General features: G+C 54.9%; 1 protein-coding gene, 2 long non-coding RNA genes and 1 pseudogene across 6 annotated transcripts; 1 reads left to right on the forward strand and 3 right to left on the reverse strand.

The window, feature by feature from the left end:
• Window positions 1–20,653: 20,653 nt before the first annotated feature.
• On the reverse strand, window positions 20,654–21,001 carry LOC101702392 (small ribosomal subunit protein uS10 pseudogene; annotated as a pseudogene).
• A 1,648-nt stretch (window positions 21,002–22,649) lies between these two features.
• On the reverse strand, window positions 22,650–33,960 carry LOC110349172 (uncharacterized). Its single transcript, XR_002394971.2, has 3 exons — window positions 30,174–33,960; window positions 27,062–27,233; window positions 22,650–23,220 (listed from the first exon to the last, which is right to left on the reverse strand). It is a non-coding gene; the product is annotated as an uncharacterized LOC110349172 (long non-coding RNA).
• Window positions 33,961–34,402: 442 nt separating this feature from the next.
• Window positions 34,403–186,027, forward strand: Chst11 (carbohydrate sulfotransferase 11). 4 transcript variants are annotated; one of them, XM_004844822.4, is made up of 3 exons: window positions 34,403–34,762; window positions 111,866–111,951; window positions 184,873–186,027. In XM_004844822.4, the coding sequence occupies exons 1-3, from the start codon at window positions 34,660–34,662 to the stop codon at window positions 185,725–185,727; spliced, it is 1,044 nt and encodes a 347-aa protein (XP_004844879.1). In that variant the 5' UTR covers window positions 34,403–34,659; the 3' UTR covers window positions 185,728–186,027. The 4 variants fall into 4 exon arrangements, with proteins under 4 accessions (XP_004844879.1, XP_004844878.1, XP_087048866.1 ...); XM_004844821.4 differs by having other exon boundaries at window positions 34,606–34,777; XM_087192740.1 differs by lacking the exon at window positions 34,403–34,762 and adding an exon at window positions 41,536–44,045.
• Window positions 165,809–170,458, reverse strand: LOC147823617 (uncharacterized). Its single transcript, XR_015443580.1, has 2 exons — window positions 170,046–170,458; window positions 165,809–166,383 (listed from the first exon to the last, which is right to left on the reverse strand). It is a non-coding gene; the product is annotated as an uncharacterized LOC147823617 (long non-coding RNA).
• Window positions 186,028–213,826: the final 27,799 nt, after the last annotated feature.

The following is a 213,826-nucleotide window of genomic DNA, read 5'->3' on the forward strand; positions in this document are numbered from 1 at the left end:
CAGGTTCCTGATGTCCTCATTCCTTGACCGTCAGTGGTGTCACCCCCATCCCCAGGGGAAGCCAACTGCCCGGAGGTTCTGCCTGCTCCTCCCCAGCCCAGCGTCCAGCCCCCTTGGGACTTCCAGGAAGGCCTCAGCTCCATCCCCATGTCCCATCCCTCTTCCTGCTGGTTTTGTTCACTGCTTAGCACCTACAGCCGTGCCTGCAGGCGGCATAATGAACATTTGTTAGATGATTGGAGGTATGGATTCTATTTTTTCTAAATGACTGTTACTTTCTTTCTACATTACTTTTATTCTCCCTTCGTATTACAGATAGGACGCTGTATTGTTTTCCTTAAGCTGTGTGTGCAGAGGTGAAATTCTCCGTGGCTATCACTTCTGAGCAGCCTGCAGGCCTTGGATCTTTTGTTCCACACAGAGGCTGCAGTGTCTGAAAGGTGAGGACGCCCGGTGGACGGGTGGACGGCGACTCCGCTGCCTCCTGTGCCCCGTGGGTGTCGGTCCCTCTGTGTGCTGCAGGCCTGAGGGAACTCAGGCAGTTGGCGACGGCAGCTCTGGGGACCTGGGAAACGCACGGGTCCCCAGCCAGTGGCTTCTGTGAGCCTGGCTCGAGACCAAGGCTGGGCTTCTTTCTGGGCTGGTGGCCCAAGGACCGAGCTGGGATCTGCAGCAGTTTTCCTTTTTTTGCAGCACTGTGGGTAGAACCCAGTGCGGGGCTTTGCACTCTGTGGCACATTCTGTTCAGTATGCTGAGAACAAAGCTGCAGAGGTGACCTCGGAGCAAGGGTCCCCTCCCTGCGGGTGCAAAGCCGGCCGCCTTTGAACACAGCGGGTGTGCTGTGCTGGTGAAGCAGCAGGGCCTGTACTGACACTGCGGGGCTCTGTGTGATGGAGGAAGCAGGCGTCCGCAACTAGCAATGCCCCCCAGCTCTGGAGAGTTTCGTTGTTTTCTTTTTCTTGTTTTCACACTGACTGTAAAGAAATCCACAGCAGTGCTTCTCCTCGAAGCAGATGTGTGGGGCTCGCTGGGGAGGAAGGCAGACTAAGGACGCTCTGCGGTCACCTCCTGGGCCGCACTGCTTTCCTGAGACAGAGGCCGGAGCAGCGTGAGCCCTGAGCTAGACTCGGGAGACCCAGGCCTGGGCTCGAACCAGGGCTTCTGGCTCCAAGACTGTGGGTGTCTGACGGGTAGGAGCATTCCACACAGAGCTTTGCAGGAAACGGCACTAACAAGGTGTGTACGTGTGTGTGTGTATGTGCATGCGTGTGTGTGCGTGCCTGATGAGTCAGAGTGGGGAGAGGGAGAGAGATTAGGAACTGCCTCGCGGCTGGCAGAGACCTGACAAGTCCAGGATCTAACAGCACCTGGAAGGATCCAGGTGAAGCGGAGGTGGCTCTTTGTTCTCTCCAGGCCTTCAGGTGCCTGACAAGGCAGGCGGGGTGGAGCATCTCCCCCCTCACATCTCCGCCTCAGTATCCTCCGCCCACACCTTCACGGAAAGCTGTGTCTCTGGACCAGAGAACAGAGCTCTGTGGCCCCGGGGTGACGTGTAAAACCAACTGCTCTGCATACCTCGGGCCTGAGAGCATCTGGGAGGATGTAAATGCAATAGATGCACTGCATAGAAGTTTGTAAGGCGTGTTCTGTCCTTATCATCTTCCTTCTTGCCCATGAGCACCATAGAAAATATATTTCCACACCCGAAGTGGTGTCACTGCACAGTAATGCTTTGCAGCCCACTTTCTCACGTGCCAAGACCTTTAAGGCTTCCTCCAAGATAATACATATTCTTCTACATCCTAATTTTAATTTTAATTTAATTTTATTTTTGGTTTTCTTGAGACAGGGTCTCGCTATATATTCCAGGCTAACTTTGAACTATGTAGCCTAGGCTGGCCTTGAATTCTCAGTGATCCTCCTGCCTCAGCCTCCCAAGTGCTGGGATTACAGATGTGCACCCTGTTACGTCCTCATTTTCAGTGGTAACCCTGCAGGTCTGTCACATGACGGCTGCAGTGAATAGCTTCGCCTCTGGTCAGTACCGTCTCTTCTTTCTGATGACAGTACCTCTATTTTCTTTTGGGGGTCTCCCCTCCCATACTCCCAGCCCTTTTGACCCAAATCCTTGACTTAGGAGCACAGTGCTGATGCTAAGAAGGAGGGCTCTGCCTCCTGGAGGTTGCTAGTGTCAGATTCTACAGATTGGGCTGCCGGTGGCCAGTCTGGTTAATGCCTGGACATGATTCTAAAAGTGAAGCCAGTATGGGGGAAAGCACAGAAAGAAAGGAGAAAAAAGGATTCCTGGTTACATTGTTAGGACACCTGGATCTAGCTATGCCTGAAGCTAACTTCTATAGTTTTCCAATATGAAAAACAATAGGGTTAGATTCTATCACTTTCCCTTGAAAGAGTTCACGGTGTTTTCTGGCATGTTATCTCTCCACTCTTCGATGTACACTATGATAGCTAAGCTGGATGTCATCGTGGTTGACTTCAGAGCAGCCTCTGGGATGTGTCTGGATGTCTCTGGGAAGTGTGGCCTTGGCTCTATGTCTGGTCCCTCACCCCTTTCTCTCTGGCGCTGTTCCCTTGCTCTGTTTCCGGCCTCCACGAACAGGGAAATGCTCCCCACACCCTTCCCCATGATGTTCTTGCCCTGGAGCAGCTGACTATGGACTGAACCCCTGAAACCGTGAGCCACACACTCCTTGTGGCCTTTAAATTGTGGGTGTGGGTGTTGTCCCGTGATGGGAAAGCTGACCAGTACACACCGATACCTAAATGTACTCTTTCTGATTTTGGTTTGCTTTGTTCCCTGATAATTTACCTGCTAGGGGCAAGATGTTGCAAGGGCATGTGGAGATTACAAGGACTGCTAAGATATAATCCCTGACCTCAGGCAGTCTGAGACCCAGTAATTCAGAGCAAGTACATTTTAGTTATTCACAAGGATATGAGTTCCAACAGCTTAGGAGCTTCAGGTCAGACTTCCCAGAGTAAGCATTTGATATTAACCTTGAAGGAGAGAGAGCCATGTCAGATTAAAAAAAAATTTTTTTTGAGACAGGCTCTCCACTATGTAGTTTAGGCTGGCCTTGAACTCACAGTGATCCTCCTGCCTCAGCCTCCTGAGTGCTAAGATTATAGGCGTGAACTACCACGCCCAGCCATAAAGTCTAATTTTCAAATTAGGAAGCAGTTAGCAATGGAAGGACAGCATACTGTCCGAAACATTGTGTGAATATGGTCTCCCTCGAAATAGTTCGTGTCCTCTCCCTGGCGGTGATGACAGGGTGCGGTGGGCAGCGTAGGGTCCCTGGAGCACGTGGCACGGTCTGACAGAGGAGATGCCTGCTCAGTGGCCGTGGGCTGGAAGCTTGTGCAGGACCGAGACGCTGACCACAGGCTGCGTCCAGTCCTGCAGGACGAGCTGCCGGCGAGAGGGAAGGGCCCCAGGGCCCAGCTGCTGGAATGCCTGCTTCCGGAAGGCCCCACTTCGTGTTGTCAGCCTCGGCTGACCACCGGTCCCTGAAAGCCCAGGAAGAGAAATGGGGGCGCGAGGGGAATGCCGTCCACGCGGGAGACAACACGCCTAGGGTGGCGCTCAGGCAGGCGCGGTCAGAGGCAGCAGGCGGCAGCCCGCCAGCGGTAGGGGCGGGGCCGAGCGGGGCGGGGCCGAGCGGGGCGGGGCCGAGCGGGGCGGGGCCGAGCGGGGCGGGGCCGAGCGGGGCGGGGCCGAGCGGGGCGGGGCCGAGCGGGGCGGGGCCGAGCGGGGCGGGGCCGAGCGGGGCGGGGCCGAGCGGGGCGGGGCCGAGCGGGGCGGGGCCGAGCGGGGCGGGGCCGAGCGGGGCGGGGCCGAGCGGGGCGGGGCCGAGCGGGGCGGGGCCGAGCGGGGCGGGCGCTTGGGTCCTGGGTGTGGACCGCAGGGAGGAGCAGGGCAGAATGGCGGAGTCGACCCGGCTTAGGGCTGAGTGGGGTGGGAGCCGGGGATGTGAGCCAGAAAAGGGGGCTCCAGACAGAGCTGGGGCAGGGGATGAGCAGCCAAGGGGAGGCTGGGAGGAGCTTGGAGGCCTGGTGGAGCGGCGGGTCCGGCCGGCCTGGACCTAGGGGAAGGGCAGCCCCCAGGGCTGGGCAGGAGAAAGGCCGACTGCAGCGGGGCCCCGCGAGAGCTCCGAGGCGCGAGGTGCAAGCGACGAGGCAGGGTGCAGGGCAGGTCGGCGCTGGCCCCACCAGGACCACAGGGCTCGTCACCTGCGTGTGGGCTCCCGGCGGGGTGCTGCTGACCACGGGGTCCCTGCAGAGCCCCTGCACCCGGGCCCCTCTGCCCGGGTTCGGCCTCGTCTGCCCGTGGGTCAGGAGGCTACTCAGGCAGGTCAGTGTTTTCTCGCTGCTGCGGACCCTTCTTGATCAATGCTCATCTATAAATGCCTAAAGTGACCTGCATGGATCGGAGAGGAGACCAGTCCCACTGAGTCACGGCTCTCCAACGGTCACAAAGACAGACTCACGCTGATGCGTGACGCAGCAACATAGGGATGTCCGGTCGTGGGAGAGCCATAGAGTTCATGAAAGGTGGATCCGGGGATCTGATCTAGACGAAGCAGTGACTATTCGTGACGATTCAAGATACATGCCGCAGCCGGAATATGCTAGGAAAACATCTGGCTTCTGCTGATGATTGAGTCCCAGGCTTTGCAGGTAGCGAGGTCAGTGAAGAGGAAGTTAGACCGTTGCCCCCCTGAAGTCCCAGCCCGGAGAGGTTCTGTGGACTGCAGCTTCAAAACCCAAAGGCTCGGTGCTGCAAGGTCCGTGGGACCCTTGGTTCTGGGTGGCAAGGGAGCAGTGTGACCGGAGCGGCCACCTGCGACCGCCCCGTTCTTCCCCGGGCAGTCAACACCAGGTGTCTGAGGATCGGCACCCAGAGCAGAAATGGGCTGTTAGTAGGGAAATGTGCGGCTGATAGCCTAATGGATGCTAGCAGTGGCCTCTGTTTGTAAAATTAGAGGTGCTCCTGACTCGGGGTTGGCTGAGAGGCATCTGAGGCCCTGCACGCCTGGGTGGCAGCCAGGGGCTTGGAGGAGAGGCAGCTGCCTATGATCAACCCCATGCAAAGCAAATCCTGTCTCAGAATTGTTGCTGTCTAGACCTCAAGAAAGTGTTCCTTGTAATGTTCGAACAGATCATCTGAGAAATTGGAGAACCGAAACTTCACTCGGCTTCTAATTACATGTTATGAACCATTCATTAGCTGCACGCTCATCAATAAGCAAAGTGTGTGAGGTTTGGTAGAATTTGGCCTGAGGTCACCAATGCTTGCCCCTTCACACATTCTGGAAACTTTTTCATCCTGAGGGGAAAACATCACCAGACACCAACCTCGGGATTCTGGACAACCGAAGTAACTTAGGTGGGCGAGTAACAACGATGAGTTACCCGAACATTCTGTCCACCTGAGATCTAACGTATCCCCTCTTGTGCTTCAGAAGAGTCAGATTTAGGGCACAGGAGGAGACTTCCTGCTAAAATCCTCAGGAGAGGGTGTTGGGGCTTTGCTGTTAACGACTGCATGGATGTTTGCATGATCAGCCTGCAGGGGATCTCAGCGTCAGAATCTCCTCCCAGTGGCCCGGGAAGGCCTGAGCCCCGCTGCCTCAGAAGTGGGGCCTCTCTCATCTGTCTTTCTGTCTGCACAGCCGACTATTGTTCCTGGACTCCAACAATCGACAAATATTTGCTGATTGATAAGGAAAAGATTTGCAGATGCAAGAAGGGAAAGGTTATCGATTGGGTACAGCCCTTTCTAGCACCCTGGGTTTGGTCATAGACTCTCTCAAGTCATGATTGTGTTTTAAAATCAATTTTATTAATATATAATTTATGGGGAATAAAATGTACCCTCTGTAAGCTCACAGACCCACGAGGTTTAACAAACATACATAACATGTAGCCTAATCAAGGTCCCCAAATTCCCTGCTACCCCTTGCCAGTCAGTCTCCTGCCCCAGTACGCCCTTCTGTCTCTGTTGATTTATTTAAGCCTTAGTCCACCACGTGTGGTGCTGCACGCCTGTAATTGTAGCACTCTCGAGGATTGTCATGAGTTCCAGGCCAGTCTGGGCTTTGTAGTGAGTTCAAGGCCAACCTGAACTACATAGTGAGACCCTGTCTCAAAAAGACTAAAAACCATATTTAAAACAAACCCCAGTCACCTCTTTACAGCCAATCGTCTGCTTACTGATTCCTCATTAATTGCCACATTCCACGGCCAATCTATGCGCCATTGAGTTGAGTCGGACCCAGCCACGGTCTCAGGAGCTCCCAGTGGAAGGAGGAGAGGAGCGCCAGCAGGCAGCTGAAGCAGGAGTCAGTGTGGGGACCACACAGCCTCCCACAGTACAGAGGAGCTCGCAGAGCCCAGCTTCCCAGGGAGGGTGGCCGGGAGCTGAGTGGGTGGAGGCCAGTGAGGACGTTAGCCAGAAAAAGCTTCGTGCGTGCAAGACAGACGTGAGCGGCAGTTGCACATGTTTATGGAGGACAGAGTCCAAGGGCGGCGCTGCATTTCCGAGAGAGAGAGAGAGAGAGAGAGAGAGAGAGAGAGAGAGAGAGAGAGCGAGCTTGATGTTCCCTGGTCTTCCTTTCCAGGCACTGCATCCTTCACACGCCGGCTGAGCTCCAGTTGCCTGGAGGCGCTGTCAAATGCAGAGGCTTCTGAGGGCTGCCTGCTGCCCACCCTGGGGCGAGCAAAGGCATCCCAGAGGCAGGACTGTGCGGACAGCAAGCGCTTGGCGGGACTGTGGGCAGTTCAGACGCAGCACTCAGCAGCGCCCCCGGCTGGTCAGCACGGTCACCTGCGCCTCCTTCTAGGGAAGATGAGCTCCCCGGGGCTGGCAGCGCTGTGGGCTCTGGTTTTACAGCTCAGGACTTCAGCCTGTGGCCTCCGCGGAAGCAGAGCACGCGCTGTGGCTTCTCCGATTCCTCTTCACTCAATGAGGCTCGCAGAATGCAGAGCAGCGGCGCGCTTCAACCCCATACCGAAAGCTTCAGTACCGTGGCCAGGAGGCGGAATAAAAGAAGGAAAACCCGAGACAGACTAGGTGTCGGTGTGCGAGGGCTGCCCAGGACCCACAGAACAGCTGAGAAGCAAGAATACTTCTTTCTTCTCTTTCCCTCCCTTTCTTTTTTCAGTATTAGGAATTAAACCCAGGGCCTTCATACCGAGCTACATCCCTGGCCCTAAAACTTTTTATTTGAGTCAGGGTCTCTCTAAATTGCTGTGTTGCCCCAGCTGGACTCGAACTTGGGACCCTCCTGCCTCAGCCTCCCAGAGCATTGGGATTACAGGTGCGCAGCACCGCACCCAGGTTCTGTTTTCCCTTTTGTTATCAGTTCGGGGTGGATTTCCTCTGCACTACAGACACGCTCACCTCCAGCCTACTGATTTTAACACCATAAAGAGGTTGCCGCCATCCTTACTTTTTGGGCTTTAATGAGCTAAATTCTTTTGCTCGGTGACTGGAATCTTTTCACTGAGCCCAAGGTGAAGGCATGCAGGTGTAAATATCTTTAAAATAGTTCAATCCTTGCAAATGTATTCTGCACTGCCCGCCCCGAAGTCTGATATTTACATGACTCAGACCTCTGAGGCGCAAGGTCATGGCACTGAGCTTTGAGGCATTTGCATTTTTCTGTTTGGAGAAGTAAGGAGATGCAGAGAGCGCTCTCGCAGTGCCCTTAAAACTCTGCTGCAGACACAGACACCACACTGCCTGGCTCTACTTGGGATTTAGTATTTCCAGAGTCCTCACCAGCCCCACCCATTCTCTGAGCCATCAGGACCGTGCCCTGCCTGTGTTTCCAGTGGAATCACAGAGAATCACAGAGCATTTGGACAAACACTGATCTCACGCCCGAATCAGCTCTTAGCTGGGGCAGCAAGTGCTGCTTCCCCCGGACCTGAGCCCTGCTTGGAAGCCTGTGTGGATCCCAGGGCCTGAACTTCTCACCAGACTAATCAGGGTTCCGATTAGGGCCTGGAAGAGTTCCTGCAGTGCTCTGGCGCTTTGTGACCTTTGTCAGTTTGCTTAACGCCTTCAGCTTGTTTCTGCCTCGGTGGCCAAATGGGCTGGGTATGGATATGTGTGTGTGAGTATGAACCGACACTTCAAAAGCGCGAAGCGCATTGTGTGCAGGCGTGCACTCTTCTTAACGGCTCCAGTTATTGTCACAGCTTATAAATACCTACCTGATTATCGATTAGTGAATCGGTCCCTGAACAAACCTAATACCAGCCTCAATCCCTTAAGTTTGTGAAAACCCACAGGGTGCTAGACAGGTGGGTCGGGTATTGGATTTTATTCACTTCTGTTTAGCAAAAGACACTTCTATCACTGCTTCAAAAACGTCCTGTTAGCTGGGGATTTAGCTCAGTGGTGCCACCACCTGCCTTGCAAGCGAAAGGTCCTGAGTTCAATCCCTGGTACAAACAAACAAACAAACAAAACTGTCCTGTTGCTATACTACTAGGCTTTGGTGACTTTCTCATCTTTAGAAAAAATAAATGTGTCCTAGACACTTGGAGGCTGAGGCAAGAGGATCACCAGTCTGAGCACAGCCTGGGCAGCTCAGCAAGACCCTGTCTAAAACTAAAATAAAAAGAGCCCAGGACGAAGCTTGGTGGTGGAGCACTCACCTCGCATGCACAAGGTTCCGGGTCTAACGCCCAGGGCTGCATACAAACAAAAACAACCTTCAAGAGTCGTGACCTTCATGAGTCAAAAGAAAACCTGCTGAGAGCTTGAAAAATATCCCTTATGATTTCCTCTTTAATACCCAGAAAGAACTGAATTATACCCTGCTCCTTTAGCCATTTCGGAGGGAACAGAAATTAACCTGGTTGGGCCCTGCGGCTAATAACAGAGTGTGCTGTGCTGTTGAAAGAGGGTTATACAGGAGCAGCCCTCCCTGGGTGCTAGATTAATGGGCAGTGCTGAAATTCTAGCAGCAGGAGCTTCGGAGATGATGGTGTTGGTGAGAGCTTCGAGAAAGTCTCTTGTGATGCTTAAAGAAAAACAGATCAGGGCTACAGCGATCTTTCATCTTTATAATAATGTGTTCGGATGTGTCTGGCCACATGTTCCAGAATACCCAGAAATGGCCGGAGCAAGAAAGATGCTTCATTATTCCTCAAAACAAGATGTCTGGTGGTAGGAAGCGTCAGGTTGGTGTGGCTAAGCGATGACTTCCTATCAGTCCCCTCTGTTATCCTCAACATGTTGCTTTTTTTCTTGGCTTATTGCTTCATGGCTGCAAGGTAGCTGCTGTAGCACCAGGCATCTTGTCCTCATCCCACCACGTTCAAGGTAAAAAGAGGAGAAGGGTTGATGATAGGGATCTCTGCTCTTAGGACTTTTACCAGGAAGCAGACATCTTCCTGGAAGACACCTAGACAGGTGTCTCCCTGTGCCTCATTGGGCAGAACTCAGGTATGGCCACCGGTAACTGCAAAGGAGCATGGGAAAGACAGTAGCTGGCAAAGTGCATGGAGTGGGCCATGATTTAGATCCCAGGTTCTGTTAGCAAGAATTGGAGTGGGCTGGGGACAGAGAGCAGCTGCTCCACGGAATGACGTACTCGTTACAGGTGTGGCCCTGGGGTGTTAAATGGGACTCGGGCGTCAGGTAGGTGGGGTGGCAGCCACCTCCTCCGCCTACCCATTTTCATCCCCCTTTCTTCTGGGCGCACGCCTGGGTTTTCCCACGGAGGGAAGGGCCCAGTCCCCAGTGGTTTGGGCGGCTCGGTGGGTGCAGGCAGGACACGGGCTTTGCCGTCTCACAGGGATGCTGGGGTGACTGAGTGGGGAGCAGGTGACAGAGGAGGTCTGGTGGCTGCTGCTTCTGCTGTTAGGGCCCTGGGTTCCAGGTGCGACTCATCGCCTGGGCCTCACACATGAGCCAGCCTGGTCCTTCTGCTCGCACTGCTTTGGGGCCTTGTGTGGAAATCCCACTCTGCCCACTGCGGATGGACGGACAGGCCGCTCCAGGTTCAGCTGTCGTGAGCTGTGCTGCTATGGACGAGGGCCTGCGTGGATCGCTGCGGCACATGTCTGCGACTCTGTCGGGGAGACACCTAGGAGCGGACTAGCCGTGGGTAGTGGGGTCTCTAGTTTGAGTGTTTCAAGGACTCTCCACGCTGATTTCCATAGAGGCTGTGCGGGTTCACAGTCCGCCAGTGGTGGGGAAGGTTTGTGTGTCCGCCTGCCCCTCCATCAGCTCATGAATCTTCCGGCTACAGCTTGGGTCTAAACTGATGGGCTTGGGCTGGGGTTCTGCTCACAGCCAGGGGTAGCTGCATAATGAAGTGGCGGGGAGCCACCCAGGGCCGCGGGGCGTGGGGCAGGGTTTCAGAGGGCGGGCTGGGTCCCCAACCCATGTCCACTGGACGTGCGGAGCGTGGCGTGCTTAGGAAACAGGGCCTTTGTGAGTGTCATCGGCTAGGATGCGGCCAGTCCTGACCAGGGAGATTCTGTGTCCTCACAGGCACAGGGAGGACACAGAGGCTGACACCACAAGAAGGCCCCGGGCAGCTGGAAGTGGGCAGCGGGGACGCGTCTAGGGACCAAGCAGAGGTGTGGACTGAGGAGCCACCAGGAGCAAGGTGGGGTGGGCGGGTTGTCCCTCACGGCCTGCGGGAGCATCTGCTCCTCCAACAGCCTCTGGAGCCATGAGAGGAGGCACTTCTGGGGCCTAGGCTGCCTTGCCCATGGCCGCTGGTTCCAGCAGTCCCCGGGGAATCAGAGAACCACCGAGGCCACCATGATGCAGCCCCTGTCTGCCCCTGAAGACAAGTCCCTTTTGAGAGGGCCAGGAGCATGACCCCGGTGGAGTTCATTCACGTGAGATGCGCGTCCCCAACACCACCATGATAAAGTCCACGCAGAGGAGCAAGCTTTAGCGAGGCTTCTGTTCTGAGGTTCTGACTGCGCAGGCGCCCCGACAGACGCACGGCCCCACGGGGTCTCTTCCGGCCATCGAGGGTCCTGGCTGCAGATCAGCATTGCCCTGTTCCGAGAAGAGCGCACAGCTGCTCACCGGGACTCGCCAGACACCTCAGGCAGCCACAGTCCAGTGGTTCTCAGGCTGAAGTCACAAAGGCAGGAAGGACCGGTGATAAAACGTTAATCTTTCGACCACAAGTCTGGGTGTAGCGTGGTGAGTCAGTGAAGCGGATCTCAGACTTCTCCTTGAGAACTGTAGCCAGCCAAGTTTCATTTCTGTCCAAGCCAGACGGAAGGTAGGGCTGGCCCCAGACGACACAGGACGGGGGGTGGAGACTGGTCACACCGCCCAAGCCTGGACTGTCCTTAACAAACGACACTGCTGCGGGAGACAGTTTAGGGCCTTTCTGCAGACTCTCATACCCCAGGAGCACCGTGGCTGGCTCCCTCCTCTCACCTCTCCCAGCGGCCGGCTGGGCAGTGCTCCTGTGCTTCGTACATCGCTGTGTGCGCTTGCAGTGCCTGGGCGCGTTTCCACTCTGTACCCATGATATGGTCACATCTACTTCTTCCACCGAGGGCCGTTTCTCCGAGGTGTATGCAGACCCTGTGGGTACGTCTTTTGCCTTGCTTCTTGTTAGTGTAGATCTACCGTGTTTTACAAAGCCGCCCCCACCACGAAATAGCGACAGCATGCAGCACGTGGCCCCCGATGCAGCTCCACAAGGCTTCCCTTGAGTCCTCATGGTGGCAGTGGGTTGCTGGGTCTTGGGGACACTTCAGCTGGCTGAGTGAGGCTGATTTCTCTAGGGAAAGGGGTCCCCACCCCAGCAGCTGTGCCCTATGGTTCTGGTTCTGTTTCCCCACCAGGACTTAGCACTACGCAGCCTTCTAAAATCTCCCAAATAAGAAAAGGGTGAATCCTATGCTTTTGAAATTGGTGTTTCTCAGTGACTGATGACTCTGAACACCTCTTTGTATCCCAGTATTTTGAATGACCATTTCTGTAAACTACCTGTTCTATTTCTTGCTCATTTTCCTACTAGGTTTTTTTCTTCTTGCTAGTCTGCAAGGTTTAAAAAAATTTTTTAAATGTAGTATAAATGTTAACTCCTTGTAGGTTTTAAAATTGAAAATATTGCCCTTTGTTTCACCTGTCCTTTAGCTTTGTCCACAGTGTCCTTTGTGGCTCAGAGGTCCTTAGCGCCACGTCATTCGGCTCTGCAGACTAAAATTTCACCTCAAGTTTCCTGTCCCCTGATTACCAATCAGACGCTAACCTAGGGCCTTTGTGGGTGTAAACAAGGGCACAGACCTCAGCATAATCACCCTGGATTACCTCGCAGGCCCTGTCTAGTCAGTAGAGCTTTAAAAACAGATTTCTGCAGACTCGATCGGATGTTGGTTAGACTGAGGCCGAGGAAGGGGTGTGGCCTCCAGAAACTGAGAGACCCTTTGACCGCAGCGGCAAGGGCACAGGGCTTCCGTCCCACAAGGACAGGGGCCGACTCTGGCCAACAGCCTGTAACGGAAGCAGATTCTTCTCAGATCCTCCCCATAAGATCCCAGGCTGACTCATCCCCGCACTTCAGCCGGGTGGGACCCAGCCCTTTGGCCTCCAACCTGCAGGGCCCCCTGATAAGTGTGCGCGCTCTGCCGGGGCAGCCAGGGGCCGCAGAGGACAGTCACACTGAGCGATCTCCTGCCTCGCGGCTTGCCCTCTTTTTAAATTCTCCCTCAGCCCTCTGCATGCATGCGCTTTCCACTGGTGGTGGTGAGTGACATTTTCCCCAAAAGAGTAAACACTGGTTGTTAGGAAATGAAAAAAAAAAACTTAAAAAAATATACAAAGTACAAACATATATTAAAAAATATACAAAGTACAAACATACATCCAGTATAAAAATGAGAAATCCGTATAACTGTGACATTGAATTTCCCCCACTGGGGAAGGGTTGCAATTAGGGGAAAAAAAGACTTGAAAAACTCCCCCCAAAGTGCTAATTTTAAAGAATTGCAGTGAGGCGTGGGAGAGCACACCTGCAGTCCCAGCAGATGCGGATGGTTTGTGCTCAGGAGTTTGAAACCAGCCTGGCAGTAGAGCAAGACATTGCCTCAGAAGGCTTCCAAAACAGTGGCCCGTGTCATAGGGTATTCTCCTGTTGTCATTTACTAACGCTGTGGCTTTATCTTTCACATTGAAGCTTTTAATCTATGTAGAATTTTAGTTTGCTGAGTTCCTCTAAAAACCCACGTAGAATTTTTATTAAGATTGCATTGAATTTACAGGTTAATATAGGAAGAATTGACAACTTCATAACATAACATCAGTAAACCCACCCAAAAGCAGAGAAAGTGGGCTGGGGATGTAGCTCAGTGGTGCCATGTCTGCCAGGCAAGTACAAGGTCCTGAGTTCAATTCCTAGTACTGAGATCAGAAAACAGAAAAAGTCACTTCTCTGGTTGAGCCGATGTTTTGGTTTTAAATTTTCCTCCTTGGGCTGGGGATTTAGCTCAGTGGTTCTGCCGCCTGCCTCATAAGCACAAGGTCCTGAGTTTGATTCCCGGTCCAAAAACAAAACCAAAAAAAGTTTCCTCCTCAGAGGACCTATGCATTGTTATTTCAGACACTTTACTTGTGACTGTTGTGAACAGTATCTTTTTCTCCATTCTGGATTTATTCAAATCTAGGATGCCATCAGTGTAAGAAGCATCCGGATTTTAGGTCATTAAAATGTGAGGAAAAAAATAAGAAGCCAGGTGTGGTGGCACACACCTGTAATCCCAGCACTCCTGAGGCTGAGGCAGGAGGATCCTCTTGAATCTGGGGCCAGCCTGGGCTACACAGCAAGATCCTGTCTCAAAAAAAAAAAAAAAAAAAGTCCAAAAATGCATGTGTTAGGGTCATTCTTTTCTATAGATTTATTTATTTATTCATTTATTTACTTAGGTACCGGGGATTGAACGCGGGACCTTGTGCTTGCGAGGCAGGCCTCGGCACCACGGGGCTAAATCCCCGCCCGTTTCCATAGATTTATTTCAGGTGCACAGAAACACCATTGATCCTCCGGCTTATCTTGGGACTGGCACTGTTGCTGTAGGCGCTAAGCATTTGTTTGTTCACTGTTGGTTTTTCTTGGTAAATGTGACAGTTTTGCCCCCCCTTCCGATTTTGCCCTCTCACTCTGTCTGGCCCTCCCCCGGCACTTGCAGCCTCTGGTCCTATCTGATAGTTAACTGTGAACCTGCAGCTCAGGGGCCAGCTATTTTTCTTAAGTCCTTGTGGTTAGGTTTTCTGAACTTAAGCCAAGGACCCTAAGTCACATAAAGCAATTTCTTCAAAGGTCCTGAGGAAACCATGCTCCCCAGTACTCGAAGGACTTGCTGTGCTCCTGTCTGTCCTCCCTACACCATTTACTAATGCTGTGGTTTTATCTTATCATTTACTAACGCTGTGGTTTTATCTTTCATATCAAAGCTTTTAATCTATGTAGAATTTTAGTTTGCTGAGTTCCTCTAAAAACCCACGTAGAATTTTTGTTAAGATTGCATTGAATTTACAGGTTAATACAGGGAGAATTGACAACTTCATAACATAACATCAGTAAACCCATCCAAAAGCAGAGGAAGTGGGCTGGGGATGTTTGGTACAAACAAGCAACATGGCACCACCTTGGTGAGTGGAGAAAGGCGAATTTTTTCAGGAAGGGGGTGCAGGCAGGCAGAGAGGAACTGGTGCATGGAGTACAGTAATAATTATAATTAAAATAATGACAAAGATAATGATGATCCATCTATCTTCAAGATGTAAGTTTTCAAAGTAATCCGCTATCACTTTATCATTTGATTGGTAACAGCTCTATGAAGCTGAATAGAAAAAGCAGCATTCCCTTCATTTTCCCCAGAAGAAAGCTCTGGGCTTCCTCCTGGTGTGAGGGCAGCTTCTCCAGATGGCTTCTCAGGGCGGGGCAGGTGAGGGCTAAAGTCCCCAGGGCTGTGCCGTCCTCATCCAGGTCAGGCCAGGGCTGGGGATTTAGCTCAATGGTTTCGCCGCCTGCTGCGCAAGAGCAAGGATCGGAGTTCAATCCCCGGTACCAAAAAGCAAAAAAAAGAAACATTGTCTACCGGTCAGGCCAGAACTACACGTGAGAGCTGCACATGCAGAAAGGACCCTGGATCTGAAGGGAAAAGGGGCCCCGTGTGGGCTGCGGAAGCGACTGTGAGCCGGCTTTCCAAGGCAGGTCGCTGAGAAGGAGCAAAAGCCCACGTTGCCTTTTAAATCCCACACGCTGTGCCAGGCCGGCGTTTGCAGTAAAGGCTCTGACAGAGGAGCCCGTTTGCTGTTTGGATAAAGGCGCCCGAGCCCCAGAATCAGCCAGGGTCCTGCTGGGGACCAGAACCAGCAGATGGCTGACATCAAGCCAGCGACCGCTCGGAATCGGCTTGAGGGATGGTGGGTAACTGTGGAGCTCCTTGCACCTTGGGAACCCCCGGGCAGGCCCTGGATAGGACAGCTGGGGTCCAGGCAGCGCTGGTCTGAGGTCTTCTCACGGAAGCCGATCTACCTGGGTCTTTCAGCTGATCCCCTCGGCCCCATTCCAGCATCTAGGATAATCTTCCTTCTTCACTGTAAACTAATTAGAGCTTTAATCGCGTCCACAAATACCTTCCTGCCATGACTAGATTAGCATTTTGTCTTAGTCACTCATTGCTGAGACACAATACCCAACACACACAACTCAGAGGAGGAGAGGTTGATTTTGGCTCACGGTTTAGAAGTTTCAGTCCAGGTTCCCTAGGCTCAAGCACACAAATGGAACAGTGGGAGGGTCTGGGGGAGGACAGCAGCTCCCCTCATGGCAGACAGGAAGTAGAGGGCAGGGAGGGAGATGACCCTTGCAGGCCACGCCCCCAGCAACCGCCTCCTAACAGCAAGTCCGCGGTAGCACCCCACAATCCCGTCACCTTCCAACAGCTGCCCCTCTGAGTTCATGAGGCTCTTGGGCGTCTAGATATAAACCATAACACGTTTGATTAACTGGGGACTGTCTCCTGTCCCGGCTGACACATGGAACTCCCCTCATGCCCCATGGCAGCTTGTGGGAGGGCTGAGCTCCTCTGCTGGTGTGGTCCAGTCCATTGACTGGAGATGGGGCTGATGGTGATGCGCAAGCTCTCCCTGAGGAAGGAGGACAGGAGGCTGAGAACATCAGCCTCTCCTCCCAAATTTCCTCCCCTAAGCTGTCCTTCCATGCTGCCAGCTGGTGTGGTGTAAAACCTGGGAGAAGCGTCAGCACTGGAAAAGGAACTTTCCGCCAGTGGGACTCAGCTGTCCCCACCTGCCGTCAGCATGCACTCGGTAAAACCGAGACAGCATCGGTGAGGAGAGAAGGCTTCGTACTTGTTTGGTTTCTTGTTGAGTGGCTCAGGCCCTTCAGGGTCCCACGTTGCTAACATCTGTGGTTTACACATCCTGTGAGGGTGCAGGTAAGTGTTGGAGACAAGCAGATGGTGCAGAGGCAGTTCTGGGTCTGGGCCTCTGGACTCTTGACGACGTTCATGGTGAGAATCATGCAGAACGCCCGGAACCAGAAGCCGGGTGGAGAGAGGAGTGGAGTCACACCAGCTATGAGCGCTGTGCCTCCTCCCCACTGGATGGCATTGAAGGGGCGCTTCTGAGAGGTGACGGAGTCACAGGGTGGGGCCCTTGTAGATGGGCTTAGTGTCCTTAGAAGAGACACCAGAAGGATACTCTCTGTCTGTGCCTTGTGTGGACACAGCAAGAAGGTGGCCCTTCCAGTGCGACAAACCAGAGAGAAAAGCAGAGTGGGAAGAGGGTCCTGCCCAGAACCTGCCCCTCTGGCCCCTGATCTTGAACTTCCAGCTTCCAGAACCGTGAGAAATAAGTGGTGCTGAGGTCAGCCGGTCTGTGGCATTTTTATTGTGGCAGCTGGAGGGAAGACAATGATCCTTGGGACACCAGGAAGCTGTTCCTTGTAATGGAAGCCAATCTTGTGCGGCTTTCTGCGGGCTAGTGAGGAGCGAGGGCCTGTCCCACTGAAAAGGTGCCAACTACAGGTCCCAGCTGTGTGATAAACAAAGACTTCCTCTTCAATGGCGACCGGAATCGCAAACCACTAGTGTGAAGCCTTTGTTAAAGTCACAGGAACTGTAATCCCAGGACCTGAGAGGCTGAGGCAGGAGGATCGCCATGAGTTTGAGGCCAGTCTGGACTACATAATGAGACCCTGTCTCGAAAAAAAAAGTCAAAGAAGCAGAGCTCATTACCTGGAAGAGGAAAGGCCACACTGCTGGTAGAACCTAGTAATGCTAGTCAAATTGTCGTGAATAAAATTCAGTCAGAGGAATTGAAAGGGTTTCAGTCTCAAAGAAAACAATAAGTGTATGGACGATGGGTATGTGACAGATGCAGGGAAGTTTGTGCAATTAACTGAAAAACATCAGCTTCCCTCTTCCAGCCCATGAGTCAACAGAGTTCAGCAATCCTGTCAGCGAGTTGCATTTGTAAGATGTGTAAGATGTAAGATGTAAAATCCTGAAATTCAGTGATATTTTCTCTACCACAAAAAGCTACCCCAAACAAACAAAGGCCAATCTATCGTTTTCTACATAGTATTTTATTTTTCATTATAGCTTCACTGAGGTATAATTGACATGCAATAAACTGTGTAATTGGATCCAATATATTTGTGCATTTGTAAAATTACCCCACCACCAGGACAATGAATACATGAGTCCCCTCCAGGAGCCTCCTCATGCCCTTGTTTGACCCATTTCCTCTCTACCTACCCCTGACCTGGAAGTCATTGAGCTGCTTTCTGTTTCTATACATCAGTTTGCATTTTCTAGAATTTATGACAAGGTGGTCATAGGGTCTGTATTTTTTTGTGCCTGAGGTAAAGAAGGAGTTCTATGCTCTTGGAATGCTCATTTTTGGGGCCAGGATCAAGCTGGCTGTGTGTGTGTGTGTGGGGAGAGAGAGAGAGAGAGAGAGAGAGAGAGAGAGAGAGAGAGAGAGAGAGAGAGAGAATGAACTCCGAGTGTCCCAGCCACCAGTTTACTAAAGCTACGTGAGAGGCCTCAACTAGTACCTGCAGTAAGGAGCCAGCTGGTCAGTATAATCTACGATGGCTGTCACTGTGACCGTTTCATTGGGGCGGTTTATTCCCAGCAATAGATACCCCAGCAGTTCAGCATGGAAGCGCTCAGAAACTCCTGGGATAATGAAAAGAAGCTTGCTGTAGAAGGCGACACTGTTGTCCTCTAGGCTTTTGGTGACATCGTTCCTGCTCTTGGAGAAGAGGGACAACTCCAGCTTTGCCCCTCCCTGGTCCCATAGGCGGTCCCCCAGCCTCCTGGGTGCCTAGAGCACACCGGGGAGTTCAGGGTGGGGCCTCCCTGGCCTCTGCACCCTACCACCCTATAAGCATCTTGCCTGTGCTGTCGCCCCCACCTGGTCTCGAAAGTCCTGGCCCTCGGGTGGCTTTGAGCAGCTGCTCTGTGGCCCTGGCACCTGGGTGTCTGTGTCAGGCTCGGCCCAGGCGGCTCTGGGTGTGGGAAGGTGTCCTGTGTGGGAGGTGGGGATGGGCTGGAGAGGTGGCCTGGGGCTTGGCCCTGGGACTGGGTGCTGTGGGGTTCACGCCTCCCTTTGCTTCCAGCCCTGCGCCTTCTCTGGGGGACCCTGGTGCCACACCCAGCGCTTTGGGCACTGATTCATCTCACTTCAACTCCAGGAGGACAGGCGTCTTCTGGAAGACTGATGCTGAAACAAATGTGCAAATATAAATTAGATAGCGCCACTTAAAATTTAATATTTTCAATTGGGCCGGGGATTTAGCTCAGTGGTTCCGCCGCTTGCCTTGAAAGTGCGAGGTCCCGAGTTCAATCCCAGGTACCAAAAAAACCCAACCCCAAAACTTAATACTTTCAATTGAAAATACAGGAAAGGGCCAGGGATGTAGCTCAGTGGCACAGCACCTGCCTTGCAAGCACAAGGTCCTGAGTTTGATCCCTGGGACCAAAAAAACAAAAATAAAAGTACAGGAAAAGCAGAGGTGCAGGCTATCTACTCCGTGTGTCGGCACAGTAAGGGGAGACACAGAGCCTTCTTGAGTCCCCAAGCCCCGTCCTCTCCCCTGACCCTGTCCTCCTTCCCTACGGCCCCCACCGCATTGCTGTCCTCTCTTGCTGCCCTGGGTTCTGCCTGGATTTGCACGAACCGAACCACACACTACACAGTGTTCTTGTCCTGGTTTCTTACCCTTATCCTCTGTCTTCGAGCATCACCTTCATGCTGGCTGTGACAGCGTTCCCTGCATTTTCTGTGCTGTATCATATTCCATCCTCTGACTGTACCACATTTTATTTATCCATTCTGCTGTTGATAGTATTCCCCCTGCCGTTTGGGCTATTTTTTCCCCCTGGTTCAAGGAGCTCTTTTTATTGTTTGGCTTGGGGAAATACTATTTTATGTCCCTAGTGAGCCCACCACCAGGAGTGCTAGATTCTAGTCCTGTGCTCTCTACGTACTGGGTCTGGGACCCAGGGCCGGGCACGACCCTCTCCAATTCTCATCTGTCCCTGGAAGTAATTGTGTTTCACTCCCCTTGGTTATCTAGTTGATCAACATGTATTTCGTGAGCACCCACTGTCCCAGCACTGTACCAGGAGGGCTAGCAGCCCCCGGACCTCCTCCCTTGTTCCTGCTCCTCCTCAGGAAGCTCTTCCCCCACTTCCTCCTTGTCCTCTCCCCACTGCAGCCACACTTTTGCTTAGCTCCTTCTCACTCCTCTGTGGAGCCTTAATGTCCAGGGGCCTGTGTGATCCTTGCGTCCCCTGACCCATGAGCTCCGCCCTTGGCAACCTGGTGCTTGTCTTAGCCCGGGCTCCAGCAGGTTCTCAGCACATGCTGAGGGGTTCTGTGGCTGTCTGTGCTGGGAATGATGAGGGCCCTCAGCAGTTCCACGCTCCCAGAGGCAGGCAAGGGGCAACTTTCTTCAGGGAGCCTCACATGCACTTGTGTCTCCTGATGCCTGGCCTGGTGGGTTTGAGGATACAGGACAGGACCGTGAGCTAAGGATCCTGGCAGCCTCCAGAAGCTAGAAGAGGAAAGATTGTAGGTTTTCCCCTATGGCCTCCAGAAAGGGCATAGCCTGATAACACTTTGATATTAGGCAACTGACACTAATTTTTGGATGTTGACCTGTAGAATTATAAGATGATAAATTTGTGTTGTTCTTAACCTCTGAGTTTGTGGGAATTTGTTGCAGCAGCAATAAGAAACTAAGACACCCAACATTTTTATATTAGCTTTTCCATACTCAGCACCCACAACTTAGTGGGAAATAGGTTTACTTTGGCTCATAGTTTCGATGGGTTCAGTCCATGGTTGACTGGGTCCAAGGGCCAAGCCTGGGGGAGCAGAGATAGAGAAAGAAGCAGCTGGGGACAAGAATACACCTTTTAGATCTTATGCCTGGGGACCTGCCCCTCTGACCAGGCTCCATCTCCAAATATAAGATTTGGGGGGACATTTTATTTTATTTTATTTTATTTTGGGTACCGGGGATCAAACTCGGGTCCTTGTTATTTTTCATTTTTAAAAAAATTGTTTATCAATTTATTAAAACAGTTGCCTTAGGCATCTGCGATGGTGACTTCAACCTCCACTCCTGGCTCAGTACTGATGGAAGTAATCTGCTTAACAGTCTCAGAAGGACCGTGCAAATCAGTCAGTTGCTTCTGGATTCTCATCTGGAAATGATCCTATGTCTTAGAGCCTTCACCACAAGGTGTTTTTCTTGTAGTGATTCTCAATGTCCTAGTAGGGATGCAAATGGGTCCTTTCACTTTGAGATTCTTTTCCTTTGGACCTCTGACCCAGTCAGCACACACCTTCTCCAGGGACTTCAAGTTGCGACTGGTGAGGGTGATCCTGATGTGGTGAATCGCCACCTCAGGTTCCACAGGTGTCTTTCCAGGTTTTTAAAAAGTGGTTCAGCCTCCCGACTGACTTATTCCTTGGCAAGAGTGAACAGCGGTGAGTCAAGAGCAGGAGCAGATAGAGCAGAGGACTGCTACCCCACAGATGCCTCTTCCTCAGAAAGAAAGCTTGGGGGACATTTTAGATCTAAAATAACATTCAACCCATGGCCCCCAAAAGGCTCATGTCCATCTCATTATGCAAAATGCAATTAGTCTATCTCAAAGAATCACCAGTCTCTACCAGTTCCAGCACTGCTAAAAAGTTCAAGTCCAAAGCCTCCTCTGAGACTCAGGACAAACTCTTAGCTGTGAGCTCCTATAAAAATCAGAAGCAAAGTTAAATACTTCCAATATAATAGCACAGGATAAATATTCCCATTCCAAAAGGGAGAAAGAGGGAGACAGAAAGGAATTAGACCAAAGCAAGACAAAAACCCAGGAGGGCCCAAATTGAATTGTGTAGTCCAGCACTCAGGGCAGATTGTAATGAAAGGTGAACTCCAAAGGGTGTGGGCAGCCCTTCCTCTGTGGTCTTGCCTGTTGCTCACCGCATGGCCGCTCCCTTGGGTTGGCTCTGCTCACTGCCTGTGGCTTTTCTCATCAGATGATCCATATTCTTGGCATCTTTAACTTCCTATGCTCTCCAGTGCACCTTTGGTTTCATGCTCAGCTTACACATTGGTCTCTCAGGGGCTCACTGCCTCTTCTCCCTGGCCTCCCTTTTAAATCTGGGTGAAAGCCTCCCTGAGCCCACAACATTTGCATTCTGCATGCCAATAAAACCAGCACCACATGGGTGATGCTAAAGTCTGTAGTCAGGCCCCCAAGGTCCATGGCTGTAGTCACCTCTGAGTGGCTGGATGGCTAAACTTGGGGATTCACTTCTCTAGACAGCCCTAACTGAGTAGGGTGCCTCAGGGTTCTCTTCTGAAAGCAATCTTTCAGAGGAGTTTACCCTTTCATATTCCTGAGCCTGTGATGAGTGAGGCCTGGCCATTTTTAAAGATTCCCTCAAGGCATTCTTCCTACTATTCTGATTCAAAGTACTTCTTTTGAATGCTAATGATTTCAGCACCATGTTCTCCTAGGCCTCAACTTTACAGGCATTTCCTTTCAGGCCAAAAGTTAAGTTTTTCAAATTTTTCTGCTTTACCTTTTATCTCCAATTTTCACTATAAATCTGGCTAAAAGTAGCCAGAAGTACTCATTTCACATCTTGAATGTTGGGCTGCTTTGAGATTTCCTTCTTCAGATTAATTAGTTTACCATCTTTAATCTCAGTCTCCTGTAAAGTCTCTGAGTATGAGCAAAATGTAGACAAATTTCCTTCCAGAGTATAACACACATGCCCTGTAGTCGTCCAACAGCCAATGGAGTCCCTGTTCCCAACTGAAACCTCCTGAGCTTGGCCTTTACTGTCCGTATTCCTATCAGCCCTGGTCTTCTGACCTCTAACCAAAATAACCAGCATTACAGGGCTTCTCTAGCCAGGATCTCCAAAGCTTTCCAAACTCTTCCTGGAAGCTGGCTCCAAAAATTTTTCTAAACCATATGGTCAGGTATAGTCACAGAAATGACCCCTACTCCTGGTATCAGTTTTCTGTATTGGACAGCTTTCCCATCACTCAGACAAAATACCCAACACCCAGAAGATAAAAGAGGAGAGGTTTATTTGGCTCATGGTTTCCAGTGGTTTTAGTCCATGGTTGGCTGGCTCCAAGGCAGAAGAAGCTCAGTGGAAGGGCACACCATGCTCCTGTGGGACCACATAACTCTGTAATCATAAGGCTCCCCCAGCCCCAACATAGTGACTGATTGTGAGTTAATGGTTAAAATGTGCTTGTTAGTTCTGGGACATTAGATAAAATCTGTAACAAACATAGGGTTCCTAAGTGAATTACCCATCTCCTTGTTTGTCCAAAATTGATGTTCCAGACACAGCTATCTATAAGACAATCTGCAAACATCTTTTGACCATCAACATTTTTTTCTCTTTTCTGTAAGTTCTGCTTACTAACTTCCCCTGCAACCCCCTATAAGAACAGCCTTGGACTCTGAGCCAGTTGCCTCTCTAAGCTACTTTGTTTTGGGAGTGCCATCTGGCCAGACTAGTAAAGGTCTGTTTTGCTTTCCAACTTGTCCAGTGTGTTCCTTCCCGGGTGTTCTTCGCTGCAGTCAGCTTCTCAGAGCGTTTGGTAAGGCCCCCGGTCTTACACTCCCTGCATGGGAACATGTTGGGGGGGGGGTAGAGAGAGAGAGGCCGGGGATTTAGTTCAGTGGTTTGTTGCCTGCCTTGCAAGCACAAGGTCCCAAGTTTGATCCCCGGTACCAAAAAAAAAGAAAAAAAAATGTACTGTTCCAGGTCATGCACCCAGTGACCCGCCCCTCCAGCCAGGCCCCACCTCTGAACATGACTCTTTTTTTTGGTACTGAGGATCGAACTCAGGTCCTTGTGCTTGCTCAGCAGGTGGCGAAACCACTGAGCTAAATCCCCGGCCCTGAACATGACTTTTGAGGAACATTTTAGATTTAAACCGTAACAGTCTCTCTGGTGGACTGCAGAATAAGGGTTTCTTATCTTGGCCCCTCAGGTTTGTTCTGCCCCTAGTCTTGGTTCTCATGATGGGGTTGGGGCTGACCTCCCTTCTGGCTCCAGGATAGAGCATGTTATCCAGGACTACCCAGTGAGGATGCCACATTCTCTGGTGACAGTGACAGATTAAGTTTAGGCAAGTGATCACAGCAAGGCCAGTCAGAATGCAGCAGTAGCCTCTTTCTGGGGCTGTCAAGAAGGAGGCAAAGTCTTTCCACAATGGACACTGAGCTGAAGAAGGGAGGCCTGGGGCAGGTGGCAGCCACCCAAGAATGGAGAGGACACAAAGGAAAGCAGAGCAAAGGGCTATAAAGAGACATAATCAGCCACCTCATCTTTGACAAAGGAGCCAACCACCCTCATTGGAGGAAAGATAACCTATTTAATAAATGGTGTTGGAAAAACTGGATTTCCACCTGCCAGAGATTAAAACTAGACCCATACCTATCACCATGCACTAATCTAAGATTGAAGTGGATTAAAGATCTAAATATGAAGACAGAAACACTAAACTTACTGGAAGATAAGTTAGGTAGAACTCTTGAAGACATTGGCATAGGAAAAGACTTTATGAACAAATCTTCAGTAGCACGGGAACTAGCACAAAGAATCAACAACTGGGATCTCATCTTATTAAAAAGCTTCTGGACTGCAAGAGAAACCACCAAGAGAGCTAAGAGACAACCTACAATGTGGGAAGAAATATTTAGCAGCTGTACCTCATACAAAGGTCTACTATCGAGAATATATAAAGAACTGAAAAAAAATCAGACCCCCTCAAATTCAAAGACCCAATTCAAAAATGGGCATCTGAAATGAACAGACATTTCTCAGACAAAGAAGTAAAAAACAGCAAATAAATATATGAAAAATTGTTCAACATCACTGGTCATTTGAGAGATGCAGATGAAAACAATGCTGAGATTCCACCTCACCCCAGAAAGAATGGCTGCTATCAAGAAATCAACCAATAACAAATGCTGGTGGGGGTGTGGGGAGAAAGGAACCCTTCTCCATTGTTGGTGGGAGTGCAGACTGGTGCAACCACTGTGGAAATCCGTATGGAGATACCTCAGAGAACTAGGCTTAGAGGTCCCACTTGACCCAGCTATTCCCCTACTGGGTATCTTCCCCAAAGAATCATACCACAGTGATATATGTGCACCCATGTTTATAGCAGCACAGTTTGTAATAGCTAAAGCTTGGAAACAGCCCAAGTCCCCATCAACTGGAAACTGGATAAAGAAGATGTGGTTTTTTTTATAAAATAGAGTACTACTCAGCCATAAAGAATGAGAAACTAGAGACATTTATAGCTAAATGGATGCATATTGAGGCCATACTCAAGTGAAATAAATAGGACACACATGTGTAAATACCGAATAGTTTCTCTAGTGTGAGAAACTGAAAGTGTAAATAAGGATGAAAATGATTAAAATGAATAATTGATAATTTGAAATAGGAAAAGGTCCAAAGGGGTAGGGGTGGCGGGAGGGGAAGGGGAAAGGGAAGAAGGGAAAGTAAAAATTATGAGAAAAAAAAATGGAAACACTCTGTGTAAATAGGGAAGGGTGGAGGGATGAGGGGCTCACAGGTAATGGGGGAAAAAAGAAGAACCAAGATACATCATGTACAGGTACAAGCACCCAATGATAAATGTAAATGTATTGTATACCTAAAATGTACATATATATATGAGAGACATTGTCCTTAATGCGCATCTTAAAGGCTGAAATCAGTCAGCTGTGCCCACTGAAAATGCCAATTACAGGAGGTGGGAAAGAACTTTTTTTGTTCAAGGCATTTGGAGTTTGCAATCTGAAGCCCCACATTCCTGACTAATATAGTTACTTGGTCAGGTATCCGCTACATGTGATCATTTAACAACTGATTTCACTGAAGTTCAGCACCATCGATTATAATCTGGTTCTGCTCAAGAGAAGGCAGTCCTTATCGAAACGGCACTGACCTTACTTAAGACCAGGGAGAAAATGTGCCTTTCCCTCTCCATCCCATGGAACATTCCCGCTGAGAGTCCCTACCCCGTTCCTTCTCCTCAGCAGTTCCTAACTCACCCTGTCTATCACCATGTTGCTTTTTGGGGCTTCATCTCATCCACTGGGACCTAGTGAAAGGGAGCAAGTGGCTTCCGACGGCCCCAGGTTGGCAGGGCAGGGCCGGGAGCTCTCCAAAGCACGCTGGTCTCCCAGGAGCCCTGTCCCTCCTGTCTCTGTGGCTCCAGAAATTCCCAACCTGCAGTGTGAAGTGTGTCTGCTGCTCTCCCTTTGCTGATCAGAGCCTTCATTTCATTTTCAGAGCAGAGGTTAATCATTATCATGAAGAGATTATGTAACATCTTGAATATTAAAAATCTGACTTCACAAAATAAGATTTACTTTCCAAGGGTACTGCTGTTTATCAGTATCCATTATTCAACTTGCTCTTCTTTTTGGGTGCTGGGGATTGAACTTGGGACCTTGTGCTTGTGAGCCAGGTGCAGTACCTCTGAGCTAAACAAATCCCAGGCCCAACTTGCTCTTTTTTAAAAATCCTTTTTGAGAAATATCACTTTGAGAGGCAGGGGACATTCCTTGCCCCCCATGGAGACCACACTGAGAAGGCTCTCCATCCGAGCTCCCAATGTTGGCGGCCCTGATCTGTCACCTCTCCAGTCACCAAACTTGGGTGACAATTGTTGAGTCACCCAGAGTCAGAACAAGAAGAGATCTTAAAGTTTACTTTCCAGTGCTCCCACTTCTGGTTGGGAAGTGAGACTTGGAAGGACAAGTATCAGAGTGAGTTCTTTGTTAAAGGCAACCACTCCACCAACAACTTAAGGAGAGAGAGCATGAGTGTTTTTGAGGCTGTTAGGTAGCTCAGAAATCCTGGGAGGTGGGAGAAGAGGTACTTGACTATTAACAGGAAATAGGAGTCCTAGGGGCTGCCCGAGAAAGACATCACCATTTCAGTCTGTCAAGGGTTGGATGGTGTCCTCTGAAATACACACTCAGGTCCTAACCCTTGGAGCTTGTGAATGGGATCTTTGCAAAAAGTGTCTTTACAGTTGTGAATGGGTTATGGATCCTGAGATGAGGTGATGGTGGATTATCTGAGTGGCCCCCAAATCCAACACAAAAGTCCAGATACAAAACGTGCCAGAAAAGGACACAACCAGAGAAAGCCACATGAAGACTGAGGCGGAGAATAGACTCCTGCGCCATAAACCAAGGAATGCCTGAGGCCACCAGCAGCCAGAAGAACCAAGGGAAGACTCTCCCCACTGAGAGCCATACCATTCTGGGAACGGCCTCGCCACACAGCGTGGGTGTCTGATTGGCAGGGCCTAGGTCACATGCTGCATCTTGGCTACAAGGGATGCTAGGAGCATGGAAAGGACTAGCATGTAGGATGCTGCAAGATGCTAGGGAGCTCACAGTGTGACAGATATCCTCTACAAAGTCACTTACCCAAAGTCACAGCGTTAGCCTGCTTGGGCTGCTGGAGCAAAATACCACCAACTGCGCAGCTTAAACAGCATTCATTTTCCCACAGCTGTAGAGACGGAGTTGCTGGCAGGATCAGTTTCTGGTGAGACTTGTAGTTAGCTTTCTTCTTGCTGTGTCCTCCCGTGGCCTCTCTCTGTGTGTTCAGAGGGAGAGGGAGAGAGATAGAGAGAGAGAGAGAGAGAGAGAGAGAGAGAGAGAGAGAGAGAGAGAGAGAGAGAGAGAGGGAGAGGGGGAGAGAGAGAGAGGGGGAGAGAGAGAGAGAGAGAGAGAGAGAGAGAGTCCTGGTCCTCCTCTTCTCAGAGAAACACTCATCCTCGTTGATTAGGACCCCACCTTCAGGACCTTAGTAACCTTATCACCACCTTAAAGACGCAATCTCCAATGGTTACATTGAGGGTCAGGATGGTGTACGAATTTAGGGAACACTACTCTGTCTGTACGAGTTGCACAGCTCGATAGAGGGGCCTCAGGCCTGAGCATGGGGCTCCTGACTCCTGCCCAGTTCTCAGCTCAACCCCCGTCAGACCTGGACATGCCAAGGAAACCCAAGACAAGAGCGGCAGAATGTCCCTCCACCTGGGCTGACCATGGGCATCCTCCATTGTTGTTTACTGCCTGGTAGGAAGGAGCCATCAAAGGGGAAGAAATCAGCACAAGGCCCTTAGATATTGGCAACGTGGCCACAGGGTCTCTACCTGGTCTGCAGGGTCTGCCTCTCCACCTGCACTGTGCTCTGAGTGGCCAAGGTCTTAGGTGCAAGCAAGAGAAAATATAAGTAGGCAGAAAAGGGCTTTGTTGATGATGGGCAGCCTAGGGAAATGCCAGCAGGGCTGGGTTTCAGCTCAGACATCCGCCGGAAGCAGGGCCCGCAGGAGGCAAATCCCAGACACGACCACTGCTTCTGGGTGCTGGATTTGGTTGCTGCCACCATTCAAATGGGCCTTTGTGGTCCCTGCTTCTGAACAGTCTCGCTTCTGATTTAGCGTCTGCAGTGGGTGCCTCTGACTGGTCTGACTTAGATTTGTGCAGGTCTCCTGGCACTTCCGGAAATAGGGATCATCCCTATTTCTCCCCCTTTATTACCCCCCCCTCCGCCCCGTACCAGGGATTGAACTCAGGACCTTGCACTTATGAGGCAGGCACAGTGCCGCTGAGCTAAATCCCCAGCCCCGTTATTTCCTTTATACACTGGAGGAAACAGAGACTTAAAGATGTTAGGTGATGGACTCAGCAATGGCAAATTCTGGTCTGCCTGTGTCCAAAGCCCAATGTCCCCAAAACCACAGCGGAGCCTCAGCCCCTGCTGGGGAGAGGCCTTGTTATGCCTGAGAGCCAGATGCCCCCAAAGCTTTCAGAGGGTGACTGGATTACCGACAGGAGGCAGGGTCTGGCCGGAGGGGAGTCCCTGTGGGTGTGGCCCAGAAGGGTCTGTCTCCCTCCCTGGCTCCTCCCTTGATCCCTCTCTCTGCTTCCCGTCCCCCACGCCGTGAGCAGCTCTCCTCAGCCGGGCCCCGAGCCAGGCCACCTGCCAGGGAGCCAGCCGACTGTGGACTGAAACCTCCACAAACTGTGAGGCAAGGTAAAGGTCTGCCCCTTTAAGCTCTGGGTGTCAGGTATTTTGTCTCAGTGATGAAGACAGTGAGTAAGACACCTTCCAAAGTGTTCTCCAAAGGGCTCATTTTGGTTGCTTCTCCCAGCACGGCACAAGCATCCCCTTCCCATTCCATCCTTCTCGGCACCAAAGGCAATGCATTATTTAACGAAAGTCTTGGCTACTTTGATTGACTTAAATTGGTGCCAGACTATCGGTGAGGTGGCGCATGCCTGTCATCCCAGCACTTGGGAGGCTGAGCCAGGAGAATCTCTGTGATTTTGAGAGCAGCCTGGGCTATGTAGTGGGTTCAAGGGGAGCATGTACTACATACATAGTGAGACTCTGTCTCAAAGAAAAAAGAAAGAGAGAGAAAGAGGTGTCTCACTGTTTGGTCTGCCTCCCTAGCCCCTGAACTGGAATGTGACCCTGTGTTTTATTATCTGGTCACCTCTCTTTTTGTGAAAATTCCTGTTTGCATCTTTTGCCCATTTGCCAATTGAGGCTTAGTGGGGTCGTCCTAGGTGTTCTCAGCAGCTCTTTTTACCCACAGTGAAGAAGTCAGACTCTTTGTCCTTCGCTCCTTTCCCAAGGAGTGTTTTCACCACATTTTTATTTGCAGTTTCACTTTGCTCACTTTCCTGTGACGTGCATGGCTTTACATTTTAGGGTCCACATCTAGCAAATACCCCCTCGGGTTCCCCCCGCGACACCAGGTGCTACTGAGTGCTTGGGTGACTCCTCTACTTCCTGCCTGTCTCCTGCTTGGGGTCGGGGCACACAGAGGGTCTTTTCATCTAGAAAGAGGGTCGGGTCATAAACAACTGCTGGGCCTGGCTGCTCACCGTGCCCTTGGCAACGAAAGACAAAGGTGGAGATTGTTTGCTCATCACCACCAGGGATTCTGGTTCCTGGTGGCTGCTGGGGGCGCTCGCGTGCAGGAAGGAAGGGCTCTCTGAAAGTCAGCAAATCTAGGGGCGCCAAAGGGTGACGCCCACCTGGAACCCCTGCTTGCTGGCCCTCCCCACTCAGACCTTCTCGGCCCTCTGCCCCCCACTGCTGAGGGGCTGATCCTGCTGAGAGGCCCAGAACAAGGCCCTTGCTTCAAACCCTGCCCAGCTGTGTGAATGTGAACGAGTGCCTGGGTCTTTTTAAATTTTTGATCATTTGAGACAGGGTCTCACCGTGCAATCCAGGCTGGTCTCGAATCACTAAGTAGCCCAGGGTGGCACTGAATTTGCTGTGACCCTCCTGTCTCAGCCTCCCGAGTGCTGGGATCACAGGTGTGCGCCCCCACGACCAGCTTGAGTCTCTTGATCTTTATGAGGCTGTTTGTCAGCTGTGGGTGAGGATAACATGTGTCCCGTGCCATCCACATGAGGATGGGTACTTGTGTATAATGTGCTTACTGACACCTACCACCCAGAAGTAAATACACAGTACTGCTCAGCCATAAAAAGAAATAAAATATTAACATCTCACCAAAACGAAGGGGCCTCAGAATAATTTCACTGCCTCTGAGAAGCCAGACCTGGCAGGCTTTGCACGGTAAGATCCTACTGAATAAACTTCCAGAAAAGGGAAGAAACCCTGGCAAAGTGATCCTGGTTGCTGGGCAGGGTCAGGGATGGGGCGTGACTGTGAGGCAGGAGGGCTTTCCGGGTGGCGGAGGTGCTCATGCCTTGGTAGTGGCGATGGAGGCTTGTACGTGTCTGTGTCTGACGTGAAACTCAGCCCACTTTATACTTGGGGCAAATGGATCTGTTGGGAGAAAAAGCATCAGAAAAACAAAACCGAATCTTAGCCTCTCTTTCGAGACATGCTTCTGGCTCCAGCACCTTCTGCACGGAATCACGTGGGATCGCGGTGAGTCTTATGTTGTCCTCCTCTTGTGCCCCACTAGCCACACTGGTCACCCCAGGGTGTGGCCCCTCCCCCTCTGTGGCACGCTAGCACAACACGCACCTCTGTGGCACTAGGGCCACTGTCCTAGACCCAGCCTCACCTGCACCGAGCGTCTGCATCCCAGGTGGAGGGCGGGGGACACTACCCACTGTCACAAGCCCCAGGTTCCCTTCTCTACCTGGCATGAGCTCTTCCAGAGCTGCACCTGTTTCCCCAAGAAAGCCTTTCCTGGACTCCCCGGGCTGGTAGGACAAGACCTGGAGGGCAGAGGGAGGGAGAAGAGGAAACAGGAGAACACAGGAGATGAACAGCAGTGAGTCACCCTGCCAAGGGCCGGCCGAGCCTGCAAGCCCAGCACTCAGGAGGCTGAGGCAGGAGGATGGCTGAGAGAGAGTAAGGGGCCAGCCTGGGCTCCACAGTGAGACCCTGTCTCTCCCACCCTCCCATCCATCCTGCCATGAATGTCAGGTGTGCTCCAGAAAACTGAAGTCATCCCCAGGAGCAGCAAGGGGTGAGGGATCCTGGGGAGGTGGAGTTGAGGGGGTGGCAGGGTGAGAAGGAGCACATGCCACAAGTGCTGGGGGGCTGCCACAGCCTCATGGTCCTCGAGTGTGGGAGGTGTGCGGGTGGGCAGCGGATAGGACAGGCCAGGAGGTGCAGATGCCACTGTTCTCTGCCTGTTTCCTCCTCTGTAAGAAGAAGACGACAGTGGCCCCCATCGGGAAGCATGTGGTGTGTGGCCCGGCGGGAGAGGGGCCCAGGGCTGGGTAGGAGTGTAGCAGCTGACCAGGGGCCACCAGGGAGTACCTGCACCGGAGGCTGCCCACTTAGCTGCATAACCAACAGGCAGGGAGGGGAATGCGCACAAGATTGAAAAATTACATTAAAAAAAGACAACGAGCAGACAACAGTGGGTGTTTCTCTCCTCCCTCCCTCCCTCTCTCCTCTCCGGCAGACACTGTGTCCTCCTGTCAGTTTGTGGTTTACCTCCCCAGAGGGATTTGCACCCGAGGTTGCCTCACGCTGCAGGCAAACGGTTTCCACTCCAGCTCCGCAAACACCACTTGTGCCATGCTGTCTGAGGGGCGTTGTGCTCCAGGTGCCCTGGAGGCTCTGGCTTGGCAGAGGCCTCAGCCCCTGCTCTTGGGGTGCCAAAGGGCTCTCTGTCTACTAGGTGCCTGGGCTGCTCTCTGCCGCCAGGAGCACAGAGGGGCTGCCAGCACCACAGTCCTAACAAGACGGCTCAGTGTGGCCAGCCTGGGCCTGACACGGCACAGCTCGTCCGGGAACATTTCTCCCTCTCCGTGCATTTTCTTTTTCTTATTTTTTTTTGGTACCGGGGATTGAACTCCGGTTCTTGCACTTTCGAGACAGGCAGCAGAACCACTGAGCTAAATCCCCGGCCCTCTCCGTGCATTTTCTAAGACCATCGACATATGTGGCTTTCTCTTGCTTATGTGTTTCTGGCCCATGCCAGGTCTGGAGCTGGGCAGGCTGAGGTTTCATGGGCATGTTCTTGAGTCTGGGGAGCAAAGTGATTGAGCTGGGTTCCTCAATGCTACTGTGGGCTCAGAGCCCTAAAGGGGCAAAAGGAGTTGGGAAACCTTGCGCCCTTGTTGAGCTGGATCACTAATTGTTTGGGCAAGCCCTCCAGGGTCCCCCTTTCTGCCAGTGTTGTGACCAGTGTCGCTCTGATGGTGGCCCCTTGGCCTCACCTGCGAAAGGAACAAAGAGCAGCCACAGCTGGGTGTGGTGGTGCCCACCTGTGATCCCAGCACTCTGGGAGGCTGAGGCAGGAGGGTCTCAAGTCTGAGCCCAGTCTGTCTGGGCAATGAAATTTAATGAGAACCTGTCCCAAAGGGGGGTAGTGGTGCTGGAGAGGTAGCTCAGTGTGAAGACTTGGGGTTCAGTCCTCAATACTGGAGGCAGGGGGCAGACAGCTCCTCTGCCAGCCCACAGAGACATGTATTGGACGGACACATAAATCCTGGCTTGAAGTTGCTGACGTCAGGGCCTGTTTGTTACTGCAGCATCACTTTGCCCATCCTGACTGCACACTGGGAAGATAAAAAGCCTGGTTTTAGAGGCAGTCTTCTTACTCTCTTCAACATTTGGAAAGATAAAATCTCTCCTTCCTGCTCAGTCTCATCCATTAACGTTCTCCGTATCTCGTCAGTATTTATTAGGTAGCGCCAGGAAAGGGGTCACACAGTTTCCTTAGGCTAGGAACGGAAAGAAAGCGGTGGCTTTCCTCGTATGGATCTGTGTACAATGTGGCGAGGGCCGAGAGGCGAACCTTATCCCATACACCCAGTATGCAGACTCTTTCTTATCATTGGCCACTACCACGTGCCGTCACCAGGCCGGGCCTCAGAGAGCGACAGGAGAGCGTGGCCCAAGAGGGGCCTGACCCGGTGTCACCTACAGAGGAGGGAGGAGGCAACTTCCGGTGAGAAACCAGAGGACTCCGGCAGAGGCGGTTGATCCGCGGTGGGAGCTCTGCGCCCCCTTGTGTGGGGCTGATCTGTTCTGCACTGCGGGAACCCACGGAGGCCAGGCCTGGCCAGCGTCCGTGTGACCCAACTTGACCCTCCCGACCCACAAGGAATTCAGCTTCCGCCCTTTCTCGGGTCCTGTGGCGTGTGATTGCCCTGGGAGGCCTGGGTGCAATCCTTTCCCTCCCTGCTCCCCCGACCAGGTTAGAGCAGTGCTGGCACCGCAGGCCGGGCTTCCTGGGAGCTCTGCCCTGCGAGGAGCCCCTGCCTGGGTGCAGGAGGGACGGGTGGGGTGCAGCCCTGTCCCCAACCTCCCTCAGGGACATCGCTGGAGAGACTTTTACCAAAACAGGTTCAGCTTGGCTGCCTTTGGCTGAGACTCATTTGCAAGTGGGCTACAGACTGGCTGCTAACGTCGAGCTGTAATTGATGGTCCTGTGTCCCTTGGCCAAGGCCAGGGTGCTGACTTGGTTACTTTCCCTGGCCTGCAGCCGCAGGAGGACACTGGGGGACCGGAGGTGGCAGAGGCTGCTCGGGAGGGGCGCTTGGGGCCTGGGGCTGAGAGCCGTGGCTGCCAGCAAAGCAGGGAGAGGAAGGCCCGGGCACGACGCAGTAGGAGTTTCTCAGGTGCCCGCCTGGTGAGAGGCACGGGGAGGACGCACTGTGGCTCACGGGCTCCAGGACGGGAGCAGAAAGACTCCTGCGTCTTCACAGCACTGGGCCGGGCTCAGGTCTCCCACACCCGGCTGGCCTCCACTTCCTGGACCGTCCAGCAACCTCAGAGACCGGAACCCGACCTAGGGAAGCGGTGCCACCCCGACGGCCCAGCCGGCCCGGGCTGCCCGGCACCTGCAGCCAGGGCAGCCGAGCCTACAGGGCACCGGGCCTGCGCCCTGGAGGCGGCGAGGGCGCTGCCAGCCTCTGCCCGCCTGGGCCCTGGGGTCCCCGCCTCGGTGGCTTCCAAGCAAAACCAAACCGCCCAGCTCTGACGGTCGCCAAAGGGCACCCAGGGATTTTCAGTTCGTCGAGGTCCCCAGAGCCCCCTCGCTCCCGCCGCTCCCCTGCCCAGGCCGGTGGGTGGCGGCGCCCGGGTGCTCTCCCGGGTCTTCGGTGGAAACGCTGACGCGCTCCCTTCCCGGGCGGCCCGGGTCGAAGGCTTTGGGACCCCGCGGACGCCGCAGCCGCCGGGCGCGACCAAATCCGGACCGGCGGGGGGCGACGCCGCACGGCCCCGCCCCTCGGCCGCGGCGCAGTTGGTGGAACCCGGACCGGGGTATATAGGCGCGCGCGCGTGCAGCCGCGACCGCGAGGGCCGCGCGCAGCTCCGGGCCAGCGCGGCGGCCGCTCCGCTCCGCTCTCCTCGCACCCGCCCGCCCGCCGGCGCCCGAGGACGGACCGGGCGCGCTCGGTCCCCGCCCCGCCGCCGCCCGGTCCCGCATCCCGCCCGGGGCCCCGGGGCCGCCGCAGGTCCCCGGCCGCCCCGCGCCCGCTGCGTCCGCGCGTGGGGTCCCCGCCGCTGCGCCTCGCGCGCTCCGGACCCCGGGCCCCCGCGCGGCCGGGACAAAGCCATGAAGCCGGCGCTGCTGGAGGCGATGCGGACGAGCAGGATCTGCCGGATGGCGCTGGCCACCTGCCTGGGCTCCTTCATCCTGGTCCTCTTCTATTTCCAAAGTATGTTGCACCCAGGTAGGGGGCGTTCGCCTGGTTTCCTTGGATGTTTGCTCCTCCTCGCGCGCGCTCCGCCTGCCTCGGCCTCCTCCAGCCTCGCCTCTCCGCCCCCGCCTAGTCCCGGCCCGGGGCTCGGGGTCCCCGGCCGGGACGGGGACGGGGCGCGCCGGGCTGCGCAGGGACCCGAGCGGCCGCGGTGCTGTTTTCTCTCCTCCTCTTTCCTTTGTATGCCTCGCCCGTGGAGGTGGCTGGGAGCGCAGGGGAGCGGGTACCTCCGTCCCCGTGGGAAGCGCCGTCCCCGAGGACACCGGGCCGAGCGCCCACGTGTCGCAGAGCAGGTGGGGAGCGGCCCGGCCTTCGGCAGCGCCCCCGGTCCGCCCCGCAGTGACCTTGCGGCTGGTTTCCCGGGACCCGGCTGGTCACCCCCCCCCCCCCGACCCCGGGCTGGGACGCGGAGCTCTCCGGTTGCGCCCGGGCCCCGGCAGGGTGTGAGGAAAGTTTAGCCCGGGCCCGGGCCGACCGGCGGGTCGCATCCCCGCTTCCTGGGCTCCGAGCACCCAAGCCCCCCACCCCCCACCCGCCACGTGGGAGCGATCCCCCCTTGCCTCGATCCCGGGTGGCGTAGGCAGAGCCCTACATCTGAGATGGGGCGAGGACACGGATGAGGGACAGAAGGAAAGTTTGGGATCTGAGAGCGCGGGGAGCCCTGGAGCGCCCCGCTGGCAGGTAGGACTGGCCCAGAAGCAGCTCGGGTCCCGGGGTCCCCCTCCTTCCCGTCCCTCGCAGCAGACCTCCCCCGAGCCTCGCTGCCAGCGAAACCCCTTTCTGACGCCCCCGGGTTCCCTTTCTTGCAGCAATAATTTGCTTTTCTAATTGCAAGGAGGAGGGAGGCGGAAACATTTCCTTCCAGGGATACGGGTTGGTGTTTTCCATTTTGCCGCCCCTTCTTTGCCTGTGTACCTTACCCTTACAGCAGGCAGCTCCGAAGCCCTCCAGCCTGTCAGGACAGATGGCAGAAATAACGCTGCTCTCCGCATCAGCAGGCGGGGCAGCCGGCCTGGATTCCTTGACAGCCAGGGAACACAGAACCCTCTGCCCCGCGGGGCCTGCAGCCTGAGCGGCGCCCTCGCTGCCAGCCGTCAGTGTGACCACATGGAACCTCCAGCCCCCAGCCAGCCCGTGAAAGATGGCGTTTTATTCACAGCTGGGTATTTTTAGTTTCATGTCAGCAAACTAGAGCGGTGCTGTCTCCTCACCCAGACCTGTGGTTGTGAAACTTCTAAGGGAATTTAAAAATGGAGCCGGGTGCCTGCCCACAGCCAATGCTGGTTGCAGCAGGCAGGGCCAGACAGAGGACATCTCAGTGCCAGGTCCCAGAGTGGCTGGAGAGCAGGCCAGACTCTGGGGATGGGTGTGTGCTGTGTAATGGGACTCAGGCCACAGAAACAAAGAGCCTGGTGAGTTGCTCTGACTCGGGAGATGTGTCCAGACCTATTCAGGTTTGCCTGGGATGGGGCCTGCCAGGTAACTGCAGAAATGAAGATCAGGAGTGAATAGCAGCCCACGGTAGGAACGCTTTAGCTTCGTTGTACCTGTGAAGAGTCCAGAGAAATTCCCCTTTTGTGGATCCTGGGCCAGAGTTAGGAAGTAACTTTCTAGTCACATGTATTGTGAAGAAAACTATTGGCACTTTGCTAGAATTTCCAGCTCTCGTTAGAACATTGACTCGCAAGTGGCTTTCTTGCCGGCTTTTCAGTCTAGCCATGGCTCAGATCTTCCTCCTTCCTCCCACCTTCCCTTTCTTGTCCTCTTTCCTCCCAAGAAATCGTATTTGTTCAGTATTCAGACCTCTAAATGATGATTTTGTGATTTTTTTCCCCCCCAGTCCATAGCAAATCCTACTTCCAAATCATTCTATTGAATGTGGAATTGCAGATAGTCTAATTGAAAGGTCTTCCTTATTTGAAATCACACATAGGTCCACAAAAACTCTGCGTTAATAGTTTATTATTACATGGGGCATGAATATGCTTTGAAATCCATATTAAGCATTCTCTTTTTGGTTCATTTTGTTACGCTTTGGACAGGTGATGTTAAATAATTTTTCCTACTGTTAAAGAGTTCCCTCCTTTGGACCTTCCCCTCCCCTCCCTTCCTCTTTCTTTCTTTCTTTCTTTCTTTCCCTCTCTCTCTCTTTCTTTCTTTCTGATTTGGCATTTAACACGGGGTCTTTGCACTGAGTTACATCCTCAACCTTTTTTTATTTTCTGCTTTGAGAAAGGGTCTTGCTAAGTCCCTCAGCTGCCCAGACTGGGCTTAAACTTGCCACCTTCCTGCCTCAGCCTCCTGGAGTGCTGGAATTCAGGCGTGCACCATCGTATGTGAATTTCTTTATAAGTTATTCACAGCAGTATTTCTGTGACCCTTAGGGTAAAGGTAGCTGAACCTTTAGCCTGGCCCTGCAGTCTGTCCAGGTCAACCTGGGAAAGGCAGAAGGGACCCCAGCATGGCACAGATTGTGTTGCTAAAAATTTGGAGCCCTCTGGCCAGTTACAGATCCCTGTTTGTGGGATAGAAAATAGCACTGCAAAGGAAATGGACCTCAGGCCTCAGTGGCGTCTGGGGCTGGTGAGGAGGGAGAGACAGTGGGAGCTGACAGCTGGCAGGGGCTGGCCCTCCCGCTCTGATTCTAATCGGGGGCCCTTGTCTTCAGCCTTTTCTCATCCTTAACCTTGGGTCATTTGTGAAGGTGAATAATTGGCCACCCATTACCCCACGGAGAGTTTAGCAACCGCCAGGCTCGTCAGTTAGGCGGTTTTCTTTAGAAGCCTTTGACCCTCTGAGTTAATAGTCTTCAGTAAGAGTTCATTTTAGGGCGGGGACCCAGCTTTAGGCTCCCCTGGAGTCCAGATGTTTACACAGTTCCGGGCGGCACATAGTAGGTGCTGAATGCACAAGATTGGTAAAGCCAGAGAAGCAGAGCCCTCTCCAGGTTTCAGAGAGGCGGCTGCAAGGCTTGAGAAGGCTGCCTGGCTGGAACCTCTGGCTCTGGTGTCGGGGATGCTCCCCTGCCTTCCTGGACGCTGAGGTCCTCTGAGACCGGCCCAGACCATTTTCACTGTGGCCCAGATGTGACGCACCCCAGGTGTCCTGGCCTGGTTTAGCTGTCGACCTACAGAAATCTTCTAGCCAGACACACCTGCAGGTGTGAGCGACTCCTACGGGGTGAGGTCCTGGCTACATACCTGTGGCTTCCTTGCACCTTTGAGTCCCTTGGGGAAGGCTTGCTGTGGAAATTCTTCCCCTTGCATTAAAATGTCTCTCGAATACCTGCAGCTTTGATGGAGCTGTCACAGGAGCTGTCATAGGCGGGGCAGAACAGAGGCCCCCAGGCTGCATCTGAGTCCAGCCTGAACACTCTGAGCCTTCCTGTGGCTTTTGTTTGAGAGCTTCTGTTTGGAGAAGCAATATCTGCGGGGGGGGGGGGGGGGGACGGGGACGGGACACCTCCTCCCCTCCCTCTTTTTTTTTTTTTGCAACATGTTTACTTTCCCTGTCACTTAGCAGGCTTTGTATTGAAAGATTGTAGCCTGGATGTAGCCTCCCTGCCTACCCCTTGCAGTTCCACTCAGTCAGGCAGAATATTATGTATGACTTTAAACTCATTGCAAAGGGTCAGAGAGGAGAGAAGCAGTCCTGTGGCTCTCTGGCTCAGGGCACTAGCACCTTTGTTCTCTGTATTACATAGTAGTGTATTCACAGCCTGGCTGGCCTTGGTCACAGCAGTGCCACAAGTGGAAAATCCCACACCTGGCCTGGCATGATGGGTCATAGTCCAGACAGATGAGTGGTAAAGCCCTTGGGTGTGAGGGCTCCCGAGAACTCCCAGGGACTGCAAAACAAAAGCAAAACAGAAACCGAGGCCAGATGCATTTAAAATACTGTGCAGAATCCCTTTTGGGCTGTGTAAAAGGTGCATCTGAGAGCGCAAATGAATTTCCTTTTATTTATTTACTTTTTTTTTTTTGTATCGGGAATTGAACTCAGGACCTGCTCTTGCCAGGCCAGTGTGGCACCACTGAGCTAAATCCCTGGCCCTTGAATTTACTTTTTTTTTTTGCTTCCGGGGATTGAACTCGGGTCCTTGTGCTTGCGCAGCAGGCGGTGAAACCACTGAGCTAAATCCCCGGCCCCCTTGAATTTACTTTTGTACTTGGGGGTCCATCCCCAAGATGGCTCGTCATGTGTTTCCAGATATTCTAAGACCTGAAAAAATCCTAAATCTGAAATAATTCTGGTCCTAAGCACTTTCAAGAAGGGATACCTAACATATATATATATTGAAAAAACAGTTGAGCTCATGTCACACATTCTGTATCTTGTTCGATGAAATATATTTTAGCCGAATACATCATTGTGTCGACTAGGAGCTTAGAGACAGAAAACTGAAGCCCAGCCTTTTGCTTTTGTGGACCCATGTGGTCTCCGCCCCTGCCCCGCCCCTTCGCAGGGTCCAGTCCAGTATTCGTCTTTCTTCTTTGTGTTGCTGTTGCGCAAATGTAATGTTGCATTAGAGAATCTTTCTGCTTGTGCGGAATGGTCTGGAGTTACCCTAATGCTTAGGGCCCCGTTTTGGAGTTTTTGGTGACACTTACCTTGGGCAGTTCCCCTCAGAGCCACCCCACTCCCGCGGGGACCCCTCCTTTCCTTGCCTTCTGAGATAACTGGGTGTCAGAAAGGGTGGTGTTGAGATTGTGAGCCAGGGATTTGGGGTAGGGGAATCCAAGCCCCGCAGAGATGACTGCAGTTTGCAAAGTCATTTTGCTCGCCAACGGCTTTATCAGCTCAGCCATTTGAAAACAGGAAATCAAGGGCTCCGGGCGCAGGCTCCGCCCTTTCCCTTCTAAACCCACCGAGGGTCAGCGCTGCTGGGGCACAGAGGTGCTGGGGAGCCTGGGCCGCCAGCCTCTGCTGAGGGCACACTCGGAAGAGCCACAAGTCCTTCTGCTGCTCCTTTTTTTCTTGTATTTTAGTTTTTTCTTCTCTTGAATCTTGGGACCCCATCTTTATAAAGTCAGAGGGGAGGCAGGTGCTCCTGAGGGGCCCCAGGACCAGCTGATCTGCCCGTGGAAATTCCCCAGAACTTATCATTTATGCTTCTTAGATCCAGTGTGATTGACGGGAACTTAAAAGCAGAGTGACCCCCCCAGCACTGTTGGGGACACGGGACACAGGGTCGCAGCATGTTCGCCTGCCCTCTCCAGTTTGGCTTGGAGTGGGGGCGTCCTCAAGCAAACTCGGGAGTCGGTGCCCCTGTGGTCATCAGATGGTGCTCGGGGCAGGCGGGGCGGCTTGTGGGACAGAGACCCGGTCCACACTGGATGGAGACAGCCACCAGCCACCGTGTGGGTCCCGGAGGGGCACGCGTCTGGCTGGAGGTCAGAGCGTCCTGTGAGGAGGCAGGGAGACAGGCGGCTAGAGAGGTGGGGTGAGGCTGCCTGGCTGCGGCTGCCTGGGAGGACAGGGCAGGAGGGAGGCAGGTGCGGGGCACAGGGCCTCCGCTTTGCACTGTCCTGCTGACCCTCAGGCGGCCGACAGTCCACTCCGGTAGGTAAAGTGCTCACCACCGAAATTCGACCCCTGCTCCAAACTGGGCCATTCCACTTTCAGCTTTAGCGCAGTAACACACAAATCACAGAGAGATTTGAGAGCTTTTTTCTTCTTGGAGGACGGAAGGTTGAGCTCGGGCCTCACCAAGGAGCTTCCTCTGCAGCCCTTTTTATTTTTCTGTTTTATTTTGAGTCAGGGTCTTGCTGAGTCCGTAGTTGCCCAGGCTGGGTTCAAACTTGCAGTTGTCCTGCCTCAGCCTCCAGAGTAGCTGGGATGACAGGGTTGCCTGGTTGAGGACAGTTTTAACTGAGTTTGGGGGAATTTCTTAAACTCTTCGAGGTACACTCCATGGAATAAAAATATCCATAAACAGTACTAGGCTTATGCAGCACTTGATAAAATGTCTAGAGATGAAATGAACCGACGAGTTGGGAGTAGAAGACTCGGGTCTCAGGCCGGGTCCCCCCACACCTGTCCCCATGAGCAGTTCTGCTTTATGACACCCATGCCGTCATCGATGGCATCTTCGCCACATGCTACCTTTCATGGACAGCCTTTTCTTTCTCAGAGTGAGATGAAGTAGCTGTGTCCCTGTCTGGTGACGCTGCCCAGGCCACCTCTGTGAATTGTGCAGGTGCCTTTTGCAAACCAGGGCCCCTTGGCTCCTCCGGTGGGGACGGGGAAGGCTATGGTGGGGACCCCACCTGCGCCCCGGAGCCTGTCCCAGTGTGGGGTGTCCGCCTAGCCTGAGCTGTCGTCAGAGCCCCGGGCTCGGGGTTGGCGTCTGTTTTGGTTGAACTTCGGGAAGTGGAAGGAGAGAAGGCCTTGAATTCAGGATTCCGCCTGGAAGTTGTGGTGGAAATAGCCATGGATCTGTGTGCTCGTCCTTCACCTGCTGGGGGCTTCTCACGGTGTTGAGGGCACCCCCAGCCTCTGATCCTGGCCTGAGAGGGCTTCGGGGCCATTTAAAGAGGAAATAAGCAGGGGCTGGGGATTTAGCTCAGTGGTTTTGCCGCCTGCTGCTGTGCAAGCGCAAGGACCCGAGTTTGATCCCCTGTACCAAAAAAAAAAAAAAAAGAGGAAATAAGCAAATGTTGCAGACTTTTTTCCAGTCTCCCCACCCAGCTGCTGGTGTGACCCAGTGTCTCCTCACCCTCTCTGTTCCTTCCGCAGTGGCTCAGGGCCACGTGAGTAAGCAGGCTCGGAATTAGGGCTTTGCCACAGGGAATTTGTGAGGTTGTTGGGGTCTGGAGTGAGGCCCGGCTTCAGGAGTGACTCCCGGCTAATGGCACGGGCTGTGTAATGCTCCACAAGTGGGAATATATTGATGCTGCTCTAAACGCCTGACTTACCAGCGCTGCTGCCGCCTCTCAGACTGTCTGGAAATATTTACTGAGTTCAAGAACAAGCCAGACATGGCAGTGCACGTCTGTAATCACAGCATGTGGGAGGCCGAGGCAGGAGGATTGCAAATCCAAGGCCAGCTGGGATCATTTACTGATGTAGCAAGATCTTTTTTCAAAATAAAAAGAATTAAAAAGGCCTGAGGATGTATAGCTCAGTGAGGGTGACAGGTTGGATGGGGTGTTTCTGACAATTTTCTTTTTTTGGTTTTTTGAGTCAGGGTCTCACTATGTAGGTCCATTTTGAACTCACTACGTAGCCCAGGCTGGCCTCAAATTCGAGGTGATCCTCCTGCCTCAGCCTCCCCAGGGCTGGGATCTTAGGCTCGTGCCACCACACCTGGCTGCAATCTTCACGTAAGTCACATTTCATTCCCTCCCAGAGCCCTCTGAGGTCCAGTGTCCCCTGGACTTTGGAGCCCAGGCCTAGTCTTGTCTTCAGTGTCCCGTGACGGTTGGACCCGTGTGTGTCACCGTGGGCAGGAGTACAGATTAACCCGGCGCTGCTGGTGGGGAGTCGGCTCTAGGTCAGCGGCAGGGAAGAGCCGGCGGAGACGGTCGGAGAGGAGTCTGCTGAGCCACGCACCGAGGCCCGCTGCGTCTCTGGCCCTTGTGGTTTCCTTCAAAGCTCTGGGGAGAAAACCCAGGTAGTGGAGTGGGCCGTGGCTGCTCTCAGTGAGCAGTGCACTTTGGAGGCTGCCGGAGGGGATGCAGAGGGGCCTGGAAGGCAGCCCCTTCTGCCGCGCTGCTCCCGGCGCCTTTCGCCTCTCTGGCCCCAGCCACTGACCGCTGTGAAGAGAGCGCAGAGCTTGGCGCCCCGCGAGCGGCGTTGGGGACAGCTGCCCACTGAACCCAGGTGACTTCGTTCCAGACGCACTGGTGCAGGCGCTGGGACAGCAGGTCTGCTGGGGAGACAGAGCAGAGGCGAGTGTGGTGTACGGTGTGTGGATGGCCCTGACGGTATCACGCCCGGTGTGGCACATGCTGCTACTGCCACCATTTCCCAAGCACAAGCATCTCACCGGCTGTGGTGGACCACATACCTCTGGGAGGCTGAGGCAGGAGGATCGCAAGTTCCAGCCCAGCCTGGGCCGCTGAGTGAGACCTTGTCTCTCAATAAAATAGAAAAAGGTCTGTGGGTGTCGCTCTGGGCAGAGGGCCCAGGTCTGGTCCCTAGACTGGGAAAAGAACATTACAAGGAGTGCCGTGCTGTCAGAAGGGCACCATGGCCACGTGGCTCTGTGTCCGTGGCCCTCGCTCGGGGGTCCCTGCTCACGCCATGCTGTCCATCGGCGCTGTTGATCCCAGCCCTGGGGCCGCTCCGTCCACAGTCGCCACGAGGCCAGGGCCTTCCTGAGCAGGGCGCCGGCCTTCTTCCCGGCGTGGATGGGTGTCCTGTGTGTCGTCGTGGAGCGGTGATGGATGGACGGAGGACAGGGGACGAGGGACCACTGGCCATCGTGTGGCCGCAGGGTCGGCTTCCTCATCCTGAGTCTTTTTTCGGTACTCGAGCTTGAACCCAGGGCCTCCACACCGAGAGAGCCACACCCTCAGCCCTTTTACAGTTTTTTAAAATTTTGAGACAGGGTCTCCCTGAGTCACTGACTTGCTTAGGCTGGGCTCAAACCTGTAGTCCGCCTGCCTCAGCCTCCCGGAGTGCGAGCCCCACCAGGCTTCTGCACAGAGGCTTGCTTTGGATTCCGCCCGAGGCCTGGGTGCTGTTCGAGCCGACTCACTGTGTGATACTGGGAGACATTCTGCTGGGCTTGGGCCTGGGTCCTGGGACGATCGTGGGAGTGCCCCAGTGTCCCTGCTGTGTCCCCGCTGTGCCCGGCCGGCCTCTCTGCCCCCACCCAGGCTTAGCTCTGCAGCTGTGGCCATTTTGGAAAAGCAGAGTTCATTTGCAATGGAAGAGGTGGGCTCTGTGCTTTCATGGTGACTGCAAAGACCACGGCTCTTTCCCCGGTGAGGAATAATCACCCTGGGCTCCTGGGAGCTTGAAAAATGAAACAGCTCAGGGCACCGGCAAGGCCGCCTCTGAGGCTGAGCTAGGAGGAGAAAAACAGTCACTTCCGCTTCTGAAGAGCAGCCCCGGGTGCTGAGGGCCGAGGATTAGCTGCCTGGCCTCTGTCCTCCTGGGCACCTGTGCTGTGCTGAGCAGGACTTGACAGGAGCTCCGCCACCCTGCTCCTTGGCTGCAGGTGTCACCGGGTTTCCTGTGGGCGGCCGTCCCCCCAGGCCATGGCCCGTCTCTGCCTTTGTCACCAGATCAGGTACTGAAACTTGGTTAAAAGAGTTGTAAGCTGGGTGCAGTGTCACACACCTGTTACACCTGGTGTCCTGGAGGCTGAGGCAGGAGGATCACCAGTTGGAGGGCAGTCTGGGCAACTTACAAGGCTGGGTCTCAAAATAAATCAAAAAGAAGCCAGGGTGCTTGCCTAGTGTGTGTGAGGCCCTGGACTCTTCTCCAGGACTGCAAGGGAGAAGAGGAAGGAGAAGGAGAGAAGGAAGGAAGAGAAGAAGGAAGAAAGGAAAAAATATCAATTCTGGAGCCCTGATTTGGGCTGGACCTAAAGGAAAGATAAACTGAGAGAGAGAGAGAGAGAGAGAGAGAGAGAGAGAGAGAGAGAGAGATTGGTTGATTCTGGCCCTCTGACCAGGGCTGCACTTGTGACCTTCAGCCTGGGCCCAAGGGCATGTGCTGGGCTTCGTGCTCACCTGATCCAGGGCCCAGTCCCTCCACGCTGCAAGTCGCTGTCACTTCAAGCACGCAGCCCTCCCAGCCCGATTAATTTGAGGCCATTGCTTCTCTCCCTGCAGAAGACACACGGCCACGCCTGGGGAGGCCTGGGTGTCACCAGTGGCGGGACAGCTGCTGGCCTCTGGGGGGTCAGGGCCCCTCTGCGGCCCAGCACAGCCCAAGCTGCTGTAGTGCCAGAGTTTCCAGTGCGGCGCTAGAGAGTTGGAACAGGATCCGAACTCGCTTCCAACCAATACCAAGGACGATACTTTTCACCCCGCCGCCACCGCCGCCGCTGCCGCCTGGGCTTCTTGCTCTGGATTTCACTTAGTGAGCGCGGGTGCTGATTGTTTTACCTGCAGTGTCCCCGTGGAGCTCAGCCCCTCCAGGGAGCAGTGCTGTGGCCAGGTGCAGACGACATCATCTCTCCTCACGGGCTGTGTCCCGTCCACTTCCTGTGCTCCCCCCCGGGGACCCCTCCTTCTGTCCCCTCCTCCTCTGCACCCAAAGGTGCCACTGTTAAGAAACGCCCCGGTCTCCAGTCTTCCGAGCTGGGCCACCGCACCCCAAACCTAGAGTGCCTGGCACACAGCGGCCGCCCAGGGGTGTGTGGGAAAGAATGGCGGGAATGCGGGTGCCAGAAGTATCCTTGCGATTTGATTTTCAGTTTGATTCTACAGCGAGCTGTTGTTTAAGAGAACCAAGAACAACTGTCTTTTGTTTGGTACTGGGGATGGAACCTAGGACTCTCACACCGAGCTACCCCCCACCCTCCTTAGGTTTTGAGACAGGAGCTCATTAAGTCTTTAAACTGCCCAGGCAAGAGTCTAACTTGGGATCCTCCTGCTTCAGCCTCCCATCTCTGTGCTGGGGTGACAGATGTGCACCACCACGCCTGGCAAGAACAACCCTTACCCTTGTGATGCCTTTGCTAGTTGTAGATTTGCCAGAAAGGGAACACATGGGACAGCGTGGGCAGTCGCAGAGCTGGGGCCACTGTAGGAACACGTGTGTCCCAGGGCAGGCTGGGCTGATGACCCACTGAGAAGCAGCAGAAACACGCGGCCAGCTACCGGCAGAACGATGGGGAAGGCGTCAAAAGGAGCAGGTGGAATTAATATCTAAAATAGGAAGATGCTTGTCAACACCACGGCTGCATTTTAGATCTTGTCGGTCCTCAGTCTTCAGGAGCCCAGTGTGACAGTTCGCACTTACGGGAGTCTCTGTCCACACAGCCACCTTTCAGCCACTCTGTGGCCACTCTGGGTAGGGGGGCACAGGGGACGGGGACCTGGGCTATCTGGTCCCCGGGGCCCGGGCTGGAGGGGTGGTGGCCAAGGATCCCAAGGCTGCCGAGGGCTCTCACGTTCGGAGTTCGTCTTGGGATCTGGGGAGCCACAGAAGGTTCAGGTCTCTGTTTTTCAGACAGTGACATTTAATCTCCATTTGAAGTCTCTCGTTTCAGCAGAAAGGCAGAAGTTTTAAACTCATTTTCTCCAACTGAACTCGGGCTGTGCTGGCGAGGTTTTGGTTGCCTTCTTTTTTTTTTTTTTGTGGTACCGGGGATCAAAGTCAGGACCTTGTGCTTTCGAGGCAGATGTGGTGCCACTGAGCTACATCCTGTCCCTCGGTTACCTTCTTTAGTGGGAGGGAAGGTTATTCATGGATGGGCGCCGTGCAGGGTAGGAAATAGCCTAAAAGCACCGGAGGGTGGGATTCTAAATGTTGCCTTGTGGCTGCGCCAGCAACAGACAGCCCGGGGAAGTCTCCGTGTCTTGGGGCCAGTGATGCCCCTGGGTTCACCCTCAGGAGTGGCAGGAGGAAGGAAAAGTGGGGCTCCACACCTGTGAGCTGGGGTGCACCTCAGCCGCCCTGGGGCCGGGTGTGCGCAGTGGGGGGAGCCCAGACTGGTGGGCATGGCCCTGGTCCGCATCCTCTTCCTGTCCAAGGCTGCCTGCTGAGCGGCATGGGGTCCTCAGGCGCTGGGATGTCTTCTGGATCCCTTTTATTTCCCCATTAGCCCCCATCCGGAGGAGCTGTCCCAAAGGGGTAAGTGAAGGACAGAGACAAAACCCAGTCACTCACAAGCGTGTGCACCACACATGCATGCACACACCCCGGACAGGGCATCCCGGGCACCACCTCTGCCTGTACCCAGCTCAGGCCTGGACGTGTTTGGATTTGATCATTCTCTTGCACATTTAAAAACCCTTTTTTCCCTTTCAAAAAACCATTTGTGATGGGCCGGGGATTTAGCTCAGTGGTTTCTCCACATGCTGCGCAAGTGCAAGGACCCGAGTTCGATCCCCGGTACCAAAACAAAAAAAACTATTTGTGCACAGATCTTCATCCCACGTCATTTGGGGTCACGGTGGAAGCAATCTTGCGGGTTGGGAGGCTGGGCCCCTCAGGAACAGTGGTGGGTCATGGGCAGTTGGACCACACCAGTCTCCCACACGCTGCAGGCCAAGGGAGCTGCCCGGCCCTCGAGCTGCTCCGTGTTGGGATCCTGGAGTGGACGCCATCCCTGTCCATCCCGTCCTGTCCAGCCTGACTTCCCAGCAGCCTGGCTGCGGTGGCAGCGGATGGGGGAACGAGACAAGGTCTAAAATAGCCGGCAGTGGTGGTGAGGTTTCCTGTTAGATAGGATGTCGTCAGTTAGCTTCGGTATCTGCAAGCCGGGCTCAGCGCCTGCCCACAGCTCAATATCCAAGTACCGCAGAGCGCAGGCTGAAGCCAGATCAGGATCCTGGGGACCCAGGGAGCCCCCCCCCCAGGCAGTGCCCAGGGGGTTTAGCCCTCGGGACAAGGGTGGTGCTGCCTGTAGCTTTCGGAGTGCCAGGGAGTTTCCACAGCTTGGAGGGCAGTTAGGACCATAACCTAATGTGGTCCACGGTTCTGTTGTTTGTAGGGGAGGCACGGGGCCGTTTTTCTATTCTAGGAGGTTGTAGAGTGGTGAGGGAGTCTAAAACTGAAAATGACGACATGGAAGGAAACCGAAAAAATCAGTGTGACAGGCAGGGTCCAAGGCCTCCGGGGTCTGATGTTTCAGCCGCATTCCTGTTCCTCTGTCCTCATGGTGGCAAGATGGCTGGCAGTGTCCACCCAGCCTGCATCCCAGTGTTGCAACAATCCCAAGAAAAAGAATCTTAGAGCAGTTTTGTAGTTTGTTATGCAGCATGTCAACTCCAGGAGGGTGGGGCTTTTGATGTTCTGTTTACTGTCCTGTCCCAGCCCCTCCTAGGTACTGGCGATCATGTTACAGACTCAGCATGCTGACCCCCGTCCTGATGGGGCTTTAGAAATGGCATGTTTTGCTTTTTGAGACAGGGTCTCACTATGCAGTCCAGGTTGGCCTCAAGCTCTCTGCCATCCTCCTGCCTCAGTCTCCCGAGTGCTGGGGTCACAGGTGGGCGTGGGCCACCACACTTGGTGCAACTGCACCTTATAGATGGCTGGTTTTTTAACCTTGCACTTGAGCCAGAGCCCAGGACTTCTGGGAACTGGACGTGGCCCATGGAGGTGGTATTTGAGGAGGGAGGAAGAGAGAGAAGCCCATGGCTATTGTTGTATTAGCCTGGGGTGCGTGGTGAGTTCAAGGCCAGCAGGAGACCCTGTCTCAAACAAACAAACAAACAGAAAAAGCCAACAAAGCCCAGGAGAGGGATTGGAGGGATGCTGCTGTTTTATTCTGTGCTAAGCCCTGAAGCTGTTTTTGCTGAACGCTGGCCCAGGGCATTTTTGACGTGGGAGGTGAGCTTTCTCCCGAAGCCTTTGAGGAGGACGGGCTCCTCCAAGGGCCGATGTTGCTGAGCAGTGAGCATGGGCCTGGGGGTGCAGTCAAAGCATCTGCAGATCTGGGGTGCAGTGTGGGAAATGGTGGGACAATGACCGGTGCTCACAGACAAATGCAGGGGCCTTTGCCGAGCCTTCCTGGTGTTGGGGTCTCGGGCTTCCTCCGATATCCATCTTAGCCCGGCACCCGTGGGATTCCTGATGTGCACCACTGCCCCTGGCTTATTTTTATTTTTAGTCTTCTGAAATGATGTCTTGCTGTGTCGTCCAGCTTGGTTTTGAACCTGTGGGTTCAGGTGATGCTCCTGCCTCAGCCTCCTAAATGGGGCCTGGGACTGCTGGGACTGCAGGCACACATTGCAGTGCCCGGTAGGGATTCTTTTTTAGCTTTAGCTTTTGATGATTTCTCTGTGCTTGTGGAACAAGGTGTAGCCCTGAGACGTTGCCACGGAACAGGGCATCTTGGTGTGGAAGGTTATTTGATTAAGATTGTGCTGCTGAGAACTCCGGATGTAACTCAGGAAATTTCAGGTTGAAAAAAACCACTTGCCCTTGTCAGTCACTGGATTTCTGGCTCTCAGCCAAGTCGCATATTCTTAACTGTGGTTCTTTGTTTGTTTGTTTGTTTGTTGTACTGGGGATTGAACCCAGGACCCTGTGCTTGTGAGACAGGTGTGGTGCCACTGAGCTAAATCCCCGGCCCTGCAGTTTCTTAACCAAAACAAGATGAGAAAATGAAACAGGTGAAGCACTGTTTGCTGGCCCAGTGGTTTGCTGGCCACATGAGTGGACTCTGAGGTGCACAAGACCCACGAGGGAGATGTGACCCTTGCAGCCCTTGGGTCCAGTGCCCCAAGAGACCGGACAGGGTTGCTGTTTACAGAGAGAGGGACTGAAACATGAGCTTGCAGCTTCATGCCCTTGTAATCTGCATGAGACCATTCTTTGAGTTCTTTTCTTTTTCCTTCCTTCCTTCCTTCCTTCCCTCTCTCCCTCCCTCCCTCCTTCCCTCCTTCCCTCCTTCCCTCCTTCCCTCCTTCCCTCCTTCCTTCCTGTTTCAAACAGGGTCTGGCTCTGTCGTTCAGGTTGACCCGAAGTCACTGTGCAGACCAGGCTGGCCTCAAACTCACAGAGACCCTTCTGCCTCAGCTTATTGAGTGCTGGGCCTACAGGAATGCACCACGACGCCTGGCAGGAGTCCCTTCCGGGGCAGGGCCCTTGTGGCCCAAACACCCTTTATTAGGCCTCGCTTGCCTTTCACACTGTGGCACCAGGATTACCAGTCCCACATTTGCTCTTGGGGCACCCTGTGCAGCGTGGGACCCCTCCCTTAGCGCTTCCTCCAGGGCGCCAGGCCAGCGGTCTTAGCAGTGCAGCAGGAAGCTGTTGGTGCAGCTGCAGTCACCAGGGTGATTCCCCGAGTGTCCTCTGGGTCCCCCTGGAGGAAAGAGCTGGAGCCAGGGCTTTTGTCCCTCCACTGCCGCCGCCTGGCTGCTGGGGTCCTCCTCACTCCGGCCCTGACCTCTGAGAAGTGACAGCAGGGCTAGGGGCTTGGAGGCTGGGACAGGTGAGTGAGCCGACTCTCCGGGCAGGGTTTGGCCTCACAGCATGAGCAGAGTCCAGCACTAGGGCCGGGGATTTAGCTCAGTGGTTCCGGTGCTTGCCTTGCAAGTGCAAGGTCCTGAGTCCGATCCCCAGTGCCAGAAAAAAGAGTCCAGCACTGCCTCCAAGCAAACTGGATGCAGGCAGATCAGTGCTCTGAGTCCCCCCAAACTCACAGACCCCACTGTGGGGTGGGGCTGGCCGGACAGCTGATTTAGACAGATTTTTAAAAGTAACTTTCAGTGTTTAAATTGTGGAATTGGCTGTGCGGGGCTGGGGCAGGCTGGGTGCCCCCACCCACTGTCTCTGCCCCCGACGGACGTCGCCCTGTGCCCACCTGCCTCAGCTTCTGGCCACAGCCACTCAGCTTTCTCTCTCTGAGTTTGATAGTTCAGGCGCCTTGTGCGGGCGGGGTCACGTGCTGTTCCTTTTTGGTGTCTGGCTCACGTTGCTTCGCCCGATGTCCTCGGCCTGAGTGACCTGGTTTGTGTCCACAGGGCGCCTCACTTCTGTGTTCACCAGTCCCGCAGCGTGGGGCAGCTCGCAACTTGGCTGCTGTGTGGCGCCACTGAGCTGGGGGTGCAGAGCTCCTCGAATCTGGCTTTCCATCCTTTCGGCTGTGGACCAGCAGTGCAAGGGCTGCACTGCAGAGCAGCTCTGCTGTCTGCTCCAGGGCCACACTACTCCGCTCCGTAGGGGCTGTGTTCATTTTCCTCCCAGTGGCTTGCAGGGCCCTCACACCCTCCCCTTTCTGATGGCCCCAGTCCTGAGGAGTGTGTTCCGATTCCGCCTTGCGGCTGGACAGTAGAGTTTTACTGGGCGCGGTGGCGCAGGCCTGTAATCCCAGCACTCTGGAGGCTGAGGCAGGAGGATCACCTCCAATTCAAGGCCAGCCTGGGACAATAGTAAGACCCCCGCTTCAAAGAAACCCAAAAAACTAAAACAAAACTCAAAACCCTGAAACAAACAAAACCTGGTTTTATTACTTTATACTTCACATTATAATCAATACATAAATTAGTGCTGTCCTAGTAAAATGTAATAGCTCCCTTTATTGAGTGCTAAGTACCCTACATACCTTGCATGATTTAATAAATTCTCACTACAATTCCATGAGAAAGGTTCTGTTTTCACCCCACTTTGCAAATGAGGAAATGGAGACTTTAGGTAACTGTGCCTGTGCTTGGATTTGAACCAGATGCCTGACGCCAGGGACGCTGTACCCCAAGTCTGCCGTTTAAAATTCACAGCCAGAGCTGACCCACATCAAGGAAGGATCAGGCCAGGACCAGCTCCTTCCCCCAGGCGAAGCAGTTGGGGCTCGGGGTCCCCTCGCCCTGTACCCTGGGGGCTAAGAGATGCTGCACTGTGGTTTGCCTGCCCCTCAGGTCTTGTGAATAGTAGGGAAGGTGAGGAACAGAGATGTGACCCTGTTCAACTCCTGGATTTGGTTTTTTTGTGGAGGGAGGTGCTGCAGTCAGTGAATTATCTTTACGAGAGAGGGTTCATTCTTACAGTGCCGGGCTTTCTGTTAAGCCGTGGTTGAGCTGGAATGCCTGCGAAATAAAAAATTAATGGGAAGGAGTTGGGGGATTTTGTGTCCACCTTGATCATATTTAATTTTGCTTTTGGATTAGGTCAGTAATAGTCGGGTCTGCTTTAGGTGCTTTAGGAATGACTGCCAACCACAGTTCCCCGTCCAGGTTCTGATATTTGTAGTTGGATTATTGTATTAACAAATGCTTCAAATTGCAGTAGGGAAAACTCGGTACATTATTCAAGTCAGGGGACCAATTGGTCTCTCAGATCTGTTAATCCTATCAGCAAACAATGGCACAGGGCCAAGGGAATGGACCTGCTCAGGCTGCAGGGCTGCCTCTCAATCTTTGTTTTGTTAACATTTTTTCTTATTTTGGTTCCATAAAATGAAGTCCCCATTAAGAGCTCGTCTCCCAAACTAATCCCTAAACTGTGTGACTAAGAAAAAGAAAAAAAGGAGAAAGAAAATGTGGCATGTTGTTTCTTGGCCCCAAAGCCCAGACCGAGTTTGCAGGGTGTTTTACAGTGTGCTCCAAGGATGGGGGACGGAGGGGTTCAGGAGAATTCACCCCAGAAAGGCTCCTCTGGACGTGGAGCGGGCCGTGCAGGTCCCTGCAGTGCCTGTGGTCCTGGGTAACTTCGCCCCTGCACTGAGGGACAGACAAAGGGAGCTCGGGACGAGAATCCAAGTCTCCTGGGGGCTCCCTGGTCCCGAGTTTAGCTTATCACCGTGTGATTGGCACTTGGCGATCACGTATTGCCGCCGCTGTTGGTCACACTCATGTGGGAAAGTCCCTGGCCCCAGGACCTGCTGTGCCTGTTGGGAGAGGGGGTCTTCAGAGGAATTCAAATGACAGTGACGCCACTGGGTGGCCCAGGCCAGCGCGGGGTCCTCGTCAGAGAGGACATTCGGATGCACCAAGGCCATGTCGGACACAGCATGAAGGGGACACTGCCGGCCAGCACGGGAGGAGCTGCAGCCTTGGCCTGGACACTGCACTTCCGGGCGGGTTTTGTTACTGCCCCTTCCGGAAACTCACACTGCCTGGCTCTTTCAGCGCTGTCCTGACTTCTCCTGGTCCTCGTTCCTCCTGTGTGAAAGGGGTTCCTGTCCCGATTCTCCACCAGCATGCCCCAGAGGCCCCTCCTGCGCTGTGCCTGCCTGGCCCCCAGTGGGAGTCCCCCTGGGTCCGCGGGCTGTGGGCACCTCCTGCCCATCTGTGGCCATCGCTCCTGGCCGTGGGACTCTGGCTTTCCTGCTGTGATGTTTGCCATGTTGATGCCTCTCTGCTCTGTGAGGTGAGACCCCCTTCCCCAGCATCTGGGCCGCTTTGTGTGAAAGGCTTTATTGCCAGCCCTGAGGAAGCCGGAGGAGGAGGAGGAGGAGGAGGAGGAGGAGGAGGAGGAGGAGGAGGAGGAGGAGGAGGAGGAGGAGGTGGCGTGGTCAGACTGGGCCTGACGGGGAGCTGTGCTGCAAGGGACAGGGTTACGTCAGTGCGTGGTCGGCCAAGCCGTCAGACGCTCTTTTTGGAAGCATCCCTACAAAGTCTTTGCACTGAAGTTTTTGACAGATTTCATGTTTGGGTTACGTGACATGGCCGGAAGGGAGCTTGAGTGTTTGTGCAACTTGTGATGATGTCCAGGGTTCTCTTGGGATGGATTCCGGGACGGTTCAGTGAGCCTGGACACTCGGGTGCCTCATTGCGTTTCAGGGTCTTCTGCAGCGAAGGCGCTGCTAGTGTTTCTTAGCAGGGCGTGGTGGCGCACACCTGTGATCCCTGGGCTTGGGAGGCTGAGCCAGGAGGATCGCCTCAAGTTTGAGGCCAGCCTGGGCTACTTAGTGAGACCTGTCTCAAAAAAGAAAAAAGAAATCTATTGTGAACATTTCTTCTAGGAACTTTTTACAGTTGCGTATCTCTTATTTGAAGTACTCGGGACTGGAAGGGTTTTGGATTTGGGAACATTTGCATATCAGTGACAGGATGTCTTGGGGTGGGGCCCAGGTCTAACGGGGAAATTCACTTGTTTCCCTGCTGGAAATTCTATACAGCGCTTCCAGTGGTTTTGTACACGAATGTGCATGATACGAGATTTTCCCCTTGTGGCGTCAGTTGGCACACCGAAAAATTCCAAGTTTGGATTTTGTGTCAGGATTGCTTAACCTGTCACACAGCAGCTTTAGGTGGAGGGGTTGTTTCTGCGTCGTGTTCTTTTCAAGCCTTGAAGAGAGGCGATTTCGTTCTGCATTTCCTGTGACCTGCCCTGAGTCCCTCTGCCCCCTCCCAGCCCAGCCACTGCTCCCCACGCCCAGCGGAGGCTGCCCGGAGCTCCCGGCCCTGCTCCTCCCAGTGCTGGTTTAATTTAGGTCTCACCCTCTGGGGTTTACTTTCTTTGCAGCAGGCACCATGGCTCTTGTTTTTCAGTTTATATTGATCTTAAAGTATGCAGCACTCAGCAAGCGCTTTTTTTGTTCTTCTTTTGGTTTTTGGAGACAGTGGTCTCCCTATGTAGTTCAGGTTGCCTTGAATTCACTGTGTGGCCCAGGCTGGCTTTGAACTCTCAGCATCCTCCTGCCTCAGCCTCCTGAGTGCTGGGATTACAGGCATTGCTGCAGGCGTTGCCGCCACTCCCGACTAGCAAGTGCTTCTTGGATGAGGTTTTTGGGGAAGGAGAGGATGCTGGCTCCTTTTCTGATATGCGGAGCTGTCTGTGGAGACCGAGGCTGGGGTGTGTTTGGGTGTGGGCAGAGTTGGGCAGAGTGAAGACAGTGCCAGCTGCCACAGCCCCGTCCTGGTCCCTGCCAGGGTGGGCGGAGGGGACACACTGTCCCTGAGTGCAGGCTCCTGGCTGTGCTCCAGCCACCCGACCCCGGGCAGGTGAGGTCGCAGGCCATGAGCTCTGCTCCCTGGGCCCAGGCTTTGGCCTTTCATCCTTTATGGAAAACAGGAAGGTGAAGGACTGGAGCGCTTTGTGCATATAAAGGAGTCGTTATTGTGGGAATCAAAGGACCACAGGGCTCCCCGGCCTGGGAGGGATCAGAGTAAAAGAAAAGGGAGAGAAAGGGCGGGAGGAAAATACTCACAGGGTCCTCTCAGGCCTCGTCTTGTGTCAGTCTTGTGTCACGCTGCTGCTCAGTCCCCTCTCTGCTCCCAGGGCCACCAGAGGGCCTGGGGCCTTCCCTCACCCCCTGCCTGTGCCAGCCCTCCCCCAGGCTCAGGGGGATGCGCTCCACAAGTGTCTTCTGATGACGATAATGAGATTCCTGCGGCTCTGTGGTGTGCACGGTGGACTTTTATCCTGGACCGTGAGTGACCCTCGCACTGTGTTTTTCCTGTGGCCGAGTCCGAGCTGCACTCCTGGGCTGCGATCGTGGTTTGTTTCCTCCCTTGATTCATCGGATGAGAGGCCCCTGGTCAGCCTCCCCTCCGCGAGCTGCCTCCGCTGCGCTGCTGTCGGGCCTTCTCTCTAATCCTTGGTGTGAATACCCGGCAGCCCGAGCTCCATCTTGGTTAATCTCTGTGCTGTGCAGCACCATGTCCCCTTGTCCAGGCCAGGTGCTTGCTAACGGGACGCTGACCACCTGGTTTCCACCTTGGGAGGTGACAGGTCAGTGTGTCTGCCTCAGCTTAGAGATGTGCACTGGAGAGAATTTTAATGGTTTATTTTAAGGCCCGTGACTCCCGGGGCCAGAGGAGCCAAGCTTTGCAGAAATGAAGAAGAAAGGGGGGCGGGAGCTTCTGACTCCTCCCTTTTGGTGTTTTGCCAGCCCAAGGCTGCCCTGCCCTTCTACGGTTGGCGACTTGGAAATGGGTAGAAAGCAGGTTGTGTGGCCTCGAGCCCCAGTAGTTGGAGGCAGCCTGTTGAAGTGAGCGCCCTGCACCCCCGGCTGTGATAGAAGAGGGTCCCAAGCCCCTGTGGTGGGGATGGGGTGTTCAGTGCTGGCCCCTGGCTGGTGTAGGGCTGGAGGGAGAGCAGCTCCAGCTGTCGAGCGCTGGGCAGTGTGGCGGCTTCCGGGGAGCAGCGGGGAGGGAGCTCCCGGCTCTGATCCCCGAGGGCTTCCTGCCTGCCCAGCGCACAGTGGAGCCCTTAGGTTCCCTCCCCAGCTCAGGCCGCATTTGCTCAAACGGAGCCCGTAGTGTAGGCCACTTGGTGATGCCCTCTGTCCCGGACCATCGGGGCCTCTCTTGTCAGGCCCGTGGGCTGGAGAAGTGGCTAGAGTCCGGGAGCAGCGCTGAGTGGGTGGGGAGGAAGATGCTGAGGCATGGGTTCTCCCTCCGGTCTGCAGCTGCCCGGCTGCCCCTGGGTTCCGCAGGGACAGGTGTTGGGCCACCTCCTGGACGGGCACGTGCCCGGGGTGCAGAAGTCACAGGGGCCACTGCCTGGTCCTGGACAAATCACCCAGTCTCAGTGGCCAGTCTTGGGGAAGGGTCCGGATCCCGAGTTCTTTCTCCCTGCTCAGGAATGCGATCTGGTGCTTGGGGTTCCAGTCCTGCCCAAACCACTTAGATGTCTGACCTTAGGCAAGTCAGAGTCAGAGTCCGGTAAGATGGGCTCAGGTGGGCACCTTGAGCACCTGCTAGGCATCTGTGAGGGTGAAATCGGTTCACATAGGGGTGGTCACCAGCACTGAGCCTGGAGAACTGGACTTGCAGTCACAGCTGGGCTGGGCAAAGTCTGCAAATCCTCAGCTCCGGGTCCTGCTAGCAGCCAGACCATAGTTGGCGAACTGGAAACCCTGGTGCCAGTCGCAGTGGATGTTGTAAATCCTACCACGCGTGGCCCTTGTGGACTCCAGGGTGGAGCACGGCTGTGGCAAACCTCTAGCCTCTTCCCAGACTCCTGGGGCAGCACCCCGCCATCCCAGTGGCTCCACCTTCTTCTCCAGGGCCTGGTGTTCAGAGTGGTCAGGGAATCATGGCCAAAGAACCTGAGCACTCCTAGGAGCACTGGTGGGACCTGCTAGTTGCTGTAGGCAGAAGAAAGGAAAACCAGTCAGTGGGGAAGGCAGTGGACTGAGGTAGTAGCGTGGGAATGGTGATTTATCTCTGTCCCTCTGCAGCTAGCCGTGGCCCCTTTCACCCCGTGTGAAGCAGTGTGTGAGTGAGCGGGGAGACAGCACCCTGCCACGTTGGGGAGCTGACAGCCACTTGAAAAGCCAGTGAAGAGAAAGGGACCTGTGTGGGGTGCTCAGGAGCCTCAGGAAGTGGCTCTGACGATGCAGTGACCGAGGCCCAGGAGAGGAGAATGCACAGAACGGTCCCCGTGGAGTCAGCAGCAGGATCTCATCAGCGCTGCTCAAACGCAGCTGCCGGGAGAATCCCTGAATTCTCGTTCGAGTGTGGGTCTGGGTCCGGGCCTCGGGCAGGGCTGCGATTCTGCCTTTCGCACAGTGCCTGGTAAAGCTGGAGCGAGTCCCGAGCGCTGGGTCTTCGGTGACACAGAGGCCAACGGCTCGCCTGTAGCCGATGTGATTAGAGGTATTAGCACCAGAGGGAAGGAACTGTCGGTGAGTGGGCAGATCCCCGCTTTCTTTCACAGGGTGGCACTGCGTGGGCCGGTGTTCTGACAAAGATCAGCTGCTTCCTAGCTGTGTGACCAGGAGCCGGGGCTGTGGTCCCCCCACAGGTGCGATGACGATTCCCGATCAGAGGAGATCCACGCGGGTGCTGGAGCAGCCAGCCTGGCGCCTTTCCTTTCTCTGGCCTGGGAGCCAGTCTTCAGACTTACAGCTTCCAGCCTGGGGTCCCCGTGTCCCTGGAGCCCTGCCACACTGGGGACCCGCCTTCCACCTGTGCTGCCACGATTCTCGCTGCATGTCCGCTCACCAGCATGTGACAGTCAGGACCCAGTCCCCCTGCCTGCCCCAGACGCTGCTTTGGAAGCTGACAAGAAAAGCCACAGAAGGGCCGTGAATGAACAGAGGGAGACTCCCCGGGGAGAAGAGAATTTTGTGGGACGAGGGGAAATAGTATGGGATAGGCTCTTTCGTTAAACTGGTGATGTGCTTTTGGGTTCCACCAGGCTTTTTGAGCTCGAGATGCTCACACCCTGTTGTGCAAAGGGTCTCACATGTTAGATGTGCCCTAGAAGCGTTAGCTTTTTTTTCTGCCTTTTCCCAGAACTGTGGATGGAGGAAACCGAAGCCGGAAGTGGTTGACTCTGGCTGTCCCCCCGAGGCAGTGGCGTGTAATTGTCGTCACTTGGGGAGAGTTGGTGGCTGAAAGAGGCTCACTTTGTACCACTGTGGTCTTGGGGCTGTGAAGTCCCACGTCCCACATTGCCTGCACCTGTCAGCAGTGCGCCCTGTGCTATAAGAGCAGCTGGCGTCTGGGGCAGCTCAGGCAGCGGCGGAGCTGGCACCAATCCCGTGAGCACCCCGTGCCTGCAGTGCCTCCCAGTCCCTTCCCTAGGTGCCCCTCTGTGTCTGCATCTGGATCGCAGTTGTGGCCCCGGGGCTCCTCGATGGCTTGGCCTCCTGAAGGCAGCTGTCACTCACACGCGTGGAAGAGGAGGAGCCAGGCCCTGGGTTGAGTTCAGGGACTCGGGGCCCTGAGAATGTTCCGGTGTGGTGCTTCCTGCCCGCTGGGCGGGGCTGGGGTGATTGGGGTCTCAGGACCTCTGTACCCCTCCGGAGGATCTGGTTCAGTCTGCTGGGTTGCAGTGGAGCCGCGTCCATCTGTGTTTGTCCAGCAGGTGCTCCTGGTGGGCAACGAGAAGCCCTGCCGTAGCCCTTTGTGTGCTGATGCCAAGGGCCAAAGCTGTGGTTCTGTCTGTCTGTCTGTCTGTCTCACACACACCTGCTTCCTGAGGGCTGGAGCCGCCCTTGACCTCATAGCCTCCTTTTCTCTTGGCTCCCAGACCCCGAGGGGACAGACCCCCAATGGTCTGCACGCAAACCCCTCATCTCTGCCAGAAGCTTGGCCAGGCAGGAGATTGCTGTGTCTACGGCGGCGGCTCCGTTGGGCTGTTCTCCCTGGGGACATCGGCAGTGCTGGGGACAGTTTTGGCCCATGGCCTGGGCAGGGTGCTCATTACTGCTGGCCCCGCTGGGCAGAGGGCAGGGTGCTTCCCTTTATGGAGACCGATCTCCACATAGACAGACTCCTGGGACCCACCTTGTCGCCCTCTCCCCGTCGTAGATCTGGTGAGGCCTGAGCTTGGCCTGGCTTCCAAGTGACTCAGGAAGCTGGATTGGCAGCTGCGCCTTCACCCACTTCCTGTTACTTGTTAGCATCTTTCTCTGGTCTGTCACATTTGCCTGCTTTGTGTCTGATGCCGGGGTGGGAGGGGCGCTGGGTTCTCTGGGTGACGGCTGTGATGAATGGCAGCTTCGCTCCGGGGTTACCCCACTCTCTGGCCCCAGCCAGGCACTGAGGCTGGAGCAGGACCGAAGTCAGCTCTCAGGGAAACATTCTGGGAGGTGGGGTGTCACCTGGTTGCCCTTCACGCCCCCGACTTGTAGTTAGCTGGTCTGGGGGTGACCGAGGTCCTGTGTCCGTGCTGCCCTCGAGCCTGTGCTGCAGCAGGGCCTGGCCCACAAGGTCCTGAGATGTGGCGAAGGCACAGCGGGTGCTCTGGGAGCACTTTGAAGCACGCTGCCCAGTGCTCACTGGGCACCCAGGTCGCAGAGCGCGGTGCAGGGCGGATGCCAAGGCGGGGCAGACCCACGCCCTCCCCTGCTGCCCTTCCCAGGATGGGGACCCCAGTGGCCACCCTGCGTGGCCACACCCTGGGGACAGGCCTGCTCCTCCCCTCAGCCCTGCTCTCCTTCTGCCCAGAGCCCCACCTGCTGCTCGCTCTGCCCCTGGGTCACCCCTGTGCTGGGGTTGGACAGCTGCCGTTCGAAGCCCCAGTGCGTTGCTCTGGCGACCGGCAGGCTCCTCACCTCTCGGGGCAGTTGCTTTGTGTGTGTGGTTTGTGTCCCTGCCTTTCTTGCTGGCTGCCAGGCAGTGCGTGGATTCAGTCAGGAGAGACAGCGGGGCTCGGTGGCAAATACTTGCAATCCCAGCACTCGGGAGGCTGAGGCAGGAGGATTGCTGTGAGTGCGAGGCCAGCCTGGGCTACATAATGAGCTCAAGGCCAGTCTGAACTACACAGCGAGACCCAAAACAAAAAGAAAACAACAAAAAAAGAAGAGCCTGGGAGAGGGCCTACCCGTGCCACGGACAGCCTTGAATGCGAGCAGGCTTCACACTGCCACTGAAGCAAGTGCGTCGCACGTTAGCAAAACAGAATAACCGTTGCTACCTTGAGGTGCGGCAGGAACAGCGGGGCCACTGTCTCACTCTGGTCCGGAGTGATCAGAATCTTTGCCGGTCCCGTGAAGCCGCAGGACCCCAGGCGGTGTCAGCCCTAACTCTGTGGCTGGAGCAGTGTGGGTTTTGCAGTCGTGTGAGGAGATGGGTTCCAGCCCGAGGCGTCTGGGTGATTATTTGTGTGGCCAGCCGTCTTCCGCGGAGCTGACCCCTGAGCCTTTCTGCAGCCACACTTTTGTCTTTTCTAAGTGCTTTTTCTTTCCTTCTGCATTGCTGCAGCTGTTCCTCCTGCAGCTTCCCCGTGACCTCGGCACAACCAGAATAATTGCTCTCATCTCCAGGGTCTTGGCCGGGCTGGCTTCTCTTTGATGAGTTTCCCAACCCACTTCCCCTGGGAGGAAGGAGCTGCTGCTGTGTGTGCCTTGCACGCGCCTGCGTCGTGTAACTCTGTGTTGCTGTTTGCGGGTCTCCTGCCTGCTGCTGTGTATGTGGGCGGAAAACGCGCCTGTCCCTCTGTGGCTAGAGAAGGGCCTGGCACTGAGTGGGTGCTAATTGCTACCCTGTAATGCCATTGGCAAGGAAGCTTAGTCTCTGTCCTCTGATACCCTTGTTCAAAAACTAAAGCTGGGGGGTGCCGATGGGTGCAGCAGAGTAGAACTCACGTATGACACGGGACACTGCACTCTTGTGACAGCTCCTGTCAGTGAGCCCGGTGCTCCTGAGCCGTGCTGCCTGTGTTATCTGAGGCAGTGGGCTCCTGCAGCGAGAACCCCCAAATCCAGGCTGTTTAAAACATGCGTGAAGCTTGTTTCTCACTCACCAACAGTCTCACCAGGTTGCCCTGGCTGGACAGCTGCTGTAGTTTGGAACTTAAGGGCCCTGCTGAGGTCTGAGTGACAAAGGCTGGCTCCCCAGGGAGGTGCTGTGGGCGGCAGTGCAGTCCTCGAGGTGGGGCCTGGTGGATTTTCTGGGGCAGTGGTGGTGAGCCCATGGCCCGCGTGCCACAGCGGGCTGTTTGTATCATTGAAAGCTCTAGAAGGTTCGCCGTCATACTGGAGGTGTGTCACACGGGGACCCAGGCCTGCGCTTTCCCTCCTTTTCTTCCCTGGGCACCTAGGGAGCAGTTGCTCTGGCTGCCATGTGTCTTCAACACAAAGTGACGGGGCCAGTCGCTCAGGGCTAGAACCTCCAAAACATGAGGCACGAGAAACCTTTCCTCTCTTTAAGTTGATGCCCTCAGATATTTGTCATAGCAAGGAACGCTGACCAGTACAGCTACACCCCTCATTCTGTTTCAGGGACCCAGGCCCCTTCCATCTTGTGGATCTACTGCAAGACCCACAAGACCCTGAAGGTCATCTCCTTTTTCAGCAGCCGGCTCGGGGGAACCAGGATGTTGAGCTCACTAAGCCTGGAGGGTACTTGGTCTCACGGGGCTGTGAAATGTGCCATCTGCCTGTTTGCTTCTGTTTAGTAGGACTTCGTGGCAGTCTTCATGGGGGACACAGCAGCCTTGCTCTGCGCTCCTCTGCCTGGTGGTCCAGTTTGCGGCCAAGCATCACGGGCAGGGGGAGTCGGAGCCATCAGCACCGTGTGCAGCTGATGCATGGTGACACAAGCGCTCGGAGCCTGGTTAGTGCTCAGGCCACCTGCGTGGCCTCGCTGGCTGCAGCTGCGGGGATGCAGGGCCCCTCTTGCCTGGTTAAAGCCTGCGAGATCAATGGGGGCTGAAGTGCTTCCGGGGCAGAGTTGAATCTGCAGGGAGTCGCTGACTGTTGAATGCGAGCACTGCCGCCATACTTCGCTTCTTTCTCATCGTGGAAGTGCTGTTTGTGCAGTGTGTCCTCCCTAATCAACACGAGGGACACGGCGACAGGCCGAGAGGACATCTTGTGTGGCGGACAAAGCCTTCCCTGTTTCCTGGGAGAAGTTGTTAGTAGTTCTCATAAGGTTATGTGAGGGACTTTTTCTTCCCTGTTAATAGAGGAGTCAAGAACCCATCGTATGATTGTAAAGTATTTTGGTAGCTTGTAATTTGAGAAATGTGCTCATGAGACCCATAATTTTATAGATTTTGGGAAATTTGTACCTACTTTCAAATGGGTAGGTTGGAGGAGGGACTTTAACCATGAACATCTTAGTTTTTTTTTTTTTTAAAGGTAAGACTGTGGTTTGAAATTCCCATCCATGAAGGCATCATGGGAGATGAAAGGTGTAGACTTTAGGTACAAAATTGCACCAAGAAAAAGAAGTTGCACACAGTGCAAAGAATTTGGGACAGACGTTGCTTGAATCTGTCTGTACCCAGGCATTTGTGGCTTAAATTTTCTTCCCCTGAAAAGGAATTTTCATCTATTTTGTTCAGTATTGGAATCTCTTCTTCCTCCTCCCTGCCTTCCCCTTTCAGGAAAACAGGGGTGGGCTTAGGAAATACAGTTTATGGGTCTCACTTGTGCAGGTGACCAGCAAAACTTATTTGGAGCTTGGATGTCAAGATGGTTATTTCTGTTCTCCTGCTTCCCTCCAAGCAGAGGAACCCACTGTGTGTGGTCAGAGTGTCGTGGGCCTTTCTTCTGGGTCTCTATTTCATTAGCAGCCACACAATGGAAGAGGAAGTGCAGTTTGGCAGTTCCTGGTATAGTTGGACCGCGTGTGGCCAGTTTCATGGCTTTGTATGGTTTGCTGAGTGCTGTGCTATCTTGGCTCGGTCATGACGTGGCTTTTAAAAATAATGCTTTGGAACTGAAATGTTCTGGTTGGTGAGTTTTCTGGCCGTGGAAGGGAAAGACCTTGGGGAGAGTCTGTGACCACGGGTGAATGATTTATGCTTGTTGATCCTCCGTTTCTTCACTTAGAGACTGGGGTACTAGTGCTGTCTTTATCAGGGTTGCTGGGATAATGTATCTGGGGTTTCATGTGTGTTCTTAACCTAGGCAGCACTCAGTGAGTGCTAACTACTATTAATTATTATTGAGTTATACAAAGTCACTGTTGGTAAGAGGTTTTTAACGTGGTACAGTGTATAAATAAAGTGAAATAGAATATCAAAAACAGTGATTGGAGGGGCCGGGGATTTAGCTCAGTGGTGCCACCGCCTGCCTTGCAAGCGCAAGGTCCCGAGTTCGATCCCCAGTACCAAAAAACCCCACAAAAAACCAGTGATTGGTAGGATTTTAACTTGTAGTGATCACCAGGACCCTTTGTAGTGGCATATTCATTGTATCTGGTACTTATCATAGCATTCAAGGCTCCTGTTATTTACAGATTCAATTCCATAACCAATAATACTGATTATTGAACACCTGTGGTGTCTCAGGTACTATGCTAGGCACTGTTTAGTTGAAAAGTCCAGACTGACAAAGTAGGGCAGGGTATTCTCTCTCCAAGGCTTTATAGTAGGGGGACCCAATGCCTCAGGTTGCCCTGGACAGTCCTGGTTTATATTTTGGGGAGCCCTTTTTGTTTCGAGGGGTATTCTGATTTGGGAACCAATGATAAGTCACCAGCATAGGCTGTTGTTGAGATGAAGGGAGTTTCTTCAGCCAGGGACTGTTGAAGGAAGGAGCAGGTAAAAATTATTATTCAGGTGGTTTGAGCCAGGCTAAACAGTAAGCTGTAGGACTAGAGGGAAGAAGGCAGACGGAGGAGGTTTTGGAAGTAGAATAAGTGTTGTGCAATATGTTGTGCAGAGCCAATTGGAGGCGCCATCTTGAATTCCAGAGCAGGATGCTCAGCCTCTGGTGCCCAGGCCTTTTGGTCTAAGTTTCCCCGGTTTGCAGGTCTCACATGTTTTCAGTGAGACCTGACATTAAGGGTTTAGTGTTTGCTTTAAAAATTCCCCCACAAGAGGATGTCGGGATTAGAGAGCAAGGGAAGGCGCCTACCACTTGCCTATCAGACAGGGAGCTAGGTCATTGGTTTTTATGGCCATTTCCTTTCTGATTCTGGGGCCATGGGCCTTGGGGGTGGAGTTCAGGGCTATTTTGGTATTTCTGTCCGTGCTTCAAAATTACCTGGTTCCTATGAGGAGGAAAGCAGGGGAATAATAACCCTTCTTTGGCTCTGAAATTTTAGGGTTTTGTTTGTTTTTCCATGCTGTGCCTCCCATCCGCTGAGAGAATATTGCTTGCCATAGATTTGGGAGAGTTATAGGGTGATACTTTATATGCTCAGAGGATATTGCTAAGTTCAGATCTCCAGATTTGGGATGTGAGTCTTTCCCCCCTGAGCGTTTGCATTTGCTGTGTCTTAATTACCATTCAGGGAACATTGGATGAAAAAAGTCAGTCCTGGCTTAGGTATTAAAATACAACCCTGTGTGTGTATTATGGAGCCTTTACCTTTAGGATTCCCATTTCTAACCCTGGGCAGCACAAGCAATTTTCTGTGTCATTAACTTCTTTTCTCTGGAACAGCGAAGGGCTGGGAATGCGCGTCTTCTCCCTCCGAGGCGAGCTGAGCGAGCTTCTGCATGGTCAGATGGATGCCACAGGCTGGCCTTTTTGCTGTGCTATTTGTGTTTCTGTGCAGGAGTCTTCACAGACTCTGCAGCTCATTGGAAGGCTCCCTACTAACTCCCGGCCAGTGATGAATTGATCCAGGTCTTTGCATCCATTATTGACAAGGTTTTGCGACACTCTGCTGGGTGCAGTAGAGCCAGCAGGACAAGGCCTGGGGACCTCCTCTGATATAAAGAGGGGCATGCGGAGCCAGCCTCCCAGGGCTGTTATGAGGGGGGCGGGTGAAGCAGTGCTCAGGAAGGGCTCTGAGTTGTTCTGATGCAACGTAGTCTGATCCAATAAGTCATCCACACACAGGTGGCTCTGGAATAGAGGGAGGCGAAGCATGCATGGCCCAGGACCAAATCTAGTTCATTTCCTGTTTTGTATGGCTTAAGGACTAACAATTGTGTTTACATTTTTAAATAATTGAAAAAAAAATCAAGCTGGGTGTGTTGGCAAACACCTGTAATCCCAGCATTCGGGAGGCTGAGGCAGGAGGATCACTGCGAGTTCGAGGCCAACCTGGACTACATGGCAAGGACTTGTCACACACACACACACACACACACACACACACACACACACACACACCCCAAGAGAAGAAAATTTCCTAACCCTTAAAAATTGTATGAAATTCAAATGTCAGTGCCCTTAAAGCTTCACGGAGCTCAGCCTAGCTCATTGGTTTGCCTGTTTTCTGTACATGTTTGCACAGTCATGGCGGAATGGAATGATTGCTCCAGAAATGGAATGGTCTGCAAAGCCGGAAACATTTACTGTGTTTTCTATGGGAAAAATATGCCAACCTCTAGCCTGGCATGGTGGTTATTTTAGCAAGGTGGACCAGGTGCCACCCTGAGACCTTGGCCTCAAGCTTGAGCTTGAGAAAGCTAAAGCTCTTGAATTCCTGAGCAAGGCAGCTGAGATCATCCATCTGTCTGTCAATTCTTTTCTGAGTGCCCACCATGTACCAGACAGTGTTTGGGTGAGTGGCGCAGGAGAAAATCCCCGACTTCCAGAGCTTACAGCACAGAGGGAGGGGCAAGATCACACACACGCAAGAAGCCCTGGCACCCCAGGAGGGGGCCGGCTATGAGAGGGGGCCGAGGGTGGGCACCGCAGGGTGGACCTTGGGAGGAAGGTGTCGGCTGACGGGCAGGAGGCCAGGTGTGAGCCCTGAGCACATGAGACAGGATCGGGGCAGGGGACAGCTCCCCAGGCAGAAGGAGAGCAGGTTCAAAGGCCCTGGGGTAGAAGTCGGGAAGAGCAAAACACACAGAGTTTTTTTAACTTTCTGCATTGCCTACAGAACTGCAGTAACCTGACTTATTCGTGGTCTTGTCCTCTTCAGGAAGCTAGCAACCAGCGAGTGTGTGGGGCTGGGTAAGGCAGCAGTTGTAGGCGGACAGGAAGAGCTGCTGTCCTTGGCACTGTTGGCATTTGAGACCAGGTGGCTCCTGTACCAGTTCCGCTGAACTCGGTGAAGGCACCACAGAGGACTCCGTTCAGGTGGGGACACATAGGGTCCAAGCGTGGCATTCCGGGAATCTAGAAGGCCCCGTCCGATGCCTGGTCCAGTCTCCACACCCTCTGCCGCCTCGCTGCGTGGGCGGTGTCGAGGGGAGAAAATGGGGACTGCAGGATCATTTGGTCACCAGGCAGGAGAGGGACTCAGGCCCACGGGTGGCGTGGGAGGCTGTGTGGCCCATGCAGTCTCCAAGCTGCACAGTGCATGCAGCCTGCGTCAGCTGGGACCCGGGAGGGCTTTTATTTGTTTAAAGCTGTGATCGGTATTAATTTGTCTTAAACAGAAGAAGCCATTTCCTGTGTAATTCTGAGGTTTAGGGTGTTTGGACTGAGCCCTTTCATCTTTTGCAAGATGGTGTTATGCATTTTAATACAAATTAATTTCTCAAAAAAACTTTTAAAAACTCTTTCTTCTCCTCCATCGAGTGACAGCCTTGCAGCTCATGTCACAGTGAGCCTGGGGCCCAGGACAAGACCTGGAGCTGTGTGCGTGCATGCTTTTCTTCCGAGACCCAGCTGTAAACAGAGATGCGGCTCGGTAGTTTCTCGTGAACCAGGGAGCTTTGTGGCTGGCAGCGGCACAAACTGTATTTGACTCGGGCTTCTGGGCCACGTGTGTGGCATTTGGCCACACTGTCAGCTACAGATTCTGGGAGGGAGTCCAGGAAAGCCCCTCACCTCGAGAGTGCAAATGAATGTTTTTCCACTTTAATTACGGGAGTTTTAAAAGGAAGCACCTTTCAGACTTATTGAAGCTCACTTCCTTCAGTCAGCCGAGGGCAGAGTGTGCCGGGGAGGCCTGCCCCGGGCCATCATCCGCCTCACTGGAGGAGGGGCAGAAGGTTTCATGAGGGCGCGTGGAGAAGCTAGTGGCTCCTCTTAGGGCTGTCATCATGCTGCTCAGTGACCACGTCTGGGTCTTCCAGCAGTGACCCAAGCCGCGGAGGGTAACGACTGTTTCTGAGCCTGGATTCCATACCAGCAGTTTGCGCGGTCACCTCTTGGGTTTGCTGTAGCATGGAGCACATGAGGGAGTGGGGTTTGCCAAGCCAGAGATGCCCATTCGGTGGCAGCCAGGGCGGCTGTGCCCGAGGTGTCTGGGCGAAGCTTCGCAGTGGGCTGCCCTGGAGGCTTTCTGCAGATGTCGGCTGGTTCCTACAGGCCATGAGCCTGGTTTTCCTTGGAAACTACTTATATATGTGTGTGTCTAAGTGCAATTCAGGTGGCCCAGCTGTGGACGGAACTGGACTCCAGAGGGAGCAGGGTCTGGCCGGATAGCCTGCTGGTTAGTGACTGCTTAGCGAGGAGAGTGGTAGTTAGTATGGGAAGAGGCGTAGGCAGTACTGTGTGGGTGGCGGTATAGATCGGGGCACCATTGCTGCTGCTTAGCCAGTTGCATGGCCATTTTTTTAAACTCTGAGTTTACAGTAGGACAGATGGTTTTGTTGCCTGTGATTCCACATCGCTGGTTGAAGGGGATTCCGAAGATGTCTCATTCTGTTTGGTGCTAGCATCTTTGTCTTGGCCCAGGCCTGTGTCTGGAGCAGCCCCAGGGAGGGTTGAGGCCCCTCAAGGGCCCGGGGCCTTTCTGCTGGCAGCTGCAGAGGTTGCACAGCCTGCGACCAGTGCAGCGTGTGTCTGCCTCTTCTGTTTTCTGGCCTTGGAGACCCGGTTTGTGTTGAAGTGGACGCTGATGTTCCTCTGGGATGTATAAATCAAAGGGGAAAACACAGAGTGAATTCTGAGTCTTGCCGGTGGACTCTTGTGTCACTTAATTGGGCGCTCTTTGTTCCTCCATCTGCTTTAAATAAATAATAACCACTGAGGGGCAATGGTTGACCTCAGTCTAGCTCCCTGTGCAGTTGCTTAATACATATTTATCCAGTGAGCGGATGGATGCCTCCGAGATCTAGAGGAAGGTTTGGAGGCAGAGCGTGAGGTTCCAGTCTTCCAGCATGGCCCTGCACTCTGGGTCTCTGCCCTTTCCTCTGCCCACTCAGCCCTTTCCTCCCTGTACAGTGTGTTGCCACATGGCGAGGAGAGCCTGAGTGGATGGAGCTGCTCAGCGTCTGCTCAGTATCTTGGGGTCAAGTCCCTGGCACACTGTCCCACCAGCCCGCAAGTGCCTTGGATTTCATACGTCATTACCGAGGCGGGGAATTCAAAGGTGACTACGTTCCACTTCTACCCGGAGGTGCTTTGTCCAGGAGCACGCTGGCCTGTGGGGTGGCCAGGCAGCAATCCAGGCCTCCTGACTCCTAGCCATGGCCTGATTCAGGTCCAGGACTGTGGCTTCCACAGGCCGAATGGGGGCGTCCTGTGTAAGGGGGATTGGCCTCCCTCACTGTTCCCACACGGCCCTTTGGACACTGAGGGAATGGGTTGGCATCGCTGCACTGCAGGACTGCAGTGGCTGTCCCTCCCCAGCGCGAGGTCCCTCCCTGCCTCTTCCCTCAACAGCTGCAGGCTAAGGAACTTGCCCGCCTGGGTCCTGCTTGATGGCGTTTCTAAAATGAACTCTCCTGGAGCTTGGAATATTGGGGTGCCTGTTTGCACTAGTGTTTCTTTCCCAGCTCTATTAATAAGGTGAAATTACAGAATCTTTTTTTTTTTTTGATACCGGGGATTGAACTCAGGTCCCTGCGCTTGCACAGCAGGCGGTGAAACCACTGAGCTAAATTCCTGGCCCAATAACGCGAAATTAAATCAGTACATTCCTTGTCCCAAGTGTGTTTGTCTGTGATCTTGCCTCTGCTTGGTGCTTTTCTTCTGGAGGGTTTTTTCCTGCACAAGTTAGGAACAGTGCAAGTTTTCTTGAGAGAGCTGAGGAATCCAGACCTCAACTGTGCGATGTTGGTCAAATGAGGAAGACTCGCTGTGCAGCTCCCCTCTGTAGATGGGTGTAAGGGCGCCAGCCATCACCCTGGCATGACTGTGTGGGGCTGATGCAGGGTCAGCCGAGGGCTGGGCAGCAGTCACCCACGGGGCTTGAAGATTCCACCGGCGCCAGACACCTGGCCCCTAGGTCACCTGCCCTTCAGAGTTGCCACAGTCCAGCCCTCATCCTGCCATTCAGAAGGGACTATAGCGTTGTTCCAGATGCCTGGCCACATCTGGAAACCCCTGCAGGGTGGGCTATATTTTTCTCATTGTGTAAATGATTTGAGGGCTTAAATATTCTGGCCAGTTTTGAAGGCTTGCTTTTGGGCTGTTTTACAGCAAGTTATGTCTATTTGTTGGGATGGATGGGGTGGGGGGATGGGGCCAATTAAGAAAATAATTACCTAACGAGAAGAATAGTGATGCTGGACTCATTAGAAATGGACGATTTGCCCCTCACAGATATGCTCTTGATAGTCCAGGGTGTCTGCGTTGGCTCTGCTCAGGCCACCACAGTCCCCCTGGCCCAGAACTGTCTCCGAGACGGCTTTGGGATGAGGTGGTGAGCCCAGCTTGCCGTTCCTTATCTGTCTGCGTGCTGGGAGATCTCTTACCATTTCTGGAAGGCTCACTTTGCTTTGAGTCAGGCAGGTAAGCCAGCTGAAACCCTGGCTTCGATTCTTAAAAGGCTGGAGGTTGCACAAAGATGGAGTCTGTGCCCAGTTTGGAGTTTATCTGGGTGCACCCTGGCTCCGAGTGAGGCCTAAGTGTTTCTGTTGAGCAAGGAGAAATGTATCCAACTAGGACGCAGAAACCCCAGTCAGGAAGTGTGCCCTCCCAGTTCCTGGTCCTGTGACCGTGGACAAGTCCTTGAACCCGGGAGTCAGTTTTGGTTCCCTCATTTGCTAAAGGCCACATTCGTGTTATTTCCTTAATTTTTCTCCAGTGAAGCATTATTTCATGTGAAATTGCTTTGCAAAACCAGAGCTGGGTCACCCTGCCTGTGAAAGGGAATGGTATGTTGCTAGAACCCGGCACCGCCTCTCAGTCACTTGGCCACGAGCCTGTTGTCTGCGTGGAGCATGGCAGATTGTATGTGTTTACATTTCTTTTTGATTTGTAGTCATCTGCAAGGCCTGCAGTGCCCAGCACTTTGGAGAGGGGTCTCAGAACTCTCAGCTGGCTTTTTCCTCCTGGCTGGGCCATCTTTACAAGTCCATCCAGGCCCGGTGTTTGCTGGGAGGAAACACAGTGGCCGCCTGTGGGTGCTGTACCACTGGCGCCTGGGCTCAGCACTCACGAGTGCCAGACAGCTCTTTCTTTCTCTTTGCTTCATGATTGAAGTGGCATGGTGCTGCCGCCAGGCCAGAGTAGTCCCTGGCCCCGCCCAGTGTCTTTCTCACAAATGACTGCGCTTCCCCCGAGGTGACTCAAGGGTGGGAAGGACACACGGAGAGGATTACACATGTATTTTGGTGCCAGCACCCAGGGCTGCCTTCCAGAAAAATTCTTTGCATTCAGCATGTGTTTGCTGCCTGGGCACTTGTAGAGTGTACACCTGCTGGAATCTGTGTGCCTGTCCTTGGGGAAGGGGATCCTTCAGTAGCTGCCCACATGTGGCCCTGTAGTCACTGCACCAGAGGGATCTGCAGCTAGTTCGTGCTTTTATCTGAATCCAGCAGAGAATGTTTAAAAGTGTATCTGGACAGAAAGCAGGCTTAGACCCAGGAATGTATTGAAATAGTCTCAGTACTTAACCACTGGTATACGTATACTTTCATCCAGCCTTTCATCCATCCACCTGTCCATCCTCCATTTTGGCCTGTGGTTGTTGAGCACTTACCACGTACAGGTTCTGTGCTTGGCTTTGGGAATAGGAAATCAAATAAGACACGATCTCTGTCCTAAAGGTGCCTGCAGTCCTGGGTGCAGGGTGTTTCCCTAAGTTTGAAGTCACATTCTTACTTGGGACATATTTGTTTGTATTTTGTTTTGGTTCTCATTGCTTTTGAATTTGGGAAAGGGACACATGGAGCCATTGTGACATTTCACTTGTTTTTATAATCCCAAGTCCTGGAGTTGGGTTTCGTGTTTTGCATAACTCTAGGCAGTGTAAGTGCTTATGTCATTAAACAGAGAAAAGAGGGAAGAAATGACAAGGCAGAAAGCCATCAAATCTTATGACTAAAAAAATATATGAAAGTGTCCCCTAGAATTCTTTTTTTTTTGGACTGGGGATCGAACTCAGGTCCTTGTGCTTGCAAGGCAGGCGGTGGAACCACTGAGCTAAATCCCCGATCCCTCCCCTAGAATTCTTAAAGGTTATTTGAAGCTTTGTAGTAGATAACATTCAAAATCGCTCTCTGAACCTTGAGTGAATTTGAATGCCCCAAACACCTGCTGAATCCTGGGAGGCCAAGGGAAGCAGAGCTCCTGGCTTCCAGTTGCACAGGGATGGCAGTTAAAGAGAGTGCTGGTCAGCTTGGGGTTGAGGTTGGCAGACCTGGGTCTGTGTCTCATTTTGTCATTCTCCAGCTGTGTGATCTTAGGTGAGTTACTTAACTTCTCTGAGTCCCAGTTTCCCTCTGTAGAAGACTGTGATAGCAACAGTTTTCATTGAGAAAATTGTCACAAGGTTGGAGTGAGATCAGAGGCCTGCAGAATGCTCAGCGCCGTCTTGACCTGTAGCAGGTACACTGTGGAATTTTGATTTATTAGGGGCAGAGAGATTTCATGGTTAGTGAACAAAGAGAAAATCGAATACAAGTTGAGGGTCCAAAACCCAGAAATCAAATCCCAAAAGCTCCAGAATCTCGGAGTGCAGACGAAATGCCACAGGTGGCAAGCTCCACACCTGACCTTAAGGGACAAGCCACCTCAGAACACAGGTGCACTGACAATTCCGTGTAAAGTTCCCTTCGACCAGTTTGTGCAAGGTTTGCATGAAATGTGACTGAATTCTGTGTTTGGACTTGGGTCCTGTCCCCTGGATATATAATTATTTATATGCAGATATTCCAAAACAGAAATAGCTGAAATCCAAAACATTTCTGGCTGACACTTCCCATCAGGGATACTTAACCAGTCCCGGCGACTGGGGGGATTTAATGGGGGTGCTGTGCCCCCTGGATAATCCTGAGGAATTAGTGTACCCTCGTCTGCATCCCTGCCAGAGCAGTGCACAAGCCTGTTTTCAGGTCAGGGCTGCTTCGATGTCTGTATTTCAGGGGCTGGGGGAGAAAGCGAGCCTGGCCTGGCAGTGGCGTTAGCGTCTCAGTGGACACCCTGCCTTTTCACCAAGCCACCAACACAGGGCAAAATCCACATCTGAAATTAATTTTGACACATCACAAAGTCAAATCGGCAATACTGCCTGACATTATTATTATTATTGGTTTTTTTTTTTGGTACCGGAGATCGAACTTGGGTCCTTATGCTTGCAAGGCAGGCGGTGGAACCACTGAGCTAAATCCTTGGCCTATTATTGCTTTTTTGAGTCAAGATCTCACTATGTAATTCAGGCTGGCTTTGAACTCACCACATAGCCCAGGCTGGCCTTGAATTTGGGACAATCCTCCTGCCTCAGCCTCCTGAGTGCTGGGTTACAGGCATGCACCACACCTGGATCCTATTACTGTTTTTTAAAGGGCAAACACATGCAAGGCAGCAAGTTCAGTGCAGTGAGAATTATTTTCACAAATGGACAATTTTCCTAAAAAATAAAAATGTAAAGGGGAAAGGGGGATTTCTCTTGGTGTTTTCCCCATGGAAGGTCTTTCTATACTCTCTTCATAGTGGCCTTGATCCTTTGTAACTTACAGGGCCCAGTTGGCCTCTGTGATAATAAACCAAGAGCCATCTGGGGTCAGGGAGCCTTAATTTATGGGCCGCCGCCTTTCCTGAGGTCAGCCAGGCTACTTCCTGGGCTGGCCCCGTGACCCCTGGCTCTTTGTGGTCTGGGGCTGCCGGTCTGGGGCTGCCGGGTTCTTTTGAAGTCTCTCCTGGGGGCCTGAGTTTGCCTCTGCCGGGTGTTAACAGGCTTTGTGCCAGGCTTTATTTGTGGGGGTGCTTATTAGAGGGGGCTCAGGGCTCAGGCCTGGACTGTTCGCAGATTCCCTCAGCCCGCTGCTCTCCAGGCCATTTGCTGAGCTGCTGGAGCTCCTAGGAGCCCGGGGATAGAGGGGGCTGTGGGTGATGAAGCCCCTTGGGAACCTGCTGGAGGGCGGTTTGAGGACCCCTGGGGGCTCCCCCCAGAAAGGTGCAGCAGGGGTGCCCAGAGCTCGCTCTCAGCAAAGTGGGCAGCCCTGTCCGCTCTGGTCCCCAGGGCAGCGGAGTCCCTCCTTCGTCCCCTCTGTACCCGCTGCCTCAGCCCCCCTCCCGAGTTCCACCCCAGCCACCCAGTGCCCCTTCTGCACAGAAACCTGTCTGTTAGCAGCCCGGGTTGTGTCCCCTCAGAGTCAGGCCCTGGAGCGACAGGGCCTCCACAGAGGAACCGGGTGAGATGGGAGAAGGGATCAGGACACAGTGAGGGGCCCTCAGGGGCGCCACCCAGACACCTTATCTCCTGGCCTCCTGGAATGGAGCCAAGCAGCCTCCGGCCTTTGCTGGAGGTTTTTGCGGTGATGGAAGGGCATTTGGGATGCTTCCAGCCCTGGGAACAGGCCTCTCGAGGCCTCTGGCTGCTTTTGCGACACTGGGCAGAAACCCTCTCTCCCTGGCCTGGGAGCGACAGAGGACTCTCTCAGGATCCATCCCGGTCAGGCTTGCTGGATGGCACGGGAGCTGACCCTGTGTTTCTGTCAGCGGCGTGGACCTTTGCCGATCGTCTCCACTCTTCTCGTTAAAATGCTGCATCAGGAAGTGGCATTTTCTCCTAGCAAGAACCCGCTCGAGGAAAATGTCCTGTCTTGTTTCTATCACAGGGCTGACCTTTAAAAATTAGAGGCTGCAGCTAGGTGTGTAGTTAGGAGGATCACAGGTTTGAGCCCAGCCCGGGCAACTTAGTGACATGGAGACCCTGTCTCAAAATTTAAAAATTTAAAATGTGCTGAGGTGCAGCTCAGCACACAGGCTCCGCCCCCACACTGGGGCATGTGGAGACCCCGGATTGGGAGCCTACCCTGGACACCGCAGTCGGGGCCGTGGGGTCTTCCTTGCCCCTCCTCCATGATGCTCTGCTTCAGGCCTGCCGTGTCCCTTCCTCCTCTTCTGCTCTGCCACACACACGGTCGCCCAGCTCAGACCGGGCCCCGGGTAACTCAGTGCCCTTCTCACGGAGGAGGTGGACAGGGGAGGTGCCTTCGAGCTGCACGCCGGCTGGGCTCAGCCTCTCCGTGCGTCCTCTGGCTTCAGCAGCAGGACCCAGGCCCCTCTGTCTCCTCCCCTGTTTCAGTGATTGCCGTGGTTTGGCCTCAAGGTGGAGTTCACAGCATCTCCTCCTCCCCTTAGCTAAGTGAGCCCGAGGCAGTGCTGTGGCTTGGCCTCTGGTTTCTTATTTTATTTTATTTTTGGTTTGTTTGGTGCTGGAGATTGAACCCAGGCCTTCACAATGAGCTCCATCTCCAACCCTTCTTTGTTTTTTTATTTTGAGACAGCGTCTCGCAAAGTTGCCCAGATGGGTGGGACTCAAACTCTCAATCCTCCTGCCTCAGCCTCTCCAAGTACTGAGATGACAGGCATTGTTTATTTCTACACGACAGCCTGGACCTAAGGATTCTCAGAAATCTGTATGCACCAAATTCAAATTTTTACACGTCCAATTACTTTTTTTACCTAATTTTTCTTTTTTTTTATACCAGGGATTGAATTTGGGTCCTTGCTCTTTTGAGGCAGGCGGGTGGAACCACTGAGCTAAATCCCCAGCCCAATTACTTTTTTAACAAAGCCCAAGCAAGCAGAATTTCAGCACTTGGGGCCAGCTTACATTGCATAGTGTGGGACTCCACCCACCGTCTGCCGGCCTTGGTAACATGGCAGCTCCTGCTGCGACTCACCGGGTCCCCTTTCCACCCACCCCCCCACCAGGCTGCTCCCTCTGCAAGGTGTCCTGTGTTCACCTTGAGCCCGTGAGTGGCCTCATAGCATCCTCCAGGACATCACCAGTTGTGCCCTTTCTGTCCTCTCTTTCCTTGACCAGCCCCAGTCACTGGACCCCGAGCCCTCTGGTGTGGCTCCAGTTTTCTTCCCTCACGAGCTTCCACCCCTTGAACCTGGCTCCATCTCCACCCTCATGGCACTGTGCCACCCGGGGCTCGGACTCCACTGTCCCTGTTCAGATTGGAGCCTCGGGATCGAGAAGGCCCAGGAGTCCAGTTGAAGGGAACTGAATGTGGTGGGAGCCGGTGAGTGTGGTCTGGGATCGGCCAGGGATGGCAAATCGAGTTGTTTACTTAGAAACCACGAAATCCTTTCAAAGAAAGCTCCTGACCTCGAGGAAGGGCGGGCGGGGTGAGCAGAGACATATTTTTTCATAGGGAAAGAGAAAACTAAAATGTGGTTTCCCTAGGCATTTGGCCAGGTTCATTTGGAAGAAAGCAACTGAGCCCTTTTTCCTTAACACGATTAGCGTAATAGTGCTGCAGAATTTTAAGGATTGATACATTGATTTAGCAAGTAGACATATTCAAGATCTTTGTGATGAATTCAGTTTCCTAGCTCGGAATATGGTTAAGGAAGGAAAATGGCAGAGTGGATCTTAGACTCTTGCATTTCGGTTTCATAGCAGGAGACAGATGAAGAAATCCAGCCTGAAACACCCCAAGCCTCTCCCTGCTCCCCCCAGAGCCCGTGAAATAGGCAGAACAGTGTTTTCCAAGTTGCGTGACTCACTTGCTGGTCATGGCTCCCCCTGAAGGATCTCATTGAGTGACTGTTGAATTTGTTCTTGTCACGTTAAACTGTGCACCTGCAGGGGGAAGGACTTTAGTGGGCCCTGTTGGGTGGGTGGGGAAGTCACTCTCCCCTAAGGTGCCCTCCCAGGAGGGGAGGACTCAGTGCATGTTGTGTCCTGGGTGGGTCCTGGGTGGCTGCTCGCCCCGGAAGCTCTTCGAATCCCTCTGCTGGGAGCGTAGCTCAAGAGGTGGAACGCCTGCCTAGCACACAGCTGCCAGGAGAGAGAAGAATCAGCAGCAAGGCCAGCTGTGGGTGATTCATTTGCATACTCATTTATTAAGTGCCAGAACATGAAGGCTAAAATCTTTTTATTTTCTTTGATGAAGGAGCTCAGTTATTCTTTCACGACAGCCAGGTTGCTGATTAGTTATTCCACCTATCTTCATTAGGAATTTAAGATGGGAATTCTGCATGTCTTAGAAGGCAGCCGGCTACAGTGAAGTGTGGCACGGTGGCTTTTCCGTGAAGTCATCCTGGGCTGTGCCATCGTTCCTGGCTGGAGCTGTCTCTTCACGTTGATGTGAAAAGGCTGCTCTCGGGTCTTCGGATGCTCTTTCCTTGGGCCTCTCTCACCTGTTTGAGACCAGGGGCTGAGTTTCAGTTTCAGTTCTTTTGTTAACACTGCTTGTGTGAGTGCCTGTCTGTGTACGATGATCACATTGCTCACGTGGAGACGGTTCATGGAGACGGTTCATGCACGTAACACATCTTCGCTCGTTTTTTTATCCTCTTCCCTCCCCTCCTTCCCCTCCCTCCATCCTTGCTCCCCTTCCCATCTCTAAAAGGTTCATCTCCCTGTTTCCTACTATCTATCTTTAATTTTGCTCTTTATACTTTGGGTTTCTCATATAAGAGAAACCATGAGATATAGTTAAGCTAGTATGTCTGATTTATTTCACTTCACATTATGGTCTCAAGATGCATCCATTTCCTACTAATGACTCAAGTTTATCCTTCTTTATGGCACAGTAATACTCCATTGTGTATAATCCACAGTTCATCTGTTGATGGACATATTAGCTGTTTCCAAGGTTTAGCAATTATGAATTGTGCCGCTATAAACATGGGTATGCTGTTGACATTCCTCAGAGGGACAGGCATATCCTCCTGGATGTCAGAGCTGAATAAGGCTGGACAGTGGGGTCTGAAGATATCCGAGTCTGACACATCCCCAATCCGGGAGCAGCTTGTCCTTGGGCCTGCATGGGCCACAGTGCACGGGGCCCCCTGCAAAGCTTGTCAGAATAATCGGGTCCTCGTAGCTGGGGCTTCTGGGAGTTCTGCTCTGTGGTCCCACTGAGGTTGGTCGGTGTCCTCGCAGCCCTGGGGTCAGATCCCAGAGCAGGCGGCCGCTGCTCACCTCCAGGAGCAGGAACTGTGCGTTGTGCACAGATGCAGGGCCCCACTGCAGAGGAGGTGCAGTGTCTGCTGGAATTAACCCGTCAGGACGGGTTAGAAAGCACAGTGCATATGTGTTGGCGATTATGTTCTGTGAACTGGGGCAACCTCAGAGTTGTTTCCTAAGCAGTATCAGGCGTTCGTGTATGGACCTAGAGCAAATGGAATTTGTACACGAATTTAAACAGATGTAGGAAAGAGAGCGTAGCTGCTGCGGGTTTGATGTGAATAATAAGCAGATTCCTTCTGGAGTCTGCTCAGCATGACCTTGAAGGGGAGCCCTTTCTATTCTGTGGGATTCACTTTTAGGACGGCTGTGAGTTCAGCTCTTACCGAAGGCAGATCAGCCGAATTCCAGGGTGGCCGTGCATAAGAAGTGATGTGGGGCTAACTTGATGAAAGCTGTCAGTTCCATTTGTTGTTTTCTTATACAAAGTTAAGACCAGGAAGCTGGACAAGTCTCCTTGCCTGGCAGGGCCATCCTGAAGGTGGACGGGGGGACGTCCTAGGCACAAGGGCTCCCCAAGGCTGAGCAGCAATGGGTTGGAGGACATAAGCAGGGGGCATTTTCTCACTGCACTGGGGCAGATTGTGGCCCCCGATCTGCTTCAGTCCAGTTCTCACGTTCGCAGAGCCAGGCTTTCAGTCGAACGAGGCCAGCCTGTCTTCCTGTGGGCCTCCTGTGTGTCGATGCCGCTTGGTGCCCAGGAAAGGCTTCCCCTCCACATGTGGCCTAGGGGTCATGAGCTTCGGCTCACAGCCAGGAGATGTCAGAAATGCAGGGTCCCCTCGTGCCTCCCTCGCCCGCGCAGTGCGCTTGTATAAATCTTCCACGTGTCCAGTTTGCTGTGCTTCCTGGCTGCCCACGTTATTCTGTGACATCGTGCTTTGCTGTGTTCCTTTGATCTGGTGGCGTGTGGCTTTTGGATCGTGACAGGACTGCGCCCATCCTGGCTCAGCTCCTGCAGTGACTTCACCCCTGTGCCTTGGTGTCCACCTCTCTAAGTGGAGACATGGAGAGCAACTTCCCAGGCTGTGGAGGTGAGTATTTATAAAGCATCTCGCAGAGCCAGCCAGGCGGGGGCGCTGGTTGTTATGGAGATGGGTGATGTTCCTGTCCTGCCTCCTGATTGGGTGAGGCCTCCACCAACTTCCTGCCTGTGTCCTCCGTGACCCTTCTCTATGCCCAGATGGGTTTGCTGGCTGATGGGATGGCTGCGTAGCAATCAGACTACAGCTTCAGGTCCCTCCTTGGCCTCTGGGTTCTGTCTGAGTCCCAGGCAGCAGTGCTAATAGGCTTAGCGAGTTCTAGAAGCTCGTAAAGGAGACCAGTCCTTCAGCATCAGATCGAGCAAGGGCATGGGTACTTTTGGCCTTTTGAGCACCTTGCACGTGGGTGTGTGGCCGGAAAGGGACCAAAGCCAAGCCCATGTGAGCCACTCCATCTGGCTCACAATATCCTTCATCTCATTCCTTTGCAATGCGGTGGACAAAGGAGAGCCCAGAAGAGCTCCACATGTTGATCACCTTGGCTTCTCTGCTGTCTCGGCAGGGATGTATGTGGCCGTGAGAAACAGTTAAGCCCTGAGTTGGTGGCCAGGGCTGCCCACGGACACAGCCATCCTGCTGGTGCCTCTGTGCTGCAGATGCCCCCGAGTGGCTTCCCACCACACCAGGGACCTGGTCAGCAGCCCGGTTCTGGCTCCTTCCAGCGCTGGATCGAGGCCCGTTCCACCCCTTCCCTCCCACTCCGTGGGCCTGGGGTGGATTTACACCCGCTGTGCTCCCTGAAGTTTCCAGTTGGCTGTGAAAAACCTTTCGGTGCATTTAAACTTCGGGAAGGCCTAGGTGTAGAGAAGAATTGGGCAGGTGATGGCACTCTAGCGACCCCTTTCCAGTCACCCTTGTCAACGTCTTCATCCCACCGGTAGGTGTGTTGTGACTAGCGGGCCAGCGTCGGTCCATGTTACTCACCAGGTCCGTGCCAGAGAGGCCGGGCTGCCCAGTCCATCCTGTGAGGGTCCGAGCTCTTCCTGTGAGTTATCTCTGGTGTTCACGCTGATCCTCCGGCTGAGTGGTTCGTGTCCGTACTGGGTAGTAGTTAGTGTCGGTAGTAGGTAGTAGTTACTGTCGTAGAACTGCACTCTCCTCTTTCCGTACTGTGCTGTTTGGGAGGAAGTCGTTATGCAGCCACCCTCAGTGTGTCCCAGGGCCTTATCTCTCCCACTTCGCTGGCCTTTGTTTAGCACTTCCTCTATCCCACATCCTATCAACACCCGCTCTGTTTCCTTCCACACTGGATTGTAATTCCCTCATCTGTGCAAGCGGTGCAGGTTGATTGGCCAAACTGAAATGCATTTGGGACCCCACCCACTCCACTTTCCAGGCCCTGCTCTCCTTCCGCATCATGGCCTCAGCCCGGCCGTGTCTGCTGGCTGTATTTTGAGAAGTGCTGGTTTTTAAGCCACTGGGCCCAGAGTTTGAGCAGGAACGGCGGGGAGGGCGCACCCAGGTCCTTCTGCCATGGGGTTGGTGTCCGCACCTGGTTAATCCACACTGCAGAGCGGCCTCCCTGCAGCAGGAGCCGGGTCGGCTGGTTTCACAGGTGTAGACCCTGAGGGCAGTGGCGAGAATGCTGTGCAGAGCAGCCCGCCCGTCCGGCGCCCGCATTCAGAAAGTGGGATGTGATGAGCGTGATTTCTCACTGTCTCCCTGCTCCTGCCAGGGGCTGACTCGTCACTGTCCCGCAGAGACCGGGCTGTGGAGCTCCAGAACTGAGTGCGTTCCCGGCAGTGTCCTTGGCAGCTCTGCGAGCCTGGCAAAGCCGCTTCAGTCCCCTGTCCCCGCGTCTGTGGAAGGAGGGGGCATGGCGATCTGGCACCTGGGGGTGGACAGGCTGCGACCTGGCCCTCGGGGTGGCGTGGGTCTCACCCCTGGACCGTGCCTCGACAGCAACTCCTAGGAGACACCAGCCGGGGAGCTGCCGTTGCCTTTGCAGACTTAAACAGTGGTGTAAATGCAGCACTTGGAGTCATAAATGGAATTAATAATAGAGCCTGCCGTTAAATTGACCTATGTTTTCATTTTTTCATTGGAACTTGGGAGCCATAAAAGGATATAGGGAGCATCTTGGATTTAGGGAAAATCACCATTTTTAGCTAAGAGCCATCAATTAGTAGACTTTAAAAAAATTTTACCTTCTTTTCATAGCTCTGGGAGGCAGCTTTTTGGGGACAGCTGTAATTTTGCAAAGAAAGACTGAAAGTAAGAGAGAAGTGTGTGTGTGTCAGAGATCGGAACCCTGGCCATGGGCCCCGGCAGACCACTGTACCCCTCTCCCGCCTGCATCGGCCCTCACCTGGAGGATCGTTTTAAAAATTTTTAAATGTTCATTAGCACATTCCGCAGTCCGTGATTACACTCGGGAGCTGGGACGCACGTGATGCGTCTTCATTCTTTCTCCCCTTCCGTCCTCCAACCCCTCCATCTCAGTCTCCTTCCCATCTGCAAAATCACCCGGAGGACGTTGGCTCAGGTCCCTGCCTCAGCAAAATCAGAAGCACTGGACTCCACGTCAAGGGCTGCCGGGGACCCTTGCAGGTGGGTGTTGGGGCTGGAACACTCTGGCTCCGGGCTCTGATGGCACCAATGAGCCAGAGGCGGGGCCCCCAGCTGGCCTGGGAACATTGTGATGCCCTAGGTGGAAGCAGTGTCTGAGCTGACCGTGCATGCGTGTGCGTGTGTGTGTGTGCGTGTGAGAATAGGAAGGGATGGAGCAGAAATTAAGTCCCTCTAAGATGTTACTTCCTGAGTTTAGGTTGAAGTTGGGTCAGAAAAATGTTTGATTCCTCTAAAGTGTTTTGGTAGCAAAAGCCAAGGGCCTGTGTGAGAACTTCTGAACAGCTTTTAGAAGGCGGCCCAAAGCCCTGCGATGTCCCACTCACATCCCTTGTTGTAAGAACGAGGATCCAAACAGGATGCTTAGATTTTTGTTCCACAGAATGTTTTCGGAGTATGACAGAGGTCTCCAGGGTTAGCTCTAGCAAGTCTTTAGAAGAAAGACATGTGCCATGGTGTGCACGGACACACACACACACACACACACACACCCTGACTGAAAAGGTTCCATCCGCCCTGGCTGTGCTGTCTTCCTTTGGTGATCGCCTCGCAGACTTTGGTGTCCATCACAGTGTGGCCCCGCTTCTGCCGTCACCGTCTTAGGTGACAGCTGGCTTGACAAGAGACCCTTGTCATTAAATGACCCATGCTCGGCTTGGGTGCAGTTTCTGTGCAGTTCTTTTTTCTTTTCACTGTAACAAACATAATGGTGCTGTTTTCTCTCTCTCTCTCATTCGCATTTTGTTGTGAGATAAGGCCTCTCTAAGCTGCCCAGGCTCACCTTCAGTCAGCTTCAGTCACCTTGGCGTTGATGACCGCACGGCCATGTGAACGCATTCAGTGCTGTACACTGAAAAGTGGTCAACGAGGCTGGCTGCGGAGGCGCCTGTGTGCGCTCCCAGCGCCCCGAGCTGCTCGGGCAGGAGGGCTACGAGGAGCTTAGCAGCTTAGCAAGACCCTGACTCAAAACAAAACAAAACAAAACAGAACAGCTGGGGGAGTAGCTCAGTGCAGAGGCCCGAGGTTCAGTCCCCAGCACCACACACACACACACGCACACATAAAGGATAAAAATGGCCAATTTTATGTCATGCAGACTTGATTACTATATATATATATATATATTTTTTTTTTGCTGCCGGCGATCAAACTTGGGGCCTTGCGCTTTCGAGGCAGGCAGCGGAACCACTGAGCTAAATTCCCGGCCCTACCACAACATATTTTTTAAAACGCCCACATGGACACCCACACCCTCATCTGAGCCTGGAGGCTTTGAGCAGCACAAACACAGCCTCGTGCCAGTAATGATGAGCACAAGCCAGTGTTCCTGCAGAGAAGGCTCTAGAAACACCTGGGAAGAGAGCGGCTGCCAGGCAGCAGGTGGGCGGGTGGAGGGAAGACAAGACCCTGGCTGTGTGTGTCCTTTGGGGTCATTTGGTTTTGTACCATGCAGCTCAAAACCCATTTGTACCATTACCTGCTCAAAAACCAGCTGTAGCCCTTTAGATCAAGTGGTGGTGAAGAGGGGAGGAAGATACGGATTCCTTTGGAGGGTGTGCTCAGCCCTCTGCTAAGCGCTCCACCGTCGTGACCCCAGAACCCCCTCTTCCAAACCACCCCACTGGAGATTTTAGCATAAGAATTTTGGAGAGAGGCCAGGCATGGTCATTTGTAATCCTAGCACTCAGGAGGCTGAGGCAGGAGGACTGCTGTGAGTTTGAGGCTATCCTGGGCTATATAGTGAGTTGAAAGCCAGCCTGATCTACACAATGAGACCCCATCTCAAAACAAAACAACAACAGAAAAGAAAGTGGGGGATGAAATAGCCCAGAACTTACCATGAGGAGCCCCAGTGGTCAGTGACTTGCCCAAGGTTGTTGAACCCCAAGTGATTGGTTTTATCTTGTTATATCTGATTGATCAGGGCTGATATAAGATTTAATTTTCTTTCACAGGTTCTGGTCAGCTATCATAGCAGGGGCGTTCTGATCAACCCAGTGGGCCCATTTGGAGAGCTCTGGGTTTTACTGAAATGCATACTGAGAAAGGGATTGAGAAGTGGGTCCCAAACAAATGACAGGTGCAGCACCTGGCGACATTTCCCGGGAGGAGAGAGGTTGCGGGCCCAGGCTGCTCCCGGTGGGTGTCTGCAGCTGCCTGGGCCCCAGCGCCTCCTTCTCCCTTGGGCCAAACCGAAACAAAGCAAAAGAAAAAGTTCAGAAACAGAAGTCGGAAGACAGCAGTGGGGCCGGCGCGTGGGTTCCCTTGGAAGCCTGGCAGAGGCCCAGGGCTCTCACCCAAACGCACTGCCACAGAGGCAGCCCCAGGCTGTGCCTTTTGGAACCTGGGCAGGCAGTTAGAGTTAAGTGGGGCTTAGAGTTCCAAGGCAGATGACTCTGCAGAGCAGGCTTTCTGGCCCTGGCATCTTTCATAGAAGTAAGAGAAACCGAAGGGAGAACTCATGTTTTGTAGTTACAGATTTTATTAATAATAAAGAACTTGAGGCTTCCGGCCTCTTGGAAATACTGCTGTTTTCCTCCCGCTGGAAACAAACACCAGTTTGCAGTGGATGCAGCAAGCTTGGGGTTCTTCTGCCACTGGGAAGTCCCCCCAGGTGAGCTGGTCCCAGACAGCGGAGACGCAAAGAGGGAGGTGTGCGGTGTCTGGCGAGGGGCCAAGGAGGAGGTCCGATTGCCTCCGTGGGCTGGAGCTGCTTCTCCAGGCCGGTAATTAGAGCAGGAAGCAGCCAAGCGCACGCCTGCTGACTCCAGGTGCGCTGAGATTTTCCGTGCAGGGTGGGTGCCTGAGGGCTGGTCCCCTGCCAGCCAGCAACCCCGGCACCTGTACGGTGGTGGGAGGAGCAGCGTGTGGGCAAACAAGCAAATGGGGCTTCCATTCCCGGGCGACAGGAAGTCCCAGACTGGAGCACAGGGGGCGACAGCGTGGTTCAAGATGGCGCGATCAACAGTAGCCTGCGTGGCTTTGCTTCCCCTTTGCCAGCACCTCTGTCCTGCAGTGCGGGCTCTAGAGACACAGTGCTCACTTGGGTTTATATTTGGCTCCTCAAGCTCTGTGGCCTTGAGTGAATTATTTAATCTTCTTTGGAGTTTCATTTCCATATCTTTAAAATGTAAATTGGTATAGTATCTATCTCATGAATTTGATATGAGGATTAAGGTTTTTTTCTTCCTGAATAAAGATAAAGCATCCTTTTGTTCCTGCTCCTTGCTTTCACGTGCAGTCTGGATGGCTGGAGCTGTAGCAGCTCTCTTGTGCATGCGAGGTTCAGAGGGTGAGGGGGAAAAGCTGCTGTGGAAAGGACGGTGGACAAAAATGGTGGAGCTGCTGGGGTCCTTGAAGACAGCTGGTGGCCAAGCCAGACCTCCCTCCGACTTTCCTAGGTGGGCCCTGACTTGCTGTTATCTGCAACCCAGAGTGTATGAACTGATTCAGCTTTGTTTCCAGACTGTGAACTCATTAAAGCCACAGCCATGAGTATTCACCCTTGGGCTCCCAAGGAAAACCGAACACAATGTGCCGCACACAGTAGGTACCTGATGGTTTATGTTGGGAGATGGATAGTTGGAAAGAGGGGAAGGAAGGAAGGAAGGAGTTGTATGCTGCTAAAGGATGAACAGCTCTCTGGGAAATAAAAACCTTTGCTTTGTAGCATTTGCCAGTTTCCGTGGTGTCAGAATTTCCATTATGGCTGGTTTCAAGGTACTGATGTGGTAGTGCTGTGCTGAGTACTGGGAAGAGGCAGCTCTTGTGGCTCATTGAAGCCCACTCCAGCTTACCACCAGGGGACAAAGGACAGAAGGAGGGGAGAGAAAGGAGACAGGAGAGTCCATTAATATTAATAACTAATAGGGGCCGGGGATTTAGCTCAGTGGTTTCACCGCCTGCTGCCAAACGCAAGGACCTGAGTTCGATCCCCGGTACAAAAAAAAATATTAATAACTAATAATGAGAACAGCATTAGCAGTAGTAGTGCTAACATTCATGGAGAGCTTCCTATCTCTGTAGTCTGCTCCAAGTCCCTCCCCTTGTTCTTTTCCTTGCATCTCATTGGCCAGCACTGGTCACATGGTTGGCCTAGCTGCAAGAGAGGCAGGCATAGGAGGTTTACGAGAGGAGGTAATAAGTGCCTGACTGCTGAGAGCAGCGCCCCTTCCCTCCCGAATTCAGGCAGGGGCCTGCCCACGAGGAGAAGGGCTGTGCAGGGGCCAAACAGCATCTAAAGAGGTGAGGCTTTTCAAATAGAATGGATTAGTTTTCAAACTCAAAACTGCCTTTTCAGCAAAGCTCACAAGCCCCGTTGTCATCAAAATGACAAATTGCCCCCTGCTTGTTTTCCTTTCTGTGGACAACACTGCAGACGCAGAAACCTGCCTGGCCTATCAGGTAGAATGGTTGTTTCTCTTAACCAGCTACTAAGCAGAGTGAAAAATGAGGGGAGACAGAAGTATGCGCAGCTCGTGAAGAGAATAAAGTGCCTAGGACTGGAAAGGAGCGCTCCCAAGTGCAGATTCACCAGTGTTCCTCGGGCTGTGCTGCCCTACATGGGTTTCAGGTGGGGCCCAGGCACGGCTGGAGTGCGGTGGAGAGGACACGGTGCTGGGGCTGCCATCTGCGAACTCCCTCCTTACAGGTTGCCCAGCCTGCACACAGCTAACAGGCCAGCCGCTCACACTGGAGTCCGATGCTCCTGCTTCCTGCCAGGTGGAAAGCAGAGGTCAAAAGCAAAAGATGAAACTGGGTCCACTGCCCATCATCTGCAGAAATTTTGTAAATTTTGTATCCTGGCGTCTGTTTCCTAAAATCCTGCTTGTGGGCGATCCATGGGTTCCGCCTCAGACCCTGGGCTTCCTGTCCTGTAGGAGATGATAACGGTGCAGCCGGAAGGAGGAATGGAGTTGAAAGAGGCTGCTGTTCCTCAGCACGCTGCAGACATCTATGGGCGTCAGAGTCCATCCCTCTTGACCCCTTGGGCAGGCTGTTAAACCCACTGCAAAGGCACCAAGGCTGTCCCGAGGGGCGTTGGTGGAGGTGCCCCATCCTTTGGGTTTTCCATTCCAGCACAGTGACCCGCTGTGCAGGAGTGGTTCACTTCCTTGTTTGACAGCGAGTCCCCTGGTTGTTGCTCTCGCTCACCCGCAGGGTTCTGAAGGCCAAATGTCTGTAAGTCAGCGGTCAGGGGTTGGGTGATCAGCCACCTGCCACACGTTTTGATCTTTCTTGAAGCAGAATGGAAATTGCTTTGCAATGCCCAGAGCATTGCTTGCTCCTAAAGTGGGGCTGAACTTTTTCTTAAAGGGCCACTTGTGGATCTTCTGGGTTTGGCAGGCTGTAGGTAGTTTCTGTTGCCCTGGCCCAGCTATGCACGTATAACACGAGGGTACCTGCAAGCAACAAGCGGGTAAGTCAGCATGGTTGTTGTCCTGTGACTCCACACAGGAGGCAGAGGGAAGGATTTGGCTCTGGCCATTGTTTGCCAACCTTGGTTCCTCGGGTCTTGGGTGGACCAGAAGAAGCCCCTCTCCTGCCATTGTGGATTGGGGTGCATTGCAAAATCAGCCTGTGCTTTTGCTAAGAGATCCTTCCCAGCTGGAAATCATGGTGGAGAGTAAAGGGGGTGGGGAAGCCCTGTTCCCCACTGGTGGGGATGGCTCGGTGAAGAGGCGGAGACAGTGTTTGGGCCACTGAGTGTATGTGTGAGTGTGAGTGTGCGTGTGCGTGTGTGGGCTCGCCTGCGTGGTGTGGCCTTTGCACTCCCCCATGGTGGCAGGGGCACGTTTCCTGGCATCTTTGTGTTACCGGGCCAATATTCAACTCCTGAGACCTTGTGCTCCTGTTCCTTTCTTCTTTGTAATAATCTGGAGTGAAGAGGAAATGTGGCTCGTGCTGTCGGGCCCCTGGTGCCACCCTTCCGCTGTGGCTTAGCCTCGTTCAGGTTTGGCCTATTTCCGAGGCCGCGCTCCTCTGACCTGAAGTGTGGTTGGGATTCCCCAGCCTCCCGGCTCTCTGAAGAAAGGAGCTCAGTTTCCAGTTCCGCAGATGCCGTGGCCTCCCCGGCAGCCGCTCACAAGAGAGATCAGCGTGCAGCTTTGCGTGGCACCGATCTGTTTTCACGTTGCGACCCGGGGAGCTGCAGGGCCAGGTGGCGGCTGGGGACTCACGCGCCGGGTCCACGTCCCCAGGACTGACCCTGTGGTTCCTCCGGGAGGGGGGCAGCTGGTCTCCAGTGCGCGCCCGGTCTGCTCGCTTGTACGTGGGGGCTGGGTATCGATCACCCCGCTCACGTGGCTGGCATCAGCTGCTCTGGGTCCCTTGTAGGTCTTGCAAGGTCCGCGGGCTCCTCCCTCCTGCCTGCTCCGTGCCAGCCGCACGGAGGGCAGGGGCAGGGTTTCCTTATCCTGCTAACTGCAGCTGTCAGATTCCTCCAAGGGGCTGGGCGGTGCGGAGGCCTCACTGCGAGGAGTGTGTGTCAGGGCCGTGTGGGTCTGGTGGCCGCTCGGGGACAGTGACTGAGTCTGGAGCCGCGTGCCAGGCTGTGCGGACCAGGGAGAGGCGGAAGGGGCCGTAGCTGGGAGAGAAGGCGGGGCGCCGGGCCGGGGGCGGGGCTCCTCTCTGCTCGGGCCGCCTTCCTGCTGCCGCACACTGGGCACACTGGGCGGTGGGGTGCCCTGAGGGTGGACTTGGAACTGAAGCCGCCTCTGCAGAGCCCGCCCGTCCAGCTTCTTCCCTCCTTCATTCCACTTGTGTTTTGAGCAGACCTGTGTTGTCGTTCTCCGCGTAGCATGGCTGTAAAAAAAAAATAATGACAAATGGTGGCAAGGATGTGGAAAAAACTCATACACTGTTGGTGGGAACTTACCTTACTACAGCCACTATTAAAAGCAGTATGCACACCGGGCCTGGTGGCACATGCCTATGATCCCACCACTTGGGACGCTGAGGCAGGAGGATCTCCCCGAGTTCAAGGCCAGCCTGGGGTACACAGTGAGTTCAGGGCCAACCTGAACTACAAAGTAAGACCCTGTCTCAAAAAAAAAAGTATGGAAGTTCCTCGAAAACTGAAAGTAGAGCTATTATAGAATCCAGCTATCTTACTCCTGGGTATATAGCTGAAGAAAATGAAAGCAGCATACAAGGAAGACACGTGCATACCATGTTTATTGTGGTGCTGTTCACAATAGCTGAGCTGTTAGACTCAGACCCGGCGCCCGTCAGTGACGGTTAAAGAAAATGTCCAGACTGCATCTCTCCAAGGCCTGGTCCCTTGTGGGTCCCTGGTCTTTCCCAGCCCCTCCAGCTCCAGCTGCTGCTGGTGTCCTCGGGGAGCCTTGGCTGGCAGACGTGTCCCCCAAGCTCTGCCCCATCTCCTGGTGGCCTCCCGTCTGCGTGTGCTACATCACCTCGCCTTCCTGACCCCTCGATGGCGCTGGGCCCTAATTCCCTTCTCCTGAGAGAAGAGCAGTTACTGGGGTTAGGGTCCCTAACCCAGCATGACCTCACCCACACTTGGTTCCTGGTGCACAGTCTGTTTCCAGATGAGGTCGCGTTCATGAGGGTAGGGGAGGAACGCACTTGTTCGCGCCTCTTTCCGGCCAGGCTGAGTCAGTACTTCAGCCTCTGTCTCAGCGTCCTCATGGAGTAAGTCGAGGAGCGAGGGCCTCCTCTGCCTGTCAGCTGGGATGGAGGAGAGTTCCTGACACCAGCCCGAGCTCTCTCCTCGCCCCCGCCTTGCCCTGCGCTTGCTGCTTAGAAGGTGAGGTTGAGGAAGGTCTCTTGGAAGATGTGGCTTTTGAGCTGGGACCTAAGGAAGGTGAAGGGAAGAGTCTGTGGCAGAGAGGACGTGGAGGGCAAGGCCCAGAGGTGAGAATGTGTTCAGCATGGTGGTATTGATCTCGATCAGTGGTGGCGAGCCTGTGGGACCCGTGCCGCAGTGAGCTGTTTATATCATTGGATGCTCTAAAAGGTTCTCCATCCCTGATCTAGATGCACGCCAAGGGTCTACAGAAAACTCAAAAAGGGCAGCCGTGTTAATATGCTTTTCCCCACCCGTATTTGCATTTCAGTCTCTGCTCACTTAGAGGGACAGTTGATCTGGAATCCAACACGGCAGAGCAGTGTGAAGTCTTGGTTCAGCCGTTAGTGGAGCGCACAGTGCCTTGTAGGAATTCAGAGATGGGCGAATTTGATGGCTGCTGTTAAAACTCAGAAACAGATCAGCACAGGACAGCTTTGAGACGGGTTAGGGAGGGATGGTCATGCCCCAGCAGGCAACAGCTCTACTTTATATTTGGGTAGGGTAAGCACCAGACCTGCAGTTGGAGAATTAGGGTTCCCCTTCAGGTTCCCCATTTACTGAGTGATCTTGGATTGGTCCCTGAGCTCTACAGCTTAGTGTCTGCAGCTGATGTCCTCGTCCTGTTTGCCCGCACGGATTTAGAGCCCTCTGGGAACCGTCACCACCGTGTCCCCCGCTGCAGCCCTACAAGGGCTGCGCGCCAAGCGAGACGCCACAGTGCTCAGGTGCTTGTTGTGAAGTGCATTGTGCGGTGGGCAGCGTGTGGCTCAGGGACGCACCCTCACACAGAAGTGCCTTGCAGCCTGGAGGAGGAGCCCGGCATGGGGCCAGGATCCCAGCTCAGCCTCTTGGGGGTGTTTGTTGTCAGACTGGGGCCTCATCTCCCTGCCTGTGAAATAGGCGAGGTGACCGCCAACCCCACCCGGTTTGCGGGAGGACCGATGGCAGAGAATGTCCTGGGTTATCCTCGGCCCCACAGAGCAGGGCGCAAGGACAGTGGAAGTCATCTCACAGGACAGCCCCAACCAGGCCTCCATCGCTGCTCCGTGGTGCCAGGGCACCAGCCCGTGCTGCTGGCTCTGTTTCTCTATGTGGACCTTAGCCATGTGGTCCGGCACGGGCCCCATCACAGTGGGCGGATCCCCGGCAGAGGGCACCTGTGCTCACATCCCACTGGCCAGAGCAGGGTCGCATCTCCCTGCAGGGGGTGGAGAAGCCTCATCCTTACTCTAGGTGGCGGGTGCCTGACCCATTTTGTATGCTGTGGAAGAAGGTAAGATTTAATTTGGGGAAACAAGCCAGGTCTCTGCCTCTGCGGAATAAATGCTATTTCTGAACCCTGAAGTAGAAATGATTCAGGGTCACCCACAGCTTGAAATGGAAATGATTTTACCTGGCTGGAGTCCAGTCGAACACGTTCCAAGGAAGGGAATGTGCTGTGTGCCCTCTGCCGTGCCGAGTGAGGGCTTTATGTACCCTGTGTCCTGTTAATCCACACCAGAAGCGAGCTCCAAGTTGCCCACTTGAGGGGGGCACTAAGGCTTAGAGAAGTCCAAGCAGGACTTGAACTCGGGACTGTTGGACTGGAGACCAGTGCTCTTGGTGCCTCAGAAGCCCAGTCTGCTGGATCCAGTTCGTTTTGTAGCTCTGGGTGTACCTGGCCCCTCCTCTGCCCTGTCCATGGCGGGGGGCCTCACCTCTTCGAAGCTGAAGGGGACACTGGCTGGGGTTTTTCCAGAATGTTCTCATCACACAGGATGGACTCTGAGCTTTGGGGCTGGAGTGGCCCAGGTGGGCAGGAGAGGCGTCAGGTCCCACAGAGGAGCAGGGGAGGGCCTGAGCACCAGCTTCTGGTGAATAGATGTGACCCAGAAGTACACCCTTGGGTGTAGACCCGCTGTTGCCTCAGGGCTCACTTGAAGCAACGTAGAGGCGGCCACTTTGTGGGCTTGAGTCTTCTGACAGCAAACCAAACTTCAGGCCTGAGCTGGGCCCATGCCTTGCTTGGCCCATCAGGGCTCCCGTAGCCTGTGCAGGCCTGTATGACTGCTTTCCTGTTACTTCGCAAATAGCTCAGGCTTAATGTGTTCAGAATGCAGTTACATTCGCATATTTCTCGGTGATATAAAAATCATTATTCAGTGAAATGTGATCATATCCTGGTTCAGCTGCAGGATTTTAAAGCTCAAGGAGACTTTGGCATCGTTCTTACCCAATCCTTGTCCCCCAGAGGACCAGGGAGGGACCTGGCCTGTCGCCGGCCCCAGCATGAGCAGGGTCAGTGCCCTGTGAGATCTCGGAGGTGACAGCGTGTGACAGCCAAGAGTCTTTCCTGCCTGTGGCCCCTTCTTGGACTCCAGGAAGGGCTGGAGAGGCGCTCTGGCACTCTGGCGCCTCGGTCTCCCCAGCTGTAAAATGGGCTTGAGAGTAATAAGCCACTGTTGTGCAGTTTAAGTGAGTTCATAGCGTACACTGTGCTAAACCAAGTGCAGTGTGAACACACACAAAATACTCCGTACACCCTTCCCTCTGGCCTCTCTGCAGTCCCGGTCCTGCTGCCTGGTGCCCCTGGAAGGGTCAGGCTCTCTGTCTTCTCATCTGTGTTTGTGTCCTGGGTCCCACCGTGAGCCCACAGCCCTTTCTGTCCACCTCCCCGGTGCTCCAGTGATCAAACAGCCTCTCCGTCCACCAGCCTGAGTTGGCTGTAGCCAGACGGCAGTGACTTACTCCGTGATTCACCGGTGACAAACACCCCCCCCCCCCCGCCCCGGGTGTGGCTGGGCTGGTGACAAATGTGTTCCGGCTCTGGACTTGGGGGAGGTGGCTGTGGACGTCCTGTCTGATGTTTCCGGAGCACAGGAGTGCGCTGTCTGGGGTGACAATGGGGAGGGCATAGGCGGACTCTGCCCACCCTGCTGGATCACTGCCGAGCCATCTTAGGGTTCCCGGTTGTCTTTCAGCTTCGCCTAGTGCCTGGTGCCCCTGGAATCTGCTGTTGGGGATCTTCAAGGTAGAGACTGAGGAGGCGCCAGGGCTCTGCCGCGATGCCGGCTTCCCGTAGCACCTGCTCCCTGCGGCTCCGAGGCCAATTACACCCCAAGTCGGGTCCCTAGTGGGACGCCGGGAAAGCCCGCAGGGCAGAGTCCCAGGCTGGGCCAGAGCCCAGAGATGAGCCTCAGCGGACAGAAGCCAGAGAAGCGGATGCCACAGGGCACTTGGAGGTCCTGCTCAGCAGTCCCGGGAGAGGAGGCCGCTTCTGGTCAGGTCCTGGGGATGCAGGCGCATGCCTGTAATCTGCCAGGGGCAGCTGAAGCGAGACCCCAGGCCATGCCACAGGGGGACAGAGAATGGCAGCCTGGAGTTCTCGGACTCTCTGGGGAGAGGGAGCAGCAGAGCAAGCGGGGGTGTGGTGGCCCTGCAGCGAGGCCAGCCTGCTGGCAGCCACCCTGGGCGGCGTCCACGTGGTGGCTCTGAGCCTCGGTGTCGCCGTTGGGGCCTAGAGAGCCGCCCAGACAGGCTCTGAGGCCCGTGCCCCTCTGCCTCCTCCCCGAGTCCTGTCTCACGTGCCCCGCGAGCCACGGCCGTCCCTTTGGGACTCTCCTTTCTCCCTTCCTCTTCAGCTTGCGAGGAGGGGACTTGTCTGTGAGGTGAAAGCTGCCTGCAATGGAAGTGGTGTAGACTTGGGCAGCCTCAGGGTCCACGCCACAGCTGCCCAGAAACGCTTGCTTTCTCCTTCGGGGACTCAGGCCCATTCCCCTGGGGACGGGGGAGCGGGGACATCTTGGCTCCACCTGTGGCCTGTGGCTTGCAGGAGCCTTCTGCACAGCACGGGGCCTCCTTCGAGCCCTGGGCTCAGTGTGCAGAACTTTTGAAGGAGCATCGAGCTGATGGTCCTAAGTTGCGCTCTGCTCTGAAGCCCGCCAGTGACCAGCACCTCAGAGCTCCGGGAGGGGAGGGTCGTGCGGCTGACGTGGGTACCGGCACCTGTGCAGACAGCGCTAGCGGAGCCCAGCCCCATCCTCCCTGCCGAGCCAGAGCGGATCCTTTTCATTTCCCGAGCAGCTGCTGAGAAAGTTCATTCCCTGGGCTTATGGACCTGCAGACCCGGGAGCCAAAGCATTTGGCTCAACACTGGTCTTGTTAGGTGGGTTTTGTACACAGACAGACACACGCACGTGGACACACACAGGCCTCTGTGGGCAACTGTTGCATGTTGTTCCTGAGGGAGAAGCTCAGACTTACAGATCTGTGTGATGCCGAACACCTGGAATCTCAGCACTCAGGAGGCTGAGGCAGGAGGACCATCATGAGGGCAGCCTGGACCGCACAGTGAAATCCTGTCTCAAAAAACCTCCACCACCAACAATGATAATGTGATAATAGTGAAAATAAAGGTCTGGGGGAGTTTCCTGTGCATTTCCTGTGTATTCCAAGTTCCCTCCTCCTTGGAATCTGAGGAGCTCTGTGAGCACCAGTTTGTGGAGCTGGCGGATATCTCTGAGGAGCGAGCATCCTGTCTCACTGATGCAGGTGGTTGGGTCACCCGGGCCACCCCTCTTGGAGAGGCGGAATGAGCCTGGGATTAGGGACAGCCCAGTATCCTGGCACCTTGCAGGTGGCGCAGGAAGCGCCATCCCGCTGGGGAGGCCGAGGAAGGTTGGTTTCTCAGTGGTTTTCATGCTTGGGGTGGAACAGGCGCTTCCTGGGTGGTAGGTGGTGTCGCTGTCCCTCTTCTCCAGTGCCCCGTCCTCTAGGATGCAGCCCCTCCTCCAGGAAGCTTCCCCGAGTCTCACCCTGCGAAGCACCTGATTTCCACTGAGACCTCCCCACTTGTGCCTGCTGGGCAGTATGGAGCAGGGCTCAGGTTCAGGTTGACCAAGCAACTAGGTTGTCCTGGCATTTACAGCATGACCTTGGGGACTGCTGTGCTCCCCACTTTGGAAATACAGCGACAGCAGTGAACGGCCCTGCTTTGCCATCATTTGTTAGGTGGCTTGAATTTCTGAACTCCGTGAAGGCAGAGGAAGGCACTAAAGCTCAGAGAGGTTAAGTGATTTGTTTTACATTCTGCATTTCATTCAAATCCCCCCACTGATTGGTTGATTGAGACAGGGTCTCCCTGTGTGTTCTAGGCTGGCCTTGAACTCACTATAGTTCGGGCTGACCTCAAACCCTTAACGATCCTCCCACCTCAGCCTCCTGAGTGCTGGTATCACAGGCGCGTGCCACCTCTCCCAGTTTACACCCTCCGTTTTAAAAAGGCACATAACAAAGAGAGGCCGTTGAGTTGGTTTGAAGGAACAGGCACCGGAATGTGTAGACAGTGGGTCCACACACCCCTGTCCCTTGAGCCCCAACGTTGTTTTCTGAGCAGTGATCCGCAAGCTTAGAGGAGGCGCTGGGGACGCCTCTACCTCGGTGCCATCGTCGGGGTGGAGTTCACGGCTGAGGCTGCTGCACTGCGTGGGCTGAAGCAGAGTTGTGAGGCTGGGATGAAATGTGGGGGGTGGGGAGACCCCGGCTGGGGTCTGCGGTCTGCACACGAGGTGAGGTAGCCCTCCGAGGGCCCTGGCTCACAGGCCGCTGGGCGACAGCGGGTGGCACTGAGGGTGATGGCGGGGCGGGGTCGAGCCACTGACTGGTGTGGGACCTGCCCTCCTGATCCTGCCCTGGTCCCACTCTGCAGTTGGGAGAAGAGGAGAGGATGCAAAGTGAGGCGTGGTGGTGCACAGCCGTCATCCCAGCACTCGGGAGGCCGAGGCAGGAGGATCGACTCAAATTCAAGGCCAGCCTGGGGCACTGTCTCAAACAGACAGACAAAAACAGGTAGGGAACTTCTCTTGCTCTGGCGGCCAAGCTGGGAGAAGAGGGCGTGATTCCAGAAGGGGCTTCCTGCCTGTGCAGCCAGAGACCTTGGTGGATTCAGATAGAGGTTCATGTGGCCGACAGCCCGAGAACCGACACGACACCACATCCCCGGGTTTGATGCCCTGCAGAGTCCGAGGAGTCCGAACTGAGCCCCTGGGGGGACAGGCTGGCAGTGGACGCCTAAGGGTCAGGCCCCCAACACCCGGGGGCAGTGCCTGCCTCTCCCATCCGCCCCCCTCGGACTTGACTCCGCCTGCGTTCGCAGCTCCCCTCGCTTGGCAGCTGTGTGAGCAGCAGGGACCTCAGCACCTGTCCCCGCCACCTGCAGCCAGCCCCAGGCCTGTGCCGCCTGAGTGTCTGAGTCTCGTGGCCTCTCCCAGTCAGGAGTCAGGCTCCCTGCTGACGACGGGGACCTCAGAAGGAGCCCCCCCCCCCCGCCTGGCATTCGCTGACGGGGTCGGGGAGCGCAGGGCGGGTCCTGGTCCGCTTGGGTGGCTCGTGGGCCCAGGGCACAGTGGTGCCTGCTGGCATTGGACAGTGGCAGAGCTTGCCCTTGGCACCCATGAGGCCCTGGCTTCCATGAAGCACCAAGAATGAAGGAATGGTGTGTGCCGGTGGTGTCGTCCAGTGCTGGGAACACCTCTGCGACCCCGGGAGCTTCCTCCTCTTGGAGGGGAGACAGTGGCAGGGGGGAAGGTGACCAGCCCGCGTCACCCTGTTGCCGAGGACGATAATATTCTTATGCATCGTGTTTATTGGATGCCTGTAAAAGTAGCCGGGCGTGGTGGCGCACACCTGCTATCCCAGCACTGGAGGCTGAGGCAGGAGGCTCGCTGTGAGTGTCAAGTACTTGAGCTCACTGGCTTTCATCCCCCTGAGGGTGGCTTGATCAGAGAGGGCCAGCGCTTGCTCAGGATGCACAGCAGGAAGTGACGGCTTAGGACTGACAGGAGATGGGTCTGAGTCCAGAACTGTCTGGCTCCTGACCCCTGGACTGCATCACTGTGATCAAGCGAGCCACCTAGGAGAGGGAGAGGCCAGCTCTGGAAGTGGCCATGGGACCCCGGGGTGGTCTGGGTGGGGTCCTGGTGGAAGCGGCTGGCAGCGGGACAGTAGCGCTGGAGGGACCGAGGTCCCTGCTCTGTGTAGCTCCAGGCGTCTGTGGGGTGCGGCCTCTCTGCCGGCAGCCTGGGAGGCCAACCCTGATCCTGGGGCTCTACCGGCGTTTACGGGGTGTCCCCGGGCCCCTGCCCGTTCTTGGAACAAAGCGCGGGGCCGGAGTCTCTGCGTGTTGTGCCGTCACCTCCCAGCCCAGGGCCGGGGTCGCGTTGGGGCGCGTCCTGGTCTCCAGCGCAGAACCCTGGGGGCGGGGCCTTGGCCCTGGCCCCTGCTGGCCGCTGTCCCACAGGGTGAGCAGCGCCTTTGAGAGCTTGGTTTTATTCCTGCTCGGAGGAGGTGTGAGCCAGGGAAGGCGGAGCCCGGGGCCTAGGGTTGGATGGCAGAGGTGGGGCCGTCTCTGCAGCAGCCAGGGCAGCGGAGGGGAGACTGAGGCACGGGGCAGGCCAGGAAGTGTGTGGGTCAGTGGGCCCCGGAGCCTGCATGTCCGGGAAAGGCGGGGGGCTGCAGGGTGGGCCTTGCCGGCCCTGTTCGAGGCTCCTGGAAGTCAGGAAAGCCTTTGGGGTTGTTTCAGGCCCGCGCCAGGGATGCACCTGTTTGCGCCACACCCCTTCTGCTGTTTCTCCCGCCCCTCCCAGGCCCCAGTGGGCCTCGTGAGGCAGGGTCTTGCTGCCCCGGGCCTGGGAATCTGCACTGACCCAGGCCCCGGGGGCCCTCGATGGGGCTCAGCACGTGATGCTCAAACCCAGGCCCGGGGCTGCCCTGGGCCGGTGGAGGGGAGAGCGAGGTCCCATGCGAGGCTCTCAGGGCCGTGCTGGGACTGCTGTCTGCTCTGCATCAGTGTGGCTGGGGTATTTGGGGACCTCCCTTTGTATAGTTTAAAAACTGGTGGTAAATATGCATAACAGAATTTACTGTTTTAACCACTTTAAGGGTGCAGTTCTGGGGCATTGAGCATGTTCTTGTTGTGCACCCAGTCGTGGACCCTGGGAAAGAGGAGAGAAGGTGTGTGCACAAGGTGCCTAGTGACTGCTTCCCCTTGACAGCAGAGGGTGGGATCGGTGGGTGATGGTACATTCTGCGCTCTTCCTTTCTCTCTTTCTTCCTTTCTCTCTTTCTTTCGATAGGGTCTTACTGTGTAGTTCAGAGTTCAGGCTGGCCTCAAGCGCTCAGAGATCCCCCTGCCACAGCGTCCCCAGTGCTGGACCTCAGGTGGGCGCTACCACGCCCGGCTCACTCCTGACATTCTTGTGAGTGAGGCAGGCCCAGGGGATGCCGGGGGGCTGTGTTTAACACTCGGGGTCTATTTCCGGGCAAAGCAGGATGGTGAGTTCACTGTGTGGTCAGTGCCAAGGGCAGCCTCCGCACATCCTGGGTCCCGGCAGAGTGGAGCCCATCGGTGACATCCCGCCTCTCCCCAACATGAGGCTCAGCACAGCCGGGTTGCTGGCTGGGGCTGCTGACTGCAGGCCGACCTGCTGGAACAAATGGGCCTTTTTCTACTTCAGAAGAGATTTTTTTAACCGTGTGTCAACAAAAGGTCCATAGATAGCCTCGTTCCACATTCACACTCTGACTTCACGAGGGTGGCGGACCGGGTCCCTGCTGCAGTTTCGGGAGCATTTGGGTTTATGTCTGTGGTTACCAGGCACCGGGGAACCACAATAGCTGGCCTGTTCGTCGAGGAGCGCGGTGCCAGCGGAATTCTGGTGAGCATCCCAGCGGGGCAGGGAAGACTTAAAATCAGCGGCGGACTGAGTCGCCGAAGTATGGAGCTTGGCAGGGATCTTATATAAACTGCCCTCCTTGTTTATGATAAGGAGGCAGGCGTGAGGGGCGGGCCTCAGGCGAGGTCACTGCCAGTTAGGAATCCGGCCGGCCGCGGCAGGCTTTCTGTCCCTTACCCACTGACTTGTGTCCCCAGACTCTCAAGTTACCGAGCCCCAGGGCCCCTGCAGATAAACTTTCCTGGATCTGTGCTCCTCCCAAGCGCTGTCCTATGTTCTGTGTCTGTTTCTGTTCCCGAGTCTGGGTGCACTCGGGCTTTACTTCCCAGCTGACCTTTCTACCGAGTCTCCTGGCTGCTGCTGTCCCGCTGGCCACAGCCGAGCCGGCTCTGCCCCTTAGCCTGGGTGCCCAGGCGTCTGGGCACCAGGCACAGCTTCTGGGCAGGAAGTCCTTTCCCGGGCGCCCGCCTGCTGCTCGGCGTCCAGAGGTTGTTGTCCTTCCTGTCTGAGAAGCGATTTGCAGCCAGCTGCAGGGTGCACTCAGCCAGGCCTCTTTAGTGAGGCCCCAGGATGGCTGTCACTTGCAAGGACACATCTTGGGAAGCCCTGGGCACTTGTGTGCACCTGCCTTGCTGCAGGGCTGGCTAATTCCCAGCCGATATTCGAGGTCAGTTTTGTAGCTGACACTGCCCCAAGTAGGAGATGTGGAAGGGAAACTGAGGCTGCGTCTGGCACAAGGAAGAGACCAGGAGGAGGCACCCAGGTCCCACGGGGCCTGGCCCCCCTCTCTGGCATCCTTGTTACCCTCGAGGGAGGACAGAGCTGTCAGGGAAGCACCGAGGTTGGGCCCTCCTAGCCTGGCGAGGGTTGGCCGTGCCCTGTTTCTTTCCTGGCCCGGTACACTGCGGTGCTCAGTGGCGTGTTTTCCTGGTGCATACCCCCTCTTTTTAGAAAACCACATACGGGAGGCAGCCATCTGCAGAGGGCATAGGATCGGACTTGGGTCTGACAGCCCTGCTTGTGTCTCGGCCCTGTCGCTTAGCTCTGGCCTCTGGATAAATCCCTCAGCATCCCCAAGCCCCAGCTTTGCATGGGGAATGTAGAGATGCCAAGGGTTCATTCTGCAATCGAGGGTGCCCCGTGCCACCTTGGCAGCAAAGATGAGCAGAGGACCTGGGAGCAGGCAGGTAGCAGAACTGGGGCTTGTAATTTTCATGCCCTTGGCTGGATCAGGCACGTTCGTATTTCTAATATTCAGGAGAATGAGTTCATCCCAACACAGGTAACTTCCATCTGCTGTGCGCAGTGTCTCCCTCCGGTCTGCACCCTAGACTTCCTGCCTGACTCTGCCCCTCCCCCCGACCTCCTAGCCAGCCAGCACCCCCAAGGGGCAGCATAATTCGACCAACTCTTAGGGTATAGGATGTAGAAGCCAGAGGTTCAGGGTCCTGCCCAGTGCCAGGCTGACTGGAAGTGATGTGCTGCTGAGTCACTGAGATCAAACCCACCCTCTGCTCTAGCTCCAATCACGGAGGGGTGGTCAGTTGGTGGAAGCATTACTTATACATGAAAACTGTGGCTGATAGTCACATAAAATCCACCCAGAGGTCCCTGTCCCTTTCATTCTGATGGGCATTTGAAGAAAAAGGCCTGAACTTTCAGTAAAATCACTCACCTTTTGCTTTTGCTTTCAAGCTCTTGTAGTTCTTAGAGGACTGAAGCCAGAAATCATCTGAGACGTTTCCCCTTTAACATTATAGATTTGAGAGATAAAATGTCTTTTTCGTGGTTTCTCTTAACAAGAGGGAAGATTCTAGGCTTAAGCCAGAATATGAAAGCAAATTGAAACTACAACTAGTTTCTGGATTTGGCTAAAGTTTCTAATACTCTTTCGCCACTGTCAAGTGAAAGACGTTCATTCTGTGCATGGGCTGATACAATACAGTAAGGCGTGGCGAGTCTATAAGATAAAGGGGATCATTGAGTCAATTAGATGGGGCCTTTCAGACGGAGTTTTAAACCTTCCTGCTGGGAAATCTGTAGCTATGCCGCCTCCTCTACAAGGCTGGGCTTGCCTTCAGGACCCTCCCGGGAAGTTTTGAGCACGATTCTGCTTTCCTCCTAGGAGTTCCATGGTTGGCTTCTAGGATGTAGTGGGGCCAGGGAGATTTTCGTCCAGCAGTGGCCTGGCCCTCTGGGGCCCTTGCTTCCTTTGGGAGGAAGGAGGATTTTCTCATGTCTCGCTGGTGTCTTCATTTAATTGGCTTGAGCAAACCACTTAGAATTTTAGGTTCCCCCAGACTTTCTGTAAAAAGCTAGCAGCAAAACCTTGCACATTGACATTTATTGAAATTAGAAATAAAAGACAAAAAGTGGATGCCTTTCTCCCCTTCCGTGTTTTCTGTGGCCCCCTGTTCTGCCTTGATTTCCCCTTCTGGGCCCTTGACCTGGGACATCCAAGTTACCCTTCTCCCCCATCCCTTTCGGTGGAGAACCTCTCACAGGTGGCCCTTCCTGCACCCTCACTCTTGGCGGTTGGGTCCACCCCAGGGGCCTGACCTCCCTCAGCTTGTCCAGGGGTGGAGCCCTGAGCGGGCTATGTGTGTGTGGGGTCCCCTGGACTTGCAGGGATGGCCGTGGTTTGAGTTGCCCCCCATAGTTCACGTGTTGGAGACCAAGGGCCCAAATCTGAGAGATCCTGGTACTTGAAGGCCAGGCCTTGGGGAGGAAACGGGTCAGCTGAGTCACGAGGCGGGGACTCCTGCCCCTTCCACCGCATTTTTGGCTGATAAAAGGAAGACAGGCCTGAGATCGCCCTGCCTGTCGGGCTGACCCCTCCACCCACTGTGGTGCCACAAGGCCCTGGACAGAAACGGAGCACATGAGGCATCCTTGGCCTCCCCAGCCTCCGGAGTCCCGAGCTAAGCAGATGCTGCGGTCTTTATAGATGACCGGTCTGCACACCCGGGTGCGGCCACAGCTTGCAGATGGGACACTGTGTGTTACTGTTGAGTTGTGCACAGTCTGCATGTCGCCTCTGCATGTCCATTTGTGTATGATTCACGCATGTCAGCTACTTACCAGCATTTATCTCGAGAACTGAGAACATCCTACCCCATTTGCTTTTGAATGTTGCAGTTTTTCAGATTCTGAGAGGCTGGTTATGCCTTGGTTTTAGACAGCGGAGATTAGAGGCACCGGAACCATCGGCTGCCTGGCTTTCTGGCCCCTCAAGGGCTGAGGTGGTCATTTGGGGGAGGGTCTCAGGATGGGGGTCTTTCCTGGTCCCCACGTCCTCCATGTGGGACTCAGGACATCAGGGCGGGGACCTCGGCCTGGTGCCCCGCCCTGCCTGTCTGCACCCAGGAGCCTCCTGTCTCTGTCACCCTGGAGGTGTGGGGCATTTCATGGCTGTGGCACTTGGCTCTTGGACTGGAGGATATTCGTCCTGGCTTGGGAAACACACCTTTAAGCCTCAGAGATGAAATGAGGGGCGGAGCCGGGGAGAATGAGCACGCGGTCGGGCGGTTGGGCTGCAGGAGGACAGAGGGATCCGCGCGGGGATCCAGGGCTGCTGTTGTCGCCATCACCTCCTCCTCTGCTGCCCTCTGATCCTGGCTGGACGCGGCTGGGAGACACCGGGGCACCGCCGGTGTAGCGGGCACTGCTCAGGGACTCACCCTGCTCTTAATACCTTATAAGGCGCCTCTGCTCCCTGTTCCCGTCTTATTCGGCACAAGGGGTCGGGAAGTTCGCGGCCCACTGGCTGCCAGGGGAGGCCCGGGCTGGATGCGGGACATCGGACAGCCTTGGCGTCTGTCCCGCTGTGTCACACAGACTCGGTGCCTGGAGCTGCAGCCCATTTCCGACTTCCAGGTTGGGGCTCTCGCATGGGTCGGACCTGTGGTTGGGAGCTGCTGTCCCTGTGTTTCCTGACCTTTCGATCCCTGCCCCGGCTGCCATCAGGCAGCTCCTGGTGCCCAGAGAATAAAATCGGCCTGGAGACTGTACGTCACCAGCTGTGCGCCTTTTGCAGGAGCCTGGTCCTTTCCTGTGAGACAGAAAGGCGAACGCGTCGCAGGCTGGTAGCCAGGGGAGGTCAGGTGAAGTACGTCTGCAAGTTCCTGGCATTCCCACTGCACTTCCTCCCCAGGCCGACCGGGCAGCCAGCTTGGATCTTGCTCCAGGAGACACTGCTGCCACATCCCCAATGCAGACCGCGGGTGTGCGTGGGTCCTCTGCTAGGCACCTCTGCCGCAGACGCCTTCCCTCTCACTGCTCTCATTTGCCTGCACAGTCAGACCCTGCCCAGCCAGCTTTGGAAGGATTTTAATATCGAGACACAGCGCGAAATGTGTGTTCGACTCCGGGAGGCCGGGCCTTCCTGTGATCCTCGCTGTGCGCACGTTTCTCTCTTTCTGGAGAAAGCGGAGGCTCTATCTCTCCATTTTGCACATGCTTTTTTTTTTTTTTGTACCGGGGATCGAACTCGGGTCCTTGCTCTTGCAAGGCAGGCAGCGGAACCACTGAGCTAAATCCCCGGCCCTCACACATGCTTTTTTATTTTCATTAAAAGAAGAAGAAAGTTGAAAATGCTCTGCATTGGTCCTTTCTGTCCCTCTCGGGTTCATCCAGGCGGGCGGTGTCAGAAATCCAGCAAAGGCTTAGCATGCGAGAGGCCCTGGGTTCAAGTCCCCAGTCTGCAGGGGAACAAAAATCTTGGGGAAAAATAGCCACCTCCATGGGTGCAGATAGGGTGTTCGGTTATTTTGGGTGAGATTCCCAGTTTTTGTTCAGAATGTCTTGGTTTTCAGGAACCTCTTGACACTTGGAGTTGGTCCGGATCTTGTGTTATTACGTCCACGATGATGAGATTCTTGGTGGGACTAGAGGATTTTAGGAGGGCTTTGAAGTGACCATGACATGGAAGAATGTGTCAGAGTGATTCTTGCCCTGCATGATGGCACAGGCCTGGAGACCCAGCAGCCTGAAGGCTGAGTCAGGAGGATCAAGGCCACAAGCCCAAGCCCAGCCTGGACTACACAGCAAGACCCCGTCTCAAGAGAAAAACAAAACTAAACCAACACAGCAACCCTTAAGGATCATTTTCATTTCTCTTGCTCTCTCTTACATGTATGTGTTTATGTAGATGAGATCCTAATAGTTGTATTTTGAATTCTCTGCCCCAAAGCCCATTGCCCTGTCTTTGAATCCTGACTTCCTAACAGGACCATCTTTTGAGTTGTTGATGTAGTGTGATTTATTTACAATGTACCTAAATGACCCGATTTATGAAATTGTCCCTCTGCCCTGGATGTCTGAGCACGGAAGGGAAGCACTGTAGTAAACATCCCGGTGCACAAACCTTTTCCTTCCTGTTGAATTATTGCCTGCTGTCACTGCCTGAGGGAAGGTGCTGGGTCTGCAGCGTAAACACACCAGCTCCACTGGCACAGTGCACATGGGCGTGTTTGTGAAGTCACTGACACTCTGGTGGCATCTTGTGCCAGAAGCACAAGTCTGAAGAAAGTAACACAGGGAACAGTTGGAAAGGTGGCTCCTGTCTTTAACCCTTCTGGACATACAGAAATGAGGCCAGGGTTTGGGCCCGTGTGTGGTGGCCTCAGAAGACTCCCGCTCTGTGTGATGGTGAGCTTGTCTTTGAGACAGGTCTTGCTATGCAGTTCAAGCAGGTCTTGAACTCACTATGTGGGCCAGGCTGCCTCAGCCTCCGGAGTGCTTTCGTGACTGGCTTTAATAATCCCTCTCTGATTTGTGAAATCATTTAGTTCCCACAGATTGACATGTTTCTGTTATGTCCACAACAGTGAGATTGTTGTTGGAATACAGGAGGATTTTGAGGCACTCTCTTGAGGAATAATTAGAAGAAGGAGCAGGGACATGAGGGATGGCAGCTAATTATCTCACACTGAGCCCTTACTCTGGGCCAGGCCTGCAGTGGACACTCGATATGAGTTGATTTGCCTGGTCTTCCTGCCAAGTGCATTAGGCAGGCCTCTCACCACCCTCACTTACAGGGAGGGAGCTGAGGCAGAGAATTTTATCAAGGCCACTGGGATGGGGACCCACGTGTATCCGGTTGCTGGGGCCGCTGTGACAACTACACCAGTGGGCGGTCCCCTCGGGCACACAGGAGGCAGCAGGGCTGTTTCCTTCCAGGGCTTCTGTGTGGGAGGCTCTGCCTTCTCTCCTCCTGGCCTCTGGGGCTCCTGGCCGTCCGTGGGGTTCCGACTCGGCTTCCCTCCTGCTCCGCCTCTTCCACCTGTGGTCTTCTCTCTGTGTGACCTTTCCTCCGCTTACAAGGACACCAAGCTTGGGGTTAGGGCCACTCTAATCCAGTGTGACCTCGTCTTTATTTCCCTAGAATTATCTTTGGAAAACCCTATTTCCAAATAAGGCCACAGCCCAAGGTTCCAGGTGGGTATGATTTTGGGGTACACTTCAACCCCCTATGTCACGGTCTTAGCCGGGGGTTGGGAGGAGAAGAGGGAGAGAAATCAGAAGCCTGGGGAGGCTCAGGGATTTCCAGCTGGCCCCGAGAAAGACCCAGGGTGCTGACAGTCCCTGCGGATATCTCAGAGGCCACATGGCAGGCAAGAGCTGGGGCCACCCTGCATGCAGCTGAGGGGCTTCCTGTTCCCCTGGGGAAGGGCTTGGGGTTCACTGCTGCCGCTCTTGAGTGGCTTCAATGAGGGTGACTCACACAGCTTCCCCTCACCTGCAGCCATGTCCCTCTGTCCTGGAGGGTTGGGGACATGGGGCAGACATCAGCACGTCCCGGTGGTCAGCTTAGACGGCGCCCCAGACCCGGGCAAGAAAGTATGCTGGTGCCTGAGCCTCGAGCCTGCAGAACAAGTCCACAGGCCTCGGGGCAAGGCAGGGTGAGGCGGAAGCTCAACGGGCAGGAGGGGCCCTGGGAGGGGGCTGCAAGGCTCTGAATCGCACCTTTAAGCTGTGGGAGATGCGATTCCGATCCGATCCGTATCACGTGCTGTGTCTGGTTTATCAAAGAGAACACAGTGTAACGTGGAAGGGCTTCCCTGGGTTAAGTGTGAACGGGCTTTCCGCAAGGTTTTGAGTTTCTCAACAATGAAATTTCTCTACCACTGCAGGTTCTCAGGGACGGGATCTGTGTGGAGGTTTGGGGTGGAAGCGCTTCTCCTCCATCAGCCCAACCTGCACCCTAAGAGCAGCCCGCAGGTGCACGCACTGCCCATCCTCTCTGTTAGTGCAGTTTTCCTGTCATTAGGGTGGCAGTCGTACACAGAAAAAACTTCCAGAATATTAAAGCCCCACATCTTGGAACCTATCTTGAAGCTAAAAATCTCATTTTCTGCCTGTAAATCCAGTGGATTTCACCAGTGTCTAGGAGTGGCCTTCGATGAACGGTTGGCCTGAACAATTCTAAAATCTGAAGAATTTAAAATTTAATATATTTAAAATCCATTTTGGATACTTCAGTTGCCTGATGAACAGACAAATATCCAAGGAACACAAAGTTAAGACTTAGATGGTACATTTTAAGTTTCTTAAATGTGCCAATATCATGTATAAATGAGAAAGTTTCAACTTACAACCTCAATCAAAACAATTTTTCAGTTAAACTTTTCATGTTGGTATTGCAAGACAGATCTCTTACTCACAGAGGTCAGAATCATGAAAATATTAATATTAGGGAGGGGTTTTACTGTCAAAAGATATCTGTTTGTTTTTTGAAACAGCCTCCCTGAGACCTCGTGTGTGGAATCCCCCACTTCCAGTGTAGCATCTGTGACTGGGTGGAGCCACAGAGTTGTGCAAACGGCACTGCGGTTGGAGCTGGGGACATTTCCCTTGCTCCAGAAAGAAACCCCTGGCTTCTACTGTTCTCCCCACTGCCCCCGGGCCGTGGGCAGCTGAAAATCACTTCCTGTGGCTAGATTTGCCTTTTTTGGGCATTTTCTGTACTTAATTTGAAATCATCCTGGGTTTTTAAGGAAACAGCTTTGTCCTCACAGACAGTTTTGGGGTCACCTTCCCCTTTCCCTGCACTCTGCCTCAGTATCCCCAGACCTTCTGAAACAAGAATCCCCCGGGGCCTCAGGAGACTCACAGCCTCCTGGCCATTCTGGGGGCCGGGATGAGTGCTCCTTCCCTCCTTGGAGTTCAGGGGCTCAGAAGGCAGTGGGCACAGGTGGCTGTGGCTGGCACCGGGTTCCTGCTCTGGGGGAGGGGAGCTCCTCACTCATTCATTCGCTGAGGGAGCCTTGAATGTGGTGCTCTTGCTGCCCGAAGCTGTCATGGAAGATAGGACCATCCAGCTCCCTGTGGCCAGCAAAGCATTGGAAATAAAAAAGAAAGGAAGTGATGAGAGCCTTGAAGAACAAAGCAGAGCACATGAGGGCCAGAGAGAGAGGGGTGCCCCAGGAGATGTGTGAGTGCCTGTGTGTGTGTCAGTCTGTCTGTCTGTCAGTCTCTCCAGGAACTGACAGGTGGCCAGAGACACAGGGAGAAGACAGCAGCTGGGGGTATCGGGAGAGAATCCTAGGCGGCTAGAGCAGCACATGCAAAGGCCCTGTGGCTGACCTAGTGCTCTGAGAACCAGCAGGGTGACCGGTGTCTGGTGTCTGGCTGGGCCAGGTCAGGTGGGGTCTCCTGCACCACGCAGAAGACTTGGGATTTTGCTCAGGATGCCAGCAGGGCTTGGAGCAGGGAGCGCACTGCGATGTGGTGCACATTTCTAGATTATTCTGGGGACCAGTGGGGACTGCAGAAGAGAGGTCAGGGTGGCAGCAGAGGGACCAGGTTAGGGTGTTCAGTCCAGCCCGAGGTGGACAGGCTGGGGGGTGAGAAGGAGTCAGACGAGACCCCTGGGTTTGGGGACATAGCGGGGGTGCTGGGCATGAGGCCGGGCATTGTGGGGGGAGGTTCTGGACGTGGCTGCCATGAGCTCTTGGTATCGGGTCCAGCATGCTCGGTTCATTGTAAGCTCAGACTGAGTGCAGTGGACACCGTTAGCCTGTCCTGGCCTCTCAGGACACCCCGGGCAGGGCCTCCAAACTGTGTGTCATGATGCATCGTTGGGCTCTAAATCCACTTGGTGGATTGCAGCTGCATCAGAGGGAAAAAATGGGTCGTGAAGATTAGCAAAGCTCACTTCTGGGTCTGGCTGGGTGGTCATGGAGGTGTGGCCTTCAGGTCTGTATCTGTCCCCTGCACCTTCCTCTCTGGCACTGTTCCTTACTGTGCTTCCTGGCCTCCATGATGTTTCTGCCTTGGAGTGAATTAACCATGGACTCAATCCCCTGAAACTGTGAGCCACATAAACCTCTCCTCCTTTAGCTATGAGGGCTGGGTCTTGTGTCCCAGCAACAAGAAAGCTGTCTTACACATATGTCCCTTTCAGTCCTGGCCACCTGTAAGAGGTAAACAGGGTTTCTTTGGGGAAGGGTATTGGAGGAGGAGTACAGGGTTTGAGTCCGAGGAGCGTCTGAGTTCCAGCTCTGCTCCCCACTAGCTGTGTCACCAAGTAAATCCCTCAGCTTCTCTGAGCCTCCATTTCCTTGACTGTAAATGGGTGTGACCCCACCTGCATCCAGTGTGGTCACAAAGACTAGAGGAGGAAGGGGACTGAGGTTAATGTTTCTTGGGCACTTAGAGACTTGTAAGGTCATGGCCCCAGAAGAGCATGTCGTATTAATTTTGCTTTATGTCTTTGTCTTGACTACTCTGGCTAAGAAGGCTGATAAACATTTGGAGGAAGAATTGGCTAGGGAAGAGGCTGTTAGGAGAGAGGTAACTAAGTCTCTTCTTTGTTCCCTTGCTGTTAGTTAAGTGCCCTCAGAATCTGCATCACTGGTTAAATCCTTGGCTTGCTTGACCTGGATTTTATTTCTGTTCACTGGTGCAAAGGCCCTGAGGCCGTGCTGAGCGCTGAGCACTTAGTTAAGTGCTGGTGGTAGAGGGGCCACCGTGACCACCACCAGGGGGCCTCGCTGAGGGGCCTCGGACTGAGGGATTGTGGGGCCCTGCCCTGAGGTCTTTGGCCATTCTGTCCCCTTGCTGGGCCTAGTTTTCTCCTCTGAATAATGAGCAGGAGTGGCCAGATGAGGGTTAAAAACCCTTCTGATTCCGGACATGAGTTTGGATTCAGAGCCCCTGGACTCACTGAGATAAAATGATACCAGGTCTGGTGTGTTTTTAGGGTTCTGAGTGGCCCAGTGTAAGGGCCTCCCAACCTCTGCTTACTCTTAGTAGTAGGTTGAGGGCTTGGGATTGAGCTGTCTCTAGGCCCCCTGAGATGGAGAAGCAACAGTCTTGAACTCGGAGCCCTCTGCCCCTGCAGTCTTGTTTCTGGGTCCCCGCTGGCGAGTGGCCCTCCGGGAGGTCCAGCTAAGCAGCAGCGTGGGTTCCAGGTGTGGGGTTTGCAGAGAGCCTTCTCGCTTTGCACCTGAAAGGAGTATGGTGGTCCAGAGAGCTGTGGCTGAGCCCCAGACAGGCAACCCCTGCGGGAGGCAGAGCTGCAGCCGGCCCGGGGCCTCCTGACCCAGCCCCTCCTGGAGAAGCGTGAGGTTTGTTCTTAGTTCTGCCCTGTGGTCTACTCTGTGTCTGTCTTCATTTGAGGGGGGATTGTTGCCTTTGTAGGATTTCTAGTTGTACAGTTGTCCCTTGGTGTCCATGGGTCCGGTTCCAGGACACCCACCCCTGGAGGGTAGATCTGCACTGCTCAGGGCCTCTGTACAAGGCACAGTGTTTCCTACCTGGCTGCATCTTCCCGGGCACCTTAGCTCTCCAGTGCCTATGATACCTGATGACATGAGCGCTGTGTACATAGTTGTCATTCCGTGCTGTTTAGGGGACATACGAGATGACTGGGACCAGAAGTGTTCCAGATTTCGGAGGTTTTCAGATTTTGTGATATTTACATAGGCTTTACCAAGTGAGAATGTCTCATCCCAAAATCCCAAATCTGAAACCTTTTGAGCACCGTGATGCTCAAAAGCCTCAGGTTTCAGACCATTTGGGGTTTTGGATTTGCGGATGGGAGGTTCTCCACCTGTAGTGAGGAGACCCGGTCCCACGTGGTGGCTGTGCTGGCAGTGGCCCTGTGACTTTTCACGTGGATGGTTCCACACATCGAAGCAGAGATGGCACACGCCTCATCCGAGCGAGACAGACACACCGGCTGGACTTTAACTGTGGCTTCGTTGGTTATCTTGGAGCATGTGAAGCTCTTCCTGGTCCAAGAAATCATCCTGTAATTGGAGCCAGTTAGATTCTTAAGAACTGTCTTGAATTCCAGTTAGTTTAGAGGGGAAAAAATAAGTGATGTATAAATAAAACTCGTGAGGTGGGCAGGTGGCAGAAAGCCGCCGTTAGAAGCCCTCAGGGATCTGTTTCTAGGGCTTTTGCTCATCAGACCTTTCATTTTCAAAGGAAAATGTAACTGCAGTGCCGCTGGCATTTCCACTGTAGATAGCAAAAGTAACCGTCTGACACTGGGTTGCACGGTGTGAAATCCAAGCTCACCCGCGAGCCTCTGAGCCTGTGGGAGACGGGGAGTCTGCACCCCGCACCCGAGCTGGCCTCCAGGAGGACCTGTCCCGGGAGTGGATGGATGAGAGTTCCCGCCGAGGGTCAGCTTGGCCATTGCCTCCCCCGTGGCACCGGCTTGCTTTCTGGGTCACCTGTCCTAGGGAAGGCCGCGGCCCGGTCCTAGGCCAGGAGGGAGCCATGGAGCCCTTGGGTTTGCAGGGGGCCGAGCGCTGGTCCTGTCTGGTGGCTGATGGTGTCTGTCCGGGGTTGGCGTTGTGAGAGCTGAGCAAGGTGGTGTCTTCCGGGCCGGGCCTCAGTGGTAACTGCCACCCCTGTGAGGGGTCACCCAGCCTGCCTGGGCCTCTTGATCTGTGACCCACGGGTTAAACGTGGGTCCCACATCTACGGATTCCACCCCTGCCCATGGAAAATACCAAAAAAACCCAAAACAAAACCCAAAAAAAACCAGAGCAGCATCTGTACTGACCATATACTGATTTTTTTCTTGTCATTATTCCCTAATGAATACAATTACTGGTGGCATAGCCTTTATATTGCATTAGGGATGATAAGCAATTTAGCAGTGATTTAAAGTATATGGAGGATGTGTGTCACTTTCATGCAAATTTTGTGCCATTTTCTACAAGGGACTTGAGGATTTGTGAATTGTGTATTCAAAGGCGTCCTGGCACCAGCGCCCCTGGATACCAAAGGCCTGGCCCTGGTCCGAGCCAACACCTGGGCCCCCAGAGCTGTGCTGTGGGTGTGACCTTTCAGTGGTCCTGAAAGGCGACATCCCGTGGTCCCACCCTACAGGGGCTCATTTCCGGGGAGCATGTGGACCCTAACCGGACACCGGCCTCGGGAGGTGCCCTGCAGCTCTTACTGTGGTAATGTCGGGGTGTTGGGGAGTGCATGGAGCCACCATGGGTTGTTCATTCTGTAATCTGAGTCTGAGGAAGAGGAGGACACCGACGTGTCCCTCTGCCCGGGTGTGTGCAGGAGAATCCTACAGAAGATTCCTGGCCTGGTCAGCAAATCTGAGAATGTGTCCGAGAGCAGCCCTGTCATGAGGACTGGGGAGGGTGCACTGGGAAAGGGCTGCACGGGGCTGATTCAGGGACGCCTGTCTTTCCTTGGCTTCTCTTGGCCCCGGTTCCTTCCCCCGGGGCTCGGTGGGTCCCTCTGAGGATCGGGGAGGGAGACCTGACCTATGCAGTGAGCTGCACTCCAACAGGGCTGAGGAGGCAGCCCTGGGGCCAGGTCTGCACCTCCGCGTGGCCACTGTCCGCGCATAACCTGAACCTCGATCACGTGGCTGAAGGTCAGGGAGGCTGAGAAAGAGGCGTGGACCCTGAGAGTCTCCCTGGCACCGTGGGGAGGGTTATTCCCACACCCACGCCACGGGCATGATTGCTGTCTTTCCGTCGAAAGCACGCGGGCCCCTTTGGTGTTCGTGGCCTGAGGGCCGGAGGTGGCTTCCCACGGTGCCCACGAAGTCCCCGGCAGGGCTGCGGCAGAGGACGGAGGTGGAGGCCCCACACGGTCAGAGCATTTTAAAGGTCTTGCATTAGAAAAGTAAACCAATTAAATAATACTGCCCCCATAAAAGCTGGCTTTTACTGTATTCCATGGTGGCGGCCGCGTAGCCTCCGGCCTCGATGAGCCTGTCTGCCGCCGTGGGGAGAATTTAATCTTGCATGGCCCGGGCAGAATTTTACAAGTTTAATGGCTGTTTTTTTTTCCTCTAAAGTGTTGCTATGTCATTGTGTGCCGAGGGCAACTCGCGTGCATGTAACAGTTTACCTCCTTTTTGGTGGAAATGAAAAATGGAGTAATAAAGTAAAGAAAAACACGAGGTATATATTTTTTTCCCTCTTGGGGCAACAACAGAGGAACAAAGAAGCAGTGTTTCTGGGGACAGCCTAGTCCAGTCCTGGTGGCTTTTATGTATTGACATTTGCCTGCAGATCCATCCTCCCCCGGGAAGGCTTCTGGGCATGCCTGCTGTGTGTGGAGCTTGTGTCTCAGCCCAGGATACTTGGGGCCCACAGAGGAGCAGTCGGCAAACTCCAGCCTGGGTGCCCTAATTCTGCGCACCACCCATTTTTTATGAGCAGTTGAAAAAAACTGAAAGCTGCACATGGTGGTGGACATCTGTAATCCAGCACTCGGGATGCTGAGGCAGGACGATCATCCCGAGGTTAAGGCCAGCCTGGGCTACGCAGCGAGCCCCAGCTGCGTGTGGAAATGACGCCTTGCATTTCTGACGTGGTTCGTCATGTGGTCAGTCTGCGCGTGTGTGGCGGGGCTTGGAGCCGAGATCCCACCCAGTTCGCGGTGTGGCAGGTGGCTTGCGGGTTGTGCGTCTGGGTGTGAACACACCTGGCTGGTCGCCGTGGTGGCAGATGCAGCGCGAGCCATTCTGTGCCGGCACCAGGGTGGGTGCGGGTGAACTTGCCCTCTCCAGCAATCTTTTTCTTTCTAACATGAGTGTGATCCCCATTGAAGTCTCAGACCCAAAGACTCAGGGGCCTCTGTCCGTAGATCAAAGCATCCAGCCCTCCCGGCTGCCGATGACTTCAGGAAAGACCCTCGCACCTGAGTTATATGTAGGAAAATGGATGCACCTGGAGACCATAATGTCTTTTGTTTTGCTTTCTGGTACCGGGAATCAAACTCAGGGCCTCAGGCTTGTGGGCAGGCACGGTTCCACTGAGCTACATCCCGGCCCTCGAGACCGTAATGTTAAGTGAAATAAATTAGACACACAAGCTTCAACATCACATGCCCCCCAACTATAAATAACTACAAATAGAGCAAAATAAAAGACAGATAATAGGAACTAGAGAGATAGCTCTTTCTTATGGAAGGGGATCAGGACATGGAGGGACAGGAGGAGAAGGGGCAGTAGAAGGGTTAGGATGTGTTCTATTCACGAGCCAGTTTCCCATGAGGAATGTGACTGTCCTGTCCCACAAACATGACCGATGAAAACAGAAATTAAGAAAAAGCGACCGGGGCACAATCTTGTCATTGTCTTCTGTGAGTGTTGGTCACCCACCCTACACTCAGAGCCCGGTTTCTGCCACGCTGGGTGTGCCCGAGGCTGGATGTAGGGAGGATATGGGTGGCCGAGCTACCGGATCAAGGAGCTGCATGGGGCCTTTCTCGATAGGTGCAATCTCTCTTCCCCACCTGCTTCCTGCTCCCTCCTGACATCTTTTTCTTTGTCAGTCAGCAAACTTTCATGGCTCCTTTCTGACGAGTTCACTTTCTCTCCTCAGTCATGCGGAGGAATCCCTTCGGCGTGGACATCTGCTGTCGAAAGGGGTCTCGGAGTCCCCTGCAGGAGCTGTACAACCCGATCCAGGTAAGCTGCCGGGCTTCCTGTCCCTGTGTGTCATCTGGTGGCGGTGGTGGGGTGTTGGCACTGAGAAGCTGCAAAATTGGCTTCTGGGGTGATCTGAAACTTCCTTCCGCTCCCAGCATCTGACCTGCAGTGGCTGCTTCCCTCACCTCCTCACCGCTGAACAGGCTGAGCATCCCTAAAAGGAAAATCTAAAGCCCAAAATGCTCCTATAAATCCAAAGCTTTCTGGTCACCAGCGTTTCCGGCCCCAGTAGGAAACGCCATGCTCCCGTGTCAGTCACATCCACGAAGCTGGCACCTTGGAAACTGCATAAAATTACCCTCGGGTGGTGCATCGGGCACATGAGGTCTGTGCATATATCCCAAAGTCTGAAAAAACTCCCACGTCCTAAACACTGTTGGGGCCAGCTTTTGGGTCAGAGACACTCAACCTGTGAGATTTCTGAAATTCCAGCCTGAAATGTTCACAGAAATGCCGCAGGGTGTGCTGGTTGACGCTTCCAGACCTTCGGGAGCTCTGGGCCCTGAGATCTGCGAAGTCTTGGGTCCTAGCAGTGGGACGTGGCTGGAAGAGCCCGCTGGGCCGGGCCGTGCCTCCCACATAGGTGCGTGTGCCACCTGCTCCCATGTGGGATAATCCCAGCGCGGTGACTGTGGAGGTTGGTGTGACTTGTCACTTTAGCAAGTGAGGTGCTGTCGGTAATAAAGGGTCCCTCTTGGAGCAAAAGAAAAACTCCCACAAAGGGGCAAAGTTAGGAGGCCTGGTCGCCATGCCAACCACCCCATGGCTTGCAAGCTGTGAAGTGGACGCTGGTTGGGGACATTCCTTAGTACCTGGCATGGGATCTGGTGGCGAGCATTCACAGCAGCCCCTCCGACCTTAGCCGTTGTGGGACAGGAAGGCGGCTCTGCATGCTCCCTGGGCCTGGCTTGGTGTCGGGTGCGAGTCCTCACTCTGTGGGCTGGGCCTGGTGGAGGAGCTCAGGGCCGGCCTCGAAGGTGCTGAGCTCTTAGAGCCATGCGGAGCTGCAGCTGCCTGTCTCCCGGCCTCTCGCCTGCCCCCTTCTGGAAGGGTGGACCAGTGTCCTCCCTGAGTCCCCTCCGCCCTGTGTCCCCTGTCTGGTGGGATGAGGCCAGATTCACCTGGGAATCGCAAACTTGGTGCTGCCCAAGGCCTCGGCTCTGCAGGGAATTTGAGATCAGGGCCTCCTCAGATGCCCAGATACTCTGGATGCTAAGGGCAGGGCTCCCGGGCCGTCTGTTTGCCTCTGTAGGCTCTGACCACACCAGGGACTTCCCTCAAGCCATGCCGAAGCTCTCAGCACTCCCACGCGAACCTGCTCTGGCCTGTGTTCGTGGGGACGCTGGGTTTCTGCCGTGCCCACTGCTCTGGGTGGGGGCGCTCTTCCCACTGTCTCCCCAGGACCTCACACAGCGCCTGGCGCCTCGAGGGGCCCCAAACCCCGTGTCTGAGTAGCAGAAGCCCTGCTCTCCCACTGTCCAGTTGCATGACCTGGAATATCCCTGAGTCTCTGTTGGTCAGTTTTTCCAGCTAGTGACGTGGCTTGCTGGGATGTTGGCAGGGTCGTCATGGTGATGAGTCTGGGCTCTATGAGACGTCGTTATGGTCACAAAGGTGGCTTCCACACTGGGAGCCTTGACTTCAGAGTCAGACCCGGGTTCGAAGCCTGGTGCCACTACTTCCTGTTGTGTGACTTCGGGGCAGTTCCATGCCCCTCTGGGACTGCTGTGGCGCCCAGGATACAGTGGGCGTTGTGCCCCAGGGGAGCCGTGTGGGCCTGGGTTTATCCACTGTCATCATCACACGGCCCAGTTGCAGCTCAGTGCCAGGTGCCGGGTGCAGAAAGGAATGAGGTTGGCTGTCCCTGTCGGTCCCTCTCTCTGTCTGCCAAGGTCAGCCCTACCCGCTGTCCCTGTAAGGTAGCTGTCCAGGGAGGGCGGTCTCCCCCTCATGTGCCCTGTGAGTGTCTGGCTGAGGGGCTCACATGGGAGGGGAGGGGTGGCCCTGGAGTCGCTGGGGAGAGAGTGGTGGGTGTGTGTCCCAGTCCCTGCCCCTCCTCAAGGATGCCCTGGGCACACTGCCCGGCCCTCAGCTGGCAGCCGGGAGAATGTCCCTGCAGGAAGATCACCCATTTCCCCAGGATGCTGCCTGGATGGCCTTTCTTTGGCTGGCTTCCTTTACAAGCTGCAGTTCCGTTCTTTCTCACGCAAGGTCCCTGCATGGCCCTCGCTGAGAATCTGTCCCGGGGATCTCAGAACGTTGGTGGCTGGAGGTGGAAAGGGCAGGAGTGAGCCAGGGCTCAGGGCAGTGAGTTAGTTTTGTGTCCAGGAGACCCTAATGGACTATGACCCGAGGGGGTCAGCAGGGTGCCCGGAATTTTCCCACCATCAGGGCCTTCGAAGCTGCTGAGCCCAGGAGGACTCTGTCAGAGGCAGACGACAGACCTTCTGCTCGCTAGGATCAGACTCTTCCCAGAAATGAATGCTGTTTTCCTTTTTCTGTGCTGCCTGGTTCTTTCTTCAGCACGTGCACTTGCTCTGGCGCTCCCTGGGGTTCAGAAACGTCTGGTGGGATCCTTCTTAGGCACCCTCAGCCATCACTTCCTCAGTTTATGCAAGGGGAAACTCAGGCCAGGGATTGTATAGGAGTGGTCCAAGACCACATAGCTTGTGGGGAACTCTGTAAGGACAAGCTACAGATCCAGGGTTACCAGCAGCTCCTGGCAAAGTTCTCTTGCAGAAAAAATTGCCTTATCCTCCTAAAAAACAAAAAGCAAACCCAGATTTTTCACCAGACAGGGGCTTAAACTTCCCTTGGGAAGATTGGCTATCATCTGATTTTATAAACCGGGATTTTCTTATTTTAGTGCCCTGCAAACCTCTAACCATTAAAACTACAATTGGTTTAAAAAAACAAAACGGCTTTGTAGTTGATATTCTTAGCAACACTGTACTGGGATGTCTTATAATTTTCCTGGCTCTTGGCTGTCTCCCTGGGCCCCAAAATAAAACGTAATTGTGGATCAGATCAGCTGGCGTGAAGTCACCGAAAGTTCAGAAGCTGCCAACTGCACATCTGTGGGCTGGGCACAGCTGTGGGCCACTGGGCTGGGCTCACACACCCGGGCATGCGGAGGGCAGAATTGGCCCTGACTGGCAGCTAGGGCAAGACAGCTTGTCCTCGCCCCTGCCCGTCTTTGCTGCAGCACTCTTGTGGCTCTGCCCTGCCCGCCTGGGCCTTTCTTTAGCACAGCGGCTCTTGCTCTGTGATTACCACGTGGAGGGCATGGCCTGGCTGACTGTGGTTTAAAGCAGCGCATCTGGGTTTGCTGGAGGTACAGCAGATCCAGTGGTCTGCTTGCTGTCTAGGGCTCTGGGGAGCAGTCGTGTCCCGGATCTAGTCGGATTCTGGGTGAGCTGTCGGGGGAAACAGCAAATCAGAAAGGAGCGGGCAAAGGACCCAGGCCACTGCCGAGATCTCCGTTGCTCAGTGTGGTCCCGTCTTCCGTGTGCTGAGGGGAATTTCCTTCTCCCTCAGGCGGGTTCAGGAGGCAAGGAGGCCGACGAAGAGGACAGAGCAGGGAAGGGTAGGCAAGGCAAAGGGAGACAGGGAGAAAGGAAGCCGAGTGCCCATTCCCTGGGCTGGTGGTGCGCGTCTCCAACTGTTCTGGGTGTTTCCCAAACACGTCCGAGTCTGATTTGTGGCGCCCTCTGTGCTGGTCGGGCCCTCTCCCTACCACGGAGCTGTAGCCCCAGCGACTTGTTGAATTTTTACAGCACTGAGAAGCTCTCTGGGGACCCCTCGTCCAGCTACCTGAAGCTCAGCAGTTCACCACAGCCATGCAGCTCCTCGGTGACAGAGCCGCCATCTGGCCTGGCCAGGTGGCGGGTGGGGCACTGCCTAGGGCCGTGTCTCTCCCAGGCGTTGAGGATGATCTCCCGGGCAGACTCCTCCCTAGTGAGTCAGGCTGAGGCCTGGCCCTGGGGGGCTGCTGTGGCAATCCCAGGGCAGGAGCGAGGCTTCGGGAAAGAGGGGACCCTGCCAGTGAGGCCTGTGACAGTCACGTGTTCCTCTGTGGCTTACTGAACCTGATCTTTGGCCAGGCTGGGAGACGCCAGGACCCTGGCTGGAGGGACAGCCCCAGGAACTCAGTTGCGGGTGGCACCCCCTGGGGACCCTTGGGCAGCCAGGACTTTGGTTGGGTGGAAAGCAATAGATTGATGAAAGCTTTTGAAGGCTTGGAGAGAGAGGTGGGAATGCAGGCAGCAGACTTGTGCAGCTGGGGATGTCCCGTGTGGGCCCTGAAGCCTCCCAAGTGTGCTGCTCAGCAGGGGCCTTTATGGAGGAGGAGGAGGGCTGCTGAATCCAGCTCTAAAGACACATAGGAGTATACACAGAGAGGAGGAGGAGGAGCTTGATTCAGGGAGAACAGCAGGAGCGAGGAGCAGGGACAGCCCAAGGCACTTTCAGAGAACTGGGGAGGGTTTGTGGCTGGGCTAGGGTGGCCTGGGCATTGTTTGGAGATGCAAGTGGGGTAGGAGGGCACCAAGGGCCTCTCCACCCTGCCTGAGGCCTTGGTGGGCAGCATACAACTCACTAACCAGCTCTGCTGCCCACTCGGCCGCCCCATACCCACGGAGCTCCTCCAAGGCTGGTTTCCCTTGGGGCCAGCACTGCCCTCTGAAATGAGAGCTCAGGGTCTGATCATGGTTCTCAGCCCTGCCTGGGTGCAGGGTCCGCTCGACCCCCCCCCCCCTGCGGTGTGGGGGGCGTGGCCGCTGTGGGTGTGTGGAGGTCTTCAGAGCGGGCTGGCCTTTGGTCTCCGAGTCTCATAACCCATCACTTTTTTTTTTTGGTACCGGGGATCGAACTTAGGACCTTGCGCTTTCGAGGCAGGCGCCAGAACCACTGAGCTAAATCCCCAGCCCTCATAACCCGTTACTTGAGAAGCAGCGCAGGGCAGACGTGCTGAGGTCGCCAACACTGGATTCCTGTCTTCCCCCCAGTGGCTGCGTCACTTGTTCCCACAAGGGCCCCTGAGGATGGGGGGTCACTTCCTCTCATCTGGTCGGGTGAAATCTGTGAGACAGGAACAAGCCCCGGGACTGGGACTCGATTCAGCCAGGCTTGGGACTGGGCTCTGCCTCCCCGGGCTCTCCGGGAGGCTGGTGCTGGGCCCAGTGCACCCTGGGGAGGGTGAGAAGGAGGAGCCACTGTTCAGCCCAAGCGCTGGTCAATTAATCCCTTCATTACCAACCACCTGGTAAATGACAGTCTGCCTAATTATCTTGCTTTGACCAACAGCTGTCCGCCAGCCAAGGAGGGCCTAATTGATTTCACTGTAGCCCGGCTCCTTGTTCAGAGAGATTACTTAATGTCAGCCTAGCAGAACGGCAGCTGGCGTGCTGAGATGGAGCGTTACATTAACCTGATCTTTCATACCGCGCTGGCCAGCACGCTTCATTATTAATGCAAATTACAACTGACCAGCAGGGCTCCTTGCAGAAGCAAGCGCCTGGCTCTGCCTCTTCTTGCAGCTCCATTCTTCCTGAACCACAAAGCTGCCCGGTCAGATTCCAAGTGGGCCAGGATGGATGGGCTAGAGGTAGATGCACCCGGGCCAGAGAAGAGCAGGGGAGGACTAGGCTGCAGGGCCTGGGGCTTCTCCCTGGCCTCCCTCACCTGGAAAGCAGGGGTGTGGTACCCTCGAGGTCCGCATGGGTCCAAAAGGTGGCCAGGGCCCCACCCAGGTCAGAGTTGGTGCTGTCCAAGGTTGGCCCCCTTGACTGGGTGCAATTAGCGATCCAGGGAGTTCTCCTCAGGGGACCTGGACCCTAGCTGGGCCCCTGTGCTGCAGGCTCAGACAGTTTGCAGATGCACATTTTGGATTTGGTTAAATAATCGTAAGATAAATGAGGCCCCTGCGTGGGAGCTGCAGCTGTCTTCTCTGTGAGGCGTGTTCACCGCCGTGATTTATCTTATGTCTCTCTGACTCTGTGTTGATTGGTAAGTGCGGTGCACGGATTTATAGGGCCATGAGGGCATGTGTGCATGCATGTGTATATGTGTGTGTATCCGCGTGTGGTGTATGCGCGTGCATGGCTACTCAACACACATCCTAGACAACGGGCAGGGGCAGCTTTTTTTGGGGGGGGACAGAGGCAGCTTTTATGGTTTGGAGAACTCCTGTAGTTGAGTTTGTGAGGGTCCCCAAGCCTACTGACACCCCAGGGTGACAGTGAGCAAATGTGCCCCCTCTGGGCGGAGCCACTGTTTGGCCCCTGGCCCCATCGATGGGTTTGGCCTGGGCAGTTGTTCTGTATCAGAAACTGAGGTTTCGGGAGCCAGTGACCTGCAGCCTGGTATACTCAGACCCGGGGCAGACATGCGCTGCCCTCGTGGGGCTCCCGTGTCCTGTGTGCAAGGCGTGTGACCTGTTTTCGAATGAGGAGGGCACGCGGGGGACGGCAGGACCTCAGGAGTTGGCAGACAGTCACACAGCTGTACAAGCAGCCATCGCCCGGAACCTCATCTCCTGAACTGTCCTCAATTATAAGGGGCCTCCCTGTCCATAATTTGATTTTTCTATACATGACACAGCGCAAGCCGCTTCTCAGCAGGTTGGAGTTTAACTCCAACAGCCGGGCAGAGCTGGAACAACGCCCTGGAGAGTTGTCAAGCTGTTTGTAGGAGAGACACTGCCAAGTCTGGGGGTGCAGGGTGGACACCCCCACCAGTTACTGAGGGGCTCAGGCCAATGGCTGGACCTTTCCCAGCACCGGAGACCCTCGTGGTGCAATAGGAACACAGCACCCATGGCTTCACGATGAAGGACTCAGCAAGCACACAGCATTCCAGGCACCTGGCAGGTTGCTCCGTCTGTGCTAATATTATTTGCTCAGAACAAACCTCCTCCAGGAAGCCGTCGCTGATTCCCCTGTGGGGCTCGCCTTCTAAACGATGCTGACCTTTGGCAGTGTGAGTCACACGCAAATTTGAAAATCTGATAGCTCCCTCTAAGTACAAAGAAAACAGGTGGAAACCATTGCAATATTCTGTTACTTAACCCAATATATCAAATATATTCATGTGATCATTTCTCCTGATCAATGAAAATGATGAAGATATTTTAGGTTCTTGGTTTCCTATGGAAGTTTTAAAACCTGTAGCGTGTTTGGCACTCAGTGGACAGCGTCTCTGTTGGGACTGCTGAGTGCTGAGCCGAGGGTCCCCTTGGACCGTACAGGTCTGTAAAATGCCCCTTGCTCCCTGCCCCCGCCCGTGTTTCCCTGCTTCCTGTCACTGGCAGCGGGCTTCCGGCCTGCAGACTCTGGCTGTTGCTGGTCTCAGGCGCCCATAGGTGCCGGGCGGCCACAGGAGTGCGGCGGCGTGGGCAGTGGATGGGTCCTTGCCAGGTTAGAGGGGACCAGGGTCGGTCATCCCGAGAGGCGCTGACCGTCAAGGAGGGGTCCACGTCCTCCGCCCCAGCATCCTCCCCGAAGTGTGAGTGCACGGCCACTTGCATCTGTCCCTGGGGCAGGGTGTGGGGCCCCACCTCTCTCTCCCCTCTGCCTTGCCGCCTCTGCCACAGTTTTGGGGTGCAGGCACTGATTCAAAGGACACCGAGCCCAGGGCACCGGTGCCCACTGATGCCAGCCCCACCCATCTTGATGCAGACGGCTGCAGGCCGCTGTTGCTAAAGGAGCCAGCGCTGTCCTTCCGGTTCTGTGTCCCTAAGTGACAGGCATTTGTGGGCCTCACATGCTGCCCACCAGGCTGCAGCTCTAAAATGTGTTTTTCCAGTGGTGGCGCACACCTGTCACCCCAGCACTCAGGAAGCTGAGGCAGGAGGCTCACCGGAGTTCAAGGCCAGCCTGGGATATATGGTTAAACTGTCTCAAAAAACAGAAGGAAAGGAAAAAGAAGAGAAGCTGCCTGCACTTTCTCTCCACTTTCTGCCTCCCCCAGAAACTCCCCAGGCCTCCATGGGTCAGCGTCAGACTGGGCATCCTGGAGCCGACAGGGATCCACCCAGGGGGAGAAGGTGCCTGGGGGCGTGGCCTGCGAGTGCTTCTGTGGGTTTGGAAGTTTCTTTTACTTCCAAACCCCAAAATGTTAGGAGGCCGCGCTTTAATGTTCCTTTTCGAGCTCTTCCCTGACCAGGCTGAGTCGTGATTTTCTCCTTGTCCAGTTTTCAGCCAGCCCCGGGGCTCTTGTCCCTGCTCAATGGGGTCATTGTTTGGCTGCCAGGAGCCAGGGCAGCTCTGGGCCTCTCTCCTGATGAACCAGGAGTACAGACAGGAAAAGCAAGTCCTGGACGGGCAGCAGGGAAGCAGGGGCTTAGTCTTGGGAGGGGTCGGCTGCCCTGGGTGGTAGGATCTGTGGGTTTCTGCTGACCCCAAAGGCCGGTGCCCCAGCCTCACTCTGACTCCAGGGAGAGGAGTTAGAGGACTTTGATAATGGTACCTTGAACGCTCACTTGTCCCCAACCAGGTGCCCAGGTGGAGTGCTGAACACTTGTAATCCCCGAACTCTGGGAGGCTGAGGCAGGAGAATCAAAAGTTTGAGCCCAGCCTGGGCAATTTAGCAACTTAAGGAGACCCTGTCTGAATGAATGGGTGAAGGAATGAATGAGTGCATGTATATAGAGCTGGGTTTGTTGCTCAGTGTAGAGGCCCTAAGTTCAATCCCCAGTAGCAGAAGGGGAAAGAAAAAGACCATGAAGCTCAAAGCTTTTGCGGATGGAACAGGTTTCTTTTCAAGCGCACTGTGAAAGTCTGTCAGCAAGGAGCAATGTGTAGTCTTTGCAGAGGGGCGCATTTGAGCTGGAGAAAGCCGATCTCTTCGCTAGGATGTGAGCCCACTCGAAGCTTTGTAATCCCGCAGTTGTCATTCTGCGGTCCACTGGGCAGCGAGACTCTCGCACCTGCTGGCTGGAGCCACCTTTGTAGGTCAGCAGGCTGCCGAGAGAAGTGTCCTGCAGAGCAACTTGCAGATGGTGCCCTGTGTTCTCGGGCCCCGCATCCCACAAGTCTTTCCCACTCAGAATCTGTGCTCCCTCGTGGCTTTCCTTTCACTCAGCAGAGGCCCGGAAAGAAGTGAGACTAATGGAAGGAACTGGCAGATACAGGAAGTTCGGGAGCAGCCAGCATCCCAGGACTCGTGGGCCTGGGGCCGGGACTGGAAGAGAAACTGCCCCAGGTAGCCCCGAGCTTCCCGAGCTTCCAGATGTTCCTCCACAGCTTCCTTTCCCAGTGCCATCCACAGGACCGACCTGGGCCTGGCGATGCTGTCTCCCACACCAAGGGCCAGAGAGCAGCTCGGTGAAGCCAGTTCGCCAACCTTCTTCTTAATGCAGAGCGTCTGGAGGAACAGAAACCCACTTATTTTCTGTACCAGAGTGAAGTATGTTTCTTTTTTTTCTGGCCCAAGTGTCAAAATGAGCTTACTTGGTGGATTGGTTTGTTCACTGTTTGTCTTATCAGGGAACAGCGTGTACTGTGATTTTCTTTTGGCTAAATTCAAAAACAAAAACCCTGGGCATTCAGGCCTAGGTAATCTGGAGATGAAGAGCAGGAGCGGACAGTGTGAGTGGATTGCAGCTGATGACCTGGGCTGTGGGCTGTCCTTCCTTGGGACTGTGAGGTGACCAGGTCAGGGAGGGGTGACCAGCATCTTGCTAAGATGAGGGCCAACCAGAAACAGCCCCGCACATGCTGCCATCTGTCATCCGATCACTGCTCCACCCCGCTTGTCTTTTATCAGTCTGTTGATCAGATCTAATTGCTAAATATCATGGTCTGAACCCAGCGCAAACCCTGGAAGGGCGTGGGAGGGTCCTGGGGTGGGGGGTCCTACAGAGCACAGCCCCCCATGTGCGGGCAAAGGGTCTTTGGGGCAATAAAAGCTAGGCCAGCCTTGGAGGTGAGGGCGTGGAGCCCAGGCAGGGGATAGATGAGGACTCTGTCCCTGCTCCCTGCTGCCGCCCCCAGCCTGGCTTCTAATCCAGGTCGGGGACACCTGAGGCTGCAGGCTCTGTCCTGTCCGGAGCACCAGCCACGCCCACCTCCCCTGGTCCTCCAAATCCACGGATGCTTTACCCTCTGTGGCCAAAGGGACCTTGCAGAGGTGATGAAGAGTTTTAGATGGCTCCCAGCATCAGGATAAGGGAGAGGAGGCTTTTATATCCCAGATTCCCAGGTTATTTCCCTCTCATGCAAATGAGGCACTGGGAAAATAGTCCTGTCAACCTCATTCTTAGCCTCACCCACGTGGAAACTGAAAGATGTCTGCTGACTGATGAGCCCACATGCAAATGAAGGGTTGAAAAGAGCATCTTCTGATTGGTCCTCCAAACAGCACTGGATTCAAATGAAAATAGCAAGTTTCTGATTGGCCTAAGATTCGCGTTTGTGATTGGTTTTGTGTGCAGTGGCACTGGCTTCACTGTCTTGGGAGTGTCCCTCCCCGTTGCCCTGTCTTGTAAGGGGCGTTTGCCCCGAATCCTGCGGGTGGCCGGATGAGGAGGCAGGCGTGTCAGAGCTGGCAAGCACGCGTGTTCCCTCTGGGTTCAAGCAGAGCATCTCTGCTGAGTTCAGGCCCAGGGAAGCCTGGGAGACGTGGGTCATCGGGGAGCGGCCTTCTCGCAGCACAGTGAGCCTGGCTGTGGGGCTGGAGCTGCACTTTCACCCCCTGATTCATCCAAACCCATCGTAAAGGCGAAGCTTCTGAAGTGGAGCCATCCTAGGCCCAGGACAGTCCACACTGATGTGGACGTGGGTTCTGCCTCCCTCCGGGAAGTGTTTCGTGGGTCCCCTGAGGTGCTGCTGAGACAGTGCAGCCCAGACCCTGCCCGGTGTGAGACGCTGGCTGACTCTCAGGCCCCTGAAATTCAGATTGGATTGCACTTCTGTGGATGGGATCCTGTACACAGGAAATGCCACGACTGGGTGTAGCCAGTACATCAAAAGATCTTTTTAAGGGCAGAGCAGATACTTGGAGCCCACGCTGTTAAAGACGTCAGGCTTTCTCTCCTGGCTTCCTAACGCTCCAGGTCTTCCCAGAGGCCCTTCATGTAGAAGCTTCCTTGTAACTCGCCAGTCTACCAGTGTCATGGGGTGGGGGCGTGGTGTCTGTGGCCTGAGTGTACCCTAAAGGTTTGTGTGCTAGAAGCGTGGTCCCCGCTGGGATGAGGGGGGGAGTGGGAGCCTCAGGGGAAGTGATCGGGTCAGTGGGTGCTGCCTTTGGAAGGAAGGGCTTCTCGCTGGACCCAGGCAGCTCCCCTGAGAGTGGTACTGAGCCCGGCTTCCGGCTTCCGGCTGGTGAGGTGAACTGCCCTTTGCCCGCACTCTCTCCAGGGTGCTTTTTGCTCTGCAGCCTCGTTGTGCTGTTTGTACCTTCTGCCTCCAGCACTGTGGGCTAACAGAACCCTTTTCTTATTACACATGTGCTAGGTGCATGACAAGGGTGTGCAGGCACCTAGCAGCGTCTGCCACCACGTGCCTCCATCCAGGGTTGGCAGCTCCTGCTCCTGTGGCCAGTCCGCGATGGTCACAGAGCTGCTCAGGTGGCAGGGCAGTGAGTCTGAGGTGCTGCTGTGAGTCTGCGCATTCCTCTCCAGAGGGGCAGCTCGAGTTGCCTGTGCAGGGCCATGGAGTGAGTGTCTGAGGTCTTGGGGCAGCTGCTCCACTGTCCTGGACTGAGCGATACATAAATGATGGGTGTGGCTGGGCTTGGCCACAGCGAAGTCCCAGGTTCGAGCCCAGCCTCACCCTGCACCAAGGGTATTCCTGAAAATCAAGAAGGCACTCCTGTCCCTCTAAGAATGAGAATCATAGTGCCTCCCGCAAGCGACGGCCAGGCAGTGACAGCTGTGTGTAAACTGCAGCGTTCTGTGCAGGACTCGGTGAGTGCTCTTTTATCGCCCACATGGCGTCACAGGCCGCCGTGGTAGACCCATCGTGTGTGTGTGTGTGTGTGTGTGTGTGTGTGTGTGTGTGTGTGTAGCCTGGGGCGCCAGCTGCTGGCTGTGCTGTCTGCAGATGTGCTGTAGAATCAGGAAAGGGTCATCTCATTTCACCACCGAATGCAGTGGACTCCCCAAGCTGCCCTTGAAGTGAGGAGCCCAGGCCTTTGGGGAGGCTGAGGATGCACCGCCGGGCAGAGCGCAGATGCCCAGGGCCAGCATGGTCAGCACGTCTGCATCTCCGCACTGCGCATGCCGCTCTGGGCTCCACACCAGGGGAGCCGTCAGAGCGATCTTGTGAAGAAGCCGGTGCATAATCGGCAGGAGGAGGAGATGGGGTGGAGCAAGCAGATGGTGCAGGCCAGGAGCCCCATCAGATCACTGGAGAACCACAGGGCGGGCCACGAGATGCAGCGCTCGCGGGCCCCTTCTTAGGCCTTCTTGGGGGCAAAGCAGGTTGCTCCCTGGAAAGCGTCAGGTGGGCGCCTGGAACGTGGTTGTTGAATGAGTGAGCGAGTGGTGCTTCCCACCTTAGCAGATGAATGAGAGGGAGAGGGTGAGCAAGGAGGTCAGAAGGCGAAGGTGTCCTGTACGATGCGGCCACAGGCACAGCCGCCCCAGATGGAGGCCATGGACAGTCACGGCCCAGGGCCTGGCTCCGGCCTTCCTGCATTTCAGCTTGAGGGGCGGTGACAGCATCTCCCTGGGGCCTTAGTCACCAACTCCCAGCCTCTGGGATGAGGGGTCCGGGCTGGGCGCCTTCCGGGTACAGGTGCCGGCTGGGCTGCCCCTGCCGTGCCTCTCCTCTGCGGTGGCTCTGCCGGGTGGGCACATGCCGGGCCTCCCCTCACAGACACCAGTCCCGCTGGGGAGGCCCTAGTGGCTCCTGAGAGGGCTTTGTCTCCAAACACAGTCACAGGGCGGGCAGGGCTCGAATGAGAATTTAGGGGGCGTAACGCAGTCGATATGGCAGGTAGAGTCAAACTTTATTATTGTTGTTATTAGTTTAGTTTTTGAGGCAGGGTCTCACTATGTAGGTCAGGCCGGCCCAGGCTGGCAGTGATCCTCCTGCCTCAGCCTCCTGAGTGCTGGGATGACAGGTGTGCACACCACACCCAGAGGCCGGTGTCTTTTCACAGAAAGACATCGAGGGCCTGGAGGTTCTGAGAGTCACCCAAGCTCACACAGTGGGGACGCCAAACCCCTGTAAGGACACTGCCGGGCACACGGTGTCCTGTTTGTTCGCAAAAGACACAGCCTCCTTATTAGCTCTGGGCTCCTTTTTCTGTGTGGACTTCAAGCATTAAAAATACATTTTTGAAGAACTATTCTGGATTTCAGGTTTCCATTAACGACGACTGGCTTTCTCCCAAGTTAGTTTGAGCTATTTGGGGGGAGGTTTTATAGACCTTTAATAAGAAAAGCTTTCTTAAAACCTCATAAAACCTTCCATACAATTGCTTCTGACCAAACTCCCTCTTACAATTATGTCACTAGCAACTTCTTTTGAAAAGAGCAAGACTTTTGTCCATTCATGTCAACGTGAAAAGCAGCATTCACCGGGCCTGGGCAGGAGGGCAGCCGTGAGACTACGGCATCCGGCAGGAGTGAAGCAGCCGGGCTGAGACCCGGCCTTGCAGGCGCCTCACGGTTCTTCCACACGCAGCCTGTTTGCTGGGGACGCCCCGGGATCAGCCTGGTTTCTCGGGTGATTTTCCAGTAGACAGCTTTTTAGAGCAGGTTTAGAATCACGACAGAATCCAGCCAAGATGCTGAGACTTCCCGTAGCCTCCCTGCCCTTACTGCGAGCCCCCGCCCTCCTCGGTGTGTGGACGGGCCTCAGTGACATGGCCTGGTTGCCCAGGTCCCCAGGGAGCAGGAGGGCTGCTGCTGGGCTGTGCGTCCTGGCCGTCATGCATCATGGCTTCCCTGCCCCAAGCCCGCCCTGTGCACATTCATCCTCTTCCGTCCTTGGACCTTTTTAGTGTCTCCACGATGTCTACCGCTGGGCTCACACACAGTGTAGCCTTTTTGAATTGGCTGCTTTCCCTTCCTAATGTGCATTTATGTTTCTTCCACATCTTTTCACAGCTTAATGGCTTGTTCCTTGTCAGGGCTGGGTAATATTCCGCTGTCTAGATGTGTCAGGGTTCTTTTGCCTGCTCCCCTCTGAGGGATGTCTTGGTAGCTTCCAGGCCTTGCGGGGTTTGGGTGTGAATGGAGTTCCAGCTCTCCCAGATGTTCCAAGGGCTGTGCTTCCTGGATCTCACGGGAGGGTGTGTTGACTTTTGCTCGTTTCCGTCCAGCTGAGCTGGCACGTGGACAGGACTGCCCCCCAGCAGGGCAGTGCTTCCTCTCCCTGGAGGCCCCCATACCAGGCCCAGTTGCCGCCAGCAGGTCCTTCAATACAGTGACTCCGTGTCCCTCAGCCAGGGGACTCCGGGGACTGCACAGCAGAGTCCTGGGGTGCTTGCTCCCTCCCTTGGGGCCCCAGCACATGCCCGCAGGCAGATGGTGGAGGCCGCTGCCCTGCACCCTGGCAGGACAGCGCCCGTTCTGACAGTGGGTGGCACTGGTTGGAGCAGCAGTGGCCATCAGAAGAGCTGCTGCTGTTGCTATTTCTTGAGCCCTTGCTCCGAGCCAGTGCCTTGCACAAGGCCCTGCAGTGATCACAGTCCTGAAGCCGGATACCTGCGAGGCGGCTGATGGCAGAGAGAGAAGCGGGCAGACAGCTGCTGGGTCCCGGGCTACGAGGGTGGCAGGGAGCCCTGGCCACGCCCACCCGCCCACTGGTTCTGCAGGCTGTTTCTGCCTCCAAGACAGGAAAAAGGGCAAAAGCTCTCTATTCTCAGCCGGCAGGCACAACACGAGCCTCTTGGCGCTGTCGGGGTTCGGGTGCCTTTCCAGCTTCCTTCTCTGTGCTCAGGAATTTTGGCTCTAGGCCATGGAGGCTCGGGAGGAATGTTTCTGTCATTCGTGGTAACAGGATGTCGCCTTCCTCCGGCAGAAGGGTCAGAGCCTCGGCTCCCTCCGTGGGCAGTGGCACCTCAGCAGAGCCCCTGGCCCTCCAGCATTGTCCCGGGCCCATCCTTCCCCTCCTCCCTGCAGGATCTGGTCTCCCTCCTCCTTGTGTCTCCTACCCCAGGCCCTGTGCAGGTCCCCTCCTCGGCTCCCTTGTTTCAGGCCAAGGGGTTCGCTGTTCCCCAGTACATCCCTGCCTCCTTCATAGCCCTGTGCCCCCCGTGACTGTTTTGTGCCTCTTTGGTTATCTGTTGAGTGCTAGGGCCTCGAGGCAGCCTCCATGCCTGTTGTGGGCCTAGTGCAGTGCCTGAAATGGACGACTGCCAGCCTGGGGAGGCCAGCACCCCATACTGCTCTACAGCTAGCATCGGACCCATGGACCTACCCCTCACTTTGCTCCCCGTGTGTGCCGTGGCTCTCCCCGGCTGTTGCTGCATAACAAATGGCACGAACTTTGCCTTGCACAGTGACACCCATTGTACCCAGGCCTGGTGCAGCTGTGTGGTTGGGGAGCCCTCAGGGACGGATCAGTGCCCCCTCCAGGGAGTGCTCACCAGAGCAGGGTCGACTGGCTGCTCTGAGCCCACATGTCCAGCTGAGTTCATGGCAGGCCAAGTCCTCCTGGCTGCTTCTCACCTGATTAGGCCAGACCCACCCTGCAGGCTTCCCTTTCATGAACAGCAGGAAATCACTGAAGGAGATCAGCGACCTCTGCAGGATCCCATCGCCTCTGCATATCATGGAATCCTGAGCACGCTGTCCTGCCAAGTCTCCAGGTCCACCCACTCTCCAGGAGAGGACCATGTGGGGCTTGAGTATCTGGGGCAGAAACCACTGGGCTGTCACAAGAGCTGTGTGTCCTAGGGAAAGTCTCTTACCCTCTCTGTCCCGTTACCCATCTGTAAGGTAGGAGCCACAGTGCTGCTTCCTCCCCGGGTTTGCTGTGAAGACTGAAGGAGTGGATCTACGTCCATTCCCAGTGGGGCTGGACCCTCGAGCAGTGTGAACTGGCACAGGTGACAGCAGCCCTGGCCCACGCTTAGATATCCGGGTCATCGGCTGGCTGGAGGGATGGCTGAGGAGCGGTGGGGGCTGTCCCCGAGCTCGGGAAGGGGCCGTTGCTGCAGGAGCGCCCATGGCTTCCACTCCGCAGGGCGACTGGACACAGCCCAGGGATGCCATGTCACCTGTGCAGGTTGCAGAGCCTGGGCCCGCAAGCCCTGGCTTGGTCTCTCCTGGACACCCCAGAGCCGAGAGCAGGGTCCTCCTCTCTGTACAGAGCCTCTTCGCCAGGGGGTTTCACGGAGACTGTCTCAACGCCGGGCATGGTGGGTCATGCCTGTCATCCCAGCATTCAGGAGGCTGAGGCAGGAGGGTTGCCGTGAGTTTGAGGCCAGCCTGGACTACACAGGGAGACTGTTTCAAAAGATTATGGTCCCAAACTGGAAGAGGCAGTTTGCCAACACCGAAGGGTTCCTGATGCCCCCAGACGAGGCCAGGCCTCCTCCCCCTAGGACTCCGTGGCAGCTGGCCCTGCTGGCCCTGTCTCCGCTCCGTGACTGCTGCCCTTGGAGCTGCAGGAAGACGAAGCCGTGCCCAGGAAGGTGTACAGGTGTGGCTTCCTGAGCCCTCAGCTCGTCACTGTGTGGGTTCCCCTTGGCCCTTGGTCCCCTCAGCCCGGCCCTCTGGAGTCAGGACGAGCTGAGGCCCAGCGAGCCGCCCACTCCCTGCGGATCCCAGCCAAGGCTGCAGGAAACCCCAACCTCGTCCTTCCCAGGCCTCACCGGCTCCCCCGTCCGGAGCTTCCAGGAAGAGCTCCAGGACGGCCCAGTGCCCAGTGCATTTTGGAGCTGCTTCCTGTGAGATCAGTGAGAATTTTGAGAGAGACGGTGATGGCTGAGAATCAGACCCACCTGGGAGCTTCTGCGCGCAGTTGCTCGGGTTGTGCACTCACAGCCAGCCTCCGCTGTTCTCTCCAAATGGGTCTCGTCTGCTCTGCACTCCACGAGCCCTACTGCGGCGGCTACAGGCCCAGCGCCCGGCGGAGGGATCTAAGAAGAACCTCACGCTGCCTTTGTCCAAGGCGGAGTTCTCACAGAAGGACGGCAGCACTGACCCTCATGTCCCCATCAGGCGGGAACCGGAAACGCTCGGCGGCGTGGAGGCTGCCTGGGCTCCGCCCCAGGGCTCGGCCTTGCAACCCCCAGGAGGGACGGAGGGCGCCGGTCGGCAGGAGGACGACCTGCTTCTGCACCGCGCAACACTTTCTTGGGAGGAGCCAGGGCTCCGAGCCGGAGCTTCCTTCTGCTCTAGGAAGGGGAAGTGGCTGCATGGCCCCAGCGGGAGCTGCCACTGGAAAGGGTGGGGACACCGGCTTCTGGCAGACCTGGGAAAATTGCCCCCCCCCCCCCCCCCAGTTCCTGAGAGTGAACCTGAGCCCTTTGAATTGAGCTACATCCTGAGCCCTTTTTTAATAGTTTATTTTGAGACAGGGTCTTGCTAAATTGCTAAATCGCCCAGGCTGGACTTGAACTTGGGACCCTCCTGCCTCAGCCTCCCTTAGCGCTGGGATTATAGGCGTGCACCACCCCGTCCAGCAGGGGCTCTTCTCTCTTGGTGGACAACGTAGGGTGAGGATGCCCCTCTGTACGTGCCACACAGGCCCCGGCACTACAGGGCCGGGTGACGCTGCTCAGTCCTCTCCCTGACACCCATCCCATCCCAGGGGCCGGGACTTACTGCTCCTCCCCTCTTCTGAGCAGTTAAACAAAGGCTCACACTTTTCTGTGGATACAGAACCGCAGATGATCTTTCCTCAGGAATGTTGGCAGGAGGAAGAGAAGGGGGAGAAAGAGCAGCCTGATTTCCGCACTTTGGATGTTTTTAGATTTCTCTTTCATGTGTGTTGGTCCTCGCAAGGGTTGGCTTGGAGTGGCCCAGCCCCTTCCTGCCCCGGCCTGGAGATTCCGCTGTCTCCTTCCCCGGAAAGTCCCCACCCCCCTTCCTGTGCCTCCCGTGCCCTCTGCTTTGCTCTTAACCCACTGTATTCATGCAGCTCGTGTACTGAGCACCTGCTATGTGCCAGCCCCTCTCGCAGGTACTTGCCACCTCTGAGGAACAATAGACCCAGGCGCTGGCCTCAGAGCATGGTGAGGACCAGGGACACTATTGGCAGTGGCCTGTCCACTGTCTCCCGCTGGACTGAGTGCCACCCCTGTCCATCTGGGGTCGCTGGTGCCTGGCGGGCTCCCAGTAGGCACTGGGCACAGCCGGGGTCCAATCCGGGCTCTCAGAGGTGGCTGTGCCTCCCTGGGTGCCCTTGGGTGACCATGGAGAGGGCAGGGGGAGAGCTGGCTTGGCCACTGCTGACCCCGAGAATGCAGGGCCCAGTGGGGACCGCAGGACGCTCAGGGTCCACACCTGCCCTGGTCTTTGCTGGGTCCTTGCCGTAGCTGTTTCTGCTCTGCAGTGCCCAGGGTCGTGTCATTGTGTGCCCTGGGTTATCTGGTGGTGACAACTCTGATGCCACCTCATTCCAGGACAGAGGGGTCTCCTGAGCCCCAGCATCGGGTGGGTAGCATCTACGCATGTCTGTGACCTGCACCCTTTCTTCACTCACCTGGCTTGGGAGGGACCAGGAAGAATGGGGATGGATGAATGAGTGAGTGTGTGAATGTGTGGATGAGGAGTGTGTGAACAAATGAATCCGTGAATGAATGAGTGAGTGAGTGAGTGAGTGTGTGTGTGGAGGCTGTAAGGCTTCCCCCTGGAGAGCTGTAGCCAATGTGAAGGTGATACTGTGTCCTGCCAGCTCCACTGCCCTCTGAAGTGTCATTGTCCCATCACCTCATCAGTGAGAGCCCAGGGAACCCTCAAGTTCAGCACAGCTCCACCGCCCCCAGGCGTCAGGAGGTGGCACACGCCCAAGGCTCCCAGCCTTTTAACACAGGAAGGACCGCGGTGGCCAGGCATCCGCAGGCAGCCACCTCCTCCTGCAGCTGGATGGAACGAACCTCGTGTTTCCTGCCATGTGGCAGGTGACAGTGCTGGGATGCAGCTGTGAGCACGTTTGCCAGCACCAAGCTCAGCTGTCCGGGAACCCCATTTCTCCCTTGTTACTGGGGTCCTCGGTATGGGTTCCATCTAAGGAGTGAACCTGCTGATGTTGGGGCATGGCCTGGGGACCGCTCAGGAATCAGCTGTGGGTGACCCACTTCTCTGTGTCCTGTCCCAGGGGCATTGGCGTGGTCCTCACCCCAGGCTTCCAGGCTGGGCAGGGTGCTGCTGGGTCGGTGCGGTTGAACCCACCATCACCACTGCCGAGAGCTGGCCCAGGCTCCGTGGGTGGTAACTGTGACTGTCCCATCTTCCAGGCCAGGCCTGAGAGGCTTGGAGAGGGGACAAGAAGGACTAGGCCTGGGCTCCCATGCTCATGTCCCTGTCGCTCAGCACCGCCCAGCAACCCCCCAGGGTCCTGCCCACACCTCCACCCCACCCCACCATCTCTGACAGTGGCCGGGTGGGTCCACTCTGAGCCCAGGAAACCTCTGTGCACCCTTTGCTTTACCGGGAAGGCTGAACCCGGGACCTCCAGAGTCCTGACCCTGTGTGTATCTGCTCTGGCGTTCACTGTCCCTCTGTCCTGCCAGCCTCTGAGGGGCCACACGCTCTCCTGAAGGCCCCTGGCCCGGGGTGCACTCTGTGCTGTCCATCTCTGCAATGGCTCTGTGGCCGAGGCAGATGAAGAGGTGGGAAGGGACCCGAGTTCCCTCTCCAACACTCGGTTTCTCTGTATTTATTTGGGCGAATTGTGTATCATGGGGAAGCCCAGATGCGGGGCTGTGTGGGGGTGGTGTGTGCAGGGTGGGGTGGGCTTGGCACAGTCACGTGTGGGATGTGGGTCTCCAGTCCCTCAATCCCAGCGGTCACCCTTTCTGTCCAGTTGGCGGCTCCTTTCCTTCGCTGTCACTGCCATTTCCAGCTGATGTTTTTCCCCTTCTGCTTCCTAAAACCAGAAAGCTGTGCCCTGTCTTCAGAATGGCTTTGAGTTTAATAGACCCAAATGCCAGCGGCAGGCACGGCTCCAGAAAGCTGTGCACACGTGGTCTCTCCTGGAAATGTCAGCCCTGAGTGGGAAGCTCGGAAATGTCAGCGCCGAGCGTCTCCCGCCCTGCTGCTCCCGGCTCCGTGCTCCTGGGACTGGGCTCCAGGAACTGATCCTGCAGCAGTGATGCTGCAGTTGGGTACGTGAGCAGGACCAGCCCGAGAGCCTACACACTGTGTCGTTGCAGTTACGTGGGGCCTCTGTGAAGGGCCCAGCTGTGCTGGGAGCAGCTCGGTGGTTGCCCAGGGTGGGCCATGGTGGAAAAGACTCAAGCCTTGTGGTGGCGATGCCCTTAGGGATGCAGTTTACATTCACTGCTACTCCATCAAACCGTGCTTAAAATGGCAGAATTGATTGTAAATTACACCTCCAAATATTGATAAAGACAAATTTTTATGTTTGTTTTTTGAGGTGGGATCTCACTAAGCTGCCCAGGGTGGCCTTGAAGTCTCGATTCTCCTGTCTCAGCCTCCTGAGAAGCTTCCATTATAGGTGTGCACCACCGCAAGTTTTAAATGAGAAAATTATGCACCTAACTGGTCATGAACAACATGGTTTTAAAAAATGGAGCAGAGGCCGGGGATTTAGCTTAGTGGTTCCCGCACCTGCCACCCAAACGCAAGGTCCCGAATTCGATCCCCGGTACCAAAAATAAAAAAAATGGAGCAGAGGACGCAGCAAGGCAAGTCTGGGTAGGATGCAAATGTCAGCTGAAGAGGGGTTGGGCTCCAGCTCCTGGGTGGGGGCACTTACTGGGCATGCACATCTGGTCCCAGCACCGCTCCAAAAAATTTTTTTTTAATGGAAAAATTTTTTATTAAAGTCTACACACAGATCTTATATTTTTGTAGAATTAACTCAAAATGGATCATAAACCTATATGAAAGAAATGTGAACTTATGAAACTCCTAGAAGAAAACGCTGGAGAGAATCTAGGTTCTACCAGGAAGGACTGATAAGCCGGACTTACTAATATTAACAGTTTCTGCTCTTCCAAAGACACCGAGAGAACGGAAAGCTGAGCCATGGAGGAGGGCACATGTGCAGAACGTGTCTCTTGAAAGTAGACTGGTAACCCAAATTCACCGGGAGTTCTCACAGTTGGACTTGGTTAAAAAAAGTCAACAGCTGAGCACGTGAAAGGGTGCATACGTTGCTGCTCTGAGGGAGTCAGTCACACCTTAAACTGCAATGAGATGCCCCTCAGTGCGCATTACAGTGGCCAGAACCAACACACTGACAGTGAGTTCTCCCTCTCCCAGTAGGAGGGGAAAATTCTACAATTCTTCTTGTGATCCCAGCACTTGGGAGGCTGAGGCAGGATTGCCATGAGTTTGAAGCCAGTCTGGGCTATAGTGAGACCCTGTCTCAAAAAACAAAAACAAAACCTCAAAAGATTATACAGGAGGAAGTACATAGGCTATATGCAAATTCTATCCCATTTTATATAATGGGCTTGAGCACAACTGTTGATTTTGGTATGGGGCAGGGGGAAACGGCATCAGTTGTGTCATTGTGAACACAGGAAAAGCCTGCATAGTTCTTCAAAGGTCGGGGAATGTACAAAGCGAACCCCCAAGATTGAGTCTGGGTGGTTGGGATATAGGCGATTTTTTTACCTTTGAAAATTATTTTGGGGATTTATCATTTATTTTACAATACACTTTGGCAGTGCATTGCTTTTGAAATTAAAACAATGGAACCTGTTTTTGAAGTGGAGAAAATTGTGCAATTACAGTCAAATAAAGGTTGCTTCAAGTTCAAGGTATATTTGCAATTGCAACTTATACTCAGAAATATTTTTTAAAAAAGAAATATTTTAAGGGAGAATCCATCACAGCAGTGCTGTGCCCGCCATGCACGGGCTTGATGCATTTCGTGTACCTCTCAGAAACCCTCGGGGAGCTCTGGCCCCCACCCCACCCCATGGAGGAGCAGGCACAGTGGGTTATTGCTCGTGTTCCCCAGACCCGCCTCTGTCACACCCCAGGGCCGGGCTGTTGGCGGCAGTTAGGGTTCTTTCCATGTGCTCTTTTCAAAATGTCAGCGCTGCTCTGCCGTAGGAAGGGCAAACTCAGTCATTCATAGGAAAATGGATGCACCTCAAGACCAGAATGTGAACCCGAGGTAAATCAGACGCACAGACATAAGTCTCCATGGTTTCTCTGACATGAGAAAACAGAAGTGTAAATAAAGAGCAGGATAAAAGGCAGATAGCAGGAAACAGGGAGATGGGTCTTTTGCAGAAGGGAGGAGGACCAAGGGCCAGAGGGAGGAGGGCAGGCAGGGGAGGGGGTGAGAGAAGAATTAGGATTTGGCTGCGGTGCACCGGCTTCTCACAGGGAGCGGGGTCGTTCCGCACTGCACACATGGACTAACGAAAGTAAAAAGCAAAAGTGTGAAAACACTCTCAGTACATTTCCAGCGCTTCCATCTTGGAAGCTGAGAGAATGACTGTTCAGTGTTCCTATTCACATACCAAAAAAGGTTCCTTATTTTCTTAGGCCCTGGGGTCTTTCTCCCTGAAGTTTCCTACCTGGGGCTCCCTCTGTCCACAGCTCTGCTTCTTCCTTCCTTGCGAGGGGAAGTACTTGAGTTTCCTTATTTCTGCTGGGGTTCAGGGGTGTCCTCTGCAAAGAAAGGGACCCATTTGGTCTCCTGGCCCTGACTGTGGGCCACCGGAAGCTGCTGTTCTCGGAGGCTCCCACGAGGGGCTGGGAGTTGGAAACCCCGCAGGGCACAGGGCTTGGCCCCTTGTTGTTCCTCATTCATCACCGTCCTTCCTGCTGCCCTTGGGCCAGGGCAGCACCACCTGCAGCTCTGAACATCTGTCGTCTGTCCCTGGAAGTTTCCAGGCGCCCACCTTTCATGCACCTGGCTGGCCCTGTGCTCCCGCAGCGTTTGGGCTCAGATGCCACTGCCTCCACGGACCTGTGCTCGCTGGCCGCCCCGATCTGCTCAGTGGCTCCCGGCGCCCCCTCTATTCCTGGCTGCCGTGACTGATATGTGGCCAGCTCTCCCTCGTCACAGGCAGAGTGGCTCCTGTGCATCTGCAGGCACTGCTCACCTGGGCTCCCTGCGGCTGGAGATCCAGGGCCCGGCTGGCACCTGGGCCGACCGGCCCCTGCCCACAGCGTGGCCTTGGCATCAGACCCTGGCAGGGGGCGGTGTCCCTGAGTGAGCAGCAGGATGGATGGGGAGAGTGGCAGGGCCTAGTGTGGATCTACACCTGGAAGCAGAGTTGAGGATGGAGCTGGTGCAGCGCTGGAGATGTCGCTGGGCATTTAACTGAGCGACAGCAGTGCCCGGTGTCTGCCCTGGCTGGGCGCCTGCTGGCTGAAGCCCTCCAGGGCTGCACCCTTCTACAGGTGGGGAAACTGAGGCTCAGGAAGGAATGAATGTGCCCAGTGCAGAGCCGGGCCTCCCACCCTTCCGGGAAAAGGTGTTTGTGCTGGAAGCAGCTTGGGGAGAGGCCCCACAGGTGGGGCAGCACCCCGTCTTTATCTTGGGCCCTCCTGAGTTGACTGTCTCTGCACTCAGCCCCCCGGGCCGCGGGCTCCAGCCTCTCCTACTCCTCCTGCCCTGGCAACGGACTGATCCCCCTTCCCTTGAGGCGAGCCAGGACCAGATGAGCGCTTTATGAAAAGGAAATTAAAGTAGAAAATGAAAGGATAAACAAACCTCAAATGAGAAACCATCATCTCGAAGCAGATGGGTCTCAGCTTGTGGTCCCCGCCCCCAAAGGGACAGCTCTGTCCCGCAGCCATCCGGGCCCCGGCCCCAGCCCCGGCCACTCACCAGCTCCCATGCTGTGGTCGCTGCCGCACGGGGTAGCCTTGGCGGACACGTGGTCCTGGGCCAGCTCCCCACGGCTGGCCCTGTGGCGCCTCTCTCCCTCCTGCCTGCTCTGCATCTGCCCACCGTGCTCGCCCTTTGCACCCTGTCCTCCCTTGTCCTTGTCCTTGCCGGCTCCTGGCTGTCCTTCAGGCCTTAGAGTCACTTCTCCGAGTTAACCAGGTGCTTTCCTGTCTCCCGTTGCTGTCATAGAACACCCAAGGCCGGGTCTTTCGTAACGCATGGAGGTTTATTGGCCCACGGCTTGGGGACCCCGGGTGTCAGGAGGGTGGCCCTGGCCCTGCTCCAGGCCTCCTTGTTGCCCTTGATGTGGCAGGGGCGGCGCGACTCCCCTCCCGGAGCCTCAGTGCCGTCTGCCGTGGGGCACCACGTGCAACCCTCATCTTTCTTCCTTCTTAACATTTTTTTTTTGGTACCGGGGATCGAACTCAGGACCTCGAACTTGCGAGGCAGGCAGCAGCACCACTGAGCTAAATCCCCGGCCCCTTCTTAACATTGTTTATTTGATTCTGGAAATGGAACACGGGGCTCACACCTCACAATGCACTTCAGTCCTTCTGTTGTTCATTCATTCATTCTTGAGACAGGATCTCACTCACTAAGTTGCCCAGGCTGGCTCTGAACTTGTGATCCTCCTGTCTCAGCCTCCTGAGTAGCTGGGATGACAGCTGAGCAGCACCACGCCTAGCTCTCGTGAGCTCATCTAATCCCAATTATCCCTCCAAGGTCCTGAATGCCACTGACCTAGGGATTGGAGGATTTGATTTCCATGGTCTTCGGGAGGACACTGAAACTGTCGTGCCCTCTCTGGCCCTGTGGGGCTCTCTCTGACCACAGTCGAAGTCACACTAATCTCTCACACTCATCCTGCACACTCATCCTGCTGCTTGCCCAGCACAGTCAGGACCGGCATGCCAGGCTCCACACTGACTCCCCAGGGCTCATGGGGCCGTGGACCTTGTGCTCTCATCCACCCACTCATTTGCTCAGTCGTTCGTTCAAGTACTTCTTGAGTCCCTGCTCTGTGCTGGGTGCTGTGCCAGGTACTGGGGACACAGCCAGGTATGAACCACGATACCTGCCCCCACTCATCTTGTGTCTGTTACCTGAGTATTCAACAGCCAGAGTAATGACCACTCCTTCCCTGCCATGTCTAAGGGTGGCAGCTGCCAGCCACTGGACAGGCTTCGGTGTGTGGGAGTGAGGTCCCCATCATGGGAAGTCTTCACCAAGAGCCCGGATGCAGAGCTGCCTACCTTGGTGCTGGAGGATGGAGACCTGGGAGACCCATTCCCCATGGGGCCAGGGAGAGAGTGGGCCAGGCTGCAGCCTAGACACGGTGCCTGTGTTCTCCTGACCAGAGCCCACAGGCTGCTCCAAAAAACGGGGCTCTGTGAGCTCACTTTGGGTGAAATAAATTTCCATATAAAAAATAAACCTGGAAAGCAAATTTTTACGTACGCTTTTTTTTTCAGATGGTAAAATGATAGGTTTGGAAAGACTGAAAGCAAATTGGAAGCATTTTAATTTCTCTACCCAAAGACAGTTATTGTAAACATTTAAATCCATCTTTCTGCAATCTTTTTGGATGAATATTCAGAACTGTACATTTCTAAGAGTGGGATTCACATCTTATACCTGGTGCTTTTCACTTGATGGGTTGTGAGCATTTTTACTTTGCTTAGTGTTGTTCCAAAGTGAGATTTTCCCTGTGCTGTGATGCTCCCCCTGCCACCTTGTCTTCTGACCTAATTGGGCAGCTTCCTTCCCATGGCCACACTCACAATGGCGGCCTGAGAGGGCAGCTTCCCATGGCCACACTCACAATGGCGGCCTGAGCACCTGGATGGAGGCTGTGTCTTCTGTGACCTGGCCTTGGAAGTCAGAGTGGTCACTCAGGCTCTCTCTGTCCACGACACAGGCCTGCCCTACTCTGTGTGGGAGGGGGCTACACAGGGACATAGGGACAAGGAGGTGGTAGTCACTCAAAGCCACCTTGGAGATCTGGTCCCCACCCCTTCCTGTTTCAGTTGCTTCTGAGCTGCTGCCGGGGATTGGGCACCTCTGTTACTTCCTGCCTCACCTGTGTGGAGGACACATGGTCCTGAGTGCCTCAGGCAGCTGGTGTGGGCCGGTGCCACTGCACCCCTGGTCCTCTCAGGGCCCCTGGGCTTTCAAAGTCAAGGAGCAACGTGGCCATCTGGGCCATTCCCAGAGCTGTCCCATGGGCACTTCCTTCCTGGACGTTTGCATGGCTGACCCCTGGTGGGGAAACAGAATTCAACCAGAGACCCCTGGGAAGACCAGGAAGCCAGCAAGGTCTGAGGGGACAGCAACAGGGCTGCCAGACCTGAGGATGAAGCTGGAAGAACACACCCAGCCCCGTCAGTTCCCCCAGCTCCCTCTGCCCTCCGTTTCCTGCTTATCCTTGCTATTGGAGCAACTGAGGCACAGGTCACCAGCAGCCAGGTGACCTGGTCCATGGCAGGCAGAGGAGGGTGGAGAACAGAGAGGAACAGTGAGAGGGGACAGGAGACCTGGCAGGTGTAGCCCGGCTGTATTTTTCGGAGCATCACTGGGGTGCAGGCCGGAGTTGCAGAATGGAAGCCTGCCTTGCTGTCAGCATGGGGTGGTTTCTTTCTTAATAACAATCAGAGTCATAGTCTCAGCTGTATCGTGTGTTAAGGACTTCCTGTGCAAGGGCACTGTATTACATCACAGCGCGTTTTACACGTAGTATTTCTAATTTTTATAGCCAGTTTGCTAGGCACGTGTTATTAGTCTGTTTTAGAGTGTGGAAAGACTTGGGCTGCTGAGCAGCCCTGGTGGGATTAGCCTCAAATGCGCAAATGACCCTAAATCCAAGCACTTTTCTATAAAGCAGCTGAACCCAGCCTAGCGGTGACCGGTGTGATTTCCTTTCATGGCTTTCTTGCACAAAGGAGGAGGAGGAGGAGGAGGAATCCCTGACACCCAGCTCCTCTAACAATCATTGCTCAGGCCTTAGTGCACAGAGTTGGGCAGAGCATGAGCCTGGTGTTGGCACCACAGTTGAGGGGCCAGCAGGGCCCTGGCACAATGGACTGGGCACGGTGACCTTGCACACTGCAGGTCCCCTCAAGGTGGTAGGGAATTCCGTGCCAAGGCTACTGTGGGCGGAGGAGGCTGCTGCAGATGGGCGGGCGTGCGGGGGACAGGGAGGCAGGGGTGGGGATGGGGAGTGGGCTGCGGGGGCGACGCAGCTGCGTGCTCAGCCCTTTGCAGTCGTGAAAATCACCTGTTCTGTCTTCCGGTGAAAAGCTTCAGAACTCCCTGGTTGGTCTTTGTTTGTATCCTCTGGGTTCTTTCTGAGTGTGTGTGTGGGGCGTTGCCCTGAGGACCCCGTCCAGGGCAGGGCTGGGTAGAGAATTCGTTATTTATGCTTCTTAACCCTAGCTGCCAGACAAATACCCAATCCGCACGGATGCCTGCCAAGCTAATCTCGCTGATTGCACCCCATGTCTGCGAGAGGAGATCTTGGGGGAGCAGTCGGCACCCTACTTGCTCAGTCTCTGGGGCAGGAGGGGACCAAGCACCCGGACACCTTTTTCCTGGCCAGGGGTCCAGTTCCACGTGGTCTGGAACTTCAAGTGGGGTTTGATCTGACCCTGAAACACAGGGAGATTGTAGAGCCCTGTGACTGGTGACCCACACGCAGCGGGCCCCTCTGAGAGCAGCATCGGAAACCCAGCCAGTAAGGGGGTGGCTGGAGCTGGGACCCTGGGAGCCGCGCAGCTGCATCCCACGTTCTGTGATCATGGGCAGGTCACAGTGGTAGTGCTACTACTCTGCCTGAAAATCCCAAATCACAGGGCTCCAAAATCAGAAAGTTTGGGGCATGAGGCCACAGGTAGAAACGTCCACGCCTGAGCTCATGTGACAAGACTCAGTCCACAATTCAGGCCCACTGAGGACGCTGTGCAGCCACCTCCGTAGGTGTGTAATGACTTCTGTGTTTAGGCGGGGTCCCACCCCACGATGACTCATTACGAATATGCATGCGCGCCCCCAAATCCAAAATCTGAAAACACTCTGGTGCCAAGCATCTTAGGTGAGCTATGTGGAACCTGCACCTAGGAAGAGTTATTTGTTAGTCATTGCTGTTCTTCCTAGGTTTGGGGCTGACCTTTGATGATGCATTTTTTCAGGACCCCCTGTCTGGTGGCCCCATTGCCAATTCACCGCTTAATTCAAAGCCATCCAGGAAATCATCATCACGTTAATTTCTGAATTAACCTAAAGCTTCCTGCTCTTTGCTTGTTCAAATGTAAAAAATTAATACCGGATGTGAGAGACCTGATTTGCAATTTGCCAGGTGTTCACGTGAACATGATCTGTGAAAAAGTTGAACGTGAGCCAGGAATGTGACACCCGGCTTTTTCATTTGGTAAAGGTGTGTGTGTGCGTGCACATGTGCGTGCACGGTTTAATTAGCTGTGCTCTTCTGCTGAAGCCGCACCCCTGCCTGCACCATCCCTACCCCACACGTTTTGAGAAGAAAAACACTTTACACAAAATATTACCTTGGAGCCCCAGGAAAGGAGGTGGGCAGCCCAGAGGCCCCGCGTGGCTCTCATCTGTCCCTGCCTGTCCTGTCGGGGCCCCTGGCCTTGGTCCCGAGCCGCACCCCAGCCTCTGCCTTGCCCTTCCCCCGCCTCTTGATCCCTCCAGGGCCCAAGCTGGCTACCTCGGCCGGTTGTCTTTTCTCTGGCTGGATCCTGCTCCCAGAGGGTCGTGGCAGGCGTGTTTTGGGGACGCCCTTCACCTGGACAGGGGAAGGGGAAATGCACCCTCTGTGTCTCTCTGTCTGCACCGGCAGAGGCACTGGGTCCTGGGCTTACAAAGTCGCTGATATCAGACACAGAAGAAGACCGCCTCTTGCCTCAGTTTCCCTGTCTGCTACTCAGCAGCCCTGGCAGGCGCCGTCATGGTGGGGTCCATCCTCCCACCCACCTGGACTGCAGAGCTCCCCGTGAAGGACCTGGAAGTCCGGAGTGCCGTGCCCTGCTGTGCTTTGCGGAGCCCTCAGACGAGAAGCACGCAGCCAGCCAGACTGACAGCAGCCCGGAGCAGTGACAGTGATGGTCAGCAGCTGGATGGAGCGGCCGGGCCCCTGCAGGCAGGTGGCAGCTGCTGCTGGGTCCCAGGCGCAGGGACATCAGGAGGGGTGGACGCTCCAGAGCGCGCTGCGTCGGCCCCATGGCCCCCGGTGCTGGGCACACGTTCAGGGTCGTCTAGAGGCTGCTTAACCCCAGCGTTGACTGTTTGCCCACTCAGCAGGGGAGCGCAAATGCCCGAGGCCCCAGACCCAGCCTCACCAGGGCCCTTTTCCCATCTGGGGAAGAAGTAGCCAGAGCCCCTGGGATGTACCGAGGCTGCTGGGCAAGGCTCTTGCTGAGTTTGACCCCGAGCAGGGGCACCAGAAGCTGACCCAGTCTCCTGGCTGGTGGGGAGGGGCTGTGCCCACCCCTGCCCTGGAGAGTCTGCCCTTCTCATTTTAGCCAGCCTGTTGGCCCTGGGCCTAATGACCACACAGGGACCTGGTTTCCTTTTTAAAAAGTATTTGGGCTGGGCGTGGTGGCACAGTCTTGTAATCCCAGCACTTGAGAGGCTGAGGCAGGAGGATCCCCATGAGTTCAAGGCCATTCTCGACTAGATAGTGAGGCCTTAGCCCTCCTGGGAGTGTTAGAAACTCGTACCATAATGCTCGCTGTCTCAGTAGTGTGAGCCGTTGCACAAAGGATCTCCCAGACTCGTTCATCTTGCAGGATCGAGACTCTACACCCCATGAACACAGCACCCTGTTCCCCTTCCTGTCTCTGTGAGCATGGTTGCTCGAGTGGACCCCTGCAGTGCTGGTCTTCTGGTGACTGGCATATTCACTTAGCGGACGTCCCGGGCTCGGCTGTGCTGCAGTGTGCGCCAGGATTCCCTTCTCCCGGGGCTGGGCACAGTCCGCTGTGTATGCTTCCTCCTCGGGCTACCCTTCCTAAGGGCTCACTGCGCACCTGCAGGAGTGGACACAGTGCTGCCTACAGCCATGCCCTCCGCCTCCTCCAGAATCTCACCAGCCCCATCAGCCACTCCAGAAAGAGTGCTGCTGCCATCTCCAGCAAGGAGCTGGGGGCTTGGGGAGGTTAGGTGACAGACCTGGGACAGTGGCACCGGGGGCCGAAGACCAGGGCTTGACCCTGGGGCGTGGCTGTGGGCCCACAGTTCCTAAGCCGAAGATGTGTGTGGTCGCTGGGGAAATGGGAAGAGGGGCTGCTTAGACCCCAGTGCCTTTGCACCTGCACCCAGCCCCCCAACATCCCACTCCCTGGTGGAGGACAAGTCCTGACAGGGCAAGGAAGCTGCTTGGTGTCATCACTGAGTGAGGAGGTGGACAGACGCGTGCAGCCACCGTGGGGAAGGAGCAGCCTAGGACTTGGCCCCTTGGGGAGGGTGCAGGGATGTGAATGGGCACTGCTGGCTGGGGCGAGTGGATCTCAGGGTCCCTGAGGATGCACTGCACAGAGCCGCGACCCAGAGTGGAGCCCCTGCACAGGCATGTTTCCCTGCTCCTGCGGGGCTGTGGGGCCTCCTGGTCCACCGTGCTCGGAGCCGCGGCCCCAGCACGCCAGGTCCCTTCTGGAGGTCCCTGGCCTCCCTCCTGCAGGATGAGCGTGAATACCCGGAGCCCCTCCATCCTGTCCTCGCTGCCGCCAGCGCCCCCAAAGCGTGGCCCTGCCGCCACCCCAGTGGCGTGGTCAGCGTTGGCGTTTTCGGGGCTGGGTGACAGGAAGCCCCAGTGTTGGTGCTGGTGTTGGGCGGCATCTGGCCCGCGGTCGGCTCACCTGGCCCCTTCCTGGAATCCTGGAAGTGGGGCTCGGCTGCCCTGCAGGAGGTTGCAACGGCCCTGCTCTGGTGGCTCGGTGGAGGCAGCAGCTATGTGACCCGTGGCCGGTCTGTTCCCGCCCAGCGTTTCTTTCCATTCTGTACTGATGGGTTCAAGACCCCGCGCCGAAGGTGGCCCTGAGATGGATTCCTTCCTCATCCCTGGAGACCCCGGGCTGCAGGATGCAGGGCCCACAGGGCCTGGTGGGGAGGGACCAGGGGACGGGGCCCGGGATGGGACTGATCTCACTTGGAACGTCCCAGAGTCGCTGTGTTCCTCGGAGCAGGCCCCACCTCCGGTGGCATCTGTAAGTTCGGAGATGTTTTCCTCGCTTGTCACCACAGTGCAAGGAGATGTGCCTGCTGTGGCCGCATTCGAAAATGGCAAAGCCAGCTGGGCATGGGAACGCCTGCCTGTAACTCCAGCTGCTTGGGAGGCTGAGGCAGGAGGGTTGCACATTCAAGGCCAGTCTGGTCAACTTAGCAAGACCCTGCTCAAAATGAAAAGGCCGGGGTAGCTCAAAGGTCGAGCACCCCTGGGCTCCATCCCTCAATACTACAAAAAAAAGGCAGAACGGAAGTCTCTTCTTTTCTTGTTTTTTTTCTTCATGGCTGCAAGATAGCTGTGGTAGCACCAGTCATCATGTCTGAATTCCAGACTGTGGAAAGGAGGAAAGGATGCAAGAAGAAAAGGGCAGTAGCTAGGCCCGGAAAGCACAACTTCCTGAACAGCCCAGAAGAGGTCTGGGTTCCACTCGCTGGACGGAACATTCCAGTGTGCCACCCCGGGCGGCTGGGAAGTGAGCGTCCACCTTTGGTCCATCAGGCTCCCAGACGGGACGTGGAAGCAGACAAGGAGCAGGCCGACCCTGCGAGGGCGCTGTCCAGGGCTGCAGCAGAGCCTCCCCTCCTCTATGCCCAGTCCTGTTGCCTGTCCACACTGTGCCGGCGGTGTGGTGTGGCTCTCGTGAGCTTGGTCATCTCCTACGAGGCCGACTGTGGTGCAGGTGGAGGGAACGGGGCCACGTGGAATCCGACCCAGGCCCTCTTCATCCCCCGGCTCACGGTGATTGGTCCAGCGATCACTGCGTGACCCCGCTGCCCAGGTGATGCATGCTGGAAGGTCACCCCTGGCCGTGAGATACTCAGATTCAGAACCCTGTAATCCTGACACTTGGGAGGCTGAGGCAGGAGGATTGCAAGTTTGACCCCAGCCTGGGCTACGTAGTGAGACTCTGTCTCAAAACTAACAAAAAAGTCAAACACACCATCTTCACAGCCACAGACATTCGTGGGGTGTTGATCGGTGGAATTCTTTGCAAAAGGAGAAGGACAGCATGCTGGAAAAGTCCATTAGGCACCGCCTAATTGAACTTTGTCCTGAAAATATGATACAGTTGATGAAGAAAGGAGAGTTGCTTAGGCCACAGAGCGGTAATGGGGTGCCCACCTCTGTGTGGGGTCCCAGCTGTGGATGCTGACTCGCTTCCCTGGTTACCTAGCAACCTGTGGGCATCGGTGGCCCTGGTCCAGGAAGCATCTTTCATTCACTGTGTGTAGATCTTTCTCATCTCCAGGAGAGGAACAAAAGGGAAAAACGGTACCAGCTCCTTGCCCTCCGCCCAGGTGACCACTTACCCACATTTTGTGTTGCTGCCAGTGTTGAGCATTAGATACAGGAGTCCCCAGCCATGGGGACATGTCCCAGGGCACCAGCAGACGCCTGAAGCCACTGTGCTCATTGTACATGTGCATGCCTCCGGAATGCTTGTCATTTAGACACAGGAAGCGAGGAGCAACACTACAATAAGACAACGATGACTGCACAGCCATGAAAGTTTGCACTCTGGGGCACTGATTGATCAATTGATTCTTTGAGACTGGGTCTTGCTGTGTAGTTTAGGCTGGTCTTGAATTCATTATGTAGCCCAGGCTGGCCTTGAACTCACTGCGATCCTCCTGTCTCAGCCTCTCAAGTGTTGAGATTTCAGGTGTGTGCCTGGGTACAGTTTGAGGGGCCTGTTATTAACTGAAATAAGGGTTATGTAGACACAAGTCTTACACCATTGCAATGGTTATCTGTCAAGAGAGAGGTTAGCTAAATGACAGGCGGGCGGGTAACATATGCCGTGTGGACACGCTGGACAAAGGGACAATTCTCATCCCAGCAGGGTGAACCGGGAGGACAGATTTCACCACACTCCCCAGAGCAGTGCAGTTTAAAACTTACAAATTGTTTGCTTCTGGAATTCTCCGTGTAGCATTTTTAGACTGAAGGTGACAGCTGTGTGAACCTGGCTGGTGTCCCCGGTGACGGGCGTGGCCGACCAGTGCTGAGAAGCCGCTTGCGCGTGGGGCTTTGGGGAGCCACCTGTCCTCCAGGGAGCAGGCTGAGGCGCAGCCCTTCCTTCTTCGGCAGCAGAAGAGACGCCCTCCTGTCCCCCGCCCACCTTGTGCTCCTCCTGAGGGACGACACACAGTGAATTCCTCTACTCCACGTGGACCTGGGCAGCGCTCTTGATGCACCCAGCCCCAGGCTGCGTGTCAGGAGAGGTCACTGTGGCTCTGGCCCCCAGCGCCCGCCCATGCCGTCCTTGGGTCTGCGATGCACAGATGCCTCGTGGAGGGCCCCGGGCCGGTGTCGTGTGTCAGGAAGCTGAAGCCCTGCTCAGTGAGCAGCTGTGTCTGTTTCTGCCTTGGCTCTCACCGGGCGCAGCGTCCAGTGGCTGGGCCAGAATACAGATGCACTTTATTTCCCGTGCGCTGCACAGAGGGGATTCTAAGGCAGCCGGGGAACAGAGCGGCAGTGTTTGGGGCGCGGCCACCTTCCCGGGTACTTTTCCATACGCCAGGCCCACTGGCCTGGGGCACAGTTTTACAAGGCATAGTGGGCGGGGGTGCCAGTGGGGTCCCTCTTATGTAGTCTGTGTTGTGACAGGAGGAGGCACAGGGCCTGCAGACGGGGCACAGGCAGCACAGGCTGCAGGCCGCAGGTCCCAGGCCCAGGGGCTGGCGGGTCACTGCCCGCGCCTGCCTGTGAGCCTGCCCCTCTCTGCTGCCACCGTCGTCCTGGGGCAGCAGCTCTCTGTGACCCAGTCAGCTCTGAGATTCGGGGTTAGGACGTCAGCTCACTAATAGGAGGCGCAGGGTCCAAGTGTGAACAGGGACACGGCCTGGGATGGCCTCGGGAGCTCCCGGGAGGACCGAGGATCCCCACAGCATCTGACCCAGTGAGGGCCGCTCCTAGCGACTGCTGCTAAGAGCCCAGGCCAGCGGGGGCACGTTCAGCTCTGTAACCTGGGAACCCTCCTGGTGACCCCCGACCTGACCTCCGTGCTGTCATCGTTCCCCACGCACAGCCGGGGAGGAGGCGCAGGAGGGTCGAGTCGCCTATGCAAGGCCACGCAGCAGCAAGCGGTCGGGGTGTCTGGGGCTCTGGCCGGCGAGGGCGCGTTGTAAGCTGCTCCTCTGTGTAGTACACCCAGTGCCCAACCCGAGTCCCTGTGCGGCTTCCTCCATGTTCACTCCACTTGGGAGACTGAGGCAGGAGGATTACAGCAAGTTCCAGACCAGCCTGGGCTATAGTTGGGTCCTGGCTCCGCGCTGGTCCCATGGGTAAGGGCCCAGAGCCCAGGTTGTGAGTTTCCCCCCGTCTGCTGCGAGCCGAGCAGCCTCTCTGTGCTGTACACGGTGCTGGTGAAGTGGGAGCGATAGTGTCATAGCTCTTTGGGGAGGGTCACCGGTGTCCACGCTATTTCTCCTTTTCCCCGAGAGCACCGAGTGTGGCCGCCGTGAGTCAGCGAAGGCTAAATGCAGGCCGCCTTCTGCAGTGCAGTCAACTAAGAGTGTCAGGGTTCCCGATAAGTTTTAGATCAATCACACAGTGAGCTGGGAATGTTCTGGGCGTGTCAAGTGAAATAAGACATATTAAGACGATGACTTTAACTGCTGTGTTGTTTTGGACACAGTCTCACTGTGTATTTCCAGCTCTCCTTGAGCTTTCAGCAATCCTCCTGCCTCAGCCTCCCAAGTTTTGGAATTACAGGCGTGTACCACCTGCTCAATTCGACATTTTTAGTGTGGCTGCTGGGAAGTTTGAGCGCTCTCCGTCGCTTGCACTCACCTGCCGCTGGGCTGGACTAAGGCTGGGAGACGCGGCTCATCTCAGAGCAGCTGCTCACAGCGCGGCTGTCCGTGCAGCTCTGATTATATGCGTGGGCTCTCCTGACCCATGAGGCCTCCTGGTTCACGCCAGGACCGGAGTGCTGCCCTCAGGGAGCCCCGAGGCCGGTGTCGAGCCCCCTGGGCCCCAGTGAATGGCTGGGTTTGATGCCCAGCCCGAGGGAAAGCATCGCTGTGGAAGTCCGACCCACCAGAGGAGGCCGAGAAAGAGAGCCGTGTGCTGGGGCAGGAGAGAACGGGCAGGGAAGTTTCCACCGGGCCAGGCTTCCCTGGAGCGCCCGGCACTGGGAAAACGCGGCCCGCCCCTGACCTGAAAGCCCAGCGCTTGCGAGGGAGGCGCCTCCGACAATCCCCTTTGAGCTTGGGGTTTAGGGAAACTGAGTCTGGCTCCACCCGCAGCCGGGAGGGTGCCCGTCTGAGGAGGCAGTGGCCAGCAGGGTCCCAGACAGGGCCATGCCTGTGCCTTCCGTTTGGGTTGCTGTGGTTCTCGTCCAGCCGTGAGTGTCTGCACTGGGGAGGCTCAGCATTCAGGAGCCCGAGCCCCAGGGACAGCCGCAGCCTGCCCACCCGCCGTCCCCTCCTGTCCCCTCCTCTGGGCACGGGGCCTGGGCCTTCGCATTCGTCCCTGTGCTGTCTCCAGGTAGAGCAGACATCCATTCCCCATTGCCCACATCCGGGTAGCTTTGCTGCAGCTCTGATGACTTCCTGAGACTCAGTTTCCCTACCTGTGCGGATGAAGAAGAAGCCCCTAGCAGAAGCAGAAACTGGGATGATCTCGGGGCTCACTCAAGTTGCTGGGCTAAGTGATGGTGTGGGACAGCAGCCCACAGTGCCGGGAGGCGGGCACGCGTGGGGAGGCTGGGCATTCCCGTCTGGCTTCCAGGGTTCGTCCTGCGTCTCGCTCTCCGCTGGGCACTGCAGCAGGAAGTAGTCAGGTCCTCCTGTCCCGGGAGGTGGCGCCAGGCCCCGCACACCTGCGTGGCCCCCTCTGTTGAGTGGCACCCAGGGACGAGTACTCTTCCGTGCAGATATGAAATTTGGATAAAGTCTTCTGAAAGCTGGAGGTGACCAGTGTTCGTATGTCCTTGCCTTTTCAGAAGCCGCTTGTTTTTTTCTATTTGTGGCAGGACTAGGACATGGAACCTTGGCAAAAACAAGCGGTTCCTTTTGATTAAACATCGGGAGCCCCGTGTCCCACTGGGGTGTCGCAGCGAGCCCCAGACGGATGGCAGTGAAGAAGATGGGGAGACAATTTTAACGGAAATACAAACTCGGATGCTGGCGGACAGACTAGAGCCCAGGGTTCCTGCTACTCTCTGGGGCCTGGCGTGTCATGGGATCCATGTGTGTGCAGGAGGGGTCCTTGGACCTGGGTGCTGAGCCTGATGCAGTCACAGGAACAGGCCGAGGCTCAGCGCTGTCTCAGCAGCCGTGTGTCCTGGAGTGGCCACCTACCCTCTGGGCCCTGATTACTTACCTCAGATGGCCCATCCTCCTGGGATGCCGGCGAAGTCTGGTAACTCCAGGTCCAGGGCCAGAATGCTGGAGGACAGCGCTTCCCTATACGTACTGTCTGATTTGGGTAAATGCTAGTGCATTCCCAATCTCGACCTAAATGTTTACAGATGGTGCCGAGAGTTTCAAGGTCATTTCCCAACCTTGCAACCAAATATTGATCACGTTTGCTTTCGGGGATCAGAAATGTAGATTTCCCCCATCTCTTTGGCCCAGCGTGTGAGGGATCCCAGCTGGCCAGGGTACTGGGTGGGAGGTCAGGAGTTCTTTTGAGAAGAAAGAAAAAGCTCTTTGAAAAACTACTGATACCAAATGTTCACTTAATTTCAGAGGAGGAGGGTCTGTTTTTGTTTTCTAGGCATAATGCAAGTAGAGTTTATTGCTCGTTGAGCTTTTAATTGGTTTACTAATACTTTTTATAGCTTCTTATTTTAATGTTTACAGGACCCCAGAGGCTGAAATTTACTGACATCGGAGAAGGGATTGATCAATGATTTCATTGAATAGCAAGACTGGAGGCATTGTATGAGTTGGAAATTGTGCCCCTAGGGCCACTAATTTATTTAATGTGATTGGGGTCGCACAGCTGTTCCTCACCATGGCCTGAGGGCAAGTAGATTCCGGCTGTCCCCGGCAAGCAGAGATGCCCACGGGACTGGCCTTGTCCCTGGAAAGCACCAGGTCAGGTCTGGCTGGGTGGGCGTCATGGCAGGGGCTCTGTCCCCCCCCCCCGCCCCGGGGGTGACACTTGTGGATTATCTGCGTGCACGGAGGGAAGACCTTGTCCTCGGGTCCTTTCACAGCAGTGATGGTGTTTCTGCACCTCCCACCCTGAGGCTGGGGTGGAGCCCTCTAACATTTCTTCCGCTTGTGGTCGCTAAGGCTGATTCCAGGGCTGGGTTTGCTGTTGGTCGTCCCTTGGGATGGGGAGGTGGGTTTCCCGGATCCCTGGGGCCAGGATGGAAGGGTGCTGGGGTCCCTTCCCTGAGGTGGCACGGGGCCTGCATCCAAGCTCTGCAGCTGCTCCTGCAGGCTCTGAGGCGTCTCCAGGTCACCGCGAATACCCGACTCTGCCAAGGGAGACCCTCACTTACCCCGCTGGCGAGGGCCGTCGGCTCAGTGCAGAAGCACTGCTTTTGAAGGAGTTCTGACCCACACTTGGCTGACGCACAGATGTGGAGCCCAGGCAGGAGTGGCCTGTGTGCTTTTGCTTCACTGGCACAGAGGTTTCTTGCAATTAAAAAAAACATTTTTCTGGTATGAAAGAAACACATGTTTATGACACAAAATATGAAAAATACATAAAAGTGAAATCAACTAAAAATCACCAGCAGGTCCACTACCCAGAGGCGACCATCGTGAACATCCTCCTGAAAAGTTCTCTCTGGGTATTTTCTGTGTTTCTGTATTTTTGGAAATTGGATGCACGTAGCCTGCGTCGCTTGGCAGTCTGCTCTATGTCTGTGTCAGTGTGGAGCAGCTTTTCTTCCTGCTATTTGGTGACTGGACCGGTGTCCAAGGGGCTGGTGCAGACGGACCCTCATAAAAAGTGTCTCCCGAGGATGGTCCCCTGCACGTCCTGCCCATGTAGAGGAGCGAGATGGGCAGCAGCCGCGCCTGCTCTGGGTTTGCTTAAATGTCACTTCAAGAGTGCTGACATAACGGAGATGCCTGTCCCCTTTTCTTTAGCTCATGTAAGATGCCATTCTTCACCAGTTCCTGAGTGGCCATTCTTCCTTCTTTTCATCCACCCATCCATCCATCCTTCCATCCATCCATCCATCTTTCCTTCCAGCTTTTCCTTCATCCCTCCAATGCCAGTGCTACCAGCCTCTCAGTGAGCCCAAGAGACAAAACACGTTACAGCTGAGGCCGAAACAGCAGCAGCATTTTTAAAAAGCTGTTTCTCAACTCAACTGTTATGTATCTCATCTTTCAAAGAAAAATGATGATGGTGTCCGCATTTCTTATTATTATTCACAGTTTTATTTTTCTACGTGTGGCCTTCTTAGGTCTGAGAGAGACAGCACGGCTGTTCTGTTTAGATCTAAGTGCATTTTCCCTCCCTCGTGGTTTGCTCTAGAGAAGCATGCTTTGTGTAAAAAGGTAAGATTTATTTTTGCCAGTAAAACAGAGGGCGACTCACGGCCCAGCAGCACGTCTGGGGAGGGAGCAGTGCTCTGGGGGAGGGCGGCCTGCTCCCGGCGCTTTCTGGTTTCCCCTGACTGCGTAGATTTGGGAGGAAATCATCCCTGGGGTGGCCTGGTGGCATCCTGCAGTTTTACATGAGCCATTTATGAAACTGCAAAACTGTCTCGAGGAAATATTCCCGTGTCACCAACTTAGGCCCATTGATTGCATTTAGGGTGCTGTGTGTGCTTTTCTAAAGATCCCAGAGTATGTTTAATAACCCAACCCGAGGTGGCCGGGAGGGTTAATTAGAAACAAACCCGGCGTCACCTGTGTCTTGAGGGAGCAACCGGTCCTTGCCCGCCGAGGGCCTGTGTGGCCAGCCCAGGGTCCACCTCCGAGGGCAGCCACCGCCACCCTCCTCTGGGCCTGGCCCTCGGGTGGAGAGCAGGGGAGCGGGAGGTGTGAGGGGGCCTGAGGTCAGCTCCACACCACTTATTACCAGCTGTGTCTCTTTGCCCAGGCTGCTTCCTGCTCTGGGCTCTTTTTTTGGTTTTTGTTTTGGGGGGAGTTTGAGACAGGGTCTCACTATGTAGTTCAGGCTGGCCTTGAACTCATATGTAGCCCAGGCTGGTCTCAAACTCACAGCGATTCTCCTGCCTCAGCCTCTTGAGTGCTGGGATTACAGGTGTGTGCCATCTGCCCAGCTTTCTGGCCTTCGTGCTACACCTGTAAAAGGCAGACATTAAATAACAACACTTATCTGAGGATTTGAGGGGAGGCAGAGCTTTGGGCAGAGCAAGAAATAGCGTAGGAAAAGAAGGTAATGTACCTTCCAAACATTCAAAGATGTGTCCTAGTCCAGAATGTCTTGCTGCCGGCTGTGGCATCTAGATGTGGATCCAGAGCAAGTGTCCGTGTCTCGAGGAGGCTTCTCCCCTCCCTCCATAACCACACCAACCTGTGTAGACTGGGACCAGACGACTGTATTTAAATTCTCACTGACGGCAAGCCCCTTTTGGGCAGGGTTTAAACCTATGCTTAACATTTTGATACCAGGACAAGTCTGTCCCCTCTGCCTTAAAACCACCTGAGCTGTTTCCCTAAGCTTTCCAAAAACTGTTCAGCTTTGAGCGGAAGCAAGAATGGAGACATTTAATAAAGGAAGAGTTTAGTTTGTTTTCAAAGGCAGCAGAGACCAGGGGTTCCTGTGAAGCAGCCACAGTCTCTGCAGCGCCCCCTGGCTTAGACTCTGCCTTGCGGAGGAGCAGGATTGTATCAAGAGGAGGCCACGGGTTTCCTCTCCTTCATAGGACCCCAGGCTTTTGTTCCTCATTTGCATCTGTCTGCACGTGGAATTGCAGAGGGCCCAATCATGGAAGAATACCCTGGGATGAAATAATTCGGGCACTGTGCTGCATTGCTATTCAGATTTAGTACTTGAGGCTCAGAGAGCCCGAACTAGAGATTTGGCCCTGAAATACAATAGACGGCCAACAAGCGGTCCTTGATTACAGAGATGGGGAGCGGGGGAGTGGGAGGAGGACAGGAAGTGTAGTGAGCAGGGCGGGGTGGGGTCCCTGTCGAGGGGCCAGAGGAACCTGGGAACCCATGTGCGCCCCCAGCTACTGTGCCATGAGACATGAAGGCCACAGGCCTCTGCTGGGGGCCTTGTGGCCCCTCCAGCTCCCGGCTTCTACACTGTGCCCTCTCCTCAGGGTCTCTAGAACATTCCAGGTGAATGTCCTGCCCTTGGAGTTCCGAGCCAGCCGCCCTCGCCCTGCCTCTCAGTCAGGGACAGGACGGTGCACTCGGCTGGGGAGAGGGATGTCCTGGGTGAGCGGCCCTCATGCCCCGACCTGTGCTCCAGCCAGAGCAGGTGCTGGGCAGAGCAGACCCCTGCAGGCCTCAGCCTCCGCTTTCCGCTCATTTTCTGACCGTGGATGCGCCGTGAATTCCCGTGGGCCTCGGTTTCCTCGTCTGTAAGCAGGCCATCAGGGTCCCCGCAGAGGGCTTTGGGCCCAGCGGCCTGCACCCCAGATGGCAGTGTTGGGCCACGCAGGGAGGAGGAGGTGGCCCTGTGACTGCCAGCACAGTCGGCTCCCGTAGCCCAGTCCGCTTCGCCTCCTTGTGCCTTCCCGGCAGCTCGGGGCTGTGGCCACACTGCGCAGGGACCCGGGATGCCTGCCCCATGGGAAGGGGACATTGGCCCGGGATGTTTATCCTGCATATTGGGCCAGAGCCGAGGCACCACGGGGCTGCAGCTGTCAGCTTCGGGTTTGCTGTCCTCTTGGTGGACAGGCTGCCCGGTCCAGGGCGGTGGCAGCCCTGAGGGTGTGTGGGTCCCGGAACGGGCGCCTCCTCGGGGACCCATTTCAGCCCTGCCTTTCCCCGACTCCGGGCCGGGAGTGTGGAAGTCCCAGCCCCTGCCCGCCGGCCAGGCTCCCACAATCGCCCCCTGTGTCCCCGCCAGCCAGCTGGGCCGCTGTCCCTGGACGGCCGCTGGCTCCCGACCCGCGCCTGCCCTCCGGCTCCACGGCCTCCTCAGTGTCCCCCTCCGAGCGGCCACAATCAGGGCCCTGTTTCCGCGCAGGCTTTTAAACGCGCTGGGTAATTTAAGGTATTTATCGCCGTTTGCAGAGCTCTGCTTGTTTGGAACCCGTTCCCCTCTGGCTTTCAGAAATGTTCAAGTGATCTTTTTGCTCTGAAAAGGAAGCTATGGGTCCTTCCGCTGCACCCGGCCAGATCTAAGCACGGCCCCCCCTGCCGAGTTGGGGCTAATTCTTCATCCATTCGGCTGTCGGTGAACACGAACAGGGCGCCTGCCATGCGGGGCCTCCCGGGCTGTGCACCCTGCTGCCCCTGCTCGGGTCTCCCGGGAGCTTCTGACACAGCCTGCAGGCCGCAGGGTCATGCACACTCGGCCTCATGGCCCAAGGCAGGGGCACCCCCTCAGGTTCTCCACCACTAATGGCACCTCCCCACCGCAGGGGGAAGCTGTGCTGAGCTCTCCTGAGTCCTCGGGAGCATCCCTGCAGGTTGGGGTGACAGTGACTCCCCGAGAAGGTGGCTGAGGGGCTGACGTACTGCCTGAAAATGCCAGAGATTACCCACCCCGCACATGCTGGCACCGGAGAGGCCCCTGAGGTGACCTGGCTCCCTTCCTCTCCCTTACCCGTGAAGCCTGGCCCCGGCCAGCAGCTGAACAGGACAGAGACCAACCCCGAGGCCCGGAAGAATCTGGACTGGTGTGTTGGAGGCCCTGCTGGACTGGCAGAGAGGGGAAAGGGGTTTTGCTGGCCCAGAATGGGCCACAGGGGATATGTACCCATTGTCTTCCCTCTGTCCTTGGGTGCTAAAGGGGCTGCAGGAGAGCCAGCCCTCAAAACCGAGAGCTTCCTCACCGTCCGGATCTCCCAGCAATGCCTGCTGGGTGTGGCTCCTGGGGCTGAAGTCCTTTTTTGGGCCTTTCCTTCAAGCCCCTCCATCATTTGCTTGTGTCTCCCTGCCCACCGCAGCTCAGCTTCCTTCGCGGATCATGCGCACACACGCACACACTCCCACAGCTTCGTGCTCCTCCTTTGGCGTTCAGTTGCACTGATGTCTCATGTGTGAGTCACCAAACCAAACCCAAGCTGGGTTTTCCCCTGCAGTGAAACCCCCAGATGGTGTGTGGAGGTGGAGAGGGCACGGGCTTTCCCTGTCACGTTGGCCGCCTTGCTGGCCACATCACCTCCCCCGAGAAGCCTCTGTGATTGCCCACCTGCCTGGACTCGGCTTTCTTGCTCTCCTGACTGGGGGAGTCTGCTGGTTGGAATCTTGGCTTTGTTCTTTGCTGTGCCTCAGTTTCCTCCTCTATGCAGGGGCCTAAGTTAGCCCCATTCACAGGCTGTGAAGAGCCAGGGGAGGAGCCACAGGAGGGACTCCGGCTGCCTCATCACACGTCCGCCCCGGCCGCGTGGGGCAGTGGCTTTTTCTCTCCTGTGGGCCTTCACTTCTGGAAGGGCTCCTGTAACTCACCAGTCCCGTGGTGGGTTTCCCGTGAGCCCCCCGAGCTCAGGACAGGCCCCTCACGGTGCCCTGGACCCATCCACCTGCAAAGACCCTTTCCCACGCCAGCAGCTTGCTCGTGGGTCCCGGGAATGTGGCTGGGGACACTGGGTCTTGGGGAGCCACCCTCCAGCCCCCTGTGTGGTAACGGGGTGGCCACAGGGACAGGTGCTGACGCAGGAGGTGTCGGTTGAGTCCCTGGTAGCGAGCGCCCAGGGTCATCTACTTCTGGCTGTCGGACTCGGTCAGGGGCGTTAGCCCGGACCTCAGCTTCTCACCTGGAAATGGGAACAGAGGGCCCCACTGGGCCCGTTCATGTGGCCCAGTGCCTGGGTGCTGCCTGGCACCGAGCAGTCCTTTGCCAAATGTTCGCTGTTCCTATGGTGATGATGGCCGTGACAGCGCAACCATCCTTGGCGTCTACGACAGCCAGGCGGTCCCAGGGGCCTCACTCAGGGCCCCTCTCGGCTTCTTGGCGTAGTGAGAGTAGCTCCGACTGTGGTTGTATGACCTCAGTTAAGTCCCCTAACCCTGGAAGAGCTGCCAGAGGGTCACACGCGGTTGGCCAGTGGCTGACACTGCTCCACGCTGCCTGGCAGGGGGAAGGCAGCACAGGGCATCTCCCTTCCCTGCTGTGACTTTAGACTTCACAGCTGCATCGTCTCCCTGGTGTCCCCTCTCCTGGTCCACACCTAGGGACTTGCAGTGGCTTTGAGCCGTTTCCTCCCTGCGTCCTGGGTCTCTTCCATCTCCAGGCCAGGTGGGCCTGAGCCGCAGGCTGCTGCCCCACGCGGCCCTTTGCTGGCTGTGTGGGACTCCGTCTGTTGGCACACCCAAGCTGTTCCACCAGTGGGGTGTTTTCCAGGCGGCGTCCGGCTCCGAGAGTTTGAAGTTAAAATGTGTGGCTTTGCCTGGCATCTGTGAGGAGCGGCCTGCGATCTGGCCTGTCCTGACAGTGTATCAGGGCTGAGGACAGGGACAAGATGGGCAGAAGTGACACCAGGGAGGGCCGGGCTTTTCCCGTGGCAGGGGAACCTCCGTCAGGCTCTGCTGACGGCGCAGAGCATTTTCCTTGGGGACAGAGCATGCCCGTGTGTGTGAAAAGCATGCTCTTTGGAGCCTGGACGCCGTGTGACCTCAGCCAGTCACAGCCCCTCTCTGAGCGCTGGCTTTCTAGGGCTCAGCACATTCCGTGTGCCAGGCCTTCGGGCAGGTCTCGTACCCGGTCATCTGAGAAGAAAAATATAAACATTTTGTGTTTTTCCGAAGAAGCGTGCCGCGTAACTCAACATTTTCTCAGCACATTCCGCCACTTGGGTGACCCTAACGTAGGTCCGTCTGTCGGCACATGTGTTTCCCCGTGATTGCTGTGGTCAGTTGTTTACACTGAAATGTGCCAGCCAGATGAAAAGCGTCCCAAAAGTACTTTTCAACTTGAACCAGAGAGGGGTGATAGGCGTCATTATTGTGAAATTGGAGTAATTTACCCCGGCAGGGATCTAACCCAGAAACTCCGGCGGACACAGAGGACTTCTGCTCTCCCGGTTCCCTGCAGTGACAGCAGTGAAGACTGCATGGCACAGGCCGCTGCCCACACCTATGTCCGGGCCCCACCGGCAAGCCTGAGACCACCCTTCCTGGCTCTGTCTTTGCTCCTCTCTCCTGGATCTGAACCATGGGGCTGTGCCACCCACTTCCTCCTGGACCCAGGAAGTTAATGAACGAGGCCATAAAAATGAAATGCATTCAGCTGATCAAAATACATAGTGGACATTTCCATTTAAAAAATTGCAGTAAAAGATACGTGGCCATGAATCCCCCTCAGAATCCTCCCTCCTGCTTCAAACACACCTGGCCCATCATTCTTGCCACTTTCTGAAGTGGTTCTGGAGTCCTCTTTCATGAGCGTTTCTGTGAGGTAGGGTAAAAAATCTGGTGAATGCTTTTGCCGAGCACCATCCGATAGAAAGGCAGCTTGTAAAAACATGGCACTGTGTCCTCATCCACCTTATTCACCGGATCTGGCACCGTGCGACTTCCTAAAGTCAGAATGATTGTGGAAGGCAAATGCTTTGAATTGATTCAGGATATCAAGGCAGCTAGGACAGTGCAACTAAAGAGACTCAGGAAAGAGGACTTCTGAGCTGCTTCAGAAAGTGGCAGAAGGATGGATGAGTATGTTGGAAGTGAGGATTTTGGGGGGATGAAACGATTTAAATTTAAATACACACCCTATTTTTCAGTGCTAACTCGTACATAAATGAGTGAATGAAACAAATAGTAAAGCCACTCTGGTGAGCTGAGGGCTTATGTGCGCCAGGTGCTGTGTCAGGACTTGACTTGGCACAGAGCTGGAACCAGCCCCAGCTCTGGGTTGGACTCCTGGTCCGAGTCAGGTCCTTGAGCATGTTATTTCTCCGTGCCTCAGCTTCCCCTCCCCATCCAGTCCCATCCCTGCCCTTCTCAAAGGCTTGTTCTGAGGCTTACGTGATAAGCACGGGTGAAGTCCACAGCTCGTCCAGCAGCTGCAGGTGCCCATCACTTACTGATCCCTTCTCAGACCCTGGGGAGGAAGACACCCTGTCGCCGAGGAGGATCTGGCTCCGCACCTGAGGGCTTGCTCAGCTGTTGTGGGTTTGCATGGGAGGTAGGGTGTTGGGTCGAACCCCACACACCCTGGGGTCATCTCCTTTCCATCATGGTCACTTGGGAGCTCCTTAGCCCCCACCCTGGCTCCTGGTGCTGCTGTCCCAGGTCCCGGGGACAAGGGGCCTGCACCACACAGGGTAACTGTCCATGCAGCCCGAGGTCAGCCTGTCCCCAGGCCTAGGTCCCTGCCTGAGGTCCAGCAGCGACCCCAGCCTGGCTTTCTCCAGCCTCCGGGGCCACTGGCCTTTGCTGGCTTACGGCCGCCTCTCAGCACATCTCCCATGGTCATGTCTGTGACTGCCAGCCCACCTCCCTCCCGTGAGGAGCCCTGGAATCCTCAGACCACCTGGAATCCTCTCCACATCTCAGAGCCTTTGGCCTGGTCCAGCCCGAGGCCTCCTTTAGCCGTAGGTCCAGGGACTCGAACGCAACGCTTGTGCCTGGCCACCACCTCCTGTCATTCTGAGCATGCTCAGCCGGCAGCCCCGGCAGAGGGGCCGACCCTCGCTGCGCTGCGAGCCTGCGGTGCCTGGTGTGTGCCCTGCCCTGTGTTCCTCTGCCCATTCAGTGTCGCACGGTGTGGGGGACAGTGCCTGTCCTGGGGTCTCAGCTGGGAGCTGCTCTCCTCCCGGGGTTACCTGGATGCTTCGGTGACAAGCACAGCCCAGCGTGCTGAGAAGCAGGATCACGTGTAGGTGAGGGTCCCTGTGACAGCAGAGAAAGCAACCTGGTCCCAGGGGCCAGACCTGGGGATGAGGGTGTTCCCGGGCGTCAAGGAGCGGGTTCTGCGCCCATGGGTCACAGAGGCCAGATGTGCGCTTGGCCGCTCGTGGCTCCCTTCTCCCTCGGGCGCCACGTTGCTGCTGGAGACCACTGGCAAAGGCTCAGGGACAGTGCCAAGGCCCTGCTGTCCCTTCCCACTCACCTCCTGCCGCCTGGCCCCTCCATCCCTGGGCCAGCGCACTGGCCTTCCCTCCTCACGCATGCCCAGCAGGTTCCACCAAGGGCCTCAGTGTCCCCGACCCCACACCCAGACGGACGTCCTGCAGAGCTGTGTGCCCCCTCCAGGCACGGCCTTGCTACTGTGGGCACAGTGCTGTCGCCATCAGGAGTGGCCTTGCTCATTTACTCATCTGGCTGCTACTGTCACCCCCGAGGGAACAGGGGCCTTGCTGTCGCTGATCGCTGGCGCCCCAGAGGCGGCATTGCCTGGCACACCGAGGTCATTTAGGGTCATTGTCACCAGCATGGCGCACCATTCATGTGCCGCAGCCTCAGCAAGTCCACTTTGCAGATGAGGAAACCAAGACGTGGTTTGGTAATGAAAAGTCAAATTAACAGACTTGTCAGTCAGCTTTTCACTGTGGGGGTGAAATACCTGGGAAATCGACCTAGAGGAGGAGAGGTTCACTGTGGCTCATGGTTTTGGGGGTTTCAGTCCACGGTGGGCTGGCTCCATGCTGTGAAGCTGAAGAGAGGCAGGAGCTTTGTGGCAGAGTGTAAGGTGGGCAAAGCACCTCATGACAGTCAGAAGCAGAGAGCAGGGCAGAATCCTGCCTGGCTGGGGGGCTTCCTCCTCCTTCCTTCTATTTGTTCCATCTGAGCATTCAGGGTGGGTCTCCCGCCTCCATTTGCTGTCCCACCTGCCAGTCATCTTAGGAACCACCCTCCCAGGCATTCCTGGAAGTGGGCTTTACTAATCTCCCAGGCCTCTCCCAGTCCAGTCAAGCTGGTGATCCATGTGAACCACGACATACGCCACTCAGATAGGGGTCATCCACCTCGAGGGCGAGAACATCCCCTTTCTCTGTACTGGCTGTTAAGGATGCCATGAAAATGGAAAAGAAGTTTGTTTTGTTTTTCTGCTCTGGGAAGGAGGGAGATAGAAATTCATTTTATGTGTCGCAGAGAGCATTCACCAAGCGTCTCTCAGGCGGCCGACTCTGCTTCCTTTCATTCCTGCCTCTGTGTGGCCGGGAGAAGGCAGCCTTGGTCCCACTGGCTGGATCTGAGAAGGACTGGGGGTGGGTAAGGTCACCCGGTCTCCCCAGATTCTGCAGCTCACGCCACCCTCCGAGGGAGGGGTAGTGCTTCGTTATTTAGAAATGTCAGGGAAGATAGGACATACCGGTGTTAGCTAGCACATCAGTTATCCGAGACCACCGTTCTGGGCTCACCTGTCCCCGCCTCAAGGGACATTAGTGGGAAATATTGGGAAGGGAAGTGAGTGCAGGAATCTTCGGTTGGGAGGGCGTGGTGTGATCCTGAACAGTCACAGAAGTAGGAGCGAAACTGCCTCGGCCTTGGCTTTGGCTGGCACCAGGTCATGCAAACAGGTTGAGGTCCCATCAGGACCGCTGTGGCAGACGCTGACCCAGGACGAGACACTGTGGCTGTCTCAGGCAGTTTGCGTGTGGCCCTGTGATGCGAAGACTGTCCCTCAGCATTTCCAAAGAAACAGTGCCCGCAGGATGCACGGGTGGAGATTTGTCACAGGGAAGTGGCCACACAGTCTTGGGGCTGTCAGGTCCCGAGCTGTGCAGTCGGCCAGCGGCTGACCCAGGACAGTGGCAGCAGAGTTTCAGCCAGAGGACGCCAGGTGGAAGACCAGAAGAGCAGATATTCTGGGTCCGGTTCAAGGGCTGGTGTCCCAGCTGGCCGTCTTTTTGCGCTGTGCAGTCCTTTAACGAATTGGACGGGGCCCACCCACCCTGCGAAGAGAAGTCAGCTTTACTCCGAGTACAGAGTCCAGTGCTCATCTCACCTATCTGGAAACAGGAGGCTGTTTGAACCCATCTCTCAGCCCTCCCAGCTCTGAGAAATGTCCTGGCCCCTACACCCTTCACCCAGTGTTCCTGGAAGAGTTGGGAGACACCGCGTCTGGTAGACCCTGGGAATCCAGAGTGCACGTCACAGAGCAGGCCCGGCGGGTCTTGCAGTGAAAGGGAACGTGTTCCTAGACCAGTTTCCCAGCCAGATTCCTCTGGGCACACACGCCCCTTTCCTTCTGCATGGTCTCAGACGCTGGCGTCTCAGCAGCTATCTAGACAACCGCCGAAGTACCAGGATGGAATAGGGCCGGGAAGGAGTACTGTGTTGGTCAGGGAACAGGGGCTCCATCTGGGTGGGCAGAGTGGGACCAGGGTCAGGGGGTGGTTTGGGGCGGTGCACTGCAGGGGTGAGAGCAGGCATCCGCGGCCGACCAGGAGGAGCTGGAGGAAGCCGAGGCGCGCGAGAGATCCGCTGCTCAGCTGGCTTCTCCCTGCTGAGGAGCGGCAGGAGGCTTTGTCCTGGCTGTGTCTGGGTCCTGGCCTTCGGGACAGGAAGCCCCGGCTGGCCTTGTACACAGATGGGCTGCGGGTGGCAGCTGACCCCAGGTTGTGCTTCGGTAGCACCTGCAGTGTCCCCATCAGGACCTCGGGGCTGCAGTCCTCTCTCTGCAGTTTGGGACTGACCGTGACACAGACGGGGACAGAGGAGTGGCAGTCACGGCATCCTGTCTTCAGGGCCAGGGCCTGGCCCTCTGGAATCTGTTCCGTGAAGCCCCCTCCTGTGGGGTGAAAAGTGGCCCTGCAGCCCTGGGTGTGTGACCCCATGAAGTGGTATCATCTAGCAGAAAGCACAGGGGTCGGGCTCTGGATTTGAATGCTGCCAGATATTGTAACCATGGCAACTATCCATGGCAACCATACAGCCCTGTGTTGGGGTTGCCCAGGGAATGCTGGGCCCGCCCAGTGCCTCCATCTCTGCATTCGCCTGACAGGGATGGATGGTACCATCTTCCCATGTTTTATGTGTTCAGGGACTGGGCTGACATGTTCAGGCTCAGACCCCGAGACAGAGGGGGAAAGAGAAGTTTTTCAGAATCGTCATGGACATCTTGGGAAAAGTCGCAGGTGGGCTGGACTTACACTTACTCTTTGGCTTTGCCTGGTTTTCACTTTGACTCATGCCCTGGGGTTGGGTTAGGGCTTCAGGCCTGGGACATACCAAGCCCACTGTGGCTACGCTGAACAACGCTCGTGTCACTGCAGGGATCCGCCCAGCGGAGTCGAAGTGAACCACTCAGGGCACATCACGTGGATTAGTCTTTCTCAGGAAATAGTAAAATATGAGATTCCTCTTCCAGCTACATTAGACCTTAGCACTTCATTGGGCCCATTCTTTATTTGCCAACACCAAACTACTACCTCCGAGGGAAATACTGTTTTGAAAAATCATCATTTGAAGTGGGCACAGTGGCACACACCTGTAATCCCACCTACTCAGGAGGCTGAGGCAGGAGGATTGTAATTCAGTGCCAGCCAGGGCAGTGAGATGCTGTCTCAAAATTTATAAAACTGGGAGGGGAGGCTGGAGATGTAGCTCAGTGTTTGGATCCTCTCTGGGTTCGATCCCTAGGACTACTGGGAGAAAGGGCGTCATTTAAACATTTTTATCTGAAGTTTGAATCTTGCTCACTGTTTCACCTTGGGCACATTGCTGGGTACTTGGCAGGTGGCTGATAGCTGTCTATTGTATGAATAAAGGAGCTTGTGAGCCATACGCAGGGTGAAGGCATGCATTCTCTCTGTGGGGAAATTCACTGCTGTTGGAGGTCAGCTCTACCACACTCTCATGGGTGCCCACTGGTCCAGCGGGTAGAAAGGCAGAGGGGAGAAGGAATGTTCCCATTGGGGCTGGCAGTGACTGGAACCGAGGGAGGATGACAGGGCAGGGCAGGCCTGGGTGGATGGGGCCCCATGCTGGTGGTGCTGCCAGCGAGGAAGTCCCCCTGCAAAACCTGCTGCTCACATGGGTGTGGCTCCTCCCCAAATAACTGGCCTTTTCTTTCGTGCTTGCTTTCATGGAGGATAACAGAATAAATAGGAATTGTTACAAAATGTGGCTGGGGAGGTGGGTAAGTGGATGGACGGATGCATGAGTGGGTAGGTGGATGGAGAGTTGTATGTGGGTGGATGAATGGATGGGTAGGGATGAGTGGGTAGAAAGTTATATAGGTGAGTGGATGGGTGGATGGATGGAGAGTGGGTGAATGGGTGAATGAGTGGGTAGATGGATGAGTGAGCAGATGGATGGATGGCTAGATGGATGGGACATGGGCACCAATCCGAGCAATGAGAGGGGCGTTAGACTTACGGCAGGGCTGCTCAGCCTTCCCGATCCCAGTTCTGTCTTCTCGAAATGGAATGATAAACTCTGAGCCTTCCTAGCTCCAAGGGCTGCGGCAAAAGTCAAAATAAAAGCCAGACACCCTTGTTCAGTCAAGGTGCTCTGCAGTGACAAAGAGCTACTATCTCCGTAACCTCTTCCCTCCAAAGACTGTCTGTAATCGTCCCCACTGCAGATATATGATAACTAAAGTGCAAGGGTAAGTCAGAATCTTCGTAAGCTCCGTGATCACTTTGGAACTCTGCCAACGAGCTTGGCATGGATTTCTCCCCTCTTGCTCCCAAGCAATTTTTCTTCCATTGGAGGTTGCCAAGATTCTATGGCTATTTGGTTATCTTATCCATCCAGATGGTTAGCGTTAATTTATGCTGAAATAAATCTGCAAAAACTCATTTGTCTAATTGCTTCAGAAGCATGAGGTATAAGGCCTTAAAAGAAACTTAATATGTAGCCTCCCGAGAGGGCCGAGCTGTGATGTTACTGCATGTTTTTTATTCAATTTGGTTTGAAATTCTGCTTTTCTATCCCTTGATATTTATATATAAGCAAGTCAGATTGTTCAGTATAAGAAACCCAAACTTATTTTATGACTTTAATACATATCCTTGTCTCGTGTACTTAATTGCCTTTTATTGAGAAAAATTAAGCTATGATTTATTATCTGATGATTAAGTTTTTTTCTGGTACTGGGGACTGAACCCAGGGCCTTCACACTGAGCTACATCCCTGGCCCCTTTTTAAATTCTATTTTTTGATTTGAGACAGGATCTTGCTAAGGTGCCCAGGCTGGGCTGGAACTGGTGATCCTCCTGCTCAGCCTCCCAAACTGCTTGGGATTACAAGTGTGCACCACCACACCCGGCCTATTTTTGTTGTTTTAAGGAAAACCTTAAAATATTTTGAATCCGCTTCATGGATCTCTCTGCTGTTCTGAAATTTGTGTTGATCCCAATTTCCAAGGCACAAAGTCCTTCCCTGTGTGAATGCCACAAGCCTGCAGTTGGTACAGCGACCTTCATGGCTTCGCCATGTAGCAGAGTGCTTGGGACAGGGCCTGAGGTTCTGGAAATGCGTTGGAAATTGGCAGGACACACACCAGACACCACCAGCGCTCCCCGGGCCATTTCTTGAGCATCCGAATGCTATACATCTCCCTTCTCTTTGGGTGGCCAGGCCAGTGACTGTTGACTGAATTCTCAGAAGCACTTTGCACACCAGAATAAACGTCAGAAACGCACAGCCGTCCACTGAGAGCCGACCGCCACCTGCTTTGCCAAGTGCTCTCCTCTCATTTTCTCTCCACCCTCCATCCACTCAGTACGTAGAGGCTGGGACGGTCCCTTTCTACAGAGGAAGGGACTGAGGCAGTGAGCTTCAGAGCTCACTCAAGAACAGCCAGAAAGCAGGAGGTCGAGGTGTGGGCCCAAGGTGAAAGTCAGAAGCCCCTGCTGTCACTGGTCATCATTCAGTCATCCGAGGAAATACTTCCCCACGCAGTTGGAGACTCCGGCGGTGCAGGTCTCCCTGGGGAGACCCTCAGGTACAGCCTGGGGCTCGAGGGGGCCACCGCACTCACACTCGGGGCGGGGCTCTGTGCACGGGGCTGGGAGACAGCTCACACCTGCACACCGTGCCACACCAGGACAGCGTGGTTGTGTTCGAGTGCGGCACTTCCCGTGAGCCATCAGCTGGGCTTCGTGATTCTCGCAAGACACAAAGGTGTGATTATTCGTGTGGTGGAGACCTGGGTCCCTGTGTTTGCTCTGCACCCCAGCCCGTTACAGCGCAGGGCAGTGCCGCTTGGTTCTCCTGTTTTCCAGTGCGTCGTGCTTCCGACTGTGAGGGCGACTGTCACCGTGGGAGAGCGCTTGGTCATCGGAAACCCTGGGCAGACGAGGCCCTGAGTTCAGTGCCCAGGACTGCCAAAAAATACACACACACACACACACACACCATAGACACACACACAGACACACACACACCAGACACACACACACACACACACCATAGACACAAAGCTATTTGTAAAAGTGGGAGGCTTTTAGTGTAGGCTTTGGTGGTGCACACTTGTAATCCCAGCACCCAGGAGGCTGAGACAGGAGGACCACCATGAGTTCAAAGCCAGCCTTGGGTACCTAGTGAGTTCGAGGCCACCCTGAACTACATAGCGGGATCCTGTCTCAAACAAGAAAACAAACAAACAACATAGTAGCCACGTCTACTTGCTGCTCCTCTGTGCCGGACTCTGTGTTGGCTGTTTGCTTACATCAGTTCCCAGGCAGACTGGGCACCCGCCTGAAGTTAGAGGCGCCTGCCTGGCGCGGGAGAGGCAGACCTTGAAGCTCAGCCCAGCTGCATTCTGGGAAGAGCCCGCCCCCTGGCCTTCCCTCCCCTGTGGCCTCTCTCCTTTCTCCCTTCCTGTCCCCCACACCTCTCACAAAATGCCAGTGTATAATCTTATTTAAAACTACTCTGCCAAAATCATCACTGGGGCCAGAACTGGGCTGACTCCACTCGGAGATCAGCAGGGTTTTGTGAGACGTCCTCCGCTGTATTTTTAATCTGCCTAATAGCAGACCCTAACAGCAGGTCCCATTCAGGTGGGCTTGGACTCCTTTGGCCAAGGCAGAGACTTAGAAATAAATCATCCCTGCGTAGCCCCAGGAAGTCAGTTGGGTAGAGCACAGATTGAGAACAAAGAGCCAGCCAGATTCCACTGTCATTAACATAACACGGTGCCTGTGAAGAAGGTGAGATGCGGTTGATGCCTTTCTGTCATGCAGGACACGCAGGATTGCAGGTGGACGTCTGCCAGGGACCAGGCCCTCTCTGCCCATCCCCGGGTCCTGCGCCTCCTGAGGGCTGGGTCACTGTGTCTGCATTTGCCGGAGCTCTTCTCTTGTTGTTTCTCAATGCGTAGGAAGCAAAGTCGGTTCCTGACTCATCGCCTGCGAGCAGCACTGGGCCTGGTTCCCCTTTGCACCCCGCCCCGGCCAGCCCTGGAGGAGACATGGGCAGCCACCCCTTCCACGAGGAGGGAGTGAGGGAATAACAGCCGATGGGGACCGGAGGCCGGACGGGGGTGACACGGACGGGGGTGCAGCAGCGTCACGTCACACCGAGTTCAACATCTCGAGGCCTGGCCCAAGCCCAGACTCGAGCCCAGCTGGGCGGAAGGAGCAGGGGGCTGGCCGAGCCACTCCCTCTGTTATGCCAGGGTCCCCACCTCTCTCCCTCGGTGCTGAGAGCTGCTCCAGAGCTGGCTTCACAAGACTCCATTCACAGAGTTTTGAATTTGTTTTTATGTCATTTCTTTGAGGAAAACAAAACAAAACAAAACTGAGGGCCCGTGGTCAGCAGCATGAGTGGCTTTTGTGGAGGGGAAGGAGTTGGGTGGAGGGGTGGCCTGGAGAGGTGGCCTTCTGGGATCACTTCTGGCAAGTGAGTCCCTCAGGGACTGCAGTGAGGGATGCAGCAAGCCTGTGCATGGCAGATGGGATGAGCTTCGAGAGAGCAGGGCTGGGGTGCTGTGCACCCCTAGGACACAGAGGCGAGGCTGCGGGGCCCCTCCTCACCCGTTGCATCTGTCTGCTGTCTCCTTTGCCCCTGCCATGTGTTTGGCCGGAGACCGAGTGCTCGGCTTTGATGTGGATTTGAGTCCCTGCTGGAGTTGCATCCAGGCCTCTGAGCTGTGGGAGAGGTCAGGAGCTTCCGGGGCCTGGGGTTCTGCACCAGACCCTTGCTGGTGGGGAATCAGGCAGCAGAGAAGGCTCTGGAAGTGGCCGCTTCGAGTGGGGAACAGCGTCCACCAGAGCTGCTTTCGCCCAACCGCTGTGCTGTGGTCAGCTGAGCCCTGCTGAGAAGGAGAAACCAAGTCAACAGCAGGAAGATGGGTGACCTCGAGGGCATCGTATTCAGTGAGATAAATCCAACACCTGGGCTCCAACAGCACGTGGTTTCTCTTCCATGAGACACCCAAAGTGTAGTAATTAGTGAGCAAAATAAAAGATACTGGGAAACAGGGAGATAGAACTTTTGCAAAGGAGAAGGGGACAAGGGAGGAGAAGTAAAAGCAGTGGCGATACGTCCTGCACTTGTACAGATCGCCACGGGAACGTAACCATATGGACTCAGAAAAATAAAAACAAATTTTTAAATCCAGATTTAAAAGAAAAAAAAAAACATCTGCAGTGACTGTCCTGGGGCGAAAGAGGTTTTGTGTGTTCCCAGAGGTTGGGCAGTTTGGCTCCAGATCAGGGTCCATGAGCAGCCGGCCACGCTCCCGGTCAGAGCGAAAGCGTGCGCGAACGCTGCTTGTGGGCACGTGTGCGTGGCCTCACGGCCTGCTCACTGAGTAAGCGTTTCCTGAACGCCTGGCATGCGGGCCCCACAGGCACAGGGGTGACACAGGCCGGCTGGGCTGAGAAGCCGCTTCCTCCCTCTGATTCCCGCCCTGGGCTTCAGTCTCCTGTCAGACCACAGAGCTCTGCCGGGCCAGGGCCCCCACACCCTCCCTTCCTGGGTGCGGCTGAGGAGGGAGCCTGGAGAAGGCTCCTTCCGCCTGCGCCTGCCGCTGCCTCCTCAGGTGCTTGGCACTTGGTGCGCTGGGTACGTGGCTTCCAAGGCTGCTGTTTGGCTCCTACACCTCCCACGTTTTCCTTTTTCCCAAATAGAAAATATTTGGGAAAACTTGGAGTTGCAGGAAATAATGGAATAAACATCCTTGCCTCCTGGAGGAACATACAACATCCGGACACCTGCTTCCGGTCCGATGGGGGCTGCGGAGGCAGGCCCTGAACTGTCCCGATGCATGGTACAGCGTGGCCGGCGGCCGGGTTTCTGTCGGCGCCAGTGTGTCGTTCTCCAGTTTGCCTGCTCCGCTCAGCTGCGTGTGCTCGGGCACAGCCCCGTGGACCCCCATTTGTTTTAGTTTCCGTGTCACGGGAGACCCTTTACCCCTCTCCCCAGGCGAGTCCCTTTGTCATCGCACACGCCTGCATCGGAGCTCCTGGTGACGCACACCTCCAGGTGTGCCCGGGGCTGGCAGGTGTGCACCAGGGCTCGTACCCGCCCAGCCTCCTAACGCGCGCGTGTCATGATGGGTGGCTTCGGGTGGCAGCTGGGCTGGGTTGAGGGGTCCCGGGTGGTTGGCGTGGGTTATTTCTGGGCGTCCCCGAAGAGAGGAGCATGGCCTTCCCAGAGGGATCCACCCTCACCAGGGAGAGCGGGAGAGGCCAGTCTCCGCCTCCTGGCGCTGGGACCTCGTGCTCCCTGGGGAGACCGAGCGGCCCTCAGCAGGGACCGTGTCGGGTGCTGTCTCACCGGGGTCCTGTCTCCTGACGTCTGGCCCTCTTCCCCCCACACAGCAGATTCTCCTCACGGATCAGGCCTGTACACACCTGCATGTGTGTAGAGATGTCTGTGCCTATGTGTGTACAGTCTGTTGGCTCTATTTCTCTGGGGAATTCTGATGCACAAATATTCTACGTTTCTTCCCATCTGAGTGGAAAAAATGAAAAAACGAGTTTGACAGCAGGGCCACGGCCTGCCCGTGGACAGGGATGCTTTCTGGACACCAAGGCTCAACATCTTCCCTCTCCAGGGTGCTTGGATTCTGGCCTCAGGAGCCCCTTTTCCTGTCCTGTGGTCTTTCCGCCCCTCCTGCAGTGAAGTTGCATTTCAGCCTCAGCCTAATGTGGGCAGCTCCCCGGCAGTTCCCCCAAGTCTTGACTCCTTGCTGTGTATCTTAGTCCACTTTCTGTTCCCATAGCGGAATACCCCAGGCCAGACACTTTAGAAAGGAAAGAGGCAGGAGCGTGTGAAGAGCCCCCGTGGGGGCCAGAAGCCCAGGGGTGAGGGGTGGCCCCACTTCTCTCAGGAGCTGCCCAGGGCTCAGAGAACTGCACTGATCCCTGCCCAGGGTGACGCCCGGGACCTGACTGCCCCGTCGCCTCCCTGGGGCCAGCCCTGCCGACAGGAACCTCCAGGGGATGCGTGAGAAGCACACCTGGACCATGGCAGTCCAGGTGTGTCAGGGTCTGTACCCCGTGTCCCCCAAGGCCTCCCGCACTTAGAGTGTGTGTCTCCCTCCTCCCCGGCCATCCCTGTGTGCTTCCTGTGCACCGTGAGGCCAGCACTTCTCCTCCGCCAGGCCCTGTCACCGGCCGCTCCTGCAGGGCAGCTGTGCACGGAAACCTCTACACGGTGTGGCCAAAGTAAACCTCTCCTCCTTTCAGCCGTGTCTTGTTCTGTGTCCCAGCTCCAGGAAAGCGACCCAGACAAGTCTCTCGGCACTGGCGTTGGCACTCGTCCGGGTCCGGTTGCCCCTTTCACCTGGACAGGCGTCCCGCCTCCCCTGGCCCCTGTTCGTTGCACTCCCTGGGCCTTATCCTCCGCCCAACCGAGCTTGCTGTGTGCATCCCGGTGGGGACAGCCCTGCCTCTCCTTTCCCGAGCCGACTCCAGGCCCTTCCTCCAGCATCGGCTCCGCCTCTCCGCGTGGGGCGTCCTCTCCTGTCTGTGGTTCTTCCACACCTGGTGACAGTGTCCTTCCGGCCCCATCTCTGCCCTTCCTACGCTTTCCAGTTCAGCTGCCCGGGCCTGTTAGCCTTTCCATTGAGCAGATTAGCACTGGAGACACGACTGAAGGTGTGTTTAATCTTAGAAAAGAAATTGGCTTTTCAAGAGTCTTAACAGAGGTGTGCCAAGGAATATTCATTGTTTTTAATCAGGAAGTCTTATCTGTTCTCGGAAGGAAACACTACTCGGAAACTCTTTTGACTTTACTCTCTACACTTCTTCGGAGTAATTCACCTGAAGGTGATTAAATACTGCCTTTAATTTAGACCTGGCTAATTAAGATCCAGCTTTTCCTAATCATACGAGTTAGGGATGCATCCTCCCTGACTATCTGGCCAATCTCTATTAAGCACAGTAAACGACCGGGCTACATTTCCTCAGCTTATTCACTCCAAAATGACCACTGGCTTCAGAGTGCCCTGGAGACGCTAGTTAAAATACAAATTCCCAAAGCCAGGTGTGGTGGCGCATGCCTGTAATCCTGGCACTTGGGAGGCTGAGGCAGGAGGAGCACCTTGAATTTGAGGGCAGCCTCGGCTGCATGGTGAGTTCAAGTCCAGCCTGAACTACATAGAATGACCCTGTTTCCAAAGACCATTAAAAAAGATTTCTGGACTTCACCCTAGAGCCTATGACCAACTCTGGGGGACTGGGGGCTGGGAATCTGTCTTGGAGCGAGCTGTCCGGTGAGACTGACTGCCATATCGGATCAGTGCGACCCAGTGTGGCAGGCCTCCAAGGTGCTGGTAATTACTGGGCCCTTGAGATGTAGCCAGTGTGCTCAGTACAGAGCCCACCCCGGATTTCAGAGACACACGCAGCACCCTCAGAACAGTAAAGGAGCGCATTCATTCACGTTTGTTGGGTGTTGATTGTTCCATGTTGAAACAATACTTTGGCTATGTTGGGTTAAAGGAGTTATGAAAATTAATGGTACCTGTTTCTTTTACTTCTGGGTGTGGCTTCCGCCCCCGTCTCTCCCCAGGACTGTGGTTGTCTGAGGCTGAGACTGAGACCGTGTTGCTTCTCTGTGGAGAATTTCAGAGTTGGTCACGAAGCGTCTGTTGGGACAGGGGAGAGGGTGAGGTTGGTGGGCAGCGCCTGGCTCCCCCTTCCTCCTCCCCAGGCCTCTGTTTCTCCTCATGATGGAAGCAGAGTACTTGGAGTCCTCTCCTTCCTCCCCTTGGGTCTCAGTGGTGGGGGCACGGGGCTTGGTCGTGCCCTTGCGTGACAGTGACCGTGGAGGCTTCCGCAGTTGGGGCAGGAAATGATGCCCCTCGTGGCTTGCTGAGCGACAGGGCAGACGCCTCTTGAGGCCCAGCTTCTGGTCCCCGAGCTAGGATGCCCTGCTCACCCTGCAAGCTCCGCTCCCCCATCTTGCTCCCAGCTCTGCCCACAAGTCCCTCAGTTCACTCAGCTTTTATCCCGACGCCTGCAATTCATGACCCGACTCCAGAAATACCAGACTAAACTCTTTTTCTTTAAAATGGAAAACACTGGCCTTATTCAAATACTACCCGTGCATTAAAAAAAAAAAAACAGAAGTAAATGTTTTATTCTTCCAGCTGAATTCTAGTACAACAGGGGCAATGAAACAGTCATACCCTAGGGGTAAAAATCAGTTAAAGATTAAAAATAGAATGGATAAAAATGACCCAAAGAGAAAATTGTGTAAATCCATTCTGAAGCCTCAGGAAGTCCTAGAATACAGACACCCCCCACCCCTTCCTGAGCGCTGTGGGGAGTTTGCAGTCACAGAGGGGGTGGCACCCCCTGCCCAGCGGAGCCCCCAGTTCCTGTCTCTGCACTGGGCTCAAGGACCGCCCCTCCCCAGACGTCTGCAGGATGAGGGTCGAGCACTGGGCTCCACACATGCCAGGCAGCTGCTGTGCATTGGCCATGTGGCGGCATTTATTAGGCACCAGCTGTGTACCAGGCAGGAACTAAAGTGGCCTCCCTGCCTCTGGGGAGCTGACGCTGCAGGTGGAGGGGACCAGGTGGTAACCAGACCCTCTGGGGTAGAGTGGGCACCAGGCAGGCTGGGCAGTGTGGGCGGGTGACCTGGCACTGGGCCCGAGGGCCCAGGAGCCTCCCTGCATCCTGGAGGCGCAGTGACCTCACACAGCAGCCGTGGGCTCTGCAGGACAGGGTGTGCCTGCAGGCGGTGGGCTCCAGGTGAGGATTCGCCAGGCCGAAGGAGACTCTCAGCCAGGAAGAAAAGGGTCCCAGTCACTGTTCGGCCTCCGGGCTTTAATGAGGAGGCCTGGGGCAAGGTGTGGCCCAGAGGGAGAGGAGAGAAGGGGCTGCCAGGGGCTGCACAGAGGCCACAGCCACCCTTCATGCAGGTGGGTGCTCCCCGCTCTGTGGCTCCCTCATTCAGAGCTCAGTGCGAATGGCACCTCCACAGAGGTCCTCCCTGGCCAGCCTGACTTCCTTGCTGGCCCTTGTCACTGCCTGGAACTGTCCTCAGTGCCTTGGGGGGTGTGCTTCACCGTCTCCTTTAGAATGAAGCTGCCAAGCCCAGTCGTGGGGGTGCACACCTGTGATCCGATCCCAGCACTCTGGGGGGCTGAGGCAGGAGGATCGAACATGCAGGCCCAGCCCGGGCAACTTAGCAACTGAGTGAGACTCAGTCTCAAAATAAAAAATAAAAGGGGGCTGCTGTGTAGCTCAGTGCAAAGGCCCTGTGTTCAGCCCCTTTGCCAAGAGGGCAGAAAACTTGTTTCCCAAGTACACAGGAAAGTAGTGAGTCCTCCCAAGTTCTTACTTCACTTTTGGCTGTTTGAGTTCCATGCACTCATCTGTGGTCCAAAAATGTGCCGTGGAATATTCCAGAAATAAATAAGGTAGATGCTTTCAGGCCCTGGCCCTCTGAGAAGTGGGAGGAAAGCCAAACCTCCCGTCAGCCCTGCTGGATGCAAATCCTCCCTTGGGCTGCGTCCCCACGGTGCCTGCGATGCCCACTGGTCACTCAGTGGCCCTAAGGTCACACGCTGGACGGCACTGTATCCCTGGGGCTGGCAGTCCGGGATGCCAGGGAGAAGTCAGGGCCACTTCCTTTCAGCAAACAGACGGAAGATATGATTTACGGAGGGGAAGTTGTGTGCTGTAGTTGCTGAGATAAGAGGGAAACATGAATCTTTTATCCATGGAACCATGAAGAAGGAGAAAGGAACCCATTCTGGCTTGTTTTTTGTTTGTTTTCTTTTTTGTTTTTCAAGACAGGGCCTCCCTGTGTGTCCAGCCCGGCCTCAAACTCTCTGTGATGATCCTTCTGCCTCAGCCTTCCAGGTGCCAGGATTACAGGTGTGCACCACCACGCCCAGCATTTCATTCTTGTTTTGTTGTTGTGCTTTAGGCTGCAAAAGTCGTGGGCACCATGCACGGTGAACACTGAGTCAGGATGGAGAAGGCGCTGAATAGTGGGGTCCAGCACTAGCCAGGTTTCTATCGTGGATTTCCCCAACCTGGAGTGGCTGCCCCATGCCCCCCACATTCCTTGTCATGGTGACAGGTTCAGTCCCTTCCTGGGGAGCTGAGGCAGGGCCACCTGAGTCACAGCTTTTCAAAGTACAGGCTCCGTCCTGCCAGACATTGTAACATCAGATGAGTGATGCCCTGCTTAAAAATAAAACAGAACAGAGTGAAAACAGCGCATGTCACCTCTGGGAAGCATAAGTCTCATTTTTGGAAATAACTATGCAAGCCATGCTTAGTGGTGCACACCTGTGATCGGATCCCAGCACCCTAGAGGCCGAGGCAGGAGGATCGCCGAAGTCCCAGGCCAGTCTGGGCTACGTAGTGAGTCCAGGGGCAGCCTGAATTACAAAGCGAGACCCTGTCTCAAAACCACCCCCCCAAAAAGAAAAATAGAAGTAACGACTCGGAGGGAAGGACTCCACTTTTCACTGGCCAGAGGCTGAAGTGGCCGGGAGCTCTGTTTGGTCAGGGTGGGGCTGTGAAGGGAGCGCCCTTCCTCCAAGGCCCGCGAGCAGGCGCAGTTTCCACCCCGGGCCGGGCGCAGGACTGAAGAAGAGACGCTGTCTTCTGTTAGCTGGAAGACGTGAACAGCTGTCCCCTGCAGCGGGGACCCGGGCTCCTGCGGCTCCACGGGCTCGCACAGGATTGTTTACTCACACACGCGTTCACACACTCACGGAGTGCACTAAATACACCCGCACACACCGCGTGCACAAATACGAACACGCAACATGCTCCTGAGCATACACATGCACAGCACACGTACACACGTGGACACACATGCGTGCACACATACGGCCCAGCACACCTAGACACACAGTCATAGTCAGGCGAAGACCCGCGCCCACGCGGGAGGGCGCGCCCCAACCTCCTCCCGGAGCCGCCGGCTGTGCTGTGTGGCGCTCAGTGAGGGGAAGCCACGCCAGGCTGGACGCGTCCGCAGGACACCTTTCCTGAGGTGCCCGAGCGGGCTTTCGAAAATGCCCCTTTCAAATCGGCCCTCGACGGCGGGGATTCCGCTTGCTGGTGGTGCGCTTCCCTAAGGGCCTCCCGTCCTTCCTCGCCTGGAGATGCTGTGAACAGGTCACAGCCCGAGGCGGCCAGCTCTGTCCCTGTGTCCCCAGAAGATCCCATACAGCACAGAGAAGGCGCCCGGCCCCCGGCCGGCAGCTGGGTTTGCGGGGGGCCCCGGGCTGTGTCCAGGCGGCAGGGTGGGGAGTGGACGGGCCCCACGCCGCGGCATCTGGGGACTGAGCACAGCGCCGAGGGCTCAGGATGGTCCTCGGGCAGCCAGCCAGTTCTGAGCCACCCAGGGTCCATGGAAAACGAGGTCCCTGCGCTGTGGCTGTGCTCCACGTCCCCTGACCCACCCAGGGCACACGGGGAGACGGGCGCCCCTCATCGGGACCCGGTCCTCACCCCGGCCGTGGGGGACACATGTCACCCCGCCACGTACAGGCACGAGACCTGTCATGCCTGTTCTTAGTTCTCATTTTTATCAGTCCGTGCCTGTAGTACGCAGTGGCTCTGTTTCTCCCGCGGAGCTGGTCCGTGTACACAGCGCACCTGAATTCCTCCTCCCCCCTGTCCGTGTCTTGCTCTAGCTCCCTGTTCCTATTGTCTTTTATTTCGCTCTTTAATTTGTTTATATTTTGGGTTTCTCATATGAGAGAATGCATGAGATACTGCTTTGTGAGTCTGATTTAGTTCACTTAACATCGTGGTCTCAAGGTGCATCCACTTCCTACTGATGACTCGTTTATCCTTCTTTATGGCAGAGTAGTACTCCCTCATGATGTATAAATACCACATTTTCTTTATCAGTTCATCTGTTGATGGACACAGAGTCCATGTCTAAGATTTGGGCATTATGAATTATGCTGCTATATGGGTCACTGTAATTGTCTTTAACTCTGGGGAAGACACCGGGATCTTGGTCAGAAACGTGGCCCCTCTTTACTGCCTTTAGATGTGGTCTTCATATATGTCTCACCTCTGCCTGGGTGAGGGGAAGACTCTGCCGCAGCTTCTGGAAGGGGTCTGAGTCATGGCGTCTCTCCTAGGAGTGCAACTCCAGGAACATCTCCCAGGGCTTCTCCTGTACCGGAAGCCCTGGCTGCCACAATCTGGGAGACAGCAGCTCCCGGGGAAGCACGCATCACCGAGTCTGCAGGTCCGGGTGGGCTGAACACAGCCAGGGAGGAAGCAGGTCTCACTGCTGTCCTGGTGTGGGTCTGGGATAGGTAGTTATGTCACCACTGGGGACTGCTGAAAGGCGATGGGGACCTCCACTCGGCCCCGACAGGTTCCTGACACCTTGCTGCAGAAGAGCGTTTTGGGACACAGTGGCAGGAAGCATGGGCTGATGGGTCAGGCAGAGTTAGCATAAGTGGGCCTTTCTCGTTCTCACAGTTCCGGTTTGCAAGGTGGCAGGAGGAGTCCTTGTCCGGGAGGGGATGGTGTGGTCCCTGCGTGGTGACTGCTTCTGCTTCGGGCAGCCTCAGTTGTGCAAAGGCCCTGCTGGAATCCAAGGGGATCTCAGGTTTAGGGCAGTGTCTGGGGACCGCTGGACCCGCTGGAAGGAAGTTAAATGCGCCTGGGCCAGCCTTGTCCTGGTCAGCCTCAAAGAGGAGCAGGTCGGGTAACTTCAGGGCTGGTCAGCTACATGGTGATGGCTTTCGGACAGACACCCCGCAAATGATGGGCCGGCTGCACCCACAGCTCAGCGGGTGAGGGCCTGACCCAAAGCTGTGAGGTGAAAAAGGAGAGAGACAACACAGAGGCAGGAATGTCACCCTTTAGCCCACTTTAAGTTACCCACCGGGCACCAGGAGGGCTGAGCCAAGTGTCACTGTTTTGCAAAGGCAGCTTTTAGTCCCCAACTGCCCACTAAGAGAGCGCAAATCAAGCTTTTTGTGGGTAATGGCAAGGCCCGGGCGTGGGTCTGTCCCTGTCCCTCTGTGACGGTCCCCGGAGCTGTATTCTCTTGTCTCCCTTATTCTAGCTGGGCCTAGGGATGCTCCTGGCCTTTGAGGTCAGTAAAACTGGTTCCTGCACCATCCTTTAGTCTGGGATAGTCTGGATCATTCTGCTTGCCCCTCGACCTCCTGCTGGCCTGGTAGTCACGGGTCTTCCTGCTTCTTTTTGGAATATTTTTTATGTTTTTCAGCAGAAAACAGAATACAGGCCCCCCCCCAGCTGGCTTCGCAGCTTGCTGTGCAGGGGAAGTGAAACCGATTCCTGTGCCCTGGGTCCCCCGCCCTCTGGAGGCTCTGGGACACCGACACTGGAAGTAGACTCACTTGCCAAATTGCTGTCCCCCGGGACCCAGTTGGGCCCTGACCCCGCTTGATTTCCCACCTCTCTGTGCGTTGCATTGTCCCTGGAAATGCCCCCTGGTGTACAAGACCTCCTGTACCCGCCTCCCTCGCCTGCCTGCATGGTGACCGTGTCCGCCAGCCAGGCTCAGGGACAGCCGCCAAGTCCTCCCCATGGACCTGCCCCTGTGCCCTGGCCTCTCCCCACTCCACCTCCAGGGCGGCCTCTTCCTGCCCAGCGCACACCTCCAGGCTCTCCGGACGATGCTGTCCTCGGCAGGTCACCTGCCCCACAGCCCGACCAGCGCTCCCGCACCCTCCCTGCTTCCAGGTGACCCCCACGGCCCTCCTAGGCTGGCGCCCTGGAGCCCATCTTATGGGGGAGGGAGCGGTGGCTTTGGAGGAAGCCCCAGGGCCCCCCACTGCAGGTTGAGAGCTGGAGCCCAATCCTGTGGTAGCTGGCACTGCAGGCCAGAGACTCGGAGTCCCCAACCTGCCACTTCACAGCTTGACCCCAGGGAAGAGAGGGGAGGAAGGCAAGCGCCCCAGCTGCTCTGTCCAGCCAGCAGGAGGCGGCGTGGACAGTCCGCTTCTCCCCGTCACCTCTCACTGGCCTGGATTTCTAGAAGATGCAGCAAGTCCCCTGGGCCAGTCTCCCGGGCCCCCTGCGCACTGGGCCTGTAGCGAGCTGTGACCACTATCCCCTTTGACCGGGCACTCAGCACTGGTCTGGGCCCCCTTCCATAGCAGCCTGTCAGCCTCGCTCTGATGGGGAAACTGAGGCTGGGCCAAGCCAAGGTGCCGTCGGCTGTGTCTGGGTCTGGCCTCACTCCAAGCCAGCTCAGCTCTGCAAAACCCCAGGTGCCCGGGCAAGGTGACCCTTTGTGCCTGCCGCTCGAACCCCAGTTTCCAGACAGCAGGAACTTCATGGGGTCAGGGAGGACTGATCTGTAAAAATGGTGTCGTGAAACTGATTCATTTCTTTCACTGGTCCAAGCAGGACCCCTGTCCTTCAAAAAAACCCAGAATTGTGCAGCCTTTTCTCAGCTCCTGCTTGCCTTCCTAATGAGCTCGCAGCCAGCCGGGCCAGGCCTCTCCCTGGGCCCAACAGGACGAGGAATGTCCATGGATTGTGGCCTGTATGTCACAGCAGTACTCGCAGAGTTGGCAGGAGTCTTGGGGACACTGCCCTCCTCACAGAAGGCCTGCACCGAGCAGTGGGACCAGACAGGCACCTGCACCCCCGACACAGGGTTGAGGGTCTTCGGGTCTGCATGGACCAGAAGGGCGGAGGGGCAGCTTCGAGGCCTTTGGGGGCGTGGGGAAGGGGGCGGTGCCAAAGCTCACAGCTCCGTGAAGAAGTGAATGACCTTCCCCGGCATCTCCAGCCAGTAGCTGGGCTACTCTGGAGCCCCACCAAGCTGCCACAGTGCATGACACATGCGGTTCTGGCTCGGGCGCCCTAGGAAAGTGCTACTAGGTTCCACTGTGCCCACAGGTGCCAAGCTGCAGTGCCTCTCGGGCGTCTCCGTCTCCTCTGTCCTGAGCCGCCAGATCGCCACCAGCCAGGTGTTTGCATAGGTGACAGACGTTTGCGTGCAAACGCAACACCCCAGCCATCAGTGCTGCCCAACGGCCTGAACCAGCCTGGTGGGCACTTGAGGCAAAGGAAGGAGTGGGTGCCCAGCCCACTGGGCCCCCAAGTCCGGCTGTCTCCAGGTGCTTGCGGGACCCGAGAGCCACCGGCTGACCTGAGCTTCAATGGGGAGCTGCTGTTAGCGGGAGGGGGTGGAGGGGTGTGGTGAGTGCAGTCAGCCCCCGGAAACTGTCCCGTCCCCGACTCAGTGCTCCTGTGTGCCCGACGTGCGCCTGGCCATGCTCAATGCTTCCCCTGGGCTCCCCGCCCTCCAGCTGCCCTGGGAATAGCTCTGCGCCTGACCCCCTTTACAGACGGGGACACCGGGGCCTGGGAGGCCAGGTGACACAGGCAAAGTTAACGTGCTGGCGTGTCACTGCAGAGCGCTGGGCTGGGCAAGGAGGGAGACGCTGAGCCCCCCAGGACCCCTAACCTGGGAGACTGCAGCTGTCCCATCTCTCTGGGCCAGTCCGGCCCGGCCCTCCCCCCGTCCCCTGCCAGGGGCAACTTCCGAGGCACTGAGTGGGGTGCAGGTGCACAGCCCACCATGCCCAGGAAGCCCGGCCGCCCACAGCGGCGCATGGCCCTTCCTTGCCATTGTCCTTGTTCCGCCACATTCACGGGATGCAGCCTGCTTGGTGGCAGCCCCATTCACTCACTGCTGCGCCCCCGCGCCCGCCTGGCTTCCAGAAGCCCCGGCCGTGGTGGAGATGTGAATGGCCCCCGGCTGCAGCTGGCCCTGGAAGGGAGCCCCAGCAGCCTCAGCCAGCCCCCCGGGGGGGCTCTGGGCGGCTTCGCCCCCCAGCAGGGCTCGAGTTCCCTCCTCCTGTTTGCAGCCTCCCAGACACTGGGGTGTGCAGTGTCCTCCCCATCACAGGCTGCTGCAGTCACCCAGAGCCAAGTGCCCAGCTGCAGGTTGCTGTCCTCTACCTCTGGGCCCACACTGAGCTCTTATGTTGCTGCTGCAGGCCGAGGGCCAGGACCCTCCATGGGAAGATCAGTGGGGCGGCAGGTGCAGGCAGCAGAAGGCTACGCAGCTTCCTGTGACCCAGAGGATCCCTGAGTCCCCCTCATTCCTCATGCCCGAGTTCATTTGCTCCTTCTCTAGATAGAGCTGAGCATCTACTACATCAACTGGTGAGCCACAAAGTGCAGACAGAGTCCCTGCTCTGGGCTGGGGATGAGCTCAGGGAGACCAGGTGTCTCGCATGTGGGGGTCAGGGCTGAGGTCCCTTGCACCCCCCAAAATCTTTGCCCTTTCAGAGTCAGCATTCCACAAGTACAGTGAGTCCTCTGTGGTCAGCTGCTAGGAGGGCGTGTGTGTGTGTGTGTGTGTGTGTGTGTCTCTCAGAAGCAGGGAAGGGCGGGGACAACCCAGTCCCGAGTTGTCCTGGTAACCACGCCAGTGACTGACATTTTGGATCGCACCTGCTTTCTCCTGTACAGTCGTCCACAGGGACCTTTAGCTGAGCAGGGCGGCTTGGGTGGGGGCCATGGGGCTCCAGAAGGGGACCTCCCAACGGTCCTGTGTCCTCCAGTGGCTCCAGGCGGGCCCAGGACCACACTTGGGCTCCTGTCCAGCGCAGGCCTCGGCTGTGGAGCCCTGAAGCCAGGCTCCCACCCTGGGTGGCTGCAGGGTCCCGGGGGATTTGGCCGCAGCCAGAGCAGTGATGGCAGGTCTGGGGCGGGGGGACCCAGGCTGCCTTGCAGACTGGAAGTTGCTGGGGTCCACAGACCCCTGGGAGGTCACATAGGTCAGCATCTCAGAGCAAACCCCAGCCCTGGTTCCTAGCTCCCTGACCTTGAGCAAATGACTCAGTGCTCCTGCGCCTCAGTTTCCTCACCTGTAGTTTGGGAATTCGGACACCCACCTTGTAGAGGGTGAGGAGGGCCAGGGGCTGCTCAGAGTCAGTGCTCCATAAGTGGCGTCTGCAGAAGTGTGTCCCTCCCTTTTGCCATGCCGGTGGCTTCTTCAGCAAGTCCTAGTGACCAACCCTTTTCATGAGAGTTCTGGAATTGGGCAGCTGAGGCGGGGGATTGCAAGTTCAAGCTCAGCCTGGACAACTTTGCAAGACCCGGCCTCAAAATGTTCTTGAAGGTTGGGGATGTAGCCCAGTGCGAAGGCCCTGGGTTCAATCCCCAGCACACCAAGAGAGGAAGGGAGGGAGGGACGTAAGGGGGCAAAGCAGCCTGTTGCATTCTCAGCGAGGTGCGCGCTTCTGAGATCCCAGATGATCAGGGCAGTGGAAGTGCTGGGAGTCTAGATTCGGGTTTCCCAGTGGAGAAATAAGCCGGCTGGCCGGTGGAGGCAGCTGTCAGAAGCAGAGGGGGACAGCCCAGGCCCTCCAGGCGTCGGGTTCCACCTCTTCCCGGGCAGGGAAAGGCTGCTGGGCTTCCTTCCGTGTGAGGCCTGTGCCCCGGCAGATTGGCAACATCACAGATGTTTAACTACAGGAAACCAACTCCCCCTTCTAAGACCTTTTCAAACAGTCTTTAAATTTGGTACTTAAAGCTAATTATAGTTGCCTTTAAATATGTCCAAAGGAGGATGCATGACACCACACTGAGGAGCTTGGTTCCTGGCTTCCTCCTTCCTCAAGCCCAGCAACCCTGACCTCATTGGTCCTGCGGGGAGCAGAGAGGGAGAGGAGGCAGGCAGAGCACCCTGGCGGCAGGGCAGTGGGGAGCCTCTCGCAGCAGATGGCGAGCCAGTTGTGTTCTGTAATTACTCGGAGCTGTGAAGTGGTGAAGATACTGAATCACAGACATTCCCCGAAGTGCAGACTGGTTCTCAGTGTGTGGTCCCGGGTCTGGCAGCATCAGCGTGCGCCCCCCAGTACCTATGTGGAACCCCCCCCGCCCCCGCCTTGCAATGTGTCTGTAGTTGGAGGCGGGCTTTAAGAGGAAACCAAGAAAAGGCAGGGTGTTCGCATGGGGCGCTGGGCCCTGCAGGAAGCGACCCCAAGAGCCTGCAGGGGTGACAGGGTCCTGGCGGCACCTGTGGGCCCAGGAGCGAGCCCATTGCCAGATGCAGGGCCTGGCCTGGTGAGCCGAGTGCTTCCATGTGCAGTCTTGATGCGCGTTAGAAACGTTTTTGGTTACGTTATACTTGTAATTATTTAGTCGACACTAGTCAGAAATTATTTCTAAATAAAAATTAAGAAAACAAATTAGAATCTATCTTTGTAGAACGGAACACTTTGGCTGGGTGTTGTGGCCCACGCCTGTCATCCCAGCTGCTCAAGAGGCTGAGGCAGGGAAATCACAAGTTCAGGACCGGCCCCAGCGGAGGCACCATGAGCCTCCTCAACTGCCATGGGAGAGCAAAGAGAGCTAGCAGAGAGAGAAGCCCAGACGCCACATCCCCGAGCCCTGCCGGGTTGGCTTTTCTGCTTCTGCAAGTGGACAGAGGGTGGCACGGAGCTGTTGTCTCCGTCTCCGCCTGTGTGGCTGGCTGTGGTATTACGACACGGTGCCTCCCCGAGGGCTCAGGTGTCCAGAAAAGAGCTGGGAGAGAAAGGAAGTGGAGGAGGCCCCTCTCCTCGGCTAGTTCAAGCACTCACACCTCAGGGTCGTCCCGGGCGGTTGGATGCCACACTGTTGGGCCCGATGCCCACCGCCGCTTGCCCTGGGTGGCTCTTTCCTGCTCTGTCAGCGGCGGGGCTTAGAAACCCGGAAGCCCTGGACGCCCCCTCAGGTGACATACATCTGCTGTGGGGCCAGGGATTCCAGGGTCAGTTTTCCTGCTCGAAATCAGTGTTAATGAACCCTCGGCGCTGGCGAAAAGCGCCCAGAGGCTCCTGGCCTTTTCTCTTCCCGAGATTGCTTGGCAACACTGGCTCTCTCCTTACGAGGACGCCGTCTCTGGGTCCATGGGGCCTCATGTGAACTAGCAGCCTCTGCAAAGCCCTTCCTGAGGAGCCGCCTTCTGGGACTCTGGGTGAACACGGAGTTGCAGGGACACTGATCGGCCCACATGGCCCCTTGCCATGCGCTTTCTGCTGCCTGTGACCATCTGGGAAGTCTCCAGAGCTCCGTCAGGAGGGGCTTTCCTACTTCCTCCCATACTGTCAACTCATCCGTTCATTCTCAGAACAAAGGTCTATTGAGCATCTGCTTTGTGCATCCTTTTGCAAGCCCTGGAGCTCTAGCTCTGAAAAGTGGACGCCTTTGCTTTCCGGCACTCGCTCTTGCCAGTGAGGTCTGAAAAGCGTGAGGCCTGGCGCCGGTCCCGCCTCTGCTGTCACGGGAGCCCCCCATCCGGGCCGACTTCCTGTGGCACAGTGGGCAGCTGAGGCCAGCTGGCAGGTGCTGGGAGGAGCTCGGGGAGCCGCGACTGGCACGGAGTGCTCTTCGGCCCCTCCTGGGTATTATGACTCAGGCGTGGGCGGGTCCGACAGCGCCTTGCTCGTAGAGGGGTTCAGCAGTGCCTACACTCGTGCTACTGCTTACAGGAAGGGAGTCATTGACATAAAGCATCTGGCGTCCAGCATGGTGAGCGCAGCACAGCCGCTGTTGGACATGGAGCACTCAAGGGAAACGGGAGGTTGGGCGCTGGCCTTCTGTCTCCTCAAATGCACGGTGCCCCAGTCCTTGGACAGTGACAGTAGCACTGCAGAGCCCCGGGCCAACGGGTGCCTGGCCCCCAAGAGTTGAGCTTCCATAGCCTAGTCTCACCCGGGGCCCAAGTGCTGCCCTTGGCAGGGCGGAGCCTCTGTGACTCGGATCAGAGCACATGGCCACGGCTGAAGCCCAGTGCCTGTGGACCATGCCCAGGGTCCAAGGCCCAGTGATCACATCCGCTCCTGCCTGGAAGGCAGGCAGGACCAGGGAGGCCAGGTGCCAGGGAGGGACACTGGCTGTCGCCGACTGTGCTCGGGTCTTCCCGGCCAGGTCATTCTGGAAGCTGAGGCTTCGAGACCCGCACATGGGTCACGACAGGGACGGGGCCGGGGCCGGTGCCGGTGCCCGGGTCTCTGCCCCTCACTATGTCCCCATGGGGAGGACAAGCCCAGCGCTGGTGGTGTCGGCCTGCGGGTAACCAACAGTCAGTCATTTACCAGTTATTCTCAGTCTGGGAAATTCTCCCAGGCCAATCGGTTTTACCAAGCAGAATCTTAAAATGCAAAGGTTGACATTCCTTGTCCGCAGTGCTTGGGACCAGAAGTGTTTGGGATGTGGATTTTGGAGCATTTGCATGCATGTCATGAGCTGTCTTGGGGATGGGACTCAGATCTGAGCACGGAAGTCATTTCCGTTTCCTGCACACCCTATGCTCACGTGGGAGAGCATTTTATACAATGTTTCCAGTTCATGGCGGGAGTGTGAACTCTTACTTGAGATCAGGTGTGGAATTTTTCCACCTGTGATGTTATGTTGCTGCTGAGAAATCTTTCAGATTTCAGGGCATTTGGGGTTAGAGATGCTCGGCCTGTGCACGGAGCCCTGGCTGCTCTGGACCCTGCCCAACAGCCCCACCCCAGGGCTGCCCACCTGCCCCTCCTGTCTATTGCTGGGTCACAAACCACCCCAAAACTTGGTGGCACAAAGCAGCCACAAGGCACCGCGTGCCTGGGTGCTGTGGGTGGGCAGTGGACGGTCTCCCTGACTGCCCGGAGCTGCGGTCCCTGTGTGGCTGGCACTCGGGGACCAGACGGGCCTTTTCCATGCCTCGCCTGCAGGGGGCAGAGCAGGGTGGGGAGGGTGGGGACATGGGCTTCACGCTGGGCACCAGACCTTGGTTGGCACCACTCCCTCCACCGCTGCTGGCGAGCCAGGCCTGGGGAGACCCACGCTGCAGAGGGGTGCAGGTATGGGGGACCAGCAGCTCCCTCCACCCTCGCCAGCCCTGTGTGAGGCTAATGAGTGAGAGGTGCTTCCTGTCCCCAGGAGACACGTGAGGCACCGCTCTGCACTGTGAGCCTGTCCATGTGAGTGTCGAGGGGGCGACTGGGCATCGGACACGTGGGTTCCGAGGCTTGCGGTCACACCGCCTCTTGCTGTCCTGGTCACTGCTCCATCCTCACCACTGTTGCCATCCCAGGGACCACAAGTGAGGCAGGCACAGAGCTCTGGCGCAGGATGCAGTGTCACCGGGTATCCTGTGGGTGCCAGCGCCTCTGGGCCCCTGGTGTGGTGCCCCATGCTCGTTTTGCAATGAATCCTGCAGACCAGGCACAGGGCCAGCTTCCTGGGTTCCCCCATCTACTCTCCTGCGCCCTAAGGCCACCACAGTCTGGCCCGAGGAGAATCTGTGGGCTCTGAGTCCTTGTGGAGCAGTGGACTCCAGAGTTGAAAAAACCAAGTGCAAAGTAGATAGGACAGCTGTGCCATGCGGAGTGGTGGTGGTGCCATTCAGGGGAAGGCATGGTTCTTCTACTCTGTGGTGGGACCGTGTGCGGGCCTGAAGGGTTGTCACCTTGTACCTGAAGAGGTGGAGGTGGAGGATCCCGGGTGGCCCCGCCCAAGGAAAGGTTGGGGCACAAAGGAAGAGTGACTCACTGGTTTCCCAAAAGCCTTTTATCATGAAGGGGTGAGGATAAGGTTCGAAAAGCGGAGTGTTGCCAGACCAAGAATGCCCAAAGACCCATGTGGCGCTCAGCCTTCCCATTGCTAGGAGGAAATGCTTGGGGAGGAAATGCAAGTTAAAGGAAGAGAGGTTTATTTGGCTCATGGCTTTAGGGGGTGCAGTCCATGGTCCATGGCTCGGAGGCAGAAATGTCATGGTGGAATGGCCTGGTGGAGGAAAGCTGCTTGACCCATGGCAACCAGGAAGCAGAGGGGGAGCCAGAGTGAGCGCTCCACCTCCAGGCCCCACCTCCTAACAGCACGTTCCGCTGGGAAGCCTCCATGGATGAGTCCACTGATGAGTACGCACCCCAGGATCCCATCACCCTTCAAAAGCCCCACCTCTGAGCACACGAGACTCTGGGGAGCCACCTTAGATCTAAACCATAACGCCAGGTACATGGACGGGGACGTGTTCTTGGGCAGGAGGGAAACCAGGACAGCGCGGCCCCAGCGCCTCTAGTTTCTCCATGATTTTAACCCCAATTCACATCGGTTCCTTTCTGTTAGAAGGAGGCCCACACTGCACAGGTCCAGGCACTCAGGCCACAGGGAGGTCACCGCTGCATGCAGGTCTCACACCCTTGGGTCCTGGAGACCAAGGTGGCAGCAGAGCTGGGCAGAGAACCGGGAGGGCAGGTGTGGATGGCAGTGTGGGCCCGGGGAGAAAGCTGGGGTTCCGAGGGGCACACGCACCTCCCCCAGCAGCGCCCTGCCGCTGGCGATGTCCCCAGAGCACTGACCCTCACCCTCTGTTCCCGCAGCTGGAGCTGTCCAACACAGCCGTCCTGCACCAGATGCGGCGGGACCAGGTGAGCGACGCGTGCCGGGCCAACAGCGCCGCCAGCCGCAAGCGCAGGGTGCTGACGCCCAGCGACCTGAAGCACCTGGTGGTGGACGAGGACCACGGGCTCATCTACTGCTACGTGCCCAAGGTGGCGTGCACCAACTGGAAGCGGCTCATGATGGTGCTGACGGGGCGCGGCAAGTACAGCGACCCCATGGGGATCCCGGCCAGCGAGGCGCACGTCTCGGCCAACCTGAAGACCCTCAACCAGTACAGCATCCCCGAGATCAACCAGCGCTTGAAGCGCTACATGAAGTTCCTGTTCGTGCGCGAGCCCTTCGAGAGGCTGGTGTCGGCCTACCGCAACAAGTTCACGCAGAAGTACAACACCTCCTTCCACAAGCGCTACGGCACCAAGATCATCCGGCGCCAGCGCAAGAATGCCACGCAGGAGGCGCTGCGCAAGGGTGACGACGTCAAGTTCGAGGAGTTCGTGGCCTACCTCATTGACCCGCACACGCAGCGCGAGGAGCCCTTCAATGAGCACTGGCAGACGGTCTACTCCCTGTGCCACCCGTGCCACATCCGCTACGACCTCGTGGGCAAGTACGAGACGCTGGAGGAGGACTCCAATTACGTCCTGCAGCTGGCCGGCGTGAGCAGCTACCTGAAGTTCCCCACCTACGCCAAGTCCACGCGAACTACTGACGAGATGACCACAGAGTTCTTCCAGAACATCAGCTCCGAGCACCAGACGCAGCTCTACGAAGTCTACAAACTCGACTTTTTAATGTTCAATTACTCAGTGCCAAGCTACCTGAAATTGGAGTGAAGGGAGGGCGGGCAGGGAGAGGGAGAGAATCTTGCTTTTTAATTTAAGATTTTTTTATTTGTCAAAAGAATTCTATGGATATTGGGTTAGTTTGTAAATTAATATTTCTTTGGGGGAAGATGCTGTAAGCAGCATGGTGAGAGTTATTTAAGAATCCTTTGCGGGGAAGGGTGCCGTCTCGGTGGAGGACGGGATGGGGTGTCCTTGTCCAGGCGTTCCGTCTGCTTCCCTTGTGTCCTGGTGAATCCCACGAAGTGTGCACCCATAAAGCCTAATGAATATTATTTATAGTTATTTAAACACGGTCTCTGTATAGATTTCTTTCTGTGGAAGCAGCATGTTGGCACCCTCCCGGAAGAAATCTATGGTTCCTGCTTTGCTACAGCTCCTCGGCGCCTGGAGATCTTGCTCCACGCCAAGCTCTCGGCATCAGCGGCATGGGCCTGGTGTGTGTACGGACGCTACCCTTCTCGAAATTCTGCTGGAAAGGAAATAGGTTGCTCTTGTGCTCAGGAAGAGATGTCTTCTTGGGGGATGAATTCCAAACCAATTTCAGTTGACCTGAACATCCCCTGCACTAAAGAAATGTGATTTTTCTTTTTTTTAACCCACAGAGAGAACTGAGGGTAGCAGTTTTTTCACCAGGATTAGCAGCCTGATAGAAGAGGCTTTTTAAGGGAATTCTTAACTGGTACTGCCAGTTTTGGAGAAGGCAAAGTAGCTGTTGCTTTAGAGCCAGTGGGTATTTACTGAGCATCAACTATATTCTAGGCCCATGTGTAGGCCTTGCAGAGGGCGTTGAGCAGGCTCATAGTCTTGGCCCTGGCGAAGGTTTACGTGGAGACAGAGCGTTCAGCTCAGCAGTTAGCAAACTGTGACAGGCCCTGGCTTCAGAAGAGCTCTGGACTCTTCATGAGCAGCCCGCATGGTCTGTGACCCCACACACTGGGATCAGCCACCTCACTTGGTGAGTGATCTGAGCACACTGCTCAATATAAAAAGTGACAAGAACATCCCCACCCTGACCCTGGTTCAGCCTCTTGGTAGCAGCTGCTTTTAACCCCAGAATGTGCTCAGCAGGCTGAGCATGGTGGGTGCTGTGATCAATTAGTGATGTCTGCCTTGGACAGGGAAAGGGACATGCCAGGGACGTCCTAGGGCTTCCTACTCAACACATAACAGTGACATGCACGTATTGAGGGGTCACTGGGTCTGGCATTCTGCCCCTTGCTTAAAAGGGGTCATGCACCCCTCCCATGTCCTGAGGAGGCTCAGCCCCCAACAGCCCTTCATGACTGCCATACGTGACAGCAGGGACAGCTTTGCCTCCTTAACCCTTGCTCCCTCACCTGGAGGCCGGAAGTTTGCCATGTTCTGCTTCTTGCTGATTAACATCCAAACCTGCATCTCATTCCCAGCCACTTCCCAGCCTCTCTGTTGGCCTTGAGCCATGTCCCTCAGACAGCCAATGAATGAGTGTGTAGCCGATACTGTCAATAATAATAATAAAATAATAATAATAATAGTGGCAGGTGGGTGGGGTCTGGGTGAGTTTTGCTTTTTGTTTTGTTTTTGATGCAGTATGTGGTGAAGGGATGACAATATTCTATGGGGTTTTTTGTTTTGTTTTGTTTTTGGTACTGGGGATTGAACTCGGGTCCTTGCGCTTGTGAGGCAAGCCACAGAACCACTGAGCTAAATTCCTGGCCCAGGGATGACAATATTCTAAACAAACAAAAATGAGTAATTTATTCACAGAAATGGTTAAAATTGTATTGTGAGTCTCACAGCAAGCCAGCGAGTGGCAGGAAATTCCTGTCTCACCAAGGAAATGATTTTATTTAACAGGAGCAAGGGGCGCCCCGGGGAAGGTGCCTGAGCTGTTTCTCCAACACGTGCCTCCTCCCGGCTCCTGCCCCTCTGGCCGGCCCGGCAGCCATGCCCTGGACTGGCCTTGCTGTCCCTGGAACTGGAGTGGGCAGGGGGCGCTGTCCTCAGAAACAGGGCTTCTGCTCTGGGACAGGTTGTGCAGCGTTTCCCAACACAGTGCCCTCTGGGGCGTGGAGGTGGTGTGATAAAAATGAGGGGTTTTTTCGGCCACACACCCTCGGAAAACAAACCGAGGTCAGTCTGCTCTCTGCAGGCCTTATCAGAACCTTGAGTGTGTGCTGGGCTTTCCGCACCCCAGAGAGCACCCCAAGTGGGCAGCACATCCTGACCGTGCAGGTCCCCGCAGAGAGCCCCGTCCCCCAGCATGCACTCTGGTTAGGGTGACAGTGTATCTGAGGCCTGCAAGAATGAAACTGCCCCCCACCCCCACCCCATAAGCAAAAGCGATGCGCCAGGTGCTTTAGGAAATGGATTAAGCTCTTACTGGAGTGCAGTGGCTCTGATCCCAGATCCTGCCGCGGGCAGTGGGTCCGTCCCTCCGCGGCAGAGGGGGCGTCTCCGGTGGAGGGGACCCGGCAGCCCCACGCACAGCGTCAGGCGGCTCCGGAGCGCGGACAGTTCGCTGTGCGCTTGTCCAGCTGTCATGGAAAGGCGGCCCGCGTCTGTCCTGTCTGCCTGGGGTCCCCGCAGGGGTGCTCGGTGCCCCTCACCTCTCATCGGCTTCTCCCTCCTGAAGTGGGGGCCCCGTCTCCTCTTGTCTTGGGTTCACGTTTTATTTTCTAATAACATAAATTTTTTTTAAAAAACTGATTCTTGGGCCGGGATTTAGCTCAGTGGTTTCGCTGCCTGCCTCGCAAGCGCAAGGTCCCGAGTTCGATCCCCGGTACCACAAAAACCAAAAACAAAAACCCAATTCAACTGTTTCTGCAGTGCGGAAAGACTGTCGTCCTCCCTGTCAGAGGAGTCCCCTCTCCTGCATGTTCGGGTGCGGAGCCCCCAGGAAAGCGTGGGTGCTGGGAACCTTGGTGACGCCAGTGCTCCTGGGAGCAAGGCGTGGAAGCACAGGGTCTAAGCCCTGCCCTCGCCCCAGAGCAGTGCATGAGTCCCTAGTGCGCTGAGCCAGCGGGCGCTGGACCAGAGCTGAGATGACGGGTTGCAAAAGTCGCTGTGCTAACTTGGCAAAAAGCAGGGGGGCTCTGCGTGCTTTCCCGGCCAGCCCTCTGCTTCCTCTGCCCAGCCATGTCACGCACACGCACACGCACGCGCAGCCCTAGCTTCCCGGCCATGCCACCCTGCGCCAGCCCCTTCCTTCCCGTCCCCGTCAGCTGGACTGACCACACCGCTCGCCGAGTGCCGCCGCCACTCGCAGCCTCTCCCGTCGCAGCCCCTCTGCGGCCCGCAAGGCGCCACCCGCGTCCTCCCACAGAGCTCCGGGCGGCCCAAGGACACGGGGGGGGGCGACCTAGCGTCTCCTTGGAGTGGGGTTTCCTGAATTCGCAGTGGAGGGCGCGTTGGGCCCCCCCGTACCTCAGTCTGCTGCTCAGGAAAGCTGGAGTCCACGCTGCCACCAAGCGGGAGGGGTTCATGAACCTTCTCCGGGAAAAGCCATTCACCCCGATTATTTTTCTAAGTAACTTCAATTAAATTGAAGAAAACAGCAGCTGCTCTCCGCGTGCTTTGTTCATGGCTCATTCATAAGAAGCCGAGGGCGGGGCGGGCACCGGCCACCGGGGGACGGGCTGTGGGCCCCGCTGCAGGCCCAGGGCCTTCCTGTCTAGTGGATGAACAGAGCCGGCCCCCAGGGGTCCAGTGGGGGCCGTCCACGTCCCTTCAGCCCTCGCCGGGCACTGAGTATCCGCATCGAAGCGCAGGGGTCCCTCCTAGTCCGTTTCCTGACGCCCCGTAGTGCTCCTTCCGCATCACGGATGGCGATGACTCTGCCTGCTCCCTGCGGCTACAACAGAAGGCGCGAGGTGAGCGCTTCATAGGAACATGGTGCTGGTGGCGGGGGCCACACAGCGTGGCAGTGTCCCCGCAAGGGACCCGGCTTCGTCACAACACTGGCGAGAGAGGGACCTGGCCACCGGCAGCAGGGCCACATGGGCGCCGCAGGGCGAGGCTGGCAGTGCACATGGGACACCCAGGGCCCGTGAGGAGGACACCAGCCACTTCTGAAGCTGCCTCGAGAACCTGGCCGCCTTCGCCTAGGCCCTGCCGCTCCAAGATGTCACTGCGCGCCACCAAGCTCCTAGGCACGGCCTGGCAGGACACGCTCCAATAACAGGAATCATTGAGCTTTGGTGGTCAAGATAATTTCTATTTCTCCAAAGAAGAAATCATACTTAAAGGTCGTCTATTTTTTGTTCTGATTTCTTCAAATACAGGATCCAAACATTTTCACGTGAGATTGCTGGGTGAAAATCCACTCCGTTTTTCAGCGGTGCCAGATTCGCGTTCTAAGTGTCCACACCCAGCAGCTCTGCAGCCCGTGGCCTGGGCCCCACACCTTTCTTGGAGACATCAGTCCTTGCCCTGGTCCCTTCTGGCTGGGAAGTGACGGCCACAGGGCTTTGCCATCTTAAATCCGAAGAAAACACCTCCTTTTCTAAACAGTGGGTGGCCGTGACTTTGCCTGTCCCTGTGGGATCTGGGGTACTGTGGATATTGGTGGAAGCAGAGTAGGGCGAGGGTCCCTGAAATGGCCTCTTGTCCCAGCCGGCCAATCAGGAGCCATTTCTGATGGTGTCACAGGCGCCCTCTGTCCAGCACTGCAGGAAGTGCAGAAGCCCAGGAGCCGGGGGGCCCCTGCAGGTCCTGAAAGCGACCACAGCCTCACTTCAGAGGAAACGGGACAGGAGGTAGCCGGGTCATCAAGAATGATGCCACTGAGCCCCATCCTGGGAAGAGCTCTCTTCCTAAGTTGTGTTTTCCTACACTTTTGGTAGTAGAATAACTTTTATGATAATAGACTTTGTTGGAAACTAAGAAATAATTTAAATGTTGGCAATACCACGTCAGCCTCCAAAATCATTTTAAACGTATAAAAATGCTGTGATACCCAAAGGACCAGGAGTGGTTGGCTGAGGGGGCCTGAGCGAGGGAGAGCCTCAGGGCCGGGCAGAACACGTCTCAGAGACCCCCACCCCCAGCACCATTCTGAGCTACACCCACTGTGTGGCTGGTGCTGTGGCCCCGCAGTCCTGGGGCCCTGGGGCCCGGGTGACCTACTGGAGGTTGGAGACGGGTCTGGCCTTGTCCCGGGGAGAACTTCCCGGACATCTCCAGTCTGTGGTCACAGATCTGTCCAGCAGGACGCAAAGACAAACTCGGGAAAAGCAACCTCCTCCATCTCACCGTCCTCACCAAGTGCCAGCCTGGTCTCCAGCTGTGGCAGCCGTGGCAGAACAGCCCGGACAAGAGTGGGGACGGCCCACTGGCTCCAGACCCATGGCGAGTGTACGAACTGTCCTGAAGAGACTCTCCTGCTCTCTTCATAGAAAGGGAACAGAGCTGTCCGTAACCAACTGGAAGCACTTCCTCCCAGGCCTGTTTCCTTTCTCTAAGATGAAAAGCAGTGAGTTATATTTGTGGTTTCTGTTTTCCCTTTTTAAATTGGTCTGTGTGGGCCAGGCATGGTGATGCATGCGGGTAATCCCAGTACTTGGGAGGCTGAGGCAGGAGGATCACTGTGAGTTCGGGCCCAGCCTGGGCTACATAGTGAGTTCAAGGCCAGCCTAGAACTACATAGAGAGAGCCTGTCTCAAGATAGATAGATAGATAGATAGATAGATAAACAAATAAAATTGGTCCATGTGTTCCACATTCCTAGCAAAAGCAGTGATGCTGTGTGTGGTAGTTTGAGCCCTAACCCAGGCTCTTCCCCATAAATTACCACGGATCTCCACAGGCCCCAGGGTTCTAAGGAACACAGTTTGAAAACCACCAAACTGACTGACTTCTGAACCTCTCAGGTTTCTCTCCTGTCCACCCAAGTCCTCCTTTGAGGCTCCTGCTGCTTCCTGCTGAGGAGGCAGCCAGTTAGCTGGTACCATGGAGGTTAAATACTGAATCAAGGGACGTCATGGTCCCTGCATCAAGAGACACCATGGAACGAGATTAAGATAGAGGAAAAGAAATAAGAAAAAAAAGCAGAAGCAGAAAAGAAGTAGCTCACGCCTGGATTCAGGAAGGAAACCAGTTTACCCTCCTCCCCCTCAGTGGTCTGCCAAGGACGGAGCAGGCTCCAATTCCTACAAAAGAAGCCTGTGAATTTGAAATTCAAAGACTGGTATGGGAAGCATTCTCTGTATTCGGCTCCTTTCTGGTTCTCGTTAGTTTTTTTTAAGATAATAGAGCATCTTGTTATGAAAGAAGGACAAGAGTTCTGGATTTTGGATCTACGACCAGGCCAGAAACCACCCCGGCCCAGAACCACAGGGGAGAGGTCTAAAGAAGAGCGCTTCCGGTGACACCGGAAATGACGCCATATGCTGTTGCCCCCCCCGCTGGGCGGGGGGCTGGGCCTGCAAACGCGGTATTTTCCAAAACGACGCGTTTTCCTGTGGAAGGCAGACCATCACGTCACTGTTATGAGCTATTCTGTAGTTTATTATGTGCCGGACCGTGTGCCGAGCGCTTTCAATGTGATTCTCACAACACCCCGCCAAGCCGACTGGGAAGAGGAGCAGAAGAGGAGAGCAAGCGACCCGCCAGTCACTCATCCGTGCGCAGCGTCTCCGGCCGCCGAGGCGGACTCGGGCTAAGAGGGAAGAAGGCCGGAGTCTAAACCAGGAGACGACGGCGCCATAGGGAGGACAGACGCAGAGCTGAGCCCAGGCCCGGGGTCTCAAGCCCATCCAGCCGGTCAGACTGTGCTGTTTTTCAGCACAGGGAAAAACAGAAGAGGAAAAGCGCAAAGCTCAGGCTGGAGTGGTCACAGGAAGCCGCATCTGCCCACCAAATAAACTAAGTTTCTCACTGCACTCGGGGCTGAGGCAGGAGCACTGCCATAGTGAGGCTACATAGTGAGTTCTGGGGCCCTGCCCTCAGGCCTAGGCCATGGAGTGCCCTAGCCCTGGTGGTCTGTTCGGGAGCCTGGAGCTGACCCTGCTTCCGCTCGCCACCAGTCATTCAGTCAGCCATCAGACATACCAGGCATGCACCCATGCCCGAGCCTGTGCAGGGCACCGAGCCCACGAAAATCCTAGACTCTCGAGCCAGTGGAGAGGAGGAATGATAACGGGGCATTGTGGGGTGGCTGACACATAGCCTAAGGCGAAACCCCAATTTCTCCTTGGGGCTTGGGGGTGCACGCCTGAAAACCCAGTGAGTCGGGAGACTGAGGCAGGAGGATCGCAAATTTGACACCAGGATGGGCCACTTAGCAAGGCACTGTCTCAAGAAAGATGATATGATAAATACAGATACCTTCACATGCACATATGTGCATCAAAGAAAAGGCAAAGAGGACCACCAGGAAAAGCATCCAGTTATGACGTTAGTGCTGTTTTCTTCCTAGTGTCATGATCTTATATTTGGAATTTAAGGCAATAAGCATTTGTTTATGCAAAAGCTTTTTTTTTTTTTTATTGCTTTGAGACAGGGGCTCACTATGTAGCCCAGGCTGGCCTCAAACTCACAGCGATCCTCCTGCCTCAGTCTCATGAGTGCTGGCGTCACAGGAGAGACTCGTTCCGGTCTTTATCCCGCTCACTCCGATTCCTGGGCTTTCCTGCAGACTCGTGGCGCAGGCTTTGCTGTGGAGGCAGCACCTGCTGTCTGGGAGTCAGGTGGTACCCGAGTTTAAAACACATCCGCCCCAAGGGGCCCAGAGCAGGGTTGTGAATTTGTACTGCCTCAGGTGGGGAAACTGAGGCTAGGGGAGGTGGAGCCACGGCAGAGCCGGTCCACGAGGAGCCTGGGTGGAAGCGCGTGAGCTTGGCCAGGCGGAGGCTGCGGGCCGCGCCCGGGGCGGAGCCAGGCCAGGTGCGCCGCCCGCCCTGCAGGCGACCGGAGCGGCGTGGTCGTCATGACGGACGCTGCCAAAGCGGCCTGCGAAGTCGGCGCCGTGGCCTGACAGGACCCGGGCGGATAACCCGAGCCCAGCCACGAAGCCGAGGCCTCTGAGCGGGGGAGCCAGGCCCGGTCCGCGGCCACTGCCCGACGTCCACGGCCAGAGGCCCCCTGTGCCTGGCGCCCGGTGAGCAGACTCGGAGCACCTCGGCCCCCTTCACTGCGCGGGAGCTGCTCGTTTAGGAGTGGCTGTCCTTCAGATCCTTTTATATACACACCCTGCCTTCTCTGGAGGAAAGTTCCGCTCGCCTTTTTATCTTCTTTACAAAGTCTTCAAAAGCGCAAATGTTTTTAATTTCGATGAAGGCCAATTGAGCAGTTTTTGTTTTCTGTTCGGTTCTTTGTGTCCTGCTGCATTTGGGCTGCGTGTTCCCCAAAGCCCCAGGGTTAAAATAAAATTGGGCCATTTTCCACGCACCGTTACAGTTTCAACTAATGAAAATAAATGAAATTAAACTTGCTGAGTGCCATTGGGAGGTGGTAGTTCCTTTAAGTAAGCAGGGCATAAGTAGTGCTCACCTGTGATCCCAGCACTCACTCTGGGAGGCTGAGGCAAGAGGATCATAAGTTCTAATGCAGCTTGGGCAACTGAGCAACTTGGGGACCCTGTCTCAGAACAAAAACTTTTGAAAGGGCTGGGGTGAAGCTCAGGGTGAAGCCCCTGGGTTCAGTCCTCAGTACTGACAAAAAACATTATCATCGGTAAATTATAGCTTAATTTTTCTCAATAAAAGGCAACTAAGTAACACGAGACAAGCATATGTGTTAGTGTCATAGGTTTCTACTAAGTATATACTAAGCAATCTGACTTATTTATATATAAATATCAGGGATGGAAAAGCAGAATTTTATTTTTTAAATTGCTTAAGATTTTGAGTTACCGGGACAAAGCATATAAACGATTCCACAGTTCTCACTGCCATATTTCCCTGCTGTCTCCAGAAAGATAAACCATGTGGCACCCGACTGGGGCCTCTCCCGATTGCCCCAGTGACTCCATCGCTTTAATCTACTCTTAGTGGAAACCGTGAGTTGGTGCCTAGAAAATGTTTTCAGTAATCTTTTTCTCCGTATCTTGCTAACTGTACATTTTCCAATCAGATAATTGAAGTCTGAATTGTGTTGTGCATAAACTGCCTGCTCACCAACCTTTTTGGTACTGGGGCTCGAACTCGGGACCTTGCGCTTGTTCGGCAGGCGCCGGAACCACTGAGCTAAATCCCAGGCTGCTCACCAACCTTGTGTCGTGTGACGTGGTATCATGGCGTTTAGATGGCGGGGCCTCAGCACCTTCTGGAGGCCAGCGGGCTGCTATCCTCGGCCTTCCCTGCATACCTTCCTCCTCTCCAGTTCACACGCAGCTTTCCCTTGTCTGCCTGTTGCTTTCAACACGTTGCTAGACTTTCTTCTTAATTCTCCAGTAGCTCGTCTTTATGCACAGGATTTCATCTTTTCAATTTAAATATAATGAATACATTTGTATCTCCCACCACCTCCTCAGGACTTTTTTAATTGTCCCTGCAGCTTGATTTGTCTTTTTATTTGCATAGCTGCTATAGTAAATTTTAACATCTGGATTTCCCTTCATTCTGGGTTCTCATTCTGTGGGGCTTTAAGTTCCCCAAGATGTTGCCGACCGGCTGAAGGTTCTTTTGCTCCGTTGGAGTGGAAATCAGGAGTTGGTGAGGCACAGCTATGCTAGCACTGACAACTCCAGGTAATGCAGGGTGCTGCTGTCCAGGGCTGGCCTGTGCTGGACACTGGGGGTCAGCTCTGCTGGCTGCTTCTCTCCGCTGCTGGTCCCTGCTGGCTGCTGGTCAGTGGAGCTCTTCCGGGCTAACGGTCCCTACCGTTTATTGCTCTGTCTTTGAGACGACCAGTCTGTCCACACTACTCAGAAACCTGAGTAGATTTATAGGACTTTCGAAGCCCACTACCAGAAATAACCCCTGAGAAGCTTTACAGGACCACTGGAGTGAGACTTTAACAGGGCCTGTGCAACACCAGGGTGTTGGTACACTTGTGGAGCTTCCTAGACTAAAACCCCTAAGTGGAAGGGACTGCTGCTTCTATAGCAGCTGCAGGCTTGTGATTGGTTCACATTCAGCCCCGCTGATTGGTCCAGTGCAGGCCTGTGATTGGTCCAAGTGGTGCAGGCTGTCAACTCTTCAGAGGGGAGGGAGGGTTGGGAGCTACTTGACTGACAGCTGTCTTTTCTCTGGGAGAACTAGTGGGGCTGAAGCTGGGCATGGGGGAGCGCTGGCTGTGTTCATCGGGGTGGCGACCATGGGCCCAGGCTCCCCCTTCCTGATCTTAGCCACGTCAGGCCCCTACCTGCTTCTTCACAGAGGAGCTGGGCATCGGGGTGGCAGGGGCTGGGGAGGAGCTCCCTGCCCTCCTCCCGGTTGGCCCTGCCTGCTTTGTCACGGCCGCCTTCTTGGCATCCGGCATGGTGCCCGGCACACTGATTATTCACTTGGAAGTAACTAGAGACCCCGCTTTGTGGGCTGTTGAGGCAGATGTGTGGCTCCCCGAGCGATCGAGCCCTTCTGAAGGGTTGGTTTGGGCCGGGCGTGGCAGCGCACACCTGAGAAGCAGGAGGGTGGACAGGTCAAGCGCAGCCTGGGCAACTTAGTGATGTGGGGAGACCTTATCTCAGCAGTTAAGACGTAAAAAATAAAAAGGCCCTGGGTTCAAACCCCAGGACCATTGAAAAAAGACAGCTGCACTTGTATCTTGTGTTCCCTTGAGTTCTAACGGTTCAGCCCTTTGCTAAGCACAGTTGCTGGACGCCCCAACAGCGCGTCTTGGGGCTGCACCCAGCTCAGACCCGAAGGCCCCACCAAGCCCCCTGCAGACACCCGCCCGGAATGGGCAGACAAATCCCTGCAGTTCCTTTTCTAAAAGAAAGGTCAAGCTGGCCTAGGTCAAAGGTGGAGGTAAAGGTCAACCCAACCTTCAAACCTAGTTGGCCAGCAGGAGCCCTGGCAGCCTGGTTCTCTTAGCTTTTGTGCTTCTTTCCCAAAGCCTTCCTGCTTTTGTTCTCTACAATTTAAAGGGGAAATTGAAATTTGTTTAGTTCTTACATTTCTCTGTGCTTCCTTTCCTCACCTTCCTCCTCTTCCTGCTCCTCCTTCTTCACTGGGAGTTGAATCCCAGGGCCTTCACACTGAGCTACATCCCCAGCCTTTATAAACTTTGTGTTAAAATTTTGACACAAGGTCTTGCAAAGTCGCTAAATTCCCCAGACTGGGCTTAATCTTTTCAATCCTCCTGCCTCAGCCTCCCTGTGCTGGGATTGCGGGCCTATGCCACCATGCCAGCTTCTTTTCTTCTTGTATCTCTAGAAGTCTCTTAGTCTGATGTCTAAGACACTGCCCAGAAGTTGTCTTTCTGCAGATGTCACTCACGAAGGATTTCTCTCATTCCCTCCCAGCACTGAGCTGAGCTGGTCGGTCATCAGGATATCCAGCTTCAGGGAGGTGGTTCAGTGGTGAGCGCTTGCCTAGCTCGTCTGAGCCCTGGGTTCCACCCCCACTGTGGTAAAAAAAAAAAAAAAAAAGAGAGAAGAAAAAGGTTAGAACACTGATGTTTAGTAATTTCCACTGGCCGTGGCCTGTGCCCTGGAGCTGTGGACACATTGAGATCTCGTTTGACTCAGTTTACCAAGTCCCTGTCGGGCCTCCCCGGATTCCAGCACCTGCTCTGTCAGCACAGCTGCACCTTCCCGCGGGGCCTCTGTCCTGTCCGTCAAGCGCCTCCCCTTTCCTTCCGGGCGACTGTCAAGTCACTGTCTTCTGCCCTCGCCCGCACCCTCTCCTTTATGCGTCTTTGAGGATCTTGGGAAATCTGGGCGGAATTGGTTAACTTTTTGCAAATCTATTTACTCTTAGGAATTGTGAAGAAGCCAGGAAAGAAGTGTTCTGGATTTCAAAAATACACATATGGGCTTCTTTTTATTTATTAACAGCTTTTATGTATTTTCAATATTATTCCTGAAAACAGCTGTTTCTGTGAGTTCTCTTTCACACCTGCCTGTCACTTTGGATTTCCACTTGTTAATTTACAAAGCTGAACTGAAAGTGATAGGAGCAAAGCTCGAGGTAATTTTCCTGATTGGAATTTTATTCACATATCTGAGGGTCACTCAGAAGCTGTGCTTACGCAGCTAGGGTTGCAGAGAAGCCTCGGGCTTATTCTTCACCCCTAACTACTGTTTTTGAGGTGTCACTAATAGTACAGCATTTGCCAAACTTATATTAGCTGGGTTTCTGTGTTTTTCCTCCACTAAATTATAAGACTCTGAAGGAAACATGTTTTCTCTATCCACTACTGTACTTAGCATTATGCAAATAGTGCATACCATGAATGGGAAAGGCATCATCTATTTTTGCTTCCCAAAAGTCTACTTGTCTCTCAGGCTCCCAGAGAAAGGATGGCTGTAGAAACCCCAGACTGGCCCATGACTCCACTCTTCATTTGTCAGCATACAAAGCCCATGCCTGTTCTTCCTCTTAAATGTACGCAGACAGCCAGGAATCTCCACATATTTGCGGATGCCATCCCAAGCAAGAGAAAAAGCTTGAAGCAAAGAGAAAGAATAAATCCAGAGGAACCAGAAGATTAAAATAAACAAAGCCCACAAGCTGAGCTGACACCTTCCAAGCCGTAAGAAAAGATAATTGTTTACATCAACAAGAAATGGCAAGGACAAGGAACAAATAGAGATTTAAAAGTGCTCTCAGAAATTAAAAATAGCTTAGCCAAAACAAATTCAACTGAAGGACAGGGAGATAGAGCTGAAGAAAGCTTGCAGAAAGAAGATGTTTAAAATCCAAAGAAAAGAGAGATGGGAGAGGTGGTGAATTTATCCAGGACATAGAATTTCCAAATAATAGGAATTCTAGGAAGCTAAAATAGTTAGGAAACTATCCAAAAAACGATGGACGTTTTCCAGAAGTAAAGGACGGACTCTGTACTCAGCACGATGAATAAAAAATGTCCACACTGAGAGGTATATCAGTGTAAAATTTCATAACACCAGGAATAGGCTTCCAGTAAGCGAGAACAAAGGCAAGTCGATTCACAAAACTGCCTTTTACAGGGAGAAGGCAAGTAATAACTCTGCAATCTAACACACTAAGCAACTGAGTTTACCACCGGCCCCTTCCTGGAAACCCGTCAAAATGATGTAGCAAAGAGGAATTACAGAGAATGAAGTCACGAAGTTGCTGGAATTGCTGAGGATAGGAATGTGAGTGGGTGTCTGAATCCTTAGATCGCGACTCCCAGGAGGCTGGGCAGTGGGCAGGGGGAGGAAGGAAGCCTCTCCAAGACACTGGACAGAGCCCTGCCCCTGCACCGCACCAGAGTCAGGGACAAAGGATAAATGTGGGGCAAGGAAAACCCCCAGTAGCCGTCCCTCGCTCCCACCAGGGATGGTGGCCTTTGCTCCTGGACCTGAGCCTCGGAAATATCCTTGAAGAAACTGAACTACAGTGTAGGGCTACGCTAGTGGTTGTTGAGTCCTTACTGTAGAGAAAACCATCCCCATTTGGACACCGAGGACAGAAACTCAGCCTGTCTGCCCTTGCTAACCTGGACCTATTTTAGTGAACGCTTCCCCCTCACTGAGACAAAATACCTGACACCCACAATGTAAGGCCAGTACACGGACTGTGGCTCACAATTTCACGGTTGGCTGGTTCCAAGGCAGAAACATCATGGCAGAAGGATGTGACAGCCAAGAAGCGAAGCACAGGGACAAAGCCAGAGAGGAAGGGGCCAGGGACCAGTCATGGTCCTCAAGGCAAGGCCTCCGTGACCCACCTCCTCCAGCCTCATGAGCCCATCCCTGCATTAGCTCATGGTGAGGTTAATGCCCCCAGTCCAATCACTTCTCCAGGGAAGTGGGCAATCAGGTTTAACCGGCACGCTTGCCATTCGTATATCCATCAGACCACATCCCAAACACAACACACACACACACACACACACACACACACACACACACACACACAGACACAGACACAGGCGCACACATGTGATGGAATCAGCTCTCTCCTGAAGGGAAGTCCAGTAAAGACAAAAAGTCATGCCAACTACCTAAATCAATGAACTCGGTATTTCACTATCAAATATAAATGGTGAACCAAAGATCGAAGTACTCCAACGAGAAGGTACTGCACAAAGAAGGGAGCTAGGGGAAGACCACAAACAGTGAGTCCAGAGGGTCAGTCTGGGCTCGCAGCTGTAGAGCACAGCATTCCCTCCACCTGGACTTATTCAGTGAACATTCAGAGAAGACCTTCTTGGAGCCTGGAGATGTGGCAAAGAACAAAACAGACAAGGCTCCTTTGCGAGGGAAGGCACCCAGGGCTTCTGGTGGGAGCACAACATGTGCAAAGGCCCTGAGAAGGGAATGAGCATTGGAGGGGCCAGGAACAGCAGGTGCCGCCAAGATTGGGAGGAGAGTGGAGAAGGAGAGAGGCAGATGGAGATCAGGCCCCATCGGGCCTCTTGAGTCTGAATAGAGTCTGCCTGCCATGAGGGAGATGGGCAGCCCTGGGGAGCTTCATGCAGAGGAGTAAGGGACCCCACTCAAGCAGATCTGTGGCCTTCTGCCGAAGGCTAGGGAAGGTAGGAGTGCAGGGAAGAGAGGGTTGCAACAATCCACATCCCAAAGGGCGGTGGCTCAGCAGGCTGGTGGGTGAGGAGTCGGCGTCAGACTTTAGAACAACAGTAAGTACCTCCATTCGCGAATGCTGCTGTTCACAAACAATTTGGTTCACAAGCAGAAGCGCTTGGCAAAATTTTGCTTCTGTTCACAAACTACCCACCAGGTGATGAACACGGCTGCAGCCATCTTCCCCAGAATCATGAAACAAATTAAGTTTGTGAAGGGAGGCACCAGTGTATTTTGAAGACAGCTGATAGGCTTTGCTGCTGGCTCAGCCACTAGCTGTGAGAGGAGGGGCCTATTGGAAGCAGTGCTGAAGACCCGGAGTTTGGTTCCAGACCAGGTAAACTTATGATGCCTGGGTCAGTTATCTGTGGGTGCAGAACAAAATTGGTCACTAAAAAACACCATTTGTGTCGTCCCCGTTTCTGTGAGTCCGAAATGGAGTGCGGTTCAGCTGAGAACCTCCGGCTCCAGGTCTGCCTTGGAGCTGTGAGCCTTGGGCTGCGGGCTCCTCTGGAAGCTGGGGGAGTGGGGTCTTCCTCCTCCTCACGTACCCGGTCCAGGAGGCCAAGGTCACTCAGCAAGGAGGCTGCTGGGTGGAGGGGCTGCCTTGTGATGTAGCAGTTGGTCTTCCTCGAGTGGTGAGCAGCCGAGCCCAGGAAAGAAGGTACTGTCTTTTTATTACCTCACTCACGAGTGACGTCCACCACTTCCACCGCTGGCAGTTAGGCCGAGTCAGCATGCCCAGCCTGCCCACACTGAAGAAGGAGGGCTCCACATGGGCATGGATACCAGGTGGTGGGGTTCACTAGACGTCCTTGTGGCAAGGTCATGTAGGCTGCTGTCAAAGGTCTGTAACTCGAGGGTCAAGTCCAGGGTGGAAGTCATTATCAGGAGTGCATTTCATCTTGGAGGGTCTTGGGAAGCACTGGAGGGCTCATGAATAGGCTGAGGCTGGGGGAATGTCTCCCAGAGCTGGTCTGGTAAGAGATTCGCAGTGGCTCCTGCTGTCACCAACACCAGAGGGACCACACCTCTGTCTTCTCTGGGTCCCCAGTGCCAGAGACCTAGTGCCAGGTGTCCTCACAGCTTCCTGTTGAAACTAACTTTAGAATCAAAGTTCTCCAAGGAGCATATGTTAATTGGAAGAACCAGAGCCTAGAGCCTAGCTACAGAGACCTGGAAAGTGTGAGTTGTACAAATGTCTGTTGTGGGGAGGTGGCATTTATATCATGAAGTATCAAAATCTGGAGAGGGGTTTAAAAGAGATGCTGAGGCATCTGTCAAAGACTGTTGTCCTTGAGATGATGGAGCAGAGATCTGAGGGCATGAAACACATCTAGGTGGCATTGCAAAGAGCTGTGCAGAGACATCCATACAAATGCCACAGCACTAATGAAAAAGAAGCAAAGAACAAAATGCAGGTTGTGAAAAAGAGATGAATTTGGAAATTAAGAATGGAATAAACTGGGTGGAAGAAACAGATGAGTAGATGAGAAAATTAGCTGAAAATAAAACAAATGATCAAGAAGTGGAAAACTAGGAGGTGCACAAAATTGATCCAAGAGGATTGAATTTTAAATATCCTAGGAAAAGAAAGAAGATGAAGGGCATAGAATTACTTTTTTAAAAAAATTCCCAGACAGAGGAGGAGACTTAAACAGCTCTCCTGAGTCTTGGTTTATCGAGTGCAAGGTGACCCTTGGGCTATTGTGTCAGGGAATTTCAGCAGACTCAGAATGGACAAGGACAACATGGATGAGTAGCCAGCCCCGAGCAGCAGCAGCTGTTTCTGTCACATGACAGGTCTTTGGTAAACCTCGAGGCCACCCTGGGTCAGCTGTCCTGTGCGTTATCAGCGTCCTCTTCTGATGGAGACACGCGAGTCACAGCTAGCAATGGCAGAGCCAGGTGCCATCGGGTGCCACTTTCTAGTGATCCCGAGCTCTCAGGAGGAGTGAGGAACGCCGGCCAAGTTCTGCAGGGGAAGGAGTTTGGATGCGGAATCACCGAGACTGTTAATCAAGTGTTGGGGAGAACAATACATCTCCGCACAGCAAAAACAAGTGAAGAAGCCGCCACCTTTGCCCACCTGCGGGAACTTGGTGGTAGTTGAGGGGTGTGCTTTGCCCCCTGCACCTCAGGATCACCCAGGGGAGCTCTGTGAACATCTGGATGCCTGGCGTCCCCAGAAAGGCATGAAGTCAGACGGCCTGGGTGTGGAGCCACATGGCAGTATGTATGTATGTATGTGTGTGTGGAGGTGTAGGTACTGTAGGTATATGTGGATGGATGGATGTAAGTAGGTATTGCAGTTCTGGGAATTGAACCCAGGGCCTTCACACTGCACTACATCCCCAGAATTAAAAAAAAAAAACTTAAATAAAAAACTTGAGGCAAGGTCTCAATAAGTTGCTAAAGTCCTCCTGCCTCAGCCTCCCATGATTCCAGGCATGCTCCACAGTGTCTGACTCACAGCAGTAGTTTCTCACTCTTGCCAGGTGATTCTCATGTTCATCTGGGGCTGAAGACCATTGCTCAAGGGTGAGACTGGTTACTTTTCAGGAAAGTCTCCCATGTGCCTTAGTTTGGATCCTAAATGTCCCCGGAGGCTCACGTGTCAAAGGCTTATTCTGCAGCCTTCAGTGCTGTTGGGGGTGTGGAACATTAAAGGGGGAGCTCCTGGGTCACTGGGGCTGTGGGACTCCCACTCTCCCTTTTGCATCCAGCTGTGAGGTGACCCTGTTGTTCCACTACACATCTGCCATGACCTGCTGTCTCCCACAGGCTCAGAACAGCAGGGCCAGTCAGCCATGGACAAGAACCTCTAGAACCATGAGCCACGGTGAACCTTTTCTCTTTATAAGATGATTTTCTCAGGTATGTGTTACAGTTCTGGAAAGCTGACACACACCCTGACTGCCCTGAGGACTCAAATCCTCAGCCCTTTCTCCTCCTCTCTCCCACGGGCCTACCTGCTGCTCCCTTTTCCTCAGCTAATTCCTTGCCTGGCAACTGACAGGAGTCAACGGAGCAGAAGCTGGGACATAAAGTGGATGCTTAGGAGAGGAGCCCCAGGACAAGTAAAATCAAAGCGAAACGAGGGACAGAAATTAGAAGTGTCCATTTAATGTAGTGGGAGAAAGGGGAACCATTGTAGAGTGTAAAGAGGTGGGGAGGAAGGATAAGATGAAAGCTCAGTTCAGATGGCAAATGACATCTGTTTCTGAAAATACGTATCATCCTCATATAATCCAGCACTGAAATGATGGTTGCTTTACTATCAAGGCGTTTCCCATACGAATCTCCTTTGGGGCAATGATGAAATCCAACAGACTCTTGCTAATTACATTCTCTAGTGAATCTTGACGCTGCCTAATTTACAGACCAGAGATTGGTGTGGTCAATAACTATGTTAAACAGCTCAACTGCTTGCACGTGGTGTCTAATCTTGGCATTAATTGTGCCCATTAACCCGCACAGAGGGGTTTTAAATTCCTGCAGGATGGCGAATGTGCGTTTCCTTTGAGGACTCTCACCACATTTTCCTTTGCCCACATGCGTAGTTCAGGCTTAATAAAGCCTCTTTTTCTGAATTTCGTCTCCAAATTAATGGCCGAAAAGCCGGCTATTCTTCCTCATGGGAAACACTGAATTCAGACTCAAAATCAACCTTATTGGTGTTTCTCCATCATAAAGTCGACTGGAAGGCAGAGCTCCGGTGGACAGACTTCCGCTCTTCGGCCCTCCGATGACGTCATCATCATCTGAGCCGGTGCTGCAGCAGCCTGCGTCCTCCCCAGGGCGGTCCCCCTGCCTTCCGGGGCCTCCCCGTCTTCGGCCCTTTCCGTTCGTGGCCACCTGTCGCGGGCAGTACTTACTGCTGGTAGCGCTTTTCAGTGAGTGTGGGTGACGTGTTTGGGTCCGAAGCATGGTATTTGCCCTGGTAGGACCCACGGAGCCGCACGCCAGGCCTCACGGCGCTCCACACTGCGTAACCCGCCACAGACCAAGTCCGAAGATATTTTGCTGTCTGTGTCCGACAGAGGTGGGGCTGCCTTTGGGGCAGCAGGGACCGCCAGCTGTGCTCACCACCTCTCTGCTCGGTGGCCATCGTGGGGCCTGCTGTGGTCGCGGGGTGACCGGGTCAGTGGAGGCCGTGCGGAGCAGCTGCAGGCCGCCCTCGCAGCCGTGCTGGGCGCCTCTCTCCGGCCCGGGGCCCACGCGGACTCGGTGGGGCTGAAGTGGCCCCAGGTGCCCGCCCTGCTCCGGGGTGTCCAGGTGGCCTTATCCACGCTGGCGGGGCCTCAGGACCCGGGCTGGGGGCCCCGCTTGTCCCCCGCTCCTTCCGGCCCCTCCCCTAGCTCCCGCTGCTCGCAGCCTCGGGTTCCCAGCCGCTGTCCTCCGTGCAGTTCCCGCGGGCTCCACCAGGGGCAGCCGCGAGCAGGTCTGCACGCTGCATCTGCCCTCGGTGAGGTCGGTTCCAGAGCCCTGGGGCCAAGCGGAGCCCCGCGAAGGACAGCGTTACCGCCCACCGGAGCGGCTCCCAGGGAGGCACTCACACCTCCTCCGCCTCCCAGCGACTTCTTTGCGGCTCCCAGCCCCTGGGTGGGGTCGGGCCGACAACCTGCTGGTCCAGGTGCATGTCCTTGTTGCTTTCGCTTGGATTGCGAGAATTTCCCCAGGCCGTTAAACATCTTTGGAAAATAAGATTCTGCGTGATGGCGTATATTTGACAAACTATGAACCGTAAAGCTTTTAATGCTTGGGCATTTGGTTTGTTTACACTTTTTACCCTCACCAGGAACGGCTGTGAATTTTCCTGTGTAAATCTTATGTCTACGAACAGTGGCAACACCATGGTTTATGCTTTTGAACTCCTCTCGGAGCCAAGAGCAGGTGTGGCTTCACATTTAATAAAAACGTGCAGACTTCACTCCCGCCAGGTCCAGTGAGGTCGCCCGGGGCCCCATGAGAAGTCACACGAATGTGCCAGATCCAGTTAGCACAGATCGCGAGCTGTTCACGTTCTGGAGTGCTATTAGCAGAAACCATAAAGGAGCTGAGAGTCAAAACACAAGTAATCATCTTACAGAGCACTCTGTCACGGACCTCCTCTCCAGCATGTTTATCCCTAGTTACGGTGGCGGAGCCCATGTTCAGAGGGGGACGCACTCGGGCAGAACTTGGCCCAGTGCTTTCTGTGGGGCGTGAGAGGTGTGCAAAGGGCAGCGTCAAGTGCAGACTGAGGATCACACACGTGTGCACACAGCTCAGTTTCAGGTGTGGCAGCCCCATTCATTTTGGATAGGATGCCAACAATGAGGGGCCAGGTAACCGACAGCAGCCTGACTACTGGTTTCAAGTACAGGAAAAACTCCCTGGAAAGAAAACGGTTTAGTTTTAGGGTCATTGTGAAGCAGACCGAACCTACATGGGAGTTTTCGTCTGCCCAGCCCTGGGCCTGGCGCTATGCATGGGACTCAGAATGACATCACCAGGACTCAGCCAGGTGGAAGGGTCTTCAGCTGGGTGCAGTCCCTGGCTGTGGCCTGCAGATACTGTCATTCTGACCCGAGATGGGAAGGGAACTGGCTGAGTTTAACCTAAGAATATCCTGCTTCCTAAACAATCTGGAGGACTGTCTGTTACCTTTTAAACAGTATTCATTTTTTGAGGAAACACTTTTCTCGTATTTGCTATGCATATTCTGTCTCTGCCTCTGTCTGTCTCTGTCTCTCTCCCTCTCTGTCCCTCTCTTTCTGTCTCTGTGGGAGGGAGGGCTCCTTTTAGGCTCTTTATGTTCTACAACTTTGCAACTTTCCCTCCTCCTGAAAGTGCCCAGATGTACAGTGTAGAAATGACAGGGCTGAGTTCTTCCCGGTCTGTTCTGAGCAGTTCACAAAGTGACAACTCAGGTCACCTTCCTGAGGACGTGCAGACCGGCCTGGCGTGCGCTCCTGAGCTGCCAGCCAGCCTTCCCTGCATCCTTCTCCTGGTGAGCAGACTCAGTGCTGGAAGAGACAATCATTGTATGTGATCCCTGTCCTTAACCTGCCCACAGCTCTCCTGGCCGGAGCCCAGCTCAGATTTTCTGCACTGAGAACCTGGAATTGGTGACTCAGGCTAAGTCTGTTAGCCGTGTGGCTTTCTCTTTCTTGTATTCCTCAAAGCCTCAAGTCCTTCAGCTTCCTAAGTCCGTCTTTCTTGAAAATCCAAGTAAAATGTCTGGAGTCCCACGGGGGAGTCTGATGCTGTGTCTCCTTTCCTTGTTCTTGACAGACACACAGGAGACTGCATTTCCTAGCCTCCCTTGCAGCTGGGTAGGGCCATGGGTAGAAGTGATCCAAGCCATGCCCATGCCTGGTGTCTGACAATGCACCAGTCAGTCTCCGCTGCAGGGTGCTAGAGCCTAGGTGCCCTGAATAGCTGTGTATGAAGGGGACCTCGTGACCCACAGGGGCCCCAAATGTTGGCCATATGAAGCCACTGAGATTTCCAGGTGCTATGGTTAAACATGAAGTGTCCCTCGATGATTCGTGCATCAAGGGCTTAATCAGAGGTGGGGCCTAGAGGATCCTGAGGGCACTGACCTTGTTAATGAATTAATCCATTAATGAATTCATAGATGAATGGGAAGTAGGTCACTGGAAGAGTCCTGTTGAAGGGTATTTCCATCCTCAGCACCTTCCCCTCTGGCTCTTCCTCTCTCACTCTGCTTCCTGGCTGTCATGAGGTGAGCAGCTTTTCTCTGCCAGGCCCTTCCTCCATGATGTTTCTGCCTTGGAGCCAGCAAGCCATGGACTGAAACCTCTGGAACTGTGAGCCACAGTAAACCTCTTCTTTAAATTGCGTGTTGGGTCCTTTGTCTCACCAATGGAAAGGTGACTAATATACAGGGATTCACCCTATTCTATCTTAAATAATACAAGTCTCATTCCACCTGCTCTGATGATTTCCAAACCTTTAGAAACATTTCTGGAAACTTCCAAGCACAAGAGGGAGGGTTTCACTTCTAGTCCTCTTTTTTTGTGATTCCTGTTCCTGCTGAACTCTTAATGCCCACTGTGGCCATTGGTCTTGCTTCACATTTCCCTCTCTCTTCCTGGCATATAAGCACCTGTCCTCTGCTATAAAGCTGCCATCTGTTAGTCTTCTCATGGAAACTCTGAGACAGGGGAGCTCGACACATCACAGCACAGCGCAGGAGGCAATTTTACCTGATCATTAGACAAATGAAACCGTGTGGCCATCCCAAGGATGTACCAGATAGCAATGCTGACCCCAGTGTGGGTGCATCCTAGACTTGGACAGTTAAGGAAATGTGTGGCAATAGTGTTACAGGATTGGGGGGTCCCCATGGGGCTTCTTTCCAGGTCCTTGGTGCCTTGAACGCAAGACATACAGAAAAGGCAGCAAAATCCCAGGTTGGCTTCCCCTTCAGGCACATAAGGCATTGAGACATTTGTCCCATCAAAAACTCACTTGTCTGGTGCCAGATTTAATCTTTCATATGGAAAGACTCACTGGGCTTCCCACCAGATGCAACTGAAGAATTAAAAATAGCATTGATTGGTTTCATGTACATGGCTGAGGAGCCAGAGTCATTTTGGATCCTGTGTTCTGTGCATGTCCTCTGGCTTCTTGTGACTTTGATACATTCCAGTCTGATGGGTCTGGCCTTTAATCTCCTACCTCAATGGTGGGAGCCAGGTTTCCCACGTATGAGTGGGAGATTACAGAACAATGACGGAAGAGTGTGGGAAGATCCACTTGGTAGTGGATCAGAGCTACAGACAGCAAGATGAACATGTGCTGATCTCAATGTCTAGACAGCTACATAGAGAAATATGTATAGGTATCCACATATGAAGGGATAACACTCACGTGCATGCATGCACGCACACACACACCCCTTTGCCTTCTTAGTTGAAAGGGCTTAGAAGTCACAACACCCCTGTGCAGCACACACATAGCACCATCCTCCAGTAAAAGAAACCAGGGCTTCTTACACACATAGCTGCTTCTGACACGGGGTGGGGGGCGGGTAATGTAGAAAATAAGCCCAGAGTATTTTATAAGCCCAGAAAGTAAGAAAATGTTTATAAGACAACATCCACAATGATGGGGTGTGTCAAAGGACATAGAAGTAACTGAAAGTGTTCCAGATGCCCAGATTTGAGTAACAAAGTAGGTACTGAATAAATATGGGTCCATACTACCATATAAATAAGTGATTGAGCAAATAAACAAACTGAGAGGTCGGCCCAGTCTCCTACTCCTTCTGGCAATGGCGAGTGTGCCTAAGGGAGTGCCCCAAAGGCCAGCCCTAGCCTCCCCCACCACGGGCAAGGTTGGTGAATCTCTATAAGTTTGACTTTCTCGTGTTCTCTGCCATTCTTTTTTTTTTTTTTTTTGTATTAAATTCTTTTATTGGTACATTGTAGGTATACAACACAATTACATTTCTCATTGGGAATTGTACCTTTACATAATGCATCTTGGTTCTTATTTTTTCCCCATTCCTAGCCCTCCCTTCACACCCTCCACCCTTCCCTATTTACAAAGACTTTATTTCCATTTCTTCCATTTCTCAGCATTTTTCCTTTCCCTTCTTTCCTTTCCCCTGGTCCTCCCACTACCCCTACCCCTTTGGACCTTTTCTTCCTATTTTGCATTATCAATTATTCATTCTAATCATTGGTACATTTTAGGTGTACAATATAATGACATTCATCATTGGAAATTTGCACCTTTACATAGTCTCTCTTGGTTCTTATTTTTCACCCTTGCCCAGCCCTCCCTTCAACCTCTCCAGTCCTCCCTATTTACAAAGATTTTGTTCCTATTTTTCCGTTTTCTCATATTAATCCCATTCTCTTCTATCCTTTCCCCTAGCCCTCCCGCTTCCTTCCCCTTTGCCCCTTTTCTTCCTATTTCACATTACCTATTATACATTTCGTCCTTATTTACACTTTCAGTTTCTCACACCAGAGAAACTATTTGGTATTTATACATGTGTGTCCTATTTATTTCACTTAAGAGTATTGCCTCAATGTGCGTCCACTTAGCTATAAATGTCTCTAATTTCTCATTTTTTATGGCTGAGTAGTACTCCATTTTATTTTTTTTAAAAAACCACATTTTCTTTATCCAGTCTCCAGTTGATGGGCATTTGGGCTGTTTCCAAGTTTTAGCTATCACAAACTGTGCTGCTATGAACAAGGGTGCACATATATCACTGTGGTATGATTCTTTTAATTCTTTGGGGAAGATCCCCAGCAGTGGAATAGTGGGGTCAAATGGGACTTCCAGTCCTAGTTCTTTGAGGTATCTCCATACTGATTTCCACAGTGGTTGCACTAGTCTACACTCCCACCAGCAGTGGAGCAGGGTTCCTCTTTCCCCACAGCCCTGCCAGCATTTGCTATTGGTTGATTTCATGATAGCAGCCATTCTTTCTGGGGTGAGGTGGAATCTCAGCGTTGTTTTCATTTGCATCTCTCGAATGACCAGTGATGTTGAACATTTTTTCATGTATTTATTTGCCATTTCTACTTCTTTTTCTGAGAAATGTCTGTTCATTTCAGATGCCCATTTTTGGATTGGGTCTTTAAATTTGGGAGGTCTGATCTTTTTAAGTTCTTTATAGATTCAAGATAGTAGATCTTTGTCTGAGGAAGAGCAGGTGAAGACTTTTTCCCACATTGTGGGTTGTCTCTTCACACTGCTGGTGGTTTCTCTTGCTGTGCAGAAGCCTTTTAATAAGAAGAGATTCCATTTGTTGATTGTTTGTGCTAGTTCCCGGGCAACTAAGGTTTTGCTCATAAAATCTTTTCCTACACCGATGTCTTCAAGAGTTCTACCTAACCTCTGTTCCAACTGGTTCTAGGTAACAGAGACATGGCAGGGGGTATCACAATCCCCAACCTGCAACTATACTACAAAGCTACTGTGATAAAAACAGCATGGTACTGGCAAAGAAACAGACTTGAGGACCAGTGGAACACATTAGAAGATGCGGAAACAACGCCAGACACACTCAGCCATCTCATCTTCGACAAAGGAGCCAAACACCCTCACTGGAGGAAAGATAGCCTCTTTAATAAATGGTGCTGGAAAAATTGGGCTTCAACTTGTCAGAGATTAAAACTAGACCTATATCTCTCACCATGCACTAAACTAAAATCAAAATGGATTAAAGATCTAAATATTAAAATAGAAACTCTCTGCCATTCTTACTCCAAGCCCTGCTTCCCCAAAGCAAGTCCCTGGATGGTGCCAGGGCTGCCTGGATCCCTCTTCTCAGCTCTCAGAGCTGGGGTATGGCATGGGGTGTGGGGCAGGGTATGAGGTGGGTAGGGTGTGCCTGTGGTGAAGAGGTTACAGATGGGGTGGGGGAGGCAGCTGTTAGGAGGGGTGGCTTTATGGATGGTGCAGGGCTTTTTAAAATCTATTTTGAACTCAGTTTCTTTGGATTTGGGGAGGGAATGAGATTGCAGTGTTTGCCATTCTGCTATCTTGAAATCGGGCCAGCCTCCAAAATGCGAAGCCAGGAGAGTCATTTCTTTATTTTCCTTTCTCTTAAGAGCACTTTCCCTTCCCAACACCAGCCATGTGCATCTTGCAAGAACCGTCTGCCTACATGGGTATTTAGCTTCCCAGAATGCAGCCCTATCTGCTCACGTTTCCCCAATTTAAGTGTTTTTCTGCTTTTGGTGGCTGACTCTTTTCATTTCCTGAAAGATTCTTTAACCTTATGACTAAAATAATCTATCAGATTAGCCTACTAGAGACCACACCTCCTGGCTGGACTCCGTTCATTGTCTGCAGAGTCCTGGACACCGAGTACCAGGGAAGGAACCAGAGCAGACATGAGCGGTCTCACTTTCCAACAGGCCTTGCCCAGCTACTTTCTGAGCTCAGTGGGAAAGAAACATCTCACCATTTTTCTCACAGATGATTCAGATCCTATAACTTTTGGTTCCACCCTTGTTGTTACTTGAAATTTGTGTGCGCTTAGTCATTTTCCTCGTCTCTGGGACAAACACCCAACAGTGGTGTCTTAAAGGAGGAGAGGTTTATTTGGCTCACAATCTGTACCGGCTTCCATAGTGGCCGGGCCCGAGGCATGGCAGAGGGGCCTGGTGTAGGAGAGCTGCTGAAGCGATGGCGGACAGGAAGTGCAGAGAAGAGAGGAGCTGGGGAGGAAGACGTGCCCTTCCCAGTCTCCCACCAGGGATCCACCTCTTTCACCTAGGCCCCACCTCCTAATACAGCAAGTCAGCTATAGCGTTCCCTTAATCCAATCCCCTTCAATCATATGAGGCTTTGGGGGAAGGTCAAGGTATAAACCATAACAGTCTGCACTGAGGTAAAGAGAGAACGTAATATTTACCAAGCACCTTCCAGTGCCTGTGATTGAGTTCCATGCACTCAATTTTCCTGACCACCTCGTGAGGTGAGGTTGGAATTAACACCTCTACCATGTGAATGAGAAACCTGAGCCTGGGAGGTTAAGTACCCAGGCCCAGAGTGGACAGCACAGGAAGAGGCAGGGTTCAAACGGAAGGGCGAGGTCCGTGTCCTTAGAAAAGGCCACAGTGGAAAGTGAATTATGTAACACTGTGGAAAACATGTTCTCCCAATACCTAATTGATTTCCTGGAAGTCAGTCCCACATTTGGACAAGAATGGAAGAGAGATCAGAATGTAGGTCCATACTGTTGGTCAGTCTCACAGCTCTGGGGACCCTGCTGGTCCCAACTGTGTCCCGAGGTCCTGTGCCTGCTAGGTCCTGGGAACAATGTCATCCAAATGCTTACCATGACCTTCCTGCTACCTGAAAATGGCCAGAAGATGTTTGCAAACATGCAGGGTCCACTGGAAATGACCTGACTTCCATTGTGGTGTTCAGGAAGATCCTTTTGGAAATGCCCAAAAATGCACCCCAGAGAGACTGGGTATCTCACTGGCAGCTCGGACTGGAGGCCGAAGAGTGCTGCCAATGGAGAAGTCGTCGGGTGAGGCTGGCTCCAGATATGCATCTCGAGTGGAGAGCCACGAGCTGCAGCTGCTGATTTACAACCCAGACGGGGTTCAGCTGAATGTTCCACGACTAACAGCTGGGTTTAGAATTTTGTGTAACAACGGGGGATAATGGAAAAATTCTGTAGATGGATCTGGTGATGGCTGCACAACCCAGAGTGTACTTAATGCCTCTGAACTGCATGCTAAAAATGGCTAAAATGATAGATTTGCGTTATATATATTTTAACACATTAAAAAAGCACAATCATTTAAAAAATTGTATGATGGGTAATGACTCTCCTGTGCAGCAATGGGGAAGCTAAAGTACGACATGGACAATGTCCCTCTGCTGAAAAATGCATTTTTGACTTGTACCTAATTGAATAAATCGAAATTTTTTTTTGAGACAGGGTCTAGCTATGCAGCCCAGGGTGACCTCAAACTCACAGTGAGCCTCCTGCCTCAGCGCCCCAAGTGCTGGGATTACAGGTGAACGTCACCATCCCTGGCTGAAATTAGGTTTATTGAAGAATAAAATATCCAACTGGCTCAGACGGGCTCTAAAATCAGTGTATTGTTTAATGAAATGGAGATGCTCACTTAGATCTCCTCTGAACAGACCCAGGCCAGCACACCTGGGCCAGAGCCGGTGCTGAGCTCCCTGAGGCCAGACCACAGGCTAAGCCTGGCTCTCCGGCTTACAGTGCAGGTCAACCAGCTAAGGAAGGGAGCTGTCTCTGAAATTAAATTTGAAGCCACTGTCCCTTCTCCCGAAGCCCAGGGAGACAGGCTCGGGACATTCTAGGAAATGCTCAGGGCAGCAAGCCTCGTGAATGAGTGCCCCACGGCCCAGGGCTTTGCAGAACCGAGGACTTCCTAGTGCGTGCCTCTGGTTCTCTGGCACCTGCGACATCGCTGTTCCAGCTCCGGAGAACTGCCCGTGCCCTAATCTGCTGCTGTTTGCATCGGCTGAGGTTATCTTCAATTTCCATTCCAGAATATAAGCCCCCACAAAGGTTTTGTTCAGATTGCTTAGCAGTGAACTCCAGCTCCTAGACCAACGCCTCGCACAGAACAGTTGCTCCGCACTTTTTTTTGAATTAAATCACTAGGCGAGGCGGCTTTAGGTATTTGTTGAATTAAATGGAATTGGGAAGCACGGACAGTAACTTGCCCGACTCACACTCGGGCAGGAAGGCACAGGTCTTGAATGTGGATTGCGTTCCTTCCACTGGGAAACCACGGGAACTGAAAGTTGCGAGGAGGATCGTGGCGCACAGGCGAATCTGGAGGAAAAAGACAAGACGGCAGGCTGCGGGACGTGAGGAAGAGGAGCGAGTCCCGCCCTACAGAGAGCTGGAGGCCGCCGGAGGAGCTGTCTGGTGCCTGTGCACGTCCCGGCGCAGGGAGCGAGGGACACGGAGGG

The sequence above is a fragment of the Heterocephalus glaber genome, unplaced genomic scaffold, assembly GCF_053883595.1.
Source record: "Heterocephalus glaber isolate CG9 unplaced genomic scaffold, H.glaber_assembly_v1.0 deba00001572, whole genome shotgun sequence".
Taxonomy (NCBI): domain Eukaryota; kingdom Metazoa; phylum Chordata; class Mammalia; order Rodentia; family Bathyergidae; genus Heterocephalus; species Heterocephalus glaber.

Coding starts and splice junctions, on each gene's coding strand:
- Chst11 (XM_004844821.4), top strand. CDS start 34,660: ATGAAGCCGGCGCTGCTGGAGGCGATGCGGACGAGCAGGATCTGCCGG. Junction 34,778..111,865: donor CCAAAGTATGTTGCACCCAG/GTAGGGGGCGTT, acceptor TTCTCTCCTCAG/TCATGCGGAGGAATCCCTTC. Junction 111,952..184,872: donor AGCTGTACAACCCGATCCAG/GTAAGCTGCCGG, acceptor CTGTTCCCGCAG/CTGGAGCTGTCCAACACAGC.